At 39.2% G+C, this 235369-nt stretch overlaps 1 protein-coding gene and 2 pseudogenes across 6 annotated transcripts; 2 read left to right on the top strand and 1 right to left on the bottom strand.

Moving 5' to 3' along the window:
• The first annotated feature begins 108872 nt into the window (after positions 1-108872).
• Positions 108873-225505, top strand: ARHGAP28 (Rho GTPase activating protein 28). Of its 6 annotated transcripts, XM_036418761.2 has the most exons (18): positions 149232-149426; positions 158640-158730; positions 184313-184530; positions 186047-186264; positions 196005-196094; positions 200138-200222; positions 200878-201020; positions 203394-203559; positions 203666-203757; positions 205705-205782; positions 208739-208901; positions 214408-214490; positions 215442-215639; positions 215983-216096; positions 216586-216642; positions 218338-218462; positions 219911-219975; positions 222704-225505. In XM_036418761.2, the coding sequence occupies exons 3-18, from the start codon at positions 184347-184349 to the stop codon at positions 222796-222798; spliced, it is 1956 nt and encodes a 651-aa protein (XP_036274654.1). In that variant the 5' UTR covers positions 149232-149426; positions 158640-158730; positions 184313-184346; the 3' UTR covers positions 222799-225505. The 6 variants fall into 6 exon arrangements, with proteins under 6 accessions (XP_045430371.1, XP_045430372.1, XP_036274653.2 ...); XM_045574415.1 differs by lacking the exons at positions 149232-149426; positions 158640-158730 and adding an exon at positions 108873-109174 and having other exon boundaries at positions 203409-203559; XM_036418759.2 differs by lacking the exons at positions 149232-149426; positions 158640-158730 and adding an exon at positions 108878-109174.
• Positions 142598-147061, bottom strand: LOC118707804 (annotated as a pseudogene).
• Positions 225506-227068: 1563 nt separating the features above from the next.
• Positions 227069-228230, top strand: LOC118707898 (annotated as a pseudogene).
• The last annotated feature ends 7139 nt before the right edge of the window (positions 228231-235369 follow it).

The following is a 235369-nucleotide window of genomic DNA, read 5'->3' as shown; positions in this document are numbered from 1 at the left end:
GCTAGGCTCACGGCTGCCAAGTGCAGTGATAATGATGGGAGCTTCTCCAACCTCAGCTGCAGGTGGGTGGGTGGTAAGGAGCAAGGGGTCCTAGACTTCAAGAGCCCTGGAGTGTGAGAGGCATGTCTGACTGCCAGCTTAGGCTGAATCCCCATGTCCCTTAGAACATCCCCTGAGGAGTTCTGGACTGTGAGAGGGCACAGGCCAGACTGAGGGACCCCCAGCCAGTGCACCATTTTTGTGCACTGGGTCTCTAGCATGTATATATATGGGTATGTATCAAAATTTCATCTTACAGTAATGTCCATACACATGTATTAATATTCTGCATCTTACGTAATAATAATGTATCTTACTGAATAAAATAATACAGAGAGATCTCATGTATTATACCTTTCCTTCAGTTTCCCCAATGGTAGCATCTTGCACAACATACACAATATCATAATCAGGAAATTATTATTGGTACAGCTTACCAACCTTATTCAGAGCAGTTGCTGCTTTATAAAGCTAACAAAGCTATAGCATTAAAATTATCAAAACAATAGCTGATTAACTATTAGCATACTTTCTTTAAAAAAATCCTACCCACTACAAATAACTATTTTTAAAATTTACTACTAATTTTACTGGCTCAGATGACTTTTCTTTCCTTATTCCTTTTCTTCCTACCTTTCACCTGTCTATTATTAAAAACAAAAACAAAAAACGATCACAGGGCATTGTGATAAAAACAAATTGCTTTAGATATTTTCTGACAAACATTTATGTCATTATAAAGCTTAGAGCCAGATTATTTGTAGCAACATTTCAGAGACCAGACTTCACGGAAATAAAATAATTAAATCCCCTGTGAAAGTTGCTTTACTACCTAACAGCCTGTCAAAGCCTTTGATATCTATCAAATCCCTGCTAAAACACAACAAAGCTGTACAGACAGCCTGAAGTTGAGATGGATTCTGAATGTGTTATTTTGCAAGGTTTGAAGAAAGTGATGATGTCGAAAGAATGGAGATTTTCCTTTAAAATATGTTCCTTGAGGAAAATCGTCTGCAGCAAGAGCTTCAGTCTTGTTTACATCCAATCCAGATTGGTCTCTGAGGAGCTGTTCCTGGAGTGGCAGCCGTCCATAGGACAGAATGGCTCCTCCACAGGGAAGGACTTGGTGCTTGACACTGTTGAATAGAAAGAACACTTACAAGAGGGAAGGTGACAGGCTTGGAGAGCTAAGAAGAACTTTTATTCTATTCCATTGCAATAGAATTAAAGGGTTTTAAGCAGAAGATGATGAAATGACCTGGATTATGGCTGCAATGAATGAAGGGGGCAGGAGACTAAGCGAGGAGGTCGTCCTGAAGGTAATTGCTCTGCCCAGGTCATAGATGGTGGCTGGGTTGAAGTGACAACAATGGAGGTGGGGGGTGGGGGGAATTGCACAAATTTGGAATAAAGTTAAGTGGTCAAATCTATTTGATTTGGTGATATTCGATTGATAGAAGGAGATGCTGAAAAATGTCTTTGGATTTCTTATGTGTGAATAACTTGTTTGATTTAGGTGCCATTTAACGGGATAGAAAAAGGAGATAGCATTTATTGAGAAGGTAAAAGGTAAAAAGGACTAATTTTGGTGGAAAAAAATAAGAGTTCAGCATTGAACATATTGAGTGTGAGTGTCCCATCAGCCAAATGGAACTCACTGGTGGTTTAGCACAGGCAGAAGAGAAATCAGATTGGAGTGGGTTGTAGGTCAAATTTGAAATAAGGAAGTTAAGAAAGTGTTTATTTTCTATCAAGGAAAAGAAGCATATGCAAGATGAGGGAGGAACTGCAGAGAATATTATGAATGATCAATCTCTTCTCTTACCTTAAGACTTGACGAATATCTTTTTTTCCTGTTTCTGTCACTTCTTAGAGAAAATATCCAGGCAGTTGATCAGTGTCTAAACTACTATCATGACAATATTATCCTTTACTGAGTATCTGCTTACCACATGTCAGCCATTTTATGTCTTATCTCAATTTATCTTTAGAAGAACCCTATGCTGTAGGTATTATTATTATTTCCATTTCACAGGTAAATAAAAGCTGAGGCTTACAGAGGTTAAGGAACTTGCCTCAAGTCACATTCTTTTAAGTGGTAGAACTAGTATTTAAACTCAAGAAGTCTTAGACCTCATGCTCATAACTACTAGTGTGGTATACCACCCTCTGTATATGTCACCTAAGGAAGTAGGTACTACTGGATGACAAATATTCTTAGGTCTCTAGAATTTCTGCACATTTTTCTAGCAGAGTCATTAACTGCCTTTGTTTCAGACTATGCTCAAGGATGTTAGTATAGCATAGCAAGGATGTTAGTATAGGATGCTGTAAGATTGAGATAGTGTCTCTGTCCAGAGAAAAGGGCAGGCTTTGCTTAGTGCCTAGAAAAAAGACTTGAGTTCCTCTGTTCAAGGTCCCACTACTATATCCCAACCTGCTGCATCTGAAGGTGTCATCTGGCCCTCTTTCCAACTGCCATGTAGGAAGCGGGCCTTGTAGAACCAAAGCAAATACTGATAATCCAGCTAGTGTATTGCTGAGAAAAATAAATTGTCCTTTGTTTCTGACCCAGAAATCTCATGTCTTCTACCAGCAGCCATGAAACTTAGCCTGAAAGGAGGGTAAAATATAGGCCTCCTCACAATTTTTTGATGGGTATTATCACCTCCATTACATTCATCCAGTAAAGGGAAGAGGTGGGATTTAAAGTCATGTCTGCCTCCATCCAAGGCGTGCATTCATGCCCACTATTTCATGAATAATAGAAAGGGGCCATACCAGAAAAGGGGAAGAAAAATAGCTGATGGACTCTATGAAGGTGACCTCATGGCTCCCAGAGAAAAACAAAGGAAGGTTTCATGTAAATCAATAACCCCCTCGGTTTATTGCCCAGAAAACTTGTCAAACCAGCTGTTTTCTTTTGAGTTTTAAAATGAATACTGGGCACTCCACCCAGATGTTTACTTCAGAACTGGACTTTTTGGCAGCTGAAGGCTGTCATTGAACCTCTCTCCATAAACTGCCAGGCTGAAGGTTGCTGCCTTACCCCAGGTCATGTTCTCTTCTACAGTCTATGGTGTGGGGCTGGGATTGAGGGGAGGAGAGGGTGTAAGCATATAATGTCCTGGTGCTTTTGATTTAAGGTAGGATGAGTCTGCGCTTCACTCCAGAGCTTCCTGTGGGAGACTCAAATATTCTGCCTTTTTCACACTGACATCCCAGTTCAATTCCTTCCTCTCCTCAAACCTTCCTTCACTCCCCCACAGTGTTTATCTTGAGACTCCTCTCAATACATTGCCAGCACACAATCTCAGCACACAAATTGGGAAACAGACCTGGAGCAGTTCTCTTATAAAGTCAGGATATGAACCATAAGGTCATATAAAAATGTGCTCCCAAAGATTTTGTGTATTTTATGTTACAATTTTTGGCATCTGTAGGTTTCGGGAAGTCAGTTAAAATGTCATATATAAACTCATCAAAATAACATTGTTAATCCAAATTACATTAAATATAAGAAATTATACTTTTAAGCACTACATTGTGACAATTTTGTTCTATGTTCAATGACTTGCATTTTCTTTATACATTATCCTACTAATGAATGAGAAACAATAGGAAAATCATTAGCTTATTGGGTAATGCCCTGATGGAAATTTTAGTATAATTGAATTTCTGCTTTCCCTTGATACACAAATGCTCAAATGTTCTATAAAATATGTAAATGTAGCCGAAACCAGTTTGGCTCAGTGGTAGAGCGTCAGTCTATGGACTGAGGGGTCCCAGGTTCGATTTCGGTCAAGGGCATGTACCTTGGTTGTGGGCACATCCCCGGTGGGGGGTGTGCGGGAGGCAGCTGGTCGATGTTTCTCTCTCATCATCGACATTTCTGGCTCTATCTTTCTCCCTTCCTCTCTGTAAAAAAATCAATAGAATATATTAAAAAAAAAAAAGAAGAAAGAAAGAAAAAGAATGAAGACTTTAAAAAATATATGTAAATGTAACCACAAGAAGCATTTGCAAGTCACCATTTAATGTGTCCAAGAAAGATATGTTAATCTCTTTTTCTACTAGTGTAGAGAGAGGCAAAAAGTCTATATGCTTTGTTGTAATGGAAGAGTCAGGGATTGGATTTGGAGAAGGAAAATAATAATGAATACACTGAAACAATATCCTGGCCTCTGACTTGAGAATAATAAACCAGCGAGGGAAAGGCCAGTGAGAATGAAGGCCAGGAGAACAGCATCAGGCCCATGTCATGTCATTAATGTCACAGAACCCAACCTTTTGTCTAGTGATGTCATCAGCTTTCTCTCATCTTCTCAAAGTTGTACAAATACCATATCTAGAATTAGAGTGTCAATTTCCTGAGGTTTAAGGTTCTAGCATGGTTGTTGATTGCTTCTGATTCTCAAACTAAGTGATGCAATAAGTATACCTCGCAAAATAAGTTTTGTCCATTTTGATGAGCAAATCATGTTTCTATCCTGTTGAGATTTAATTTTCAAATGTATTAAAGAGCAGACTATTTCTAATTTGCATAAAAGAAAAATCTACACTAAACTATTTTAAAGCTTTACTTTTTAAAAGTTCTACATGAAAAATTCATGTTTCTCATAAATAAGTGCGTTGTGTTTATAAGTTTCATCTTTGTAATGCAACCAGTTGAATTACAGAGTATCAAGAGAATGTTATACAAAGGCTAATCCTTAACTCAGTCATGCAAACAAATGAGGCAAGCAAAATGCTTCAGAGTGTACAGAAAATTTAACGTGGTTTGAGCAAATCTTCTACATACCACAACAACCTTTAAATTGAGAAGTTCCAGAGATACTAAATGCTGTTAATACCAACATAGGGAAGTGTTTGGCTTAAACTCTTGCATAGCTTATAAAAGTTGTGTACAATCAATAGAACTGCATTATAATCTAAACACATTGTGTGGAGGAAACAGAAGTTCCATCCCCAGAGATGCTTAAGGTGACACTAAACAGAAATTTTAGAAATATGTTGTTAGGAAATCATGTGCCCTAATGAAATAAAAATTTCTAGCAAAGGGAACAGAGACAGAAAGTTGGCCAACTGAAGTTCAGATAGTAAATATAAAAAGAGGGAGCTATTTTGAGATCAACATTCTAAACTTAGAGGTAAAGTTGTGTGTGTGTGTGTGTGTGTGTGTGTGTGTGTGTGTGTATGATCAAGGACTCTTTTAAAAAAATATATATTTTATTGATTTTTGTACAGAGAGGAAGGGAGAGAGATAGAGAGTTAGAAACATCGATGAGAGAGAGTCATCGATCAGCTGCCTCTTGCACACCCCCTACTGGGGATATGCCCGCAACCAAGGTACATGCCCTTGACTGGAATCAAACCCGGGTCCCTTCAGACCCCAAGCCGACGCTCTATCCATTGAGCCAAACCGGTTTCGGCAGATGATCAAGGACTCTGAATGAAACTTAAGACTTCAGAGGCTGAACCATGAAGAGGCCTCAATACCTGTCAGTCTATCACTATAGATGGAGATATTTCCTGTCTGTCTAGCTGCCTAGAATGAATTGATTATGATCGGGCTTGGATTGTAGCTATGGAAAATTCTAAGTAGAGTTATTATATACTTGATTGCTCTTGAAGTCAATAGCCTTCACAGATATATACTTTAGAAACTTATTAAATAAGTATTTTTTTCTGGCTATTCTGGGTTGTGCTCAGGGATCAGTTGGGAGTCTTAGGAGCTGAACAGAATTTCCCTAAAGCAGAAAGGCTAAAAACAAAATAGGGCGAAATGAAGGAGAATGGCTTCTTTCCTAGGCAGGTATTAAATAAGACAGTCATTGATCAAATTTAAATTCATTTTCTTGTCTACCAGTATTTGACGTTTTTATGACACATTCTAATACTGAAATTTGGAAAAGAATATTCTGGTTTAAGGAATGAGCCTAGTTCTTCCACCTCTGATGGGCCTTTCCCTCAGTGTCTGTTATTATCATTCAGAAACAATAGAGATCTCAAATGAGATAAGACAAAATCACATGAGAAAATCTGAAAAGCTGCCTCTTTCCGAAGCAAGTTAGTGCAAGTTCCATTGTTCTAACTGTGTAGGCAGAAGAAACTGTTGAGATACAGTGTTTTGGATATTGTTGTTTTTTTCACTCTTAACAGATAGGAATTATTGCAATACCAATAATTCACACTTATGTGGATTAAGGGAAAGGTGACTTCCATTTTCTTTCTTAGTTATTGGGAAACTCAGTTTCTTTCTTCTTACCAGAGATAGCAAAGTGATGAAATCACAGTCTGTAAAGACTGACATTGCCTTCAGTGACATCATGGGAACCTTGTAGAATGTGTTGAGGGCAGCATTAAGCCTTACCTGATCCAGAAAAAGTATTTTTAAGTTGCTTACCTTTGGATGGTTTTCCTGTGCCTAAAGAAAACCAGCCTTTGACACCCAAATGAAATAAGCTGTCCGACTTCATGCAGCAGCCATTTCATATGTAAAACTGTCTTCACAAAATGAGGTTTTACTGACCTATCATTTTTCTGAATGGTAGGATGAGATAAAAAAAAAGGATTGAATTGGGGATCAAGTGAGGCAAGATTTAATTTCACTGGTGCCACTTGCTAGTTTTAGACTCTTTCCCTGCTCGTCAACTTCCTCTCTATGGTTCACAGTTTACTTATTTGCAAAACTCAAAGTAGAATAAATTGAGTTCTAAAATATATATATATATATATATATATATATATATATATACACACACACACACACACACACACACACACACACATATATATATATATATATATATATATATATATATATATATATATATATATATATATTTCACTCTAGATAAGCATGCTTTTTTATTCCTAGATTTAGGAATGCCTTTGCATCTACTGAAATTCATAATCCAAGCAATGAAAATAATGAGGAAAAGGACTTTGCTAAGACAGAGCGATCTGTTTTCATTTCCTTTTTAATATTTGAAATTAGACGGGGCACAAGGTTCTGTGTATTGCTGGGTAGGTATACATCTGGTAATAAATTTGAGATGAAAAGCCAATCCCTTTCAAGAAAACTCTCTCTTATATTTTATGTACATCTGTAGTCTCTTTCACTCTAGACTCAACTTTGAATAAACACTGTGCTCTCAGCCAAGGACAAGTATATCCAACATTAGTCATAACTGTCTTTTCTCACCCACTCAGGGGAAGTCCACACCCTTTCTCTTCCATATTGTTTTAGATTGTTTTTTAATCTCTTTTGCTTTAGGGAGATTCCACCCAGTTTTCAAGATTCCCAAGTGATCCCAGAGCACAGCCCAAAATAGCCAGAAAGAATATTTCTCTAACAAGTTTCTGAAGTATCTATCTCTATAGGGTGTTGACTCTAAGAGCAACAGGGCATCAAATAACTCTGCTTGGAATTTTCTATAGCTTCAGTCTAAGCCAGACTGTAATCAATCCATCCTACATGTCCAGACACACAGGCAGCATCTACATTTATCTAGTCCTAGAATGACATGCATTGAGGCCTCTTCATGTTCTGGCCATTGTATCAGGCATCTCATGTAAATTTCATTGCTTAGTTTCCATAGCAACATGATGAATTAGGTGATACTGTCATCTTCATTTTCCAGAAAGTTTAGGTAACTTGCCCAAGCCCCCAAGAACATTTGCCCCTTGTTACAGATGCTGTATGCTTTATTACTTGGCACATAGACATTTGTATTGAGGACTGACTGGTTAAGAGGATCTTAAAGTGTTTACCTTAGAAGAAGGTTTTGGATCCTCTGCTGGTGTGCTTCTGTCAGGCAGTTCCCAGACAAAGTCACAGCACACCCAAGGTAGAACTCAAGCTGAGCAAAAAAGAGGAGGAAAGTAGAAGAAAGGATTCCTGAAAGATACTGATCATCATTGCAAACAACATGTTCTGGCCTTTTGCTTTAAAAAAATCATCTTTTACAAAACACTTTTCTATTTGCAAATTCCTTAGTTGTTTGGTGACAAAACATTTTTTTTAATCTTCATAATGAGATAACTTGAAAATAAATGTATTCAAGACTAAGAAGGAAAACTTTCCACGTCCTGTTTAGTTTCTAGTATACTTGTTTGCAAAACAAGCTTCAGTCTGCACACACCTAATTTGGGCAGCCAGACTTAGAAAACATTCCAAGCTGAGCTGTCCCAGCTGCTTGTTTATAATTCTGCAAGAACCCATGTTTGTGGATCGCAACTTGCCAGGGGACATACTGTCTGTCGGGCATAGTATGAAGAGCAAAAAAAACCTGAATTTTGTTTTCTTTTTAAGTTTTTCCAAAAGATAAAAAAAATGGAAATGGAAGATAACATTGACTATTATCTCATTTAATTCTTCAACAGTCTTAAGAGTATTATTATCTCCATTCCCCGGAGGATGAAAAGGTTCAGAGGCCCAGGGAAGGAGAGTCGCTTGCCCTCCTCACTGTGATTCTAGGGTGCAGGCTGAGACTCCCCTGGGCTGGTTCTCCCACATCACAGAGACACAGGAAAACTAAATGTTCTTTAAAACTCATGTTTGTTGGGCATCTTAAAATATCCCTTTAAATTGATCTTCTATCACCATATATACAGGGTGTGGCAAAAGTGGGTTTACAGTTGTGAGTATGGCAAAGGGTTTATTCTTATATTATTGTTTATTTTTTTCCATATAAATAAATGTAAACCTACTGTGTGTGTGTGTGTGTGTGTGTGTGTGTGTGTGTGATCAGAGGAAATGCTTTTTATTGATTTTAGAGAGTGGAAAGGGGGAAAGTGGAGAGAGAGAGAGAGAGAGAGAGAGAGAGAGAGAGAGAGAGAGAGAAACATTAATGTGAGAAACATCAATCGGTTGCCTCCCATTTGTGGGACAGAACCCACAATCAGGGTATGTGCCCTAACTGGGCCCTTTGGGTGTACGGGACTTCCTTCCAACCAACTGAGTTAAACTAGCCAGGGCCATCATGCATTTTCTTAGAGCACTTTTAGGTTCATAGCATAATTGAGCAGAAGGTACAGATAGTTTCATATACCCTCTTCATGCACACTGCATAGCCTCCTTCATTATCAGTATCCACTAATGTAAAATATGGACTTTGAGTGATGATGATGTGTTGATGTAAGTTCATTATTGTAACAAATGTACCACTGTGTTGAGGAATGTCTTTCTCTGACCAGCTTAGTTCACATAGAATAATGTGTTCCAGGTTCATCCATACTGTTGCAAAGGTAAGATTTTCTTTTTTAAAAAATAAGGGGGGTGAGGGGGGAAGAACCAAGATGGCGGCATAGGGCAGACACCTGAATGCAGCCTACCACAACAAGTTTGAATGTAGAACTGAAAAACAGGGGAAACATCACCCTGAAGCACCAGACGGCTGGCTGAGGGGAGGCTCTACCATCTGAGAAGGAAAGAGAACCTCAGGAACTGTGAAGGTAAGGAAAACTGTGCAAGCGAAGAAGCGGCCGCAGAGTTCGCTGCTGGCTTGCTTGCAGAGCGCGGAGAGGGCAGGCCGAGTTTGCTACCCACTTACTCCCTGAGTGCAGAGAGGGCAGACAGCTTTAGCAGCTGGCTCTCTTGTACGGGAGGAAAACAGAACCACCCTATTGTGCTGAAAGAGCCTAAGATGACCTTGACAACTAAAATAACCAGATCCCCACCTCTGGTATGAAGGATGGAGTCAATTGCCTCTCTGCCCATATCCTACACAATGAGCAAAGGATATTGGGGAGAGCATCTCAAAGCCCACATATATTCATGAAATTTTAGTCAAAATTGTGCCTATCACAACAAATACCTAAGAACATTACATGTGTATAGTTTTCTTTATTTTTATTGTTGATACTATTGTAGATATTCCTGTTTCTCACTCTTCTTTGTCTCTCACCATCCAGACCTTGTTCCTCCTTCCCTCTGTGTCCATGGAATACATATATTGTATATGTTATTAGGCTAAACCTTCTCCTTCTTTCATCCAGTCCCCAAAATATGTATGTATGTATGTGTGTATATATATATTTATTTATTTATTTATTATTTGAAAGGCTTTCAAAGAAACTGACTCCAGAAGAGTAAAGCCAGCATTATCAGCTAAGAATGTGAGCGTTCTGCTTCTCCTGTGCTACCTTTTTATTCCTGTGCTGTGACAAGCCCCTCTCCATCCCTATGGGCCACTCCTATGTGCCCTGCAAGCCCCCTGGGCCCTCCCATACTTCTTCCCGCCCTTCCTCCCTCTGCAGCCGCTGCTGAAGTGACCTACTTCACATCAGCACTGACTAGCTTGGAGCAGGTGGAACTGCCAGCTCCTTGCTGAAGGCCCACTGTCTATGCCTCTAGCCTCTTCCATGGGGTTTCTCTATGGATGCCAATGGGACCCTGCTGGCATACAGGGGAGTCCACTCCCATGAGCCACAGTTGACCAATGGGGTTGGCAACTGAGCACCATTACTTCCTTGTTTGTCCTCTGGACAGATAGTTTAGAGCACATTTCATGAGGATCCTCAAAACGTTGGAGGGGTTAAGCCCTACAGGTGTCCTGAATCACTTCCCCTCCTTTCCACTTTCATTCCCCTGACCCTCATGTATGCTCCTGGGGACCCTAAAACTTAATTGCAGTAAATAGATAGATAGATAGATAGATAGATAGATAGATAGATAGATAGATAAGGAAATAATTTCCATAAATATACATGGTGGGAGAAGAGTAGGTTTACAGTTATTCTCATGGAAAATAATACAGTAATTAACAATAATAACACAAGAATAAACTCTGTTTCACATACAGCTGTGAACCCACTTTTCACCCCACCCTGTATTCTTAATAGAGAAAGGTTATTCATTAGCTTATCTCCCAGTAAGCCTGCGTGTATTTTGTTTGTTCAATTGATTGTTTAGTGATTTTATTTACAGTATTTATAAAAGTAAATGATGTGTGGTTTCTTTTATTTACGTTGTAATAAACTATTTCCTGAACACCTTGAAAATCTGGCACAAAATATTAGCAAAGTTTGAGTTGTTGCAATTACAGGTCCAAGAAAGACCCATTCTATTCCATCTGTATGGAAAAATTGTGAGCAGAATTTTCCTTTATTTATAATTCATTTGTGGTTATTCCTGAAGGGCCTTAGAAGCAACTTGTTTGTTTTCAAAGCCTCTGGCAAGTTTAACATTTTGAGTGAGTCAAAAAAGCAGCTAGGCACATGGGAGGGAAGCTCCTTATCTTGAGTGGTCATTAATGGAATCAAAACAGTACCTAAAGTCTGCTTTATTAGAGCAGTCATGAGCCATAATGACAGTTGGTCAGACCTTGGTATTTCTCACTCTTGAGTCTTAGGAAATGAGTTAGTAAATACGAGGAGGGAAGTAATGATTCATTGTTGCTATTTCCATCATTCAAAACAGAAAACTACTAACACTGTTTCATTAGATATTTTTTCTTTATTCTTCTGTTTGATAAATGAATTGATAGGAATGAAACCATCATCAGGAGTGTCTCTATGGAGACAAAAGATCTTCTAGTAGCGATGGGATTGGGCCTTTAACAGAGAAGGTGGTACTCAATTCAGAAGCAACTCTAGGAGACTCAGTGGATAGTCTCATTGGATTATTGGCAACTTGTCCTCTCAGGTGATGTTCTTTTCCTCGTCACCATCACTAGTCCTGAGTTGGAATGGCAACTTAGGGTATAGTATATGCATGTAGAAAATTAAGCCTGAGGAGTGGACAGAAAGAAATTCTAGGGGCCAATATTTTACAAACTAAAAAGAAAAATGTTTGTTGTGACAAAAAAAAAAAAAAAAAAGAGTAACCTATAATATAAATAATTAAAATAACATATAATTAAAATTAAATGTTATATAACAACAATATATGGAACCATTGGAAAAAACAAAAGGACACTTTAGTATATGTTAAGTATTAACTTTTAATCCTAAAACCTTGCAACTTTGCTTTGTTCTCTCCCAGCTTGCACAGCTATATCTTAAATGTAGTTGGCTTATGTAAAAAGGCCAAAATTCTGAAATTCTTATTTACTCATGAAGATTATCTACTCATATAATCTATTAATATCCACACAATGAAAAATATCTGTAATCTACTTCTTTTTGACGCTGTAACTTTGGCCTTCTCATTCTGAAATAATCATGGTAGTCATTTCTTTGCAAGCATCCTCTCTTGCCTTTCTTCCCTGAAGCACCATGTTTATCTCTCTTAGGCTCCCTTTCCAGAGCCAGCATCTCTGCCTGTCAGTCCCCAGGCAGCCTGGATCCACACCACTGTGAGTTACCAAAGCTCTCTAGGCCTTCGTTCCCTCATCTATAAAATGGAGGTAATAACAATAATGCTAACAGTTACTTCGTGGCTTATTAGGATTAACAGACATAGTAGAGCTCACATTTATGGAACATCTACTGTGGCAGGCATAGCCCTAAGTGCTTCCTAGATCAACGAGTTTGTGCCTCATAACTATAGCATTTACCTCTGAAATAAAAGCGATTATTACCCATTTAACACATGGGGAAAATAGACATTTAGAGCAGGGAGCTAGCTTACCCCCAGTATATGCAGGTAGGAGATGCTGCAGCTGAGATATGAATTCAAGAAATCTGCCTCTCAGGCCTTCCCTCATAATCATTACATTCCTCTCATGAAACTACATCAATTGAATTTGTAGCAGAGTAGTGTTCACATTACTTGTTCAGTAAATGTTTGTCATTTATCTTCTTTCATAATTTTACCATATTTTTAAAAATTCCTTCTAGGCAGCAAGCATGGAAGGCCACCTAAATGCTGCAGGTGGTAAAGAGTATAGGGGAGAGATCAATCAAAGGATTTATATGCATGCATATAAACCTAATCAATGGACACAGACAACAGGGAGGTAAGGGCATGCATTGGGTGGGTGAGAGATAATGGGGGGATAAGGACACATATGTAATACCTTAATCAATAAAGAAATTTAATAAATAAATAAATAAATAAATAAATAAATAAATAAATAAATAAATAAATGCTGCAGGCTGTTTCAGGCCACAATCTGGGCCCCCGGAGGCACCCTGGCCCAGCTATCTGTGGGTGCTAACTGCTAGCTCTCCTTCCTCTGCCTCTGGCCTCTTTGTTCATTGGAAGCAGGAGGGCTTCTTTCTGCTCTGTGCCCTGACTGCCCAGGGATTCCGAGCCTCATGGAGAGGGAGTGCAGGAAGGTTTGGGGAAATGCAGAGCTTTGATCTTTCTCTGTAGCAGCAGTTCTCTCCACAATCTCTTTGAAGTAAGCCTCTGCTGAGAATGTCTCTCTATGACCTTGTGGAGGTCAGTGGTGATGTGAGAGGTAACAGACACTGCAGAACTGTGATAGTATTTTCTTCTAACCAACTACAAACTCCCCAACATTCGACTAGTAAAGCAGTGTGTGTTAATTTCATTAAACAAACAAACAAACAAAAAATACAGGCACTCACCAAACTGATATTTCTTTTTTTTTGTTTTTTTTGTTTTTTTTTGTTTGTTTGTTTTTTTAAATATATTTTATTGATTTTGTACAGAGAGGAAGGGAGAGAGATAGAGAGTCAGAAACATCGATGAGAGAGAGTCATCGATCAGCTGCCTCTTGCACACCCCCTACTGGGGATATGCCCGCAACCAAGGTACATGCCCTTGACCGGAATCGAACCCGGGACCTTTCAGTCCCCAAGCCGACGCTCTATCCATTGAGCCAAACCGGTCTCGGCCAAACTGATATTTCAATTGCTTTTTCATGTTAATGAAAAAGAAATCCATCTCTTCAAATACTTTATCTAAAATGCAGATGAATATGTTTCTGAAAGTTCCCCGTCTTTATCTATGCAGGGTCAGGATCCTTCTCCAATGAGCTCAGGGTAACTTGTGTTAGGTGTTTAGCAGTTTCCAGGAATGACACTCCCATGTTCTAATTGTCTTACTTTCTACCCCATCTTAGAAAGAGCCGGGGGAACTGTGTCACTAGCAGGCAGAGTTGAGTACTGTCATATCCTCCCCACTTCTTTCAGTTTTGTTGAAATAACTTAGAGGTATGCATAACTTGATAGATTTATTATTAGCTTAGCCATTAGTCATTCTGATGCATGACTCCGCCGAGTTTCCTAGGAGTTGGGATTATCAGAATAAATATGAATGCAGTCAAGTCGCAAACACCGGTCTCATGTGGAGCGCTTTTGCCTCCTTTCAGTCTGAAGGCATTCACCATGTGTCTTCCATCACCTCCATCATCTCCAGGCTCTGGGGTCCTCAAAATCAGCTGCTCAGATCCTAGTTGAAGTGCAAGAAAAAGAATTTAGAACTTCTATTTATGGTAACCTTAATGCTTTTTTTAAATATATTTTTAATTGATTTTTTACAGAGAGGAAGAGAAAGGGATAAAGAGTTAGAAACAGCCGAAACCGGTTTGTCTCAGTGGTAGAACGTCTGTCTGCGGACTGAAAGGTCCCAGGTTCGATTCCAGTCAAGGGCATGTACATTGGTTGCGGGCACATCCCCGATGGGGGGTGTGCAAGAGGCAGCTGGTCGATGTTTCTCTCTCATCGACATTTCTAGCTCTCTGTCTTTCTTTCGTCTATGTAAAAAAAAAAATCAATAAAATAAAAAGTAAATTTAAAAAAGAGTTAGAAACATCCATGAGAGAGAATTATCAATCAGCTGCCTCTTGCACACCCCATCTTAGAAAGGGATATGCCCGCAACCAAGGTACATGTCCTTAACCGGAATCAAACCTGGGACCCTTCCGTCCGCAGGCGACGCTCTATCCACTGAGACAAACCGGTTTTGGTGGTAATCTTAATACTTTTATAGTTTCATTTTTTGTGTATACTTAACAAAGAATATAATGTATTTTGAGAGTAAAATATATTTAGAGCATAGAAATAAATGTACATGTATTGAAGATGCCCCAAACAGTTTTATCAGGAGGGTGCATCCCCAATTTAAAAACAAAACAAAACAGACTTTAAGCAATAGAGGATGTGTGAGAAGCTAGTGGTCATCTGGGAAAAGCCAGCTGGTTTTAATTGGAGGGGTGTCATGTGCAGACCTTCCCCAACCCTGGCTCTGGCAGAGTGCAGACCTTTGCAAGTGGAAGCCCTGAGATGTCGTGAAGGGATGGTGTGACTAGCAGAAGCAAGATTTGGGCACTTTACGAAGTGAGGAAACTTTTGGCAAGAAAAATTTCAATCCACCCAATTTTTTTTTTCCTTCTATGATATAATTCTGTTTTAATTTAATTTCCTCAAAAAGAAGTAGGATGATGTCCTCAGAGCAAATCTCCATCTTAGTACCATTGTTTTTGTAAAAATTCTGAAATGGGTTCAAATTCGCAAGCTTAATGTTTCCAGAAAGTCTCCATATTATCATCACACTGTAGAACATGCCTGTGAGGGGAATGAAGGAACTTGAAGGACCTAATCCTGTGGTAATAATATTTTGGAGCTCTTTCTCACTACGTAATTGATACTAAGGAGAGGGGTGGAGACTACTTCCAGGGAAAACCTAGGGAGTTAAGATCCCACCAGTGGTCTTCAGGTTCACTTCTGCTAATCCCACCTGAAGACTCCCTCCTCTAATGACTCTTGTGTATGTGGGGGGAAGGAGCCTGGACAACTTCATGTGGCAACAACGAATGGGATAGAGTGAGCTAGCACAGGATGCCCTTTGATGGACTGGTTTCTCCATATCTTTAAAAATGGTTGGAAAAGCCGAGACCGGTTTGGCTCAATGGATAGAGCGTCGGCTTGGGGACTGAAGGGTCCCAGGTTCGATTCTGGTCAAGGGCATGCAAGAGGCAGCTGATCGATGATTCTCTCTCATCGATGTTTCTAACTCTCTATCTCTCTCCCTTCCTCTATGTACAAAAATCAATAAAAAATATTTTTAAAAAAAGAGCCCTTTAAAAAAAAAAAAGAGAGAGAGCTAAAAGAGTTCATTACCACCAAACCAGTATTCAAAAAAAAAAAAAAATGTTAAAGGGCCTTCTTTAAAAAAAAAAATTAAAAAAAAAATGGTTGGAAAAGTAGTTAATTGGTATATCCATTATTCTCCCCTAAGACACAACCTATTTGCCACTTATGCAATCCCTTCCTTCTATCTAGTCACTTACCTCACCTAACACTTGATTACCCATGACAAAAAAATAAATAAAAATCCTTGTTTAACTTTTATTTTTCAATTAAAAATCAAAAACATTTAAAAAATAAAAGATTATGTCTAAAGTGGAATAATCCAAGGTATATGAATCTAGCTTTTTTTTTTTTTTTTTGGTTGGTTCCATTTCCCAAGGCCAGATATTTTGAACCTCATTTCCGGTATGAGGCAGGAAGGAAATCTGCAGTTTAACCCCGAGCAAGAGGAAGGTTATACAGTCTCAGAAGTTTTGAATTGGAATCAGGACTAAAATAATACAAATTATAAACTATAGGAACACTTCAATTGTCAGGGGAACATCCCAAGAAAAGTAGAGAGAGACAGGGGATAGAGTAGACTAAAGAACAATTTTTTCCCAATCTGTTGGACTATCAAAGCTGCTTAACATGGCCAGACACCTGATCATAATTACAGCCATTCACTGCTAGGAAGCTTGTATTACAGTTTAAGACATGGATAAATGAATCTTGGTATAACACTATGCAAAGAAAAATTTAGAGTGCTTGCCAGCATTTCCAGACCATTAAATTTACATCCTATGAATGGACAAAGAAGAAAATGTTAATACAGAAAAGGCCATGGCTATAAATTCACTGTGTGGATTCGCTGAGCTTTCTGCTCATCAAGACACTCTTTGTTTGGTAAGGATGATGATCAGTTGATATCACTTCAAGTAAAAGAAGATCTATTACTGAGGATCTGATAAAAGTCTTTGAAATGTACTAGAAAAATCACTTTTTTATTTGCTTATTTTCTAATACTGAAAAAAAAACAATATAATTCAAAAACAAAAACTCAAATGGCGGTGGCTTGATATGACAGGATGAGAAGGAAACTAAGTCTGTTTAAACTAGTATGCCTTTAAGAGGTTAGGGAATGTTTCATGGCATTCACAACTGGAAGGCAGCATGAAGAACTGGTCAGAAATGATTATCAGGAGACAGTCCACATACCCTTCACCTGTAGATTTTATGTTCCTGTAATTCCCACTACCTGAAAATCATTTAGTATGGTTTGGGACTTGAGCCACCTTCTTTGGACATGCAACTACAAAAACAGACTGGCCAAAGGACAGAGTGATGATAATAGCTCCTTGCAGAAATGCCTCTGTGCTTTCTGAGTTCACCATCGACCACCTGTATGAGAAGCTAGTGCCCATGCAAGGACAAGTTTTTGTCCTAGAGGTAGGAGAAGTTTTTATTCACCCTGTTCCATAATGTGTGGGTGGTTTTTACAGCCATAAACTACATTAGAAACCTCTAAGCTTCTTTCTACATCAATGATTAAAAGGCCCATTATTTGGCCACATCTAGAAATAGGTGTTTTATTGTCCCTCACAACTATAAATGAGCCAGTTTCCACTGGGATAAACACCACAATGGGAAGACCTCTATGAATTACCGTGGAGTAGAACAGCAGCAAGCACCTGTTGGAGCCATAACCCAGGAACAATGTCCATGTTTCTTCTACATTAAACCTTTATAGAAATGCGATTTTCCTGCTGACAAGTTAAGCAATTTAACAGTGTGTATTTACCTAACTTCTCTGTTCAAAACCTCCAAGTCCTCCTTTCCTCTTTCTTCTTCACTAAATAAGGATTTATTGAAAGCATATGGGGGTAGGGAGAAGAATAGGTTTACAGTTGTTTGTATGGAAAACATTACAATAATTAATAAATAATAATACAAAAAAATAAACTCTGTCTTGCATATTCACAATTGTAAACCTACTTTTGGCCCATCCTGTAACATGTAGGAAGCAATGTGCCAGTAGCAGGGAAGGTCACATGCCCTAATATGGGGAAGCAAATCTGTGTACATGTGAACACCCAGGTGTTTACTGGAATCTTTATGTTTAGTCTTTAGATATCCTTACTTAAAGGACATTGCAGACACATGTGTCTTCTCAAGGATGCTTATGCTACTGATAGTATCTAATAGTTAATTTTAATTCAAGCTGCTGTTGTAATAAAAGCCTAAGGAGGCAGGCTAATTGGGGCTGTTTGGTTTCTCTAGCCAGGTAGTCCCTTAGCCCTCTCTTTCACAGAAACATGTGTCAGAGTAATCATTCATCAGTTGCTCAGGGTCTGCTGCTCATCCCCAGCACTCTAACACCAAATTACAGCTCATCCTATTGTCATCTGATGCTCTGGATCATCAAGTGAGATCACCATGTCCTTGTCCCATAGGACACAGTCACAGCTGTATGACTGAAGTCATGGAGTGGTAAGAGCCCTGAAGCTTATGCTCTTTCTATGCACATTTCCTACTCTCTCCCCTCCTCCCATCAAGTCAGGCATCAGAGGTTGTCACTTCATACAACCTAAGTCTACTTCAAGTCCATTCTCTCCCTCCTGTCAGTCTTCAGTCTGATTTCATGGAATATTTCAACATCTGATGCTGGTCACCTCCCTCTCCTTTCCTCCACCTCCTTGCACACTAATCCTAAAGCAACCTTCCATCAGCACTGAGAAGTCATTTCCTTTCTGGTTCCCTAGGTTCTCCTTCCTAGTACCCAATTTATCATTCCAGTGGCCATTACTACCATCTGAAGTTCACCATGCTGCCTAGTCAATCTTTAATCACATTCTGGGTGTTGGTTTTTTTTTTTTTTTTTTTTTTCCTTCCCTTTTCCATGCCTTTCTTCATTCTGATCTTTATCCTGGAAATTTCAACCTCGTGTCTTCAGAAAATCCTGCCTGCTCTGAGTTAATGTGGAACCTCTGGTCTCCCAGAGTCCTTTGTGCAGAGCTCCAGTACCACATTGAATTGTAACTGTTGCTCACTCACGTTTCTATTTCCCTACCAGTACACTCTGAGATCCCTAATATGAAGAACATTCTATCACCAGCCCATGACAGGACCCATGGTATAAGATGGTAGACATTCAGTAGTTGTTGACCTGGTAAAGAAATCTTCCAACATGCTGATTGCCAAGTCAAAACAGTGTTTGCCATTTTTGTAACAATGAATGATACTATTCATTTTCATAAGTTTACCCTTTTACAATATCCAAGGGGAAGTGTGGAATATAGTACAAAAAAATCAATGGCATATTTCCAAAAAAGGTAGTTATCCATTTTAATACTTATACTATAAATATCACTTGGATTTTGGCTTAATAAGTTTATCTTTAATCAATAATAAAAAGTTGTTAGAAAAAAAGGACAAATGGCAGTATGAAAATTTAATTGCTTGAAATGCTTACTTTCTCAAAATGGAAGCGAACTAATGAACAGAGCAGAAGTGACTTCATTGGCCAGACAGTTAAGCTGTTTGTGGCTATCAGCACCAGACGTGTCCGGGCAGTGATGATGACCAGCTCTCCAGAAATAAAGGAGCCCCACTTTGTAGTATTTGCCAGTTTCATAGTGTCAATGCTCCCACCAGGGTCAATTTCAAACTACAAATGTGAAGTCACTGAAAACAGAGTTGGGCTGAGAGCCTACTCCAGCCCGGGCCAGTAGTGTATAGATAGGGAGGCCCTCAGAGGAGGCCAATAAAAATGCCCAGAATGCCTTTCTCAGTGTTGTTGTTGTTGTTTTGTTTGCTTGTTTTGGTTAAGAAGACGGAGTTTCGGGTCAGACAAACCTCTGCCATAAAGGTTTGGTACTGGCCATGTAGCTTAAACTATGTAAACTTCAGTCTCCTCACCTGCTAATGGGACTGGTAATACTAGTAACAACCTATAGGATTGTTGGAGAAATCATACTACATACAAAGGGCTTTAGGTAGCATCTGGAACCTACTGAGCACTTAGCAAATATCATCAGCTGATATTGGCGATGATGTCAATACTAGACTTTGTTCTCAGCTGTGGGTGAGGAGGGCTATTTCCTTGGGTTTCAGGTGCTTTGTTTTGTTGTTAGTGTCACCAATTTCCTGGCCTGTGTTCTGGCTTCTACAGATCACAGTTCCTGTTTATCAGTCTGGTCCTTTGATCTCTTTGCCTCATTCTTCATCTTTACCTCCAAGGGTCTAGGGGCTGGTCAGTTGCAGACTTTGTGTTGTCTTACGTTTGCATTTTCACTTGGTTTTCAGGTATACTCTAAGCACTTCGTAACAAATAGAAAGTGATCATTTTTAATAAAATAATTCTTGGTTGTTATTATATTTTTCCAATTTTAACATGTTATCTAAGGTAAAATATGAAATTGTCCCTAAGGCTGAATTTAAGACCAAGTGGCATGTAACAAAGTACAGATTCTGATGATGAATTTCTTTTGAATTTATAATAATAATGTTAAAAATAAACCATTTTCTTAGAGCACAGCAGTTTATGTGTTATCAAATTTAATCTTTCAAACAACTCTGTGAGGTAGGTATCATTCCTCTCAGTTTGTAACTAAAGACATTGAGGCACACAGAGGTTAAGTAATTTATTCTAAGTCACAAAACTTGTGGGAAGTTTAGAAGTTGAACATCAGATCAGGACCCAGATGAATTTGTTTCTACAGCCCTGGCTCATGTCTTCTCCAGTCTATGAAGTCTCTATTTATAACTATGTTTAACTAAATATGCTTAACATTATATTGACTCAGTTAATTACAACCTGATGTAACACTAAAAACTTCTGTCATGATATTTTCCACTTAGTTTCAGTTTGTCACCTAGATTTTATTACAGACTAGGACCCTGGTGCACAAATTCGCGTGGCACCACCCACCCACCTGCAGCCCTGCCTTGACACCCAAACCTGTCCATGCAGAACTCCAGCAGGCCTGGCCCAGCCCCAAACCCCCTGGCTTTCTCTGGCTGCTTCAAGCCCCGCCTTCTTTCTCTCCAGTTGCCTCAGGCTGGTCTTGCCTTCTCTGGACACCCCTGTCTCTGGAGCAATGCAGTGGCTCTGCCCCATCATAGCGCCTGGAGGAAAGCATGGAAGCCTCCTGCCTGCTGCGCTGTGCTCCTGCCCCTGGCAGGTGGGCCGCAGGGCACTCAGAGTGTGAGCAGTGGAGGGAGAACTGGTGAGGAGGGCACTATGTGCTCTCACCCTGCCCTCCTCAGCATGGGATTGTCCCACCTCCTCTGGGTGACTCCCCGCTTCTGCCCAATCTCTGGAGCAACACCGCCCCCAGCTAATATGCTAATGACCTGGTCATTACCCATTACAACGTCCCAACCATTAGCGTATTAGCTCTTTATTAGTATAGATAGAATTATCAATAGCTCATTAATGATCTAACAAGTGACTAAATGGCCAAGGAACAGTGAGAAAAAACTTTAAAAGCTTTTTTTGTTTTTAAACTTCACCCAACTTATTTTCCCATTGATTTTTAGAGGGAGTTGAAGGGAGAGGGAGAGACACAGAGAAAGAACAATCAGTGTGAAAGAGAAACATCTGTGGGTGGCCTCCCACATGTGCACTTACCAGGGCCAGGAATCCCAGGTCTAGAAATCCAACCTGCAACCTAGTCATCTGCCCTTGACCAGAATCAAACCCGGGACCCTTCAGTCCACAAGCTGACACTCTATCAACTGAATCAACCGAGTAAGAGCTTTAGGGTTTTAAACCAACTGCTCTCTCATCAATAGACACTAAAGTTCTATATTTTATCTGTATCTGGGATTGAAGATACCCAGGACTATTTATTAGCTACAGTTAATGTAAGTTGCCTGAACTTGAGATGTTCCTGTGTTATGTAAAATATGCTTCATTAATTTGGGTCTGGAAGAGACCATCAAAACTCAGAAATTGCCTAATGAAAAGCACAGCAAATAAAGTGTGAAGAGTCCATTTGCATTGTTGGAGAGGAACAGACACAGCTATTAGGAATGTGCTCATGCCTTTGCAGCAGCCGATGAGGAAACGCTAAGGCAGCAGGCAGCTGCCGGGCCCCGTGTGCTCTGCAGAAGGCTGTGTCTCCTTATGGCAAAAGACAGAAAATCACCTTAGCTAAGAAACCTCTATAGAGAAAATACTAATGCTCTAACTAAACAGGGCATTTTACGTAAGTTAAGCCGTACAGTCAACTCAAGGTACTGACATTTTCATTCATCTTTGAAGATTGGGAGTCTGTGTACTTCATGTGTCCTAGGACTTTGCAATCACTGAGTTCTAACTGCTCCTGTCCTGTCTTTCCCTTGACTGAAGTCAACGGCCTAATTACAGATTCCATCCCCATCACTACCACTGCCTTGTTCTGTGTTCCAGGCCCCACACTAGGCATTTTGCTATGTTGTCTCACCTAAACCTCTCAATAATCCCCTTTTACTTGGAGAGAGCTAAGATGTGAGTGGATTAAGGAGCTTGCTTAAGGCCAAAAGCTAAAGCTAGTACGTGGCTGCATGCACAAGACTTAGATCTCTAGAGTAGAGCACCTGTGTACTTCCATTTGCCACCAATTTTATTTGGTTTTTACCTGATTACCAGCCAAAGGATGCATTTCTCTTATTGTACACCTTGCATAGAGTCCACATTCAATTTCATTTTTTAAATAATATCTTTCAGATTTATTAATTTATTTTAAAATTTTTTATTTTTTAATTATAATTGAAATTTGATATGGTTTTTATTAGTTTCAGGTGCACAGTATAGTGATTAGACATTTACATAATTTTTTATGTAATCGTCTCAAAGACTAGTACCCACCTGGTACCATATATAGTTATTACAATACTAGAGGCCTGGTGCATGAAATTTGTGCACTTCGGGGAGTGGGGAGTACCCTTTTGCAGTCCAGGAGCCCTCAGAGGATGTTCAACTAAGCAGAGAAATGTGGAGAACCTCCTAGTAACTCACTTGTGAGTCTCGACTTCTCCTTTAACATAGAGCAGAAAGAGAGATCCATGTGAGCTTAAGCTATCACTTGGACATCCTTAGCACTGCCACAGAGGTGGGAGAGGTTCCTGCCACCGCTGCTGTGCTCCCCAGTCGTGAGCCAGGCGGGCTTAGTGGTGCTCCCCCTGTGGGATTTCCTGCATTGAGTGTCTGCCCCCTGGTTGTCACTGCATGTCATAGCAACCAGTTGTTCCACCATTTGGTCAATTTGCATATTAGCCTTTTATTATATAGGATTACTGCCTACTTTCAATTTTTTAGTTTAAAAAAACCAACAATTTAGGATTCTATCACAATTTTTTTCCTTTACTACCATTTTCTATTATTTAATAGTTTTCTTTTCTATTTTTTTAAAGAAATAAAACAGCATTATTTCATAAGGTTGATATTTTAATCACTCTTTGGTGATTGGAATTTCCATCTGTCCTAGGACTTTCAGCCCCAACTGCTTATTATCTATGAGTATTTTCTAAGAAATCCACGAGAATAAATCTCAAACTGAGAAAACATTAATGGCCCATTAGTCACTTTCTAAGTACTGGAAATGCCGTCATCCGGAATCTACTTCTCCACAGATGTGGAGTGAATCCATAAAAGCAGTTTTGGCCCTGAACACACGGAGGAGAGGTAATGGTGCAGTAACACAGAAAGTTTCTTGGAACTGTCAAGACTTGCTGTCACTGTAAAGTAGACGTTGCTTCATACAAGGAAAACACTCTTGAGCCAGAAGAAAAAGGAAAATGGTCATTATTGTTCAATGCATAAAAAGTATTCACAACAGAATGGGATTCTACTGTATTTTCTACACGTTTCTATTGACTACTTATGTAATTTCATGTTTGGGTTGTACTAAGTTTTACTCTATCATATTCTTTAATTTTAGTTGGAGTCTGATTTTTAAAGCTGAAGAATTCAAATGGATCCAGTTGAAGTATAATACTAAAGACTAATAGCTTTATGGAAAAGGATCGTTTGTTCAGTATATAGCTTTATATATGGGCAATATTATCAAAGCATAACTGGATGCTTACTGTGACTCTCTTTTGTTTACTCTGATATTGCTAAACTCACATGGATCTCTCTTTCTGCCCTATGTTATAGGAGAAGTCAAGACTCACAGGTGAGTTCGATGAGGTACTCCACATTTCTTTACTTACATTTTCTAAATGCCAGCAGTGTGCCCAATTCCAGGCTCTCACTGCTGCTCAGCACTGAATGCTCCACAGCATGATGTGCGAATAACGAGACAGCCTCTAGTTGCTCATGGCCAGTGCAAGTGGAGGCCACCAGAGCCAAGGACAGAGCCCAGGGATGGAGAAGGACGATTCACTACATGGGTGGAATTGTGTGTGGGTGACTTGCTCACTGTGGTACTCTGTCTGGTAGGTGCCTTACAAAGAGAAATTAAATAAATCCAATCCCTGCTACCTATCAGGTCTCCATAGTTGCTCACTCTGTGTTTTACTTGCTTCCATTCTTGAGTTCCCATGCTGAACAGGTTACAAAAGTGGACCACACTTTCCTTTATTTATTTGACAAATAGGTGCTGGGGACCTGTTGTTGTATAGTACCTATAATCTCCCAGTATAAGTCCTAGGTAGCCAATGTTTCTCCATACGTGTGTGTGTATGTATGTATGTATGTATTATGTATACATGTTTGTGCAGAGATGTGTATGTTATATCACACAAATACAGGGGGTGCTAATATAGCTTTGGAGCAGCTGAAGAGAGTGCTCAAGGCCACTAAACTCCTATCTGTTGGAAAGTGGGTTTCCTTTACAAACTGCCAAACAAATCTGACTTCCAAAGCTGCATATGCCTGAAGTGGGAGCCAGCAACCTAATGAAAAATTCAAACAGCTACCATGTGCTTCTGTTTCCTAAGGGATGTGTGTTCTGGAAGAAAAAACATTAGCATCCTATCCATCAAAGTAGAGAACACATTGTTTTATCTCTTTCCCTAGAAGTTTCAGGAATGTCCATTATATCCTGTTCTAATTGAAACATCCTTCAAAGATAATCTGCCACATGTTTTATCCTCTGTCTTATCTAGCATGCATTCTTTATGCATATGCTTATATCAAGGAAGAGATCTTTTATTTATTTAAAACTATATTGTCTGGAAATCAACAATTTGGTATCAGTTGGCAATCCCTCTCCCTTGAAATATTTATAGCCAGAAAACCCCCAAGGTTTCACAGCATCTACTTGGATTTCTGATAAATGTTAAGTATGTGATTGCTACATGGCTGGTTGCAGAACCTAAGGGCCAGTGTATCTGATTTAATATATTTCACAGTGATGATTGGAACGCCCCCAATCATGTGTACATCTGAGTTGTGTTCTTTTGCATTGACAAGACAGATCTTATTATATATGTGTGTTAAAAGTGTGACTTAGGGAGATTGCAAATGTTAATGAGCCAAGAGTTGATGAACAATAGACAGAGAAAGGGTGAAGCCCATATACTATGGTCATATATGTCTGGGAAGTCAGCTGAAGGAATTGGAATCTGTTGTGAAGAACAGAGAATCTAGACTAATCGGAGCAGAAAAATCTTTGCAGTTTGTGGGTATGTACCTGGCTTGATATGGGTTTGGGTGGGATACTAGGGAGACAGACAGTCCAAATTTCTTTGTTCCTGCTGACAACACCTTTAGCTAAACAGTATCATTTAATAGAGGCCACCAGTTTAAAATAAGCAATGATTTTTAAAAATGTATCCAAGCTTAAATTTAAAAAAAAAATATCTGTACTATGCATTATTATGAACTTTAATATTATACATTCATTTTCATCTCAAGACCTGGAAAAAATTTCTCAGCATGCCATTGTGTATATGGCTTTTTCTATTGTTCAGAAAGATACATTCAGAGGCTGAACCTTAGCTTATTCTCATTTTTATATAACTGCCTAAAGAAACACTATCAGGAAATCAACCTCTCCAAAAAATAATCATGTTCCCTTATATGGTGGTCTATGCAGTAAATATGGCCCATGACATCCTGTAACATTTGTTTTTTGGCCTCTCATTGTTTCCTTTTATAAATGCCGTTAAACTGGTCAAGTTCTTTCCATTCCTACAAGGGTTCCTCCATTCCCAATCAATTTAATCCTTGTAGGTTTACACATATATCTAATTCACTGGCCTCAACACTGATGAACCCTCAATAAAAGCAGAAAACCAGCTAACATTTATTGAAGGCTCACTAGGTTGCAGGCTCAGCCTATGGAGTAAGTACTATTTTACCTCTGTACAGAGAGAGTCTAAAGAGATTGCCAATGGTCTCCCAGATGGTAAATGGAAAATCAGGGTTACAAACTCAGGGACTGGCTCCACTTTCACCATATAATGAACAGCCATTGCTAACCTTTTCTTCCTTTATATGATGTTCATATGCAAACTGGGATCCCAGTGCAGCCCAAACTTTACCTAGTTCTGAGTTCAGCTTCAGAAACACCTGGAAATCTTGTGTGCTTGTAGTGGACATAAAGGTTGAATTGTCTGAAATTAAAGGTATCAGCCAGAAAAGATCTTCTGGTAGTAAGTCTAATTCTGTAGCCAGCACCAGCTGCAAGATTTATAGAGCCCCATGCAGAATAAAAATATGGGGCCCTTGTTCAAACAGAAAGAGCAAAGTGCTGTTAAAATATAGGATATCAAATAATTTTCTTCCTTTCTTTCTCAGCCTCTCTTGGCCTGTGATGGAAGATTTTGTTTGTATTGAATATGCTCCCTCATCGTGTGGGGACATTCCCAGGGTGAGTTCATATTCCCAGGTACCCGGTGGCCTTGCCTTGCAAAGCTTCTGAGCTCACTGGCTGCTGGGTTCCCACCTCCAACCACTGAACCACAAGCTGTGAACTTCTGAGGTGAGAAAGTCCATCTGCCTTTCCCACAGGCCCATCACACAGCCCGCCGTGAATGGAGGAGTCAATGAGTGAATGCATGGATGGACTGTTGCCTGAGTCACTTTAAAAGAATGAGAGCACTAAGAGAACTGGGGAGCCCCCAAGGGACACACTGTGACCTACAATGTGACCCAAGTATGTTTTTGGTCTTGGCTTCTTCAGACCCATGATGCCTCCAAAGACCACAAGACTCTGGTTCCAGTGACAGGTGGGAAGGTTACCAGAATCGATAAGTACCAGTAACAATCACAAGTATGGAAGTATAATGGAGGGGTGGAGCCATAAGGCAGACAGGTGAAGTGTATTCACTGGAGCTGCAGGTCTGAATGAAGGCAGGGAGGATGCCAGAAATTCCAGAAAGCTCATATTTATATTTATACACAGAAGTGTTACTTCAATTCTGCCTGCCTCAGGTCCTCACTTATAATATGCAGATGGAGTAGAACAACCTTGTACGATTATTGTGATAAGTAAGTAAACACAAGAAGAATGCTTGCAATAGTTCCTGCAATACAGCAAATGATATACCTGGGTTAAATGTGAGTGTTTCTTCATTTATTATTTATTATTATTTTCAAACAAAATGAACACTTGGATGCCTAGTCAATATTTAGCCATCTGGAGCTAGTTGAATGATTTCAAGATGTCTAAGGCTTTGCAAGGCAAAATGTTGACAAAGTATATCCTGTGCAAAGCAAGTGCTGTTGGATATCAAACATAACATGATATAGTCTTTTCTCTAAAGGGAAGTCTAATCTATGTGAAAGCAACAAGTACTAGGAAGATGAGAGTCAAAGGTGATGTATGGACAATGAGTGTTTATAGGAAATCAGATGAAAGAAGCCAAGTGGTAATTTAATTGCATACAGATGTTCTTTGGGGGTTTGGGAAGAGGGTCCTTGTCTATGGGTTAGATCATTAGGAGGTTCCTAATATCAAAGGATAATGTCTTAAAAAGGTAAAATCATAACTCTCTTTAAAATATTTTGTGAACACATATCCAATATTTTATTTCAACTATTAATGAGGGGATCATTACAATGTTTTTTTAAAAAAAATGTTCCCAGAGAGGATCCAAAGAACATCTATATGCAATTAAGAATGCTAAACTAAATCTGCCAGTGAATGCAAAACTGGCCTCTTCCTCGGGTGGGAAATAAATTGCATCTCCACCTGGGCAAAATTCCTTTGAGTCATCTCTATGGGAAAGAAATTCACTAGAATTACGATTAGTTTTTGTATAATTTATAGAGTTATACATCAGCTCAAAGTCCATGGAAGGCCCAGACCCTGTAGGATCAGATAACCCTGAGGAATGTGCCTCGCCTTCCATTGAAAGATTACTCAGTTGTGATGATTCACTTTATGTGGCAAGTTGAGTGGGCCATCAGGCTCCTAGGCATGTGGTCAAGCTTTATTTTGTTGGATGCATCTGTGCAGGTGTTTCTGGATGCGATTAGCATTTGAATAGGAAGACTGAGTAAAGCAGATTGCCCCTCTGAGGTGAGTGGGCCTCATCTCGTCAATTGAAGACCGGCATAGAACCAAGAGCCTGAGTCACATAAAACAACCTATGATTGTTTTATGTGACTGCGTTGAGCTGAGTCTTCACTCTTCCCGCCTCCATTTGCCAACTGAAACGTCAGCTCTTTGGCCTCCAGCTTGCTGGCTTTGATCTGAAGCTGCACCTTGGACTGTCCTGTGTCCCCAGGTTGCCTGCTGACTGCATATCTGGGATCTTCTCAAGTTCACAATTTCATGATTCAGTTCCTTACTGTATTTGTATACCAGGGGTTCCGGTTATGTTTTTCTGAAGAACCCTGACTTATACACCCCATAACCTTTTTTACCCATTTTAAAGCCTGACAATTTTTCCTGATCCCTGTGCACTAATGGATGGGCGGGGAGGTGTGGAAGAGAGGCACCTATGACATCACCATGGGCACTGAGGAGAGAGGGAAATTCGGAGGTGTAGTTGGCTGCCATTGTCTGGACTTCTCTTTTAGACAGTGGGCAGCTCTGAGCCTCTGCATGTGAGAGCCAGCTCTTTCTGCTAAAGGGTCCAAACAGACTCTGGTTTGAACACATTAAGCTTTATCACTTATTCGCACCTTGCTCAAGGTCAAACAGGCCTGTGAGTTCTTTTATCGGAGTCATTTCCTACTTAATAAAAGCTGAAGGCAAGACAATGAAGTAGGGTTTGAAGGGGGCAGGGAATAGCTGCTTAGTATTTATCTACAAGGTTATAGGAAATTCTCTCACTTCATTTCTTGTGGATGTCACAGCCACCCTACAAGGTTAGCAGCATTAATCCCCATTTCAGAGGAAGAAAGTGAGATATGAATTTCTTTTCCCAGAGTAAAGCTTGAAGAGGCAGAGATTGAACTCTGAGTTTTGTTCTCAGACAAGGAGCCAGAAGGGGAGGGTTGTTTGGGCCTCGGGCCAAGGCGGAGGAAGGCTCTGTGTGTTGGCACTGAAGCTGGGGCATGATGAGGAAAGGTGGCAGGTGCTGAAGATCCTCCTCTGGCCATGGCTTCAGGACCAGGACACTGGGTGGCTCATGTCTAAGTGTGACTTCATCACTGGGTGCAGAGGGGCCAGTGGGTCACTCTGAAGGCCCAAGAACTACATTGCTGCTTCCAGCTGCAGGGCAAGTTGCTTCACTTCTGCTTCCTTATCCATGGACTGCAGGTTTGGGCAAGAATACTTCCCAGGCCAAAACCAGTTTGGCTTGGTGGATAGAGCGTCAGCCTGTGGATTGAGAGGTCCGTGTTTGATTCCAGTCAGGGCCATGTACCTTGGTTGCGGGCATATCCCCAGTGAGGGATGTGCAGGAGGCAGCTGATAGATGTTCCTCTCTCATCGATGGTTCTAGCTCTCTATCCCTCTCCCTTCCTCTCTGTAAAAAAAACAATAAAATATATATATATATATTTTTAAAAAGAATACTTCCCAGGTCTTTCTCTGCAGTGATGCTGTGGGACTCTAAGAAACTCAGAAGGTATTTAGAACGGTCATGTGCAAGTGAGACCCACTTGTTACAAGCACAGAGGAACATTTTCCTTTTTTAATGTAAAATAAAAGCAAGTTCCATCCCAAGAGAAACTGAAGTCATATGTAAATAAGTTTGCCGAGTATCTCTGCCTGACTCAAAGCAATCCTCTTGCATGGACTCCCCACTCTAATAGACATCGAATATTATTATGATTTTAGGTTGTAATTTGTAGTAAAGCTACTTAAGGGCACCTTTGACTTTGCTCCTTTGTATGATGGAGGTAAAGAGGTTGTGCCCCTACTCTCTGGATGCCACCAACCTGGAGTTATTAACTGCCAGCGGTCTCCTCTAGGACCTGTGGGCAGTCCTGGTGTCACTAGCCTGCCTTCGTTGTCACTGCAGGTTTGCTCGGACTTTTCACCTTCACTGTTGATTACAAACCTCAGCTGGAGGCTGCTGAATGCAAACCTACAGCTGAGCATGAAATGAAAGGAAAGCCAGCCAGCAGATGAGGTAAGCGCTTGAGAAACCCAGGACTGGATCAGGGCTGGGTAATTACCACATTTTCAGCATTAAACCCTCCAGCCAGGCCAGGCCAATGCCACAGCATGTATGTTCCAGCTATGCCCCCCACATCTCCCATCCTTAATCAGCACTGGGTCTCCATTCCTTGACTATAGTGCTTAGCACATTGAGGCAGGATAGGCAGTGAATGTATCAATTGATTACCCTGAAGCTCCAAAGAAATCTAAAGCCTTCTCCTAAACCATGGCATACTCAGGGGATTTTTATCTAAGAATCCCAGCAATTGCCAAATGATATTAGTCATATAAAGTGAACACGATAGCCAAGAAACTGGAGGTTGTTTTGTTCACTCTGTAAATATTTAAGGAGCACTTACTGTGTGCCATCACTATTTCAATCACAGGTAGTACAAAATCGAAAGTCCCTGGCCTCCTGGAACTTGCATTCTACTGACGAGAGACAATAAGCAAATAAGTATCTGATGTGAAGAAATATGCAGAACAATAAAGGAGGGAAAGGAAAAGGGATAAAGGATGATGGAAGAATGGTCTTTAGCATAGGATTTTGTGGAAGGCCTCTCTGATTAGGTGACATTTCAGAAAAGATCTCAGTGAAGTAAAAGAACCAATTGTCCATATCTGGGGAAGAGTTTCCAGTCAGACAGTGCAAAGACTCTGAGGCTATGCGTGCTAGCTGGTGGTGAAACAGCCTGAAGAGCATAAGTGATCAAGAGGAGGAAATGAGGTCCTGAGGTCCAAAGAGGGGAGGGGAAAGAAGTGTAGGTCAAAGTAGAGTTTGTGGATGTTAGTTTACCCCTGAGTTGGAGGGGAAGCCATTGAAGGGTATGGGACAAAGGGGAGACATCCTCTCAAATTTTTACTAGTACAAGATCCTTTGCTGTGTGAAAAACAGAATTAAGAGAGGAGCAAGGATAGAAGAAGAGAGACAAATAGTAGGCTAATGCAGTAGTCTAGGTCAGAGCATCACAAATATGAATATGTAAATGAACTACCTAAGGATCAGATAAAATGCAACTCCAGTTCATTGTCTCAGGTGAGACTGAGATCTTGCTTTGCCAACAAGCACACAGGTGAACTGGTACTGCTACTGTACACACCACACTTTTCATGGCAAGGGCCTGAGTGCTATAGAATAGTGCCGTGGTCGGCAAACTGCAGCTAGCAAGCCACATGTGGTTCTTGGCTCCTTGAGTGTGGCTCTTCCACAAAATACCACGGCCTGGGCAAGTCAATTTTGAAGAAGTTTAAGTTTAAAAAATTTGGCTCTCAAAAGAAATTTCAATTGTTGTACTGTTGATATTTGGCTCTGTTGACTAATGAGTTTGCCAGCCACTGGACTAGTGGCTTGCAATAGGTAGTGGTGAAACTGATGAGACATCTTTGAATTCTGGATACACTTTGATAGAAGAGCCAAAGTGTTGTTGAATTGGAGGTAAGACATGAGAGGATTCAATGATGTCTTTAGACCAAACACTGAAAACCAGAGCACGTGGGGGAAAGCCCTCCAGCAACAGTGATATTGAACTCAGTGGGCTGTGTTTAGGGCTGAGTCGGGGCATGGAGTTCCAGGAAGAGGGACCTGCTGAGGCTGAGCAAGCTCGGGACTTCTGGACCAGAGTCATGTTCCCACTAAAAGTGAGAGAAACCAGGGCTGTCTCCATGGGGCTGCATTCTTGTGCTGCAAAAGGCACCCGCAGGGGGGATTATAGGGGCAGAAGGCCAGCACATGGATATCAGCCTGGCTCTGTGTCCATGAGGCTGCATTTGTCCCCAATGGGGCACATGTTTCTAATTTGTCCATTCAGAGGGGAGCCTTTTGCTTTTTCTAATTGGCCTGAAGTTGCCTCATAAGCCGGGAAAACCCAGCTGCATGTCATTAGCTCTTCATTGTACTTCAGAGTACTTCCTCTAAGAGCTGCAAACAGTTTTACTGAATACTGTATAAAACAAGCAAACTTGTTTTATACTAAACTCATTTAATCTGGGTAGCCAAGGTCTTAAGCCTTTCGAACCTTGAGCTCTGCCTCCACAGCAGCTCAGGGTTTAAAATAGGGAGAAGAAAAGTCTTGAGTTGGAAATGGGAAGGCAGCCTAGCTCTCTTGGGCCTGAAGGCCATGCCATCCTCTCTTGGTTCCTGCCTAGTCTGCAGGATGGGGAGATGTGAGCTAGCAAGGGACCCCAGCCTGCAAGTAGGGGTGTTTCAGACTCAACGCAGCCAGGCCAGATCATCCTTCCCCACTTGACCAGTGAAGACTGTGCAGTATCCTTCAGAGCTGGTAATGGACACACAGAGAGGGGGCTGAGCAGCCATTAGGAAGGATGACTCAAGAGGGCCAGCATTGCACTATAAATTTTGTGAGGTCAGGAACCAGGGAGTTGGCACACAGTAGGTGTTCAATAAATGTCTGTCGAGTGAAAGGGTAAGTAAATGGATGGTGGCTTCAATGAATGACAAATGTCTGATAGATAGAAGACCTGGATCTCCACATGACACCGTAGAAGGAAGGAGTGTGAGGTGTGGGGCAGAAGGACAGGGGCTACCGCTCAGGATGGGAAGTGTAAGGTTCCAGAAATTCTGACAGGCTGCTCACTGTCACTTTCATTACTTGCACATTTTCTCTCAGAGTGGGATTGCTGACAATACAGTTATTACACTGCTAGTCAGCAAATAATTAAGTTGTTTAGAGCTTGAAAAACTTGTTCCTTTACTAATTAAGCTTTATGTACATGTAGCTGTTCATTGAACATTATCCTAATATTGCCCCGTGAACATTATCACCTTGTGTACCGTTAAGTACCATCAGATTGACATTAGTACCTGCTAAGGAATATTTTATAATGTGTGCTATTCAACTCCCAAAACAGATGAGCTGGAGACATATCCCATAAAACAAGTCCTATTGGACTTGCATTAAGCATTTAACATTCACAATTAAAATGATAATGTAATACCCTTCTGCACAACACATAAAACTTGACAGGCACTATGAGAACTCCATCTTTTTATCCACATCTGATATGCTAGCAAAATATACTGTAATGTATTCTGGGTGGCAGTTGAAAGTAAATAGATTTTACATTCTAGCTGTGGAGTACCCTGCAGCTGAAACCCTGGGACAATCCTAAAAACTTCAAATACCAGTTTGTCAATAGCACTTAAGAAAGGATCTCCGAGGATTTACATGCATTTAGAGAGCTGACAGTCAACAGTATGAGAGTATAATAGTCCTGTAAAGAAAAAAAAAAAAAGCCAAACAAAATATGCTGTGTACTTGTAGATGTCAAGCAAGTACTATAAAATACAATAGAATAATATCTATACAGACATATGAACAAATGACATGCATCTTCGGATCACACTGAGAAACAAGCCACTTCCCTGCCTCTGCTGTCAGAAATGGATGCCATGCCAGCAGCTTTCTTCTGCACATGGACAGTGCCTTAGCCAGCTTGCTGGGAAGGCACTATCAAGGAAGACTAGAAGGTGGCACCAATGCCCTCACCTGTCTGCAGCCCCAGCCCAACATGCCCTTTAGGCAAAAAACCATTCCTTGGTAATTTTTTCCCAACCCATCAAATGTTCTGTTCTGCATTATAAAAGAAAATAATTAGGTAGTTACTATCATATGGTTGCGGTTAGTAAGGAATTCGGAATCACTGAATAATAGTGTGATTCATAAAACATAATGAGGAGCCCCAAGAAACTGCTTGTAATAGTTTTCCAGCCAAAGGTTGGAAATGAAAGAAGCTTCCTTGGAATGGGCTGCCCCCAAAAGCAGCAGCGTGACAGTCAGATGGTGGACACCACACTGATGCCCCAGGCAGCATGGAGAGGGCGGGGCCGAGTGGCTGGCTCGTGATCCTCGCCCACACCACAGCCGCTTTCTCTATTCCCTGCCATCGCCAAAGGGGCCAAGCATTTCCTGGAAGCATGATTTGTTTCTCCAATATCAGAAATGCAGCTAGAAAATGGATTTGGGAGGCATCATATGGCAGTTTGTGTTGGGCAAACTCTTGTTTTCCTATTAAAAAATCATTTCTGAAATATAAACTAACATAAAAATGGATAATGCTTGGGAAAATGTGGCATACTGCCATCTGGTAAACGCGACCTCCAGACTGCCTGCAGAGCACAGAGACTGCCCTCGGAGCATCCGGTGCCTCTGTGTCCCTGTGCTGTGGAGAAGCCAGAGTCATTTGGGGCAGCTGGCATTTTAAAGCTCCAGCAGGAAAAGCAACCACCACCAAAACCCAACTTCCCACAAGGGGGCAAGTGAAACTGAAGAGGCACGTAGATCACCAGATAGGACAGAAGAGAAGACAGTGGACATTTATTGAGCTCTTACTGTGTTCCAGGGGCCTTATCTGTCTTTGTCTCATTTATCTCTCATAATAACTCTATTGGCTAGGTTTCATTATTCTCAATTTTCAGATGGGGAAACTTAGCTAGGAAAAGTTACTCCCGCAGCTCAGTGAGCAGCTAGTCTGAGGGCTCACCTGTTATCAAGTAGGTAGTCCCTTTGGCCACCCCATGTCAGCAGGGAAGAAAACTCTGTGTATGTGGGGTCAGTGAGCACCTCCTCCATGCCAGATATGGTTAGGCATCAAGTCTACACAACAGGGAAGGCTCAGTCCCTGAGGAGGACAAGAGATTGAATGACTCATCTCAGCCGGGGACCTCTGAGCAAGCCTCAGCATTCTTTCTATAACTATAATATAACCATGTCCAAAGCCATTGAAGCATCATAGAGAGACAGCTGCCGTAGAGTGAGTCTAATTTGTATCAAGTATTGTTAGGTTCTTCAGAGAATCCAAAAGACATAAGACTGTGAAAGAATACATATATCCAAAGATTGAACCACAGGACCACTTGGAATTTGCTACAGTATAAGCAAAAACAGTTGGTATGCCTTCCCCCATACCTGAATATGCAGCATATGAACATTCTCGTTAGTCTACACCACCAGCACCTAACTTCCTGCCCAATGTGGAGGCTTGGGAAAGCTTCAGCCCCAAAAGTGGCAGCGTGGAAAGCTTTTTGTCTACATAGCTCAGAGGAAAGAAAACAGCTTCTGAAGTTTCGCCAGATAGGGCCCAATCTCTGTTTTGGACAGCTGATGTAGCTGATGCCTGATATTTTCAACACATTTCTCCACCGAATTTCTGGGTTTCTGCTCCAATTTCAAAGGGAAAGGTCATTTCACCTTTTCAATTTTGTTTATTCAACCAGGGGATTACTAGGCAACTTGACATTTACATGTTAACTGCTCATTGTGCTCACAATTCCCCCATTGTTTCTCCCAGAATTGCTGCAACTGCTCCGTTTCTAATCAATGTTTTTCCTCCAGGACTGTTTTCTCTTCCTATCTACAGAGAAGCGATATTGGTTTCTCTCAAGAAGATTCTGTTACCTCAAAGTCACTAAGGACAAACCAAAGCTGTTCTTTTATGAGGTCTTAAAAGTATTTTGATGACATTGTAATGGTTTCCTCTGATCAAAAGAAAGGGGAGATGTGGCTGGGAAAGTGAAGTAAATATAAGGCTGAACCATAAAACAGTTGTGTCTAGGCAGCCCTGCTGGGCCAGAGCCAATGCCCAGAGGAGTATTCTGTTAGCCCAGGAATGTCATTACCAGAGGACCCCCCACTCCTTAGCCTGGTTGGTTAACTGAGATGTCACTTACTTCCCCTTTCCCCCGCCACCCCCAAAAAATAAAATGGTCAGCCAGGGAATCAGCAACAAGCAGTGTTATATATATTTTTTTTGTAAACAATGAGAAATGCCAGGAAGAAGGCCACTTATATACACAGCATTCTTGTGGGGCCTAAGTTCGCTCCCTCTCAGGCCCCCACCTGGCACAGGCACTTCCTGGCAGGCCTCCTGGACAACAGCTGCTCAGCCACCTGGCAGCTGAGGGCTTAACCAGCAGCTACTTGTTTCCGTTACATCCAGAGGTGACAAGGACAAAAATTCTAAGGGCCAAGTGCCAAAGTAGAAAGAAGAGAGAATGAGTCACAATTTGTGAGACAGCTAAGGCCTCCCTGGAACTCCAGAACTGTCCACACTTTCTGAAGGGCCCTGACTGTTGGTTATTTGAGTTACTTGTTGGGGTCAGAGAGTTGTCTTGCCCCACCTGTCATATTTCAAACAACTTGTGGGCATAATGCTATTTGATTAACAACTATGTGCTGACTTTTTTCTTGTGCCTATACTGGGCTAGTGACTAAAGGAATAAATAAGAAATAGTCCTTGTCCCAAAGAATATCCAGGTGGATGAAGTCAACACCAGAAGCAAGTAAACCATATACTGTAATGGCGATTGGGACAAGTACGAAGTGATTAGAATCAGAGGAGAGAATGGGAATACTTGTGCCTTGAACTTCCCGGGGTTTGAGCAATGAAGGGTTCCAGCAGGGCATGGAACTAAGGCAGTCCTGGGGTGGGAGGTAGGCCAGCTGTGCCTTAATGTGAATGATGGGAGAGACTGAGTTTTTGTCTTAGCCACCGTGCGATCTTGTATGACACTCAACAATTTGGTCTCCTCTCTCTCACAAAATGGAAGCTTTTGTAATCTTGTAATTCCTTTCAGCTAGAAATGTTATGTTTTCACAAAACATTTTTATCTGTGTAATATGTACAAATAATGCTGACATTTGTGTGGATGAGTGTAGTCTGGAAAGGGTCACAGTGTCACTTAGAGGTCCCCTCACCTTTTCCTTAGTGATAGTAATGGCTACTGAAACCTTCCAGTGGGATAGGGACTACACTAGTACTCACTCCCAGGAATGCCTTTGATTCTCTGATGGGACTATGGGGAAGGCTTTGTGACTATAATCTGCAATTTGCAAATGAAGGCACAGAGCCCTGGATAGGTCAGCTCATTTACCCAAGGTCACACAGCCACTGAGTGGCAGAGCTGGAGTGGAGATGGAGGTGGTCAGAGCCCGGAACCTCTGTTCTTGCCCATCACTTCCTATGGCTTCCCCGGGGTTAACCATAAGCAGCCATAGATGGATGCTAATTCCCTGCATAATAAGAAGAGAAAGTAAGAAGAAAGTTAGCTATAAGGTGCCTCAAACACTTTATAGGAGCTGGAATAAGGAACTAAAGAAAAGAGAAAATCAGAGATCAGAAGATTGCTGAAGGGCATGACGTTTTATTACCAGGAGCATAAATTGATGAAGCAGTCCTGGAACTGCAATGTGGCTTCAAATCTCAATCACCTTGGTAGTGATATGAAGGTCACTCAACATCATACGTCCTTAGGGATCTGCAAATTAAAACAACAATGAGACATTGCTACTCATCTATTAGAATCCTAAATATACAAAACACTGACACCACCAAATGCTGGTGAGGATGGGGAGTAACAGGAATTCTCACTCATTACTGGTGGGAATGGAAAATGGTAGAGCCACTTTGGGAAACAGTTTGGCAGTGTCTTACAAAGCTAAATAAACATAGTCTTATCCTAAATTCCAGCTGTTGTGCTTATAGGTATTTATTCTATTGAGTTAAAAAAAAATATCACACAAAAACATGCACTAAAAATTAGGAGAAACCAAGATGTCCTTTCATGAGTGAATGGGTAAATAAACTGTGGTATGTCTACACAATGGAATAACCTGCACAATCTGATAAACAATGTTGGGAAAGCCAAAGGGACTTGATCTAAGTGGACGTGCTTAACCTGGACTGCCTGTCAGAATGACCTGGGAAGCTTTACAAAAAGTATTGATGCCTGAGGTTCACCTCCAGAATGCAATTCATCTGGAAGGAGGCCAGGGCAGCAGCGTTTTAATACTCCTGCTGCCGTCACTGTGCCAATTGCAGGTGGTGCCAATTGCAGCTAAGTTTGAGAACCAGGGGGCAGAAAGCACTTGACTAAGAGCTTGGTCTAGTCCACCTCTTCTCGGCCCCCAGGGGTGAGAGGCAGCTATCCATGGAGCTGACTCAGCCCAGTTTCAGGACATAGGAACATAGAGGGCAACTCCTGCAGTGATCAGGTGAAGTTGTGGTCCGCCTCAGGCTGAGACAGAAAATGAGACCCCTCATGCTAAGGCAGGCACCTAAAAGGGCACACCCAAGGGTACTAGGGAGATCACATTTTCTACATTTAAAGGTACTAAAAGAAAGCTTTTGCCTACGTATCATAAAATAGCAAAAACCAGCCTGACCCTTGGGTCTGTGCCATTTGAAAGCAAACGCTCTCTTTCAGAGCCCCAAGGGAAGCAGAGTTTGGTCAGTGTTGGCCTCTCTGAGCATTAGGGCGTGGCCACCTGAGAGAATGCAGCACAGAACCTGCAGTATTACAGGATTTATTTTCAAACTAGAGGCCCGATGCACGAATTGGTGCCAGGGAAGGGTCCATTGACCTGGCAGGTGATCAAGGCCTTTTAGGGGGTCAGCCAGCTTGGAGGAGGGACTGGGGGAGGTGGGCTGGCTGGCCAGGGGGGAGAGGGCCCATGATATGTTGGCTATTGGGAACACACTGACCATCAGAGGGCAGCTCCTGCATTGAGAGTCTGTCCCCTGATGGTCAGTGTGCATCATAGCAACTGGTAGACTGATCCTTCTGGTTTTTCAGTCATAACAGTCACTTAGGCTTTTAGATAGATAGATAGATAGATAGATAGATAGATAGATAGATAGATAGACAGACAAATAGATAGATAGACAGACAGACAGACAGATAGATAGATATAGATATCAGACAAGCTCTTCCATTTGCAGACTTCATTCACTTTTGAAGTCACAGGGATGGTTGTGGGTATTTGTTGTGTGTGAAATAAAACCCGTAGTCAGGACTGCTTAGGAGAGGAACAGTCCTGGGAGCTGACAGTGAGCCTAAAGGAGACTGAATCTCATTCTAGCTTGAGTGTTTTTTATTTTTTAATCAGAGAAAGAAAACTAAATTCAGCTATTTGGGCAGCACTTGGTCCAGTAATGCTACCCAAGAAGCAGAGAACAAAATTAAGGAGGAAAGTCTGTAAGTCATTGTTTCATATTGTCTGAATTTGAACCCAGCATTAAGCTCTAGGACACTGAGGTGGCCTCTGTCTCCTAAACAGCAGAGGGACAAACTACACCACACACACCATCCTCCCCAACAAAGAAATCCTGAGGCATCTGCTCACCAGCATTGGAATGAGACTCATCATCACATAGTCTCAGGAGCTAGAAGTGGTTGTACTTGGTGGTAACTGAGGCAGAATATTCACCATCTGAGCCTGGGGAACATTGGAACGATGCGGTTCCCTCCAGAAATGGTCCCAATCCTCTGTAAAGAAGAGCAATCTCACTGCAGTCTGACAGACAGTACTGCACAGTCTAAGTGGACTAGATTGAAGTAGAGATGCTCAGCCTTGGCTGCACATCATCATAACCTGAGATTTAAAAAGCACGGAGGCCTGACTTTCGTTCCAATGGCCTCCGTTATCTGCCTTGTTTGACTGAGGCTGCACCTGTCACTGTGCAGCTGGGAAGTCACAGTGCTTATCAAAGTTGGGGGCTAAACAGGTGTGATGTGCCAGTCTGCCAGGCAGGTGAACTGAGCAGTCTCTGAGGGAGATGTGCTGCCTCCATCCTTCCCATCAATAGCCATTAGCAAGCCATGGACAGAGCAGCATTGAAAGAGCAGTTTTCTCCTAGGGAGCAAAGATAGAAACTGCAAAGGACGGCATGATGTAGTGAGACAGAGTTGGAAGGGGACATTGGCTGAGCACTTGCTACGCACTAAGCTAAAGCACCGAGAAGAAACTTCGGAAGGACACTGCCTCTGTTTGAAGGGGCTCCTGGTTTAGGAGAGGTGACGGACAGCGACACACACAATGCCCACCTAATGCTTCAAGTGCTCCAGGCTGATGTGTGAAAGGCTTCCTGGTGAGCAGGTGCCAGAGCTAGGTCAGGGGAGGCACCAGCCAGAAGGAGAGCGAAGGAAACGCTCCGAGCTGTGGGACAGTGGGAACAGGGCAGTGGAATCGAGAAAGATCTGCTATGTTTTCAGAAGTCCTAGCAGGTTCTGCAGTTCTGCCACGCACATGTTCCTACTGCTAGATCACCACTTGTGTGCAGAGTAATGCCCCCGGGCTCCCTCTTCTCACTGTTTCCCCATGGACTCCCTCTATCCTCCATGGACAGCACCCCTGAGGCGCACCCTTTCCTTCTCCTCCATGTGGGGAGAGCTGCACACCCCATGGCTCGCTCTGGGGACACAAAGTACATTCCTCATCAGTACTTCAGAATTATTAATAGCACGCTGTCACCGAGTCTGTCTTGAGTGGAATTTTTACAGCGTTCTTCTCTTTATCTTTTCTGTTGTGGAGTAGAAAGGACAAAATTGAGGCCAGATAGTCCCAGGTTTGAGTCCTCCTACATCACCTGTCAGTTGGGCGACCTGGTCCTCTGACCAGGCAGCGTGAGGGTGGCCCTGAGCAGAGCGCTCCTGGAGGACACCCTAACTCGAAGCTCGCCCTCCAGTCCCTTCCCTCTGCTTCTCTCGGGCCAGTGCTCATTCTAAGATGCCCATCACTGTGCAAGTAAAGCCTCCTGGGTCTAGTTTCTCCATGCTTCACCTGAGAATTCCCACTGACGTTCACGTGGACACTGCAGCCTCAGTGACCTCACTCCCAGGAATTGCTCCAAAAGGGTCCATTCTTCTCAACACAATGCTCCCCTACATTCTTTAAAGTCCTTCGACTGAAATGTGCATCCCTGGGAATATGTGTTCTTATTGAGCTGCATGTGCTCTCATGATTCTGAATCATCCCATTTTATTCCCTCTACGTTTTCTAAGAGCTCCCTCCTTTCCCAGACCTTGCCTTTTCCCAACTCACCTTCACTAACTGGCATTAACATTACCTTTTTATATTCTTTCATTCTCCCTCCCCTCCTGACAGAAACGCCATAACTGTCTTTTCAGAGGGCCCTGGTGTGCTCAAGCTCCTTCCTTAGCCATGAGAGGGAAGAGGTCGAGGAATGCCAGGGTGGAAGAAGACAAAAGAACAATTTCTGAGTAGTTTCTCCACCCTTAGTTCTGGTAGAGTATCTGCTCCTCCCCGCAGCAGAAAAAAACAAGAAAGTCAATCTAGACAAATTAAACAGAGTACTTGATTTTTGATGAACTCACTTTATCCTTGGTCTTACTATATCATCTATTCTTAAAAGAGTTTGCCATTTTATGTCAAAAGATTGAGTGAGTTTGTGTTAATTACTTGGGTCTGGGTAATTTCTTTTACAGTAAAGACAATAACACTCAATATAGTGAATCAAAATAATCTTAATGCTCTTCACTTGGCAGCTACAGGGCCATCGTCATGATCTATGTGCTTTCCATGTAGGTAAATAATGATAAGAAAACATTAGGAGCATAGCTGGTGGCAATAATTTTAAGTGCTTATCCTCAAGCAATTTTTCACAAGCAATATTCAATTACATTTCCAAAGGAGATGAGCAAATGGCATTCTTAGTATTCAAAACTAAAGGCATCATACAATAGTTTATTTCTTACTACTTTTCAAATCACTTTATCTCTATCTTTTTAGAAAGGGAATATTCAAATTCCTCCCAACCCCCAAAATAGGGCATAGCAAAGAAAAAAAACCATCTGTATGTTTCTTTATATCAGATTTCATTTTTTCCCCAAAGACAATGATGTAGTGGCAGGCTACTGGCTTTCCATAGATTTCTCCTGTACCCAGCTCAAACTGCTTCTCCCTGTTCCTGAGCCTCCAGCAGAATTAATTTCTTGAACCCTTTTTTCCTTCTTGTTCTTTACTTCAGCCTCACCCTGTTCTCATTTTTCCATGCCTTTTAACCCTATGCACGAACTCCCATCAGAGCACTTAATCTCTCAATAAACACTAAGCATAATTCAGGCTATGACAGTGGATTCATTCCTCAGACTTTGATATAGTTATTGTGTTAGTTTGGGGGCCCCCAGAAGCCCACCATTAGAGTACAAATAGTTCACCTGGGAAAGGATTCCAGGAAATTCCATAGAGAATGGAGTAAAAAAGAAAAAGAAGCAAGTAAAGGTTCTTTATCAAGCAAATAGTCGTTGTAAGTCCATAGTCGCAGATATGATAACTATGTATGTGGCTCCCAGAGTACCCCCAAAGGAATTATATCTGAGGGGTGAGGGAGCTTAGGTATTTATACAATAATTCTCACCAGCTACATAGCCATTTATTGTTAATTCCCAACCAGCCTTTTTTTGTGGAGGTGGGAAGTGGATTCCATTAGCCATAAAGGACCTTCAGGCAATGGGATCCAGATGCTTGCAGCTGGAGGTCCAGCAAATCCACACTGAAATTGTAAGGACAGGCATGGCAGGGTCTGCTGCAGCCACAGTAGTGCTCACTTGCCTAGCTAGTGGTGGCAAATGTATTTCATTTGGAGTGTTAAATCAAGTCAATGACTAGTGGCTTTGTTGAGAAAGATTCTGAGGCTGTGTTAAAGGTCAGCAGGAGAGAGAACCTGTGGTTTATCTCTGACTGGAGGGAGCTGGACAAAGACTGGTGATATCTTGCCTGGTGCTTGTTGACCTGAATCCTGAAATTGCTTCTGAAAGTGGTGAGCAGAATCAAGTCCCCTGAGGGCCACCAGAAAATAAAAATGCCAAAGGGGAAGGGAATCAGGACTTTGTTGAAAGAACTCCCCCCCTTTCCCTCCCCCCTCCCCGCCTCCTCAAATCAAAGTTTCTGCTGTCCTTGGAAAGCCCACATGTTCTTCTTAGTGCCAGTATTATTTTTATTGGGCTTTCTGACATTATCTGGGCTTTTGCTATTATGTCTGGGCAGAAGTGGGAAGACTCACCTGAGGGAGAAAGAAATTGAATTATAATATCTTGAGTAATGGCAAATTTTAGATGAAGAGTGAATATTTTATGTGATTTCTAAAAGTTTAAACCTACATTTCTCCTATTGAATATTAAATAATGCCATTATTTAAGAAGTTCCTTCAAATATGTGTTAGATGCTCTTTGGAAAATAAAAGGATGAATGAAGTATAGTTCAGGCCCTCAAAAGTTCCATAACCCAGGGAAGAGAGAGTAGAGCATGTCACACTTTCATTGTCTGCCAAGCAATGAACATGATCAAAACTGTATTCTTAAAATATACTCTGACAAAAGAATCCATAACTATATATGAATTGCTATGCAATTACTTCACCCCTTTCTCTCTAGGTTTACCAAATAAGCGTTGAATGTAAAGTAAAAACATTTCAACTCAAATGTCCTGAGTGACTTAGCCTAGTGTGAATCCATGCAGCAGCAACACGGGCAGCCATCCACAGTATCTCAGACACACTGGGAGCCACTCTGGACCCAGCTTCTCTGGGAGGCCAGTCACAGTATGAAGCTCATGCAGCCAGATGGGGCGAAATGCCACCTGAGAGCTAGGACTCCAGCTGCCATTTGTCTGCAAATATGCTGAAAAGTCAGCAGCTTCCACTATGGCAGCTCCGGGAAGCCAGCTAAACCGACCTCTTTGAGTCTGATTAATTGTTTGCACCAACTTTGGATACATGAAATCCAGGAAAATAAAAGTTTTGCTGAAATATAACTTTGCATAACACAGCTTGCAGGGGACATTTGAAGGACAAGGTGAGGTACAAGGGAATGGGGGTTTATAAAATATATTAATCCCACAGGAAGGTTTCTCTACTGTCCTAAGCTAAAATGGGCAATAATGGCATAATTATATACTGCTCTCTTCCAGCTGAAAGGATCCTTTGGCGTGGTCTAATTCAGTTTCTGCATTGTCGCATGGGAGAACGAGGAGCCCTGAGGGAAGCAACTCAGCTCCCACCTCTCAGCAGCTATTGGCAGATTCAGGTCCAGAGTCTGGTTGGTAAATATTGGAAAGAAGTTGCTCTTTAACTTGATTAAACAATACTGAGAGGTAACACACTGACTTCATGATTGTTCTCACAAAGGTATAGACCAGCACTGGCAATTGGAAAATATTTTGAGCCACTTAGGTGATTTTGTTTTCAGGAAGCCACAATGAAAAAAGGAAAAAGAACAGGTAAAATTAATTTTAGTATTATATTCTAATTTTAGTATTATATTCATTACCTCAATATGTCTAAGATGTCACTTAAATATATAATCAATCTAAAATTATCAATGAGATATTTTACACACTTTCTTGTGCTAAAACTTTGAAGTAGAGGGTATGTTACGCACATGGCACATTTCAATTTGGATGAGCTACATCTCAACTGCCCACTAGCCACCTGTGGCTGATGGTGCTGCCATGGACAGCACAGGTAGAAGACAATGTAATTTCAGCTGTTCCCTGTGAGAGGGTTAAAGATATCTATTAATTTATTCACAGAATATAGGGCTCCTACTTGTGCTTCTTTCCAGATATGAAACAAACACACATTTCTTGTTTTCAGGGACCTGAGTGCTGAGTTCAGGAACCCAACAATAAGTTATATATCTATATATTAAATATATATAAAAGCCTAAATGACCATTACAATGGAATGACCAGTCACTATCATGTGCACCGGCCACCAGGGAGCAGACGCTCAATGCAGGAGCTGCCTTCTGGTGGTCAGTACACTCCCATAGGATAGTGCCACTCAACACTACTACATTCCTTGAGGGGTCCCGGACTGTGAGAGGGATGCCCGACTGCCAGCTTAGGCCTGAACCTGGTACCATTCTCTGTAGAAGGTTGTCAGTCTGAACAACTCAGTGACTCAGAGAAGCACAGGGAACTCAGGTAAGCCTGCCTCTGTGCTTGGCTCACCCAGTTGATGGTGTTCACAGGACAGACTGTGGTGGCCCAGCCCATGCATGTGCAGCGGCTGCTGAAGCTCAAGCAGCAAGCTGTGTAGCAGCAGAAGGCCATCTAGCCACAAGCTAGCAGTTGGACATCCCCAGAGGGGTCCTGGATTGCGAGAGGGTGCAGGCCAGGGTGAGGAACACACTCCTTCTCCCCTCCTGCCCAAATTTTGTGCACTGGGCCTCTAGTATATATATACACACACAAATGTGTGCATATATGTGTGCACATATACAAAATTAGTTTTGAATTGAGGGTGGTACTGAAAAGAAAATGAGCAGGGTGCTGTTAGACATCAATGAACAAGCAGGGTAGGTTTTCCTTTGTTTAGATCATGAAGTCTTGGATCACTGCCCCAAGGATACAATAGCTAAGCCCCAACCCAAGGGAGAAGAAGCGCATCATTTGAAGAACCATCCAGAGGAAAATAGTCCAACCTGAACCAAGGATCTTTGGGAAAGAACCAGAAAAAGACCTATGAGGCTAGAGTGAAGTGACGGGGGAGCGTTGGGGTTTTCTCCTAGGCTTGTCCACATGTTAGAGACAAGGACCCTGTTTCATGCATTGTTCATTATTCTACTGAAAATAGGAAATAGTTATGCCTTGATGGAAGTGTGAGGCCCGATTAGGAAGAGCAGGACAATGGCATAAGGCCCTGGGGAATTCCAAAGGAGAAAGGAGAGTCTGGCCCAGTCCAAGGCTAAAGCTATCCTTAAACACATGAAGGATCTGACCATAAATGAGGTGACCATAAATCCTGTGATGCTATATTGGGGCATGGCCCCTCTCCCTATGAGAACCCCATTATTCAGCACTGGATTAAAACATCAGGGAAGTAATGCCTTAGTATTACCTGGGAAATACTTGATCTTTGCTCTATTAGTCTAGAATCCTCTAATCTCAGGACCAGGAAAGGCTGTAGCCAAATTTATAGGGCAGTCATTTATCATTAGGAACAACCACAATGAAGTCATTTCAGAGAAATGAGTTCTCTTACCCTCCAGAGGAAAAAAAAAAAATCTCACATTTTCCTTGAATAATGGCTTCTAGTAGTTGAAGTCTTTTCCAGGAAACGCACCCTTCCATCTGAGTTTAGCAGCACTACTGAGTGCTCTGAAGGCAGAGTAGGTGCTTTAAAGGCATACAGGAATGGGCAAGCACACAGGGCCGCAGTGTAAGCCTCTGTGCTCAGTGGAACCAGTGGAAATGCATATTGTGATTCTCACTTTCTCTAGACTGCTCACATTTTTTTCTCTCTCTTTTTTAAGCCCTTCTTACGACTCTCTATAGAATTGTCTAATTGTCCTTATGTTCTTCTTTACTTCTTCAGCCGTAGAGAGCAGAACAAGTTGCTGGAAATTCCAATCAATAAAGACAAATCACTGGAAGGTGGACTGACTTCACTACAAAACAACACAAAAGGTATGTGCATTCAGAATAGCCCCTGTCACCTTCTAGGCACTAAAATGCCTCTTAGGATGAAATATACATTAGGCCGTGATCAGGTATAGGCGTTAAGTTTGATTCAATCAGATTACCCAGCAGGACTCCAAAAGTAGGGGGTAGTGAGCTAAAAGAACAGGTAAGTTTTCATAAGGAAAGATGAGGAGAAAAGGTAAAACTAAGAGAAGATGCAAGGCCTCCAACAGAACAGGGGGGGGAGGGGCAGGCCTGTGAAGAATACAGAATGGAGTATTTATAATAGAAAGCATAAAGGCTGTGAGAACCTAAGGCAAGTTTCCAAAAACAAAGCCAAAAGTGAGTAACATTTTACAGACTTAAACCTCATCCACATCACAGTTTTTCCTAAGGCCACCCTGCTAGAAGTGCAAACCTCTTTTGATATCTGAGATGTTGCCTTGTTTGCATCAATGCATTGCTCCTCCACATGTACTTTAAGTGTCTACTGTGTGTCAGGCACCATCAAATGCTGAGGATATTACCATGTCTTGGCCTACACTTTTGAATGTATCTGGTTAATTTAGACCATCTTTCAATATGCCTTATCTTGTACCACTTTGGTTTCCATTCACTTAGCTAACTCCTGCTTTCTACGTTGTATGATCCTGATTTGGTGTTTCAATATTTTTTTGAGGATTGATTTGAAAACCAAACATGATATTAAAAGCTTGGATTTATTTAGCATCTATTATCAGCTCCTTCATCTAGTCTAAATGATGGGGAATTGAACCCTTACTTTTCTTGTGCTGCTTATCAGAATGGTGATCAAGAATGTAAGAAATAAAGCGACCCCCCAATTCAAGGGTCCTGGTAGAACACAAAACATACTCAGAAGCCAGGCAGCAAGGCAAATATTTTTACTTCTATGTAGAAGGGTGCACACACACACACGGTCTGGAAGCATACACATGCCAAAGAGGTGTTCTGCTTGGCTTTATAATCCTGACTCACATGACCTGTCCCTCACTCTAGATTGGAGCTCAGGCGCACAGTCTTTCATGATTGGCTAATTCAAAGGGAGGGGTTGACCTTAGCTGTTTCAAGATGGCAGGCCCAGGGGAGCTGTAAGCCAAGCAGCCAACATGGCAGCTGCCAAGTCATGCAATCCAAAAAGGCAGCTGTCTAAACTGTTCTTTGACAGAAAAGATGACTTGTTTATTGTCACAAAGAAGAAGCAGGAACTAACATTAATTCAGCATCTCCCACTGTACCAAGCATTTTACTTATAATAAGTATTTCATTCGTGTCTTATAACAACTCTAATAGTTTTATTTTATAGATAGAGAAACTCAACTTCAGAGAGCTAAGTAACTTACCTAAGCATGGACAGCTGAAAAGGAGAAGAATCAAAACTGGACTGCATGCCCATTCAACCAGTGTGGCTCAATAGTTGAACATCAACCTATGAACCAGGAGGTCATGGTTTGATTCCTGGTCAGGGCACATGCCCAGGTCGCTACCTTGATCTCCAGTGGGAGGTGTGCAGGAGGCAGCCAATCAATGATTCCCTATCATCACTGATGTTTCTATCTCCCTCTCCTTTCTCTCTGAAATCAATGAAAAATATATTTTAAAAAAGGACTACATACCAAAATAAAGACATGCCTTTAAAATAAAAAGTGGAAAAAGAAGTAGAAAATTATGCAAATTATGATGGCATGCCCATGAAAAAACAGACAGGATGGAAGAGACCAAAAATATAACAGTCTTTATATTATTTACCTGAACTTATGTGTGATTTTTTTTTCTTTTTCTAACATTTTTTGACATATGACTTGATTACTTTATCCATTGTAAAAAAATAATGCACCTTTCCAATGCTTTCCAAAATATACATAAAAACTATAAAAAAACGTCCATATATATAATCTGCTATAATAATTTTTTCACATGTACTTTAGATGGTGAGTTTTGTCTCAAATAAAAAAAAATCAAGTGTGTTTAGGAACATCACATAAATGAGCAAAACCTTTTAGAAGAATAAGAATCTAAGTCTTTCATAAAAAAAAATTAAAAATTGTTCTTACTGGCCAAATTGCCTGTCTGTGCTAAGAAAACACTAGAGGAGCCAGAAGGAAATTTGAGGCTGTTTGCATTTCCACTCAGGAAGTATTTCTGACAGATGGAAGCTTCCTCTCCTTCCCCCTTTCAAGCCTGCAGGAGCTCAACCCCAATCAGGGGCCACTGTGCTCATATGACCCCTCACCCCACTCCTTCTCCATAGTGGGGTCCCTCTGGCCGTATCTGTCCCTTTTGCCTCAGCAGTGCCCCAGCTGGTTCCAAGATCTGGGGAGGGGCTCACTTCTACAGCTCTTGCCTTAACCTCTTCTCCCCTCTCTTCTCCTTCTCTCCCTTCTCCCCTTTCCTAACATTAGTGGGTCCGTTTATGGTTGTTACTGGAAATGGCGAAAATATCTACTGCTATTGCTGGGCCAACCAGTCACAAAGACTTAAGGCGTTTGGTGTGGCCAGGCGTTGTCCAGCATGGCAGTCATGCAGGAGCTCTGGCATCTGGCTGTCTGATTTGAATTCACAGCTTCTGGTTGATTTGGGCATGTCCGTTCAACTCATTAAAACTCAGCTCCCTGTCTGGAAAGTTGGAGAGATAATGACATCTGTCTTAAGGCCTTCCTGTGAGGAACCAACAGACAACTATATAAAGTGTTCTGGTCAGCACTCAATGAAAATGGGCTACAATGACTACTTTTCAATGAAAGTTTCACCTTCAGTTCTACCCCTGAGATACTGACCTCAGTAAACCTTTTCTGAATCCTCTTTTTTAGCCTTTAAGCCAGTTGCAGCCCTTCCTCCCCTCTTACCTTTCTCTTTCCCACCACTTCCACTAGATATTCTTCTGTAAAGGCAGGAAAAAGAGGGCTTGATAAACTTCAGTACTCGCATATCTAGAGAAGGGCACAACCACCTACCCACGGAGCCTCGTGAGAGCCACCACTGGGTCCCATCTAAGCTCGAGTCTCCATTTTCATCCTGTGAGACCCAGGGGAACTAGGCAACCTGCCCAAATCTCTGCAACCAAGTGGTGGGTCTGAAAGACAAATCATACTGTTCAACAAACCCAGTCCAATATATCTCAAACATATATATATATTTTTTTTCTTTCCTTTTCTTTTTAAGCGGATTGATGGATGTGCCAAAGAATGAATTGGGTATCAGTAAGGGAAGGCTCAGAGTCACACCATCTGCCCCTGAACCCCAGTACCTCTCAGTCACCAGCTGAGAGACTTCTGTGGCTGCTCAGGACAGAGGCTCCTTGTCCTTTGTTCTCGGTACAGCTCCATGCCTCCTGGGGTGAGGAGCACCCACACTTCCTGTGTGAGAGCAGGATGAGGGCAGAGAGTCCTCTCGGGCTCTTCTGCAAAGGAAATTTATTAAGAAACTGACTATAAATCATTGTGAATTGTATTCTATTTTCAATTTAATTTCAGCAACTTGTCCCACAAAGAGAAAAGAAATCAGTCCTAAGTCCACAAAAGAATACAGTAACCATTTACAATCATCATTTAGACAAAAAGTATTATAAAATGTTTAACAAGTTCAAATTGGTAAAATAATGTGATAAGAATAGAGCAGAGGTCACCAGGCCCTGTGTAAAGAGGAAAAAGACTCCATTGGAGCAGCACTTGGGATTTTCGGGTGTATATTTTTTCTTCTTACACCAGAATGACCCTCAAAGGTCTATTCTTCCAGCAACTCTTCTCCCCTGGGGGTTCTCACTGGCCTTTTTCACTTACTGGCCTCTTTGAAAACATATCTCCCCCAGCCTGGAGCTCTATCCCAGCCTCCCGGATGCTCCCTGGGGCTCAGACCTAGCAAACATGAGCACACAGAAAAGTAAGCCTTTGGTAGTTATTTGTTTTAGTAAAATAGGTAGACAGGATGGAGCTTTTCTGCTCAGTATGGCATCTAGTAGTAAGAGATAGTATTTAACAGGGAGATCAGCTGGGGGGCAGTGGAACCGAGCCTGTGGCCTTCTGTTTCTCCCCGACATGTCCCCTCACCTTGAATGGTACCTCACATTAGATAGAGCCTTTGTCCACCAATGTGGACAGGTCATGCTGGGGAGAGTAATGGTTTCCGATAAGGGGGAGAGTTAAGGAACCTGGAAGGTGGTATTGAAAGAGGAGGTTGCATTCCAACACTTCAATGTGATTTCCAAGCATTTTTCTACAAATGGTAGTTAGGGCCTGGCTGCACTATTTAACCCTTAGTTCTGAGAACAAGATCTCAATACTCAAAATTGTGGACCTGTGAATAAAGGATAGAAAAAGAAATTTCAGTACATGTGACATCACAGAATATTCAAACCCCTGTGCAGTTTCCTGAATCAGGGCCCAACTCTGCTGAAAATGTTAAAATATCTGAAGTTCCTCACTGGGATCCACCCGCTTCTGTTTCTGAGTTGATTTCCACCTGCCTCCATTTTTGCCCCTTGTCTTCAGAGCCTGAGCCCCACAGAACAGCCCCTCCCCCAGAACCACCCTGGCTTCAGGGTGGGCTGTGCTACCCCCTCTCTTGAGTCCACTAATTTCATCCAGGTGTTTGAAGAAAACCAGTGGGTTAACTCAGTCTATCTGAATATAAGAATAATTGGCAGCTATTTAACTCTTCAAAGACTAGATGCATTTTTGGACGGTTTGATTACTGACCCCTGAAACCTTTTTGGTAAGGAGCGAGAGAGGAAAAGTGTCACCAGGAAGCTATCTCGCCGGCAGGTCTGCTCTGGCCGGAAATACCTCCGACCTGTTCTGTGTTCTTTCTTCCTGCCTCCACTGTTGAGTCTGCAGTTTCTTCCCCAACTCCAGGTTGTTCCCAACCTGTTTCTGCTGGTAAGTGGCCATGGGTACAGTTGCTATTATGGCCATTGTTTTGTAAACAGCACCTGTCCTATCCCTGAGCTTTAGTTTCTTCATCTGTGAAATGAAGTTTAACATTGTCTAACAGAGTAGGTGGTAGATAAATGTTAGTTCCATTCTGCAATAAGCCCTGTGTTGTCAAGCCAAGGAATTACTTGCATCACATGGGAGGTACTGAAAGCTCTTAGGGGAAACATGCTTTTGAAAAATAATCTTAGTGGACTAACATGATTTTTGCCCAATAGCATCTATTCCCACTTTTTCTAAACCCATCATGACCTGCCCTATCCCCCAATCCATACACACTTGCCTGTCTCACAGTCGATTATGGTTTGCATAGAACAGAAAGACAGGTCTTTCCATTCTTGTCTACAGATGAGCATATGATCCAAGCAGCTCCTTCTGTCCCACTAGGCATATTTTTATTGAAGTCAACTCTCTAACAGAAGAGAATCAATGCTTTCGAGGTTTGCAACCCCTTTAAATGTTAAAAATGTTGTAGCCTTGTATGCTATTAAAGTGAAGATTTTGCATTCCACTTGAAAATATAACTATTGTGTTTTAATTATAAAAACACTTTAAGTTAAATTGCCTTAATTTCTCCTCCACCCTCTCACATTTTTGAGGAAAATTGATGCCATTTATCCTGTGGATTGCTTCATATCCCAGGGGTGCATGTAACTCTATTTGAGAAGCACACACTAAAAGAAATCAAAACAAGACAATAGGCCATGATCTCAGCCCTAGGAATGTCAACCATCAGAGAAGTCTGCCATTCTGCTGCTATGTAGCAGACGATTTAAACGTGCAAGCTTGCTTTAAAAGGGATACATTTAAAATCACGTCCTGTAGATATGGCTCCTGCCATAGATGTAAAGGTCCTGACTATTGCCTAGGTGTTCTGTACAGTGATGGCAGAGGGAGAGAGCAGGACCCGTGTCCTCTGAGAGAACACTGGAGATTGTCATTGGGAGTACAGAATTGCTGAAGAAGCTATTTCATTTCATCTCTGTTTTAACTTTCCCAGTGCTCAAAATAAAAAATAAAAAAAAAATTAAAAAAGGAGTGTTATATAAATGAAGACAAGGAATGATTAATTTTAAAAGTTAGAGTTCTCCCTTTTTCTAACAGTTATCTCATTTCTTGGATAGTTGCCTGTTTGGCCTCCATCTCTTATTCTGGATTGTTTTTCAATCTTTTCTCCCTAATCTGCCCCTTCTCTGTGGGGAGTTCATGCCTTGACCAGCCATACACATGGCTACAGGAGGTCAAGGTGGAAAGGGTTATGTCCCTTTAAGATCCATGAATTTAACCTCCTTTTGCATTTTAAAAACTGCAGCTGGATTTGCAAACCTTTCCAAGATTGTGGCGTTTTCTATTGGCAAACATAATAATGGATTGTCATGCGGTAAATGCACACGAGTATCAAATGTTAGCAACTAAATGGAATTCTATTGATTGTGATATTCCAACTAAATAAGTTAAAAAAAAAAAAAGTGGGGGAAGTTCCATATAGAAAGAGTTTTTGGGTCAATAATTACATGATAAGCCTAAGAGCCTTGCTTGCATCTAGGAATCATTCAAGAGAAAGCTATGGTTTTGGCCAAAAGATAGAAAGATTTGAAAAAGTGTATTAGCTTCAAATCCTTTACTTAAAATGGAATAAATCATACATGACATTTGGAAACTGCTGCTCTGGCAAAAAATAAAGGTATTAAAGTTTCTCAAATGTAAGATTGAGATAAAATATGAAGACTTTTTGAGAATTTGAAGCATAATTTAGAAACTTGGAGCAAAAACTCAGTTTCTTGGAAGAAACTTAGTAAAGATAATATTTTTCTTGGCATCATGCACTTCATTTTTCTTAGGGAAAAATCAGGGGGAAAAAAGAAAAGGTTGAGAAGGGCCAGTATGCATAAGTGGGGCAGAGTCTGAAATAAAAACTAATAAGCATTTCAAGCACATTTCTTTTTTCATTTCAACCAAGTGGGAAGGAGCAAGCGGAGAAAAATGAAAAATAATTTGATTAGAAATTATCTGTTTTAAATCAAAAGCCCTATGGATGTTAATCAAAGGAATTGTGGGAGGGCTTCATGTTATGGAGAATCCATCCTTAGCAGTAGAGTGAGCAGGATACTGAGTCCTGGGATGTTATCAAAAACCTCATCTGTCCAAATTCTGAACTGAAGAATAGAAGACATACCAATATCTAAGTCAGCAAAGGGCTCTGAGAGGCACATGGGCCTAAATTCATTAACATCTGGTTTATGGGATAATCTTCACAAGTACTCTGTATGGAAGTGGGGGGTGAAAACCTAGGAGTCACCTGACTGCTTGCCTATATGCAAATACAAATATGCCAGTATTCCGAGATATAATCAAAGAAGCTGCGAACTGTGTACAAAATCACAGCTGGCTGTTTCCCCTTCAAATTTTCCATGTGCACAGAAGTCAGAACCTGTTTGTCAGGTTTTGGCCACAGCTAGTTTCTAGAATAAAATCGTAAATCTCACAATGGAAGTTAAAGACAGAAACTCTGACGGAACTGGAACCAGCAGTTCTGGTAAAGCTCGCACAGTTTCAGGATAGAGTCTCATTTTTAGTATCTTTTTATTTGACTTGAAACTGAATGTTCATCCATTCCTCATTAAGCTGAAAAATGAAATGATACCGAGGAACAGGATTAAAGATATCATAGGGTGTTAAATATCCTCAGACAAATCTCTCTCTCTCCAGTTTAAACCTGAATCCCAACATGCTTATTACTTTAATTGGAGGAGTCTCTAAATTCCAGTGATTTTCTGAGCTCGAGACTACCACACCCTTCCGAAGAGCTAGGAACAGCTTTGTCTGACCACAACATCCATCCAGTCTGTAGTATGCTTCCAAAACATGCTTTTGAAGTTCCTAAATATGTAGCCATCAAATAAAAAATCATACAACAGTGAACCTTATGTCTGTCTTTCCAGACGGATAGACAGATACATGAAACTTTAATTATCCAGTCTAAGTACCAAGAAAATGCAAATAGCTGAACATTTTTCTATGTACAAAGTGAAAAGCCAAGGGCAAGAAAACACAAGAATTAGATATTTTATTAATAGTCAAAAGACTATTTGTCGTTTACTTCTCAGGCTTGGGAAACATTCAGGTCATCTTCCAGGTCTCCTGTATTGGTACCAGTTTTCATTCTTGCTCACCTCTATTTACCCACAGATGCCAGGCCGTGCACAGGGCATTTTCATAGCTGCCCTCTCAGTTATTACTCCCAAATAACTTTGTAAACAGTGACCATCATTGTGGGGTCCAAACGCCAGTTCGTTTCCCAGGTCAATGCTGGGCCCTGGAACCCTGCCTCTCAGGTAATATGCTCTGTGAGGATATGGACTACTTCAAGGACATGAATTACATCAAGGTTTTCATTTGTAAAAAAAACCAAAACACTTTTTTAATGTAAAATTTTCACTATCGATATTTTCGACATATCTCCCATTTATCAAGAAAATTTGAAGCTACATTTTCTGAAATTTATATGAAAATAATATAATAAATACTATTATGTCAAATTTGCATCCAACATTAAAAAAGAAAAAATGTTGTTGTTGGTTGATTTGAGAGGGAGAGAAACATCAGTTTGTTGTTCCACTGATTTATGCATTCATTGGTTGAATATTGTATGTGCTGATCAGAGAGCAAATCCACAACCTTAGCATATTGGAACTATGCTCTAATCAACTGACCTGCCCAGCCAGGGCTTCTATGATAATTTCCTACCTGAAAAAATCAAAACTATTATGATTTTTCCCTGAAACTCTGTAGCACAAAAGAGACAAGCAGTCCTCAACCAGCCATACAAGCAGACAAACGTAAGAAAATAAGAAGAAAATTTAAAAAAAGAAGGGAAAATAAATTTGTAATCAAGTGGGATTTACAGATTTCCCTCTTGCCAAAATATCAAATACAGCGGGTCCTCAAATAATGCTGTTTCATTCAATGTTGTTTTGTTATAAAGTTGATGAATTGTGTAAGAACATAACTCTTTTTATATCAGTTATACATAGCTTATTATGGTACAACTAGAGGCCCGGTGCACGAAATTTGTGCACAGGGGTGTGTGTCCCTCAGCCCAGCCTGCACCCTCTCCAATCTGGGATCCCTTCAGGGATGTCTGCCTGCCCATTTAGGCCCAATCCTGGTAGAATAAGGCCTAAACAGGCAGTCGGACATCTCTCTTACAATCCAGGACTGCTGTCTCCCAACTGCTCACCTGCCTGCCTTCCTGATTGCCCCTAACCACTTCTGCCTGCCAGCCTGATCACCCCCTAACCACTCCCCTATTAGCCTAATTGATGCCTAACTGCTCCCCTGCTAACCTGATTGCTCCTAACTGCCCTCCCCTGCAGTTTTAGTCCCCCCCAACTGCCCTCCCCTGCAGGCCTGGTCCCTCCCAACTGCTCTCTTCTGCTGGCCATCTTGTGATGGCCATCTTGTATCCATATGGGAGCAATCATCTTTGACCACATGGGGGTAGCCATCTTGTGTATTTGAGTGATGGACAATTTACATTTTACTCTTTTATTAGATAGGATTGCTTTTTTAAAAATATTTTTTTTTATTTTTTTACAGAGAGGAAGGAAGAGAGATAGTTAGAAACATCAATGAGAGAGAAACATTGATTAGCTGCCTCCTGAACACCCCCTACTGGGGATGTACCCGCAACCAAAGTACGTGCTCTTAACTGGAATCGAACCGGGACCCCTCAGTCCACAGGCCGAAGCTCCAGCCACTGAGCCAAACAAGTTTCAGCATGATTGCTTTTGTTATATGTTGTTTCACTTAAAATTGCAGAATCTACCTGTTATGCCCAGATTTCAAGATCCCCAAGGATCACCAGGGAGCCAAGTCCAATGCAAAAGCAAGGAGCCTTTATTAGCTGGCAGGGCCAGCGACTAGCTGGGCTACTGCTTTGCCATTGCTGGGCCACTGCTTTGCCATTCTCCAGGCAGAGAGGCCAGAGAGCCACCACAACCCTTTGTGTAGGACCCCTTTTTTAAAAAAATATATTTTATTGATTTTTTACAGAGAGGGAGAGGGATAGAGAGTTAGAAATGTCGATGAGAGAGAATCATCGACCAGCTGTCTCCTACACACTCCCCACTAAGGATGTGCTCGCAACCAATGTACATGCCCCTGACAGGAATCGAACCTAAGACCTTTCAGTCCACAGACTGACACTCTACCACTGAGCCAAACCGGTTTCGGCTGTAGGACCACTTTAAGCACATTAACCACATCCTGTTTTTGTAGAACAAGTAATTCAAGACAAAACAGTTTTTCCCAAGCAACGTCAGAGTCATGCCATTGATGACCATGTTGTTCACAAGGTCATCCTGTTCTTCAGAAAGCTGACAGTGATCTATGAAAGAAGGCCTACATGCTGGGAAGGGGCCATGAGATCGTATCTCAAGGCCTGGCCTGGTGTCAGTACGGACAACTCTATCTGGGGCATAGTCCAAGGCCTCTCTGGAAGCATGCTCAAAAATTCCCACTCTCCAACACTATCTATGATGTAAGTAAGGACTTAATGTATTTATAGTTTCAGGGACATATCTTCTATTAGTCCCCCCAATTCATATAGAGCTCCGTGTGGAGCATTAGGTGGGCTAAGTAATGACATGAGGATTTAGAGTCACACTGCCCTAAGATTTTCTGCCCAACTCATTGATTGGAGGGTTGAGAATTTAGAAACAAGAGACATATTGTCAGCAGATATTCCATCCGACCTCACATATCCTTTCTGGAAGCTTCCAACTGCCAGGAGAAATTCATGGCAGAGCTGGCTGAGGATCTCAGGTGTTTTTAGAATCATAATTAACATGAATGCAGCTAGACAAGAGTTATATGGGAAGGTATCAGGGTGGGGCATTTGAAACGCTGCTAGAGCTGCTCTGTGACCAGGGTCTTCCATCATGTCTATTCTGAACTCCATCTGCCTCAGTGCAGCAGTTTGAAGGGAAACATCCTTGAGCTGCGAACATTCCATCCAAGTGCCCTGATGAAGTTGATTCTAGGCTGCACTTTATGGCTTTCTCAGTGGTTAGGATGCTCTGGTTTGATTGCCGGAGTGCCATTTTAGTAAAGTTCGAGTGAAGAAAATCCTTTCTTTAAAACGCTTTTTACATATTTAATTAGCAATGAGAACTGACCTTGAGGAGAGTGTTCATCCCTGGCATGCCGGGAGGAACACAGGAAGTGTTGTCATCTGGCCTGCATGGCTACTCTGTCCTGTTGTGGAATGTAAAATAGGGCTGAGGGGTCTCCATGTGAGAGCAGGCTTCTAGCTGTGCTAATTCAAGTGAGCTAATTTTGGAAACTTCTTGGGTCTTACAATCTAATTCCATGGGCTGTATTGTTTGTTTCAATCAAATGCTTGAAACTCTGCCGGAGACTATGAGCTGTTCATTAAAATTGTCTTAAACATTAGGATGCCTAATAAATAAGATCCTAAGAATAGTTCTCACATATCAAATGTTCTCAAAACCCTTCAATACAGTTAGCCTGCTTAGTCTTTGCTTTAGTAGATGCTCCCTATTATCAAAATTACTCTAATTGCCCAACCAGTATGGCTCAGTAGTTGAACATCAACCTATGAACTAGAAGGTCATACATAGTTTGATTCCTGGTCAGGGCACATGCCTGGGTTGCAGGCTCTGTCTCCAGCACGGGGTGTGCAGGAGGCAGCCCATCAATGATTCTCTCCCATTATTGATGTTTTTATCTCTCTCCATCTCTCTTCCTCTCTGAAATCAATAAAGATACGTTTTTTAAAAATCACTCCGATTATGGGAAGCCAGGATGAAAAGCGAGCTCCTATCTTTAGTGCCACTGAATTCTCACCTAAGTTGCTTTCAGTTCCTCTATTTGGGGAGTTCTGATACTGCTCATGGCTAAAGAAATTCTCCTAAAGAATCTGACAAGGCCCTGCTAAAGCACATCCTTTCCAACAGGAACTCTGAACACTTAGTCAAGGTATTGATCAGTGAGACCAAAATCCCAATTTTGTTTTGCAGAACCTTTAGTTTTTCCCTGTAAAATGTCTGCATCTTCTTTAAAATAAATAAATAAATAAATAAATAAATAAATACATACATACATACATACATACATACATTTAAGTGCTTTCTATGCACCAAATATTTTATTTTCATCATCTCTGTAATCTTCCCACAAAAACTATGATTTATGCATTCTGAAAATGAGAAAAAGTTACAATGCCAGCTCTTTGTAATCCTGTTTTCTGGCATATTGTCCTTTTTACATGGTGAAATATGGTATTTTGGTGATTACCATCATTTACACGAATCAATTTGAATTTAGAATCATACATATTTTAAGATAAAATTTGATTTAATTGTATATTATAAAAAGAAGATGTGTGTTTTGCAGTCTTAGGCAGGACAAAGCATGCAGGATTCCCATTCAGTCTGGCATGGTGGTATGGCAAGGTTTCTATCACAAATACAAACTCTAGTTCAGAGACTTCCAAAGAATTGAACCACTCTGTGACAATGTTGAAAATGCTACAGATGGATGCTTCACTGGAAATTTCTATTTTTTCAATTGAGATATAATTGACATATAACATCATATTAGTTTCAGGTGGTGCAGTATGATTTGATATTTTTGTACAGTGCAAAATGATCACCAGGATAAGTCTGCTTAAATATGTCACATTACACAGTTACAAAATTTGCATGTGTATGAAAATGTTTAAGAGTTACTCTCTTAGCAACTTTTAAATGTGCCACACAGAATTATTTACTATAATTACCATGATATACATTTTATCTCCATGACATTTATTTTATAACTGGAGGTTTATACCTTTTGACTTCCTTCACTAGTTCTCCCACCCCCTAACCCCTGCCTTTGGCAACCACAACCTGTTCTCTGTATCAGTGAGCTTGGTAGTGCGTGTGTGAGTGTGTGTGTGTGTGTGTGTGTGTGTGTGTGTGTGTGTTAAATTTCACGTATACGTGAGATCATATGTTATTTTCCTTTCTCTGTCTGAGGTTTCACTTAGCATAGTGCCCTTGAGGCCCATCCAAGTTGTTGCAAATGGCAAGATTTCATTCTTTTTTTATGGCAGAATAATGTTCCATGTACACCACAATGTATTTATTGATATTTACTTAGATTGTTTCTATGTCTTGGCTACTGTAAATAATGCTGCAATGAACCTGGGGGTGATAAATATTTTTGAATTTGTGTTCTTATTTATTATTTTTAATATTAATGCCCAGAAGTGAAGTGCTGGATCATATGGTGGTCTTATTTTTAATATTTTGAGGTACCTCCAAGCTGTTTTTCATAGTGATTGCACCAATTTACATTCCCACCAAGAGTTTATAAGAGTTCTTTTTTTCTCTACATTCTCTCCAAAATGGTTCAACTGTAATATTAGTTACAAGGGGTGAGCCTTTTGAAAGACTTTACTGCATGTTTTGAGTGATCACTCATATTCTCCATTCTGGCTATTCAGATTGAGATCTGGAATTGTTCAATTTACTGAGTCTTTCTTGCCCACCATTATAGAGACTCACTCTATGAATACTGGACATGGCCCAGTATTCAGCAGATTCTGGAGCACATCTGTTAGATTTGTGCAATTGTTTCTGTGTAGATTTGTGTAGTTCCATCTTTTTAGGGGTCTCTGCCCTTCAATCTCCACCTGTCTCAGCCTCCCATGGCTCTGGCTTCCATTTCATCATCTCAGCAGGCATTGAGGACTGTGTTTAGAGTTCCCCTACTTACACAGGTGTTTGGGAAATTGATTCTAGGCAGAAATATGGGGCAATTGTAGGGCTTACCTTGTTTGTTTTCCTATCCTTGGGGATCATAGTCCTGAGCTAGCTGTTGTCCAATGTCTGAAAACAATTATTTCACATACTTTGTACAGCTTTTAATTGTTAGTGGAGGGAAATTATATTTGATCCTTGTTGTTTTGTCTTGCCTGGCTGTGAAAGTTTAAGATATTTATATAATGTTGAGATTTCAATTTGTAATAAAAATTAGATCTTTCACATTTTGTCTTAAGGTTGAATCTCAGAAGCAAATAAACAAAATACTATTTATCATATTAAAAAGTTACATAAACATTCACTACAGAGTTAGAAGGTAGTTCTATTTTATGTCATATAGATGAAATATAAATGTAATGTTGTGCAAGTTAAACTCAGAAGGACAAAGGAGAATCTTCCCAGCACCTCATAGTAGTTACATTTGAATTTATTTCTGGCATTATACATTTATTTTGGTCATAGTCATCTATGACAATTTTTATAGAGTATATCTCATTTTGTCCTTTTTCTTGGATTCATACTTTATCTTGCTAGAATACTCTTGTAGGACTACTTTCTGTGACATTTGTGCATGCCTTGTTACAATCTTTGACCAAGACTATCTTTTCAAGGACATTTATAAAGCAATATTAGGACATTCCTTAGGCAAAGGGCAGATGTGTTTCCTGACTAGATAATAAACATAATGCCTTTATTTTTTAATCCTCACATAAGGATTTTTTTAACTAGGTATGTGCTCTGACGGAATCAAATCTGTTATCATTCTGTGCACTGTAACCACCAAGCAATAACCACCAGAGTTAAGCATGAGGTTTTCTTTCATGGGAAATTTGGTCAGGTTTACTAGCAACCCTTTATCCAACTGGAGGTTTCCTAAGACCAGGGCCCCTTGACTATGATGCAAACACAGCGTATAAACAGCACCTACCTGGGCTGCTCCACAGCAGTCCCTAGGATCTATGGGGACAAAAGGTACCAATGCACATGTACCTACTATGCCATGAGTAATAAAGTCATTTGTCTCTCACTCTCAGTTGGGACTCTAGTGTCTTTTGTGAGCATCTGTGAAACTGGCAGGCTAACTTGTTAGCTTGCAAGCAGAGTAAGATCTTAGGTTCTTCCTGGTTCTTGACAAGTACCTTTGAGTAATTTTCTCTTCAAGTATGAAGATGATAAGATTCATACATAAACAGATTTTGTTTTGTCTTCACATTTGATTGTTATTTTGGTTGAGTGAAGAATTCTGGAATCAAAATATTTTTTGGTCCGAAGTTTGAGTAGATTGTTTCATAATTTATGTCTAACATAGTGTTCTAATTAAAAGATTGCTTGTTCTCATTTCTTTTCAGAGAACTGACTTTCTCTCTTGGAGTTTTCTATCCACAAAGCTTTTAGTTATTGCTTTCATTAGCCTTGCTTGGTATGTGGTGATGCCAGTCTGAAGATTCTTGTCCTTTTGTTCCTTCTGCTACTTTTTAAAATTTCTTCTCAATTTTCTTTAGTCTTCTTAGCTGGTACTCTTATTGGATACATTTTGGATTCCATATATATCTCCTGGCTTTCAACTTAAATTTTTTAATCTCTGTTTTTTGGTCAATATTGTAAAATATCTCCTTAACTTTGAAGATTAATCATTTAATCTTCAGTTTTGTCCAATTTAAAAATCCAGCACATCCTCATATGTATGTATTTAGGCATATTTTTTATTTCCAATCACACTTTATTCAAACTTCTACCTAATCAGAATCTAATTACTTCTGATCAACTTTACTTGTAATGTCCAGATTGAAGCTGCCATCATCCCTTAACTAGTCTATTAAAATAACCTCCTAATTGCTCTCCCACTCTCCAGATTAGGTTCTCCCCTCAAACCAGAATGATTTTTTAAAAATATAACTACATATTCCAGAGCTGATCTTGGCCTTCTCAGCTTCTAGAACTATGAGAAATATTTGTTCTTGATAAGCTACCCAGTCTAAAGTATTTTGTTATAACAACTTAAACAAACTAAGATGCCTTCTATTTAAAATCCTAACCAGTAAAGTTCACTCCCTTACTCAATTCTCTAAATTATGTCATTTACTTATAATATTTTTTGTTGTTGTTGTTAATCCTTATCTGAGGATATTTTCCCATTGATTTTTAGGGAGAGTAGAAGAGAGAGAGAAAGACAGAGAGAAACATCAATGTAAGACAGATCAACTGGTTACCTTCTGCACAAGCCCCAACCAGGGCCCCGGGCCAGGAATGAACCTATAACCAAGGTACATGCCCTTGATCAAAATCAAACTCATGACCTTTCAGTCCACAAGTTGACACTCTACCCACTGAGCCTAATCAGGTAGGGCTATTTTTTTCTTTTTATTGATTGATTGATTTGCTGTGTACACTTGCTGTGTAACTTGTGTGATTTGAGAGAGGGCAGGGTATTTTGTCTGTTGTGAATGCAGTTTTATCCCCAGCACTTAGAATAATGTCTGGAACAAGGTAGACACTACTACGTATTTGTCAAATAAGCAAATAAATTAGTGACTAACCTCTTCTCACATTTTTACCATAATATCCTCTAGATTTAAACTTTTCTGAGACATGATGACAATTTCAAGGTTCTATTCTGTTCATTAAGCCAACTCTATTTTCTCTGAGATCAGTTATTAACATTCTTCACATTAGTCTATTACCTGTTCTCAGTTGTACTCGGAGTTCTGATTTTTCTTCATAGTGTACTCTTCTGCAGCTTCATTTTCCTCTTCTTCCTTCTCTATTAATTTTACCTCATTCATTTATATATCCCATATATTCCTTAACATTTTTGGGGCACTGTTGGTAAATTTATGGTTGCACAGTTTTAAAAATATCTTATTAGTAATTTCAGAGGGACATAGGGTGGGCATAGGTATAAGCACTGTGTCTGCTGTCCGTAATGAGAAGCCTCTGCAGTCATTCTCAAAGTTGATCACTTATTTTCAATGGCTCCGATTTGTCCACTTAGCTCTCTATTTAAAAATACTTTAATGTAATAAATGTTATTAATAGAACCTGCTTCCCTTCATAAGTATTCATGTCTCCTTTCCTGAGATTTAGAATGAACTAGGACCATCAAAAACAAACAACAAAGAAAAACTTTTTTTAATTGAACATTTGTCTTTGTGTCTTGAAGCACATGTTTTTAAACTGTCACATCAGCATTCTGTGAGTGCATCTTGCACTTTTAAACATAGTCAAAACTTTTTAATTTTAACTACTGGAATGTGTTCTCTGCTTTTGTCTCATCTTTTCATCCTTACTATGAGGAAAAACACCAAGTGACATGTGAAAAAAAACATGACCAGTTCATAGGAGGAATGTATAGCATCATTTTGTGTTCATTTATTTTCGATTTCCTTGTATTTATCTTATTTTGATGTTCTTTGAAGCTGGATTAACTGTGTCCTCTGAACTTTGGGATTTCTACCAGATGAGCGATTCAATTAACCCACAATCCTGTATAGAACATTTTGAATGAATAAATCATCCCAGAGTTAACATGTCAAATTAAAACAGATTTTTGGTATTGGGAGGTTTTTTGCCTTAAACTATTTTCAGTTGATAAATAACATTCCAAAATAGTTAAATCTGCAATTGGTTATCTGAGCCTTTATAGTCTCCCAAATATAATCCAAAAGGAAGGCAGCAACTGGAGAAAAGCCTCAAGCTTGAGAAACAATATTAGGAATAACTCTATACTCTGTTAAGTGATTCAAAGGCAATGTTAAGTGAATTCACTCTCTGAATATATTTAAGCAGTTATATAAAGAATAAGTGTTCAAGAATACATTTTATTTCCAATCCCTATGCTGTTGATTTTGTGTTGTTGTTTTTTAAATCTTTTTAGGCCTTAATGAGATGGTACATTCTGAGTTAGAATGAACCACTTTGGATTACTATTAAATACGTGGAACTGCCAAAACTTCTTCGTAACTAAGTGGTGGCAGAGGACAGAATTCCACTGTAGAGTTATCAGGTGTAGGAAGTCGTTTCCATTTCTCTTTCATCTTTGTGAATTCTTTTTTTGCATCAATGTTTTATTTTCTAATAAGGACATTACCATTTTTCTCTCTTTTTACCTAAGGATTGTTAAAATCAACCCAGCTACTTTATTATTTAGTTAAGAGAAAACTCCCTAATTGGAAAGCATGCTCTTTCTGCAGCCAATTTTAGAATTTATAGTTTCATAGCTGTGGCTTATGAGAAATTTAGCAGAAGCACCTCGAGGTGCTAATTATAAGGTTATATAATTTACATAGATTTACATAGGCATTTCAATTCCTTGAAACTTGATCTAGTGCAAACTGATGAGGGTAATTATTGGGGTATTTTAGGATTTTTCTCTTGTGATCAATCCAAGCATATCATTTATTTTCACAATATGTGTATACACTTGTTCTAATGAGAAGTACCTCAGAAAGACGTAAATACGGTTATTTAGCACTCATGAGACTACATGGAATAATTATTTAACAATGAGAATTGTAGTCCAGTGGTTTTACATTTGTCTGTGCAGAGAATCACCGGAATCTTTAAGAAACACAGAGGCCTGGGCCGGCCCTCCAACCTTAGGGTTTAGTTGTTTTAGAGTGGGGTGTTCTTTCAAAGCCTCCTGCATCAAACTACTGAGCCATCAGGTGGACTCAATAGGGCACTGATGTGGCACATATCACAATTCAGAAACCAGGTAACCAAGCTTTCTGTCTTCTTTTCCACTTCACTATTTTTTGTGTCTTATGTAGATATAGCATTCTATTAAATACTTGCATTAGACTGTAAAAATAGGTACAATTCTTCACCTCTCCTTGCATGCATGCCTGACTATCCTGTTGTTGCCTCTATGGTCCAACTGGCAGCCAGCTGGCCTCTGAAAGCTAGCTGCTACCCTGCCGCTGACTTCAGACATACAAGTGAGCCCAGTCAAGACCATAAGAACCATCCAGATGAGCCCAAACTGCTGATTTACATGGTAAAGGAGGATTGTTTTAAGCCACTATATAAATGGTGATTGTTTTAAGCCACTAATATTGGAGTTGTTATTCAGCAAAGCTAACTGATACTTATTCCTGTGAATATTTGAAATCAAACTTCCTATGTGCCCTTTTTCCTTTTCTAAATGTGAGAGAGAAAAAATAAGGAGTCTTTGCAGTACAAAATGTCTTCTCACTAAAGTATCATGTCTGGGGCAACAAAACAGTGGTAGGGATGAAGGGTGTCTTCTGTGTTCACCTAAGGCCATCAGACTAATAGCATCTTTATTTTATTGAGCTGAAGCAAATGCCTGACTATCACTATATTTCTCTTTTCTTTATAATTAAAGTTTTATTGTTTTTTAATGCCATGATAGGCTCTGCCGTGAGCACACTAATCCAAAGTGAACTGCCAGTGCTTTAGGCACCTCAGCTATGAGGCCTCTGAGTAAATCACTCATTATCCCCATCACCACCCTCTGGAAATTGATTATCTCTAGCCGCCCCTTTAACTGCTCAGTTGTGGGCTCACTCCCAATGTATTAAAAACCCCAGGCTGCTTTTATTTTTAAGCTTCAAAGTTGGATTTTGAAATGTTTGTCTTCCATGAAATTCTGGAGGTTTTTGTGGGTAAGTGCAGGTATAGGCTCATTAAATTATTTGTTTTCTGATATCTCACCTCATCATGCCAAGAACTGACCGTGGCTGTGGAGGGCTTATTACAAGCAGACAGATTAAGAGGCCTCTACAGGAGGTAAATTTAATGGTGCTGTGCAAACTCCTCTCTCGTGCTGTCACCATGCCTGGATTCACTTCGTTAGCATGTTATTTCTTCTGATCTTCAAGGATTTTTTTTTAATGTTTAGGAGTTCCTCATTAGAGTAAATCTCCCTGCTATTATAACTTAGCACATGAGCGGGGATTAGCTGAGAGCTAGTCAGGAGAAACCCTTTAAGAGTAGATGTAGGATGGGTCTTGAGAGAGACAGACGGTGCCATTTCATGTATGTCGCCGTGTGTTTGGGTCCTCCCATTTTGTACTTCAGAGCTGTCCTTTGGAAGGTTCTGCTGATGGCTAATCACTGACTCCGAGTCTCACATGCTACAGATGACCATTTATTTTGTTCTTTGAGAGCTTAGTGTTCCCTCATCATTACTTAGAAGCAGCTTCATTTCATTATGGAGTTTGTGTTCTGACCAGAGAATTGCATAAGGTTCTTAGAGGTCATCTCTTTGGATCCTCCTTGCATCCTGATTTTATAAATCAGGAAGCGAGGATCAAAGAGCAGAAGTGACTTCTCTGGACTCTGTGGCTCCCCAGCTGCCTTGGTCCTCCCCTTACACACACACACACACACACACAGCCCTAAGAGTCCTGGGATTTGGAGGAATCTAGTTTGGGATGTAGAGGAAAGGAGGGGGGAAAGGAAGGAGAGGGAGAAAAGGAAAGGATAAATAAAAAAATGAATGAACGCTTCAATGATTTCATAATACATATAAAGTCCCAATTTCTTTAATCCTTATCTGATGATATCTTTATTCGTTTTCTAGAGAAATGAGAGGAAAGGGGGGGGGGAGAGAGAGAGAGAGAGAGAGAGAGAGGTGAGAGTGAAACATCTATCAATTGCCTCCCACTTGAGCTTGCAACCTAGGTATGTACCCTGACCAAAATGGAACCTGTAAGCTTTCTGGTGTTCAGAATGAATTGAGCCACCCAACCAGGACAAAGCCCAAATTTTTTAACATGGCATTCCCTTGACCATCACCACTTCTGTGAGTCCCACCACAAGACTCCAGGTCCCCAATCAGAATATACTGCTTTTTTTTTTTTTTTTTTTTTTTTTTTTTTTTTTAAATGTGTTCTCCTCCTTTGTTCCTCAGCACACCACTTGTGAAAATAAATTGCGGTTGGTCACACACATGCCTCTCTCCCTCCTTTGGTGTGTCTGATCCTCTTGGGATGAGAGCATCTAGGCTGCCAACTATTCAATAAATATTTGTGGAAGGTTAATGCCTGTGACTTTGCTGCTTTGGGTGATGTTTAGATTTCTGTCTGCCACATCTACGCAGGGTCCTGTGGGCTATTTCCCTGGCAGAGCTAATCAAAGGCAGTCCATGCTACTAACTAGGTGGTCTGTGCCTGGTGGAGTCATGGATCATTAAACTTCACCCTGGTATTCAGTGAGCTGTTTAATAGGCCAGGCCTTTGCAGCGACCTCCTTTTGTTGTTCTCTGTTCTGTCTCCTCAAACTTGAGCCAATGGGTCTGAAATATACTTGGTGGGTAATATGCTGGAAATCAACATGTGTAACGACTTATTGAAGTTTTCCTTAACTTAGCCCAACTAATTTTTCTTTATTTATTTATTGTAGGGTGAGAAAATAATAAGTTTATCTTCACTAACCTTAAACTACAATTTATAATTTTACTCAAATGTGAGTGAAGACGACAAAGCACTGTGATATTAGAAGTTCCTGTGATGCTACCAAAATAAATCACATATATTTTCATATCACATTATACCTGTGGCAGATTTATGCTTATCACTAACTCAAAATTTTATAAGATAGTTAATCGGTCCAATTTATTGGTGTGTGCTATTTTTCTTCATTCTTTTCATAGAATAGGAAGCTGTAGGTTCTTGCAGATAATTACTTTTTGATTTCTGGATGGATCCTAATATTGCCTTGCAAAGATAACTAGGTTTTAGTCTTGGATTGATATTAATAGGAGAGGTTTTGTCTTTGTGTGTATATGGGCACTGATATTTAGAGCCAGGTTTGGGGAACAGAGAAAGAAAGGGAATCATGAATAAACATTCCCTAATGCAGGGCACTGGGACCCAAAAGTGGCTGTTGAATTCTGTTAGCCGCCTATGCTACTTAGTCACGATGGATCTGTGACCAAAACACCCAACAGGTCCCAACCACTCTGTTCTCCAGCTCGTTTCTCTCTACTTTGAGGTGTCCCTCTCCTCCCTCCAAGTCTAAAGTCTACATCAGAATGTCGTCAGGGTTATTATTTTCTTGTTTGAGCTTAGTCGTATGAAGCCAAAGAAGAAATGTTCACTGAGGCCTAATATTCAGACATGTCTTAGATCTATCTAATCACCCAAATCGCACACATTCACACATTCACACACAGGCGGACGCAGGATAAATGGCTTTCAGTAAGATTCTAATGTAAGACTATTATTGTGCCTGATATTGCAAAACTAGTTTTTTAAGTCTTAGAGCTTTCTACTAAGAAATATAATATGGACTTAAGCATTACTTTGTGTGATATCTATGTTAAAATGAGTTGATAAGTCTTCAAGTATAAAAATGAGGAATATCCTAAAATGTAAAATTTAACATTTACAATGTGAGATAGATGCAATATTTTATAACAACTTGCATCACAGGATCAGGATACAGTCCGTTGCAGTGCCTGAGCTCTATAGTCACAGATCATCTTAGAGGCATCATTATCATGTAAAATGACAGAAATGTGACCCTTTGAAATTTAAAGTTTAAATGGTCAGAGTAACAATAGGTTACTTTTATAGAGAGTTGGCTCTCTAACAAGATAGCTCCTATGCACTCTCATTCAGATCTTTCCTTAGTTATTAGTCCTGACTTATAAATGAGGAAATGGAGCTTCAGAGAGCATTAAGTATTTGCCCAAAATTACAACCTGGTAAACAAATTGAAACTCAAATGTGCCTGGTTTCAAAACTTATGTAGGTACAAATATGTTACAATATCATCTTCTCTAATAATTGCTCTCTATTATTATCACCTTCCTACTAATTTCCAACCCCTCTGAGCAAAGCTAGGCTAGTGTGTAAAGAGAGAGATGAATCAAAGGATATCAGTTGAGTTAATAAGCTAAGTTAACTTTGTCTTTGGTACTATTTGTTAAAGAGCTAAATATACCTTCTCTTTGGTACTATTTCTTAAAGAAAATGTCTAAAGAGATTAACTTAAATAGGTGAATCCAAAGAATATGGATTGTCAAGACTTATATATACTAAGCCCTTCTTTCCTCATGAGTGGACTATCTCTATATACAAAAGCCTAAGTAACCATTACAATTGGATGACCAGATGGCCTGATGACTAGCTGGTAGCTATGATGCACACTCACTAACCACCAGGGAGGAGATGATCAATGCTGGAACTGTCCCTACCAACTTCCCACAGCTGGCCAACCTCACTTAGTTCCTCCCCCCCACCCCCTCCCAGCCAGCCAGCCCAATGATCCCGATCACCCAGATCAGGACTGGGCCCAAATGGTCCCGATCACTGGCCAGGCCCCACCAATGCACTAATTTGTGCACCAGGCCTTTAGTTTTAGCATAATCTCCTAATTGATTTGTGTGCATCAGTGACCTCATTCTTGATCTCTTTTATACTGAGTCTCCAGGAAACTCTTCACTACGCACAATGCTCTTCTCTTAAAAAACCCGTGGTTTAAAATTCAAAGTTCAGATCTCTTTCCCTGTGAATAAATATGTTCTTTATACTACTTATGTGATACTTAACTTACACCATCTTGTGATTTAGCAATATGGATACAATTTATGTTCCTTTACAGAATGTAAGCCTTTTAAAGATTAAACCCTTAAGTATGTGGCCAAAGTAAACACTTCAAATCTAATTATCCATTAGGCAGCAGAAAATTCAGAATTTTTGTATGGCTTTTCAAATAAAATCAGCTCAGCCATGATGTACATTCCTGAATACCTCAAACATTTCTCATTGTCTCATCTTGGTTACTACCCTATCTCCCTCCTTCCTTCCTTATTCCTTCCCCCTGTTCCTTGGGCTTTTCTTCCATAACCCCCTGACCCTCCCACTAACCCCTATCTCAGGCTTTGCTAGGTTTGATGGCACATTTGACCCCCAATTATGCTTCTTCAATTCAGACTATTGGCTGTTTCGGGGCCACAACCAATTCTCAGTGGATCCCCTTGTTGGTTCACATAGTGAACAGAAATGACAGGGAGGCATGAAAAGCCTGGTGTGGAATGATTACATAACAGTCTCAGGTTGCCAGGCTCTATTTCTGGTGGTGAGATTTAAAAAGTATTAGGACTGAGGAGTTTGTTTACTTGTTTTAAAGATTAATGAGTATGTTTTTATTTACCTTTTTACAATAAGTATTTATTATACTTATTTTTTTTATTGGTCCTCAGGAATATATGTTTAGTCATTATTTGCTTTCTTGCTCCCTGTCTTTTTTTTTTCTTTTTAATGATTTTAGAGTGAGAAAGGGAGAAGAATAAATAAATAGAAACAGCCTTCAAGGAGAGAGAAACATTGATTGGCTGCCTCCTGCACACCCCTCACTGGGGATTGAGCCTGAAATCCAGGCATGTGCCCTGACTGGGGATCAAATTGTAACCTTCTGGTTCATGGGCCTACACTCAACCACTGAGCAACAGGATCTTACTCTCTTTTTAACATTAATTAATGAATTTTTAATTGAGATATAATTGACATATAATATTTTATTTGTTTTTATTTACTCTGCTTTTTCATTTTTAATCATTGTGTTAGTTTAAGTATAGAACATAATTTTATATATGTCAAATTTTATTTGATATAACTAAACTTCCCACAATAATTTTAGTTGATTAACACCCACAACCACACCTGGTTACAATTTTTCCCCCCTTTGTGACGAGAACTTTTAAGATCTACTCTCTTAGCAACTTTTAAATATACCATATAGTAGTGATAACTGTGGTCACCATGCTATTCATTATATTCCAGGACTTATCTATATGTGGAAGTTTTATACCTTTGACCACTGTCACGCATTTACTTTATTCAGAATGTATTAGAAACAAAGAGTTTTACAGCAGAATCCAACCTGAAGGTAGAGAATCTACTCTTGGGTAACACACAGCTCCAGCTAATGTTTTGCTGAGAGTAATTTGTTGGAAACAAATGCAATTAAGGTGGAGATTTGCAGGGATTTGTGTAATCACTTGTAGTGTCTTAGATAGCTAAAGCTATATGAATGGTGGATGGAGTGCCTGTACTTCAAGACTGAACACTGAGAAATTGCAGCATGAGAGAGAAAAAGGATCCCCAGAGTCATAACACAAGCCTGAGGCCTGTGCTTACCAGCAGGTGATAGGAACTGGGTGGGTTAAAGTCAAGAACACAGAGGCAAGTCTAGCTAGCTCAGAGTCCTGATTTCCTTTGTCACACTTAATCAAGTGTTTTAACAAGAGACAAGATCAGACCCGTGGCATGCAAATTCACAGTTTTTATTTGAACTGTCCATGCTTTATTCTATAAAGCTTTATTGTAATCATTTTTTAAAAATATATTTTATTGATTTTGTACAGAGAGGAAGGGAAAGAGATAGAGAGCTAGAAACATCAATGAGAGAGAGTCATCGATCAGCTGCCTCTTGCACACCCCCCACTGGGGATATGCCCACAACCAAGGTACATGCCCTTGACTGGAATCGAACCCGCGTCCCTTCAGTCCCCAAGCCGACACTCTATCCATTGAGCCAAACCGATTTTGGCTATTGTAATCATTTTCATTTTTTAGTTAGCACTTTTGGTCCTTTTTTATAGAATTCTTAGAAAAAGATCCCTTTAGTGTAATGTGAATGATGGTCGTCAGAGTTAGAGGATACACCTGGTGACTCTACTTATTTAACTTTGAGCTGAGGTCCAGGGCAGCCTGAGCAGAGGCCAAGATAAAGCCTTTTGTCTTGATGGACTTTGGTGGGAGAGGGGCAGAGAGTTTTTCTATCCATAGACACCATGCAGGAGAGTAATCAGAACAAGGTTGTTTGTAGAAACTCACAATTGGAATTGATGAAGAAGAGCGAAGTACCCAGTAGACCAAGGTAGGTCCAATGACCAAAGGTATAAAGTATGGTGAGCAGCTTGCCCAAGTGGGAAAACTGTCACAAAGAGCTAGTCAGGGTTAACCCACTGAGTACCTTTTATGTATACATACGATCGAGATTTTTCATAGCAGAAAGCTGGGATCCATTTTATAAGGATGGTGGCAGTGTGCAGGGTGGACATTATCTGGAGGCTCACATTTTCTCATCTTTGTTTATATACCTTCATTCTTTAAAAAGCACCTAATGTGAGCCAAAACTGGTATGGCTCAGTGGATAGAGCATCGGTCTGTGGACTAAAGGGTTCCAGGTTCGATTCTGGTCAAGTGCATGTACCTTGATTGCGGGAACATCCCCAGTAGGGGGTGTGCAGGAGGCAGCTGATGGATGTTTCTCTCTCATTGATGTTTCTAACTCTCTATTCCTCTCCCTTCCTCTCTGTAAAAAAAATAAAAAAATAAAAAAAAAAAAAAAAAAAAAAAAAAAAAACAAAAAATATGTTTAATAAATAAATAGCACCTAATGTGGACTCTGGCACCCAGTTTTCAGTAAGTAGCATCCCTATAGAATGGTGCTCACATAAGGCTGTTGGGATCACATTTGCCTATTGGAATCCACTTACCCTTCAAACTTTATATCCTGCACTTTGGATGGTGAAGCAAACCTCTCTTCCTTTACTCAAGTGGTGCTTGCTGTTGATTGGAGAGTAGCTTTTCAGGGTAGGACCTGCTCTGGATATACACGTCCAGAGCACGAGGCTTATTCAGCAGCAGTTTCCAAACATACTGCCTGTGGGAGACAGCTGATGGGTTTACTGGGTGGTGAGACAACAGCTAGGGGGAAAGGAACTAAAAATTAGGAATGGGGATTCAAAGACAGGTTCATAATTGGGAAAGGTAGCAGAGCCAGGCAATCTGCCCAGAAGTTTGGGCTGTGCTGGGGCAACAGTGAGGGTGAGAGGCCTCTCTGTTGGGAGCACTGAGTCTGTGTAAGGACAGACTGAAGCAGGTACCCTTCTCCAGAGTTCCTGCCCAGAGGTTACACCAAGTATGCATTAGGGCCACCCTCTGCCTGACAGGACAAATCCCAAAGTCTTCAACGGTTCATCTCTACAACATCCTTACTTACAAATGTGGTAGCAAATTCGCTGAATAAAAACACTAGTTTAAAAAAAGGGGGGAGCAGTAAAAAATGCTAATACAAATGCTTCATCCCTCTCTTCACTGACTTACAGGTTATTCATTTTTAGACCCAAAGTCAGGAACATTTGACATATAAATGACTCTTGAACATCTCCTGTGCCTCACTTCTTAGCTGATGTTAATAAGCTTCTGCAGCCTCTCCATTTTGTGAGATGAATGCCTCTCCCTTGCTGTGTCTGTTTCTATCTGGAGACGGCAGGGGTCTGGCAGAGCTGTATGCACCAATTACCTTCCTAGTACTAGATGATCACTGTCTGCCTTCCTGAGCTAAGCTTGGCAAGAATTTATATTGCTTTTTCCATCTTTCCCTGCCAATAATGAGGATCCATAGATCTGATCATTCAAATTAATAATTATCTCAGCCTTCTATGGATCAATCTCTCCCCAAACTATGAATTTTCCATGATAGGATGCTTAAGAATAGGAGGGTAAATATTCAGGTTTCTTTTCTTTTTTTTTAATTTTATTGATTTCAGAGAGGAAGGAGAGGGAGAGAGAGAGATAAAAACACCAATGATAAGAGAGAATTATCAATCAGCTGCCTCCTGCATGCCCCACATTAGTGATTGAGCCCACATTGAGGATCAGGCCTACAACCTGGACTGGAATAAAACCTGGGACCCTTAAGTCTGTAGGCCGACACTCTATCCACTGAGCCAAACCAGCTAGGGCTACTTTATCTGATTTTTATATGCTAATTTTAGAAGGAGTCATTTCTTCAATAACAATATGCATAGCTCTTTGAAAGCAAGTTAGAAATTCAAGTGTACAAAGGAAATGTTTTAATCAATTCTCTTTCTAAAGAGTGAGGGACCCAAAGGAAAACTGAAACACAACATCACAGGATAATAATCCTGAAAAGGAATCTAAATTAGCGATTCACTAGTAGTATGTACATCATACTCCAGCCATCAAGATGGGACCTGTACCAAACAGTACTCTGTAGGAGGCCATCTACCCATAGGCAGGTGACTTCTGCATCTTCACTTCCTGAGACCAGGTCTGCATGTTTACTCTACCTGGGGATAGCACAGCCTTCTTAGCCATGCAGGTAGAACTCACCAAGCCTTCCAATTATGGCCCTGACTCCTTCTCATCCATGTCATGCATTGTATCTAATCACCAAGTTCTGAGCCTGAAGCAATTTATTTATTTACAAGCACATCTCCAGCCTCAAAAAGCCAGAGGAACCATTTGCTATGGAAGGTATTGCAGGGAGTGGGTTACAACCTCTGAATTTGGTCTTGACCTGCCCTTCAATTTATTGGTAGTTCGTACCATCTGTCCATCTTTACCCCTTCCCTTTCTACCACTGCAAGGCACAAGGCTCCGTGTGCCCTGCCTATTGGCTCCCCACCTTATTTCATGGTGTTTGGACTGTATCCTTCCCTACAAAGAACCTGCATAGACTGGCAAATTGGCAACAGAATACTCTTTGGTTTGATCCACAGCATCAACACGCCATTCCCCCCGCCACCCCCGACACCCCCATCATGTGCTTATGATTAGATATTTTCCCTCATCTATGCTAGGGGTTGTGCCTCCCACCTGGACCTAGAGAACTGGCTCATAAATGGTTGCTTTTTCCTTCCCTTCCCCCCTCACAAGGGACTCTCAGTTCATTGGGGCACACAGCATGTTCTCAGGGAAGCATCTGATGAATAAACAAGTGATGAGCAGACATGCTAATGAAATACAGGTCAGGGAGAAAAAAATATTTAATTTTTGGTAATAATACATTCTGCAATCCATCCTTGCTACCTGAAACAGCTCATTTGTTTTACCCTGAGATAACCAGAAAGCCTGGCTTTGCAGACAATGCAAAACCTACTTTAAAAGGATGTTTGCAAGGAACATGGGAAAGTTGTTGCCTCTCATTCGCACACCTATGGATTGGAGAGGGTATTTCTTCAACAACAATATGCATAATTCTTTGAGAATTTGAGGAACTGAGTGAGACTCGGTTCCCGTTGACAAGAGCACAAGTTTACAGTGTGCCATGTCCACTTGGTATTTGCTGCCAGAAGCTCTGAGCCACATTTGATTCAACTTTGGCTACCATTATGAAAAGATTATACTAACCATATGCAAAACCTCTTCCTTTGGCCTTGATTACTTAGCTCTCTTTCATTAACTTTCTCATATATGTCTTTGTTCTTATCTTCCTCGTTGTATTCAAAGAGTATACACATTAAAATAAATTTCCCAAAGGACTTCCTTCAAAAACGCTGAGGTCTGCACTTCTCCATGGCCTTGTGCCATGGGAGGGAATTAGACGCCGGGTTTTGTCATTCTGTGATGCATTCAGTCTCTAAAGCCAAAACTCGCCGTGCTTACAAGGCTCAATTCCCTGCACTGTCAAGTCTCATTTGTGATCTGGAACCACTCAGAAAACAACTTTCTCATTTTAGGCAAATCCCCAGGAAATAAAATTATTAACATTAAAATGTTCTGTATTAAATTGCTATATTACAAACAACCCATAGCGAGTAGAGCAAAAAGAAAGTGCGAAGTAACAAGCTAGTTAGGATGCCATCTCTTTCTTTATTTCTAATTATCTCAACAGATTGCTGAGTCCTTAGAAACTCTCACCCTCAAGGTCTACACGCTACAGAAAAGAGAAGAATTGTGGTTAGAACAATGTAGTATCCCTAGTTTAAAGCCAATGTAAACCAGAAGTTTAAAACTCCAGTCATTCCAATGGTACTGAACTCATTAAAGAATTCTAATCTGGAATTGTGTATCCCTCTAGGGGGCCATGGATTTCAGACTCTATTCTAAAACCGAATTAGGTCTCATCCTGATACTCTATTCCCTTTTGCAGGTATGTGTTACCTAGGAGCCTCTAGAGGCACATTGATGGTCCCAAACAGATGGGCTTTCCTTTATGTGTTCCTTTCCTCCTGGGCAAGAAGAGCAATTGTGTGTAAAAGATTGCTTAAACCCATCCACAGCTCTCACCTTCTCTTCAGCAGGGCTTGCTGGAATCTGGAAGCTTCCAGCCCATTAAGGGCTAAGCACTTTTATTCAGATCCTTATCCATTCTGTGGCACAGACATGCTTATTAGCAATCATTACTATCTTCAGGAACCTTTTACTCTACCCATTTCATAGGCTTTGCAGTCAGGAGTGGGCTAATTATATTAACAAATATCCCCTCCCCCAAATACCAGAATTTGCTTACTTCCCCCTAAAGCCATAGGTTTACTTGGAGATGAAGGAGGAGGGGTGAGCCTCAGGGTATTTCCCAGACTCCTTCCATCCTCCACCCTCTTCTTTTGGAGACTAAGAAAGAGCAAGGAAACTTATGTGAGAAGCTTTTCTGGGTCAGGCCTGTAGGTGGCACCCTTTATTCTGCTCAAGTTCTCGGTCATGTGGACACATCCGTGGGCACCTGTAAGGCTGAGATAAGTAGTCCGCTCTGAAGGGAAGGGAACTGGGGTTTAGGGAAAGCACACAGCAGTCTCCTCATTTTTTGTTGCCCTGCCTCCAATTTTCTATCTTCGTTATAGTAACAATTTTTGGTGAATGGACTATTTGCCAGAAATTGACTCCAGTAAGGAACAAGCTCTTTGTTCCTTGATTCTATTTTAAACCATATTTCCAAAGTCTCTACCTTCACCATCAATACCTATCAAAACCCGTGATTCACTTCAAGTTTTGTTTGTTTCTCTCACCCAGGTGTCTTAATCAGAAGAACAACTCACATGCCTCCAGAGGTCAAGGCCACAGGATGGAGAAGGATGAATGTAGGAGAAAGTGAACTGCTGAAGCTGCTAAAAACAGGGAGTGCACCTCCCATGGAAAGAAGGGCTACTATGCGGCTCCTGCCAAGTGTTCCCCAAAAGGAAGGTGGCCAGAGGTTGTAAGAGCTTCTACTTGTTTAAGAGACCCAGCAACCCAGATTTTAAGTAAAATGTCTTCATTTGTAAATGTTGGCCACTAATTAAACTACCTTTAAACCTCTGAGCAGGCTGTTCTAAATACATCCAAGGGTCAGACTCAGCAGTTAGTCTATGACTTTGCAACTTTTTTTTTTTTTTTAACTTTTTTGCTCCCGTGAGGAAAGGTAAGGGTTCAAACTAAATCAGAGCACTTAACTGCAGGCCTTTCTATGAAACAGAAGTGAAGGGTGCCTTCTGCTTCCCCACAGCCTGGTGGGAGGGGCTTAAGGGCATTCATCTCTGGACAGGTAATTAAGACTCAGAATTCTACATGTTGAAAACCCTTGTTAGAAATACCAGATGTATTTTTAAAAGACAAAGGTCTTTTAAGAACATGTAGATCAAATTTGAATGCTACTGAGTAGGAAACGGGTGTGTGTGGACTGTTACTGGACCAAACTAAGTCCAGTTTACTCAATAGTTGCCAGCCAAAAGACAACTCCAAGAAGATTTCATGAGAAGGTGTGTATTTATTGCCAGCCCACAGGCAAGGACAGGGGAGGAGGGTCACTTCCCCAAAGCGGTGTACCCCTGAATACAGGATCCGCTTGGTCTTTATTCAAGGAGATCATGCATAAACATCGAGGTGAGCTTCAGCATCTGACATGTACAGGTGAGGCCATTCTTGTTCATGCACAGTTAGAAAACATGGCTATACATATATTGAATGTTCAAAAATGGTGAAAATCCGCCCCCTGGGAGGAGAACTTAGTTTATAATGAGAGTGAAGTTCATGGAGAGATCAGTATAGAGCCCTCCAGGCTGCTTCCTCCAGCACCCGGCAGTTTGATCCAGGGTATCCCCTTGGTTTTGCAAACCATCCTGGGCTTCTCCCTGAAAAGACAGTTCTGACATACCTCAGTGTCAGGGATGGCACAGGGATGGAAGGAAGTTTAACTAAGTCTCAGCTCCCCTGTCTAACTCCAGAAATTGCAGGATATGGTTACATACACTTTACAGAATCCAGGGTGATCTAAGTGGGTTTGCAGGTTAATCTAAGCAAAGTTGTGAATTCTAAATAAAAGTTAGTGTGTATATATATATATATGGTTCCAGTTTATAGTATATTATGTGTGCGGTGGTGTGTGGGATGTGCAGTGTGTGTATGTGAGGTATGGTGTGTGTGTGGTGTGTGGTGTGTATATAGTGTAGTATGTGTTCTGGGTGTCTTTATGGATAAGGGGTGTGTATGTATGTGTGTGCTCACATAGTCAATGGAGGTTGTCTGTACAGTATTTAAAGTGGAATATACTTTTAGCCAAATTAGCAAAACTACCTGGTAGAAATACATAATTTTATAGTATTTTGTTTTTAAAATCATGTTAAAGGAGAAAATACATGGTGAAGACACATAGAAGATTGATGTAAATCTGTTTCAAAGAAAAGTCCCTGCTACTTTATTTATTCAGTAAACCATCAGTGCACAGATCCTATTTGAAATGGCTTCTGAGTACAATGTTCTCATTATGATGCCTACTTTAAAAAATTAGTTCAAGGAATGATTGCAAGTTTTTCTAATGTGTTTCCTGAGTATTGACATTTACTAATGTCTATTATATGTCCACTAGAGGCCCAGTGCATGAAAATTCATGCACTGGAGAGGGGTGGGTCCCTCAGCCCAGTCTGTTCCCTTTCACAGTCTGGGAGCCCTCAGGGGTGGGAATTGACCTGTGATCAAGGGAAGGCAATGACCCCATCACACCTCTGCTGCTGCCACTGCTGACAGTACAAGCTTCTGCTGGCCCTGGTTACCTGAACCTTGAGTGTTAACATCCGAGGTTTACCTGTGCCTCAGGCCATCCCTGGGTGGCTGGAGGGCTGAGGGGACTGGGGTACTCCAGAGGCAGGTGGGGTTGAGGGAACTGGGCCCTGCCATTTTGTGGCCGTGGGTGCCTCCATCTTTGAGGGTGTGACAGTCAATTAGCATATCCCCTCCTTATTGGCTATGGGTCTTGCCATCTTTGTGAGGGTGTGATGGTCAGTTAGCATACTCCCTCTTTATTAGCTAGGATTATTTTCTCAGAGCTGCAGACATTATTCTGAAGAATAAGGAGAAGAAAAAGAAATAGAAAGGAAGAAGAGGGGAAGGAGGAGAATAAGGATAAAATGGTAGCAGGAAATGATTATTGAGCTCTTACAGGTCACTACTATGTTGAGTGAATTATCTCCTATCTACTGGATGTACTATTTAGTTGAATCCTCTCAGCTCCTTCAACTAAATGTTTTTACGTTTCAGATAAAAAACACTGAGTTTCACTCAGAGTATATAAATCCAGGTCAAATGGCTAGTAAGTGACTGATCTTGTTTTAGAACTCAAAACTCTGATTCAAGAGGCAACACCTTATTATGGTCTCTGGAAACAACTGCAGTATTCAAACTCTGGATCTGCTTCTTATTGGCCATGTAAACATGGGAAGGATAACCTGCCCCTGACCAAGTCTCCTATAGAGTTATTGTAAATTATATTCACTAGTATCTGTAAAGCACTCAGAATAACACTTGGCACATAGTATGCACTACAGAGTGTTTTTATTATTTCAAAGTCCATACTCATGACTATCACTTTCCTGTGTTTAGCAGAGAATTAAGATCCACAGAGAAACCATTACAATGCCTTGTGTGAAGAGCTCAGGAGAAGTGTAGGCCACTAATGTAATGTGCTAGTGGCCTGAAATCCACACTTAGAGCTTCAGGGAATGCTTCCTAGAGCAATGGGCATCTGAGCAAAATTCCTGAAGAAGGAGGAAGGAGCTAACTGAGGGTTCAGAGAGTTGGCACTGGTGTGCAGGGAAAACCTCTTATTTATGAGAAACACAAGTTCAAAAGAATTAATTCGGGGAATTATTGCAAGTCTTTACTAATGTTTTCCTGGGTATTGAAGCAGAAAATAGCACACTTGAGAAGTATAGTGTAAATAATATTTACAAATATATGTTAATGACTGAATTTGGAATTAGCATTTAAGAAATCAAGGATTTTAAAAGTACTTTTGATAATTGTTGATTGGTGTTAAACATTTAATACCCACACGGTGTATGTAGAATACACAGAAATATACTTTCTCATTCTTTTTCTGCTGCCTACTAGTCCTTTTGTGTCCTTCCCTGTTTCTGTCCCTGTGCTCCCTGCTGGCATTCCCCAGTGCCAGTATTTGTATTAGGTTTAGGTGACTGCATAAACCTCATTGGCATCTCAGTGTGTGTAACAGCCTCAATGATGCCCCACTGGGGAGAAAATACAGCTTAAACACTGGAAAACAAGAGGCAAAAGATATATTCAGGAAAACATGCCCCAGTCTAGTTATTCTCTACGGCATTCTGATATGTGTTAAGACTTACTCAGCACTCTGGTCTGCTCTACATTCATCATTTCCTCACCTCAATGTTCAGAAAGTAGTATTTTCCTCCAAAACAAAATTAATAATATAATAAAATTAAAATATAACATAATTTCAGCCAAGACTATTATGAACTCCAGCCTTATCTCAGATGTAAAAGCCCACACATGTGAAACCCATATTCCTTTACTTCTTAGCGAGAGAGGACATTGTAATGAATCCCTCAACTGAGGATTAGGCAATCCATGGAAGAGCAAAGGGAGAAAGATATTGCTTTTGTTAGCCCTGGCCATAAACTCCAACTGCTGTAAGAAGAAAAATATAGCCTCACCCTTTCCTGAAACAGAAAAACAAATGCTGGACATTTTTTATTACAAAATTTCAACCACACAGAAGGAATTTTCAAGTTAAATTTCACATTCTTTTTTCTGTATAAAAAGACTTGTACTTTTAAAAAAAAAAAAATTCCTCAAGAAAAGAGTATTCCTTGTGAATACTAATTTTCTGTAAATTTAATTTCACTAGCTTGTCTGCGCTCTTGCTGTGTTATTTGTGGCAGGGCAGCAAGGCCATATATGCACAATATAATTTTCAAGGGGACACTCCTGCTACCGGTGAAGTCTTTTAAGTGTGATGATGGTCATAACAAGTGGTTGTTTGTTTCTTAAATCTCTACTTTCTATGGTTGCAAAGAAAGAAAGGCTTATTAGCAAAGTCTGGAAAGAGTCACTCTTTCTCTTTGATGACCTTTCTATCATTTTCTTCATTAGACCACAAACTCATCCAAATCACCTTTCTTTTAATGGGACCTAATAGTACACCTGCAAAATTACAGTATAATTTTGTGAGCTATATTTAAAAGCTGATTACATCTTACTTGACCAATATTTTTTCCATTAGAAAACCTAGAAATGTCTCACAATATAAACATGAAAATACTCCCGACCCAAATATATCATTGTTTGAGCCATATTTTTACTTGTAAGGCACTGCACACTGAAATTGTGCTCTTGATAGTTTGATCCTCTCAATTCCTATAAGTACAAGCAGTCATGTTAAAGGCAGTGTAACTGAGGAAGGAAGATAATTGAATGATTCTTCTTTGCTCTTTCAGAGTCAGTGACTATGTACCTGGTGAGAAGTTTATCACAGCCAATCCACAAAAGCATAAGTACCATGCATGGCCCAATCCAAGAATCACAACTGGAAGAGGTGTATTCAGGAGCAAATAATCAATCTCATTAAAATGTATGTTATTATATTGTTCAATCTACCCTGCTGCCCTTCATGCACAGATTCTTTTTGGAATGGCCCCAGACTTCAATTTTCTGATTACAATGCCTGCTTTACTATATATTTCCTTTGGGCTATCATAATGTCAAAAGTTACTATTTTGACTTTAAAAAGTCAGTTTGACGTTTTAGAGTCTTTCTGAATTTGAGGTTCTTAATCTCTTGGAGACTTGTAAGAGGAGGGATGGTGTGCTGAGGATTTGTGACTTCTATTTTAATGCTAGGAGCCTGTTTTTGCTTTGTTCCTGATTCTCAGTGGTCATTTGGTTAGCTGAGGTTTTCAGATAAATGAGAGGTTTACTGCACCAGGCTATAGTGTTTGAAATAGAAACTTTGTGCCTCAGAGTGAGCAATTCTGAATGTGAAAATATGTTTCCTATTAAAATAATCTGGCTGTCTATATCTTAGACACACCACCATTCAAATTAATTTTAATTCAATTCTTTGACCAAAATCAAATGTTTTTACTATGAAAACATCTCCCCAAAATAGCTTTCTTTTCACTTGATGCCAAGTGATTATTACCTTATTTCTAACATATTTTACAGTTCTCGTGTTACAAGAATATGGCTAAGGAAATATATAGCTCTTTATTTTTCAACACATCTGAACTTGATTTCAGCTAAAAACAAAGCACATATTTCAAGCAAATGAGCAAAAAAACATTGACGCATATGAACAAAAGAACAGTTAAACTATCATGGTTATTCAATCAGTTTGTGATTATGGCAAAGCATTTCCAGTACAATACATTTGTTGAACACATGCTTGGCAGTCTTCCAAAATAGTTTCATAGAAAATCAAGAGGGGAGGAACTCAAAGTTCTTTTTACATAAGTTTCTGCTAAGGCAACAACGTGGATATACTATAGTTGTAGAAATATCAAATAATTATTAATATTATGGTAGCTATTTTATTTTCATTTTATCTTTTATACTTAATAAAAATTTACATTATACAATACTTAATGTAAATTTTAAACTTGAGGAAGTTAAGCCATACAGAGTTAGGTATTCTAAAGATTTAGAAAATCTTTCTAATCATCTCTCTACATACAGCATACATGGGAAGAAGCACATAAACGAATTCAAATGAATAGAATTATATGTGTTGTTTCATAATCTGCTTTCAAATCAAGGTGGCATAAAGATCTTTCTTGTCTATGAATATCGATATAGGTCATCTATCAGAATTACACAACATTCTTACATGCACTAGATCATAGTTTAATTCTGAATTAATGAATTTTCAGACAACGTCTAGGATTTATTATTTAAAAAAAAAAAAAAAAAGCAAATACTGTGATGAACATCTTGCATATCTGACAACTTTTGTGAAATGTTTGTAAAATTTTATTTATGTGCTGGAAACCCATGGACATATCCAAGCAATTATTTTTTTGTTTTTCCTGAGAAGTGGACTTGACATTGCCCATTGCCTGTGATCTTTTATTTTTTACTAGAGGTCCAGTGCAAGAAATTTGTGTATGGGTAGGGTCTCTAGGTCTGGTCGGTGATCAGAGCCAGTTGGGGCCTTCCAGCTACCAGCCAGGGCCTCCTTTTGTTCTGCACTGCTCCCTGGTGGTCAGTGCACACCATAGTGAGCAATGGAACTCGTGGTAGCCTGGTTAAACTCCCACAGGGACACTTTGCATATTAGCCTTTTATATATAGAGAGAGATAATGATAGAATGAAGTCTTTTTTTGTAATATACTGTTATTGATACCGTGTTTCCCCGAAAATAAGACATCTTCCGAAAATAAGACCTAGCTCATGGAAAAATAAGACATCCCCTGAAAATAAGATCTTTGGGGAAGAAAAATATAAGACACTGTCATATTTTCGGGGAAACAGGGTATCAGAGAGAAATGGAGAGGGAGAGAGGATCACTAATCAGCTGCATCCTACATGCCCTTCACTGGGGATCCAGCCTGCAACCAGGGCATGTGTCCTGAACAGGATTCAAACTATGGGCCTGCTTCATAGGTCAATGCTTAACCACAGAGCAACACCAGCCAAGCCCACTGTCTGTGATCTTAAGCAATGATTGCAAGGATCTATGTTGCCTTTTCCAAAGTAGAAAATACATTTTTTTATAACAAAAAAACAGAGAATATAATGTTTTAAGTTTCCTTCTGAAAAGCCGTGTTTTGTTTAGATGGATATAGTTTTCCTTTTGTTTATGATATTAAAATGATCTTGGAAAGAAGAAAAAGATGTATTTCATCCAATATAGTTCAGCTAAATAATGACAGCTTTGACTGTGCTTTTCTCTTAAGAAAGGACAGCCTTATATTTTAAGAAATTATGTTTGAAGCAGTAATGTTATTGTCAGATAAACCTTTACCTCTCAGGAAAAAAAAGGGTTTTTTTCTGGGTCTTCTTGTTAATAAAAATAAATCAAGTATTTGGATTGTTTGTTTTTACTTGCTTTAAAAATAAAGAGTCAACAAAAAAGTGAAGAAACATTTTTAAGATCACTGAGTGGTTTTTTTAAATACTAGAATGAAGGCTTTATGCTAAAGGAATAAGTAGACACAATTATGCTGAATTGTTTTAAGAAGCTCCAAAGGGGAAAGAAAGACATTACTCTGAGTCAGATGTATAAAAGCCAAGAATCATTTAGAGCGTCCAGAAAACTGGGACAAAGTCAATAAGAATAAGGGGTCTTTGTTTATAATGGAATTTGAAATTCAGAAATAAAGGTTAGGAAGACTCTAGAGCTCCCTGAAGAAACGCTCAGTGAGTGAGTGAGGTTTGAGGAGGCAGAGGAGAATAGAGGGAGGAGGTGGAATAAATCTCAGTTTCAAGGAAAGAGAAAGCCGGGAGTAATTCCTTCAAGCAACTAGACTTCATTATGGGAGACGTTCATGAATATTATAGAAGTATTATACAAGATTTTTTCTCTTCCTTCAGGATGCTCAGTGGAAATCTTTGGCCTTCAATTTACTGTAGCTCTCTCTTATTTCACTGGAGACCTATACAGAGTATACTCATATTGATCTATTGTATTGAGCTTATTCCTAAATGGTAAGATTAAGAGGGATCTCTAAAATTCTCCCAGACCTTTCATTAATGGAAATGGCCAGCCAGATGAACCTTCCTGCAGAAAGCAATGAGAATGGGGCTAGTAGTTTTTTTTCCCATGAGAGAAATAAAAGGGTGTTATATTGGTATGGTACACACGGGGGCTTCTGAGGTTCTGGCCATGTTCTCTTTCTTGATGTAAAGTTTCCCAGGTAATAATTACATCTCTTGATGAATCTGGATGGTGGTGACTTATTTTTGCATGGTTTTGTATGTAATTTATATGTCATAGTAAAAAATTAATTACCTAATTTAGCTTTCAACCTTCAGGCAGGCAGATCTTGCCCAGTCAAGATACATTTTCATTCTCCATTATTAACAATATTGTTTTCCTTGAGGATCCAAACAGCACTCTCAAATCCCACTTCCCAATGACTTTAGAAATATTACATATCAAATTTAAAACTATAAGGCCCAACCTAAAATATTGAAAAGATTTCCATGGAAGTTTTTGCTTTAGAGCTTTAAAGTTATGAAGTGGCCAATTAGAATAATTTGTAATAGGTATGGTCTCCAGTTTTTCTAGTACAACCATTTTGTTTTAGCAAATAATTCCTATTCCTTTCATACAGCTGCTTTAAATTCTGCATTAGGATATTCTACTTTCTGAAAATGTCCCACAAATTTCCTAAGGCAAAAAGTAATGACATGATTTTTAATAAATGTAATCAAAAGTTTGATTCTCTGCATTTAAGCAAAATTTATTTGGAATAGGAACTCTTAACTAAATTCAGCAGTAAATTATTATCATAATAAGAATAGTTTCATCAACAACAGCTAAACTAAATTCAAGATTTATTAATATACACATAATGATAATTATTTATAAAAATTATCTCATTTAATACACAAACCCTGTGAGACATGTAGTAAAATTAGTCCTATATTTTATTCTAGAAAACCGAGAACCATATAATTTTTTAAAGATAGTTTTTATTTATTTCAGAGAGGAAGGGAGGGGGAGAGTGAGATAGAAACATCAATGATGAGAGAGAATCATTGATTGGCCGCCTTTTGCTCACCCTACACTGGGTATGGAGCCTGCAAGCCAGTCATGTGTCCTGGCCAGAAATTGAACTGTGTCCTCCTGGAATTGAACCATGACCTCCTAGTTCATGGGTCGATGCTCATCCAATGAGTCAAGTCAGCTGGGCATAAAATTTAAGTATCTTGTTCAATATAAAACAGCTACTGAGTAGTAGATTCAAATTCAATTCTATCCAACCTCAAAGGCATAGCATAATCACTGTTTATGTCCCACAGTGATTATGATGGATTGCTTTTGTAATCAGAAAGAGATTGTATCAGATCCTTAATAATGATTTTTGAGGGGTTTTCCCCCCAATGATAAAATTCAAAGTAAGATTTTAAAAAATTAAAGTCTAATCTGCCATTTTTCTCTTCTCTACATTTCTTATATCCCTACATTCTCTGGGTCCATATTTTTCTTGAAGAATTGGTTACTACTACTGTTTTCCTTTCATATGTATGACATTATCTGATTAGACAGCCTTTTTTAGAATATAAATTTATGTTTCATCTCGAAGTGAAATTGGAAATAACCAGTTTGAAGGAATGAGAAATTTTTTTTAAGTGTAAAGATAAAGCAGATTACAATAATGTTGTCAGATAACTCTATCTTCCTAGTTGATATGGCAATATCATGTCAAATTTGATTCCCATGAGACAAAGTTACTCAACTTCTGTTTAGTCTTAAATTTGGCAGTACATCAACCAGAATTTATTTAACAATCATACATGTAGATAATGTGTGGTAGCGATATTTGGCCTATAAAAATTAATCAATAGTTAGAGGGGTTAGAGTCAACATTGGTTAAACTGAAGTGTTAAGGTTATTTACAAAGTTGCTTTATCGTATTGTTGGTATGATTCATTTAAATTGCTTAAGGTGATGAATTTAAAGAAGAAAGGACCTACTATCTCTGTCTCCTTAAAGTTTTTAAGCACGGTTCTATTCTCTGCTTTTTCTACAAAATGTGATATATTATTTTGGCCAATGCCCGCACGTGTGTGTGTGTGAAGGAGAGTGAGAATTGTTCCAGAGGCTTCCACTTAGCACTGCCTACTATGATAAATCTTACCTCACAAGCTAAGGAACCAATGTGAGGTTCTTGCTATCAATCATGTCCATTCCAACTAAACAGGTGGGAACTGGGGAAATTCCCCCTGATTAGGTCTATGGACTGACCTACTGTGAGCTAGGCCTGGGCCAGGACCCATTTGTTACCTGGCTCTTTATACTCCCCACTATCAGCACACATCATAGTGACCAATTGTCCGGTTGTTCCGCTGTTCGGTCTATTTGCATATTAGCCTTTTATTATATAGGATTACAATCCCTATTAAATAGGTTGAAATTCACTTGTAAGTGGCATGATACTTAACCATCATGCCACTTGCTTTAAATTTCTACCTGGAAATCACATGATCATCACATTTAGTCAATCTCTAAGTAATAAGAATGCTGTTTTTCTCCTGGTGCACACCTTGCCCATTCCATCTCAGTTTAGTTCTCTCCTGCATCAATCATTACTGGATAATGTTTGACCTAAGAGGCAGAACCCAGTGACAGTTCTCTTTTCCTAAGAAACCTTAGGAACTTGGAACAATATTTCCCTTGTATAAACTGGTATTCTATCTCAGCCTTTGCAAGGTTCGCTGTCAGCTCCCAATGCTGTGATGACTCGGCAAAGCAGGGAGATATAAATTGCCTGCTTTTTCGGCTTTAAGAATATAGTCATCCATTTACATCCCACAATTTCTGTGTCTTTGAAAATGATGACTGATAATATTTGTAATCTGCTGAGGTGAAAGAATCTCCCAGGTGTCAAAATATATATGTGACAGGGCTTTCTAAATCCTTTATTATGTTCTCAAATGCAATGGCAGAGAAAAAAATTGAACAGGACTGAACATAATACAGGGTGGGGCAAAAATAGATTTACAATTGTGAGTTGCAATAAACAGTTTATTCTTGTATTATTATTTATTAATTATTGTATTATTTTCCACATGAGCAACTATAAACTTACTTTTGCCCCAACCTGTACATAGTCTGACTTCCCCCAGTTTTTGATGGGTATTAAGAATTGGCAAACTTTTGAGAGTGTCATTTTCAGTCTGAATGCTATTGTTCAAAACAATCTTTTGTTTAATGTAAGATATCCAGCATTGATGAGCACTACAAGTGCCCATGAAAGTGTAAATTTCTACCAGGGCACCTGCTTCTAAATACGTACCTTGAATGCATTTTAGTGTATATACATCAAATAGACCCCAAAATCACTAGACTTAAGAGTAGGAAGATCAGAACTATAATTTATTAATTTGCTAATTGTTCTTCTAAGCTTAGTACCGTTTGCTGAGGTTACCCTATTTTGGTATCAAAACTTATATAAAATATAATAATGGTTAGACAATCTATAGTGGACTTTCCAACACTTCTGTTTAATTGGAAGGTCCAGATATAGAAATATCTGCTTGAGAGTGTCAAGGGTGGAGACAGAGAGGCTGTTATAGCAGAGTTGCTTGGGGTTTGGGAGATATAGCACCTTTTGCTCTGAGGGTTATTGAGAGTTTCCACCACCATCTATTTTATTTATTTTAATTTTTATTGAATTTATTGGAGTGACTAATCCATTGCCTTTCGAACTCAACTTCTTGGAGTCTACCGCTCAGCCCTGACCTGACAGGCTCCTTCAGACTTAACTGTCTTTCCTTGGTCTGCGATCAAGTCCTCTTGGTCCTCCTGGGTTCAAAGTCCCTTTCCCTTGAAATGGAGGGGTCTCACCATTGTGCTAGCTTGGGTTTAGGTAGATGTGTGTCAATACTGAGCTGTGTCCTTCTGTTCCCAACCATGTCCAGGTAATAGGGACTTTCTGTTTCACACCAGCCCTGCCACTGGGGAATCTACTGTTCTTCCTATGGGGGTCCAGGACTGAGAAGTCTCTAAGTGCATACAGGGCTTTCTTGTTGGACACACAATTACTAAGGCTTCTCAGGACAGGAGAATGCATGCCAGGTGGCCTCAGGCAATCCCAAGGACTTGCTTGGCAGCGGCTAAAGGAAGTGTTACATTGATTCCACTCCTCTATAATCCTCCCTAGGTAGAATCATCTGATGATATTCTCTTCTCTCTCTCTCTCTCTCTCTCTCTCTCTCTCTCTCTCTCTCTCTCTCTCTTTCTCTCTCTCTCATATATATATTGGAGGCAGAGGACAATTCTGATAAATGTCCTTCAATATATATATTGGAGAGAGAGAAAGAGAGAGAGAGAGAGAGAGAGAGAGAGAGAGAGAGAGAGAGACAGAGAGATGCTCTGCTCTGTTCCTTAAAGAATTTGTTTTTAATTTCTAAAACACATTCCACCATCAAAAAACAGAAACAAAACAAAAATATACTCTCAATTCTTAATAAAATCTTAATGTCAAACAGAACCCAGTTTAGTGAATCCTCCCCTTGTTGAGACCACCTCTCCCTTTTCGGAAGAGGCCTAAGGCAGCTGCACCTCTGGCCATGAAGGGGGGGAGGGGAGGGGAGTTTTGTGACTGCAGTCCTTCAGGCACCTGCCCCATGCTCCCTGCACCACGGCCCCTTGCTCTGGCCTCACCACCACGAGGACACAGATGACATAGCTTTGAAGAGTTTTGATGATGTGGCTCTGGGGTCGAATTAGCAGCTTTAATACCAGCGAGAGATTTAATGAAGTCATGTAGAAGTCCTGGCCAAGTTTACAATATGATAGTCATTGCTGACTTAAACAGCTTGAGTGGAATGGTGGAAATGGGAACCTAAGTGAAGAGTGTTCAAGAGAAATGGAGGAGAGGTGGCCATGATAGACAGCTTTAAGCACTAAATGTGCTACGCTCCATCCCATTTTGAAGCCACTGTGCACTCTATTTCTCTACCTGGTGTCTCTTTCCTCCTCACTATGCTCTCGCTTACACACCACTGGTCCTTGTTAGCTCATTCACATACCTACTTTGTTTCTGAGCTCCTACATCACGTCTTCAGAAGGGGCTTTCCTGATCATCCCACTCTTCCTGCCACAATTTTCTTTCACATTTTATAATTCTGTAGCTATAGGACCCCTCTTCCCCATACACACATACACACACCTACACACATGCCTGACATGAGATCTCCACGGAGATGGGATGATTTCACTTTGGCTCATTATCACATCCTCAGTAAGTAGCCCAATATCTAGCACGTAGTAGTTGTTCAACATTCAACTCCTTTATTTAACTTATTTGTTGAATCAATCAATAAATTAATATTACCTTGTAATACCCTGGATGAATGGTACTTTTTCTGTAGTTCATTGTTTACATGTGATGTTTGGCAGCCCTCGTGAACTAACGCAAAGTTCTATCAGGAACACCTTAATCAATAGCTAATAAGCATTTTGGTCTGAAAACAAATTCAGCATCTTTTGCAAAAAAGTTCTTGGTGAAGAGCTTTGTAAGTTTGTTCCGAAGGTCTACAATACATTCTTTGTGTTTCTTAGCATTTATTAGTTGGGAGACCACTTAAATGCTATGGGCCTCAATATCTTTATAAAATGGAGTTTATTGCCCCTATTTTGCCCACCAAAGAGAATTGTTTAGTCAAATGAAAATGAAATAAAATATAATAAATGAGAACACTTTGAAAAACTCTAAAGCACTATGAAAAATCTAAAATATTATTACCATCATGATCCCTTTTCAGTACAACTCTTATTACCAAAATGGAAAAATGAAAATATCCTTGCTTGCAATCCTCCCTTTTAAACTTGGTACCCTCTTAATGGTACTTACCATAAAAGTAGATGGCAATAATAAACCTTTTATCACTGTTCAGGAGCCAAATTCTCTAATATTTTTATATGCTTCCTATTTGTACCATAATGCATGATTTGTTTTCTTTGTTTACCTCTCATGGGAAGAAAACAAGGCAATATTTGTACTTGGAATCTGTAGGTATAAAATGTGCCTTTCATGCTGAATTTAAGAACATGAAACTTGACATATTTCTTAAAAGTGCTGTGGGACTTGAAGGGAGGAATTTGAGAAAGAGCAATATATCACCTAACAAAAATCTATAAATATGAAAAGGCTTTGTGTTACAAGAAATATTTCTAGTTTATCTACATAAAATCTAAGGTAGATATAAATTACAGAATAATTTATTTCATTGCTGTGTAGCTATTTATTTCTAAATGTGTATATATATTAACAATATACTTAATGCAGTGATTAGAGTACAGAATATAGAGACACAAAGATTTTGGTGTGAGTTTCAACTTGGCTGCTGTAAATGTGTGGCTATGTGCAAGTTATTAACCTTTCGAAATCTCAGTTCCCTCACCTTGAAATGGGAATTTTCTCATGGAGTGTTGTGAGGAGTAAATGAAATAAGACAGGGAAAATAACAGCTCTTAGTAAGTGGTCAGGAAAGATTTGTGCTATTACATCTCTGTTACATATCTAATTCTAACATTTATATATATTTAGTATTAATATATTAGTTATATGTACTTGTATCAATTAATATAATATACACATATTTTTGTGTTAATTAGCAATGTCATGAATATAATATTCACATATTATTATATATTTTTTAGTATCTTCCTCTTAGGGTTAAATTGTGTCCCCACCACTTAATTCATATGTCTAAGTTCTATACTAAATGCTTGTGACCTTATTTGGAGATATGATATTTATAGGAATAAACAAATTAAAATGAGGTCATTAGGGTGGCCTCAGTCCAATATAAGTGATATTTTTTTTTTTAAAAAAAGGGAAAATTTGAAGAATGCCATGCACAGAAGGAAAAAAAAAAAAAAAACAACTATGTGAAGATGAAGGAAGAGATAGGGTGGTCTTTGCACAAGCTAAGGAATGACAAGACTGCTTGCAAACCACCGGAAGCGAGGCGAGAGGCATGCACAGACCTCCCTCCTAGCCCTCAGAAGGAACCAACCCTGCTGGGAACCTTAGTCCGGGAAAATTAGTCATCAGAAAGGCTTTAGGAGGCAGCAACATAGGCAGGGATACCAAGAGCATTCTCCTGCACTTCCTCCCACTGCTCACTACCTCAATCCTACCTATCCTTCCAGGTCCGGTCCAAAAGCCATTTCCACAATAAAGACTTCCCATCCTTCTGGTCAGGAGCAATTGCTTCCTTTTTGTGCTCACAACAGAGAGAGGCGAATATTTTTCCCTAGTTCATCCTTTCCCTCTACAATTCATCCTACCAATGAAGCTTACTTAAGAAGCTTACTACATCAAAATAAAAGGCTTTTTTACAGCAAAAGAAACCATCAACAAAACAACAAGAAAGCCCACTGTGTGGGAGAACATATTTGCAAATAATACCACTGATAAGGGTTTAATCTCCAACATCTACAGACAGCTTATACAACTAAATAAAAAGAAGATGAATGATCCAATTAAAAAATGGACAATGGACCTAAATAGAATATTTTCAAAAGAAGACAGAAGGAAGGCCAAAAGGCACATGAAAACATGCTCAAAGTCACTAATTGTCCGAGAGATGCAAATCAAAACAACAATGTGGTACCATCTCACACCTGTCAGAATAGCCAACATCAACAAATCAACAAACGACAAGTGTTGGCGAGGTGTGGAGAAAAAGGAACCCTCGTGCACTGCTGGTGGGAATGCAGACTGGTGCAACCACTGTGGAGAACAGTGTGGAGTTTCCTCATAAAACTGAAAATGGAACTCCCATTTGACCCAATAATCCCACTCCTAGGAATATATCCCAAGAAACTAGAAACACCAATCAGAAAGGATATATGCACCCCTATGTTCATAGCAGCACAATCTACAATAGCCAGAATTTGGAAACAGCCAACGTGCCTGTCAGCAGATGATTGGATCCAAAAACTATGGTACATCTACACAATGGAATACTATGCTGCCATAAAAAAGAAGGAATTCTCATCATTTGCAGCAACCTGGATGGAATTGGAGAACATCATGCTGAGTGAAATAAGCCAATCAATGAAAGAGAAACACCACATGACCTCATTCATTTATGGATAATAAAGAACATTTAAACTGATGAACCAAAAGATAGATATAGAGACAGTAAAGCAATAAGCAGACTGTCAAATTACAGTGGGGAGGGGAGAGAGATCTGGGGGAGATAATAGATCAACCAAAGGACTTGTATACATGCATATAAGTACAACCAATGGACATAAAACTCTGGGGAGGGAGGGTATGTAAGGGAGGGAGGGAGGGGGGCAAAAAAAATCAATAAAATATATTAAAAAAAAAAAAAAAAGAATAACCCTTATATCCTAGTTAAGTTTTCACCCGGTCCCCTACACTTCCAATTTGGATGCAAGGATGTCTTATATGTTCAGGATGTGTCAGTTCCATTCCCTACAAGCTAGTGCAGAGCACAGTGCTTGCATGGAACATATAGTAGGTGCTCAGTAAATATTTGAGAAATTGAATTGATTTTCCAGTCATTATTTCCTCACTGTGAGAGAACCTTTCAGAGAGAGAGGAACTACATTTAGTAAGATGACCAAAAGCAAGTACCTAAAATACGTTTTTTGTTGAGGTTCATGGAAAGGGAACGTGTGGCCAAAAAGCAGCCAGGGGCTATTTATCACACAGGGCCAAGGAAAGTAATTTTACCCAGTTGCAGTGGGGGATGGGATTGAATTGATACCCTTGAGAGTTGTTCAGGGCTGGAAGTTTGAAGTTGGTCAGGTCAGGAATTCTGGCTGTCACAGCAAGGAGGAAGATAAGATTAGCGGGCAAAAAAACATTAGGGCTGGGGGGTGTTTGGGTGTGGGGAGGATAAGTGAGGAACAATAGGAAAACTAAAGATCACTTTTGTCCAGTCACTGATCAGAAGAGAGGACTACAGCAGGAGTGAATCTGAGGCCTGGGTACAAGTAGGTTTGATGACATTTTCCAAACCCCAAATCAGAATATGTGATAAATACACAGGAATGTATCTGAACACTAACACAGAATATTTGAAACTGGAATGATTCAAAAGAATATATCACATATTGTTACTATCATTACACAAACGATCAAAGGAGTAGGCTGAAAGTGTTGTTCTTTTCTTTCGCCTAGTTTGTCATCTTTCCCCCTTGTCTAGAATGAATACTGAACAGAAATACATTTTATTATGCTTTTGTCTTAAGAGAGGTGAGTTGATTTTCTAATTCTCTTAAAGTGTTTTTTAATTCTCTTAAAGTGTTGCATAAAGAAATTATTGATTGTCTATAAGTTCAATGGATTTTTTCCCACTGCTTAAATTTTACCTCTTGTTCTAAAATATTCTTATAAGATAATTTAAATTCCTTCTTATTATTTTCCAAGATCAATAGAATTTCTACTTTGCTTGGGGATACCCCCTAATTGTCTTAATGAATTGTATTCACTTCTTCCATTATTCTTATAATATTTCAATGAACAGCACTTGCAAAGACATCCCCCCCCCATTGGATACTTCCATCTATTGTAGCATAAGAATACTTGCACCACTAATCTTGAGTTTAAATAAACTTCAATATATATCTATTTTTAGGCAATGTTTGTTGGCAGGGGTATGATGCACAGTTAACAGGAGTATGGATCAGTCACAAAGAAGTATAAGATACTGATCTATCAGTGGGCCATTTTCTCAAACTAATTGTACAATGGGCTAATCAGAAGCACCCTTAAAAACAAGAAGCCATTTTATAGATGTGAAGCTTGGATAAATGATAAGAGACAGGAGCTGTAGAACATAAGTACTAGTAAGTATAGCCCATTTAACACACTCATAAAAAAAAAATTCTTGCCACTCTGTACTAGAATCTTCATTTTAATTACCAGTCAGAACCATGCAGAAAGGGATATTTAGATTTTTATGGAAACATCAAAAGCATTTCTTGAGAATGACTAAACCCATACTCTGTAATAAGATCTCTGTACCACAGGACATGTGAAAGGAAGCAGCATGCACTTTTATACAGGTGTCTGGATCTTCCTCCCCAAGGGGTTGATGGCAGTGCTGCATCTATTGTGACTGAATGACCTTGCTGGCCCCAGTCACCTCTTCTGCTACATGCCCCAAATGGCAGCCCCAACTCAAGGTATGCTCTGTTCCGAGATGTCTGCGACTGGTTTCAAAGTTCTGTGTACAAAGTCATTTTTTGTGCATTTGCCCAAAGCCCACACTGAGATGTGAGACTTGTCTGCTCCAGGGGTGATTGAGCAAGTCTGCAGCTCTTTAAGCCTCTCCCCAGTGTGGACAGTGTCTCTGGGCCAGGGATTTCACTAGGGAATGAGCATTCTTCTACATTGCTTCTGGGTTTTCTCTTCATCTGATTTTAAAGTATTTTGGAGAAAAACCACTTGTTGACTGAGGCCATATTCTGAAACATGGCCCATAGTGGGCAACACTCATAAACATACTATATGAATCTTGCTCACCACCCTAGCAAAAGCTTATAAAATACAAGTACCTGGGATCATGTCACTTCTGGTATCACAAGGGGTTTATTGAGTCCAAAACAATGCCACAATGAATCAGACCTCGAAGCTACCCAACTTATTCTTAATTTTTTATAGTGGGATTGAAGAATGGCTTGTTATGATTTTGTTTAATAAAGAAACCTGATAGACTTCAGGATGTTCCCTCTCAGCATTTGCATGTCTTGACTGTTTTATCATCTTAATACTTAATACTTCTTTTCATAAAGCATTTTCCTCCATAGATGATTACTTAGACTTTTATGGGCTCCCACATTTCTCTCAATCAGTACCAGGTTGAGGTAGAACATTAGGTCTTCTAGTTCTATACTTTACCTAGTCTCACTTTAGCCCCCACAGGCCTCAGTTGCAAGCGTGATATGTTTTTAGCCATAAAATGTTAAGACCAATCATATGCAAAATTACAAGGCAGAAAACTCCTGAGACTTTCATGCCTCACTTTATAACACACCCTTAGATTATAAGCTTTTTATGGCAGAAATTTTATCTTATGTTTCTTTATGCAATGGCTTTTAGATTTTGAATACAGTCCTAAGTCATATCTACAAATACATGTACCTTTATTCATCTATCTTTGAACTCATCTTAGCTCTACCTACCACATCAAGAATTCTCACTGTCTTCTGCTTTACAGATGTCTTTTTCAGGAAATCACTATATTCAGGATTTAAGCTCAGTCAATCAAAGTTCCAACTTTCTTTAATGGTTCTTCTCCTGTGTGGTGAAGTCTTGTCTTCTCCTTGGTATCCTGAGGTTATTTCTGGGCACAGGAGACATTATGTGATACAAGGAGACTGGCACTGTCCTCCAGATAGCTCATCTGCTTTACTCTGGTTATAGTGTGTGTGTGTGTGTGTGTGTGTGTGTGTGTGTGTGTGTGTTGTGGGGCGGGGGTGTACTCATTGTCCCCACAGCCGGTGGAGCTCCTTATGCCCTTTGCCAGTGTAGGCAGTGCCCCTTGTGGACTCTGACATTTCCCCCTGCTTATTAGGTTCCCACCTCAGAACTTGCTGGCCCCGGGATCTCCTGTCGACTGGTTAGACTTGCTCTTTGACTCCCCAGCTTGGTAGCTTGGGCTCTGAACCTGAGACCTTCTGCCACCAAGTCATTTCACTTCAGCTATAGTGAGTGACCTGAGAGCTTGACTGTCAGTTCCTGCTGGGGCACCTGGGAAATTGTTGATCCCCTCCGTGCCCTCTATGATACTTTCTGGGGGGTGTGGACCATCTGAAATCTTCTGCAGGACTTCCTCATCCAGAGTGCATAAAGGGAATGGCACATAAGCTTCTCTATCCTCAGGTACTCAAGCCTAGTGCTCCTATCACCTTGTGTCCTGGAGATTTAACCCAGGAAGGGGCAGGTTGGGTAACCACTCTTCCCCGCTTACCATCTCTCCTAAGTTCTGAGAGTTTTCAAATCCCTTCTGTGTAGAAGCAATGCTACCCTCTCTTTACATCACAGACTGCAGTCTTACTTGTCATGTTATAAAAATCTCCATATTCAGTCTTCCAAACTTTGTTTTTGTCATTAATGGGACATTTTTTTAAACTTATGAAACTCAAGTGCTGAATTCTAGTCATGAAAAAATCTAGTTTTCTTTCTTTTTTTTTTTTTAAATATGTTTTTATTGACATTCAGAGACAGGGGAAGGGGAAGGGATAAAGAGATAAAAAACATCAATGAGAGGGAAGCACCGACCAGCACACTGCCTACTGGGGATGGAGCCTGTAACCCAACATGTGCCCTGACCTGGAATTAAACCAGCTGCTTCTGGTTCATGGGTTGGCACTCAATCACTGAGCCTCATCTGCCAGGCAAACATAGTTTTCTTGATTTATATATCCAAAATGTCCTTCAAGAGCCAATCTTGAAAGTGAAAATCTGACAGTTAACGCTTTAACCGTTTCTCTATTGTAACTATAACAACCTCTATCAGGTGCTATATCTGCAAGGGTAAAATGTTACCTTGCTGTGACTTCCTCAAAAAAGTAGGACTAAAAAATCATAGGAGATCAAGGCCAAAGGTTCTCAAAAGTAGGCTTCTGTGTAACTTATGCTCTGGAGCCCTGCAGTGCAGCCTGTTAGAATGGCTTTGAAGACAGGAATGTAAGGCTAAATTAGACAGCAGTTGTAATAAATTTGTGTTGGAGGCAGAGGACAGTTCTGATCTGTGCTCTGCCACCTGCTAGCATTGAGACCATGTTGCACTTCTTTGGTCTGTTTGGTATTTTCCTGTGGAGAGTCCACATTAAAGTAGCTGTAATCTCTGGCTGAACAGAAAGAATATCATGTTGGGAAGTACAAAAAAGAAAGCATAGGAATACATTTCATAATGCAATTCCACTAAATCTGTGTCTTCAGACCCCAGAATGGTGCCTGGCATATATGTTCTCAAGAAATGTATACATTTATAAACATGTTTAATAAGTAATAAATACATGAATGAACAGAATAAGTATAACTATAGATAGTATCTAACTCACCCCCAATACTGTGGTTTTATAGATTGGAAGAGAACTGGGTAATTTTTCCCTTCAAGAACTATAGGGAAGTGACTCCATAGGAATCATTCAGCACTGAGCATATCCGTTTTCCCCAGAGAACCTCGAGGAGCAAAGCAGAAGAGGGAAGTGGCTAGTTTGTCCCATGCCTACAGAGGAGAACAGGTCCAAATAAAAATGAGGAAGCTGCAGAGCGGGGTGTGGGGGGGAGAGGGAGCAGGGGAGGGGGAATCATAGATGACTGCAGTTACCTGAAGGTAAATCGCTCCTAATCAAGTTACCATCCAAATTACATTGATTTCCATCTGATTTGTGATCTGTAGATAACAGGAGTTCATCTAATTTAGGAAATAAATTTTCCGCCATTAGCAATTGAAATGAATTCAGAACAAAGGGATTCTAAATTCTTCGAAGCACTTCCATTAAGGATATAATAATTCTTTCTCAAGCATCTCATCATCTTCAGTCTTTTTTCACTCACTTTGAGAGGATATTTCTCAAAACAGCCAAATCTCAAGTGGCCATTTATTTCTGCATGTGATGGCCAGGGCGCAGACACAGTCAAGTTCATTCTTTCTCTGTGGAAAAAAGCAAGACTGTTACTTATTTTTAGAGAACAGACTATCATGATTCTTAGGACCTAGTTTTCATTCCAAGTCCTCAGTCTTGTTTGTAAACATAAACTCGTTTATTCCCACCCAGGAGGCACCACTCAGAATGAAGGAAATGGAGTGAGGTAGTGAAATAATTACAAATACTCCAACCATGTCACTCTATCAGAGCCTGCTCTGATAAAGTGGAGGCTCAGAGATGTTACTTGCCCAGGTTCTGGGCAATTAAGAGCAGGATGCTGTAGTTGCTAAGTTCCTGGACCCTGGTGCCTGATTACCTGGGTTGAATTTCACCTATACCTTTTTTGAGGCCTGTGACTTTGGATGAGTTAACCTCTCTGAGCTCCCATTTCTCCCGCTGCAAAGTGGAGAGAATGGCAATAATGATATCTACCTGACAGGGTCAGTGTGAGGATTAAGTGAGTAAATGATTCAAAAAACATGTGGCACCTACTAAATGCCATGTGAGTGCTGGCTGCTGTTCTCATTGTGGTTGCAAGTAGTCAGAACCCAGCTCACGTGAAGTTAAGCAGCAAAAGAAAGAATGGTAGTATTGGCTCCAAACAAGCCCTAGGAAAGAGGTTCAAGCCATATTGCTAGGAAGCTCCCCAGCATCTCAGCTTGCTTCTCTTGGCTTCAAGATATATCAGACCAGCTTTATGGTAGCAAGATGGCTCTTTGCAGCTACAATGCTGCTTTATCTTTACAGAGAAAGAAAAAGATCTTGTTGTGAAGATGTGGCAGAGGTACCAGCCTTAGTTAAATACCCGTTCCTGTTTTGAGGCCTGAGTCATGTGACAAGCACTGACAAACCACATAGCCTGAGATGGATTCCTGTGTAAAGGCACTCAGTGCGATGCCCCAAAGAAAGAGGTCAAGAAGATATATATGTACATACATAGAGCTCACGCGCGCGCGGACACACACACACACACACACACACACACACACACAGCTTCATCATCGCTAGCAGGAAAAAGAGCAGAAGTCAGAACAGTGTCCACTCCCTTCAATACAAGTTTTTCAACAACTGTTGTTTAATTTAGCCTGACACTCCTATCTTTAAAGCCATCCTAACAGGGCTGCATTGCACAGCCTGTGGGGTGTAAGTTCCTATTCTCTATGACTCCTCTCTTAGGACTTCGCTGTCCTCCCACTTTTTCCATAAAGTCACCGTAAGGTAACAGCCTTACAGTTTCATTATACATTGGAGGATATAAACACTGAGGATTGAATGGCAGAAGGGTCTTTCCTCATGAAATCATTGCTTAAGCCTGCTTTGAACCAGATGCTATTCTCAGTGTGCTATGGGCTTCTGAGAAACCAACCAGTGATCTGGAATGCTAGTGCTATGAGTCAAGACTTCATCTCAGGAACATGCCGATATTCTGGCCTTGCCAGCAAGGCATCCCGGCTTTCCGTGACTTTTTTGAGCTGGGTCCTAATCAGTAACAACTACGTACATCACTGAATAATGTTTCAACTGACTAACATCAATTTCCTATCTGCCGATGCCTGCTCGGTTTCAAAACATGGCTTTCTTAACAAAATCATGACCCTCTCTATAGAAATACAATCTGTGTGTATTGAAATGCCTGTATTAGCTGACTAATAATGATAGCTAGAGTTTATTGAACTCCCCCTGGGACATCAAATAGGTATCACTAACAAAGTAGAAGGCAAAGTAACCATTTCTTGTATGCAGAGCATAATAAAAGGAACATTGTTTATTGAAAATTATGTACACAGTGATTTTATAAGTCCTTTCTAAATCCTGGCCAACAACTCCGTGTGGTAGATATTATCATCTCATTTTACAGAAGAGAAAAATCAGACCTCAGAGAGATTAATAAAGGCTCATATCCTAAGGCACTAAACAGATGAAATGGTACTTATTCATATGCCTGTCTGACTTTAGACCCTGCTTTCCTTCCACTGTATCCTTTTAACTAACCATTGCATAAACTTACTTTAAAATTATGCATTCAGTAATACTTCTCCAGACTTAGTTCAGAGCATGTAAGCCTTATTGAATGATGTAATCTGGGCCCGATTTGAGGACTGATTAGCCAATATGGATTTGAACCTTCCTATTCTCATCACAAAATCACAGGTCTGTTTGATTTGTAAACTCCAGGAAATAAGACCCTCCTTCTTCAGGGCCACATATAGGCAAAACCACAAGATAGGCAAGTGTATTCTTTCTCTGGGCATCACTTATTCCTCCCACTCCCTGGAGACTCCTTCCTGTCTCAGCTTTTGGATGTCTTTACCATCCATGCCCCAAGTGTTCCTCGTGGCCAGTGCTTTCAGGCCAGCCCTGCCTCCCCAAGGCTGCACCAACTTCCTTCTAGTGAACACTGACCACTTGATGGCGTGTTGGCATTCCCTCTTCTACCTAAAAACACCCAGGTGTCAATCTGGGGACTTTTCCTCCCCATGGTATATGATCTTGGGGCCTGCTTTACCATTACAGAAGGCAAGGGGTCCTTGTAGCCTACATCAGTCAGACCATTTCTTTAACACTCACAGACTCTCAAGGGGAAGATAGTGTGAAGCCTAAGTGCAGCTAACCTGTGCTGTATTCTGGTTCTCTGTGTCTTGAGAAAAAGGAAGGATGGGAGAGGAGTTAAAATTGATTAATTTTATAAGAAGTACCCTGGCAAGACAGGCTTCTGGCAAGATGATATTCTCATTCCAGCTCCAAGCCTGTTCTTCATCTTTGACCTTCACTCCTAACTTATGTTCCCACAATCTTGATAAAACATTCTTCCTTGTTTCAGAAATATTTTTGTGGTTTCCAACCAAAGAACTCTTGTAATAAATCTTTTCTCCTCATTGGTAGCCCTGCTTGCCGCATTTCTCCTCAAGCATCTCACTCTTGGGCTCTCCCCTCATTAGTGAAAATCTAATGTGATTCCATCACTTCCCAAGTCAGGTGGTCTGTGCTGCCTGGAGTGACTGTTAACAAAGCAGGTAACTGATCGCCAATAATGAGCTAGTGACAGAGGGGATTGACAGCATCCTGCTCTCAGCTTCCCCTCGGAGGCACTTACTTAATTCATTAAGCTAAACTTCTTCTCAGCAGCTATTGAGAATCCATCTTGGACTTTGGGGCTTAGCATCTGGCCATTTAAACCGGTTTTCTTCTTTCCCAGGCTCTGGTGTACACTCTTCTCCAAAGGAGGTTGGGAGGCATAAGAGATGTAGGCTCAGAATAACTGAGTGAAGAATGGCTTATGCAGAACCCTGGGTAGGGGTCGGGGGCGGGGAGCACTATCTAAAAGCACAGGTAGACCCCAGAACTATCCTGTTTGAAACCCACAATGGATTTCCCATCTGAACTCAAGGATAAAATTTAAAATCCTCACATGACATTCAGGCCTCCCCAATAACTGGCCTCTGCCTTTAGCTTCATCACCAGCATTCTCTTCCTTACATCTATTCTCTAGCAAAGCTAAACTACCGTGTTTCCCCGAAAATAAGATATCCTCCGAAAATAAGACCTACTTACAGTTTTCCTTCTGAGTGAAATATAAGGCATCCCCTGAAAATAAGGCCCCCCTAGGCTAAGCATGAGAGATTTGGTCCACTGATTCTGAAAGAAATGGAGACACAAGAAATTCAACAGGAAATTCAGGAATTGGATTGTTATGATGATGTTCCAGAAGATGATGATATGATTGTCATTGAATAAATGAGTAAATTCTTGATACTGTAGGATTCACAGTTTGTCTGGTTTGTGTTGACAACTACCATACTACCGTACCGTATACAGGTAATAAATTTCCTTTATTTTCATTTAACAATAAATGTGTACTGTATTCTTCTTCATGGAAAAATAAGACATCCCCTGAAAATAAGACCTAGTGCATCTTTGGGAGCAAAAATTAATATAAGACACTTGTCTTATTTTTGGGAAACAGGGTAAAGGTGCTTCTTTGTAAATCCTACTATCGATAGATTGTTTTCTCTGGGCCTTTTCCCCCCCAGTCTGTTATCTCTCTTTGGAATGCCCTGCTTCTCATTCCTTGCCCACTGTGGACAACTACTCCTGAGCTGGCCCATTGCTATTCAGTTTTTAAGACCCATCTCTAGCATTACCTCCTCTGGGGAGTGTTCTTTGAAGACCTCCTACTCCACCCCAAGCCCCAGCCCCAACAAAAAACTATGATTTCACATTCTTAATTTTTATATTCCTGGTGCTTAGTATTGTGGGTTCTGGTGATGACTTTAGGAGTTTGGAATGGGTGATGAATAAATAAAGCCCTTGTGTAATTACAAAACATGGCACTGCTGAAAGTATTTCAAATTGCAAAGCTTTACAGACCAAAGCTTCTATTCCCTTCCCCCACTTTGCTGGGTCTATTAGAAGTGATTCATTTCCAATCAATACTGATTCAGTTTACTTGTAGAAGCCACTTTTCACATTAAGTCACTTAAGTGACTCAGTTATGCCCATCACATAAATAACAAAAGTCTTGACCTGGCTGATAAGCTCTCATGGAGACATAGTCTGCATAACCTGATTACCAAATTGATCATAGAGCACAGAAAAATTACTGAGGAAAAAGAGGCCCTGGTATCTCTTTAAAAATTGATGCTAAGAAAGAGCCATGGAAATGTCAGAATAATCTAAAAGGAGTGTCATAATGAGAGGACTCAGAAAATAAATATGAATAATTTAAGTAGTGCCAATAGGTTTTAAAAAATATTTTAGGGTGGCAATTCAAGATGTGCACATTACTTTTTAAAATACTTTTTTAAAGGACCACCTCATTAAAGTATTTTCTCTTTATATTAAATGCAGTTTGCATTGGTTCCCCTTCATTTTACCCAGTATTCCTAGAGAATGTTGGGGAAGCGTGCATGTAGGTAAGGTGGAGTTTTGATGGAATTAACACATTCCCCTATGTAGGTAAGAACTGTGCCTTTGTTTCCTGCAAGATAGGGGCATAACTATGTAACTTCAAATCCTCTTGCTGAGTGGATGGCAGTCAATGACTGCAAAGATTCCAGCAGCTGCACCTGTTCGCCTGTTCCGGGATTAAACGATTTTCCTAGAAGCAGTTTAGCTAGAGAAGCAGCCAGGGCCACAGGAGGCACATTTCTTTGTCCATGTTAAGGTTTTGCGTAAATGTTCTGTTTTCTTGCCTTTCTTCATGAGGGTGAATTTGTTGAAATATTCCAGGCTTCATGACACTTACTGCCATGAGTTTGTGAGGCTTTCCAGAAAAGTTGATTTCATTTGAGTCTGACTCATTTTTCAAGAAGGTTATAAAACGCCTTTGGGTATTCCTAAGAAACTCTTTTGGAATTCCCAAATCAGGTTCTTTACACTGGATGGTTGAACTCAAATGATGCTTTCAGAAAGACTGGGATGGAAGATGGGTGACAGGAGATAGTAAAAAAGGGAGAAGAGAACCAGCATCTATTGAGTGTCTATGGAATGCTTAGCACTATGACTGGTGTTTCAAAGATGCTAGCTCATTTACCTTCCCAACAACTATTTGAGACTATTTCCCACTTTTCAAATTAGAACATTGAAACGGAGAGAAATGAAGATAACAAAGACAATCGTTAGCAAATTCATAATTCAAACTACAACTCAACTCCCACCAGTTCACCAACTGCTCTTAGAAGTTAATGAAATAGATATATTTTTGAATAACTTAGTATTGTGTATTAAAAACACATGGAATACTTTCACTTATCAATATTTTCATCATCATTATTACATGCTAACTAGAGGCCCACTGCATGAAATTTGTGCTTGAGAGTGGGGACAGGGCAGAGGGTTGTGTACTTTCTCACAACCCAGGATCACTGGCTCCTAACCGCTCATCTGCCTGCCTTATTGCCCCTAAGCACTCTGCCTGCCTGCCTGATTTCGCCCATAAAATTCAAGCTTCTTCTTTTTTATTTTTAATATTTATATTCCTTCTTTATTTTTTATTTTAAAATCCAAGCTTCTTGAGAATATGAGGCATCTAACCTTATTCCACATTCCTTACAGAGAGCTAAGCAAGATAAAAACAGCAAATGCTTAATACTTATGGGCTTCTATACAATCACTTTCCAACCAGAAATGTTTTAATAGGCAGCCTCCAGAGCTTGAACTGGAACTCCTAAAAGTAGAGAGCTCAGATTTCAGACATCAGGTGCTATTAGCAGGATTTCTATCCCAATTAAACTCTAATTCTGAGCTCTCAACAGTCTGGACAAACTGCCCTTCACTATATCCAAAGTTTCTTATTTGTCACTATCCCATTTTCCTCCACTTCAAACCAAGGTAACAAATTAAACTTTTAATTCTGATCTTCCTTGTTGCAAAAGAACAGCAAACCTTAACCTTAAATACTGCCAGACGGAGGACTGCAGGGCTGACTACCTACATGCGCAATAACAGGCTCACATTCTAGCCCTAGGCGCCCAGGTGTCCTCCACAATCCCACAATCCTCTGCTTGCACACTTCTGGTTTTTCTAGCTCCTCCTTAAGTGGTGTTTCCTTCAGTCGCGTTGCACCATCCAGGCCTCTGGTTGGAGAGGGTTTTTCTGTGTTGGTGTTGGTAGCTGTTTGCTGTTTGGAATGATGAAGTTTCGGGAGGACGGCCTCTGCCATGAACATGTCGGTCCCAGCGCACTCTGGGAAACAGCCACCCATTCGGTCCACGTTCAGGTTCCCAGTGAGAAGGTACTGTGCTGAGCCATTCCCATCAGATCTTCCTCTTCCTTCCCCAGCACACTCCAACCTATTCTGGGCCGACCACCCCAACCCTTGCAGACCTCCCCTCTATTTTTTTGACTTTCCCCCATCAAACTTTTGTCCTATCGCGTTGCTTAGGGGCATCCCTAACCACTCCCTGGAGGGTGGTGCCAGCCTGAGTGAAGGGCCATGGTGTTCTGGTTGTTCTAGTGTTTATGGCATTCCTGTCACTGGCTTTATATATATATATAATATCTATCCTTCAATATGCTAAAAGGAGGCATGGAAAGCTGCAACAAAGAAACATAGATCCTACCTATTTTACAATATATCACATTATAGAGGAGGAATATATTTTGAATCTCAGAGACGCTTTTATGAAATAGAAATATGTTACTTAAAAGCATGAACTCAGGGAGCCAGACTGCCTGGGTTTGAATCCCAGCTTTGCCCATGTCCTCACCTGGGAAGGTTTCTTTAACTGTAAGATGAAAATGCTAGCAATAACTCGTGTCTGAGAAGGCTACAGGGAGCATTTCATGAGTTGGGGTTCTGATGCCTAGAACAGAAACCAGGCACATGATACACATTCCACAGATGTGGGCTTTTTTCTTTGTTTTACATGTGGAGAAACAGGTGTGCAGTCAGCAGCTCGCTCCATGCTCTGCTATAGGCAGAGTTGGTGCTGACTACTGAGTACTGCAGCACTGGGCGGGAAACTAGACTTTCCCTGTACTGTTGCCCTACTCCAGATAAACTGGAAATGCTGCTACTGAGCCTGAAGGCCACTATCCACCAGGGGGGAGACGTATCAGCCCAGTTCCCAGATGAAGACTCTTTGCCAGGGTTCCGGATCACTCTGTGCTGAACCAGCTGTCACAGTCCTGGGCTGCCGTGATTCCCAGCATACCAAGAATGTTCCCAGACCCCGGGTCCACAATGCCATAGCTATAATTCTCAAATCCAAAAAGCTCTGAATTCTGAAAACTTTTTGTAACTTATTTGAGCGCAAAACTTGTTCAGACCTGGACTTATTTGGTGACAAAACACCTGAACTGACATGAGTGTTTATTGTTTGTATTCATCCCTCATGGTGTGTGTATATTCATACAGCTCACTGCAGACGTTCTAATGTTTTTGCCTACGGGATACTGCCTAAATCCCTGATGTGTATCAGTCAGGATCTTGGCCGGAAGAGATGGGACACTCAGGAAAGAAAGGTGTGGGTAGGGATTTTGCAGGAGGGAAGATGGAGGGATTTCTTGATTAACCAACCGCTGCTACCACCCCTATATCTGAAGGGCCAGGTAGAGGGAATGTTACAGGACTTCGAATAGGGGGAGAGTTTAAGAGGTAATCTATGAAGTAATTTATGTCAAGGAAGGATTGCCACCACCAGGCAAGAGATGGTGATGGGAGAACAAAGACAGTAGCAGTGGGGATAGGAGGAAGGGTTGGCAGCAAGGATTGATAGGTTTGATAATTGGTTGGAAAGAGGAGTCAAAGGGACGCAAGGGTGTGTAACACTTGAATATACAGGAGAAGAAGAAGGGTTATAATGCTGGCGTGAGGGAGTGCTGCTGTGGTGCTGGACATCTTGAGGGAGAGTTATGGCCAAAGTGCATTCAAGGAAGTACCCTGCAGGTATTTAAAATTGTGAGTCTGTAGTTCAAAAAAAAAAAAAAATGCCAAGGAGAAATTCCATACCCATAAAAAGTTCCACTACTATAATTCCTATGGCAGTTCCAAAATTCAAAAAGCTACAAAAAGTGCACATTAAAAAAAAAAAAAAAAAAAAAAAGCTTGGTGCCAAAACTTATTTGGGGATAAACCTGACCTGAGTCGATGTGAGACTAATTATAGACTTTATTGCACTTAGGTTCAATTCATTTTGCTACAGAAAATGTTTAAAATCAGGGTGCTGTCTCTAATTGTCCTGGGTGGAGGTTGTTCTATGTTAAATGTTGCATGCACCAAGTTACATTTAAAATGAAAAAATATTAATTGATTCTGAAATGTAACTGGTGCCAAGGTTATAGATGAGGCATTGTGGACATGTATCAATACGTACACTATTTCTTTATTATGTCACATTTCAAGAAAGTATGATCATAGTGTTAATGGATTTGGCATTACACACAGTAGGTCAACAGATGTCTCTTTGTGTCTGCAAGTTTTGGGGAATGGAACCGCCTTTGCAGTGAATGCCTTTTCCATACACAGATGCTCGGTAAGTTTCTTCAGTCATAAAATTCGGATAATGATGCCTCAGAGAGTTGTTTAAAGAGCTAATGTACAGGATCCAGTACAGGAGTATTTTGGTAAATGTTAGTTATTATCCCACCCTTTCTTTAATCAACAAAACGTTTTTTTTTAAAAAAGCATTTTGGGTGAAAAACGTTTTGCTTTCCCAACCTCTGAGACTGCAGTGAAAACAAATGAATCCCCGGATGGCTGTAAAGGAAGTATCAGAGAGAACCATGTTTCTTGAGAACTTAGCATGTCGTTGGCGCTCTTAACCCCACAAAGAAGAGAGAATATTCTTTCCCCCTTTCCCAGATGCAGAAACAGATTCTGAGATGGCAAGCAGCCTAACAGGCCATCTTTCCATCCTCCCTAGCTCCCAGGGGAGTGAGTGTAGGAGACAGTGGGTAACACACCTGGTCTGGGTGTGAAAGACAGAGTCCAGGTAGGCGCCTTCCAGCCAGCCACTCCTCAACCTCCCAGCAAGACCTGTGGAAACAGCATGTTTCAGCTCCCTGAAAGCTGCCTGTTAATTTGATCAGGACTGGGAGGAGGAAAGGGATGTGGGAGTGAGGTCAGAGCCTGGTTGTTGTGGCATTGAGGGCGAGGGAGGGCCATGTTCTGCCTGCTGTAAGCAGGAATTTACCTGCCCGAAAAGGAAATCGAGTTTATTGTAACTCGACTAAGTACACAGCCACGTAATCCGGTTCTCCCATAGTTGATGTGGATGTTTTACATGAGAGTGGCATTTTCTCCCTTTCTTCCCAGACCACAGAGTGTGGACCTGGCTGCTGTCCTGCCCAGCCGGGGCTCCCAGGCATGGTTTCCTTCTCTCACTCCGGGCTACCAGGCAGGAAGTGTCCCTAGCTATTGGAGGATAAGCCTCCCGCTGTAAGGGGGGAGGTGAGAAAAGGAAAAGGAAAAGAAACAAAGCAAGGGGGGAAAAAAAAGAAGAAGAAGAAGAAAAAACTAGACTGGAGCAGCTCGCCGGAGCCCTGAAGGATCCCAGCCGGTTTCCAGTTTCCTAGAGTCAGGGATCCCACCCCACCACCGCCTCCTGGGGCCCCCCACCCCCCTCCAGGGCTGCGGGGCGGGTTTTGCAATCTATGCTAATCGGGCTGCCCGCGGGCGGGGCCGGCGGCCCTGACAGCCCGCGGAGAGCCCCCGGGAGCTGCACGGGCCCTGCCTCCCCGCCCGTGACGGGGTCCCGGTGCTGGTCCATGCTGGTCCCCGCCTTTGTTCTCGGGCGGGAGCCGGGACATGCGCGGCTGAGGATGGAGGTGGAGGACTCGGGCGGCGTGGTGCTCACCGCCTACCACTCGTACGCTCGCTCCCAGCCGCCCAGCGCCGAGCCGCGCTGCGCGCCCCGCGCCGCCGCCAGCCTCCCGGGCAGCAGGTACCGAGCGCTCCGCAGGGAGCCGGGCTTTCCGGGCTGGGGCTGGGGGGTGTCGGCTTGCCCCCGGGGTTCTCAGCCTGGGCATCCCTCCACCACCCCTTGCCCTCGATCATTGTTTCCAGTTTGGGTGGACAGGGGAGGGAGCCTGCTGCTCTTTGTGTTGCTCTGGATTGGAAGTGGGAAGTGAGCGAAGTCGCACCCGCCTAGGCTGAAGGCAGAGAGCAGTAGCAGAGGAGTTGTGTTCTTGATACAACTTGGTGATAGCAGGCATCTGCCTCCTCTTTGCCAGATGCACCCATGGAGGTATGGGAGAATTTTTTTTTTTTTTAAGCATTTAAAGTGAAACACAAGCAGAAAGTAAAAAAAAAAAAAAAAAATAGAAGAAGAAGAAAAAGAAGAATTTACAATACGTTATCCTAAATCCTCGAATGTTATCCAGAGCTTCTTGAGTAGAGTAACTCCATGCCACCTGGACTAATACAAACTAGATGGAGAGATTCTCCAAAAAGTAAATCTCAGTAGACGTTTATAAACAATTTTATTTATAGATTAAAAAAATACTTTCCATTGTATAAATACATTGGTATTGTTTTATTATTGCTAATGTTGACTATTCTTTAAATGCACTGATAACATTTCTTTTGAGTCAAAAGACCTCTAACCATCTCATTATGTGCAGTTTGGATTTAATAAGTCAGGAATCTGTGTTAAATTACTCTATCAGTTTCCATCTATTTGATGCAAGATCAAGGCCAATGGAACTTCCTTTGGGAAGTTTCTGTGGATAGACAAAAGCAGTTCACTGATAAGTAGGATGGTTTGATATCTGACACTTATTTAGGGGAAATTTTAATTGTTTAAATGTTGCTATTTGGCAGGGATGGATCCATTGATGGTTTTCTTTCCAAGTGGGGAGTTTTGCATATTTATTTTAAGTCATTAACTTTTTCTCATGCTTTTTAGTTATGTGATAATGATTACTTGTTTCCTAATTGAATGGACTTTGTGAGGCTTTCAACAGATTGTGACTTTTATTTCAAGGAATATCTTTTTGGCTACTTTCCATGACAAGAACAAAATGCCTTGGCATGAGATCTGTTTGGGGCTTGACTAACAAAGAAAATATTGTTTCTTCCCAAAAAGTGCAGGTTGAGTAAAATCTAATTTTTATATCAAGACAATGAGAAAAGAACATTTTTCTTCCAGTCTTAGGGGCTGTGCACATTATTTTAAAGGCTGCTTGAGCACACAAACTTGCATTTGTCCTTAGGGTGTTTTCTAAGCATAATCATTGACTCTTATTACTCAAATTATGAGTACGGAATAGATATGAGTGATTTGATGAGAAGCTGGGGACCAGCTTGTGCATTTTTAGATACAGCTGATAGGAGGCATGTGCCTCATCTGGTAGAGCTGTCCTGTCTGTAGCTCCCAGCAGCTGTCTAGGAGCAATAGCCAGATTGTGCCATTTGGGCTGCTTGAAACTACATCCGTTTCCAAAGCAAACTGGAGGAGAAGTTCCATTAACTCAGCATGTGGCCTTGTGGAATGATAATACATGTGAGCAGAAGAGTTGTGTGTCAGAGCTAGCTAGCGTTTCACTATGCCAGTTGCCCTTAGATTTATGTTGCTCCAAGTTTGCATTTTGTGGTGACTGCCCTGCCCTGCACCCTCTCTGTAGGGACCTTTGTGCCACGCACCCTCTGATGCAGGAGATAGACGACCCCTGCCTTTGCCCTGTTCCAACTAAGTGACCAGAGAATGGCTTAATTCCTTGGTTCCCAGTATCAGCAATCAAAAGGGGGTTCCTGTCCTTAGAGGAGCCAGAGGACATCATCAATCATGAATCAGATAACAGAAATAATCAAGCCTAAGTTATTAACCTTTGACTCACTAACTACTGATCAATGCTTTCTTTCAAGCCAAGGAGCAAGATCTTATTGTTCTCCTTATGAAGAAAGCTCTCTCTCTCTCTCTCTCAAGAAGACCCTTTTCTTTAAATTGCTTACATATGTGTGACATATTTGTGGAGCCGTGAGCAGTATGGCACTAGGAAGCATGGGCTATTGTACCTAACTTCCTAAGTTTCTTTCTTCAGCTCTGGGTGGCATGGGCTCAATTCAGAGCAAACCATCTCCTTATTTTCCAGTCCTCCACTCCATCAGATTGTGTGTGCTTTTGTTTTCATTTGGCCTGTTTCTCCCACTAAAATATGATCCCCTGTTTCTTCTCTCTTCCCTTTCTCTTCACTATTGTACCCGAAGTGCCTAGAACAGTGTCTGGCACATTGTAGTAGGTCAGTAAATATTTGGTGAATAAATTGACAAATTCCTATCACATTATATAAAATGGCAGAGGTGGTAACAGCAGAAGGCAATCTTTTTGCACCTACTATGTGCCAGCAGCGCATTAGGTATTAGGCAGACAAAGATGGATGAGATAAAGTCCCTGCCACGAGAATATGGCTCTTTACCTTTCAGACCACTAGGATTTTTAGGAAAGGATGGAAATAAGCAGTAACACTCTGAAATTAAGACATAAATCCAGACTGCCACCTTAAGAGAGAGAGAGAGAGAGAGAGAGAGAGAGAGAGAGAGAGAGAGAGAGAGAGAGAGAGAGAGAGAAAAGAAAAGAAAAGAAAAGAAAAGAAAAGAAAAGAAAAGAAAAGAAAAGAAAAGAAAAGAAAAGAAAAGAAATAAAATCAAATGATCCAGCAGCTTTGGCCTCTGCTGTGCCTGCCAGCACTCGCTGAAGCTGACTTAGTAAAGGCTGCTCAGCCGCAAGCTTCTTCCTGTTAATTTTCTACACTGAAGCAGGGTGTCCATTGCAATTTCTTCCGGGGCCTTCCCATTGTCTTTCATTAAAGTCAGTAGCCAGGATGAAGCACCAGTTACTCTGGCTTGGGGTCAGACTCCACCTACATCCTTCACAGCCATGTGGCCTTAGGCAACTGGCCTCAGCTGCTTAGAATAGTGTCCGATTCCAAGGAAGCCTCTAGTTCAGGCGTCCTCAAACTTTTTAAAGTGGGGGCCAGATCACGGTCCCTCAGAGAGCTGGAGGGCCGGACTATATGAACTACTAATTCCTACTGTAACACCTCGGCTGCGCTCACTGCCCAAAAAACCTGGCGGGCCGGATCAGACTCCTCTGCGGGCCGCATGTGGCCCGAGGGCCGTAGTTTGAAGACGCCTGCTAGTTGTTAGCTGAATTATTACTATGATCACTTTTAACCACAGTTGTTGATGTAAGGAGGAGAGTAAGATAGTCTTGGTACCAATCCCTAAAACTTGCTCATGCAGGAAAGAGTACTAAGTATTTGTTGGGAGGAGAAGTAATTCTTTTTTGCAAACATTCGGTCCTTTACATTTTATCCTGTAAAGAAAAATGAGAATGAAAGCTTATACATTCTCAGTTCTGTGACAACAAATGGTTGGAATTGTCTTTAGAATCATGTGCCTTTTATAGAGGCTAAGTTTCTATACCCTCATTCAGAGTCTATAGTGAACATGTTGACATACATACAAAATAATTTCCCTTACAAAGTGGAAAGAAGCTGAAAGGAAAGCTGGATATCTTCAAAGATCTTCTAAGTTATATACAGATAAAGTACACCACATTTTTCTGTGAAGGTGTAGTGTTAAATGGCCACGAGTATTTCTTCTGTTTATCTCATTATGCCATAAACTTCCCGAGAGAGGATAAAAATAGAAGAAGCAAAGAACCAACTCTTCCTCAAAAACAAACATAGAAGCTAACCAAGCTTACCCTGGGCATTCTGATTCTACAACAACCTTAAACTTTTGTAAAGGGGATGTGATTTCCTCATATCATAACTAGAATGAGAATGATTATATTAAAATGATGACTGGAAAGTAACTGTTTTTGTAGAAAAGACTACGTTTAGGAACTTTTAAGGACATGTTAATTGGTACTTTCCTGGATTGAAATCAATGAAAAGACATTTCTGTGAGCTTAGGGGCATGTACATAAGCATGGCAGTTGGACTTTATCTAGAGGATTCAGCAATAATAAGGGAAATAGGAGTCTTAGGAGTGAATAAGATATTTATAGGTCACTATGTGAGGGCTGAAATCAGAGTTTTCGTCTCTGGTTTCTTTTTACAGGGGCCCCTGCTGAGCGGGGTGCCTCCCTGTGAGGAGCGAGTGGAAAACATCTGGCACACTTCCTTTGATCCTGTAGTTTGCCCAAACATTTGGCCAGTTGCTTTGTCCATTTTTAACCTACTCAGTCCTCCCTGATCATTAATCCTTCACGTGCCCACAGCATTTAGAGAACTTAGGATGTTACAGAGTCACTTTCACGAGGATAGAGATGACATCTTTTTCTTAACTTTTACGTTGATATACAATATTAGACTTAGAGAAAACTTTCGGAGGTAGTTCAGTGAGTTCTGTGTAAGCTTTTCCCAGCTTCCTCTATGTTAATATTTTGCAGAACCACAGTTCCATTATAAAATGGGAAAATGAATACTGGTAAAACGCCATTAACTAAACTATAGGCTTTCTCCTGGTTTCACCAGTTTTCCACTGGCACCGGAATTCAATTCTGTGGTAGAATTGAAGCCAGGATGGATTTACTCATGCCTCCCAAACCTCTACCAATCTGTGACAGTCTGTCCTTGTCTTTTGTGACCTTGGTGTTTTTACAGCACATGTGTCAAACACAAGGCCCTCGGGCCAAATCCGTCCCGCCAGGCCTTGCAATGTGGCCCGCACCGCGCTGTCATCACTGCACTCCACTGCGTTTCCATTACAATGACGGTTTATGACTGTTCAGTAAATCATTCGGCCCGCGATTTAGGCTGGATTTTAGATTTTGGCCCCTTCTCTGATTGAGTTCGACACCCCTATAATTTAGAGTATTGATTGATTGTTTCAAAGAAGTCTCTGAACTTGGATTGGTCTCATATCATATCATGATTAAACTGAAGATATGCATTTTGGGTGAGAATTCTGCAGAATGATGTTGGGCCCTTCTCAGTAACATCATATTAGGGGTACGTGATGTCAGTATGTCTCCCTAATGTTGATGGTAATTCTGAGCACCTGCTTAAGGTCATGTCAGCCAGGGTTCCCTATTGTAAAACTATAATTTTCCCCTGTGTAATTAATATATGAGAATGATCATAGGGGAGTTACTGTACACCTTTAAAAAGTCAACCCAGGAAATGTAAAAAGACATCAAGAGTAATTTAACTTACTCCCCCCCCCCCCCCCCCCCCCCCCCCCCCCCAGTTTTCTGATAGAATAGTTTACTTTTTATTTCTGGTCTGAGTTCATGAAACCTATAAAAAGAAATTCTCTAATTTTCAAAGTTTCATGATTCTTTGGAAGGGAAATTTTATTATTGGATTAAAACAAAAGTAATCACAAAGATGCTAAGTGAAATTCTGCATCAAGAGGATGATTACTAGCTCTGGCCAGTTTTGCTCAATGGTTTGATTCCTGGGCAAGGGCATGTACCTCCTATTTTGGATGGCTACAGGCTTAATCCCTGCCCAGTCAGGACACATGCAAAAGGCAACCAATCGCTGTTTCTCTCTCATATCCAATGTTTCTCCCCCCCCCCCCTCCCTCCCTCTCTCCCCTTACCCCTTTTCTCCCTCCCTTCCTTCCTCCCTCCCTCCCTCTGTCTCTGTCCTTCCTCCACTCCACTCTTTCTAAAAAAAAATCAATGAAAAAAATACCCTTGGGTGAGGATAAGAAGAAAAGGAGGGTAGCTGTTATTTTCATGTTGCTGGGTCTGTTAGTGAGTCCATGAGGCTTTCTGCTTTCTTAGAACTGTTTCTCCTGATGGAAAACATTTTCCCCTTCTAGTGTTCCTAAGATGTCACTTGCACATTTGCAAATGTGTTACAATGAAAGCAAACATTCTAATTTGCATGTAATCAAAATTTCTTCTCATTCCATCCTGAAGCCAAACTATTTCATTTCTAAAGCAATTTCTGTTCTCTGTTTTCTCCATGTATGGTCTCTAGATATTAGTTCCAGCAAAGAATAAAAGTGAAATGTTTTGTAGCAAAGCAAAGAAAGGAAATAAAATGTTTCTTTGACGAAAGTTTTGGGAATAAAGTTTACCCATTTAAGCAGTAGAGTGTTTGTTTTGCCTTTAAGCCTCTTTGTATGAAAAGTCAGATGTAGCCTTAAACAATGGAGAAATGACCCTTCTTTAATGACTCATTAGTAAGACAGTGTGGTTTATGGTGCTGTAGTAAAGGCATTTACTGAGATGTGTACGTTTGCTTGCCTTAATAGTAAATAGCTCATATTAGTGCATTGTTTTATTTCTTATATAACAAGTATTATCTATCATTGTTTTTTTCTCCTTATTTTCAGACAGTCCTGAAAGCCTTTGGCAATGTTCTGTTCTTTCTGCTATGGCTTTTTTTTTTTTTTTTTTTTTTTTTTTTTTTTTTTTTTTTTTTTTTAACATGCTTTGTAATCTACTTTTGATTAGATAATTAAGCTTGTTAGAACTGTGTAAAGAAAATGCTGTTCAAAGAACTAAAATGTGTAATTTAACAAAAGATTTTGATAGCATTTATGCCGGTTTCTTTGAGTTTTTTTTTTGGTTTGCTGGTTTGCCTTCAGTTTCTTGCTATACTCTGGTTACGTGGGTCAGTGAGTTTCAGATCATGTGTCCTTCTTCATCCCATGACGTTTCATGTGTCCATTTCTTTGTGATTACTAGAGGTGTACATCAAAACAAAATAATAAAATTGCTTTATTCTCTAAGATGGGAACTGAAGAAAGCGGTGGATTGTTTTCTTGTGTTTTCATCTTCTTAAAATATCTAGGGGTTATGAGACATTCTTTGAGTATCAAATGTGTTAAATCACTCCTCACCAAGTGGATATTTTTGACAAAACTATCCTTTTGACAGGCAGTGAGTGCCAAGTAATTCCAAGGGTGGGAGAACATGCTCTACGTGTCACTTAGAGAACCAGCTGAGGGTCTCATGTTACTCTGAAAACTAATTAAACCTGTGCATTCCATTTCTGATCCCTAGATGAACAGATGACCACTGCACACAAGCACACAATACAAAGGACAGGAAAGAGAAACGGAAATCAGAGACAGAGTAGTATGTAGTTGTTTTGAAACTGTCAAAACACTTGTGATTTATTTGTACTATTTTAGTAGCTCTAAGTTGTGGTACTGATTATCTTTTATGTATAAGAGATAAGTCTTTACATCTCTATCTGTACATCTGTAATGTATAAGGAAGATAATTCCTTTGGCATTTCCTGTTCAGTATTCATTTATGAAATCAATTTAGAAAACACTGGCTATTGCATTTATCTTTCTACAAAGTTCCTAAAAAAAAGGACTTTATCTTTACAGGTCAGTAGAGAAATCTGACAGGTGTTCAGAAAAAATGTTAAGCGTACCTACTAAAATGACATTACAGCTAATAATAGGATATTTGATGTCTTTCCTTCCCACGTTTCCCTATCTTCATTACCACACTGAAAAATTTACACAGTAGATGAAGTTAACATGTCAGTGGTTGGGACTAAACCTGTATTTAAGTGGCAGGAGATAAAAAAGCAAAACAAAAAGAGAATAAACAGTCAAAGAAATAAGGAATAAACTGCTGAAGAATTCCTTAGTCCTGGTAGCCTGAAGAGTTTTCACCTGCCATAACAGTAATTATTTGGTAATTAATTAATCATGCATTGTCTGGTGGTGTCTGTTTTAAAAAGAAGGCCTAGTTTTATTGATACCTTAACTGAGCTTGTCATACAAGACTTCATTTAGTCCTTACAACAGTCCTATGCCAAGAAGGAACTGAGGCCCAAAATCACACAGTGAGGTAATGAGAGATCCAGGATTCTCTCCCAATCCTTCCAAATCTGGTGCTTTTTAAATCTGTTATTTCAATCTTGAAACATTACTTAATATATTATGTATTTAGTGTTTTTCTGCCTGAATTTTGTTGTAGGTTTATTGAGAGCAGGATCAGTATTATTGTATCCCCCTTAGCAACCAGCATCAACAACTTCCACATGGTAGATGTTACAAATGCTTAGTTTTGATTTAGTCTTTCCTTTTGCAATCATTCCTACTCTGTTTTAATGAAATACGCATGAAGTAGGTTAAGTGTGAATGCATATAGTTTATTAGAAAAAAACCGTTATCACTTGAAAGAAATGCAATTGCAAGATTTTTTTTTTTTAATTTTAAAAACTATGCTTGTTCTTCATGCAGTCTTATTTAGGTAAGACTATTTTAAAATAGACAGAATGTGCTAGAGAAATCATTCAACTTGACCAGGAAAGTGAGATCCAAGCAGTCAGTAACAGGAAATCTTCCTTTGGCTTTTTTGGGCAGAAGCGGGGAGGGCAGTTTTTAGTACTTTAATCCTTAGGTTTATGTTCTTAGTAACTAGCTCTCAGAATTTTTCATTTTTTAGTTTTAATAATTGCTTTCTTTAGCTACTAAGGTAGATTTCTGTGGTTAAAAAATAAAAGTATATTTTACTCTGTTCCTTGCTATATGACACAACATAAGGATTCTTAATGTATGTTGATAAAACAATCCATAGGAATTATTGGGGCCTTCTCTGTCTCCCAGTGTTCAGCCAGGTTTTTACCTTATCTCTATTTGAAACCAACCGAAGGACCCAGCCAGGTCCTGGACCATACCTTTGTGAAGATCAGCTCTGTCCTGTCTTGCTCAGAAATTTAGGATAAGATAAGATAAGATAAGATAGGTTGTGGCCATCCGGACCCAGGAGCCATCTCTAGTCTCTCATAAGCCTGGGCACAGTTCTTATCCATCAGCGACCTTGGAGCCATGAATAACCACACCAAGGGTTTCTGTTTAGAAAACAAATCCAGGGCCCATTAGAGTCTGGACTTGAATCTTCTGGAGAAGTCAGAATCAGAATGGCCTCTTGGCTCTGGGCACTTATTTATTTTTTAGGTGAGCACAAGAAATGTAGTTGCTTGCTTTTCTGCTTCCCATAAAGACTTCGAGCATTACTAAGGAGGTAAATATATACATCTATAGTCAAATGGATAGACATAACTTAAAAATCACTTATTTTCTCTCTGTTATGACTGTCACTTCAGTCCTGAGTGCTTCATTTAAGAAATGCCATAATTCATGGTCTTACAGTAATTCCCAGAAGGAACTAAGATCTTTTCCATGTTGTTGGTCCTGGAAATGTGATATAAGAGTTGGGGGGTGGCCGAAACCGGTTTGGCTCAGTGGATAGAGCATCCGCCTGCGAACTGAAGGGTCCCAGGTTCAATTCCGATCAAGGGCATGTACCTTGGTTGCCGGCACATCCCCAGTAGGGGTTGTGCAGGAGGCAGCTGATCAATGATTCTCTCTCATTGATGTTTCTCTATTTTTTAAGGTTTTCATTTTGATAAACTTTGGTTCTCTTGGACACCAGAGCTACAGAGATTGGACAGTTATTGTAGTTACTATATGTAAAAAGAGTGGTCTGGCTCCTCTGTGAACTGCATGTCTTTAGAAGTCTTCTCTAACTGTTCTTATCAGCCAGGTCGCTCAGAGTGTGTCATCAATGGGAAATGGGCATCATGGGCTTCCAGTCATGAGTGAGGACTGCAAGGAACAACCCCTGTGATGCAATTGGGAAGAAAGTATGGAACAGTGTCTTGCTGGAGCCTCAGCAGGAATAACCCTCTTGTTGAGCCTGGTTGACTACCATCTGTTGCCCCCTGGTCACCAGCTCCCTTTACCAGGCGACTGATGCCCACAACATAATCTGGGAGCAACCAGGCCAACAGCAAGGAGATCATGGATGAGGGGGAACCTGGCTCTCTCACTGGGAAACAGTAAGAACTAGCATAAAACTAGAGAAAAGGTGGTGATGGTTGTGAGAAAGGCATTTCCCTAGCTTCCTTTCAAATACTATTTCAACGCTCCATGCACATTATCTCCTTAAGTTTTACGTGGAGAGTCTGGAAAACACACTGGCTGCAGCTTCTCATTGGAATCTTAAAGGAAAACATTTGCTGACCGCAATAGAGTAAGCAATTAAATGGGGAAAAAGCTGACTAAGTTTCCGCACATTCTGTTTTGAAAGCCAGAGGATGGCCGGCCCCTGTGATTTTTCACATACCACAACCGAACTTCTTTCCCTCCTCATTTGTGAGGCTCGATGATTACGAGGTTGACCTGGCAACTGTTTTTGTGAAATCTGAATTGTGCTGAGCTGCAGAAAGATCGGCTCTGGAGAACGCCCACCTCTCCCAGTGGCTGGAAGCGTGCATGGAGCTGGAGACAGCAGGCCAGGCCGCGCTCTGCCTGTTCAAAGCTGTGTCATCCTCTGCGGGGCAGGGAGTCAGCACCAGCTAACACAACATGAGTCATTGCTTAGAAGGAGCCCCAGTGAAACTGATTCTGATTGCACCAGTCCTAAACAAACATGAAAGTACTTCTATCCAGTTCTTCTTGTGAGAGTTAAAAAAATTAAAAAGTTCTTCCTGTGAGAGTTAAAAAAAAATTAGCACCAATTCTCTTATAGTTCGTGGAAGTTGCTACTCAGAGGACTTTCTTTTGTTCTTTTGTTAATATATTTTATTGATTTTTTTACAGAGGAAAAGGGGTAGAGTCAGAAACATCAGTGAGAGAGAAACATTGATCAGCTGCCTCCTGCACACTCCCCACTGGGGATGTGCCCGCAGCCAAGGTACATGCCTTTGACCAAAATTGAACCTGGGGCCCTTCAGTCTGCAGGCAAACGCTCAATCCACTGAGCCAAACTGGTTAGGGCTCAGAGGACTTTTTTATGTCTTAAGAAGGAGCTGTCTTGCCAGACCGGTTTGGCTCAGTGGAGAGAGCGTCAGCCTGCGGACTGAAAGGTCCTGGGTTCGATCCCGGTCAAGGGCATGTACGTTGGTTGTGGGCACATCCCTAGTTGGGAGTGTGCAAGAGGCAGCTGGTCAATGTTTCTCTCTCATCGACGTTTCTAACTCTTTGCCCCTCTCAATTCCTCTCTGTAAAAAAATCAATAAAATATATTTTAAAAAATAAAATAAAATAAATAAAGAATTGGTGGAAGAGTCATTAAGGAGGAGCTGGCATAGAAGAAAAGTCAAAGGACAGGAGAATCTGAGACATCAGAGGAGGAAGGATTATCAATCAGTCTGTTCTTACTACGAGTTGATGTACTGATTCTTTCAGGTGGAAGGGTTCCTAAATCTCAGTAATAAGAGCTAGACCAAGTTCAAAGAATAATATTTTTAAAAAATATTTTGATTGATTTTAGAGAGGAATGGAGATGGAGAGAGAGATATAGACACATCAGTGATGAGAGAAAACTATTGATTGGCTGCATTCTGCATGCTCCCAACTGCATTGATCCTGCAACCCAGATATGTGCCCTGACCTGGAATCAAACCATGACCTCCTGGTTCATAGTCGATGCTCAACCATTGAGCCAACTGGCCAGGCAAGAATAATTTTTGAAAGTCCAAATGGGCTATGACTTTTCTGTATGAAAAATTGGCACTAGAGAAAAATCCTAGGACTTTCCTACTACTAATCACGTTAATGGCTCTAATTAAAAAGGTAGAAAGAAGTACTTTACTTCCGTTTTCCAGATTTTAGTGATATTTTATTAGCATAATAATTATTCCACTTCTTCAGTTGTTTGTTTTTTAATATTTTTTTTTGTTCTTATGACATTTGGAAACTTCTGAAATACTTATCAAACGTCATCAGAACCACCTGTGATTTTTGTGGGAAAGCAATTAATACCCATTTAGATTTATGACATAAAAGCATTTTCACACCTACAAGTTAAAACTTGCTTCACATGTCAAAAATTATTTATAACTTTGCTCAGATACAATTTTTTTTCAGTGTATTTAAGACACCTTCTATGGACAAGCACAACAAAGAATCTATTTGTTGAGTTCTACATAACATCTATTCTCCCTGCCTGAGTTTAGAGTCAACTGAACAGAGGCAGGCAATGGCAATCAGAAGAGCACCTTCCTTACAGATTAGGTAGATTGGAGAACATGGCTTGGTGTTTGCAGTAGCCTTCACCTCTGACCTACAACACAGACACAGACTCCTCTGTACCCACAGCGAGGCAGAATGCAGTCCTGGACTTTCCTACTGCTAATCACTTTAGCTCTTTCTTCAAACCCCGGAACCAGGTATATATCACTCCTTCTGCCCCAGGGATAAACAATCCAGATAGAAAGAGTTAAAGCAGGTTTTTCTGGTGGAAGGCTTTCCACACAGAAGCCTGTGGTCAGGGAAGTGGAGCCCCCTCTGTAACATTCCCTACTGCCTTATCTCCTTTCAGTTCATCCCGCAAGGCAGGTCCTGTTGCCCACGTAGCTAACCCTGGGCTCAGACCCAGGTCAGAGAGTTTCAGAATAGTGACTGGCATATAACCCTGGAGGCTATTCTCCTGAGGCCTGTGGTTAAATGAAATAATCCCATTTAAATTCATTGGGTAGGCAGTTAGGGAAGCGGCAATAATGAAATAGCCAACAAAAGGCATCTTTCTGGCTAGACAGACAAAGAGACCCAGACAAGGTTGCAATGGTGCTGCCAAATGGTTATTTGGCTATAGTCAAGTCATTACCTAAGTAACATAACTTCTTTGTTACTTAGTTTCTTAGTTTATAAATCCAGTGTAGCAAATCCTGCCATCATATTCCTTAGACAAGGGCTGGGGAATATCTGGCCTATGGAGCCACATAAGGCCCATGAAATCTTTTGGTCTGGCCTTGCCCAGGCATTAGGGGTGAGTTAACACAATGTTTGAACAATTAGAGCAGGCTAATTTTTAACTTGATAATTTTACATGTTCCTCGAACGATGTTATAAACATCCACATGGCTCTTGGCAGCAAAAAGGTTCCCACTCCTGATTTAGAGGATCACTAGTAAATGAGCTAATTCATAAAAGCACTCTGAAGCAGCATCATGTTATAGTAACAAAAATGACAGTTATTATTTGGGATGAAAGTATTATTTCAATAATTAAAAACAAAACAAGACAGGGAAACCAGACTGTTTTTCTGAATGTTTGCTTTTAAAGAGCAGATGAGAATTTAAATCCCAGAGTCCTCCACTCATCACCTGTGTAAACCTGAGCAGGTATCTGATCTTTCTGAACCTTGAAGGGGGTCAGAATGTGCCACCCCAACATCTGCCACTTGGGCATAAAGGTAATTTTGAGGTGAAGGCAGCTGGAAGTCAGCAGAGGCAGGAAGAGTTCTCTGTCCTCCCTTCATTGCCTAAAAGCAGGATATAAATACCCTCTGAGGAAGGTGTCCCTCCCCCCAATAGGGAGAGAAGAATGACTTCCGTCATCAAAGATGGGCAAGATGAGCTTGCATAAACAGGACTTACCAAAATAACCCTTAGCTTGTTTCTCCCACATAGTTCCTAGTCATTTCCCCACAATTTATCATCCATTGAAGCCACATCTCTCCCTTGTTTCAGAAGCACATAAAAGCTTCTAACTGCTTCTTTGAGTTCTACTTATTTTTTGTAAATTCCTCTGCATGTAAGTATTAATAAAAATGGCATGCCTTTAAAAAAAAAAGAGAGAGAGAATTCTGGTAGATGGGCAAATTGTGGATGGGGAGATAAGTTTAACACGTAGAATTTTGAGCTGATTGTGTATGCCCAGCAGGTAGTTGGCTGTACAGTTAGAAACCAGAGGGAGATCAAAGCTGAAAGTTCTCAGCTCTTCATTCACAGGAGACTTCAGCATTTGGGAGATAGATACTGCTAGGACCTGGTAGGATCTGCCAGGAGAGCATAGAGTGTCTATAGAGGCAGCAGTGGAACAAAGACGAAATCTGGAGCAGGAGCAATGCCAATCAGGGAAGGGAAGAGCATCGAGAACTTTGATGGAGACCAAAGGATATCATTTCAGAAGCCGAGGCGTTAGATTCAGAAAAAGTACTCAACCACATCAAGAGTAGCTAATGACTGCTTTGGACGGTTTGCTCAGTGGATGGAGCGTCAACCTGCAGACTGAAGGGTGTCAGGTTCGATTCTGGTCAAGGGCACATGCCTGGGTTGTGGGCTTGATCCTCATTTTGGGACATGCAGGAAGCAGCCGATCAATGATTCTCTCTCATCATTGATATTTCTATCTCTCCCTCTCTTGTCCTCTCTGAAATTTATATATATATAAATTTTTAAATATATATATATATATATATATATATATATATATATATATATATTTAAAAAGAATAGCTAATGACTAATGAGGTAAAGACTGAATATTGTCCACTGGACTTGTAGCATGGATAGCAATGAAGATCTTTGCTAGTGTGTCTTTAATAGAGTCGTGGAGGTGGAATCCAGTTTACCACAGGTTGAAAAGTGTGAGGTGAAAAAATAGAGACAACAAATAGAACCTATTATAAAATTTTAGCTTTTGAGAACTAATCAAAACTATAAATCTGATAAAGTCAGGGAAGAAACCTAGCATTTATAAAATGTAAGACTTACTCCAGCTGGTGTGGCTCAGTGGATTGAGCATCTTCCCCTGCACCAAGAGGTCATTGGTTGTTTCCTGATCAGGGCATATGCCTGGGTTGTGGGCAGCTGCTAAATGTTTTTCTTTCATTGATGATGTTTTCTAAATCTCTTTCACTCTGCTTACCTCTGCCTCTCTAAGAAAAATATTCAATAAAAACACATAAAAAGTTAAAATGTAAGACTTAAACACATTTAGACCTCTATTTATATCCTTTAATAATAACATTCTTGCATATAGGATGAAATTTTATTGCTAGTCCCACAATAATATATGAGCATTGTTAGGACCATAACATGTCTATTTCCTTCACAGTTATATTCTCAACCACCTTCTCCCTCCCCCATTAAAGGGCATGACACTCAATAGTTTTAACAAATGGTGGCTGAATAAACAAAGTGTTAGTTGAAATGTGGAAATCTGGCCTTTCCTTGGGTTGAGAAGCTATCTTAGAAATCTTAAAAATCTGAGCATCACTTCCTTTGTGAAGTCTTCCCTGACTGCCTCCCACTTCAATCTAAGTTGGTACCTTCCATCTTTGTGTCTCCTCTACATCATACATGCTTCTAGTATTGCACCTGTCTCACAATGTGCTTGTGTAGCTGACTTCTCTAAAGACCAAGAGTTTGCTGACATCTAGAATCATGTCTTACTTTTCTCAGTATCCCTGGCTAATTCAATGCCAGGTACATATATACTTATTGAGTAAATGAACAATTCATTAAATAATAATGAAGATAATAATCCTACTATATATGTGATGAGATGTTCATAATTTTTTTTATTATTTTGACCCTAGAAATATTAGAAATCTTGGATTGGTATTCTGTCAGAGAATATACTGTTCTGAACTTACATACTATGTGCTTTCTCAGAATTCACTAAATTAGTCTTTATTAATAGGATAACAAACTCTTGGTAATATGTTATGAAATGAAGAATAATTAAAAAAAACCTGGAACAATTAAAAATGAGCATGTCTTAACATGTAAAACTAAGAGCAAAATGGATAATAAATAGGTAAATATACCCTTCATTGTTAAAGATTAAATTTTGCTGAAGGGTCATTTCACTCATTAAAATAAGAATTCAAACTCATTCCTACAATATAAGTGAGCTTGAACAAACCTTTATTGAGCATTTGTATGCCATATGCTATATCAGGTCCTGGGGCACAAGAGGGTTAATAGTCCTCTGAAGAGAATAGATGAACTCATTAACAAGTTATTTCAGCTACATCTGAAGCATGGCTCCTTTGAGGGCAGCTGTGATCTCTCTCTCTCTCTCTCTCTCTCTCTCTCTCTCTCTCTCTCTCTCTCTCTTTCTCTCTCTCTTCCGTGCCCCCCACCCCCCAAGCATTAGCCCACCAGCCAGGAATGAGCACTCTATTTGAATGGTTGAAAGAAGGATTGAGAAAAAATGCATGAGGTGTAACTAACACTTAGAAGTTACATTGGTGAGAATGAGAGAGGGGTTAAGAAAACTTCTGGGAGGAGTTGATAACTAACTTAAGTCTTTAAAAGTTAGTAGAGGGGGCCTGGCTGCTGTGTCTCACTGTTTGAGTGTTGTCCTATGAACCAGGAGGTCATAATTTCTGTCAGGGCACATGCCTGGGTTTCAGACGGATACAGGAGGCAGCTGATCAGTGATTCTCTCTCATCACTGATATTTCTCTCTCTCCCTCTCCCTTCCTCTCTGAAAAAAAAAAAAATACATATTTTTTTAAAAGTCAGTAGAGGGAATGAGAGAGGGAAGAAAGTTTTTGGCAGAAGAACCAGTTTGAGGAAAAGGGACAGCAGCATGCAGCCAGCCGCAGTTGCTGGTATGACTAAGACCAGGTAACGTGAAAGTAGAGGGAGAGTAGAGACCATTTTCTGTGCACTTGGGTATGATTAGGGTCAGACTGAACTCAGTTACATGCCCAGTTTCTTCATTTGGATAATGAAGAGGTTCCATTAGTTGACCTCTAAGGTCTCTTCTAACAATTAAATTTTATTTTCTCTATTATTAAGTTGGAAATGAGGGTAATTAGAAAATCCTATATATTTAACCAAAACATGGTTTCAGACCTATACAAATTTTATAACAACACCCTTCCCATTCTCACTTAACTTTGCTTATTTAATCTCTTGAATACTTATGCTGTCTGGCAGTAAGCATAAATTGTTGTTTAATTTCAGTGCCTGCAATTACTCTAAGTAGAGTTTGGCTTATTTTAATCAAGCTACTCAAGTCAGGATCACATATTAGTACGATGTTAATCTTTCAGCTTTTCTTTGAAAAAGAATAGCTTGTCCAATAAGCAGAACTAATCTTCAGATGATTATAAATTTGGAAGCCAATTAGTAGAAATTTTGGGTACTGTTTAAGAATTCTACTTTTTTTTTTTTTTTTTCTTTCTTCCAGTTTAAAAAGAGTGGTGGGAGTGGGAAGAGATTAACCAAGAATTTAAGGCATTTTGCCTTTCCAAAGCATGTGTAAAACGTTTAAATCTCTAATGGTGGAGTTCCAGGCCCATTCAGGGAACACAGGAGAGGTCGTTAGGCTGTAAGTCACATGCCTCGTGAATATCAGTTATTGATAGACCAGGGACTGGAAGAGTTTCTCTAAAAAAGCCGTTTGGCTTTGTGGCCAGATGGACTCTGTTGTACACCTGCATTAGCATTATTAGCATGAAAGCAACAAAACATAACCCAATAGATATAACTGTTATAATAATAAAACTTTATGTGCAAAAAACAGTCAGTGGTCCGATGTGGTCCTTGGGCCATAGAACTCAGTTCCCTAATGTAGACAGCTGCTTCTTCTGCCTACACTGAGGCTTATATCATAAGCTTATCCTAGCAAAAAAAAGACAGTTGGTTCTCTAGAATACATAAAGCCTAAAGGAACTGGAGATTTCGCCTATTACATCCTTTCACTCTTCAGTGAGGGTTCTGAATCTCAGAGCAATAATATTTTTTGGAAGGTCACAAAGAGTCAATAGAAGATCCCCAGACAATTCAGAACTCTGGAGTCTTTGACCAGGGATCTTTGCTTTATTCAGATTGTGAAGGGTGTAACTCACAGGACCACAGGACCTCAAATATACAGATTGGCATTGGGGAAACTGTCTTAAACTATCTTAGCTCATTTATTTTAAAGGAAAGAGAGAGAGAGAGAGAGAGAGAGAGAGAGAGAGAGAGAGAGAGAGAGAGAAACAACAATGGGAATTCAAGTAGTAGCACTCTGCAAACTGAATCAAAGGCAGGCCAAGAAAAAAATGAGAATTTCACATTTAGCAACCAGTTTAATTAATGAAAATAAACAAGTTGCTAAAGAAATACTAATTGTTCCAGCCAAAACAATGAAAATAAATTAATAAACGTATCTCACTTTGGGAGGGTTTCTTCAACTCTGTATAGATATCATATAATCTATTGAAGCAAAGCATTGATTTTAAAAGAATCAGACTCAAGCAAAAACTTAACTTTTTTTGGAACTCGCAAACAGTTTCTGCCCCTCCCCCCCAAAAAATTGAATAAGTGATACAGATTAACTTATATATATTGGAAGTAGCTGGCTTAATAGTAATCACAAACATATGCTGGAATCCTAGTGGTTCTACTAAAATTCTAGTTTTCAGACTTCACATTTAGCAGAGACATATATAGCTCTAACCCCCAGTTAGCTTGGCCTGTGATTGCATGACACAGCTGGGATGGTGATGACAGTTTTCCTAGTGTGTGCACCAGAGGGATCCAGGGATCCAGAGGGAGAAGACTCTGGGTCAGCACTTACGAAACTCTGACCCACATAGGCATTTTGGTAATTCCATGAAGGCAAGAATGTTAGTAATAACGGAGCAGATTTTGGAGGTCATCTCAGACTTGGTCAGCTGCAGTTAAGACTGTGACTGCTGGTATTATGGAATGCACCCCAATTTGTGTGGGGAAAGTGGTGAGAGAGATTCAGTTACAGGTTTTCTGCCTTCCTGGAATGACACCACCCTGAGAATAGAATTCTCCCCATATCCAAACATGATTGGACTCCAAATCAGCAAAAATTCTATTCAATGACCCATTTACGACATCAGTACAAATTTTGGGGAACTGTTTTACATTTAATTTCTCTCTCTCTCTCTCTCTCTCTCTCTCTCTCTCTCTCTCTTCCTCCCCCCTTTCTCTCTCTCTTTTTTTTTTCCTTCTTGCTGTTAGGATGAATTTATTCTAAGCCAAATTAAAATTTATATTGTCAAAATTATTTGATGAACTATTGAAGTTACTTTAACTATTCACAAACAGAGTATGTATGGCTGATACTGTCTTTTAATTTGGAATATCCTTTCATTACTCAGAGATATTCAAATGGAAGCTAAAAGTGATGTATTTTGTGTTTTCTTGTTACTTGTTACTTGAGGACCTGAATTGTATTTTTACATACTGACAAAAGGTTATTATTTTTATCATGTAGTTCTTAGCTTTTTCAAGTTACAGAACTCTTTGAGAATCTAATAAAAGCATTAGGTCCCTATGAAAAGTATCCATGTTATGCTATACATATTTTCATATGTGTTTTCCGGTGATTCCATGGGCTGTAAGTTAAGAATATGCTAATTAAATTAGTATTTTAAATGTCGTCTTCTTTTTTTTCTTTTTTCTTTTTTTAAATCCAGGATAGCTATGATGACCATTTTCTGTATCCAGAGGAACTTCTCATGATATTAAGAGTGTTTCCCTAGTACCTAGAGATTAGCTCCAAACAAATGTGGAACAAGTTCAATATAAATATAGCACATGGCTAACCTAGGGAGAGGCTGCTAGAATGCCTGCTGTGTCTTAGGCTGCCATTCTGTGTTGTGTCTCTGTAATCAGGGCACTTCTGGGTGGCTTTGCCATGATGAGCAACATCTGCAGCTCAGGCATTTCTGGCTGATGTGAGAGAGCTGACAGGGCAGTGTTTGGGAGTGCCCTGGGCTCAGGAGATAATACCTGTATGAATAGGATGTTTATGTTCTCAGAAGGGAAAAATGTTGGCAATCAACACTAAATGAGATCATGGTGCAAGAAGGTACTGAGTTTTAGCCACTTCTCAAGGAAGGAGTAGAGGAAACAGAAGCCCTTCCGTATTTCACATATGAGGGTGGGCATTGTCTAATTATTGTTTAATAGGAAGATAAGAGAAACTAATCCTTTTTTCTTTTTTTTTTCTTTTTTGGCCCTCATGCCTACAGTCCATGGCACATTTCCTCATGGGAGTCTGCTTGGTGTTTCTAGTACTTTCCTTTTCGGATGCCTATGCAGGGTTGTGATCTGCATGGAAGACTACCAGTTTCTAATCTTGGGTGCTAAGACAGAGAGAGAAATGTTTGTTTATGCAAATGAAGCATTTCTGAGATTAAGGTTAAATCTTCTAGCCCATCTCTGACCAACGTTATAAAAATAACATGAGGCAAAATGTGTGCGCTAAGTCAAGCAGAGCAAACAACTGATCTCTTCACACATCATCCAGTTAGTAGGCCACACACAACGGTACACTGAAGACAGATTCAAGAAAGGTTAGAAGTCATGACTAGTAAATTAGTAACATATCTTTATAGGAAAGTTAGGAATGTAAGCCCTAAATATTACTGTGCTTTCCCCTGCAAGCAGTTCCTGGTGGCATTGTCTGACAAATTTCTGGACCGGACATATATTCCTTTTTACCCAGTGGTTCATATCCTGCCTTGATTCGATACAGCCTGTTCATCTGTCAGTTCATAGGACATTCATGATTCCCAGGATCCTTAGAAACATCTAGCCTTATTTATCCAATGAGGAAACTAAGAAATTGGCATCTCAGGCTTCTGCTATTCTAACATTTCTATACCTTTATTTTTATTGTTTAAAGTATTATGTATGTCTCTTTCCCCCCGTGATTGATTCCCCCTCTTCCACCACTTGGACCCCCAAGGGCAAGTCCCCACAGCCCAGTGTCTGTGTCCATTGGTTATGCTAATATGCATGCATACAAGTCCTTTGGTTGATTTCTAACCACCGCCCCCTCTCCCCCTCTCCCCCAGCTTTCTCTCTGATGTTGGACTGTCTGTTCAGTGCTACCTTGTCTCTGAATCTATTCTTGTTCATCAGTTTATGTTCATTATTATATCCCACATATGATGAGATCATGTGATATTTATCTTTCTCCAATTGGCTTATTTCACTCAGCATAATGCTCTCCAATCCCATCCATGCTGTTGCAAATGATAAAAGTTCCTTTTTTTTTTTTTTTTTTTTTTTTTTTTTAGCAGCACAGTATTCCATTGTGTAGATGTACCATAGTTTTTAATCCACTCATCTGCTATGGGCACTTAGACTGTTTCCAAATCTTAACTAAGGTGAATTGTGCTGCTATGAACATAGGGGTGCATATATCCTTTCTGGTTGGTGTTTCTAGTTTCTTGGGATATATTCCTATAAGTGGGATCACTAGGTCAAATGGGAGTTCCAGAAGAGCATACTGTATTCATGGATTGATAGAATCAACATCATTAAAATTTCCATACTACCCAAAGCAATCCCCATTAAAATACCAACAGCATATTTCACAGACCTAGAACAAACTCTCCAAAAATTCATCTACAATAGAATAAAAAAAAACCCAGAATAGCCATAGAAATCCTGAGAAAGAAGGACAAAGTTGGAGGAATCACAATACCAGATATCAAGATACATTACAAAGTCACAGTTCTCAAAACTGCCTGGTACTGGCACAAGAACAGACATAAAGACCAATGGGACAGAACAGAGAACCCAGAAATGGACTCAAGCCATAAGCTCAATTCATATTTGACAAAGGAGGCAAGAGCAAACAGTGGAGTCAAGACAGTCTTTTTAATAAATGGTGTTGGGAAATTTGGTCAGATACTTGCAAAAAAATGAAACTAGATCATCAATTTCCATCATACACAAAAACAAAATGTTTAAAGGACTTACATGTAAGGTGGGAAACCATAAAAATTTTAGAAGACTCCATAGACAGCAAAATAACAGACATATGTCATAACAATATCTTTACCAATACAACTCCTGGGGCAATGGAAACTAAGGAGAAAATAAACAAATGGGTTTACATCAAAATAAAAAGCTTCTGCACAGCAAAAAAAAAAAAAAAACCATCAGCAAAACAACAAGAAAGCCCACTGCATGGGAGAACATATTTGCCAATGTTATCTCCGATAAGGTTTTAATCTCCAACTTTACAGGAAACTCATACAATTTATCAAAAGAAAGATAAACACCCCCCCCCCCCCCCAAAAAAAAAAAAATAGACAATGTACCTAAATAGATACTTTTCGAAAGAGGACATGGAGAAGGCTGAGAGGCTATAAAAACATGTTCCAAGTCACTAATCCAAGAGATGCAAATCAAAGCAACAAGGAGGTACCATCTCATACCTGTCAGAATGGCTGCCATCAACAAATCAACAAACAACAAATGCTGGCGAGGATGTGGAGGTAAAGGAACCCTCATGCACTGCTGGTGGGAATGCAGACTGGTGCAGCCACTGTGGAAAACAGTATGGAGTTTCCTCTATACCATTTTTTGAATGTGAAGGACTGATTCGTCATATTTTATCATATTGTTGTTTTGACCTTATAACGTCTGGCATCATAACATAATCTTCCTCTGTCCAGACTGCCAGGTGGTGCTATGTAACCAAACATGGGTTTCTGTGGGATGCTTAGCATCATAGCTTGAGGACTGCACTCCTTTCCAGCCCTTGGCAGAGAAGGTATATTTGAAGTGGTCTGGTCAGTCTGCCCTTGAAAGGAGTATTTTAATTCTGGAAGATGTAATTATTTCACATTGACATGTTCTTCTCAAGTAGGAAGGATACACTTCAAGGGTGTATCCTCAGTGCATGTTCCAAGTTCAGTGAGGACCTCAAGGAGGTCAAAGTGATATGTTCAAAACCAGTTTTACTCCTAGGCAGTAGGTACTATTTTGCTTCTCATTTCTAAGATTTGGAAACAAGAGTGTAAGTAACTAGCCTGAGGGCAATATAATTACCTCATTTCAAAACCCAACCGCTGCGGCTTTTTTAAAAATGTGGTAAAGTATACATGTAGAGCTTGTCATTCTTAACACCGCACTCTGCCCCCTTTCTAGACATCCTACAGCCGGTGCCTGAGGAGCCAGTCCTCACCCTGTTAAGTCCTGTTGTCCTTGGGGGATCCAGCCACAGCTTACTTTGCCTAGAAAGCCTTCCTACTACCTTGCCTCCTCCCTTCCAGTCTGGCTCCATTTTATCTCTGGTGTGCTCCCTGTGAAGTCCGGGCCAATGATAATTATGATGTTATTCTGCCTGCCTCCTGCTCCCAGCCTGGGCGGCAGCTCCAGGAGAGCAGAAGCCACGGCCAGCCCATTTGCTGATCACACGCCCAGTAATGCCCAGTAATGCCCTGTAAATGTTGATGGCATGAAGGGAAAGAAGCAATGCATGAATTTCCTTTTCCAAAATTGAAAAGTGAATCTTCTTTTCCAAATTTGATTCTGGTTAAAATGTGTCACAGAAGACAGTTTCTTACAATAAGAAGTAGAAAATGAAAGGCGGAGGAAATGCAGTGAAATGCTAATCAGGGTCAGGTTCCACAAGGTCAGCTGGTTACATTTTCACTCTGTCAGATTTTATCTCTTGAAAAGAAAAAACAAAAACCACTGGAGGCGAAAGAGAAAGGAAATGCTTTTGTTTTTCATACTGTAAAACCAGAGTTTCCATGACCTCATTGTGAGGCAATCCCTCCTACTGGAGATAATATGTCTGCTGTGAAAGTGCAGCATCTAATTTAGGGCTCGGTAACTTGGGATGATTCATTGGATATCAGAGACTGTAATTTTCAAGACTGGAAAATGATGGCCATGAGGAATATGCATAGAAATTGATTGTTGGGGCTGGAGCATAGAAAGGCAAAATGAACAATGCCAACTTAAGTCAACAAGAAGAAATATCACCCAACTGGTGGGCTCACGATAGTCTATGGGGGTGTGTAGAGTATCTATTGGTTCTCTACTGGGGTGTTCAGATGGTACCGCCAGACCCAGGAAAAGCAGCAGCATCATAGATTACAAAAATACTGTAGGTAATGCTGTCTCTCTGTAATTGTGTAAACTGTAAGATTTGCTATTTAATTTTTCTTTCTGATTTTAGTTGGATTGCAGGTCCTTGAAATTCTCCACAGTCATGAAGGTGTTGGCAATTGCTATGACAAGGAGCCAATTTTCCCATTATAAGAAATAGCAAAGTCCCTTCCATTTTAAAGATATTCCTACAAAACTCTTTTAAAAATTGCAGGCATCTGGGAAATTGAACTTCATAAAATAGTGCTTAATTAGAAAGGAAGGAGAGCTACATTTATAGAACACACCAATTTGATTATATTTTAACTATTAAGTAGATTAATTTTCAGGGTGGTCATTCTTTATTATATACATTTAATTGACATTAAATTATATTAAGAATTTAATTTTAGCTCCCTTTACAAATTGGTCAATGCCCATTCACCCTAGGTAGACTAATAAAATTTCTACTCAGACATGCTACTTATTAATCCTCATTATTTCTCTTGGAGGCAAAACATGAGTGGGCCAAGTGTATTTCTTTCCCCTAGTGAGTTCAATGACCACAGTTTCTGGAACTATTTTAAAAGAATGTGAGCATTATCATAAACTAGAGGCCCTATGCATGGATTTGTGCACCAGTAGAGTCCCTCAGCCTGGCCTGCGGGGATCAGGCCAAAACTGGCTCTCTGACATCTCCCAAGGAGTCCCAGATTGCAAGAAGGCAGTTCTCTGGGTGACACACCCCAGTATAGGGCTCCCTCTTCTCTGGTTCCTGGTGCATCACCCAAGAACCACAGCTGCCAAGTCACCACAGCTCAGCAGTTCCTGCATTGAGCAGCTGCCTCCTGGTGGTCAGTGCATGTCATAGCTACTGGTTGGATGGTCAGATGGTCGCTTAGGCTTTTATATATGTAGACCCAAATTCAAACAATGAAGCAAAACAGACCCTTTTTTTTCCTATTCTGATTGCATAACTGGCATCACAGGTCAATCAAGGACTAGTGCTTAACTTGAAATTTTCCTTAGGAGCTTTCTCTTAATCCTCTCTTCGTAATTTGGTCTCTTTATTCAAGGCCATTGTGTCTTTAGTTAACACAGATCTCAGGCAGTGCAACAAAGGTTCCAGGCTCAGCAAAACCTCGCTAATTCACTTCAGCTACTGCACAAAGAGGACCATGTCTAACAGAAAAGACTGCTGTGAAAAGGGCCCAGGAAGCCTCACGGGTACGAGGTTAATTCTTAGCCTGGGATTGCAGTATGATGATACAACAGGCTTTGCCTCCAGTCTGTTCAGGAGCACAGACATGTAACAATGAGCTCGCTTGTTCCTCTCAACACTTCTTTATCATCTCTGGTCACAGTTCAAGAATGCAGAGGCTAGGTTCCTAAGCGATGCTCAGTGTCATCGCACCAGGTTATTTTTCTGCCTCTTTGTATGCTCGTAATTATTCTATTTTTGCTTGTCTTTGACCCAGTGGTTGACTATTTCTTTTCTCTTTTTGCTGTAAACACTATATGTAGGAGTAATAGATGAGGTAAAAATAGTGCTTCAAACCATTTCCTAATAAATCAATAGCTTTTGTGTCTTACAGAAATGCCATTTAGTAAAGAGGTTCTGAATCTAGGCTGAGTCTGGGACTTGTAAATCTAGATCAGTGATTCTCAACCTTTCTAATGCCGCGACCTTTTAATACAGTTCCACATGTTGTGGTGACCCCCAAGCATAAAATTATTTTCGTTGCTACTTCATAACTGTAATTTTGCTACTGTTATGAATAGTGATGTAAATATCTGTGTTTTCTGATGGTCTTAGGCGACCCTGCTAGCCACCCATAGTTTGAGAACCACTGCTGTAGAGCCTAAGACCATCGGAAAACACAGACATTTACATTTAGATTCATAACAGTAGCACCATTATAGTTATGAAGTAGAAGGAAAATAATTTTATGGTTGGGGGTCACCACAACATGAGGAACTGTATTAAAGGGTCGCAGCATTAGAAAGGTTGAGAACCACTGATCTAGATGGTCTGTTTGAAAAGGTACTCATAGTCCTATTTTGTAGTTTTTTTGAGTCTCAGAAAGAGTCTATTAAATATTTCTGCTTACTGAAAGCCTAAAGTAAAAGCATTACTTTGACACAAGAGCCACTTGTTTCGTTAAGAATAAATTTCTTCAAATTAGCCTTTTAAAATGTTTTTTTTTAGGTACGTATTTCTATTTTATCTAATGCAAAGTGACAATAAGTACAAAGAATTATATTTTCAGTGAGACCAAATTGAGATCAACTATTTCTTCCTTTTATCACCCCTATTTGTATCTGAGATTCATGGGGTTCATGCTATCTTACGATTTACTCTATATCATATAATAAAGTTTCAGCTTCTTCTATAACTGCAGACCACAGTTGGAATAACGTAATATACAAAACCTCACATAGCATGAGGCTTGGTTCAAGATGGACTGTTAATAAAATGGTTATTTTCTAAACTAAAGGAAAGGATAACATTTGGAGCAGTGGGGTTGAATGAGTTGAGGCATCTTATTTTTGTTTCTGTTTTTGAGTTCTTTTTTTTTTTAATATATTTTATTGATTTTTTACAGAGAGGAAGAGAGAGGGATAGAGACTTAGAAACAGCATGTTTCTGTCTCTGTTTAGTCAAGATTCATCTGGAGACATTTCAACCCAGGCGTTCTGATTTCTGTCTCAGTAAACATGGTCTGTGCTCCTAACAGACAGGGGGTGCTGCAGTTCTTAACGGGAGTTTAACTGTAAAGCTGACACACAGAATCAGGCTCACATTTTGTGATTAAGATTTGATCAAATACTGGTCTACCTTAAGTGAATATGTTCTTATCTTGGTTATCATATCAATAGCTCTAAAATATGTGATACAATTGATTCTCTGTTTGCAATAATTATACCTCTTCTCTTGATGTCTACTTATCTTAAATAAGACCATTTTCAGGAAGGAATAAGGTAACAGGTAATTAGGAAGAAATGACTGTTTAAAACATTATTATAGAATGTAATGTATAATTTTTTTAGCCATGTGACTTTGAAGCTATAATTATTTTTCTTCTTAAATAAAATATCCACTTCTTTCTATTAAATGTGATCTTCAGACCTTGTTGCAATTTCTCCCCAAAAGGTGATACACTCAAGCAACTTTTATAGAGAAACTTTTAATAGTATGTCATTATCATAGTGAGGTTAAACCTATCTTTGTATAACTGAGAGCAGTTAGCAGTGCTAAATCATGGTGGAATAAGGTATATTTTAGGGAAATTAAAGATGAATATAGTTCTGTATTGGGTATCATCATCAGGATAAGTTTAAATACTAAGATCTTAAAAACACATAAAAAATACCCATGCTGGTTAAAAAAGAGAAGTTCTTAGTGCAAGGTGAGAAACAAAGTCAGAATTCAGCAAATACAATATACAGTTATATCATATAATGAACCTACAGTAAAATGTTGAAACATTAAATACACAACTTCTATGAAATTATTTTAGAAAAGAATTTTTAAAACTAGTAAAAAGCTTATTTTCTACTGACATTCATATTGTTTGTACAGCACATTCAAAACATTTTCCAAAATGACTAGCAGTTCCTTGTAGTATAAAGGATTTATAACTAGAAAAAGGGAATAATTCACTAACTCAGCAATTAGAGTTGATTTCAGATTTATTATCTAAAGCTCATCTCAGTTTACTTTAAGCTACTGCAATATAACTTTCCCTTTAAAACCTCTATCACCATTACTATTACTTTACATTCTAAGTTTTAATTCATATGAGGAATTTGTTACAGTTAGTAGGGGTCAGAGACTCAATCTCTTTCAGAGGATACAACATGGAAATTGGCCAGTACTTCCCTAGATTTATTTCACATTACTGATTTTACCTAGGTGTACTTCAGAACACAAATGTGTAAGTACTATATATATTCATGTCAGGGGTTCTTAGAGTACAGGAAAATGAATTCATGAGATTACACTTATGTCTACCTACAATAACCGTTTCCCCCCAAGTTAAATAGCAGATTTTAAAACCCATATAGACATATAGAGAAAAGTGCATACACTGTATGATTTCATTCATATACCATACAAAAATAGTCAATACAAAGCTATGGTATCAGAGATCACGATAGGTGGGAGTGGGACAGAGTGTGAGAGGAACCTGAAGCCATAGCCAACTTATATTATGTTCTGAAGGTTCAGATTTTTAATCTGTAGAAAGGTATATAATAGTATGGACCAGTATAGTTCTTGGCATGCTATGTGGTGAATAGTGAGGGTTTAACAAGCACTCAGTAGTACAAATAGCCAATGGCCTACTGATAGTCCTACAGGTTTCTTAAATTCAGGAGACCCATTTGACTTTATCTTCCTTCACAATTATTGACTTATTTGCTGGTAACATGGAAATCATTCTCCTTTTCCCTCCTGCCCTTCATGAGTCATCAAGTCCGTTGTTTAGATTTTCAGAGTGCATGGGTTCCTTTCATCCTCATGACATGACTCAAGCCATCAGCGTTTCGCATTTCTCAAATGCCTTGATTCACCTCTTGATGTTTATTATCCGACAATCTCTATTGCAAAAGTGTTTTATTTTATTCAGTTTCTTTTTAATGTACTACACAATTCTCTTTCAGTTAACACGTTATTCCTTCTATTAGAAAGAGTTCTCTGTGTCTCTCTTTGCCTCCCCCACTGTTATATGCTGAGTTGTGTTCCCCCAAAATTTATATGTTGAAGACCCAACACCCAGTACTTCAGAATGTGACTGCATTTGGAGACAGAGCAATTAAAGAGGCAATTGACTTAAAATGAGGTCCTTAGAGCAGGCTCTCTTCCAGTCTGATTGATCCGAGAAAAAGAGGAAGTTAGGCCGCATACTGGCACAGCGGGAAGACCAGATGAAGACAGAGTGGGAAGAGGGCCATTTTCAAGCCAAAGAGAGAGGCCTCAGAATGAAACCAGCAATGCCAACACTTTGATCGCCGACTTCCAGCCTCCTGTGAGAGAATAAATTTCTCTGTTTAAGTCACTCAACTGATGGGATATTGTTGGGGCAGCCCCAGCAAACTGATCTATCCACAATGAATTTATTTCATTCTTCAGGACTGAGCTTTGACCATTCCCTATGAGCGTGGGCCTGCTCACATTAATTCTCAAAAAAACCTTTATGATAGGGAGGCAGTTTTATCATCCTAAGTATACTGATCAGAAAACAGGGCAGAAGAGAGATTGCCACCCAATGTGATTGTGTCCAATCGACACAATCTCTTTTATTTGTCAAGATAGAATATTCTTACACAAGTATTAGAGTTTGACTCCAGACTCGCCCTGTTTACCTTATCATAGCATTCATCCAATGTTATTGCAAATAGCTCTTTAATTTTCTTCTCCTGGAACACAAAGTCTGTCTGTATTTTTTCCTCCCATCTAATGGCCAGTGTCCAGCACAGTGGGTGGCCCACAAATATTTGTTGGATGCTCCCAGCTCGGGTGCAGATGAACCGCCATGGGCAGCCCTGTGCAGCCTGCAGATGGGGAAGGAGCATAGCAGTGATGCTCTGGAGTGGAGGGGATGAAAGAGCGGAAGTGTGGCTCACAGAGCTCAAGAGAGTATGACATCTCAGCATCTCTTACCATCTCCCTCTTCTTCCCTCACAGTGTGTGCAAGGCTGATTATTTGTGGTCAGGGAAAGAAAGTATGAAAGCAGACAAGTGATTATAAGAAATATTTTATTAAAAAACAAAAAACAAAACAAAACAAAAAAACCTAAGCACAAACCGGATTGGCTCAGTGGATAGAGCATCTGTCTGTGGACTGAAAGGTCCCAGGTTTGATTCCTGTCAAGGGCACATCCCCAGTAGGGGATGTGCAGGAGGCAGCTGATAGATGTTTCTCTCTCATCGATGTTTCTAACTCTCTCTCCCTCTCCCTTCCTCTCTGTAAAAAATCAATAAAATATATATATTTTTTAAAGTAAAAAAAAAAAAAAATTTATAACCAATCTATATTCCTGTATCTAGTTGGCCCTCTCCTGGCTATTTTATTCTATCAAAACATTAAAAAAGATAGGTGTTTTTTTTCTTCAGAATTTTAGGAATAGATGATAAAATCTCATTCTACACAGTTTAATTTGTACATGGGAAGAGTCCTCATAGAATAAAAGAATCAGTAATCTCAATGAAGAACTAATATCTCAATTATTGAATTATTTGATGTTAAAAAATAATGCAAGATGACACATTTTTTATCATTTTGTAGGTACTTTCTACAATCCAAGGTCCATTGACACTGGCACCCTGGCCCATGTTGATTCTTGTGATCCAGTGAAAGCTGGGCCAGGCTAGTTCTGAATTATGATTTTAAACTTAAGCTTTTAATTTATTTGATGGGTATTCATGAAGTACTTAGTGAGCGCCAGACATTGGGGATATGAAGGTAATAAGATATTCTTTACCCTCAGAGTATTTTGTCTAATGGAAGAGACAAATGTGAGAGCAAATACATGCAATGAGGGAGATGGGATGGACATATGTTCAAGACCAAGGACACAAAGGAGGCAGCAGCTGTTACTGCCTGGGAGACAGGAGAACTTTTAGAGGCAATGGCCTTTATACTGGGTTCTAAGAGAAATCCTTGAAAAACGTATAACTCCACTTAGAAATAAAACACATTATTTCAGACAATTCTTTTTGATACATGACATAAAAGTTTTCTAAATTTAGGATTATCATCAAAAGTTACTTTCAGCCCTGACCCATGTGGCTTAGTTGGTTGAGTGTTGTCCCATGCACCAGAAGTTGCCAGTTTGATTCCTGGTCAGGGATCACGCTCAGGATGTGGTCTCAATCCCCTGAAGGGGTGCATGGGGGAAGCAACTGATTAATGTTTCTCCCTTACATTGATGTTTCTCTCCCTCCCCTTCCTTTCTAAAATACCAATCAAAACCTATTTTAAAAACTTATTTTCAAAAAATGAACATAGCCACAATCTAAGTACACCTACTTTCTACTCTAGAGTTCATTTTTTATTTTATACTTGGAATGATATTTTATTAACAACATTTTATGACCAAGGACAAGAGTGATATTTCCTAATGCTAAAAGACTAATTTCACAAAGAAAATCTAATAACTCTACATGTGTATGTCTGAACCATAAGGCTTCAAAATATTTGAAGTAAAAAGTCTCAGGACCGAAAGGAGAAATAAGTAACTCGTAGTGATAGTTGGAGATGTCAACACTCCTCTCTCAGTAATAGATAGAACAAGTTGTGGCAGAAATAGAGTTGTGCTATTCTGACCCCTTTTCCAAAAAGTAGTATACTTAGCTAAGTACAGTGGTCGGCAAACTTATTAGTCAACAGAGCCAAATATAAACAGTACAATGATTAGAATTTCTTTTTTTTTTTTTTAATATATATTTTATTGATTTTTCACAGAGGAAGAGAGAGGGATAGAGAGTTAGAAACATCGATGAGAGAGAAACATCGATCAGCTGCCTCTCGCACACCTCCTACTGGGGATGTGTTTGCAACCAAGGTACATGCCAATGACCGGAATCGAACCCGGGACCTTTCAGTCCGCAGGCCGACGCTCTACCCACTGAGCCAAACCGGTCCCAGCTGGAATTTCTTTTGAGAGCCAAATTTTTTAAACTTCTAATGCCACTTCTTCAAAATAGACTCACCCAGGCCATGGTATTTTGTGAAAGAGCCATACTCAAGGGGCCAAAGAGCTGCATGTGGCTCGAGAGCCACGGTTTGCCGACCACTATACTTAGCCTATAGCCTCAGCTGTCACACTTTTGGGATCTACTGCATAGTCACACCATGGCTATCCTGTCAACAGGATGCTGTTAGCACAACATGAGCAGGGCCAGTATCTGCTGGGGACTGCCAATTAGCCTGGCTGAGACTTCCTGGGACCTGCTCGCAATGTGAGGCTCTTTCTCTGCCCGTTCCTGCTCCCTCTCACCTTTATCTTTCACAAGTGTTTCCTTCCATCAGTCTCGTGAACCTTTGATTCAGTCCTGATTTCTGCTTTCCTCAAGACCCAAACTGACAAAGAATCTGCTTTGTCTGAATGAATATGGCCATGCAAGATTTCTTACGTTTAATGTTTATGTGGTAAATTTAGTCCATTCTTTTACTTTTACGCTGTCTATATAATGGAACTGTGTTTATTGTAGGCAGCATATAAAGTTGGGTTTAGTCTACTATCTTTCTATATGTTTTCTATTGATCTCATCTGTTCTCTTCACTGCTTTTCCTCTTTTCTGGCCTTTTTTTAGGATTACTTAAGCATTTTTTTTTTTTTATTCTCTTCTATCTCCACTCTTTATTGATTATTTTTAGTGGTCACTCCAGAGTTTACAATATGGTACTTTATCTTATCACATCCCAACTTAAAGTAATATTATATTACTTCATGTATAATGTAAGAATCTTATGACCTTATGCTTTCATTTTTCTCTTTCATGACTTTTATGATTTTGTTGTCATAAATTTTATTTATTTCATATGTCAAAAACCTTGATATTATTTTAACCAGTCAATTTTATTTTAAAGAAGTAAAAATATAAGAAAATTATTTTTATGTGCCTACATATTTACAAATTCCCACACTTTTATTCTTTTGTGTAGGTCCAAATTTTCATTAGTATTATTTTCTTTCTTCTTGAAAAACTTTAATATTTCTTATAGTGCAGATCTGCTGTATATGACTTCTCTGTCCTTTTTGTTTGTCTAAGATTGTAGTTATATTGTCTTTTTTTTTTTAAAGGCTATTGCCACTGGATATAGAATTCTAGATTAACCTTTTTTCTTTCATTACTTGAAAAGTATCATTCTATTGCTTTTTGTTTGTGTTGTTCCTAATCAGAAGTTTGTACTCTTTTTCTTTGTTCTTCTGTATATAATATGTCTGTTTTTCCTCACTCTGCTACTTTTGCTTTTTATCTTTATCTCTGTTTTCAGCAATTACATGATGATATGCCTGGCTGTGTTTTTGTTTGTTTGTTTGTTTGTTTGTTTTGGGGAGTTTCATTGAGTTTCTTGGATCTTTTGTTTATAGTTTTTGTTGAATTTGGACACAGTTCAGCCATTATTTCTTTGTATCATTTTTATCCCCTTTTCCCATTCTAGGATTTCAATAATGTTAGGTTACTTGATGTTATCCCATAGATCACTGAGACTCTGTTCATTTTTCAGCCTTTTTTTTCTCTGTGTTTTTCAGTTTGGATATTTTCTTTTTATTATTGACATATACTTTTTAATTAATTACATTTTATTTTATAACAACAGCTTTTTACTACATGGATCAAATATGCAGCAGATTAGTCTTGTCCCCTAACACTTAAAAATCACATTCACTAAAAGCTTGTTAGAGCATTCCTCAACACTCTAATTCTAAAAGGCTTCCTTCAAATTCCCTTTACAAAGCTTTGCACAAAGAAATTAAGCGCCAGAAAGAAAGACTGTTGTTAACAGTAGTTTTACTTCATCCTCATCATCATCATCAATATACAGATTCTTCCTTTTAAATACCGGTATATGGCATTGTACAGTGGGTACTACACTCTGCCTATGGGGTACAAAGAACATAAGTACAATATACTAAAACAAAGTTGAAGCCATTAAAAAGAGCTTAATAACAACTACTAGGAAATGATAGATCTGAAGTGTTAATGGAATCTTTGAAGATATTTAGAAACAACACACAAACTCAAACATTATAGTAAACATTTTACTTGGGAAGGGGCGAGAGGGGAATTTCTGTGGGTTTTTTAAGTTGCTCTAAATGTATTTCCTTTCTGTTGTTATCATTAAATACTGCAAAGCATGTGAGCTATATCACTCTGCACATTGTTACAGGCGATCCCAGTGCCATGATAGACTGTGATGGGATTGGTGTACACGTCAGTGCAACACTGATAATGTTCCTTGTCTCTCAGTTTTCCTATATCCAAATATGTTCTATTAAAACCTTGTTCCTTGGTGACTTCACTAAGCAGCTGGATGTAATCTGTATTTGGAATACTGAGGAGGCTTCTTTTCAGTAAGTTAATCTTTTCACCAGAATTCTTCAAAGAATGCCAAGCTCATCCTAGAGAATGATCTACTACTTTTGTTAAAGAATGTGGTTCTTTGGAGAAATATTACAGAGTTTCTCAAGAAATTTCTCAGCAGTATTTCTCTTGGCCTTTTTTTTTTGGACCCTTTCCAGTTTCCATAAATGACTTGAGCCTGCGAATTGTGGTATATTCTTCCTTATGAGCAATTCTTCCTTTCTGGGAAAAGGTATATTCAGGAAGTCTCCAGCCATGATAAACAGCCAATTCCTGTAATGAACAAATAGGATTAAGTTTGGTAGTTTGGAGGATCAGGTATTAAGGGGTCAGGAACTACAAAGCAAATACTTGCATTGGCTTTTAAAATGTTTGTGGTAGATTCTGCAGCTCTTTTTTTTTTTTTTTTTTTTTTTTTTTTTTTACCAGCTTATTATTTGTACCTTCATCTGTGCAGGTTGTCATCAACAATTCTCTGACTGTGAAAGTGGGCACATGTATTTGCACATCATATCTTTCACCTTCATAAGTCATCTGGGACATTCTTGATCTTTATGCCATATGTGTGTAATACCTAAATTTTGTATTTTACCTAGCATGGAGGCAATCATATTCCCCAAACTGAAGGTCTCACTGTCTTTGGCCGCAGTGGTGGGGCCACCATGCAATGCCTGCTCTGGGGCATGGAGACAAGAGAGGGCTCAGTGGTGGTAGGAAAAGTGGTGCATTGGAGAAGGCATGTCCTTACTCCCAGGGTCATCCAGTCCCTGAGAGGAGCACTCCCATGTCAGCACTAGCACTACCATTCAATATTTTTATTTTTTTAATTGACCAGTAAGGACATGTAAGGTATTTTCTATACTGTTTTGCTTTTGAATTTACTGGTCTCTTCTTTAGTAATTTAGTTAATGTTATGATAATTCCATCTGTTATATTTTCATTTCAAATTTTAAAAACTCTAAAATCTTATTCTTTTTAATCTTTTATCTCCTCTTATCTTTGAAATCCTTAAGTATATTGAGCATAATTATTGGTATAATTTATCCTTTTGTACTAATTCATCAGTTCTGTCACTTGAGACTGTTTCTATGTCTTCTTTTCCTGATTCTTTGCATGTGTCATAGTTTTTAACTGAATGATGGACTTGTGATATTTTGTTTGTTGTTTTATTTAGTATAAAGTTTTATTGCCTTTCTCTTAAAAGAGTTGTTAGGGCAGATCTACAATAGCCTTTGTTCCAGGGCTGATTTAGCTATACCATTAAACTGATACTTTAAAGCACATGTGTCAAACACAAGGCCCGCAGGCCAAATCCGTCCCGCCAGGCCTTGCAATGTGGCCCGCACCGCACTGTCATCACTGCACTCCATTGCGTTTCCATCACAATGACAGTTTATGACTGTTCATTAAACCATTCGGCCCGCGATTTAAGCTGGATTTTAGATTTTGGCCCCTTCTGTGATTGAGTTTGACACCCCTACTTTAAAGTATCTCTCCACACTAATAAAAGAGAAAGATGCAAAATGACTGTATCCTTGTGATGCCCACCAGCCAATCAGGAGTGAGTATTCAAATTAACTCAACAAAGGTAATGGCCAGGGGCGGGACGCAAGGTGTTCTGCACCACTCCAGCTGCTCTGGGCAGCATGGGAAGGTGGAAAGACAACTCTGGGCTGCAGCAAAGGTTGTGCTGGAATCCAGGGGAGGGAAGGCCCATTCTTGCATGAATCTTTGTGCATCAGGCTTCTAGTATATATATAAAAGGCTAAGTGACAAATCATCCATCTGTCCAACCATCTGACCAACCAACTGGCAGGTACATATGATGTGCACTGGCAATTTAAAAATAAATATTGACTCGTGCGTGCATGATACATATAAAGCTCTTGCTGGCGCCAATTGCATATGTATGTTTTGATCTGTCACTGTTAATTGTGAATTTGGTTGACACTTCTATTATAGAGAAAGGGCAAATAGTGATATTAAAATATTTCTTCTAATTAATTTCCTTTCAATGTGCATGAATCCATGAACTTGGCCACTAGTCAAATTACTAAAAGCATTTTATGCTGTGGTGACCTTAAGCTCAGGTACTCAATAAAGACTGCCTATTCTGGTTGGTAACAACTCAAGTCTCTCCTAGTTCTTTGACAGATATGGGAATTGTGTATTTATACACCTTCATTTGTTTTTTGTCCATAATTACGAAATTGACCTTGTGTATGTCAACTTAATATTCAGCAGCAAACTCAAGAAAACCCCTATATTGATTTCCTGAGCTCCTTGTCTGCATACATCCTTCCTGTGTGGTACTTTTCCTAGAGAATTCCATCTGCCTTAGCCTCAGTGCACTCTGTTCTGTGGCCCTGAAACTCCCTGAGCCCCAGTGTTCTTGGGTTTACTCTCACTGCACTGCTGGTCTGGAATGTGCTTTCAGGCTGAAGGATGGGATGACTGTGGAACTCACTGCAGATGTTCCCCCTTTCTCAGGGACCACATTTTGTGCTTCCTTTAATCTAATAACTATAAATAGTTTTTCACATATTTATCCAGTTTTCCAGTTATTTACATTGGAAAGGCAAATCCAGTCCCACTCAATCCATAATTGCCAGAAACAAAAGTTTTCATTTTTATGAATACTCTGGATGCTTTCTCCTACAAATAAGATAGCCTTTGAAACCATCTCTGGTATTGAGAGAGAAGTAATTTTCTGGGAGAGAGAGAAGGGACTACAAGGCCATTTATTGTGATATAGACTAGCACAGGCTGAAGTTAGACACAAGACCATGGTTGGACATCCCAGAAAAGAAGGGCGTATGGCAGTGGGGAAATTAGGGGTGACTGTGCCCCTCTTCTTTCCAGGTGCTATTGTAGCAATCATTTTACAAACTTAAGGGATATAAGTCAAGGATAGCCTGCACATTCAAACTATTCTAAGAGGGCAGTTTCCTGGCTAGAAAATTCTATATCTCATATTTTAGTTATTGTTAGACTGTTTTATTCTCCATTGAATGTTCTTGGTAATTTAAGTATAACTTTTAATAGTTTTCTTCTGCATCAGTGACATTTATTGAGGACTTCCAAAACCCAGGCACTCTGTTAAGGATTTGCATTCATAAATTCATTTAATTGCTACCATGAGGCAGCTCTAATATGTTTTCTGTTTTACCCATGAGGAAAGCAAGGCTTAAAGGAATTAAGGAATTTGCTCAAGATTATATAGCATGGGTATGGCAAAACCAGAATTTAAGCCTATGTCCTTCTCACTTTGTGCTGCACACTTGATATTAGGCTGTACTACCCCCTTTACCACACACTACCTTTGTACTATAGTTATCTCTGTACCTGTCTTACCAGGTCATGAATTGATTGAGAATAGGAACCTACTACTTATACATCTTGTGTCTTCAAAGCATCCAGAAGAGCTTGTCCATAGCAAATTGAAACGGAGAAGAAGAAATATTATCCCCTTTATTTCTCATTTTGGAAAAGAGAAATATCACTAAACTCTTAGAATGAACTTGCTATCACAGACCTTTCATATTACGGAGATTAATCTTTCATTATAACTTTGCTTTACTTATTTTATTTCTAACTAGGCATAGTTACTAGAGTCAGCAGACAGGAAATCAGCTGTCTTATAAGACAACAGATGGCAAAAGGAGAAATTCTTCATTGTTCTGTTGTGCAGTGCACATACCCAGTAAGGACAGTCTCTGTGATAATGTGTTCTACATTTGCTCCTTTTAATCTTGCCTGCATATTGTCTCTCCTCTTACACGATGATTATTATATTTCCTATGGAATTAGATACATGTTCATTAAAATCAGATACATGGTCTCAAATAATGATAGAAATAGCACAAGAAGACTGTGTCATCAGTAACTTGAGGTTATCTTTTTATTTGCTAATCAAGTAACACATTGATATCTTGATGCAGTCTGTCCTTAGCTGGGGCAGTCCCACTATTAATCCAGGAAATAGCTGGCAGGTTCCTCAGAATCCCCAGGGGAGGCTGTGGGAGCCTCTGGGTGAGCGCCTACAAGCTTTCTTATGTTAGAAGGAGAAGCAGCTTGACTATTGGATGACAGTTTCCACAATTCAGCAGCCTGCCCCAGGGTCAAATGTGCATGTTCCGGGAGGCATTTAAGCCACATCTGATAACCCTCTAATTGAACTCACAAGCTCCATGTAGATGGTATTTGTTAGGCCAGAGGCTACGTGTCAGGCGAGAGAAAGCCTTGCTGCTGAAAGCTGTCAAAAATCTATTTCAGAACTTCCTTAGAATCTTTAATTACTCAGTTAAAAAATGCCGGCAGCAGTAGAGAAAGTTCTTGAGAGAAGGAGGAAAAGGGATGTGGTGGAAAAACATCTTCACAGTGTCTCAAACTTTGACCTTAGAAAAATACAGAGGATAGATACTTGCCTTAAGCAGTAAAATCTATTTTTATTTGACCACCACTCTGGTTTTCAGAGATTCTTTTTCATCGGCCAAAAGCTGTAGAACTTATGATTATGAAGTGCTTCCTCATATTTTGGAACTAAAATGACTTCATTCAGAGGAGTGGCTTTAAATCTTTTCTCTATGTTTAAGCCTTGCGAAAGGGCTGCGGCAGGAGGGCTCTTGTTCTCTCTATAAAGTGGGAGCCGAGAGAGGGCAGAGAGGAGAGGAAGAGAGAGAGACAGCATGTTCCTATTTCTCGAGCACAGCAAGAGACATCCTCAGAAGTAAGATGGAATTTTGTTTCACATGGTCTTTAAGATTCAGGATTCTTCCTCCTTGGTAATTTGCTGAAGTGGACAAATACCCACGAAAGTATCTCTCTTTTGTACACATAATAGATTAATGAGCAGCTATCAAATAGTTAAGTTTGGTCTCTTAGTGGCCTAGAGTGGCCCAAACTGGACTCAGATGACAATGTGAAGGCTCAGAATGAAATCTGTTTCAGGTCCCAGAGATGGTCCTGTCTCCTGGCATGTTATGTTACATTAAACATCAGTAGTTGTTTTGTAAGAACCACAAAGGACCACACATCTTTATCCTTCTTGTCTTGGTAATGCTTTTAAAGAAATCAATGAGTCCTTATCAAATCCCACTGCCACCAAGCTAGGACTTCCAAAGCACAAAAAAAAATAAAAAAAATAAAAAAATAATAATTCTCTTTTTAACAGAAAAAGGCTTGAGGAATTTTAGGTTAATTCTAAGTTAAGCAAAACAATTTTTTTTTCTGTGAATTAACTCATATTGAATATTGTACCTAATATTCATGATGGTTTGTACATGAACCGTCTAAATAATATGTTTGACGGGTGGTCTTACAAAACATACAGTCATATTTATCTCAAAGGTTTGTAACAGCTCCAACTTGTCTTAAAATTCTATTACTGAATTTTCCTGGGATGTTTCTCTATAGGAATCATTCACTAATTCAACACACATTTGTTTCAGACTTATGTGTAGAGCATTGTGCTTGAATTTGTCTGAAAATATGCATTTATTTATTTATTTAGTTAGTTAGTTAGTTAGTTAGTTAACCAAACATTGCATATTGCATGGTAATATATGCCAAGAGCTGTTCTTGGTACAGGGAATATGTTAAACCAGCATTACCAATGAAGTCTCTGGCCCTCCTACAGTCTTGGTGCCAATGGGGAAGTCAGACAATACACAAGCAAACAAATGCAGAAAAGAAAGAAGATGTATTTGCACTTTTTATCTAGCTATTAATGCCTCATATTCAACAGCAACTGGGAAATTAGGTAAGTCAATGTAATAATAGCATGGACTGACCTATGTAAGATACTGTAGAGAGCCTTTTCCAGTTAATAATGCAGGTTTCATAACACATGTAGATTACATGTTATTAGTCCCATTTATTCAGACAAAGAGACTGAATTAAAGCTAGTGAAAGTCAAAGGCTTTTCGAAGGCTTATCTCTGACCATAAATCGAATATATTTTTTTCCGTATTATTATGTAATACATGTTGGGTTAATGATTCACAATTTTTTTTTTTCCTTTCTACATTTCAGATTTAAAAATTTTTCAGGAGTACAAAATCTTTACCAAACCACAACAGATAGTTTTTGCTTTTGACTTTTCAAGTACTTGCAAAGCCTCATATCTGCTTGTGGAGAACAGAAGGAAAGGGAAGACCTGTTTCTAAAAATTGCCCTTGCACACTGTTTTCATAAATCTCAGCCTCCTCCAGGCTGACTACACTCTGTAGCCTTCCTTAGGAAATGGATGAAAATTTGAGCGAGGACACAAACAGGAAGGCTCGAAGGCCACATTTGTCCTGCAGGCCCCACCTCTTTAAATAGCTCCTGTGCAGTGGGAATTGGTTCTGCACTTAGGGAAGGAACTCCAGGGAGGCAGCCAGCCCAGCACTGCCCTGCCCTGGAGGTGGAGGCAGCACTCTGTGGTGTGAGGTGGGGAACGTGGGCTGGAGGATGGCCTTTCCACCGCTGGGCCTGAGGACACATGGTCCCGGAGATGATTTGTGCTTCTTCTCCCTTAAGCGCATCATCCCTGAAGACTCTTAACCTGCAAAGAGGTAAGGTTCCCAGAACTTCCTAAATCAATCATTTGGGCTACAGACTTTTTTCGACAGTTTGGTTCTTTCTTTTATTTCAGAGAAAAGAAGAGAGTGAATAGTACAGTTTTTTAAATAAATCCATTTGTAAGTGAATGCATGGGTGGGGCTTATAGTTTTATTAGGTACATCCTGTTAAGTGATAGTCAACTGTAACTTTTTAACATTTAAAGAAGATTTTTTATTACGGTGTGAATGTAAATTTCTCAAGATCAGATAGAGTAGGAAAGTAGGGGGGACTGGTTAAAAATAGGATCTTAATAGATGCATAAAAAAGAATTGCTTAGAAGTTTTTTTATTCCAATTCCTGTTGTTGAGCTGGAGCTTTTAAACTATCTAATTCAGTCTTTCCTTATAATTACCTAATTTTAGAAGTACTGACTGAGGTAGACTCTATTACCCAAGCCAGCTCTTCTACTCTTTAACGGAATTAATGTATGTCTCTGGCAAGGCCACCAAGCTCTTCTTCTTATGTTCAGTGCTGGGACAAAGGGCACCGACCCAGTGGTTGTGTTTGCAGCCCTTGTCCTAGAAAAGACAGGTGAGTAGGGAGGGAGTTCTTATGTGCCTACCCACAGACAAGCACTCTGTCTGAGCATTTGTGTGACTTGTATCTGTCCATTTCTTCTGCTCATCTCTGGTATCTGTGTTAGAATGTACTCTCTAAGCCATGATCAGTCTGTTTAATAGCAAGCAAGTTGAGGGTCTACTTCAAGAAATACAAATGGCCTGCTCTCCCCAGAAAGGTTCTATAACATCGATTAACCTCTAATGTTTAACTTTTAGATTACTGTTATCCATACTGCCACTCTGTCGATACTTCATTCTTCTTTATTTTCTTTGAATTGTTGTTTAGGTTCTTTGTGTTATCTTTCAGAGGGAAGGAGAAATGTTAAGAAGGGTGGTTTTGGTGGTTTATTTGAATTTCTTTTTCTTTAAATTAGATTAGAATCATTTGCTTTAGAGTGTTCTGTGTTCTTCTTAGTTAAATAACACCATGTAATAGTTTACAGTTGTGTTTATAGTTTCTTTATTGTTTTAAAATTGTTTCACCAGTGAATTTTATAATCAAAGGTGATGTCTGTTTTGGCCTCTTTTTAAAGTGTGTGATAAGAAAGCCTTCTTAGATGGACTATTGTTTTTTTGTATAGTTTGGGGGAGGAATAAAGAGTGGTTTTTTTTTAGTTTTTTTAAAGTTTTACCTTAGATTTTTAGAACGTGGTAAGCCAAACTAAGGTCCATGATGAGCGTATAAATTTCCAGCATGGTGTCTAGAAATACAGCATGGCAGTATCTCGGTGTGCTCATTTGTTTGTGGAAATAACTTAACATTTATGTACTTGATGATTATCGCCAAATGGGGAGAGTTTCTTTAACTTTAAATCTTGTAAGTAATAAGGAATTTACATTATATTTAGAAATTGTTTTTAGCACTCACATTCTACAGTTTCATTTTGATGGTCCCTATAACTCTGCATATAATCCCTGCCAGACCCCTTTGTATACGTCCAGCTTTTACAAAGCCTTTTATAAGGCTCTTGTTAAATGCCAACCAAGGGATTAAATCGAATATCAACTGTGCTAATCAAAGGCAAGTTTAACAAGATAAGACTGGTGTTTACATTTGGAAATGTAAACAAAAGACTTTATGATCCTAAAGCTGAAGAGAAAAAAAATCAGATGGAAAGAACATGGTTTAGCTTACCTAAATCAGCAGGACCTTTACAGATAAGGAATTCTGAAGACAACAGGCACAATAATGCAGGGGTCTGTGAGCCAAGATTCTGGCAGAATATTTAGGAAAAAATAACAAAATGGCTTCTGAGGTGATCTAAAAGGAAATCGGAGCCCCTGTGCAATAAGTAGAAGGACAAAGCGAAGTAACAGATTTACTGGAAGGCCTCCTACTGACCCCAGCCACGCTGAGTGCACAGCGTGTTTCAGGGCCTGTTTAAAACCCTGGAGATGGTGTTTTGAGCCAGTTTTGCTGACATAAACACAGACCCTGCCTGGAGATTTTCCAAAAGCAGAGGGTGAAAGCAGTTCAGCGGAGATGTGCTGTGTTATTGTAGTAAACGTGCGGGGCAGCAGTTCCCAGCTGCCTTGGGATGCAGCCCTCTGCCAGGCCGCACTCTCTGAGTGTGGTGTGACTGGCGATAAGACCTTCACAGAGAGAAGATAGCACCCAGAGCAAACACCCCCGGTGCTTGTATAAACAGAAGGAAGGAAGGATTGAGAGAAGGGAATTGTTTCTGAGTGATAGAGAAGTCTGTGGATTATTTGAGAGGGGGGAAAAACTACTGTGAGGAGTGTTTGGATAACGTAAGTGCTGATTAGCTGGCCATTCATTGCTAGGGAACTTCAGTGATGAATAAATGATGGGTTTACAAAGCTCAGATATCACACACTCAGGGGTTGTAAGTGAGCAAACAAGTCCTTGTCTCTCTGAGCTATAACTGAAGTAATTCTTTATTTGTTAGATGTATTTAATTAAATGAACATAAAGATTTAAGCTTTTTTTCTTTCTCTTAAGAATATACATAATGAAATTGGAGCCAGGTATGCAAATGATATTTTCTATTTGGCTGTAGATCAATCTTGTTTAGACTTTCCAAGAAACCCAACTTGATGCTTCACAAAACAGAGTGGTAAAAGCCTGAGAGGGGTGCGCAGGTGGATGGGTCAATGGGGGAAAAACACCAAACAAAGGGGACATCTGCAATAAAGATAAACATTTAAAAAAAATGTATATATATGTTTTTGTTAATTTCAGAAAGGAAGAGAGAGAGAAACATCAATAATGAGAGGGAATCACTGATCAGCTGCCTCCTGCACGCCCCTCAACTGGGGATTGAGCCCACAACCCTGGCATGTGCCCTGACCAGGAATCATACCGTGACCTTCTGGTTCATAGGTTGATGCTCAGCTACTGAATCACACTGGCCAGGCTAAAGATAAAAGCTTTAAAAATCACAATAATTTGGTTACTTGTATATTTAACCACCTGAAACTTCTGTAATTAGTAGATGTCATCAGAGATAGATACTTTACCCTGTTTTTCTTCTTGTTCCACAATTTGCAAGCTCATTACAAATAGGGCTTCCGTAAACCTCAGAAGGCATGCGGAGGAATGAGGCAGCAGCCCGTGCCAGTGCTGCCGGCTGAAGGCAGGAGTTATGGGGGAGCCCAGCTGGTGGGTAAGCGCTCTCAGCACTGGTGTGAGGCACCTGCAGGAACTATGAATAGCGAAGGCAGGGTGCCCTTTAGACATATAAATAAAAGGAGGCAAAAAGTAGACTTCAAAAGATTCTTTTTAAATAGCTTATTAAACATTAATTGTCTTTCATTTCATTCTTTGCCAACCTCAAATTATTCAGTAAGTATGAATCTTCCAGTATATTATAGTTAAAGTGCTTGGGGATTATCACTTGATCTAGCTCTAGAAGTGGCAGCTCCTCCTCTTCCTTCTTTTCACCCCACCTCATCTGCCTCCCTCCCCCCCCCCTTTCTTCCTTCTCAATCCCCCCACAGAACCCCCACTTCTTCTTTACAAAACACAACACCCTAAAGTATAATCTCTTTTTGCAAAAAGGCAAATCCATGGAAATCGCTTACCTTCAAAATGTATGAAATTGAAGAAATCAGAAAGTGATATTAGATATACTCATCTTGAACAATCCAAAAAGTGGTATAATTTCCAAAGAACAGAGGTATCTGAGCTGCCAAAACAAACAAAAACAAACAAACAAACAAAAAATCTACCACTAGAAACCTATAGGTTTTGATGGTAATGGTAGGAGTGGAATCACAGGATGTGTGCAGCATTTTAGGAATACTGTTTCATTAATCTTCACAAAGATTCCATGCAGAAGTGACTATCCACAGTTTATAGAGAAGGAAACTGAGGCACAATGAGGTTACATGTGTTGACCAAGTCTAGACAGCTGATAAATGGCAGGGGCAAGAATGTAAAAGTTTGACTCCCGGGCCTGGGCATTTTTTCCCACACAATGCTGACCGAATGACAAATTTATTATCTGTCTGTGTTTTTTGGTCTGGAGATAATAGGAAAACTCTCTGAGGTTTTGGTGGAAGTATCAGCAGGCCTTTGAACAATTCAGAGAGGCTGTTTCTCCTCATTATTGGGGTCTCCTTGTTCTCTATTCTCAGACTATTTTTACTTTCTTTTCTGACCTACTATCTTGAAGAATGTTGTATCCATTTCTCTTCCCTAGTAATAGGTGCATCTTGTCACTGTGCTGGTGTGTGTGTGTGTGTGTGTGTGTGTGTGTGTGTGTGTGGTGCGGGGGCGAGAGGGAGAATGTGGGGAGGAGAAGCACTAGTTTGAGAAGAGAAAGGAGTCACATCACCTCTTGGGAACAGCTTGAGAAGTGGTGTATTACAGAGAATTGTTATATGTTCTTAAACCCTAAGTGGATTCTCTGAGAATTTTCAGAAATCTGCTTGTAGTTTTGTTTACTGATGATTTGGCTTTGGGGTGGTGACTTTTGTAAACGGATTCATCTGTCCAAGTTTAGCTCAAATTCCAAGTCTCTTTTGTCCTTAAAACACTGTCTCACCACTTTCCTCAACTTTGACTTCTCAAAATTGGTAAAGACTAGTTATCAATATCTTTCCTTTAATATTTATGCACTCCCTACTCAGAAAGATGAGTATTCTTTTTAAAAGCATTATCTTGTCTCTGACTAGCATGTAGACCCCATGGGTATTGATTACTTCTTTTTCCTCAGTAACATTCCTCCGACCCCATAGCTAATATAGAGTTGGCATTAATGTTAGTTGTTCTATTATTTGTTTTATTATTCTCCATTGTTTCTATTTCCATATCATGAGTGACTCTACACATATTGTTCTTTCCAAGACAGGTTTTGAAATATTTGAAGACAGTGATCATGCTTCCTCAGAGCCTTCTACATTTCTCCAGTGCTTTTTAGCATTTCTTTCACATGTGGCATGGCTTTTTGATGGTTTCTCCTCATCCATTCTGTCTGAATTCTGCCCTGGTTGTCAACATCCGTCCATAATGCGATGTCCACAGCCAAATTCCATTTCTGTTGCATTTAGGATAATTACCTCCCCTTTCTATATGATATACTTCTATGCCACTTAGGGTTCAGTTAATTTTCTTGGCATCCATCTAATGTTGTTGGCTTGTTCTGACTTTCCGTTTGGCCAAAATCTCTTCAGTCTTTTTCACACGAGCTGTACTCGTGCCAGGAAGCAATCATTCTAAACATATGCAGCTGAAGTTTCTGAACTTCATCATCATTCCTGGTGTTTCATCCTGTGAGTTTCAGTGTGTTAGTCCTCCCAAAGGAAAATTTCTTGATTTCCGGATTATAATTCAACATAATCTATTAGACTATTAGATTATCATGCCTATTCCATCCCCGCCAATCAGAATCCTGCACGTCCTTCAACTTGAGGTCTTTCTCTAACTTTAATAGGAAGTACTTTCTTCTTCCTTTGAGTTCCCAAAGAGTTGTCTAAAACTCTTAGCACTTACTGAATTCGACTTTATGTTAGCAGAATGGCATGGTGGTTGAGAGAAGAGCTCCTGGAATGAAAAGACTGTGTGCAAACCGAGGCTGTACCCCTAAACCTTAGTTGTCACTCAATGTAGGTAGCAATGCCCACCAGTTAGTATGTGTGAAGTGCTTAGAATGGTACCTGGCACATAGTTACTACTAATATCATTAATTATGCCCATACTCAATAAGTGGATCTTAATGAAGCCCAGAACAACTTCTGGACAGGATTTTTTTGAATCCTTAAAATATGGCTATCTAAAGAAACATTTATAAGTTATAAATTCATGGAGACAGAATATTTAATAGGAACAACACTTTCCCAAGGAGGCATTGTGAGATGTTCTCCAGCTAAAGACCAGACTCACAGGCTTGTTCACTTGCAGTCAAATGTTAGCTGATATTTTTATAAGCCCTATGCACATCTACTGGTGTCAAGTAGTGCAGGTAACCTGGAGAAAAATGGCTTCCATGTTATGAACTCTGTTTATCAACATTATAATTAAAGTACTTAATTGTTCAGAACGTCATTTTAGCTTCTGTGTCCATGGGCTTATGCTAATTTGCATTTTGCTTTGTAGAGCATAACAAAAGAAATTGTAAAATATTTTTTTTCTTATATGAAGTATAATCTTTGTTTCCTTGGGGAGTGGGGAGATACATCATGGTGCACCAACATCAGAAACTCATGAATTTAATTTTTGGCATTTATCACAGGGATTAGCAATCATTAGCATGATAACTCACTCTGACTCAATATTTAATGATAGTCTACTAAGAATTTTGTGTTGTGCTATGTATTGTTGAAATGCCAAGAAGTATATGATAAAATTTTTATACTCGGGTATATTTGGAAATACAACTCATAGTAAAGAAAAGAAAAATGTAAGATCTATCATATGGTAGTTCTGTAATCAATGAATTACTAAATCGGTGGTAGAAAAAAGTGGGTATTACCAGATCCTCAACAGGTTAGTTCATCATTGCTACAAACCTATTTCAATTTCTTTCTATACTATCACTGCAAGAACCTCTAGAGACAAAAGAATATAAGCCTTGAGGACATCATTGCTTAAGTAATAATAACATATTTGCACAGTGTTTCTTCTTTGAAAAATTTCTCTCCATTAAATTATAGTTTTATATATACCTGATGATAAGGATTATAATAGTTAACTCATTCACTTAACCATTGCTGATGATAACCTTATTTGTCCCATTTTTGACACCTGGGAAATCTCTCTTAGAGTGTACACATAGGTTATTATATTGGTAAGAGGTAAATCGGTGATTCAGTTTACATAGGTGCAATTGAAAAGCCCTCTGTCTTAACTACAAGAATATTGTGTTCCCATTGTCTCCTAATCAGTAGTCTACTTAAGGAATCCATTATTAGATCATTATGAACAAACTTTGGCATAGGGGATAGAGATGAATTGGAAATGGAAAGCTAAGGCAGGTTGTAAAAAAACTTCTATATAAGCTGATGAGTTTGGAATATCCTGCCAACAATTATGAAAGCCACATTAGTGGATTATTACCAAGAGAATGGCATTATATATTTTTTGTTTTAGCAATTTAATTCCTTCAATTGTATGCAAACAGTATTAAAATGGGAGGACACAAGATATTGGGAGACAAGTTAGGTGGTATAATGCCCTAGATACATCATAAATTTGTACACAGGACATACAACAAAATAAAAAAAGATGGATTGGAGAGATGTGTCTGAGGTAAACTTGCCCAGATTTGTGGACCTGTTCATTATGGAAGGCAATGAAGAGGGAAGAGTAAAAATAGCAGGATGTTTAATGACGCCATTTCTGAGGTTGGGGAATAGGAGTTAGGAGGGGGCTGAGCTTTAGACATGTTGAGTTCCAGGTGAAGGAGAACATACCAAAGGCGATTTGACATCCTGAAGAGTCAGAGAGCTCAAGAGCAATCAGACCAAAGGTTTGTGAATCCTCAGCCTGTAATTGTAACCATGGCAACAGATAAGGTCATGGCAAGGGGCTGGCTTGTCGTAAGTGGGAAGATATTGAAAGAGGTAAAAGACTAAACCCAGGAAAGCCACACATGTTGAAGGTACGACCCTTTTTTAGCAATGTTCCAATCTGATGGGTACAGTAAGGACTCTGCGATTGGACTTAGGTGTTTCTCAAGCCTCTGTCAATATGATTACAGCTGTCCTTTAGAGTAGGTTCCTTAGTGGCTGAGCCATTTAGCTGTTGTTTTTATTAGTGTCACTCTCAGAGGATTGACTCCAAAGCTGGGAGACGGTTTGCTCTCTGTAAATTGACTAAGGATTGGTATAGTCTGGAGATATGCATTACTCACTCATAAATTGGTTGTCAGATATCCCAGGTTTTCTTTAGGATTTTTCCCCCCATAAAGTTTGCATGTTGCATTTCTAGTTTTAAAATAAATTAGTCCAGTGTTGGAATCCACATGAAATGATTGACAACCCCTTAATAAGCTCCAGGTTTCTTGTGAAATGTCTTGGAAACTTTATTGGCAGCTTCCAAGGTCCTTATAACATATGAGTGTTTAGATTCTACTGTGTTGTTCTCTTTCAGTAATGAGCAGAAGCGTCTCTACAAATTGGCAGTGTTGTCCATTCATTGCATGAGAAATAACAGCACTGCAAGTAGCCTAGGGCCGTGGTCAGCAAACCGGGGCTCACAAGCCACATGCGGCTCTTTGGCCCCTTGAGTATGGCTTTTCCACAAAATACCACGGCCTGGGCAAGTCTCTTTTGAAGAAGTGGTGTTAGAAGAAGTTTACATTTTAAAAATTTGGCTCTCAAAAAAATTTCAATCGTTGTACTGTTGATATTTGGCTCTGCTGACTAATGAGTTTGCCGACCACTGGCCTAAGGGGAAGTACCCATGGTACAGGGCAAGGGCAAAGAGTTCTGGCCTGAGGTTCTACTACTACTTGAGCTCGAATCCTGGATCTTCCTCTTACCCGCTATATGTCCTCAGGTCATTGATTCTTCTTTATAAGCCTTTATTTCTTTATCTGTAAAAATAAATTATTAAAATACAGATAGTACTTTTCCAAATTGTTGAAGATTTTCAGCAGATATTTACCCAATGTTGGACACTAGAGAATGCTACATGTAATGACTGAGTATTAATGCACATTGACTAGAGTCAATTTCTCTATTTAATTCTGTTTTAAATACCTTTATAAGTGCTATACTCTCTGGAAATCTTTTTTTTTTAAATATATTTTATTGATTTTTTTTTTTTTTACAGAGAGGAAGGGAAGGGGATAGAGAGTTAGGAACATTGATGAGAGAGAAACATCGACCAGCTGCCTCCTGCACACCCCCTACTGGGGATGTGCCCGCAACCAAGGTACATGCCCTTGACCGGAATTGAACCCGGGAACTTTCGATTCCGCAGACCGACGCTCTATCCACTGAGCCAAACAGGTTTCAGCTGGAAATCTTTTTAACTGACTCCCCTGAATGTGATCCAGTTCCTAGATCTAGTTCCTGGCTAAATGGTACTGGGGATAGTTCTCTGATACTAGAGGATATTGGACTATCACAGCAGGACATTCTAATGGATTTGGAAGACTATATTGTTTTCAGGGTATCCCTCCCTTCCTCTTACAGAGTCACCACTTCATATCTGTAAGCAGAGCGCTGGCCTAACTCTGCAGCTTAAGCAGGGGTCAGAACATCTGAAGCATCTGCTGATATTCTGGTATGTTCATTTCCTTTGTTCTCCAGACAGATCTCAAAGAGCACTGCCTGAGTATTAAAGAAGTGTTTCTTCTAATGTCCATGACCTGGCGTCATGCAGACATGAGAGCCCGGGCCTTTCACAGGCCATTATAAAAATCAAATGTGGCTTAGCCCCAGGTATTATTGCAGGGTGCATTGCATCCTGCATAGAAGAGTAACCCTCATCATATTGTTGGGTGAATTCCCCCAAATTTCAGTATTTAGACATAGAAGTTCTGCAAAGTTAAGCAGAGCTGTTCTCTTTGGACTCTGAGTAGGACTGTGGAATTCACTTGATAGAAACTGAATAATATAGCTTGCAAAATAGTCCCTTTCATGGATTGCATACATTTATCATATTTCCTTGTGTAGAAAGAACAATATTGCAAGATGGCTTTACCATTACTCCTGTTTCATAAACTGACTATGAAGAATGTGTTTTTATCAAATGTGTCTCCATGTTATTTTTGTCAAATTCTACAATTAAAGTTTCAGTATATAACTCCTGGGGTATAGGCATCACATGATCCCTTAAACCATTTTATGAATATTTGCCCTTTTAGTCTAAGACAAAGGTCACATTCAGTTGCTCACCAGTCCTTATGAAAAGCAAAAACATCTGCCTAATCTTGTATAGCATTTTAACATATTTCTCATTTATCAGGAAAAGATGTGTTAGTTAATGGTGGAAATTCATTTGCCCAGGTGTGCATTGGCCTTTAACAATTCTTTATTGCTTCAAAATTACTCTTGCCAATGTGTGTCTTTGTGAGAAACCGCTGAAAGACACATCCTGCTCTCACAGTAAATTGAAGAGAACCCAACACTTCACCGACATGGAACCTGAGAGTCCCCAGTTTATGGAAGAGAGGTCTTTATGAACTGACATATTTTGGAACTCAGGGGAAATATGAGGGTGCAACAAAACATTAGGAAGGAGAGGTGAAGAGAAGGGTCAGGCCCTGCCTATGACATGACAGTGGTTTTGTCATGCATGTAACAGAAGTTTTGTCATGCCTGTGAGCCTGGCTTGGCTGCACATTTCATCTCTTAGGCAGGACTAAGGACCTGCATAGTCCCAGGTGCTTCCAGGCAGGACTGCAGATCGTTGAGCCTGGGCTGAACCTATGAGACCTTTCCAGCTCTAAAAATGACCTTTAGTAAGAACAAGTCAAGGCCAGATGGCCAATCAGCATCAGCTTCTCCATCCTTTGCAGATGGCAGACCATGGGGCTGCTGTTTCTGGATAGAATTTGAGCTTGAGTGAATATTCCCATATAACATTTAATCAGTGGAAACTGTGAAAAATCAATCAGTCTGGTAATACACATGGATTTCACAGTCACAGAATACAATTTTTTTTATTTCTGTCGATACATTTATATTCTAACTCTAATTCACTATTTCTGACAGACAGCAGAAAAACTTAATCTAGTCACAGCCACAGCCAGTTTGCTTCATCCAATTTAGCGCTTTCTAAATTGCTCTTGGTTAAAAATCGGGAATATTCAGGATCTTCCCCTTCATCCCTCTCCTTTTATTCCATGTGGTTGCTTTAAGCCAGTGTCTTTATAGAGGCAGTCAGGGGGACTGTTTTTCAGCTCCCCTACCCTGACTTCTCTGTTAGCTCTAATGGGAAAGTAGCCCATCTTGGGCTCTAGAACCGAAACATAACTTAGGTCAAGATGTTGTCTTTACCCTGCCAGAGGCTGGAACCATGTGACTGTTAGTCAGGTTCAGGCTGCTCTCCTCTGCTGCCTCGCAGGTTGCTGATTATCCTGGGGAAAGGCTACGTCTCTGAGGACTAGAGGAACTTGGGTGGGGGGTAAGAGGGGAGGAAGAATGGAAACAACAGCCAAAATTACAAAATTAAAGTTACTTTGCTTACTGAGGAATGTGAGGAAATCCCTCTGTAAAAATCTGTGAAGGGAATGTTTTCTCATTTTAGTCACATCCGCAAATCTTGAGTAAAGATATCTGATTGTAATCCTTCCATCCTCAGACTTCATCCTAATGTCACATTTGACAAATAGCAGTCTGTCTCCGAGGAGCGGTGGCGTCAGAGTTGTTTGTATTGAGGCAGATGCTGAACAGCCAGAGCCCTAAAGAAATTAAGAAGCTGATTTTTTTCCAAAAGGAAATCCATGGAGAAAACAATCAACTGATTACCTCATAAGCTGTCCTTGGAATTAATTTCAGTGCTCCTTAAATAATCTAAATCCCCCTTTATAAAGGTTCTTATAGGAGTTCCCAATTAGGTCCCCATTTTTTGTCAACTGTAATCAACATTCCCCTTCAAGTCTCTTTATAATTCATTTAGATGAAATAATACAGATTTTAAATTACCCAACCAAACTTCGAGGACAATTTTTATACCATTATGAATTAATAAAACACAAATATTGGCTAAAGGGTCTGAATATTGAGTGATTGATTGATTGATTCATTTATTCATTATGCAAGTGAACCAAATGTATCTTTTTTTTTTAATATATTTTATTGATTTTGTACAGAGAGGAAGGGAGAGAGATAGAGAGTTAGAAACATCAATGAGAGAGAGTCATCGATCAGCTGCCTCTTTCACACCCCCTACTGGGGATATGCCCTCGACCAAGGTACATGCCCTTGACAGGAATCGAACCTGGGACCCTTCAGTTCCCAAGCTGACGCTCTATCCATTGAGCCAAACCGATCTCGGCCAAATGTATCTTTAAATAGAGCAGAAAAAGTCAGTCTAACAAACAACATTATGGGTTTCGGCACAAACAGCATTTTGATACCAAATGACTAAGATAATTTCTAGAATTGTTAATTTATACTAGCCAAATTGCACTATTAGCCACTATTGGTCACAAGTTTATGTATTATAAATTTTTTCATTTTTAACTATTTTATTTTCTTCTTCTTTCTTTAGTTTTTAGTAAATAATTGGAAAAAGTATCCTGTCATCTATACATTTAAAAAATGTAAGAAGATTTTATTAACTATGCCAGTTTAAAGTGGCTGGTATATACCCAAGTCAGGTAAATCGGCTGCAATGAGAGTAAAGATGTGAGAACCCCAAGGAGAAAAGGAGCCCTCAGGAAGGAAAGGTTGGAACCCAGTGCCCCCCAATTATCCCACTGTGACCTGCTCATCAGTACATGCCTGCCAGGAAGCCGTCTTAGGATGACCGACCACACAGTTCTCTTAGTTGTCTGAAATCACCATCATTACTAAGTGAATCCCTGAAAAAAATGATACAGCATTGTACCATTTAAAACTTGATTCAAGGGATTAAATACATTTTTCCTACAGCAAGAACTGCGAATCAAAGCTATTAAAATGATGCTATGGGGGGAAATATCCCTAAAATTTTCTTTTTACATCTCCATTTCCTATAAAATTTGTTAGTCTCCAGGCTTTTTTTCTTTTAGCCTAAAAACATCAAAAGGTTCCAATGTGATCATTTATTCAAATGTGAATTTTATGTTGAAAATGTATTTTCAAAGTAGGGGGGGAAATCGACTAAAATGAAAACCAGCATCCCTGAATGAGGACAGTTCTTTCAACTACACTGTGTTGTGTACCTTTCTTTGATAGTAAGGCTATTTTATTTGCTTTCTCTTTTTAAGAATGAGATGAACAATGAGGATAATTATGATGATACAGGTTTCCTTCCAAGGAAATGGTTGACAATTGGGGAAAACTGTTTTCATGTAGATTAGTGGTTCTCAATAGTGGGGGCTTTCAAAAAATGCTTTATATCTGGGCTCCAGCCCCTGGGATTCTGATTCAGTTGATTAGAAGGTGGTCCAGGCATTAAGATTTTAAAAATTTGTGATGTGGTGAATCTGGTGTTGTGGCTTCCCATAGGTGTTTCCATGGGTGTTTTGTTTTACTTTTCAAAAGCACAGTTTTAAGCCAAGTTATGATTTTTATTGAAAGTGTTAGGCACAGCACCAGCATTTTATTTTCAGAGTTCCTGAGTCAAATGATATAATCATTATAATGCTATCTGTACCCATTAACAAATTCCCCTTCAGAAATGTATGCTGTTTACCTGTGTCATCCAACATTGGGTATTATTTTTAGCTTTTGTTATTTGTTAAATATAATTTGAAATTTTGTTAAAGACATAGAAACTTTGCTAAGAATTCTTAGTCATTTCTTTAAACATGTTGCTTTTATTAAACTCTTAAGAGTCTGGAAATGGAGCCCATGACCCCAGAGTGGGGGGAAAAGTGTTAAACACAACTCTCAAAGACTCCTCTATTTTAAATACATAGGTACAGGAGATTTTTAAAATATATATATTTTAATTCATTTCAGAGAGGAAGGGAGAGAGAGTGATAGAAACATTAATGATGAGCAAGAATCATTGATGGGCTGCCTCCTGCAACCCCCACACTGGGGATGCAGCCCTCAATGTGCCCTGACCGGGAATCGAACTGTGACTTCCTTGTTCATAGGTTGATGCTCAACCACTTAGCCACACTTGCTTGGCCACACGAGATTTTTTTTTTTTTTTAATGTAAAAGTGTAAGTCACCTTTTTAAAACAACTCCCAACAGTTGTCAATCACTGCTTAATCCAACTGCCATTTCCTCTTTAATTTGAGTAATTCTGCTTCTTTCAATACATTTTGGCTCTTTCTACCTTCTGTGTATTATAGATCAGAATCTTAGTTACAGACATTAATTTGGTGGTTCATCAGCTACCTTCTTGGTGCCTGTTGTGTGTCCAATTTTGTATCAGGGCTTAAGGATACAAAGATTACTAAGATACACCCAAGACAGTTTGGTTCAGTGGATAGTGTTAGCCTGTGGACTGAAGGGTCAGATTTGATTCTGGTCTAGGACACGTTTTACCTTGGTTGCAGGCTTGATCCCAGGCCCTGGTCGGGCCTATGCTGGAGGCAACCAATTGATGTGTCACTCTCACATTAATATTTATCTCTCTCTGTCCTTCTCCCTCCTTTCCAGTCTCTCTTAAAATAAATGGGAAAATACCCTCAGGTGAGGATTAAAAAAACACACAAACAATGACTAAGATACAATATTTCCCCAAGGAGAGGAATTCTTGTGGCTCTAGCTCTCATATCAAGAGATAAACTTGAGAGTATCCACAATGTTTGGGAGGAGAGTGTAAGTGGCTCCTAACTTTGTCAGCAAATGCTTCAGAGAGGCTATGGCATTTGAATTGAGTCTTAAGGATAAATATGTGACTTGATCTGGCAGCAAAGGGGGGAAAGGACATTCCTATCAAAGAACACTGCCTTACAGAACATGCCACAGTCCATGGCTTGTTCAAGCAAAGGTGGCAAGGTCTCTGTTGGTGAGAAATTGCAGGGGATGAGGCTGAAAACACAGACGTGGGAGAGAAGCCTTTTAATGACAGGCTGACGTGTGTGCTGCTTAACCTTTGCATGGTAGGGAGCCGGTAGAAAGGGAACTCCATAAACAGATCTACAATTTGAAAAATTCACCTATAGCAGGATGGAGGAGGAAAGAAGGGAAAAGATTCAGGAAACAAGGAGGCTGAACTATATATAGTACAGGCATGGTTGACAAGACCTGAGAAGGACTTAAAATAGTTATTTGTAGGAAAACCATGAGCACTGTGGAAAGCCTGGATGATAAAAACAAAACAAAACAAACAAACAAAACTAAGAGGAAAATACAGATAATCTATAATCCTTTTACCAGAGATAACCACCAATAATGACTTATTCCAGTCATTTTCCCCTACATGTTTCATATGGTTAAGATAATTTTAGAGCTTGAGGTTTTAATTTAACACTATGAAAAGCAGTTATTGCTAAGTATTAGCAAATTTAATGGCTTTTTGTATGGATGCACAGTAAAAATACAAAACTGTTCCCTTGGTTGTTTCCAAGTTTTCCTAAAAATCTTATATTTAACATTTTTGTGCCTAAAGTTGTCTAAAATGATGCTTTTCGTGTATAGCTTAAGTGAAATTATGAGGTAAACCACACTTAACATTAAGACTTTAATACTGCTATATTATATTTTGAAAAAAGTGTAAACACTTGTGCTTTAGATAGATCTTAGAAATATTCAAGATATAGGATAGTTTGGTTGGATGTGGTGAACAATTGCTTTGCTAAAGTAAAAACTGATGAATTAATCTAAAATGGTTTAAGGTTTCTGATTTGTCAGACTTGTTAAATTATATAATCACTAACCAAGAAAATAAAAGATACAGGTGGTACAGACTTTGCATGGAAGATAATGTGTTCTGCTTTGGATTTGCTTCATTTGAGATACTGCACTGATAGAATATCTAAGTACTCTACAGTGACAGATGAAAATGTGGAGTGAAATTCATCGAAAGAGGTGGGAGAAATTTGGCCAATAAGTGTTAGTCAAAGTCCAAGAAGTAAGAGGGAGAAATAAATCACTAAGAATAGATTTATCTCTCTCACTTGGAAGTTTCTCTCTCTCTCTCTATGTCTCTCCCCCTCCTTTCCACTCTTCCTAAAAAATAAATGGACAAATATTCTCCTGTGAGCATTAAACTCAGATGGGGATGAAACTATGGGGAACACTGCTGCTTTTAAGAGTTGGGTACCAAGGCAACAGACGAAGAAAGAGTGTTCAGGAAAACCAGGAGATAGCATAGTTCCCGGGGCCATGAGTGAGCGATTGTCCAGAAAAAGAAAGAATGGTCCACAGCCTTGGCTCTCAGTCCTGCTAGACACATTCTTGCCTTTACAATCCCAGATAAAATGTAAAGAGAGTATAACGGACCAATGCACAACGTTTAAAAAATCAATATAATGCCCCAACTTTAACATAACATAAGGGAAAAAATAAAATGAAAGTATAGAGAATAAGTATCTCCATACGTAAACAGTGGGAAATGAGTAAAGGAGATGACAGGATGAAGGAGTCCTATGGTTGCTCAATGTGCAGAATGACATGAATGGGGTCCTGCCAATGGAGTCTGGTCCATACGAGCGGTATTGCAGTATTGCTGCCAGCGACCTGAATTCCCAGAATGGTAAATATTCCCACAAAACAAAGTATAGTTTCCTCTCAACTTACATTGTATTAGCGTTGCTGGAAAATTCTGTGCATAAGAAAATACTTTCTTTTAAGTGTACAACTCAATCAGGCTCTAAGTTCCGAGACTCATAAACAAGTCTCACCTGTGGTGACGGTCCACCAGGGTATTTGAAAGTCAGGTGTGACACTGGACAGTCCTTTCTTAGCACAGGACGGTCCACCGCAGTGTAGGACTCTCAGCATTCCTGGCCCTGCCAGTTAAATTCCAGCAAGGCCCCTAGTTGTTCCAACACCCAAAGAGCTCTCCCACAGCATTCCAGAGCACTCCCTGTGGAGGGACACAGTCCAAGAGAGAGGCATGGGTTCAGTGTCAACCACCCCTCCTTGGGGTTCTTCAGTCTTCAGAGTTCAGGCTAAATAAGAAGTGAAGGGGCTACCATGATGGCGTAATAATTGTGACCTCTGTGATCTCTGTGTTTCTCCCTCCCTCATCAGATGATAGAGTTTTTCCACTGTTTTTACAAATATTGCTGCAATCCCTTCCTTCCTCTTTCAACTATATGTTCTTAGGTTAATTCATTAGACATACAAAGGTTGCAGGTCCCCCTAGCAATGGCTCTAATCTAGCCAGTTTCCAGCCCACATATAAGCAGAGTCTGTTCCCTTACAGCTGTGTCCAGGCTGATGTTCATACTCACCTGATTATAACTTGTATTTTAAACATTTAGCAGACCATAAAGAGGATCTTAAAAGAAACACCTTAGTTAGTCTGGGTGATTTGTGTGGTATTTATACTGACCATTTGGATACAAAAACTCTCCATATTTCCTCCCAAAAGATTATTCTACTTTAAGTCATGTGATTGTGGGCAAGTTGGTAAACACATGGAGCTTCCATTTCTTCCCAATTAAAATAGTTATGAGGCATGATAAATCTATAATGCTTTAAAATATAAGGCTCATGGTTGTTATGGATCATGATTATCATGGAACACCTTGGCATGTAAGAGTAGGTAAGGTCTTCTTATGCTCAAAATAAGGACAAATGAGGAAGGTTGCTCCTCCAATATTTCTTTGAATTATTATTTTAGGCATTCAGTTCATGGATGCTTTCTCTCTCTCTCTCTCTCCCCTTCTCTCCCTCCCTCTCTAAATATACATATATATATGTGTGTGTGTATATATATATGTGTGTGTATATATATATATATATATATATATATATATATATATATATGTTTATTTTTCCCTCTGAATTTTCCCATGCCCAAAAGAAATGAACAAAATTAAAGTAGATAGAAAAGGTCTGGGAGAAAATTAAATTTAGACCTCTGAAGGTTATGTTCTCAGTGAAAGAGAATAAGGAACTGTCATGATTTTTAAGAAACTATTTAACTGTCTTTTCCTACTCTCCTTTTCTCCCCCACCTCAGTTCCATGTGAAGCCATATTGTGAATTGTAAAACACATTATGTGTTTCTTGGCAGTGGCATTTAAAAGATGATAGATTTGTTTGTTTTCAGCCGTGAAGGATGTATATTGGCTTCCAAATGAAGGTTAAGGATAATCAAGAAGGATATCAGAAAATATAATTCATAATATATTTGGAAAATTTTACACCCCAAATCATTCATCAGTATGAGAGTATGTTGGATTACTTGCTCAAGGCTCTGTTCGATCATTCATGCAATGGATATGAAGGAGGGAGAGAGGTTATACTTTGTAAGTTCTGTACAATGATAAAATTAATATTGATCCTTTATTCATTTTTCAGCTAGGAATATCAGATAAACACTATTAAGTTGTTTTCCCACTCAGTGTTCAATAATATTTCCTTTATGGCATTGTAAAATAGATACACAGAAAATTGTGCTTAAAATAGTTGCCAAGTTGGTTCTATGTTTTCTACAGCATATCTCTCTCCACATGATAAACAATCTTCTCCTAATTCCCTCCGATCCTCCCCACTTACTGAGCTTCATAATAGTCCAACTAGTTTTGTTTGAATCCATTTTTTCTTCATAACACAGTGAATTGCAGTGTTTTTTTGTTTTGTATTTTTAATGTTTCATCTTGACTTCAAAAATATTAGAGAAATTGTCACTTTTTAAAATCAGCTCATTGCTCTTTGGCATGTAATAGGAAAATGGGCTAACATTCCCATGAGTTGCAGAGGGGTCTGCAGGGGAAATTTGATCCTTCCCCGTTTGTTGACATCACACTGCTGTTCTGTGCCTCGCAGGACATAGTTTTGTTTTTAAAGTGCATTTAATATCTTAACTTGTGATATTAAAAAGTCCCCGTGGTTTTCCATTTTTCTTGTACATTATTTAAATTTACTAAAGGGTCTGAAGCCTTTATTTCAGATCCTGCTTTTTGTTCCCTCCACGAATCTTGAATCTTGGAATTTTAAAAATCACATGATCAATTTAATTTTTCAATTACAGCTTTTCTTAGGTGCATGACGGGAGATTAAATGCTGTTAAACTTTCTGGAGAAGTCAACTGAGACACTGAAACTTTATTTTCACAGATTGCCATTAGAGTGTCCTCCTGCACATTTGTTCTAGCAAAGGCTAATTTTCTAAGCCCGGGAGGAGGACTCAGAGAGCATTGTTCTCTCTGGAGCAGTGACCTTTATACAAAGACTCAGGCTCAGGGTATGAAAATAGCACCAGCAAGTTCTGAAGGAGCCTCCATTCTTCCTGTTGTCCAGCAAGGAGTGTGGAGTCTTAGAGCTTCCTAGTGGTCCTGGTGGAGGAATGGGGAGGCAGTTGTTCTAACAGCCATGGCTTCTCAGGAAACCATGTCATGTATCCCCTTAATCTGGAGGAGGGAACAGATTTCTCTAGACGTGTCCTAGATAGGCACACAGAAGCAGTCCACTCCCATGTTCTTTTTCTGTGGGCCAGGAGTCAGCAAACTTCCTGTAAAAGGCATGTACATCCTTCCTGCTTTGTGGCCCATGAGATCTGTTACATCTATCCAGCAACCTGAGTGTGCCGGGGGCTGTACTTACACAGTGGAAGTGGCCCTATGTCAGTATAGCCGGCTTTTCAAAAGGCCAGCGCAGACTGGATTTGTCCCCGGTAGTTCACTGACTCCAGCTCCAGGTCTCCTGCCACCTGCTTATTGGGCTAGCTTGGTACACCCCAGCCCTAAAGGTGAAAGGAGGCATTTGGGGGCGTAGTTTCCACTTACAAAAGGGTAGCCAGACATTGAGAGGTTGGACCTACCTAAACACATATGGTATCCAGGCCACAGCCTGGGACATCCTAAGGAAGGTTTGAAAACATATACTAGTAGCCAAGTAGAATTACACCATTACACTTCATGTGTCACATTGGATTCTAAATTCAAATTATAGCAGGTGTCAAAGCCAGATTGTTATATCTAAGGCCTATAGGTTTTTCCTATACTTGGGCATTCAGGTAAATGGATGGATAGAAATGCTTTATAAACCATATACAGCATGTCAGGGACATGTTAGAGATAATTCATAACTCTCAGAAAGGTCCAGGCCCCCACCAAGAGCGGCAGGCCCTAGCCAAAAGGTCTCCTGTATAGGCCTTAGCAGATGGTAACAGAGGGTGCAGACACATGCAGATCTACATTTTGTTGTTGTTAATCCTCACCCAAGGATATCTTTTTCATGGATTTTTAGAGAGCGTGTAAGGGAGGGAGGGGGATAGGGGGAGAGAGAGAGAGAGAGGCATTGATTTCAGAGAGACACAGCAATTGGTTGCCTCCCGCACATGCCCCAACCAGGCCAGGGATGGAACCTGAACCCAAGTATGTGCCTTTGACTGGGAATCTAACCTGCCACCTTTTGGTGCATAGGCTGATGCTCTGTCCACTGAGAAAAACACCCACCAGGGATGCTTTTTTTTTTTTTTTTTTTTTTTTTTTCCAGAGAATATCAAGAGCACAGGAGGCTTGCCTTTCTCTATTACAAATCTTCACCTTCCTGCCAAAACCGGTTTGGCTCAGTGGATAGAGCATTGGCCTGTGGACTAAAAGGTGTCAGGTTAAATTCCAGTCAAGGGCATGTACCTTGGTTGCGGGCACATCCCCAATAGATGGGCAGGAGGCAGCTGATCGATGTTTCTCTCTCATTGATATTTCTAACTCTCTATTCCTCACCCTTCCTCTCTGTAAAAAATCAATAAAATATATTTTTAAAAAACAAAAACAGGTCTTCCCCTTCCCTCTCTTTATTCCTGACTGGTAAACAGGACCTCTGCTAAGTTTGAACCTCTACCTTCCCACTCTCTTGGCAGCCCTGCTTGGTACCCCCATATTCTATACCTCCAAGTCAGTCTCTCCTTTTCAAAAAGCTTATTGCCCTTTGCCTTCATAAGCTTCCTTATTCTAAATCACTATTCAGTTACTTGAATACAACATTTTATAATCAACATGTTAGTCATTTATTCAGAAAAAGTTAGGTGTCCCATGCAGGCAAAGAAATTCAGTGGGTAACCAAGTCACTGAACTCTTTTTAAAATTAATCTGTCTCTCTTTTCCCTCTCTGAATTCTGTTAAGTTCAACTCAGTTTTCTTTTTCCAAAAATACCTCACTACAACATCCTATAGGCCTTATAAATAATGAGATTGTCAAGTTTACCTATTTAACAAAAGTCTACCCGACTTTTGGAAATAAAAGGAACATAGTCCCTTGTTGGTATAATGCCTATTTGTGTTTCCTAGTCCTTCTCTCTCTCTCTCTCTCTCTCTCTCTCTTTCTATTTCTCTCTCTCTCTCTCTCTCTCTCTCTCTCTCTCTCTCTCTCATACACACACACACACACACACACACACACACACACACACACTTCTGTGATTTTATGTTTCATTCAAAAGTCACTTAAAAGTTTTAATTAAATAACACATGGAAAATGAGAAACTAACATTAGCCAGGTGGCTGGTTGGTAGAGAGTTCTGGAAACTGATGATGATGGCCTTAAGATAAGGTTTATGTAGGCAGACTTAAGAGCTCACCAGAAGGAAAACTTTTTTATGTTTCTGTGTCCAATAAATATTTTTTTGTAAAGTAAATAGGCTTTGGGTGCCTGATCTCTGCCTGTTAGTTTGCAATCCTTCAGATGTAGTGCAAGGTTAAGTTTTGGTGGCAAGATGTACCCACTTTCAAAACCTGTCCTTTGTGGAAGATGGCCTGTGCCCCACCTGAAGCAAGGTTTTAGAAATGGAAAATAGCCTAAGTCTCTTTGATGCTTTTTTGGAGTTTGTTCTGTGTCACTTTGAGAAAAGGAAAACAAAAGATGGCTGTCAATCCCAGATCCCTGCTCTGCGGAGCTCTCCTTGCCAGGCATCGGTCTGCCCTTGCCTCCGAGTGCTGTCTGAGGCCAGACGCCCAGGCAGTTGTCTCTGGGACAGTGCATACAACTTAAGGACTCTGGATTTCCATAAAAGATTCTGTGGTATTTCTCCCCCCTCCCTCTCTCCTCTCTCTAGTCTTCTGTTTCCTTTTCTTTTCCAAATAGCATACCTCTGTTATCTTTTTGGAGCTGGCACTGCCTGGAACCAATTTCCACAATTTGGAGTTCTGTGAGAGAAAGGAAATTAGAGAACAGTTATTAACTTCAGGTTTTAAAAACAAGTTGTTGGATGTGTTGGGTTTTTTTGTTTTTGTTTGTGTGTGCTTTTTGTTTAGTGAAAACTTGCATTTAAAGGAAAATCATTAAATTTGGAAGGAGGAAGAAGATAGATTTTTATTTTGCTTAATAAAATTCAAATTTTTTTATAATACATTAAAAAGAAATTATAAAATTATTGAACCTATAAGATCATTTTCTGAAACATGTTTTTTGATACAACAGTCACTTAAGAAAGGATCTATTACCTTAGCTGGTTTGCCTCAGTGGATAGAGTGTTGGCCTGTGTTCTAAGGGGTCTCAGATTTGAGTCTGGTCAAGGGCACATGCTTGGGTTGCCAGCTTGATCCCCAGTAGGGGGCATGCAGGAGGCAGGCAATCAATGATTCTCTCTCATCATTGATGTTTCTATCTCTCTTTCTCTTCCTCTCTGAAGTCAATAAAAAAAACTTTTTTGTTTTTTTTTAAAGAAAGGATCTATCTATTCTGACCATTCATCTTTAAGCATTTATTATTTACTCATGTGAAGCAGGCATCATGCCAGGATCGATGATAGTCTGAGAGATGTCAAAATAAATCTTGTAATTTCTAATTTCAAGTAGTTCAAAATCGAATAGTTGAGGTGAGTCATATCTTCAAGTCCATGTAATATATGATAGTAAATGGCATACGTTGGCAGATCATTTTCATGTGGTAAGAACAGGGACAGTATCTTAGAGAAAGTGGTACTTAACTTTCATTCTTAGTTTATACTTCATCTTTTTTTCCCCCCCAATCTGTTTTATTTTTTTGGTGAAGTGTTTAAATAGCCCATTTAAAAAAGTCATGTTTCATTATTATGGAATTTTAAAAGTTCTAAAAATATTCCATATACAAGTGCTTTATCAGATGCATGATTTGAAGTATGACTTACGTTTTCATTCTTTTAATGGTGTCTTTGAAGAGCAGGTTTTTAAATCCATTTTATGTTTATTTTACAGATCATGACTTTTATGTCTTATCTTTGAAATCTTCACCTAACACAAGGTCATAAAAATTTTCTCCTAGAAATTTTAAGAGGTTTTAGATTTTACATTTAGATCTGTGATCCATTTTCAGTTAATTTTTGTATGTGGTCTGATGTTCATTTACTATTATTATTTTTGCATATTGATATTCAGTTGTTCCAACACTATTTATTGAAAATATTATTTCCTCACTGAATTGCCTTTGCACCCTTGTTGAAAACCAGTTGACAACATATGTGTGGATATATTTTTGGACTGTATTTTACTTCATTGATTTGTGTGTCCATTTGATTACAGTACTGTATTGCTTTCTCCTGTAACTTTATAATAAGTCTTGAATTTATTTAGATATGTATTCTGATTTTCTTTTTCTTTCACATTTGTTTTGTATGTTCTAGGTTCTTTATATTTCCATATGAATTTTAGAAAACCTGTCAGCTTCTAAAAATAAAGCTTGCTAGGCTTTTTATTAGGATCATATTAAATTTTTAGATCAGTATGGGGAGAATCGAATTTTGGGGAATTGATAAAGTGTTGAATCTTCCAATCCATGAACAAGTTGCATATTTCTATATATTTAGACCTTCTTTAATTTCTCTTAGCAATGTTTGTAGTTTTCAGTATACAGGTCTTACCCATCTTTTGTCAAATTAATTCTCCTAAATAGTTCACATTTTTAATGCTTTTGTGAATGGTATTTCTTTCAAATGTTGACTTCTAAGTGTTCATTTTTAGTATGTAGAAATACAACTGCTTTTGTATATTGATATTTTATATATTGATCTTTATCTTATAACCTTGCTGAACTTATTTATTAGTTTTAGTAGTTTTTTCCTAAATTGTATAGGATTTTCTACATAGATGATCATATCTGCATATAAAGATACTTTAATTCTTTTTTTCCAATCTGGTTGCCTGTTTTGTTTTTTTCTTGCCTGATTGCACTGGTTAGAATCTCCACTATGATGCTGCATGAAAGTGATGAATGCAGTTATTCAGGTCTTGTTCTTGAGTTTAGGGGGAAAGCATTCAGTCATTTACCATTAAATATAATATTAGCTGATCTTTTTTTTTTAGTTGCCCTTTACAAGTGGAGGTAATTCTCTTCTATTACTAATTTTCTAGGAGGATTGTTCTGTTTTGTTTTACATGGATGCTGGGTTTTGTCAAGTAACATTTTCTGTATCTATTGTGGCAATTGTGCAGTTTTTCTTTTTTATTACTAATATATGACTTAAACGATGATGGCTTTGATGAATTAAATGAATCAACAATTTTCAAATGTTGAATCATCCTTACTGTCCCAGAATAAACTCACTTGGTTATGATGTTTTATCCTTTTTATGTATTCTTGGATTTGATTGGCTAAAATGTGTTAAGAATGTTTGCATGTTTGCATCTACATACATGGGGAGTATTGTGGTCGTTTCCTTTCTTGTAGCTATCCCTTTCTGGTATTCAGGTAATGGTAGACTCATATATTAGCGAGTAAATGGTTCCACCTCTTTGATTTTCTAGAAAAGGTTATATAGAATTGATATTATCTCTCCTTTAAATATTTGGTGAAGCAATTTGGGTTTGAAGTATTCCTCTAACAGGGTGTTTAACTGCAAATTCAATCTCTTTAATAGATATAATGCTACTCAGGTCACCTATTTCTTCTTGAATGAGCTTTGGTAGGTTCTATCTTATAAGAAATTTGTCTTTTACACCTAAGTTGTTGGACTTACTGGCATGAAGTTTATTATATCCCTATATTATATTTTAACTAGAGGCCTGGTGCATGAATTCTTGCACTTAAGAGGTTGGGTCCTTCAGCCCAGCCTGCACCGTCTCACAGTTTGGGAGCCCTGCAATTGGTCACACCACAGAGAGAGGGCCTGCCCACCCAGCTGGGGCTCTGCAATCAATTTTCCCAAAGAGGTAGGCCCTGCCCACCTGGCTGGGGCTCCGTGATCAATGGCTCCACCAAGGGAGGCCCAGGCTACCCACCACAGCCTGCTGGTCAGTGGCCTGGGCCACCCTCTTTAAAGCGATCATGGAGCCCTCCAATTGATCATCCTGCTGGCTGGCGGCCTGGGCTTCTCTCTGCAGGGTGATCATGGGTGATGGCAGGGTTCCTGACCAATCGCATCACACCTGCCTTGACTGACCTGGCACCAGTGGGTGTCCTAGTGTGGTGGTCCAGATGGTTGGATGGTTGGTCATTCACTGTTTGGCCATTCAGTCAATTTGCATATTATGCTTTTATTATTATAGATACCTGACAAATGTGTAGTGATATAACGTCTTTCCGTCCTGATATTGCTAATTTGTGTTATCTCTCTTTTTTTCCTTAACATATCTGGATAGAGGCTTATTAACTTTTTTGAACCAGAGTTTATCCATTCACTTACTGAAGAACATCTTCTTATTGTTTCATTTTTTTTGATAATCCTCACCTGCAAATATTTTTTCTATAGCTTTTTAGAGAGAATGGAATGGAATGGGTGGGAGGCGGGGGACACTGCTGTGAGAGAGACACATTGACTGGTTGCTTCCTACACATGTCCTGACCTGGGGTGAAAAGCAAACCTGTTACCCAGGTATGTACCCTTGACCTGGAATCAAACCTGAGACCCTTTGGTGCAAGGTCCGGCACTGTTAAGCACTGAGCAACACCTGCCAGGGCAAGAACATCTGAATTGCTTCCTGGTTTTGCCAAATATGAATAAAGCTGTTTTAAACATTGGGTACACGTTTTTCACAAGGACCTAAGCTTTGAAATCCTTTGGGTAAATTACTGAATTGTATGAGAAGGGTATGTTTGGTTTTGTATGCAACTGCCAAACTGTCTTCAAAAGTAGCTGTACAATTTTGCAACCCCACCAATAATGATTGAGAATTTCTATTGTTCTACTTCCTTAACACTGTTATCAAAATCTTTTTAAAAATTTAAAATGGCATTTTTTTTCAATATAGTATTTTTTTGAGATATAATTCCCAAAATATTAAGTTCACTCTTTTAAAGTGTATAGTTCATTGGATTTATATATTTATTTATTTGTTTTAGTATATTCACAAAGTTGTGATACTATCACCACTAATTCCAGGACATGTTCATCTCCAAAAAGCAACTCGATATCTATTCGGGTCCACCCTCCATTACCCCTCCCTTCAGGCAAAGTAGGGAGAATTTAAGAAACAGGTCATATTTTGATTTTTACATACATATACACTGAGTGGCCAGATTATTACGATCTCTGAACGCATAATAATCTGGCCGCTCAGTGTATATTCTATATAATAAAAGGCTAATATGCAAATTGTCCCCTCGACCAGGAGTTCTACCAGCAGGCAGGCCAACCAACTGCCCATGTCCCCTCCCCCTGGCCAGGCTGGCTAGACCCCACCTATGCACTGGGCCTCTAATATGTAGATATCATAATAATCTGGCACTCAGTGTGTGTGTGTGTGTGTGTGTGTGTGTGTGTGTGTGTGTGTGTATCCATATAATTAGTTTATTTTAATTATGCAGTAACTATACAAACACTAATCTCAATTTCTTTGGTAGATCAGTAAACTGAATATAGCATAGATTACTTTGAGTTAAGCAGATATACAATAGTTGCTTTGCTCTCATAGCTAGAAGTACAGAAAAACATGTTGTCCTCTCCCCAGCCCCAAGAAAAGATCCTGTCATTCTCTTTACAAAAGAGCTTGCTGCCCGTTTGAGTCTGCTCCTTTGTAAATCACTGGGTTTGAATGTATAATGGTTTGAAATTGTTCTTTCGTTCATTCTTCATCACAGCATTCCCCATTTCTAGCAAGGTGCTTGTGCTCAGGGTGATTCATAGATCTATAAAAAATTAAGAATTTAACTGCTGACGTGAACTTCAATTGGTCAAAAAAAAAAAAAAAAAAAAAAAAAAAAAAAAAAACAAACACTCCAGCTTTTAAAACCACTTAGATTATTCCTTGTTGAATGACTGAGATTTGTTTGCTGTTTTAAGCCTCCCCCTAATCTACAAACACATTTTTCTGTATCCTTTCCTGCCAACAGAGGCATACCTGGTTTACCTCCTGATGGAATGGCTTCACCAGCTTCTCCTGTTCCTTAAGAGGGTGAGGCAGGCCAGGAAAGGAACAGAAAACTGGGGTGGCGAGTGGCAGGATGAGCACGAGAGGATGCCAGAATGATAGTGAAAGGCAGAGCCACAGAGTGGGAACCTCCTCTCCTTTCTGTCCTGGCTTCTATTACTCTGACACTATAACTTCCTTTTATCGCCATTGCCTTTCAAGTGCTTTTGCAAGACATCCAAGTTAAGCTTGTTTATATGCACATTAGAATCCAAAGATTCCTCAGAAGCCAGAGCATAAAAACAAAGGATTTGTCCTCTTACTTTATCTGAATGGCCTCCTGAGGAAGCTAAGAAGGCTAACAGCTGCATTCGTGGGGCTGTGCCCAGGTCTTTTTCAGAGAGCAAGTGCTTTATCTTACAAGAGCCCTGCTAGTCAGTACCTAAGACATTCCTCTCGACTGGCACCAGCATCATTCAAAGACACTGGTGTTGAAGATTATGTTCTCATCTTCTTTCAGAAAGGGAAGGGGAAACCATTATTTTTAGGGTATTCTTCCTAAAACTCTTGGAATATGTTAGATTGGAGAGCAATGTGAATACATTTCCTGTATATTTAGACAGGTATGTCTTCACCATGAAGCTTAACTCTGTAGTATAGGTATCAAGGCCAGACCAAGATCTGGGGTTAGGCTCATAATTGGGCAGTCTATAAAATAAAAAAAGCATTACATTAGACCTCACCTTCCTTTGGGAAGCAGGTTATTATTGACTGTTTAGTTTTACTTAAATATTCCTCTTAGTGTGGTAAGAGAGGGTGTCTTATGTCACCTCACCCCAAATGACTTAAAATATTTTTCCCAATTTTATCAGTTAAAAACGATTTTGGCTGCAAGCAACAATAGCAACAACAAAGATTAGTTTTTAAAAACGAGTTTATATTCTCACATTTTTGGAAGTACAGAGATAGGCAGCATTTCACATTGTTTCTGAGACTTGAGGCTGATAACTGTAATTTTCTTGGTTTTTATCTCATGGTTGCAAGATGGCTGCTGATGCACCAGTCATTTTATTCATATTTTAATAAAGGAGAAGGAGGAAGAGAAGGGAATAGCACCTATATCAAGAAAAATATGATTTTGCTGAAACTATGGAGAGGGGTAGTTCTTATGTGACTTTGAACAGAATTGTGCCCTATGTCCACATTGGACCAAGGGAGCTGGGCAAACAAGCCTTGAGAATGATGTTGGGTCAGAGAGGAGTTCGGATTGATCTATTTTGATTATCTTTTTACATTCTAGTCATATGTTAGTGCCCTTGAGATATGTCAGCACCTGTTATAGCCTGATCCTAAATCTAACTATAAGCATGCTAGCAAATATAGCTATCACTTAACCCATGGGTTTACTATATGCCATGCATTTTAAGTATATTAACTCATTTAATCCTTATAATTACTCAATTAAGTATAATATATGATTAATACATGTATATATATTAATTCTCACCTGAGGAATGAGGATTTTTTTCCATTGATTTTTAGAGAGAGTGGAAAGGAGGGGGGTGAGTAGAGAAGAGAGAGAGAGAGAGAGAGAGAGAGAGAGAGAGAGAGAGAGAGGAGAGAGAAGGAGAGAAGTATTGGTGTGAAAGAGACCGGTCAATGGGTTGCATCCCACACACATTCCAACAGGGTGCAGGGATTGAAACTGCAACCCAGGTACTTGCCCTTGACCGGGAATCAAACCAGTGACCCTCCAGTGTTAATGCTAATGCTCTAACCCACATGTGTCAAACACAAGGCCCGCGGGCCAAATCCGTCCCGCCAGGCCTTGCAATGTGGCCCGCACCGCGCTGTCATCACTGCACTCCGCTGCGTTTCCATCACAATGACAGTTTATGACTGTTCAGTAAACCATTCGGCCCGTGATTTAGGCTGGATTTTAGATTTTGGCCCCTTCTCTGATTGAGTTCGACACCCCTACCTGAGTCTAACCACTGAGAAAAACCAGACAGGGCTGATTAATATTCCTGTGAAGATAGGACAAGGCTCTCAAGGTCTGACCAGTTCTAAATGTTATTACTAAATGCTATTCTTGCTAAACATTAAAATGTAGCACAGGATTTTGTAGATGCAGATGGAAACAGGAAGCTCTTGACAGGAGCTCAACCAAATAAGTGAGTCAACTGCAAAGAAGAAATCAATATGTAATTGACTAAGTAGAGTATGTAAGCAAAGGCTAAGCCTCCCTTTGGGGAGACAGCTTTGAAAATGTCTCCTTGCTGCAAGTAAATAAAACTACCTTGCAACAACCACTTTGCATTCGTATTTTATCGATTAAGAAATGGAGGCACAGAGATTCAATAGCATGTTCCAGGTCATAGATCTTGGAAGTGGCAGAGCCTGTATTTAAATCTGGACCAGCTGGCTTCAGAGTTTTCCCTCTAAATGTCTATATTATATTCCGTCTCTGGGATAAAAATATATATAGCTTTATGGAGATATACAAATATCTGAAGGGACTTTCGAAATTAAAAAAGATTACTGTAGGGAAGTCAGTTGTACAACATGGAAAAGGTTTGAATTTAAATCCTGGCTCCTCTATCACTAGAGTCAACTAAAGGTCGTTGGCATCAATTCAATAATGGTAGGAATCCCCAGTTTGGAGTGTGTTGAAGAGGAAGCTTTGTTCAGTGCAACAGCTCAATTGTGATACAGCAGGGCTATGAAAACAACTGCTGTTAGGAGGCCCTGGGGGGAGGCAGCCCTGGGCAAGGTGACCCTGAGTCAGGCCCCTCTCCTGCAAGGCAGTTCTGCTGTGCCCTGCACTGATCTGTCCTGCTGTGGTTCAGCAAGACATCTTTGGTGTTTCACCTCCAGCCATGGCAATGAAGTCTGAAATCTTTGGTGGAAAGGGGAAATTCACTCTCAAAAGCCAGAGGGGAGTGACTTATAGACAGAAATCCCCACCCCCTAGTCCCCGATTGGTCTGTCCTCATGTAAATGAAGATTCCACATTCTTCTAGTTTGATTGGATCGAAAGACACTGACCTGATTGGTTATAAAGGAGCTGCTGTGATTGGTTGGTGAAAAATCTGATGGGGATATAGCTGCACAGCTCTGATTGGGTAGGGAAAGACTCAGTCTAGGATTCTAGGAACTCCTTTGTGAAGCACTGGCTCCAATGGCAGCAACACAGTGCAGGCAGGCAATTTAGTGCAGAGGCAGGTAGTTCAGTTCAAGCTTCTCCCTGAAGTGCAGCTTGAATGAGAGACTCCTCTGTAGAAATGGCTGCTGTTTTTAGAATGTATGCTCAGCCACCTAGAGACCTTTTTAAGAGGTATCTTCTTTCTCAAGGCCCACACTAGTCATACATTCCGCAAATATTTCTGAGTTCCTGATATTTGCCAGATACTGTTTAAATAAGATAAGCATTTTCCCTCTATATTCTAGCGAGGAAAATAGTTATAAAAATTTCAATAAGTGAATAAATTAATGATATATGGTCGATAAATATGAAGAAGGAAATGTAGAGAGCTGAGATGGTAGGAAAGTGTTCTGTGGGAGTTAAACAAAATATTTATAGTATTCTGTGGGAGTTTCACTTCTAGTTAAGGCATAGATTAGGTTGTGGCCGACTAATTTTCCCACTGTAACAAGTAAAGAAAGAAGGATCAATGTTAAAATCGTGTGTGTGTGTGTGTGTGTTTTAAATAAAAACCTTAATAGAGCCGAAACCAGTTTGGCTCAGTGGATAGAGCATCGATCTGCGGACTGAAAGGTCTCAGGTTCGATTCCGGTCAAGGGCATGTACATTGGTTGCGGGCACATCCCCAGTAGGGGGTGTGCAAAAGGCAGCTGGTCGATGTTTCTCTCTCATCGATGTTTCTAGCTCTCTATCCTTCTCCCTTCCTCTCTGTAAAAAAAATCAATAAAATATATTTTTTTAAAAAGAAATTAGTATTATTATTAAAAAAAAAATCCTTAATGGAGAGGTGTGGACACAAAGAAGTCTAAAGGAGGTAAATCCCATAGGGGGGAGAGCTTTCCTAGGTGAGCAGAACCTAGTGATCACTTCCCTCCATGGAATATATCTCTCTCTGAGTCTGTGCACTGCTAGGCATAAGATCACACCGGCTTAGGTAGAGAGACTCTATTGGAGTGAGGAGGCACCAGTGGAGTTGTTAATGGCTGTCTGCACTGGCTCAACTGTTTGGAATTTGTACAAGTACCAAATGCAGAGCCAGTTCTCCACACCTGACAGTTCTCCCTCTTGGGATTTTTGTGCTGGTGCGCAGCAACTCAGAAGGCTGGGGGCCTTCAGAGAGAGATTTCTGTAGTCCCATGGCATTATCCCAAAGTCCTCCGAGCAGGAGGGACCTATAACAGAGACAGGACAGATCTCCCCCTTGAGGGTGACCTAAAACTCAGCCCAGACCCAGCTTAGCTCCTGGTTTGGTTGAGGTAATCTGTGCCTCACTTTATTTATCAGATAGAAGAAAAGGCTTGTGCTTCTGGCGGAAATTATGATTAATTTCAATATTCTAGAATTCTTTTAAAATCAATGTCTCCATACAACCTAAGTTGTAATTTGCAATGGGAAAAAATGTGACCCATGGACAACTAATTGACTATATTTCAATATTAGCAGACATACTTTTGGCACAGATGTTGACATTAAGAGACAAGAACTTTCAAATAATAACAAATAAGTTAAAGAAATTAAAGGATAAAAAGATGAGTAATGTCAACATAGAAATAGAATCTCTCAAAAGAATGGATTGGACATTCATGATGTAAACCACCCCCCCCCCAAAAAAAAAATCAGAATTGAAGCATTCATTGGATGGACTTAACAGACTGGACACATGGAAGAAATGAAAAGTGAGCCAGAAATCAGGGCAATAGAAAAATCTCTAAACAGAAATACAGAAAACAGGTGGGGGGAAAGGCGAATCTGATTGTGAGGGGTATTTGGGACAGTATCAAATGGCCCAACAGTCCTATTTTTGGAGTTCCAGAGATAGAGGAGAGAGAATCAGATGGAAGACATATTTGAAGAGAAAATGGATAAGAATATACCAAAATTGATGAAAGATTCTAATAGCTCAATAAACTTTTCTATGCCAAGTGAACATATTCATTAAAAATGAAAATGAATTAAAGATGTATTCAGAATCAAAGAAACCTGATGGAATTTGTTGTTCCAGCAGATTCATGGTGCAAAAAAAAAAACAAACGGTAAGGAGAGAGAGAAGAAGTGCATATAGGAAGTTCTCAAAGCTAACGGGGAATGATTTGTTATGGCTCCATGGACATAAAGGGAGGATTAAGAGCACAAGAGAGACTGCTTATTTGGTTTTTAAAAATATTATTAACTTTTAAATAAAAACAATAACAATGATAACTGTTGTGAAATGGAAACGTGAAGAAGCAACATTATGACAACAGTAATATAAAGAGGAGAGAATTATTCTCTTGTAAGTTATTTTATTTACATTGTTGAGGGATTGTAAAATATTAATTAAAGGTAGACAGTAATAAGTTCTAGGTCTCCAGTAATCATTAAAATAGAATACAATTTATTCCTTAAAAGATAACTGAGGAAAATACAATAATAAAAATGTATTTTTAAATACTATTTTGAAGTTATGGTAGTTAGCATGAACTTAAACTCTAATCTTAAACCTAATGGCGTTCTTCCCCAAAATAGTTGCTCAGTAACACATTTGCATTCTGTTTTTATGTAATATTTTCCTGGTATTGTTATGAAATTAAAAAAAAAAATACAAACAGCTGACAAAGCTTAGACTCTATTTATCCTAATATGGTGAGGCATGCAACGCCATATTAAAGCTCATCGAAGTGTTGAGTGAGCCTGAGGATCACAATTACTCGTGTGTGATACTTCAAAAATGGAAGGTCATGGTCCCTACTCCCTGTGACCAAGGAGGAAATATTTGTCTCCTTAATTTAAAAAGTGAGAACTCTTCCAGCTTATCCAAAAAATGCTGTCTGTGTACTTTGCCAAAAAAGAATAGTTGGTCATTGCAATTAAAGCATTCCTTAGGTGGCTTGTCTCAGATGAAACCAGCATGTTACTCAGATGCTCATGTCTGTATTTCAGGTCTGTCCCCCCCAGCCCTCAGCAGTTTTATGATAATGTCTTCTCAGAATACCCTTTGCCTCCTCACCCCAGTAGGGTCCCTCTACCTATGCAGGTGGTGATTCTGTTCTCCCTGAACTGACCAGGGGTCTCTGTGCTGCAGGTGGATGTCCCACTTCCCCATCCGAATATAGGGTTTCTTTGTGTGTGTGTGTGTGTGTGTGTGTGTTTGTTTTTAGTCCTCACCAGAGGATATTTTTCCATTGATTTTTCAGAGAGAGTGGAAGACAGAGAGAGACAGAAACATTGATGTAAGAGAAACACAGCAATTGGTTGCCTTCTGCACGCACCCTGGCCAGGGCAGGGATTGAGCCTGCGACCGAGGTATGTGCCATTGACCAAAATCTAACCCGAGACCCTTCAATCCATAGGTTGGCACTCTGCCCATTGAGCCAAATCGTCTAGGGCAAGGGTTTGCTATTCAATATTATATATTGTTTTCTGTCACTATCCCATCTCAAAAGGCAACATAATTTTTTTTTTTCCAATTAAGAAATTCTGGTAAAGTACACATGAGATAAAATTTACCATCTTAATTATTTTTAGCTTGTATTAAGTACATTCACATTGTTGCACAACCATCTCCACCATCCAACTCCAGAACTAATTTCATCTTGAGAAAATAAAACTTGGTTCTCATTAAGCAACTACCTATTCCCTCCTGCCCCAAGCTCCTGGAAACTACCCTTCTACTTTCTGCCTCTATGAATTTGACTACTCCAGGAATCTCAACTAAGTGGAGTTTCAAGTATTTGTCTTATTGAGCCTGGCTTATTTCTCTTAGCATCAAGTCTTCAAGTTTCATTAATGCTGTAGCATGGAGCAGAATGTCTTTCCTTTTTAAAACTGAATTGTTTGCATTATATGCCATATTATGTTTATCCATTCATTCAGTGACAGCTATTTGGATTGTTCCAGGGGTCCTCAAACTTTTTAAAGTAGGGGCCAGATCACGGTCCCTCAGAGAACTGGAGGGCCGGACTATATGAACTACTAATTCCTACTGTAACACCTTGGCTGCGCTCACTGCCCAAAAAACCTGGCGGGCCGGATCAGACTCCTCTGCGGGCCGCATGTGGCCCGCGGGCCGTAGTTTGAAGACGCCTGTATGCTGCGATGAACATGGATGTACGAAAAATGTCTTTGAGACCCTGCTTTCAATTCTTTTGTCCTTTTACCCAGAAATAGAATTGCTGGGTCATATAGTAATTCTACGTTCAAAATTTTTAGAAATCTCCATATTGTTTTCTACAACAGCTATACCATTTTACATTCCTACCAACAATGCACAGGGGTTTCAGTTTCTCCACATTTTTATCAACATTGTTTGTTTTTTTTTATTTTTTGTGACAACCCAAATAGGTGTGAGCAGTCAACTTTTTATCTCCTCTGTCATCATCTTAGATCCTTTGCAGAGATAGACTATGTATGTTTTGACTAAGGCAAATAACTTTCTACTTTATGAATATGTGAAAATTTTAAAAAGTCTTTTTGTTGTAAGTCCTGAATGGCCACAGATTCATTATGAATTAGAGAAGATTAAAAAAAAAGAAAAAAGAAAAAAAGAAAAAGGCCAACACTGAGTGGAGATTTTCCCCTCAATCCCCTCTCTTCCTTACTAGCTCCATTTCTTCACTGACTTTAAATCTAAATTCAATTTTGTGATTTATGACATGAAAGAGACTGATTTTAATTCTCAGATATTCTTTCCTCAGAAAATCCATTCCTCGCTGCCGAAGAATTAACAGGATGCTCTCCAATGAATCCCTCCATTCTCCTGCATTCAGCCGCTCCAACTCACAAGCCTCCGTGGACAGCGCCTCCATGGACAGCACCTCCATGGAGGATTTCTGGCGGGAAATAGAAAGCATTAAAGAGAACAGCATGGGAGGGCAGGAGGAGCAGGCACCAGCTGAGGTCAAGCCTGTGGATGGTAAGTGCGAGTTTCCTTTTCTGGTGTGCTAACTTTCTTTGTATGCTCTCTCTTGTTCTGTCAGTAGATAAAACTCATTTCATTAGTAGTTGAATTTAGTAGAATTCAGCATCTCAGCTACTTGTTCCACTGATTTATATCTACTGGACTGACTCAAAGTGGCTTTTTATTTTTTTAAAAAAGAATATATTTTTATTAATTTCAGAAAGGAAGGGAGAAGGAGAAAGAGTTAGAAACATCAGTGATGAAACAGAATCATTGATCAGCTACCTCCTGTACACCCACACGGAGGATTGAGCTTGCAACCCAGGCATGTGTCCTGACTAAGAGATGAACCATGACCTCTTGGTTCATAGGTCGATGTTCATCCACTGAGCCGTGCTGGCCAGGCCATTTCCTTTTAATATGATTCACCAACAACCTTACTGATGCGGTGGGTTAGTACAGAATGGCACAACTTAGGTTCACTTTTGCATTTTCTGTTAAAGGACAGTTTATAATGCAAACGAGCAATAAAAACAAGAAAGAAAATAAATATTTGCCGAGCTAAGATATTGGAGCTGTGAAGCACATTTGAGGCTTTTATTCACATACCAGTGCAGCAAGCATGGTCCAAGACTACTAGACTGATATTTTGACAGGCATTTACGAATCAGTCTAATCTGCTCTTTAGACAAACCTCATTCAGGAATGTCTGTTTAACGTAGCTCCCAAAATTGTATGTGCAGTGGACTTGCTGTTACAAGATGTTGTTATTCTGAATCCTTTATTATTTCTGTATCTCTAATTTACAATAGCAATTGATTCTTATTATGACTAACTTTTCATTTTTTTAATTGCCTTCTGAAAAATTGAAAGAATACCTTATGTTCAGAATAAGGAGAAAGTAAGAGAACAAATAACTGTTGAACCACATACTCTGTTCAAGGTTGTTTTTTATTTTATTTTACCATTTGTCATAACTACATTGATAAAACAATCCTCATAGCTGAGTAAAATTTTTTGTTATCATTATCTCTATTTTGTCAATAATACATTGAAGCCAAAGGGTATCTTAAAACCTTCCAAATCCATGTATCTAGTAAATAGTAGTATTGGGATTTGAACCTGCCTTTGAGTGATTAAAAGCCTTTTTGGATGCTGTTTAAACCCCTATTTTTCTATTATGATTTTAGTTTAAATATTCATATTTTTTCTTCTTTTGAATTGGTAGTCCAGATATAGCTTATATTTAACTGTCTGGCCAAGAAAAAAAAAAAGCAACTTTACTCAATCTTCCAATTAACTTTATTGTACTAGGAAATACTTTAAAATTTGACTTACTTTTAAAAAAAATACAATACAAACCTTTCATTCATTTCAATAGGCCTTTTCTATAATTTGGGAAAAAAGAACAATCTTAATATATTGATTATTGATATTTCTTATTCCCAGATATGCACAGACCTACAGATATACACCTCATCCAATCAGACAGAGAATGTGCTAACACCCTCTCGGTCATGTTATTTTTCAGAAGGAGAACTTGAAGCAGAGTGGTTGCAAGATGTGGGTTTATCAACCCTGATCTCAGGTGATGAAGAGGAGGATTGCAAAGCCTTGCTCTCCACATTGACTCGAACCCAAGCAGCTGCAGTGAAAAAGAGATATAATACTTACACTCAAACCATGAGAAAAAGGAACAAGCAGTCTGTCAGGGATGTCAGAGACATCTTTGGAGTCAGCGAATCTCCTGTGAGTAAGGAATCTCCTGTCAGCAGGTTTGGTTTGGTTGGGTGAGAAGGTGAAGGATGGGAACATGGAAAACGTATCATCCACTAGGTTTTAAAGTAAACTAAAGCAGACAGCACAGTCCGAAATTTTACAAATTTGAAATGTAAGCTATCATTCCTTATCCCATTCATCAATCTCCCTCAACATTCAATGTATTCTTTTTTTCACTGAAGATATAGGATGAATTTTTGGCAACAGGGCAAGTCTTTGTGGGTGGACTACACAGAGCCTTTTACTTAAATCTAAGTGCTGAGTGGAAACAGGTAAAAGAGCCCCAGTATCATAAGCAAGTCTGGGTGGTTTGTTTTAAATGGAGGTGGGGGTGGGAGAGGAAGTAGGGATAGCCTTTATGGTCAAATAAGTTAAAAAGGTAAACAATTGAAAGGTCTGAGCATTAATTAAGTAGGAGGCAGGTGATTCATAAGAAGCATAAGGGAAGCATGACGTGTCGTGAGGAATGGCTGGTTGAAATTCCACCTTACCTGGGAGTTCCAAGGACACACTTTTACTTCTGAGGTTGTGAATCAGGTTCTCCTATTTCTATGTTTGTTTCATGGCAAGCTCTGCCTTACAACTCATTCATTCATTGCATCATTGCAATGTTGTATCACATCATCATTGATGCAAAAAATAGTTATTGGACACATTACCTGTGCAAGGTCTTAGATTAGGTTCTATAAGGATGGGATTCTTAGAACCTGGAGGGTGATTAGTATATAGATAAAAGGAAACTTGATATTCTGCTGCAATTACAAATAAATTTCCCTGGGCAAGTTAGTTCATCATCTGTGTTAGGTTTTTCATCTGTGTAATTGTAATATCAATAATGACATCAATTAAAATTTCAAGGATTTTGGGTAGCAAGCATAGTTGAAGCCAGTTTACAATTTGAGTTACTTTAGGTTGTCTATGTCATATCTTCCCTTAGATATATTTATCACATTGGCTAGTTGCCACGGAAGCTCACATCTACTCCATTAACCTTTGCATTTGTGCTAAGAATGTCCTAGAGTAGCACTATCATGTAGAACTTGCTATAGTGATAGAAATTATCTGTTTCTGTGCTGACCAATATGGTAGCCCCATTTACATGCAGCACCAGCATTGGAAATATGGCTGGTGTGACTAAGGAACTGAATTTTTATTGTTATTTCCTCTTAATTGACTTAAATCTAAATAGTTACATGTGACTAATAGCTAATGAATTGAATAGCACAGTTCTAAAATCCACACACAGCCACACGTGGAGTGCACCTGGGGCAGAGTGAACAAGAAGGGCTGCAGGCGGCAGGCTGAGTAGTAATGAGGCTGAGGTGCTTGCTACCTGGTTCCCATGAGAGGATGTGATTGGCTTGTTTGTATAATTTCACAGCTGGCAAGGAACTGAAACCCACCACTCAGGGATAATGAGGAAGGATGGCTGGTACCCTGGATAAGGATCTTTGTCTGGCTGGGGTGCCTTATCTGGGGGAGCAGAATGGGAGGGGAAGTTGTGGTTAGGCCATGTATGGCCTCCCCGAGTTTTCCAGTGGTCAAGGCAACACTTAACAGTGGGCCTTATGATAGGCCTTAAGCCACACTGATACCCCACACCTAGCCATGGACTCTCATGAGCAGTCTGGATTTATTTTATTTCTTTTCTCTTTCATCGCTTTTATTTCATCATTTTTATTTATCACTTTTATTTCAATTTCTTAAAGGTCTTATCCCCTTCTTTTAAAGGGTAATCAAGGGGCCGGTGTAGTGCCAAACATATGAAAAAACTTTTCCCTGAGATGGAAGAGGACATTTAAGTTTCACTCCAGCCACACCAAGTTTATAGAATGAGAAAGCAAGTACAACTGACCCTTGAAGATATAAGTGAACCGGGCAGTTCCAATTTCTGTTGTTAAGGGTCAGTTGTACTGGTCTTTCTCACAGGAGGAGACCTAGCATCACAGAATGACTACAGAGAATAGTAAAAAGTATTAATTCGCATAATCACATATAAAATGTTACATCTTCTTGGCAGATTGTACGTTTTTTTTTTCAAAATAAGAATTTATTGAACAATAATGCAGTTACAGATATTACAGCAGGAATAACCAGAGACAGCTAGTAAGAGCACAGAAGTATGGGGTAAATCTGTCCTAACATGCGGTCTATCTTTGTAAATGATCCTGTGTACTTGAGAAGAATGTGTATTCTGTTGCTTTGGGGTGAAATGTTCTGTGCCCAATGAAATCCATCTGATCCAGTGTGTCCTTTAGGGTCACTGTTTCCTTGTTCAGTTTTGGTCTGGAAGATCCCTTTCTAGGCAACTGATTCTATTATATTCATCAGTTTATTCTGTTCATCAGATTTTTTATTCATTTGATTTTTAGATTCACATGTTGATAGATATCTATTTGTTGTTCATAATTTTTATGTTTACCTTTTTCTTCTTCCTCTTCTTAAAGAATATCTTTTAGCATTTCATATAATACAGGTTTGGTGTCTCTGCTTCATTTATCTCTTCTTCTGAAGAATACTCTAGTTCTTTCATTTGGGGGTTGTTTCTTTGTCTCCTCATTTTGGTTATTTTGGAGTTTGTGACTGTGTATCAGGTAGATCCCCTATGCCTCTCATTCTCTAGTGCAGGACAGTGTTAAAGGCTGTTTCTGACTCATTAGATCAGGCAAAGTGAGTCAAAGCCTCCAGAGACTGCCTCTGTTGATAGCATTCCACTTGAATTGCCCCCCAGACAATGGTCCTCAGGTGTGGCCAGAGTTTTTTCAACATAGTAGGGCAGTTGCTTCTGCCTGGATGCTAATTGTTATTTTTAGTCTCTTAAGTGGCCTCAGGGGAAAGTGTTTCCAATAGGGTGGTTGACTGTCTTCCCCAAAGCCAGGCAAATATCTGTGTGAGAAGGATGTCCTCTGTTGCCTGTGGGAATGGCTCTGCCCAGGAAACTGGGGGTGTCTTCCTTCTGAGCTCCAACCTCTCCCCTCCCCACCCCACCTCTGGCCTAGTGCCCAATCCTGGCTTCTACTTAATGCAGCTCCAGTCCACTCTGCCCTCCCTCTGCAGAGCACAAGGTGGGCAGCTCCACAGGGAATTTTGTGTGTTGGCTCTTTAAGAGGGTACCTGAGTTTTCATTTGTCACTCCCTAGCAGACAGCAATCCTGCTGCTTTTCATAGCCAGATGTTATGGGTGTACCCTTCTCAGTTGTGATGCTGTCTGCCAGGGAGCCCAGCTTGGGGATTACATCCCAGAGTTCTCAGTGGCAACCCCCCACAGTTGTGATATTTCTCTGGAACTTCAGTTGCTGTATCTATGTGGTTTCTTACATCCTCGGATATCAGGGTTCTCTCCTGTGAGTCTTCTGTGGATTATTCTGGAAGTTTTTCTGTATTTTAGTTGTAATTCCAGTTTGTTCCTGAGAGCATGTCGGTGCAGCATTCACTTACTCTGCTGCCATTTTCTCCAGATTGGAACTTTTATCCGTTCAGCATATCTGGCAAGAAATATCTCTGGATACTAAAATTTCATATCTAAAAGCTTAAATCCTAACTTGATGAGTATCAAAATGCTAGGCCTTACGCCATTTCTTTAAAATATTTGTAAATATTAATCTATTTGCATTTACATATAATGTTATTGTTGAGAAGTCTAATCCCTCTAAATCTTATTCTAGTGTTTATATTCTGCTTTCATTTTCATATTTCTGGAAACTTTTTAGGTTTATTATTTTTGTTGGAGACCTGGACTGTCATCAGGATATGAATTTTTTTTTCCTCATTCTTATCAGCACTCAGTTTTTTGTTTCTGAAAAATGTTCCTTTCAACTCTGAACATTTCTATTCCCATCATTTTTCTATTTTATTTTTTTCATTTTCTCTATTTTTCATTTAATTGCTTGCATTTAACTCAGATCTCCTAAGATTTCTTTTAAATTTTACATCTTTTTTCCCCCCTGTTTGTTTTGTATGCTAACAACAAAGATTTTTGTCTACATCATTTTGTAGACCCCTAATTCTAATATTTGCACTGAGTGGTTATAATTTAATTAGTATTAATTTTTAAACTCAATTATTTGTTAATTCAAAAGAACTCTTCCTTTTTTACTGATTTCTTCTTTATTGTTATAGATAATTCCTGATTTATGGATACAATAGCCTCTCAAATACCTCTGAAATTTTAAAATCATTATAAGCTGCCTTCTTGTCTCTCAATTATCTCTTTCTCCCAGAGTGTTTATATCACTATATGTCTTTTCAAGATACTAATTTTCTCCATGGCTGACTTTTTAATGTTGATTTTCTCCAATGAAAACTAATTAATTAATGACTTAGGGCAGTGGTCAGCAAACTCAGTCAACAGAACCAAATATCAACAGTACAACAATTGAAATTTCTTTTGAGAGCTGTACTTTTTTTTTTTAATATATATTTTATTGATTTTTTACAGAGAGGAAGGGAGAGAGATAGAGAGCTAGAAACGTCGATGAGAGAGAAACATCAACCAGTTGCCTCTTGCACACCCCCTATCAGGGATGTGCCCACAACCAAGGCACACACCCTTGACTGGAATCGAACAAGGGACCTTTTAGTCTGCAGACCAACGCTCTACCACTGAGCCAAACCGGTTTTGGTGAGAGAGCCATACTTTTTAAACTTAAACTACATAGATAGGTACATTGTTATTAACTTAATCAGGGTACTCCTAAGCTGGCCTTTGCTAAAAACTCAAGGGGCCAAAGAGCCACAGCTTGTCGACCACTGGCTTATGGTATGTCACTGCTATATAATTTCCTGTCATTGTATAGCTATTTTCCCAATTAACTCTTTTTTGAATAAGAGGGAAAACTTTGGATTCTGTATGTCAATTAAGTATGAGAACCATGTATAAATGGAAGTTAACAGCTCCTGCATTAGTACACACAGACACATATTACACACACATACACATACATACACCTCTCTCTGTCTCTCTCACACACACACACACACACACACACACACTCACATACACACACACTCACACACACACACTCACACACACACATACACACACACACACACACACACACACACACACACACCCCTTTAGTGCCAAAGGGAGAATGGTGAAGGACTTCATTTTCTCTCCTAGACAAAGCTGATGTTTTTCTTTTCTTTTCCTATCCATGCCTTTTGTGGAGATTCAGAGATACCTGATCAATGAAAGTCTTCTTTGGTCCCAGCCCTGGACATCTTACCAAGGCAGGTAGCTTACTTCATTCACAGTGTCTTTCTTGGGTTCATACATAGCTCCTGCCTGCTGGTCAGTACAAAGGGCTGCTGGAAGGTTAGCCTGGCCCCTCCGTTCAGAAAACACTTTACAGGAAGTTATCCTGGCCATTACCCTGGAGCCCCTTACTGCCCTTTAATATTTTCACTCTGAGCTTTGTTGTCTACTTGCTTTTTGTGGATCTGTTCTTTCCTTGCCAGCAAGATTGTCTTATGCTGTTCTGAGTCTGAGAAATTTTGTACAGTTATGTAACAAATTACTTACTTTTTACTTTCCACTCTCTAATTTTGAGTGATTGGGAGTGGTGCACCCTCAGTCCTTCATCCTCACCTAAGTTTTCTAGTAGTGCCTCCTTAGCATTGTTCCCACTTCAGTATAGGTATGTGCTTTTGTTATTAATGCAATGCATATACTTTTGGAGAAAGAAAATACAGAGAAGCAAGATGAAAAAATAAAAGTTTCTAAGGTCTCATATAAAAGTTTATGATTTTATTAACATCCTTTATATTTAATTTTGCAAAAGTTGGCTTTCATCAGGGAATAGAATATTTTCATATTATTTTGGAGAATGTCATTGTATTGAAAATGCAGTTAAAAATCTTAGAGCATAAGCAAGAGACCTACAAAGCAGCCCATGACTGTCAGAATAGACTCCAAATACATTTCCTGCTTAATGAAAACCAGAGCGTCTCCAGTGTTCTGTGACTGAGAATGAAATATTTGTGTAGGTCATATGTGCTTGTGAGATAATCTAATGTATTTTCAATCTTACAAATGAAAAAAACTGTCTATTCCCGCTATTCATTTATAAATCATTGCAAAATATAGTCATGATGTCTGATATTAAAGCAACATAATTTTATCACTAAGTTGCATGACTTATAACTACAATTAGAAGTTCATTTTCATTAAAAAATAAGAAATCTGTAGTTCTGAAGTTTCATAAGGATCTGCCCTTTATTTCATTTATTCTGGTCACAGATTCCTTTTCATATTCATCTTTCTGTCTTCAGTTTTTGGGGACTGTCTTCTGTTATGTCTTCCTTTTCCCCACATTTTCTATGTCCCACTGCTTTAGGACACAGATTAGATGGTTGTTACTTTGCTTGAATTATATTTCAATATCCCACAATTTTTTTTATCACGTTAGTTTATTTGCTTTGTGTTCTAGATTTCTTCTTTATGTTCAAATTAGTAATATTTTTCTTGGTTGTTTTTGTATTATTTTTAGCTGGTCTCAAACTTTTTATAAATTTTAGCAAGATTATTCTTATTTCCAAAGAACAACTTTTTTCTCTCTGATGTACTCATTAGTATAGGTAGGCATAGGTTTTTAACTCATAGCATTGATCCATAAATCACTGTGAAGATAAGAATTCAATTATTATAAGGAATCAAATTATTCTGATGTGTTCTTTTTGTTGAGGTATAATTTACAAACAATAACTGCATAATTTACAATAACTATATAATTTACAAATAATAACTGCACTTTAGGTATATGATTAAGTTGTTTAACAAATGTTTGCACCCAAGTAACCATAGTCAGCCAAAATATTAAACATTTCTATTCTCCAGAAATTTCCCTCAGACCCTTTCCAATTTATTGTCCTCCCATTCACAAAGATCACCAGCCAATCAGGAGTGAGTATGCAAATTAACCCAACAAAAATGGCGGCTACCCAGGCCTTCTGCAAGGCCCCAGGGGCTCCAGGCCTCTGGGCAGTGTGGGAAGGCCGAAAGGCGGCTCTGGGCTAGAGCAAAAAGACAACTCCAGGCAGAGCGAAGGCAGTGCTGGCAGCCAGGAGAGGGAAGGCCCATTCTTGCACGAATCTTCATGCTTTGGGCCTATAGTTATAAATGTAGTAGGCACTTTTATATCTGGCTTCTTTTACTCAAAATAACTTTTAGATCCATCCACTTGTTGCTTGTATTAGAAGTTTGGTATTATTATTACTACTAATAGTTCATTGCATAAATATACTACCTGTTGATGGACATTTGTGTTGTTTCAAGGTTTGAGCTATTATGAGTAAGGTTTCCATGAATATTCGTGTAATATGAAGATTTGTATATTCTCATTTCTCTTGGCTAAAGATGCAAAGTAATTCATATTTTTGGCAAACAGCCCCATCAATCATAGTTCTTAAAATCTACAAGGACTAATTTCATAACTAAAACATAACTAAGTTCTATTGCTTTTTTTAAACAACAAATACTAGATTTTTTTTTTTATGTGTATCCTAAGTGGAGGATGTTCTCAACTAAACTTTGGTCCTTGTGGTTGAGCTCATAAAGAAAAATAACAAACTGCCATGTAAATATTTTTTTCAGCGTTTCAGTATCAACTAGATATAAATATTTAGTTTTCTCTAGTTATTTTCCAAATGTAAATATCTGTATAGAGAACATGTTAGGTTTTGGAATGTGAGGCAGTAAGTGGTGCAAACAGTGAAATGTCTGCCTGCAATGTGGATACCATCTGGTCAGAGACATGCACATGTCTCCTCAGGTGGCAGCAAGTATCCTCAGGGTTTAGGATTTACATCTAGTGCAGGGAGAACTTCTGATCAAGACTATGGGTCCTGGTTGTTTTCTCCTGTTCAGGTTCCAGTCGCTCCCCCATAGTCCTGTGTATCAGAATCCTATCACAGCAAGAAAGTGAGATGATCCTCCAAACACATCATCCGTGAAAACATAGGGTAAAAAGGGTTCTACAAGGCATATGATACCATCACACTTTCAGGTGGAATTACAGCTCTCCAGGCCCCTACATTCTCTGCAGTAATTAGTTTATGATGGATTAGTGTAGGAAGGGAGAGGGAAAGAGAGAAAGAAACATCAATAATGAGAGAGAATCACTGATAGGCCGCCTCCTGCACACACACACACACACACACACACACACACACACCCCTTATTGGGGATTAAGCCTGCAACCTGGGTATGTGCCCTGACCTGGAATCAAACTGGTAACCTCCTGGTTCATAGGTTGACACTCAACTACTGAGCCATGCCAACCCAGCTTGGCCCATTTTCTTTTTTCCATTTTCTTTTTATCTACAAATATCTGTCAGTTGATATCTTACGGAATTCTTTACTGGTTTAAAGTGCTGTTAAATATCTGTTCCTTTAAAAAATATATATATGTTTTCACCCTGGCCAGTGTGGCTCAGTTGGTTGGAGCATCATCCCATGTACTGAAGGGTGCAGGTTAGATTCTCTGTCAGGATACACACCCAGATTGCAGGTTCTATCCAAGGTCTGTGTGTGAGAGAGGCAACAAATTGATGTGTCTCTCTTGCATCAATGTTTCTCTCTCCCTCTCCCTTCTTTTCTTTCTAAAATCAATGAAAGCATATCCTTGGGTGAGGATTTAAGTATAGATATATAGTTTTCTATCATTTTTAGTGATTTGAGGTGGGAGGGGATATAGTGATTGTGAAGTCACATCTTGACTTGAATTTTTTTTTTTATTCTTGTGCTTTATCTGTTTCTTTTAAAAAAAAGTGTCGTATTCATTTTATAAAGTAATGCATGCCTTCTATAGGAAATTTAGAAAACAGTGTCGAGTAAGATGACTAACATTTTTTAAAAAAAGGCAAAACTATATGTTTTCATAGGTATAAATTATATCCAACTTTCTAATAGAAAAGAATATTCCAATCTTAAATTTCAGGAAAGCCATTGTACACTGAAGCAAAAATTTCTTCGTCCCAGCTTTATAAATTAAAAATAACTTGATGCTATTGCTACTGAATTTTAATCTCTGAAAAAGGTCATTTTAGTATCTGTTAAAAAAAAAAAGGGGGATAAGTTAAGTTTGTGTTTGGCTGTACGTAATAGAAAATGAAGAGTTGCTTTGCCTCACACAAAGGGATGTGGTCCAAGTGTGACAGAGAAGCCACATAATGCCCCTTAGCATGGACCAACCTCAGGTGACCTTTTGGCATTCTTCCCTGTGGCCATTGTCCTTACTCAGACAAGATGCTTCGCAATTCAGGGCTTTCATCCCTGTGCTGTCATGAGCATACACAAGCTGATCTTACTCTTTTGTTCAAGAAAGCCATAGCTTTGCTGGAAGCACTCTTGGTAAATTACCATTTTACCTCATTGTCCACACTTATCACATGATCACTCTCAGCTGCAAAAGAACCTGGTGATCGAGTTCTGTAGTTTAACACCCAAATCCCTGGAACAAAACCAAGATGTTGCTATGGAAAATGGAGCTTGTGGTAGGCAATGGAAGCGTTTGCCGCAGAGGCCAGTGTCAGAGGGTGTTTAGGCGACTACAATAATGAACCCTGAACAGCTGGATGTAATTGTTTGGGCTCAGGCAGTTGTAACGTCATAGATTGCCACATGTAAATAACTATGTACACAGTGGGATGCACCATCACATTAGAAAATATTTGCCCGAATAAGAATGCACTTTCATTTCTCCATTTAGCCAGATGCTGCTTCTCTCAACAGTACTACCTTGTCAGATGGGTCCCAGGATGAAGAAGGGAAGTTTGCACTTCCCGGGAGTGGCTCTGTGGTAAGTCATCGCGTGCCAAGACAATTGCATATCAGGGCAAAATTGCCAGTTCAAGGCAAAAAGCAGCGGTTTCTTCAAAATAGATAAGGAAAACTGTCAATGACATTGCAAGAAAACTGCAGCTGCCAGTAGACCTAGGAACCTTGAAATAATTAGGAGGAAAGGGACTCAAAACTGAGGAGTGGATATATTTCAGTTTAAAAGAGGACTTCATAAATTAATACCACTGCAGCCAGAAACCAAATGGCGTTCTTTACATCTATCAAGCATGGAGGAACTTTACGAACATCGGTCCTTTTAGCTGAATTCATATGCTCATCACCGAGACCTGTGGATTGTATCATTTTAAGTAGTTCTAGAGTATTTCTACTCCCCTCTTTTCCTACCACTACTTCCTTAGTACAGAAACTTATTATCTTTCTGTATTGCTGAAATAGCTCCTTAAGTCATCTCCTGGATGTTTGTTTATACACTCAAATTCATCTTCCCAAAGCTGCAAGTCTTGCTTAAAGCCCTCCATCCTTCCCCCAACCTCCTAGTTAATATGAAAGCTCCTGGCACAGTCTGCCTCCCTAGCTGACTCTTCCACCCCAGATGTTTTGTATGAGCCCCAACAAAGGGACTGCCTGTGGATCCAGGTGCGCACCAAGCACAAATGGAAGTGGGATGTTTGCACAATTGAGTTGCTAAGAAAGTTGGTTGGAAAGGCCTTGTTTTTGAGGCTTTTCCATGGCAGTTCTGTGACCACAATTTTATTTGTACTAGGACTGATACTAGTCATGTTTTTTTCATTTTTTTATTCTTTTCTGCTAGCTTCTCCATTCATTCATACATTCATTATTTTAAAAATCCTTACTGAGTACATATCGTCTGCAAATAGGATTCTTGAAAATTTGAGAGTGTTAAAGAGATAAATGATCTTTTGTTGGAATCATAGACCTTACTGGGGTAGATTACTTAGATATTGGTTTTATTTTCATTTTGTTTTCTGAAAACTGATTTAATGCTGATAATGACATAAGTAAAAGTTCCGGGGAAAAAGAAATCTCTTTGGCACCAGTCTCCAATGTGACTGACTTTGGTTTGTTACTCGAAATATCTTTACTGCCGAAACCAGTTTGGCTCAGTGGATAGAGCATCGGCCTGCGACTAAAAGGTCCAGGTTTGATTCCGGTCAAGGGCATGTACCTTGGTTGCGGGCACATCCCCAGTAGGGGGTGTACAAGAGGCAGCTGATCGATGATTTTCTCTCATCGATTTTTCTAACTATCCCTCTCTCTTCCTCTCTGTAAAAAAAATCAATAAAATATATTTTTTTAAAATATCTTTACTAAGAAATGTCCAACAATTGGTTATTTGCTAGAGTAGCTCACAGATGCCAACTTAATTCTTAATGCACCTGTATTGAAAATCACTCTAGAACATCTTACCAAGAGGTAAACGCATTTTGCTTCCCCTGCTTTTTGGTTATAAGAGCTACAGGCACCCTAGTTTGGTTCCCCAGGCTTTTTAGATGGTGGGATTTTCAGTAATTCAGTGAAGTGGTGGCATGGGCTTCAGGGATCCTGGCATGACCTCTGTAAAGGTAAATCTCACCTGCCTAGATACGTTCCCAAGGACAGTTTGCTGTCATTTGCAAGACTACAGAGACTCCTGATAATTTGCCACATAAAAATTTATGTTATGGAATTGTATAAAGTAGGTAACCTAACTTGATTTTTTCCAAAGGATAACCTTGGCTTGACCAATTTTTTTTTGTCTCTTATTTTTTCTATACATCTGAAATGAACCTCCATAATATATTAAATATCTATAAATACAGGGTTTATTTTGATTACTATGACTTTATAGTTGGTTTTTAAAATCTAAATTCACTCTCATTCTGCATCAAAATTTTCTTTACTCTTCTTAGAAATGTTTTCTTTTGGAAGAACTTAGAATAAGACTATTACTCCCCATTAAAAAGAAATCTTGTTAGAACTCCACTGAGAATTTTATTGAATTTAAAGATTAATGTCAGGGAAAGAATTCACATCTTAAAATATTGTTTCTTATTGAGAAACAATGATTGTGTCTTTCCATTTATTTATATCATCTGTCCCTCAAAAAAACTTCATAATTTTCTATCTTACATTTTTTTTTCCTCACACACCTTTTCACTGCTTAATTACTAGGAACTTAATAGTAATATTCTTCTTTCATATTTTAAATCCTAGGATTTTTATGATATCTTCTAGTTTGTTTTTGCAGATATATAAGGAAATTAATTATTTTGTTTTTTTACAAAAATAACTTATAGTTTCCTTTCTGATTTTTTTTTTTTACTTTTAAGAAATTTTCATTTGACTTTATAATTTGCACAGATATCATTTGAAATACTGAAAATTTTATTTACCCAATTTATTTTTTCTTTTCCTTGTCTGACTGACTGACCACAGTCACTTATAACAATGAATAATAATTATGGAGCTCTTTAGGTAAGTTTTTATTTTCTTGTGATATTCTACTGTTTCAACATTAACTAGAATATTCTAGGTTTCATGCTTCTTATCAGGAATGGAAGTTGAATTCTATAAAATGATCCTCATCTATTAAATGAATATATAATTTTTCTTATTTAAGCAATTACTTCAGGAAATTACAGTGATAGGTTTTCCTAATGTTGAACTCTAATTTTGTTGCTTAAATAAATCCTACTTATGTGTTATATTATTTTTTTATTATACTATAGAATATGATTTGCTACTACTTTAGCATTTTTAACCACTAGTCTAATATGTGGGGTTAGTATGTGTACATGTGTATGTGTGTGTAATGTTTTGTTATTGTTATCAGAGCTATGCTATTCTTGATACAAATAGATTGTGAACTTCTAATGTTTTTCAATATTTGGTAGTATTTTATAGTGAAAGAATTAATATGTTAATGTATTAATACTAGCTAACTCTTATATAGTGCTATCTACTAGATATTGTTTCATGTGATTTTATATAGGATAAGTCATTTACAATTCATAATAACACTTTAAAATATGTTCTGCTAACATCTCCATTTTATAGATTAGGAGACTAAGCAATAGGGAGTTGTAGTACCTTGCTTAAAGTCACACAGTAAGTGGTAAAGCCAGAATTAAAATTCAAACAGTCTGGCTCTAGCATTACCTTTAGTAACACCTAACTATGTCATGATTAGAGTTTATGAACAAAATGTGTGACCAAGTGCATCAAGAATAACAAATGTGGCTCAGTGGTTATTGTTGGCCCATTGTACCAAAGGTCTCAAGTTCAATTCCTGTTGAATGGCACATACTTGGGTTGCAGGCTTGATCCCTGGCCTGGTTGAAGCACATGTGGGAGGCAACCAATCGATGTGTCTCTCCCACATTGATGTCTCTCTCTCTCTCTCTCTCTTTCTCTCTCTCTCTCTTTTTCTCTCTCTCACCCTCCCTCCAACCCCCATCTCTCCCTCCCTTCCACTCTCTCTAAAAACCCATGGAAAAATATCTTCTGGTGAGGATTAATAATAACAACAAAAGAATAACAAATACTGTGTCCAGTGTGGCTCAGTTGGTTAGAGCATCATCCTGTGCACCAAAAGGTGACTGGTTTCAATTCCCAGTCAGGACACATAGATTGCAGGTTCAATATCCTGGTGTCGGGTGTGAGTGGGAGGCAACTGAACGATGTTTGTCTATCACATCAGTGTTTCTCTTTCTCCCTTCCTCTCTCTGAAATCAGTTTTAAAAATACTATATTTGTCAAACTCTGTGACATTAAGCAATGTAATATCTATGTTTTGGAAAGATATAAGCACTAAATATTTAAGAGCTAAGAAGATGCACTTATTTTAAACTTGACCTAGTTCTCTTTTGAGTAACTGTGTGGGCTGTACAGATCTGAACTGAATGAAGAAACAAAGGAAATTAGATGCAGGCTCAATAATTTCTTTTAATTCTCTTATACTACTGAACATAAATTAGACTGAAATGTAGGGTAGACAGTATTGATGGTAAATGTTTTGTGTTCATCTTCCTTGTTTCACAGTCCATCCTTGAGACTATTCCAGATATACCAGTTCATTCCAATGGATCAGCAGGCCCTGGACAGTCAGTCCAGAATTCCGTGAGCGGTGAGTGACACAGCCTCCTGCTGAACTTAAGCTACGTCTTCTCATTTTTGTGCTGGTGCTCCATAAAGTTAGCAGTGAGTTTCTAAAAGGGAAATGTAGGTGTTATTCTCCCCATATTGATTCTGCCACTCCTGCATGCACTCCTTCCTTCTCCCAGCACCCTGTTTTGTCCCACCAGACAAAATTAATAAAGACAAACTGAGAGCAGAATCTTTTCCTTTTTGCTACCATCACATCATTTAGAAAACACTGGCTTGGGTAGTGTCTTTATTTTGGGGCCTCTGTCACAAATAATCTGGATTTTTTGTGATTTGTTGGAATCAAAACGATGCTTCCCCAGTAGCAGCAGCTGTAGGTCTAGATGGACTTAATTTTAATATCATGATAATATATAGAAATATGCCATGTTTGGACTTCCTCTAGAATCCTCAAGGCCTTTTATGAGACAAAAATCCAAAATTGAAAACATCACACTACATAGAAAATTTGTTTTGATAATGATTATATACTATGTTCTGGGTCTGACACCTTTCTCTGGATGTAAACATTCTAACATGCTTATGGATTAACTTGTAAATAGTTTGTGCTTATTTTAAAGTAAATGATATTGATTGATTAAGTGGCAAATTAAATATTCTACATCCTTTTTTCTTAGATGATGATTATCAGGTAAAGAACATTCCACCTGAGGCTGAAGAGCTGTCCTTTGAAGTATCTTACTCAGAAATGGTTACAGAGGCTCCAAAAAGAAGTAAATTTAAGAAGTCGGATTTTAAGAAAGAAGACTATGTTTTTACTGTAAGTAAAAGCTTTTATTGTTATTCCACTAGCTGCCTGTGACTTCTACATGGCACAAACTAGAGTTTTTAAAAATTTCTTTGGCTGTGCATAGATGTAGGGAGAAGCCAGGCATCAGCTCTGCATAAACTCAGGGCGTTACTTGCTGTGCAGTGAAGCCTTCCTGGTGTCTGCTAGCAGCCGTGGGTTGAGGAAGAGTTGTGAGGGTGTGTGTGCTTGAATACTGTTGCAGAGATGAAACAGGCTTTCCACCTGGCTGTGTGCTTCATGTACTTTGTGTCCTTACTTATAGGTTAATGCAGATCCTAACAGTACTCATATACCTACTTGTGCCTCTAGAACCACATATCACATGGGAACATTGCAGAAAGTCATAGTCATAACACCAAGAAATGAAAGCTTATAGGACAGACACTAAAAATTAATCATAAAACAAAGTCAGGAATTTATAATTTTATTATGGATGGGCAAGAAGTGCTCTGTACTTCATTATCCTGAAAGCCTCATTATGTCTAGGATATTCTATCCTGATAGCCCAGTACAGGAACTATGTTACATTGATCTGCTTGCTATTTAATAAATGCATTTGAGAAGAGTTCATGATGTGGAGTCCTGAATTTCTGTGCTGACCATGGCAGGCAGTGTGGTGAGCAGGGCTCAGGTAGTTTCAGAGCTAAAGGAATGTGTCATCTAGAAACAGGTGGTCTGCCCCAGGAGGCCTGGGTCATTCCCAGACAAACACCCCATGACGGAGAGGAAGAAGAGGGCAGGGCAAGAACTGTAAGACTCGCTGAGTACCTTCTATGGGCTTGACAGGGCACTCGGTATTCAGCTGTAATCTTCTCTGTGATTTGTCCCATTTTTCAGCTAAGGAAACTGAGGCCCAAAGAAGCTAAGTAGCCCATAGCTAGTAGATGGCAGAAACAGGATTTGAACTGATGAGTGTTAAACTCCAAAACCCTCTTGGTCTCTAAGCAGCCTCTATGGTGAAGGGCACAAGGGCGTTCTAGAGCAAGAGGAGTCCGGTGGAACTCTGGTTTCATGGGGAGTTCCTCAGCATCTTCAGAGAGAGCTGCCCAAGGGAGGACGCTTGCCCCCATTCCCATCATCCCAGTGTGTGTCTCCTCCTGAAGTTTTGCACACACAGGGGAAAGGAACTTTGCCTAGGGTTTAACGTGCAGTCATTGCTCAATAAATGATTGTGGTTCCTGTCTATATTGTTCTTGTTATGTGTTGTAACATGGGACCTTGGTCTCAGAAAGAAGATAAAATAACTAAACATTTAATAGCACAAGTTATGCCCCAAAACACATCCTAAAATTTATTTATTAACTTTTAAATACTTGGAGTTCCAATGAATAATTGTTGAATGAATGAGTGAATGAATGAATTGGGTGGATTTAAAACCCCAAGGAAGCTCTAATTTAAGGAACCCCTATGTAGACTATGTACCTAAAGCTTTGTAATTTAAATAACTAGTATTTTTCTACTTAAACTTTTTTCCCCCCATACTAGGTTTTCTGAGAGCAAAGTATTTGTTGTACACTTTATATCTATACTTTTATATTATACTTATATAATTATGTTAATTACATATTACTTAATACTTACATTTTATTATTATTATATAATATTTATAGCAATACTTATATATTAATAAAAACAATATTTTGCTTTTTAAAGGTCTTCTTATAGTCTTTACAATATTTCTGGATTGTTGAAGGTTTTTTTTTGTTATTTTAGTATGTTTTGCTTTCTAGTATAGAAATTGAGAAAATAACAATATTATTGTCTTCAAAGTGATAGTAGGATTATTTGGCACTTTCTCTGCATTTTTCTCTTCTAAGACTATTTGGAATCACCTAAAATTTATTTTGAAGGTAAAATAACTACTGTTTCAGCAGCATGTATGATCAGTTTCAATTTGGAAATTACAGTATTTTAAACTATGTAGAACAGATGATGCCTGATTTAAGGACTGATAATTCAAAATGAAATGTATATTGAAAGCTCTCTGGGGAGTGCCTAAATGATGTGTCTGTCTGCCTGTCTCACACATGCCCATGGTGTGTACATTTCATGCGATGCCTGGGATGTTTGCTATTGCCCATATAGGAGGGTCCTTAGAAGAAAGCAGTTTTTACAGCTGGGATGATGATATTAGATATTATAGTATTCTCAGACCATTGTTTTGCTTCACATTTAGCATAGTAGTAACCTGTAAATTACATTCATAATGCAACATGCTCCTCAGAGATTTTTTTTGTTTTGTTTTGCAAATAGTATATATATTATAATGTCCAGGTGCATTTGAGTGAAAGCATAGTAATTTTTCTTTGCAATAAAATATAAATATCCTTATATTTATTTTAGAAACTTGTTGTTCAGAAAACCAGATTTGGCTTAACTGAAGCAGGGGATCTGTCTTCAGAAGACATGAAGAAAATCCGCCACCTCTCTCTGATTGAGTTGACGGCCTTTTTTGATGCCTTTGGAATTCCACTGAAGAGAAACAAATCAGAGAAAGTAAAAGGAAGAGGTAATTAAGAGGACTGGTTTCTTCTGAATTTAATGCTTTGACACCTTGGAATAAGATCGTGTTTTTTTCTGATTCTTTTTTCTTTCTCAATTACTTTCCAATGAAGACAACGGGATTTTTGGAGTTCCACTTACAGTCCTATTGGAGAGTGACCGAAAGAAGGACCCTGGAGTAAAAGTGCCCCTTGTGTTACAAAAAGTGAGTGGAATATAAATGAACGGGGGATTAATAGAACCTCGTGCTTGCAATTTGCTATTTGTAAACCTGGTAATGGATTTCCCTTTAGCGATAAGGACACTAAAGCTAAGCCCTGTTAGGACTCAGGCCCAAGCCATTTTCAGCTTTCTTCCATGAGGCCCCTGCCATCCCACATGTACTTGGACCAGTTTGCCTTGCGGGGAACTTCTGGAGCCTGTTGACCATAAAGCATCAGGGGATAGATACAGATGCTCTATCGCATGGCTTCCTTTGGTTATATCTGGCTTATCCAATATTTTTAAAATATTATTTGGGTGTATGTATGTATTTTTGTATATTTCATTATTCTGTCTGAGATGAAAGATGACTTAATTATCAGCAACCTATTTATTAATTATATAAATATTTGCTGAGCTTTTTCATAGGTTGGGCATTTCAAAATGTGTATTTGTAATCATTTAGATGAATTTTCCAACAAAGCTTAATAAATATAAAAATCAGCTTGTTAAGGTAATTTTTAGGTGTGACCAGGGAAAATATGAAACAGTTAAACAAAGAGGAAGTTTTTAAGTGATATGATTTGAACTATCATATGCTAATATCTCCCTAATATTGGTGAATGGCACATTTGCTTTTAAGTCATATTTTTAATACCCAATAATTTATATCAGTTTACCTAAGTATGCATTTATTTAAAGGTGACAGCTAGTGGAATAATTAAAATTCCAAGCCCTAAACATCAGTCTTATTGAATTTTAAATTGAGGTTTTAAATATGTGAACACATTGACTGAGGAAATATATGCTTACATTTTTCACAGTAATATAATAATTCTCCATCTCTTCACTATCTTTCTAAATTTTGTTACCACTAACTAAAGTTGAACCATTCCATAAACTAGCTAATAAGTTAGCTGCCCGTGGGAGCAAGGAGGATGGCAGAGGAGCCAGCAACATGCCAGTGTGCATGGGGGAGGTGGAGCATCTGTAGGGTGTCTCTCCTGCATGGGGCTGGGCCAGTGCCTTCCACATCCTGTCACATCTCCTCAGCACTGAGCAGCCAGAGGAGGCTGGTGTTATCATGTCCCTTCTACTGATGAAGCAACTGAGGTAATAGTAGAATAGGGTAATTTAGCCACAAGCAAGAAGTAGATGGGAAAAGGAGCTCAGAATACATCCAAGGCCAAGGTCCATGGTGACTCTAAGATACTTCTCTCTATACCTGCAAGAGCTAGCTTAGTTCCAGGCATTATGTCTTGAAGGAAAAATAGCAAGAGACTCATGTGAAGTTGCGCAAGTATTTATGCTTACCATGCCTCAGTCTCCTCAGCCATAGAATGAGGATTCTAATAGTACTTTCCTCAGCATTATTGTGAGGCTTTAAATGAGTTGATAGATGAGAAGTACTGAGAATAGCATCTAACACACAAAAAACACACTATCAATGTTAGTAGTTATGATGATAATGATTTTAACACCATCACCATGAGAGATCATGAGAGCTATAACCCTTTATAATTTCTCCCTCTTTGATTGTATTTCTAGAGTTGCTATAGTTCCTTAGCCAGAGTGGTTGTAACTAATGATAGTGAGTTTAGAATATTTTTTACTGGCCAGTCTGCAGAAAGAGGTGGTGTAATCAGACCTTAAAACAGTGAAGTGGCAGCATATTTTAGAGGTGAAGAGCACAAGTTGAGAGTGTCAGTGCCATTACTTTGATAGTTAATCTTGGGAAAATGATATAACAGCTCTAAGTCTCCATTTGCTCATTTGCAAATCAAAGGCAAACATTGACCTCATAGGGTGGTTGTGAAAACTTAAACAATTCAGATACCAGGCACATATGTATGCTTGATAATTTATCCCTTGTTGTCATCAATGGTGTTATTTCAGATGTTTGCAATCATACTGGAGGTATTTATTTTTGTAATGTATCATTGTTTTCTAGTTTTTTGAGAAGGTTGAGGAATCGGGTTTGGAATCTGAAGGAATTTTTCGACTTTCAGGATGTACTGCCAAAGTCAAGGTAACAAACATTTTTTTTTCTCTCTTCCTAGTTAGACATCTAAGCTAGCTAGACCCAGTTCATACAACCATCAGGTATTGAGTCTTTTGTTGTTTTGATACTATCAGTTGGCCTTACCTAGTTTTCCTCCTTACCTATGATTAGATGTTTATAGTCCTAAGTTGTGTATTCTTTTAAATTAAAACAACAATGAAAAGCCAACAACAGTGAAATGACACATCAATACACCATCAGCACTGCTGTTGTCTTCAATTTGAAAAGTTGAAATGTCTCATCACTGTTTTTGGTGTTAAACACTTTAATCTGTTGGGTCCCTCCCACTCATGAAGCCAATTATTATATGAGCCCTTATTTCCATTGCCAGTTGCTTTAGATTAAAAAATATTCCTTGGCTCTCTTTTTAATGAACTTCCTTATAAGAATTTGTAGGAACGGACATAACCACTACAATACTCAGTTTTGTAGTTCTAAAGCCCAATTCCACTTAAAGTAATGCTAGTTTCTACATATAAAAGCACCTGGGTGCCCAGCCAGTGTAGCTCAGTAGGCGAGCATCGACCTATGAATCAGGAGGTCTCAGTTTGATTCTCGGTTTGTAAGGAAAAGGATTCACATTGCATGGGTGCTTTTATTTTTTATTTATTTATAATTTTTTTTTTTATTGATTTCAGAGAGGAAGGGAGAGGGAGAGAGAGATAGAAACATCAATGATGAGATAGAGTCGTTGATTGGCTGCCTCCTATATATACACATATATATACACACATACACACACACACTATTTGTAATACTTTAAATAATAAAATATAATAATAATAATAATAATAATAAATTTTAAAAAAACTGACTCTGGCTATGCATATCTAAGACTGGAAGAATTAGGCTGTCCCACACTGGGGATCAAGCTTGCAATCTAGGCATATGCCCTCACCTGGAATCGAATTGTGACTTCCTGATTCATGGATCAATGCTCAACCACTTAGCCATGCTGGCCAGGCTACTTGGCTAATCTTTAACTGGAAAATGCTTACCATTAGCTTATCAATTCCTTCAAAGTGTTCTCGAAGGCACATGCATCTCTGAGTCACATTGGGTAGAAGTCCCTTTTCTCCCCTAATCAGTTTTATGTCATCTCAGCCTACTTATTCCACCTTTTATTAGTCCAAAACATATTATAGAATCCAGATGTTTTCATTGTTTGAGTTCCAGGAAAGCCAATGTGAAAAAAATCTGAGCCAGTTTAACAAAAACGGAATATTACAGATAGAAAGGCCTTGCAACTTGATATCGTAAAGGGGTTTTTATTCTTCTCCTCGTTCAAACTTTAAACTATTTCTTTTTTGTAATTTCATCTGTTATGATTTTTTTTCTAGGAATATACTTGAGGGAAGACCATTTAAAAAAACTACATCATAATTATCTTCTCATTGTTCTGAGAGGATGACACTGACAGTAATGCTTCAGCTATAATCAGGCCCAATCTTGTGCTTTCCAGGCCTGTTGAGGCCAACAGAAATGTGGTGTTGAGGATGTTTTCATATGTCTCTTGGCTTTCTGAATGTTCTATTTCGAAAAGCATCTATTTAGGCCCTTTTGCCATTTTATTTTTATTGGTCTGTTTATCTTTCTTTTGTTAAGTTGTATGAGTTCCCTGTAAATGTTGGAGATTAAACTCTTATCAGAGATAATATTGGCAAATATGTTCTCCCATGATCTCACTCACTTATGGAGAGTAAAAAGCATTATAAACTGATGAACAAAAGTAGATACAGAGAAACGTCAAACTACAGCAGGAAGGCTAGGGAGGGTTGGTCAGGGGGAAGGTAAGAGATCAACCGAAGGATTTGTATGCATGCATATAAGCATAACCAATAGACACGAGACACTGGGGGTAGGGAGGAGGGCATGTGCCAGGGGGTAGGAGAGGCTGGGAGAAGGTCAATTGGAAAAAAAGGATATATATATATATATATATATATATATATATATATATATACACACACACACACACACACACACACACACACACACATATACACACACTATTTGTAATACTTTAAATAATAAAATATAATAATAATAACAATAAATTAAAAAAAACTGACTCTGGCTATGCATATCTAAGACTGGAAGAATTAGGCTTCTCCTAGGAATAAAGAGGGGTCTTAAAGAAATTGAGAGTTTTCAAAGTTACATTGTAAGTATCCTTTTTGGAACTGTTAAGGTCAATCAGGGAATTGACTTAACTATCTGCTATTAATAGTAACATCTGTAGGTGAAGGAAGCAGTAGAAAGTGAGCTTGACTTTGAAAAGAAACTTGAAGAATTGGTGGCACTAATCAAATGAATTGATAACATAAATGTATAACCTAAGTAGAACTTAAGGAGGCTGAGTGTTTTGTTTCTTAAAGTATTTACACAGTGTTCCAAACCTTCATAAGCATGCACACATGTGGGAGACATATGTATGTCTTGGCTTAAAACTTTGCCATAACTGCTTCAGGAAGATGTCATTGGTTTGTAGGTTGAATGAGATCAGAGTTTCTTTACTCTGGATGTGAATTAACTGAGAGGCATACATTCATGATCTAATTTAGAAACTCTAGATGAGCAAGATAGAAAAGAAATGGAGTCTTTGTCAAAATCTAACAGTCTAACTGCATTATCATGAAGGGATATGTGGCGTTCTGCCAAAACCACATAAATGAAATTATGACCTGAGGAAAAATTCTTATATTTGTGTAGAATTAGCTAATGATTTTAAGATTAACATTGTTCAAAAAGATTCTAGAAAACCATTTGTAAAAATTAATTCAGAAATAACTTTCAATTCTTTAATCATTTTGGGAAAAGTTAGGCTTTTTAATAGTTTGTGTGAGAACAGCTTTCAAAGTGGAGTGGAGGGGGTCCGGTGGTAAAAGCTCATTAAATATTGACTGTTTTCGTTGATTTTCAGCAATACCGTGAAGAACTGGATGCCAAGTTTAATACCGACAAATTTAAATGGGACAAAATGTGCCATAGAGAAGCTGCAGTGATGTTGAAAGCCTTTTTCAGAGAATTACCCACTTCTCTCTTCCCTGTGGAATACATACCTGCCTTCATCACGCTAATGGAAAGTAGGTAGAAGATGTTAAGTGTGAATGGACTAAGATATAAGGTCAATTAAGTGGCTTAGAGTAGAAGAAAGATACAAAATAAAATGTGATCCGAAGTGTATATTTGCTCTTTCCTGGCAATGCTTGGTGAAATATTATGTTTGCTGGTAAGCAATCATCTCTTTACATAATTAATCTGGTAGATATGATTTAGAGAATTTTATAGTCATTAAAAGGTAGGGGGGTTTGCTGAAGGAATAGACTCTCGAGATTTAAATTCCTGCTCAACCAATTGTTAGCCATACAATGAACCTTTCTGGGCTTCATCAGTGTGCCTGTAAACTGCAGTTAATAGTTGTGTGTCAGCATTGTGGCTATTGGGTTAAAACTTCTAGAATAGTGTCCAGTGTGTAATAGTCCTTCAGTCCTCTCTCTTCTTTTCATCTAAAATCCTGTCCTGATGATGCAACACATAGTAAATGTCACACAGAATGTGTTTTCTCTTAGAAAATTAGATCACATAGTACTTCTGAAAAGTTACAAAGACACATAGATTATGCCTTAAGTGAGTGCTTTGATGAAAGTATAGTAATGGAGGGTATGTTGTGTTTGGCAATGAGGGAATGATTTGTCATGGCTTCAGCCTAAGGGTTGAATTTTTCGGAGTATGTGACAAGAGAGACGTTTAGAAAAGGAAAATGGAGCTAGATGGTGTGGCTTTCACTACAAACCCGAGGAATTCAGGAATCACAGACCTAAATATATACAGTAAATCCTCACTTGTCATTGATAGATTCTACAACTTGAAGTGAAACAATTATGAGGAAACCAGTTTTACCAGAGGCTAATTGATGTAAACAAGAGTTAAGTTCTTTCAGAATCGCACCAATGTTATGATGAAACGATGTTGAATGAGATGATGGTATATGATGACTTACTGTATAAGTCTGTTAAATACATTGCATTCTACATGGACAGAAAAGGGCTTTGACAGACTGAGAGGACACACCCCAAAAAACGAGGCAGCAGCTGCTCAGCTCTGCTCTGCTCTCCCCTCTCTGTCTGCAGCCACTACACTTCATTTAAGAGAGAGGATCTGGAAAGTATTCTGAAAAGGCTCACAGAGGAGTCCACATTTCTTTGTATGATTTTCAAAGTGAAAAATACTACCCTACAGTGAGTGATTTGAAACCAGCCCACGCTACAGGAAAGCCCAAAGGTCAGGGCTCCTACCAGCAGGGAATACATCCTTTTTGCCAAGTAGAGTAAACTTTAGTTGTTATGAGATTTTCTGAAGTGAAGAATTATATAATAGATGTAGGTATGTGTTAAATCTGCCCTCTTTATACTCTGAAACAGTATAGAGGATATAGAGTCACTTCCACTAGGGTAATTACTTTATATTTTCAAACTTGGAACAAATGTTGTCCATAAAATCAAAGGACTAATAGTCCATCAATCAAACCTGAGCTATTGGCATGAAAACTTTGATAGCTTTCTAAGGAAATAATGATTTCAGGACAAAAAAAGACTTAGCTAGGATGTAATAAATGAATTAAGTACCAAACTATTAAACATAAAACAGAATAGGGCCAGGATTCCTAAATAAAATGAAAATGGATTATTTGCCAGTTTAGATCTTAGATCTTAACAGAAACTTTATAATTTATCTGAAATTGATAGAGATACAGCCTGCATCTATTATCTCCCCCATAGAGGTTTTTGGGGATTGTATTGGAAGATTATAGCCCTTAGCCTGCTTTGTCCTCATTAAAATAATGCTTTCTTTGTCCCTAAATATGTACTGAGATGTGCTCCTGATAGTCCTGTTATTCAGTCAAACTCATGTCAGCATGCATTAGCAGTTTTCAGAAATATCCTGCACCTGTGTCATTTTTGCTTACAAATTTGTCAAGTTTCTAGAAATCCACATGGGGATTCTGCTGAGGAAATATGACACAACCCTATAAATATTCCTTCCAACTGTTCCTTCATTATGTGTTTATTTGTATTCATCATTTGTACCTAACTTGGGTGCACACAACCTCTTGTAACAAGACCTGGTCACAGGAGTGTTTCCAGTATTGTGAAGCTAAGTGACAATAAGCAGCTGACTGCCTTCCATCCATCGACTATACATAGATTTTTTCATCACCTTAAGAACTCCCCAGGGATTCTAGAACATAATGCTTCCTGCCAGCAACTCCCCACTAAGAGACCATTTTTGAGGAGAATACAGAGAGACAAAGCAAAACCTGGATGCTGTAGTGAACTCCACATTTTCAGCACAGCTGGAGTAGGTTAACCAGTTGTGGATGAAATTGCTAAAATCCCTTCCTTGAAATGGGAAGAGCTGGCTTTAAGAACAAAAGCATAAATGCCAAATGTCTAGCGCCATCTTCTGTCCTTGTCAAGGAATAAAATGTCAACAATCTCTAGAGATCCAAATAGAATTACCTTTCCTAAATGTCCATTTAAGATCTAGAATACGTGTCATTAATCAGAACCAGAGAAAACACCCATAGAGGTAACGACTTAGAGGCACTGATACGAACACTCTACAATATTAACTTACTTAATCTTTCTTTTTTTTAATGCCAGGCATTCTGTTTACAGAAGCTACCTTGTTTAAAGTTTTAAGTTAGCATCTTTGCTGATTATATGCCTTAGAAATGGCTCATGATTGAAGCTTTGTTGGATTCCCCATGAGCAGTATCTCATAGTGTGTATAGAATATTTAACAGGGTGTACACTTGGGTTCCACATTTCTGAAAGGGAAGGGAAAGGAAGCAGAATTGGGCAGAATATAAGGCTGGTAGTGGTGCTGTCTGAGCCAAGGCCTCATGCAACCCTCTGGAGAGCTCTGAGGCTGGATGGCCTTTCAGAATTGTTTCCCAGTACAGTGAGAAAGTTGGGCATCTTTATTCTGACTCAGGCTGTGAGTGGATATAGACAGAACCTCAGAAGACATCCTGACCTTAGGCAAAACAGCTGGGGAGAGCACTTTCTAGGAAGAGCTGCCAGCTGGGAATTAGGTCCTTCAGTCCTGAAAGGCAGCGGTGGGAGGATGCAGGCTGACATCGAGTTCCATGTCCCACTATAGGCATGATGTGAAAACAAAAAGATTTTCTAACATTCTGAGATACCCCCACATGAAGAAGAAACAAATGAATTTTTAGAGGCAGTCCAACATACAAAGGAAATCTTAGTTATAAAATAAAGCCCACATTTATTTTTTCTTTATTTCTTTTTTTAATTTAATTCTTTATTGTTTAAAGTATTACATATGTCTTCTTTTCCCCTCATTGACCTCTCCCAGCCACTCCCAACCCTTCAGCACATGCCCTCACTCCCCTACTATGTCCATTGGTTATGCTTATATGCGTGCATACATAAAGTCCACATTTCTTAAGATAAAGGGATTACTCTATCCATAAACCACTATGCACAAAAGCACCTTTTATTGATCTTGTTGCTCTTGGTATTAAAAGGTTTTCTCTCTAATTTCATGAATCTATACTTTAATAAGAGGTATTAATTCATATGTAACAATCTGTCCCTACATATAATAGAAGATATCTCAACACTGTCTCTTACACAGCAATAGATGGGACAGTCCCAAAACACGTACCCAGCAGCACCAAAGTGAATGTCCAGCACTTTATTCCACATACTTCATAAAGCATACACAAGGGCAATGGCAAATTGGTGCAAACATTTCAAAATTATTGGTGGCAAAAAAAAATCCCCTGAGAGACTCAATAGGTAACAAAAATCTTGCCATTTCTATAATTATTCAACCCAGGAAAATCTATAAAGATAGGGCATAGATCACAATCCCACTTAAGTATAATTTGAGCATTTATAAATGGATTTCATATAATTGCCCAAATCACAAACTCTTAAGTAGGTTTCAGTAATGTTTGGGGGTTTTCCCAAAGCTGTCCTCTGTATCTATAAATTTGTGGGTTTTTTTTTTTTTTTTTTTTTTAAAGGTGTTTTTTGGAGGGTATTTTTTAGATTTAGATTCCACAGATAAGAGAGATCAGATGCTATTAGTCTTTCTCTGTCTTATTTCACTTAGCACAATGCCCTCAAGGTATATCCATATTATTGCAAATGGCAAGATTTCATTTGTTATGGGTGAATAATATCCACTGTGTGTGTGTGTGTGTGTGTGTGTGTGTGTGTGTGTGTGTAACACATTCTCTTTTTCCATTTATCTATAACTGGACAGTTGGGTTGTTTCCATATTCTGACTAATGTAAATAATGGTGCAGTGAACACTGGGATGCATATGTCTTTTCCAGTTAGTGTTTTCTTTTTCTTAGGATAAATCCCAAAAGTGAATTGCTGCATCATATGACACATTTGTTTTTAATTTTTTTGAGGCACTGACATACTGTTTTCCATAGTGGCTGTACCAATTTATGTTCCCACCAACTCTACACAAGGATTCCCTGTTCTCCATATTCCTGCCAACACTTGTTATTGTATTTTTTTATAATAGCCATTCTAACAGGTGTGAGGTAACATTTCATTGTGTTTTGATTTGCATTTCCCTGATAATTAATGATGGTGAGCATCTTTTCTTGTACCTGTTGGCCACCTATATGTCTTTGGAAAAATGACTGTTCTGCCCATTTTTAAATCAGATTGTTTGGGGTTTTTTGCTATTGAGTTGTATTAGTTCTTTATGTTTTGGATATTTGCCCCTTAATATATAATGGTTCACAGATGTAATTATATGCAAATATTTCTCACCTTAAGCAGGTTGCCTTTTCATTTTGTGATTGTATCCTTTCCTGGGTAAATGTTTTTAAGTTTGATATAGTCCTATTTGTTAATTTTTCTTTCAGCTGCTTTTGCTTTTGGTGTCAGATTCAGAAATTCATCATCAAGACAGACATATGTCAAGGACCCAATGCCATGCTTTCTTCTAGGATTTTTGTGGTTCCTGGTCTTTTGTATAAGTCTTTACTCCATTTTGAGTTTGAGTTTTAAGTCATTTAAATTTTATAACAGCTCAAAAGTTACATTTTGCAAATGATAAAATAGAAGCAACTAGGGGTGAAATAGCCTGCCCAAAGTCACTCAAGGACTAAGCAGTACTTACTGGATTGGAAGCCGCTTATATGGCAGATGTTCCTAATAATTCTATTTAGCTGCTTCTTTATGTGGAAACAAGATTTATTTTCTCTTGAATTGAGTCTCAAGCCTTCTGTTTATAGCATAAAAGTAAAGCAAGGTCTGTGAAAGTACTTTGAAATGGGAAATGTTATACTAGTACAAATCCAGAATTATTTTGAGGATCTTGGCCATCTGCCTCTACAATGGCATCATGGGATGTGAGAGGGGAGTTGATAGACTGTCCACAAGAACAAATTTAATTGTGAGGCACAAAAACAGAGTCCTTACCACCGAGAGCTGTCAGGAGCCCTCCTCTGCCACCAGATGTTAGCGAGGAATGCTGTCAGAATACATCAGCCGTGTTCCAAATGAGTGGTTATTTCTGTTTTCTTGTTAGGAGGGCCTCACATCAAAGTACAGTTTCAAGCTTTACACCTCATGGTCATGGCACTGCCTGATGCCAACAGAGACACAGCTCAGGTATGTTGTATTGACCTCATGGTTTGTCGGTGGCTCTTGTTGATCCGAGGAAATGGCTCAGATGGAAAGTGAAAAACAGATGATAAGCAAGTGAAAAACAAGCCGAGCATGCTGCAAACCTGTTTCCCTTCCCTGATCCCATTGCTGTTCTCCAGAGGAAGATAAGATAGAATATAAATCCTGGAGTCTTCTTTGAACATTTTAGTTTCATTTATTCAATTTGTTAGATATTGAATGTCTACCATGTGCCAGGCCCTGGGCGAGGGTTAGTATTAGGATTAGGAAAAGCAAACATGGAAGACTTAAGTAGAATAGTGTCAGAAATAAGCAAGAATATTATGTAAGTTGTAAATTATAACTTTCTCATTGTTGGTCCTCAGCTGCCCACCTCAGTCTAGTGGCAAAAGATCTGAGGAGTGTCCTTGGGGAGGAATTTTGAAATCAGTGATTTAATTTTTTTAAATGTTCACGCCTTAATATTTGAAAATTCAATTTAAAGAATTCTACAATCTTTGAATTTTAGAGGTTACAGAATAGGAACTTGTCGTTTTATGGATTAGGAAAATTAAACTCAGAAAGTGATTTGTCCATTAACTTGTGATAGAACATTTGATAGAATCCTGTTCCATAGTTCTTCATCACAAATATTCCTCCCTTCATTTCAAATTCATTTTGTTGCTGTATGTTGGTAAAAAAAAAAATCCAAGTTTCTCTTGCTGTTTTGATAGTGATTCTGTATACAATAGGGCATTAGTTATATAAAACTATTCACATTTCTCATCAGCACTTTTAAGCAAGTAAAGGGGAGCATGACATTTAGCCATTCTGTACTTGGGGGAATAATCTGACAATTTCCTGAGGCACAGAAAATGGGTACAGAAATAAATGAAGATGATCATTGGTGCTTTTTAATAATTTACATTAGTGTGACACAATGCTGTATCTTTTTAGGCCCTAATGACATTCTTTAATAAAGTGATTGCCAATGAATCAAAGAACCGAATGAGCATATGGAATATTTCTACTATAATGGCACCAAACCTTTTCTTCAGTAGAAGCAAGCATTCTGACTATGAAGAATTACGCTTAGCAAACACTGCAGCCCACATCATCCGCCTAATGCTTAACTACCAGAAAATTCTGTGGAAGGTGAGTAATAGATAACCTTAATGTATTAAATACTTTGAAGTTTACCAGCACCCAGGAAACAATGGCTCCATGAGGAAGCAATGCCCTTCATCATAGAGAGGAAATATGAGAATATAATCCCAGGTTACCTGTAATATCATTATGCATTTTTTTTGAGAGCTGCTCCTGAACTTGTCCTCTCTTTTTAAATATGAATTCTATAATAATAGTTTTTTCTAATTTTTACAAGGACAAATGCCACAGTACACTGAGTGGCTATAAATTATCATAACTGAAGACAGAATCTAGTGGGAAGGTTTAATTCAAGGGTTTTCCTTTAGGTCAAGCTATTTTTCTTCTCCAGGTCCCATCTTTCTTAATCAACCAAGTCCGAAGAATGAATGAGGCCACCATGTTGTTAAAGAAGCAGCTCCCAAGTGTCAAAAAGTTGCTAAGGAGGAAGACCATAGAACGAGAGGTAATAATAAACAAGGATGCAAGTGTTACAGTTTTTACTTCTGGAGAAAACTCTGCACATACAAGCAGAGATGAGTAAATGTCCTCCCCCCTTTTCCCATGAATGATACAACACACATAAAACACTGTCCCGCATCTTGGTGATTATCCCACATTGGTCCACAAAGCCTTCTTCTCTGCTTCTTTTGCACGACATATCATAATTTATTTAAGCTACCCCATATTATTGAACAGTTAGATGGTGTCCAGTCTTTTGCTATTAAGAGTTTTACATCTGTGAATAAACTTGTTTTCTGTCATTTTTTAAAAATGAAGAGTATTTGTAGGATAAATTTGTAGATTTGGAATTGCTGGATTAAAGTACATATTTATTTTATAATTTGGTAAATATTTCAAAATATTTTCCATAAAGATTGTACCAGTTTGTACTTTCAACAGCAGCATATGCATGTCCAACATTAATCCTAAAAACTAAATGTGTTTTATTTAGGTTACAAGCCCCAAGACTTCAAAGGTACTACAAAAATCACCCTCTTTAAGAAGAATGGTAAGAAAAAAAAATAATTTCCTTTAATCTGTGATTATTAACTTCCTACATAGTATTCCCTGGCTACATCCAGAATATCTGTGTATAATTTTGGTCATGATATAACCTTCAAACTTGACATTTTTTTTGTAGCATTACTAAATGATGATTCAAAATGTGCAGTTAGGCATCTCCACACAAGTGGAAATTAGATGGAAATGTGATTTTTTATGATCACAGGTTCGATAATGTCAGGGGTATGGAATTTATCTTACGGAGGCTTCTGGAGAGCTAGAAGGGACGGGGCATGAAAATGAACAAGGGTAGCTTAAGAATTCAGTCTTGGCTGCAACAAAGCAAGTTCACTCTGCCAAATTCCAAGTCTAAATCTTATGTGTACATTTCCTACCATGTTCTCCTGGTTCTGCTGGGAACGGTAGAATAGTCCTATAAAGATCGACCTTATTTAAAATTTGTATTCGTTTTCTAGTACCGCCATAACAAAGTACCACAAACTGGATGACTTAGTAGTAAAACAATAGAAATTCACTCCCCATGGTTCTGGAGGCTAAAAGTCCAAAGTCAAAGAATTAGTTTGGTTGATTTCTTCTGAAAGGCCATGAAACCAGAACCTATTCTTGACTTCATTTCTAGATTTTCATTCCTTAGATTGTCAGTGCATTCCAACCTCTGCCTCTGCCTTGATATGCATTCATCCTGTATATGTGTCCCTGTCTCTTCTCCTCTTGTAAGGACACTAGTCACACTGGGTTAAGGGTCTACTCTATTCTGGTATGAGCTCATCTTAGCTATTATATCTGCAATTGCATTATAAATAAGGTCATATTCTCAGGTATTGGGGGTGAGGACTTCAACATACTTTTGTAGGGGATGCAATTTAACACCTAATATCCTGTCTAGGGTAAATATTGAATCAATTCACATAAATGTAAATCAACAATTTCACCTTTTGAGAACATACAGATTTACCTGAGGAGTAGCCAGACCCTCAAACAAATAGGGTCTATTCATCTCTAGTTAGAGAATTAATCATTAAAACACTCAAATTTTTGAAACAAAGGAATTTTCCAGTCAATCCTGACAAAACAGAAATTTCTATTAATTAGAGAGCAACATTTTTTAACATTTAAATGGGAGTCCCCAAGCCAATTCTGTTACATAAAACAGAGACATTCTCTTTCCCAGTAGCAGACCATGTCTGCCCTTCACAGCGTTATTAGCACACATGGATCAAGTCTCAAGTGTCCATCTGGAGTTATCTTTGGGCTGACTAAAGCAAGGGGATATTTAAAAAGACATATTTCCTAATCGATCCTTGACTTTTTCAGGTTGATATTAAAATATATTAAAATATAGAACTCTGCTTACAGTAGGCTTATTTAGAACATTGTTCAAGGAAATGCAGTAATAGAAACTTTAGTTGTTTTGTTATAACTCAGTTCTAATCCTCTCATGATTTTTAAGGCTTTATATGTGACCTAAGCTTGTGGTGACAGTAAAATTCTAGGTTAAATGTTGTTGAATCTTCTGTTAAAAAGAAAGCAGTGTTTCATTCTGTTTAAATATATTAGTCATGTTTACCTGTTTTTCTAGTTCAGAGTGCCACTGGTTTTTGTATCTCTTAAGTGCAATAATTAAACTGATGGATGTTCATCCTAGTTTGACAGAATGTACTGAATTTTTTCTCATTGTCAGTCTGATGTGCCAGAAGGCGTCATAAGGGTCCATGCTCCACGTCTCTCGAAGGTTTCCATGGCCATTCAGCTCAGTAGTCAAACCAAAGCCAAAGACATACTGGCAAAATTTCAATATGAGAACAGGTGAGTAAATGTGAATAAAGGTCTCTGTACAAAGATGATGAATTTTTATCAGAGAGTAACTTTTCAGGAATTTACAAATTTGGCCTTTTTGAAAAATTAGAACCACTACTCAGCAGTAAAAGTCAGCAACTTGGATGAATATCCAGGGATTTATACCCATGGAAAAAAGCTAATACAAAAGAATTCCATACTGTACATTTCCATTTCCATTTCCATAACATTTTCAAGTGACAAATTTATAGAAATGTGGATAAAGGGATAGCAGATGGGATTATGGATAGGGACAGGAAGAGAGAGTGGGGGTGACTCTAAAGGGGAAAGGACGGATCTCGTGGTGATGGAAATGTACTCTCTTTGTTGTTGTTGTTGTTAATCCTCACCCAAGGATAATTTTTTCATTAATTTTTTGAGAAAGTAGAAGGGAGGGAGGCGGGGACAGGGGGGCGAGAGAGAGAGAGAGATAGAGAGAGAGAGAGAGAGAGAGAGAGAGAAACATCAGTGTTAGAGAGACACATGGATGGATTGGTTGCCTGCCACCCCAACTGGGGATTGAACCTGTGAACTTTATGTGTGTGGGCTGACGCTCTAACTGCTGAGCAACACTAGCCAGGACATGTTCCATATCTTGACTGAATCACTTAGCAACATAGTTGTGATATTGCACTAGTCTTTAAACACTTTTCCGTTAGAGGAAACTGGGTAAAGGATACATAAGATCCGTCTGTATTATTTCTTACAACTACATGCAAATTTACAATTATATCAAGAAGTTTAATTAAACAAATGAGAATGTACATATTCTTCCTCATGATAGAGTGAGAACAATATTTTTGGAGAAATCAAGCTGAAAGTCATTCCTGAAGTGGGATAGAGATCAGAAATGGTCTTTCCAGACTCTTCTACCCCAGCATTCTAGGCTGGGGTAGAAAAATGTCATTGGGCAATCATTTTCTCTGACTTGCTTTTATTATAAGGCAAAGTCATGCAATGAAATGTTAGACAGTAGCAAAGCATTAATTAGCCAACCTTAGAAATGTGACATGGGCTGAGGAGAGAATCCCATTCAGTTTTTGGCAAATATGGAAATGAAACCTGACTTTTTTTGAACTAAGAGTGATGGGACCAATGACTAGGCATAATGGAGCACCCAGCTGCTCCTTGGCCCATGTGATATGTCAGTAGCAGTTACCTCCCTTAAGAGGAGCTGACAGTTGTGGATAAATGGGCTCCAGTGGCTGTGGAAGCCCCGTAGCATCCATCCTCTGGGTGCTTCAAATGCTTGTCTGTGTCAAACAGAAAATTGTTTTTATCATAACTTCAGTCATAATGATTTCTGGGGTGTGTTTTACTCAAGGCAGAATAAATTGTTTGCTGCCATGGTTATTTAATCTACAGATTAACCTCTGATTATGAAAAGGTTAAACTTACGTTGTTTTCTCTTTTTTTAGTCACAGTTCTTCAGAATGCATTAAAATTCAGAACCAAAGGTTATATGAAATTGGAGGAAATATAGGTAAGGATTCTTTAACATTTTCATTCCTAAATTCTCTGATTGCTCTAAAAGAAATATGATGCTATTATTATAAAATTATATTTTATAAGTTTCTTATATATAAACTCATAATCAGTGACTTTTTGATATTTTAATCTTATGTGAAAACAGTATGACTTTCCTAATACATTTTCAGAATTTAAATGTGAATATTTTAGTTTATATAGAGTAGACTTTTAGATCTTTTAAATGTGCCTCAAAGTTGGAAAATCTCTTTCTGGAGATTTATGAAAAAGGAAAGAACACCATGAAACATTTAATTAACTTCTCTATTTTCACTAGCAGCCAACTTCATTCTTCCTGTTTCCCTGATGGTGAAAAAGGAATTTAAAGAAAATTCCCTCTGCTTTCTTCTGTACCCATATCTTCTGTGTCTGTGTCTTCTGCTTGCCTTCCTCACAGTCCAGAGGAAATATCTGTGCTTCTATTTAAGGCCATCTCTTCCACTCATGTCCCCTTGCCCAGTTAGGACCTTGATCCAGGTATTCCCCCATTCTCTCTTGTATCATCAACTTTCCCTCCAACTGCATCATTTCTATCTACATAAAAATTTGGTAATGTCTCTCATTTTTTAAATTTGATTTTTATTGATTTGAGAGACAGAGGAAAAAAGTAAGAGAGAGAGAGAGAAACATGGATGAGAAACATCATGAATGGGCTGTCTCTTGCATACCTCCTTTCTGGGGATCAAGCCCGCAACCCAGGCATGTGTCTTGACCAGGAATAGAACAGCCAATCTTTAGTGCATGCCAGGAACCACACCAGCCAGGGCATGTCTGTCATTTTTACAAAATTCTCTCTTGATCCCCTTCCAGTCAATGCCCATTTTTATTCTACTTTACAGCAAAAATTCCTAGAATCAGTTGTCTAAACTTCCATTTCTTCCTCTTGTTCCCTCTTGAAACCACTCCAGTCATGCTTTAGCTTTCAACACTTAAATCAAAATTGCTCTCTTGTCTAGATCACCGGAGAACTCTTACCTTGTGAAGTCCAACAATTCAGCCTGTCTTTATAACTACCTGAGTTGATCTTTCCCTTCTTTGAAAAACATTTCATCTGGTCTCAAAGACAACCTAAGCTTCGGGCTTCCCTCCCACTACGCTGGCTGCTCATGGATGTCCTGTGCCCATTATTTATCCTCTCAGGCTCTTAAGATTAGAGAGCTGTAGGGTTCTGTCCTTCCACCTCTTCTTTATCTACACTTCTTTGGGAAGCTCAATTTACCTCATTGCTTTGAATATATCTGTATGTTGATGCCTCTGACATTTACATCCAGACTTTCCCTCAAGCACCAACCTTGTGTATCCAATCACTGGGCACATTCTGCTTTGAATCTTTGCATTTGTTGACTTTTGCCTAAAACTCTCTGTCAGATTGTTCATTCCTTGCTCCCTTGATTCATGCAGGCCTTTGATAAATATCACCTTTTCAATGAGACCTTCCTGGATTATATCTTCATTATGTTCCTTCTGTGCTTGGTTGTTCTTTAATGTTCTCATCACTACCAGACCTGCTTTACATTATACTAGCCTATTTACTGATTGCTTTTACCACTTTAGAATATAAGCATCCATAGGATGTATATTATGTAAATCCAAAGCAGATGCATTGCTGTAGCCCCAGCCCAAGAACCGTTTCTGGAACATAATCACACTCAAAAAATATTCGGTAAATGAATGACACAAACAAGCAGTCAGATCTTGGTAATTTTGCCTGAGAATTTAATATGCATTTCAAACACACTGTATATAAAATTTTTCACATGTATCTTATCGCTTAGAATGATCTTTTTGTTGTTATTTCCAGATCTTCCGCCTATGGGCATTGCATCCATCATAAAGAAATTAAAATGAACTTGCTTTTTAATTTTCTCTATTCCTGGTCAAGTTACTATCTGTAAAACCATTAGAGGACTTGTATTACATAAATGATCATTTTATAATTGAAACAAGTCCTTGCCATATTGTTGCTAATAGATGTGGTGAGTCTAGGAAACAATTTGCCTGTGATGATATGACTGTATTTTCCACAACTTCGCATGGGATTTATTTTTAAGTACTTAACAGCCAGGAAGAAACAAAGAAGGAAAGGAGGGAAGGAAGGAAGACAGGCAAGCTTTGATAGAAATCTTTAAAATGTATCTACCAAAAAAAATGTTTCTATAGTCATGTTTTTGGTCAACAATTGATTGCATATATTAATATGATGGTGGTCCCAATAGATTATATTGGAGCAGGAAAATTCTTACAATGCCTAGTGACATTACAGTTGTCATATATAGCCGAACATATTAGTCATGTATTTGTGGTGATGCCAGTGTAAACAAGCCAGTGCTGCCAGTCATATAAAAACATAGCAAATATAATTACAGTAGTGGGCTATCCTTTCTAGATTTGTGTAAGTACACTGACGTTTGCCATATAAGTTTTTTGTCTCATTATATATTTTGTTTATTGCTTGTCCAGTGATCAGTAAGGGCATGGCAGTATTTCATAACTTAACATGCTCAACTCTAAAAATGGTAAGGAAAGTGCTTAGTGTACTTACTTTTGGCTAAGAGAACTATATTAGCCTTATTGAGACCTTACAAACTCACACATACATGCACACACACACACACACACACACACTCACATACACACACAAGTGCTCACTCTTAAAAACATGCTCTGATTTTCTCTTTCCTTAGGACAGCATTGCTTGGATCCAGAAGCTTACATATTGGATGTATATCATGTAAATCCTCAAGCAGAATGGGTCATTAAACCCCAATCAAGTTTTTGAAATACCCTTAAGATGGCAGCTGTTATGTTTAATATGCCAAGAAAATTCTACATTAAGTAGGGGGGTTAATGAAAAAGGCTGCTTTTGACATGTTTCTTCCTATAACCCTCATGGTGTTTCTCAGCCTAAGTTGTGTCGCCCAGCATTGTCAGCGTGAACTATGGAAGAGGATATGGCTAACCATTTGAACTAAAGCTTTCTCATGACAGTTCCTTGATGAGGGTGCAAGTAAGAAGTCATGATCCTTTTGAAGAGAGACCCAACGAGAACAGTAATTCTGACCATTGCTAGTCTGTTGGCTACAGCAGAAATGAACTTGATCCTGTATCTAAGGATAAGAAACAGCTCTCTGTGTAGCAAATGCTACCAAACACAAGAGGTGGGGAAAAAGACTTTTTTATACATATGCTATATATTACATATATTGTCCTGTTTAAGCAAGAATGCCAGAAATATCAGTAACTTCCACTCTATAAAATAATTCAGCTCTACTTTCCAGTGGAATCAGTTTCTAAAGTTACACTACACTATTTATGCTCTGACTTACTCCTGAATTGGAGAAGGAGACACTTCTGTTTAAAGACACTGTACTATTATGTACGTTGTACTGTATCATGATAATCAGCATTCTGGTGCAAATGAACATTTCTTTTTCTTGGACTGGTGAAAACTTACTTTTATAAAGCTTATTCCCTTATGAGCACAGGGCCCCCTAAGCAAGCTTAGTTTGACCAAGGGTATTCTTGTGTTCTCATAACCTTCTGTGTAGTCAAAAGTCATAGAGCCTCTATTTTTCTCTTCATGATTATGGTGCTCAATGAATAGCTTTCCATGTGCCGGGCATTGATTTCCTTTTCTGATCAAACATATCACTTTTTATATTTTACAACTGTAGATAGTCACTCCTGCAACCCCCCGCTCAAAAATACAGAACTGTCTTTATCCAAGAGTGCTTAAAAATACCGTTACATTCAGATTTTCATGCTGTAAAAGCAGGTTTTGTTTCTGTTCATCAATCATAGTCATGGCCAAGCACTGGGGATTAGTATCAGGTTTTTAAATCAGATGCATATTTTGTAAGCGGAAAACTGTCTCACTATCAAGATCCTGTGGAGCCATTTTAGACCTGAAATTGATAAGAACACACAGTCCCCGGGATTGTAATTGAAAGCAAATCTAAAATATGCAGAAGGGTCAGACAGCTCTGCCTTTCATCTTGAGAATGCAGATATAGTCCTTCTGGGGTGAGCTAGAAATGGGGCTGACGTCTCATTTATCCCACATGTTTTGGATTAGAATCCCCAGATTGGTATTTTGTTGCCTTTATATCAGTTTTAATGAGCTTTGACACTCAAATGACTCTCTTGCAGTTCAAACAAGAGACAAAATTGCTCACAATTGCAGAAAACATATCTGCTTACCAAGTCTCAAAACATAATGTGATAATAATTAAAGCCCACATATATAAGAAATTTTTATATGCTGCATTATGCCTTGATGTCTATAAAAACATTGCTTATATTCTACATGTAGATAATTCAGTTTCTGGTCATTAAGATTTTGTTACATTTTTGTAGAAAACTCAAATATCTATTCATTTTATTTGTTTGAGAATTCTCATTTCCTTTTCCTGAAAACGCATTAGGAAAGAAGCATGTTCTGTAAGTTTAGACTTACATTTCATTAGCTTTTGGTATGTGGGTAATTGATGACATATGAGTTTACATAATGAATTTCAAGAGTCTGAAAAAATGCTTTTATCATTTTTGCAATTTAAACAACAGGAATAAACATTTCACTTGATGTTGTTGCTAAGTTCCAAGACATAAGATGGCAGTAATATATACCTACACACATGGAAGAAATTCTTCAAATTAACTACCTTACACTTCTATGTATATATGAAAATAATGATTGATTTATCTCATTGTATTTCTTATCATTTAGAATAAATTGTTTATATAGAAAATCCATGCACCTAGTCATTCAGTTTTTTATTTAGGAATTTTCTTTTTTTTTGACTGAAAATGCATTAGAACCTATACAGAAGTTCTAAGGATTTCAAGATTTACCTCACTTGTCATCAGTTTTAAATAAATAGCTAACAGATGACAAGTAAAAACAGTAAGTTTCTGAATTTCTTAGCCACTTTGTGTGTTTTCATAGGTCAGAGACTTAACTGAGTCAATTACTTTAAATTAATCACTCTAATCATTAGAGTATTCAAGGATCTGTGACAACTTTCAAATAACTATTATATAGAAGGCCACGTCAATACCAATAGCATTATCCAATGATAACTTCTATTCTTAGTCATAGGGCTAACTGATTAGAGAAGAATTTTCAGTAGACACACAGACGAATTTTATGTGAATAAAGAGGGTTTGTTTTTTGTTTTGTTTTTGTTTTTACTAATTTTATCTTTAAAGAGTAAACAAACCCTTACAATTGAAATTTAAAAATGCATGCCACATAAGTATTGAAAAACTAGTCTTGCCTTATCAAGAGCTGTTTTAAAATAGTTATGGTAATCTGTAAAAATGAGTAGTATATTTGCAAACAAAAGCCATCAGACTGGGCTTTTCAATTCTGTTTTTAATGCCTTCACACCCCACCTCACCCCTACTGCCATTGGTGTACAGTTAGGAAAATAATATCCAGGAAAGAACTAGAGAAAATTAACATTTTAGGAACACTTATTCGTTTACACACACACACTCACTAGAACTGGCTCACTTTTTCCTTTATTCTGCAAAAGAGGATCCGTTTGCTAAGCAGCTCACTTGGGGATATAATTTTTGGAGTGATGACCTTCAAACAAACTGGAATGTTAATTTCTTTATAATGTATACACAGTATAAACTACCTCACTTGCCTTTCTTGGGAAAAAAATTAATGGACTTTAACAACTTTTGTTACAAACTGTCCCTGAGTCGTATTATTTGTCACTTCAGTTAGCTTTCCGTGTACACTTAATAATATACATTTAATAATGTAAAATATTTTTAGCAAAAGCTTGAAGCCAAAAGTACTCTGTAACTGTTATCTGGTATGCTTTGAGAGAGTTCTTGTCCCTTGGTCATTGTTTTGTGTGTTTAACCATACTGAGATGCAGGTTTTCAAGTGTAGGGATTAATAGTCATCTCTTCTGGCAGGCATTTTTCAACTGCTTTTCCTCTATCGCTAGTGACTGAAAAGTAGGATTAGGTTAACATGACCCTTCTTTTATCATGCATATTTCAAAAATATCATGCATATTTTTCACAAATATATCACATGCTTGAAAAGATTAAAATTGTGGGATTGAATAGTTCCTAGTTTCTGATAGGCATTTTCAACTCTTTTCCATAAATATATCACTTAATAAAAAAATTATGTAACATGGATTGAAATGTTTCTTTCAAGCATTTTCATTAGGTTTACATACATGTGCACCTTAACTTTAAAATAACACGTTTTCTTTCAGGCATTTTTCAACTATTTTCTAAAACTGTGATTTAATTGAAAAATGGTATGTCACAAGGAATGCCAATGTTTTATGTTGTCTCCCACCTTAAAAGTTGATGATTCTTCTGTCCCATCAGATTTTATTATTCAGTATAATATGTGTGCATTTTATTAATGAAAATAAAAATAAAAAAATAAAAGCATTGCTATGAGAATTCTTATGTTTAACTACCCTGCCGCCACCATAGTGCTGATGAAAGAACAGGAGCTTGAACATCGGGAGGTTTGTGTCTGGGCCCTGTAAGTCTCTGTCACTAACCAGGTGGTGATTTTACTCAGAATCCACATATACACCTCAGTCATGGTATGTGGTTGTGGGGTAGGGGATAGATTGAATAAGTAAGCACTATTTCTCAAATTTGATGCTCTGTCTGCACAAGCTTTTAGTAGGAGCTTAATTTTTTCTTACAGAAGAAATATTTGACAAAGTTCAATACCCATTTGTGAATGTTTATAAAATTCAACATGTTATTATATATGCAAAAAGCAAGAAAAAAAACATAAAGCTTAGAAAATAAGAAATTGCTCAGCTGGTATGATACAGTGGTTGAACACTGACCCGGGCACCAAGAAGTCATGGTTCAATTCCTGGTCAGGGCGCATACTCGGGTTTCGGGCTCTCCCCAGTTAGGGTCTGCTAGCCCCTGCTACTCCTGCCAGATTTTGTGGAGTTTTACTTTTTATGATATGGTTTACAATCTGGTCAATCTCTGATGAAAATTTATTTGTACTCTTCATTGTCTTTTAATGTTACCTAATTGGGGGAAAACGTTTGGAAGTCATTAGAATACCTTCAGTGCTTCCACTTTCACCTTCTTCTGGGATGTTATTAGCTGGTTTTACCATTAGGAATGCTCCATATATCAGTGAGTACATCCATACTAGTAACAAGTGGTCTTCAACTTAAAGGAATATTGCCCTTACCCTTATCCTAATAAAACCTGGACTTGGACTCCATCCACAGGCTTTGAAGCATTTAAAAAGAGTTTGTTTAAGATTGTCCATGGGTCTATGCCTCATGGAGGCATGTTCAACTGCTGTTATTTCCATCTTCCTTATGAATTTTCCCTGGGAATGGGGGTTTCTTTTAGGTTTTGTGGTAGGTGCTATCTCTCCTGATGTTGTCCCTTCCACGCTACATTTGCAAGGAGAAGGATATGGTACTGAGAAAGGCATTCCAACCTTACTAATAGTTGCTAGCAGTTTGGAAGACATCATGGCTATCACTGGATTCAGTACATTCATGAGCATAGTCTTCTCCAGAGGTGGCATACTTCATAATCTCCTAACATAATTATTGGTGTGCTACTAGCAACATTTTTGGGAAATTTTCTTTAATATTTTCCAAGTGAAGATCAGACAAATCTTCCAATGAAGAAAACATGCCTGATTTTGAGTTTGTGTGTTTCTGCCATCTTAGCAATAGCAATCAGTATACATGGAGCTGGAGAATTATGCACAGTAATGTTGACCTTCATTATAGGAGTCAATTGGACCACAGATAAGACTGGAGTCCAAAAAATTACTTCATTTGCATGAGATATTTTTCAACCCATTTTTTTTTTTTTGGCTTGGTTGGATTGGAAGTATCTGTTGCAGCTCTTAAATCAGATGCTATTAGTATTTCTATTGCTTGTATGCATTTGGCATTATTGGTTTAAGTTTCTTTTATATTTTTATTGATGTCTTTTTCTGGTTTTAATTTTAAGGAGGAAATATTTATGGCTCTCTCATGGATTCCGAAAGCTACATTCCAGGCTGTGTTAGGTTCTCTGGCTCTAGAAACTGCAAGAATCAGCTCACCCCATTTGGAACCATATTCAAAGGATGTGATGACAATAGCACTTTTAGCCATCTTGATCACAGCTCCAAATAGAGCTCTGCTTATTAACACACTAGGGCCTGTGCTCCTTTACAGTATTTAACACAGTCCAAGATTCCTCAAGCTAACAACTTCAAAGTTGGTTTAAAGGAGAAGTATGTTATTTTAACAGTATTGCTTCAAGCATATATTGCACAGTCATTGGAATTACAGGTATCAAATTATAGTTAATTCTGGATAGCAGTGGCAACAGAAATGATTTTAAGAGACGTATAGATTTCTCAGACACACAGCCTGTTAGCACATGTGGAGGGGCAGAGGGAAAGAGGGCTTTTACTTCAGCCTTCCCGGGAATTCCAAATGAATGTGTTTCTCTTGTGAACTACGAATGGATCTGAAGTCAAAACTTTGACATTAAGAATGAATTACCAAAGCCAGTCTTAAATAATTTAATGTGGGAATGAAATGAAGCAATAAAGCAATAAATGTGATCTGCATTGCAGGTACTGAAGGACATAAAGTTTAAATCACATTTGATAGCTAGAGAAGAACTCTCCTACATCTCAACTTGTGTAAAGTTGCTAGACAGAGCCACTGGTCTGCCATTTGGTTAAGATGGCAATCCTGAGACAACCACCGCAGTGATGTCTGCAGTCTGTGTCTCTGGAAGCAAACAGGGAAGCTCTACTGCTCACTGGGATCAGAAGAGAGCCCCACAGCTGCCCACACTTGCTGATGGGGCCCCAGGGGTGGGGTGCACTGGTGGGCTACACACACCCATGCGGATTGTGCCTTACAGGATGGACCATTTAGGGATTCCCCCCTAGAGAAGACGTTGCTGCTGCCTCCTCTGGTGGGAACATACTCTGTCCATCTTCCTTCAGTGAAAAACACTTTCTCAAGATAAAAATGACAAAAATAAATCATCAAAAGGCACACATCAGGGAACAGAAGTGCCCAATGACGTTCTCATCAGCCTCCACTTTATGTTATTCCTCTCTCCCCTGAGCACTCACAATAGAGCCATTCCCATCAGATGTAGAACTACTGTTTCAGGAGGAAATGACATCCCTCATGTCTGAGAGCAAAGGCTTTTGGTAACACCTGCTTATTCAACCAGCTACCTCTCCAGGCCCAGCCTGGAGAAATTCCATAAGCTTTTACCTTTACCAAAGGAATTCTTTTCAGCCTGTGTCAACCACATCAAGCTCATCACCACTGCTAAATACACTGTCATTGATTTCTACCGTGGACAGTTTTCCATTCAGTCAAGAAGTGTCATGGAGAAAAGTCTGCCTCTTCTTTCCCCATTGCTAGTGGGAGTGGGGTTCTTGGGGTACCACTGGAATAAGCATTTCCAGAGGCCCCTGTGGTAGGATGAGATATGCTAGAAAGCTTTATTTCTGTGGAATTACACCTCTGGGTTTCTAATGTCCTATTTTCCATAATCTACATATGGAAGAAGTGTAGCTGGGGTTTCGGTCAAACTATAATTAGAACAAGGGTCCAGAGTTTACATTCCATGTTGGAGCTGGGTCCAGTACAGCATCAGGCAAGTTGCACACAGCCTGTTAGCAGATGTGAAATGGGGGAGGGCTCTTCTTCAGTTGTCCCTGGGGTTCTTTCTGAGGAGAAGCGAAGTCTCAGTTTATGACTGGAGCTGACCTCAGAGTACTGAAGCAAGCTTCCACCACAGCCTCCACATTGGTCTGTGGATGAAGTTATACAATTTGTGAAGAAGGCAGCTCCTCAGACTTTGGCACCACCTGAAAACTCTTCAGCAGATATGAGACTGATGCAGGCTCTGCTGTGACTGAGTGGTCAATCTCATGATGAAATATATGAGATGAAAGCTAATGCCAGCATTAACTGCAGGTCACCACAACAAAAGACAATAACTTGGTGTCCATTCAAGCAATGTATTATTCAGGTGTACCGATGCCTTCTTAACTGAAAAAGTGTGTGTTTCCTGAATAGTCTTCTTTTAGCATAATGTTCACCTGAAAATTGTAAAACTAACATTACAATCTACTTCTCTAAAAACTACTAAAAGTATGAGTATCAGCATACTCAAATTGGTAGTTCTACATATCTAATATTTTATTGCACAGGGTACTAATGGACTTTATTCAGGAAACTGGAAACGTTTTATTGATTTTGTTAAGTATTTACATACAGTAAATACTCGGAATTAGCAATTTCTATAAATATTTCCATGAAGATGTTACCTTAGATTAGAAGAATACTTAAAGCTATAACTAAATCATGGTTTCTCAACCTGACTACTGACATATGGTGCCAGATAAGTCTATGTTGTGGGGACTGCCTGGGTACGATAGGATGCTTAGCAGCATCCCTGGCCTCTACCCTCTAGATGCCGGTAGCACTTCCCCTTTCTCTCAGTTGTGACAACCAAAAATATTTTTTCCAGACAAATGTCCCCAGGGAGACATGTGGCACAAGCTGAGTACTTGTTGGGCATAGAAGACTTCCTTCAAATGTGTGTCTCTTTAGGTTTGGCAGCCATCACCCAACATAGTATAATCTGTATGCATTTCTGATTCACTGATCATTTTTAAAATCATTTTGACTTTTAATTAAGACTTTTAATAAATATTGCATTTATATGATATTAAATATGTATAGCTACATATATTAGTAGCGGCATTAGGCAAGTAATTTGTATGGCACAGTGATAAAACTATAGTGTAGTTTGTGGGAAAGCACTGGCTAATGAAGTCATTAATTCAACTGGATCTTAAGTGAGGTTTACTTATTAAATTCAAAACAAAAATAGAGAGTTTTGAATAAAAGGCAGATGGAAACAGATGTTTGGTATTACATAGATAAATATTAACACTTTTGGGGGTTTGATTTAGAATTGTTCTTTGGGTTAAGACTAAAAAGCCATTTTATAATTGCATTGGGATGTTTGCTTTGAAATGGGTGAAACCCAGAATTCAAATACCACTTTCCAATCTGATGTGCTTTGGAACTGGCTACTAAAATATAAGCCCAACTCATGGAATATACAAAGCTACTTATTTTTTACTGCAAGTTGACAACTGCATAGATATTGCTACCAATGACAGTTGTTTAGTATTATGTAACTTGAACAGGATATATATTGAAAAGATACATATTTTCCCAGCTTTATTATTAACACAATTATCTCTGAACTGAATCAAACTATGGAAGGTTGATTACATTGTGACAACTTTGGAATTTAAGTTTGGAGTAGAAGTTTGTTCTGATGGTACAACTCCTTGAGAAGAAAACATTTTGCGTTCCCAGATTGAGAGCTTGCAACTAACTAGAATCGACTTTCTTCATGGAGAAAAGACTTGCTATGAAAAATGTCAGCAGAACCAGCAAGTATGCTTAGTGACGCAGCAAAACCTAATGTGGTAAATTTAAGATTAGTTCTTTGTAATGTAATAGCATGGAAGTTGAATCATAATTGGTACTGCATGTTGTGTTAAAATCTTTATGGGGTGGAAAAGTTGTGTAAGAATGTTTGAACTACAACACAAATTCCTCATGTTTCTACAACACAAGAAACTAGCTTGGTTTTAATATTTTTAGTGTAAACTGGATAGTCTTGTTCATTTTTCTGTTATCTTCAATATCTTTAAAGATGCTTATGCTTCCATACAAGGAAGGATGGCAACATGTTTTGCCAAGGAATATATGACTAAAGGTCAAAATACAAGTTAGGAGCTTGGAAAAAACTGCTATACAGATATTTGGCATGTTGCACAATTTAACAATGATTATCATTGAAGTAGGTGATTTTCTTATTACTAGAAGCCCTGTACACAAAATTTGTGCATGTGGGAAGGGGTTGTGTCCCTCAACCCAGCCTGCACCCTCTCCAATCTGGGACCCCTCTCACAATCCAGGACTGCTGGCTCCCAACTTCTTGCCTACCTGATCACCCCCTAAACCACTACCCTGCCAGACTAATCGATGCCTAACTGCTCCCTTGCTAGCTTGATTCCCCATAACTGCCCTCCCCTGCTGGCCCAGTAACCCCTAACTTCCCTCCCTTGCCAGCCTGGTTGCCCCCAACTGCCCTCTCCTGCAGGCCTGCTCCCACACACCTGCCCTCCCCTGCAGGCCTGGTCACCCCCAACTGCCCTCCCCTGTAGGCCTGGTCACTTCCAACTCCCCTCCCCTGCCTGCCTAGTCACCCCTAACTGCCCTCCCCTGAAGGACTGATAACTGCCAACTTCTCTCCTTTGCAGGCCTGGTCCCTCCCAAATGCCCTCCCCTACTGGCGATCTTGTGGTGGCCATCTTTGACCACATGGGGGCAGTCATTTTGTGTGTTGGAGTGATGGTCAATTTGCATATTTTGTATGATATTGGATCTTTATGATATAGGATTGCTAAACTGAGAAGTTGTAAATATCTTATGAATTTGACAGAATGATTTAAAGTGGTTTTTTTTTAAATATATTTTATTGATTCTTTTACAGAGAGGAAGGGAGAAGGACAGAAAGTTAGAAACATGGATGAGAGAGAAACATCGACCAGCTGCCTCCTGCACATCCCCCACCAGGAATGTGCTCACAACCAATATACATGCCTTTGACCAGAATCGAACCCGGGACCCTTCAATCCACAGAACGACGCTCTATCCACTGAGCCAAACCGGTTTCAGCTAAAGTTTTTTTTGTTTTGTTTTGTTTTTTTCATTTATAGAAGATCCATAGGTTGGAAAATCATAGCTCTGTATTCATTGATAGGTAATTTATATAAAATTTAATTGAAATGTAACTATAATTTTACAAGATAAATTGTGGAGCAGCTACTGATGGACTGAAAATGAATTTTGAAAATATACCATCACCTGTTTTATTTTGGGTCAAAGTTAAAAATGAATTAGCTTGAACTTGCTGAAGCTATTTTAAAATCTCCTCTTACATTGCAATAAAATAACTATGAGACTAGTTTCTCTGAGTTTTTAAAACAAAATATAAAAGCCATTTTGATATACCTTACCCCCTGGAAGGCGTGTCATAAACCTTAAAAGATTTTATAAATTAAGAAGCACAATTGTGCAATGGCCAAATATATGATAGGAATTCTCTATATCCCCTATATACTTATTTTCATAAAATGAATTAATTTAAAATTCTTTTCTCTTGTCCCTCTTATATTTATTCTAATAATAGTTAATAAAATGCAGTTTTATTGTGCCATCTTTAATTTTAAAAATTGGGTTTGTATTATGTCTGTTTTTTCATGTCATTTTCCTAGTAAATAATTTTTCTAATATTTTACAAAAATATCAGTCCACGATAGGAAATCTTAGAAAAACCAAAACTGGTCCTTCACCATAGACAAAACTCAGAATTCTAGTTGAGAGGCAAATTGTTCAGTACTGCCTCCTCCCCAGCTCTCCTCCATGGTCTTTTTACTTAGGGTCTGCCTTGTTAGGAGGCACCTTGTCTTAATCTTCTGACCATCCCAAGGGATGTTTGCATATTGACAGGATTCTCTTATAGGCAAAAAGACTATTGCTGGTTCAGAGAAATTAAGCTATCACCATGTAGGTAGAGTTGCTAGAACCAGCAAATCTTACTGCTGGAATGAGAAGAAATATAGTTCGGTATCTTGCCCAGATTTGGAGTGGGTGCTGCAATATGCTGAGAACAAAAGCAGCAGCATTGGATTTAGGTTCTACAGGTCATTGCTGAGAGCATGGCTCTGCAGCCAGTGTGCATCAATCCGAGCTTTGATTCTGCGGCTTCCTAAACCACAGCTGCCAGATCTCCATTTGTAAGGGGAGGATAACATATGCACCACCAAGAGCGGATGTGAGGAGTGAAGGAGTTGCCTATGGGAAGCCCCTTAGAGTACTGGGATGGGGGCAGCAATTGTTAGTTCTAGTCTTCACTACTGTGTAAAGCACTTTCACGTGTTGCTATCCAATTAACCTCTGCCACAGTTTATGAGGTAGTAAGACTGTTCTTACCAACATGTTGGAAATGAGGAAATGTAGGCTTAGAGAGTTAAGTGACCAACTCAGACCCATAAGCAGAGACTCCCATTTCCAATCCCGAGCTCTTCCCACCATAAGTGCAGCCTTTGTGGCACAGGATCCCCTGATTGCGGGAATGGGGTGCTCACTGCCGGTGGGCAGTTGCATCCTTACAGTCAGTTCAATCTAAATTGCCCTCCCCGTAGCTTCCATCTGCTGGGTCCGGCCTGCCCTCTAAAGCAAGAGAATAAAAAGGTATATGACACCCTCAATTCTAGGAGAGAGCCTGCCGGAGGCAACGCCAGATTACGTGGCTGGAGCCTGCCGAAGAGGGCCCGCAGCTGTTTTCACCTTTCTCAGCTGTTTTCATCTGAGAATCACCTGCCACAGCTTTCTTTCGCTGCCCACAGCCTCTGCCCGCGATCCTCAGTCTCAGAGAACTCCAGTGACATCACCACAGACCCACCCACCGCCCCATCCAGGGCTGCCATCAGGAGCAGCACCCCTTATCCTCTGTCCTCTCCTCGCCCTATCCCACTCTGGATAAAGGTTATCTTAGTCTGCTCCAGTTTCTAAAAGAGATCATACAAGGCTGACACGTGGCTTCATTGGAAAGACCCGCTGGTTCCCCCGCAAACCACTTTCTGCACGTCCAGGGCACCCAGTTCCTTCCCAACCCACTCTCAGGCCCCCTGTCCAGACCCTCTCTATGCAGGACGCGTGGGGGGAGGGGGAAGGGGGGAGGGGGGAGGGGGAAGCCACGCTCCTGGCAGCCTGGGTGCCTGTGGGTTTCTGCAGCCTGCAGAGCTGCACAGATGGGTGACTCCGCCCTGGGTTCGAGGCCACACTTTCCAACAGCCACCAACGGCCACCGAAGGCCACCAATGGCCAAACAAGCCACAGGGCTGCCCCACTCCCCCTCCCACTCCTCTCCGGTGCTCCAGCCCCGCCGCCTGCCTTTCTGTCTGGGGGTGGCCGGGAGGCTAGGAGCCTACACCAGCCTGGCTTCAGCCTCTTGGGCCGGAGCGACCCCGCATCCTGCGTCCTGGTCCACTGTCCACGCCTCGCCACGCGGACCCAGAGGACGCGGCGGGAGGACCTTTGGGCTGGTGTCCCCTCCCTGCCGGCTGGAGAAGTGGGGACCGGCTGAGAGAACCAGCAGCTGCTGCACCCGCAGGGGCCAAGTATTAAAGAGGCCCAGAGAGCCCAGCTTGGGGACCAGGGAGGGGCGGCTGCGCAGACGTGGACTCCTGT

This window comes from Pipistrellus kuhlii, unplaced genomic scaffold (assembly GCF_014108245.1).
Source record: "Pipistrellus kuhlii isolate mPipKuh1 unplaced genomic scaffold, mPipKuh1.p scaffold_m20_p_6, whole genome shotgun sequence".
Lineage (NCBI taxonomy): Eukaryota > Metazoa > Chordata > Mammalia > Chiroptera > Vespertilionidae > Pipistrellus > Pipistrellus kuhlii.
The sequence above is the reverse complement of the archived record's forward strand: the minus strand, read 5'-3'. Positions and strand labels throughout refer to the sequence as shown.

Coding starts and splice junctions, on each gene's coding strand:
- ARHGAP28 (XM_036418759.2), top strand. CDS start 108,885: ATGCTAATCGGGCTGCCCGCGGGCGGGGCCGGCGGCCCTGACAGCCCG. Junction 216,643..218,337: donor CACCCTCTTTAAGAAGAATG/GTAAGAAAAAAA, acceptor TCTCATTGTCAG/TCTGATGTGCCAGAAGGCGT. Junction 219,976..222,703: donor TGAAATTGGAGGAAATATAG/GTAAGGATTCTT, acceptor CTCTTTCCTTAG/GACAGCATTGCTTGGATCCA.